Raw genomic sequence first — 272,378 nt, 5'->3', positions numbered from 1 at the left:
TTTTTTTTATTGTCCTGATACGTAAAACCATAGAATTCAGTAGGGTGTCCATTTTTTCACATGACTTAATATCTCAGAATTCAAGCGGGAAAAGTCAGAGATATAAAATTTGACAAGCAAGTGTCGCCAGTGGTGTTTCGAGCGTTACAATACAGCGAATCATTTTCCAAAGCAAGTTGCAATGCAACCCTGTTCTCCCACTCTTCACACACTGATAGCAACACCGCAGGAGAAATGCCAGCACAGGCATCCAGTATCCGTAGTTTCAGGTGCTGCACATCTCGTATCTTCACACCATAGACAATTGCCTTCAGATGACCCCAAAGATAAAAGTCTAAGGGGGTCAGATCGGGAGACCTTGGGGGCCATTCAGTGTGTGAAGAGTGGGAGAACAGGGTTGCATTGACAATCCAACACAATGGGCAGCACATTGAACACATTTTATCAGTGGTCAGAAACTTGTAAATAACTCATGAACGAATAAAGTTACATTGAAACCAAGCACACCATTGTTTTTCTTGTGACATTACCAATAAGTTTGATGTGTCACATGGCCCTCTTCCTATTGAAAAAACAAAAGTTGTATCCAAGATGGCCGACTTCTAAATGGCCACCATGGGCACCACCCATCTTGAGGAGTTTGCCCCCTCACATATACTAATGTGCCACAAACAGGACTTTAATATCACCAACCATTCCCATGTTATTATGGTGTATCCATATAAATGGCCCACCCTGTACATTGAACCAAACACTATAATAACATCTTAGTTGATAATTCAATATACTTTATTTTAGACAAAACATGCATGTTTTGGTCATAACGGCACATTTTCGCTAGTGACAGTAATGTTTTGGTAGCGACCACATCACATTACCGGAATTTTAACTCGCATACTAAAACACTACTAAAACATACTAAGATACTAATGATTTGCATAACTGTACTAAAGTTTTGTTTATTTCCCCCAAATAAATGATTATGTGTTCCCTTTTGTCACTACCAAAACAATGATGACCTGTTTCAGTCATGATTGTTTCGGTAGTGACAATTTTAGATACTTTTGAACCTAACTCAAAGATGCTAAACAGCACATGGTTAACTAGCACAGTTCTAAACAATTGTACACACATAAAACATACATTTTATTGAATAACACCCAAAAAAGTTTGCTTAATTGCAGAAAAAAGGTGTTTGGTAGTGACGTTCCTTAAAATTAAACACAGATTTTCAGACTTTCGAACACATTTTCCTCAACATGATGGCTATGAGAGAGAGGGACAATGTAGGAGTGTGGCTAAAATCAGTCTCAGCCAATGGACTAAAACACACACTGTTTCGGTAGTGACATGAAAATTCAGGACAGCCCCCTCCCAATTGAAAGTACCCAATAAATGATGATTTTATATATATTAAGCTTATTGATACTTTAAATATTATTGTGGGATTCAACAGATAATAGAAGGATCTTTGTAAACATCTAAAATTTAAATACTTCTATTCTTTTTAAATGTGTTTTTTGTTTGTGGGACAGCAGTTTGAACCAATACTGTAGAATGGCCTATAGGGAAGTATGCAATTTCAGACGCAGCCATTGTCTTCTCCACTACAGAAACAAGCAATGCTGCCTAAAAAAGGTGCTACATTAGAAGGCAGCATAACTGAGGCAATTCTGAGTGATAGAGGAGAACGCAAGGTAAAATGCAAGACTGATTTTGAAAGTTTAACTTCTTAACTTAACACAGCATCTTAAAAATGTGACGAGTGAAATGCTGAAAGGCAGCAAGATGTGTTTACCTTTGGCGCATTTGTTTACAGAAAAACTATTTTAGAGCACCATGGAATGGAAAAACGAGTTCTACATGAACCCATCAAGTGCCTTAAAATGCTATCTAACTCAGCAGGTTATGGAACATAGCTAGATTATTACTGTCCTGTGATTGGATCTAGTGCAAACATTAAATATGAATACAGTGTTATTGACCCTTGTAGAGTGTGGTATTATTTCTAATGTGAAATGACTCCTCTTGCAAGGAGTGTGTCTGTAAGTTTGAGTGTTCAAATGAAGCAGAAACAATACTTTTTACTTTATAATTGTGTCTTTATGTTTTCTTGGCATTTGAGCAAACACAGCACCACAACAAAAACATGACTTGACTGCTTTATCCTAAAATCATCATAGCAGAATATTTTCATGCTGCGTGGTTTTAAAAGAACAGTGTCGGTTATATAACAGCGATGAGCTGAGTGAGGGTTTTGCTTTATTAAGTAAGTGTACATTGTGAAAGCCAGATGTCTGCAAAATAAACAATGTTACTGTAAGAGAGAGGCTGTGTGGTCTAAATACACTGTGTGTGGTTGGCATATTTCTGCTGAAGTGGTAGAATTAAAAAAAAAATAGAAAAATTTAAAAAAAATTTATGTTCTTTGTGAGCCTTTGGAAACACGCAAATGTTTTTTTTTTTTTTGGAAATGTTTAAGTTTTTAAGAAATAAAGGCATTTGTTATGTTACAACATATTTTGAACGTTCTATTTATAAAAGTATCCTGAAAAAAAGTCAGCTTCCACAAACAAAATTTAGTAGCATAACAGTTTTTAACACTGACATTTTTCTTGAGCACCAAATCAGCGTATTATTTATGAAGGATCTTGTGACTGAAGACTGGAGAAAAACGTTCAGCTTTTCCCTCACAGGAATAAATAAAAATTTTAAATATATTAAAATAAAAAACAATTAGTTTAAATTGTATTTAAGAATATTACTGTTTACTTGATCAAATAAATGCATCCTCGATGTATTCTAAAAACATTAAAAAATCTTACCACCACAAACTTTCGAACAGTAGCCTAGTGTAATATTATGTAATTAGATTTCACAACTCATTAGTACAATTAATTGTACGCAAAACTTTCATTGTTGTTAGTTTTACTCAACCCTATAATCAAGTGAACTTGTCTGAACAGAGTTCATTGAATTAAATGAAATGTCTTTGTCATCGTTACTTGACACTGGTGAGTAAGGCCCTTTCACACCGGATGCGTAAAAAAAAATCGTCATCGAAGCGAAAAAAATAACTTGTTTTTTTCGCCGCAGCACATTAGCGTTCGGTGTGGAAGCGCTCATTACACAAACATCGCGCGAATTATTCGTGCGTCAAAATCACGTTCAGTGTGAAAGGACCTTAACACAAAAATTGATAAATACCATAAAAGATGTGCCTTTCTTCACAACACAAGAGGTGTTGTTAGTGAAAACAGCAGTCCCTATCACCACTGATATAGCCTAGTATATAGTTAAAGGAGAACTCCGGTCAATTTTAACATTGAGCTAATTTTTTTGTAAATTTGGAGTGCTGTCAGTACTGAGAACAACTACAAAAATCGGTGTTGCCTACACCGTGTTATCCTCTTTTAAAATTTGCACCCTGTTGACTCCAATGGGGCAAGTTTTAAACCTGCTTTTAGCCTCTTAACATCCTTGATGTGTCATTACAAGTGCACAGGTCATGTGAGTGATTCCTTCAGAGTGAACATGGGTGAATCTGACTGCAGTAGATGTGAAAGATATTAATATAAATGATGTTTATTCAGCCAGCGCACATACCTGTACTTACATCCTTTTTTCGGTCGAAGTCCATAATAATCGATTGTCGAGTTCACGTGCATAGGTTTAGTACGTACGATCATGTGCCCGAACTCGACAATCGATTACTATGGACTTCGACCGAAAACAGGATGTAAATACAGGTATGTGCGCTGGCTGAATAAACATAATTTATATTCATATCTTTCACATCTACTGCAGTCAGATTCACCCGTGATCACTCTGAAGGAATCACTCACATTAGCTGTGCACTTGTAATGACACATCAAGGATGTTAAGAGGCTAAAAGCAGGTTAAGTACTTGCCCCATTGAAGTCAACAGGGTGCAAATTTTAAAAAGAGGATAACACGGTGTAGGCAACACCGATTTTTGTCGTTGTTCTCTGTACTGACAGCACTCCAAATTTACAAAAAATGAGCTCAATGTTAAAATTGACCGGAGTTCTCCTTTAATACAATAGTAACTCTCACAAGCAATTAAAGAAATGGCAAGTAACACATTGAATTAAACATGAAATTTTGATTAGAAAAACTTTTTTTTTTTGTAAACACAATATTTGTTTAATCTTGTTTAATTTATAACTTAGAACAGCAATCAGTGCTGTTTCCAGTGACCTCGGTTGTCCTCCTTCTAACAACAAAAGTTGCATAATACATTTACATAATACTTGGAGCTTGTCTCTACAATCACAATAAAATCAGTTCACACATGAAAAACTTGAGTAATCAAGCAGTTAACGTGTAACTTAACCATTTCAGTAAAATTCTCAAAGTTGCAAATAGTAACAGTGTTGTTTTTAGCTAATAATTCAATTTAAAAGAATGAAAACTAACTAATATAAGAAGTCCTCTGTTCTTTGCTGCAGTTGGTTAGAATTTGAAAACATCTGAATTAAACAGTGTTCAATTCATTTTTGGCAGTTTAGCTGTGGTTGTGGTTCCACAGGTTTTCTTTATCTAGTATTAACAGTGATTATGGTTCATCACCAATAGCTACTGGCAAGGAATGTAGGCTAGGTCACTGACAAGGAATTTTGTTTGCATAATTTGCATACTTATAATTATAAGAGTAATAGGCCTATTACTAAAGCATTTTACAATACATTTCACATGTATGAATATCTGTGTATTTAAACATTGTTTGGTCTTATTTACTTATTTTTACTTAAAAAAATCTATAGGCCTAATACTCTAAATTGCACTTAGTATTTAAACAAACCAAGTAGGCTTAGTTTTTTAAATGTCAACGTAGTAAAAAAAGTCTATATAGCCTATGTTTGCAGAAATCAATTTGCTTGATATTTGCCTTAATTTTTAACGTCAGCAGAGAATCAGCCGGAATCAGCTGATACAGCGCAATTTCCTATTTTGTTTTCAGAAAAATCACGTGATCAATGGCAAACGTGATCCGATGCCTCAATTTCTGTTGAATCATTTGGCTTTGCGTGTCTGCACGGTCTGGTTGGTTGAATTTTGAAATGTGTGGCGTACTCTGAATTTTCTAGATTATATTTAGCCTAATTTGTCCATAAATAGATTTTTTTTCAGTTGATGTGGTTTAACTGAGTAACTTAACCAACACACAAACACACGTAAGAAATGACAAATTCTACAAAGAAAATATTCCTCCGTTGCACAGTTGATAAATTGTTTTTCTAGGTTTTACGAGCCAACAGATGACGCTGTTGTCGAGCCTCTGAGAATCTTAACTCGGAACTAGCAGGTGGAAACATCTCACACCCCATCCCTTCTTAAATCAGCTAAAGGAGCTTCAATTTCCGAAATACTGACAATAACCATTATTCTAATACATTGCCGGTAGGTAACACTTACACCTAAGGTCTCATTTGTTCAAATTAATGTATTAACTGACATGAACCAAGGCCACAACCATGTCTTGAACATTTGAAAGTGTTTAGGAAATTCAAGTTGAGAAATAGTCATTTTTAACTACTTGCAAATTATATTTGCATTAAAATATGCACATATCCTACTTTTATTTGTACGCCTAATATGTCATAAACGTACAATGTTTGTCTCTTCACACTAACAAGCAATAGGCCTACTCTTTTTTTTTTACAGTATTTGATAATCTTTGTTGATCATTATTCAGCTCAAAGCTGATCATCATGTTAGTTCACAGTGCATTAACAAATGTTAAGAAATACAATATTTGATTTTTGTAATGTAGACTATTAGTAAAAGCTGACATTAACCTTAACTAATATTAATAAATGAGAAGTATTGTTAATTTTTAGTTCATGTTAACTAAAGTAGTTAACTAATATTAACAAATTAAACCTTATTGTAAAGTGTTACCACATCGCCTTAGCAACCGTCCAGTTGTTTTTTGTACTGTAAAACAGATTAATCCTTTTTCACAGTAAGTAGGCTAAATACAAGTTATTGGTCTGTCAAAATAACATGAATTTCACCTTGAAACATTTTATGCTTTCATTCAGGCCTTGAAAGTTTCTTATGCATTATAATCAAACCATGAATGTAATACCCTGTATATGAATATATCTTGTCCACAGATCTCATGAAGGTGGTCACAACTGGACACACTGAGGGAAAGACACTAATCATTGACCAGGCTTGTTCCATCAGGCACAATACTGTTTACAGTAAATCACGTGCTTTGTCATAGTTCAATCGGAGTTAGTTCTTTGGTATTTGGCCCTTTCTGGAGAACATTTTATGCACTGGTCTGACCAGTTTGTGTTTATTTTTGGGGGGGGGGGGGATCACATACTGTAGCACATCACGCAATAGGACATAATTGTAATACTATACTTGTTGTACTATATGTAAATGTAGTTTGAAAGAAAGTGAAGCATTTCTGGGAAACACAGCATTCACATTTGCCAGAAAACATAAGAAAAAGGCATTTTTATATTCTGCTTTTCCAAATAGAAAAAAAAAATCACATAAACCATAAATGAGTTCATATCCAGTTTATAAAACACTGCATCTTTTTAAAAGGTAGTGTATTCAGTAAAAAAATAAAGGGGATAGAGATGGGCATAGAAATGTTACCGAAGTGCTTATACCCAGTAAAAGATTAAAGGGATTGTTTACCCAAAATTGAAATTTCTGTCATTGATTACTCACCTTAATATCGTTCCAAACCCGTTAGACTTTAGTTCATCTTTGGAACACAAATGAAGATCTTTAAAATGAAATCTGAGAGTCTACATCCCTGCATTGACAGACTACAAAACTAGCACTTTCAAGCCACAGAAAGGTAAAGACATCATTAAAGTAATCCATGTGACAAGTGGTTTATAATTAATAATTTACCATTTTATTTACAAAATATTAATCTCCAACGCTTGTTCATGCAACAACAATGCAACAATATGATGTCTTTGCTACTCTTTTGTGTCTTGAAAGTTGCTGTCAATGGAGGGACAGAAAGTGCTCGGATTTCATTAAAAAGATCTTCATTTGTGTTCCAAAGATGAACTAAAGACTTACGGGTTTGGAACAACATGAGTGTGAGTAATTGATGACAGAATTTTGGGTGAACTAACCCTTTAATAACTTTCTCTGTATAATGCCAATTGTCAGGTGAGGGCAGCAGTTCATCAACTATTAAAATCTGCCATCATAATTACAAGAAAAGTACTTGAAGTTCCGTTTTCCTATTAGTCATGTGATTAAAATACTTGTCCATTTTGTACTTTATTTCTTATTTGAAAAGGAATATCATGTATAAATGATGTTTTCAAATAGCCTATTGAAAAGATGGCAAATCAGCACTGTAAAGGTGCCTCCAATATCATATTTCAATAAAGTTCCTATTTGTGCAAGCACTTATATCAACTTTACAGCAAAAATGGCATATATTCAACAAAAGGCTGCTTAATGCTGTAAAAACACCTTTAGTCAATTTGTCTTTATGATGACAATGTCTATTAGCATTCAGAAGCACAGCTTTAAGCTCGAAATAAACAAATATAGATATATAGATATATATATATAAATATAGATGTATAAATATAGATAAATATATATTTTTACTTTGACAGACCTTTCACTTTAAAAGTGTGTACTAACTGCCAAACATTCCTTTGCATCAGCTTGTGTCAGCAGGTTTGTAATTTGCTTCTTGATTTATGTTCATCTTACACTCTTTTATAAAAGTACATTACCAAAATCTTCCTCATATCTAACATTCAATACATACACATTTTTTTCATTTTCAGTAAGTGTAAACCAGTCTAACCAGTGAACCCCCCCAAACCCCACACCTATGACAGGAACTGAGCTCACGTAATAAAAACCGAAAGCCACTTTGCTGCTTAGTATATATGTGTCATTTATTAGACAGAGACTAGAGACCATCATTTTGTCTTTTGAATCTCAAGGAAGATGAAGCTCTCGTAATACACTGAATCTACCTGTGAGTATTATAGTATATTCTTAATTTGAGTTATTGTAGATCATGTTTTTTTTTTACATTTAAAGCTGCAGTCCGTAACTTTTTTGGGTAAAATTAATCCAAAATAAATTTTTGAGCAAGTAGTTCCAAACTATCTGCCTGCCTTAGCTCGATTGAAAACGTTAATAACGTTTTTAATTCCAGTGGTACTGGTGGATTTCCGCGGGAAATTTGAGCATGTCTTTGCGTCATTACGTCACATCTGTACACATAAAGACGGTGTCTCGGCAAGTAGGCTATGTTGCGTCTGAGGATGTTGGAGATGGAGATTTATAGCCTTTTCTCACAGCACTTGATATAATTAAACTTATCAATTTGATGGCGGATCCAGAAAGGCAAATCGGCAAACGGCAATCACCAGTGACAACTGGAGATTCACCCGTTGTAAAATGCAAAAGACTTCAGAGTGGCGACAGAAAAAAGGAGACTGCAACCGGCCCATGTGAAAACAAGGATAAATATCGGAAGGGCATTAAATGTAGTCACGCAATGCTGATGTTGTTAACATTAACGATTTGAGAACAAAATTTAATGTTCACGGTTTGACATGAAATGATAAGCAATCGTTAGATTTAATCAGCGTGATTTACTGCAATGCTTTTTTCCCCTTAGTTGGTCAGAACAAATTAAAGTGGATGTTACTTGTTAAAATTCGGGTTAAAAATTCTTATGTTGGTCATACTTCCAAAAAGTAGAATCTGTGATTGCGAATGACAGTATCCACACCGGCGCGGTGACTGACAGCCGCACATTCTCCTCAAAACATTGGATTCATCCGCGCTGTGCCGTGCCGAGGCACAACTCACGTAGTTGATCATTCCGTGAATAACTGCAATTGCAGATTTTGAACAGAGATGGCGACAACAAGGAAAAACTACGGACTGCAGCTTTAAGTAAAATGTATTTTAAATTCAACCATGTCCTTTATTTTTCAAATATTTCATAAAATTACATATTAAATAAGAATTACTTATGTACCTATGTACATTGTACATAAACAATTCATTTTAAAATTAATATTTTTAAAAAAAAAATTTTAAATCTTGAAAGATTGAATAAGTATATATCTTTAGATGATGTTCATAGAGAATATATGTCTTACAATCAACATTATTGTAAAAATATTACCTCAAGGAAAACTGCCAGGCTTTGAAGCAAGAGATGGAGGACCGGGATGAAAGCAGTGGCATTCAAAGGTAAAGAATCAAATACTGGAGAGAAGCTTATTATATATATTCATATTTTGAATGGACATTTTTGGAATATGTTTGTTTTGTGTATACTAGGAATGCAGGAACATATATGGATAAAGAAGTAGGAGAAGAAGAAGAAGAAGAAGAAGAAACTGAAGGTATGGAAGTAAATTCATTTTTATCATTTACATGTATTCATAGGATAATGTCTTATGAATACATGTAATAATGTCATTATGTAAATAATGTCATTTCTCAGATTACGGGTAAACTATAAATCATGTGTGGGATGATTTTCATAAAAACTGTAAACACTGTGGCTCTATTAAACCTTGATTTGCGCATCTAAAAAAGGCCAAAGCAGCAACACTGGCTCAACCAGTTGCGTTAGTTTGTGGCAGGACCATCTGTTTGTATATGAAGGATGGTGTTCAGAACAGCAATTTAAAAACAAAATAACCTGATATTATATTTTCAGTTCTGTTTGTTGTCAGCGGCAGAGAAATTATACACTTCATCTTTAACAAAAGCATTGATCCTAAAATTATTTTCCAAATATTCCCTCTCCCTCAGGTCACATTAGATTCACTGATGTAGGCCCGCACTCAGTGCGCTTCGAGTGGGGAGATCCAGATGTGGCTGCGAATGGACAACAAAAATTCCAAATCGAATGGAAGAATGAAGAAAAAGATTATACTAAAACAACATATGAAAACTGTTTTGAGATAAAACAGCTTTCGCCTGGCACAAGTTATAACATCACTGTAGTGGCGGTTGAGGAAAAGAAGAGTTTCTCTGCATCTGTGCGTACAGGTAAACTATAGCAAACTGCTTACATTTGTCATTTGAATGATATTATGATGAAGTACTTTTAAATTATAAAAGCTACATGATGCATTTTTTTACTAATTATATGGTAAGTTAAAATAAAGGACATTTAAAGTTGAGTTAAGGAAATAAAATCTTCAAACATGTAAGTGCCATTGCATGTTTATAAAAGCTACTTAAAGTCCTAATTGAACTAATGTCTAATCCTGGCTTAATCTAAGCCCTATCTGTGAAACCAGCTAGGCCTAGATGTGTATTTGAAGCACATTCAATAGTCTTTGGGAAAGATTATAAAATTTTAAAGATTATGGTTCACTAACCTCATGAAATCAAGACTAAAATTACAAATTGTCAATCTGGAAAATGTCTTAAAGTCAGCAGGAAACAGACATCCTGATAGTCTTTTCTTCCATATTGTGAAGTGACTTCTTGAACAATAAAAACTGTAGGTGGGCCCTGATTTAGTCCATCGGCACTGATTGGGTCATTGGATGGTTTGGTGGTTCAAAATTGGTAATTCTTAGCCTGGTTAAAACCAGACCATTCTCAGTAGTAACTGAGCAAAGCTTCATTAATAACTCATTTCCAAAGGGGCGTCACCAAGGGATGTCGCTCAAATGCCTCTGGGCGCAACTGGAGAGACCTAAAACCAATCAGAGCGATCGTCATCGTGCAAAGCCATGCTGTGTCCCAATTCGTTGCACTTGACTACGCTATAAAAGTATGTAGTCTTTTTATGAAGAAAAGGTTTTTACTTTTGAATGTGTAGCAAAAAAGTAGGCAAGCTTTGGGACAGACTACTTCGTCATCTTTATCGGACGGATCTGTCGCGTGCATCCTGTCACTTAAACTGCCCTGTCAATCATCTTGTCACAGTTAAAAATCCTCTATTAAATCTTATTTAATTTCCTTCCGTTTCAGAGAGAAATGTAGTAGCACGTTCATCTGCCAAAGGGTCTTTCATGGAGACTGTCCTCTCATGTGTTTGCAGTTTGAATAATAATGCATAAAAGTTGCGCTTCACCAACAGACATCGCTCAAATGCCTCTGGGCGCAATTGGATAGATCTAAAACCAATCAGAGCGATCGTCATCGTGTAAAGCCCGCCTCAACGTTTCTGATTGGTGCCGCGATTTCGCTGGATTAGAAATGGGCTTGAATGAGCTCTTTGCCAGACTACTTGCAGAGCAAATCTAAATTTGCCGGAAGTTGTCTGGGTTTTCCCAGGCTAGGTAATTCTTATTTTTTATGAAATATTGCAGTATATATTATAATGATTTATCCATGCACATGTTTTTTTTTAAATGCATGTGCTCTCATAATCTTTAATCAAAATAAATAGAAAAGGCAGGACAATGTCACTTGCATGAGATTGATGTCTCTGCAGAACAAAAGTGGGCGTTACTAAATTTGCCTTCATACTGGTGGGTGTTTCTAAATCATGCAATGAAAATGATGCCCCACCTGACCCCCCCCCCCCCCTAAACACATCCTTCTCACTCACAAAACTCTGTTAAAAAAACAAGATGAAAATGTTTATTTCTGCTTACACTATAATTTATAACTCTTTCCACTTTAATTTCATTAGTAGCAGTAGCGATCTTATCTATGGTGACTACTTAATTTGAAAACACTCCTCATTGATATATTCCATTTAAGCAACATCAGAAAGCAAAAGTGCTGTTGTTCTGAAAAATGCATGAAATTATTAAATGATTGATTATTGATTATTAATGCTCAGTTGCTCACCAAAACAGCTTTAATGAATCGGTGTCTTTGAATAAATCAGTTGAATGAATGATTCATTGACTCACTCATAAAGATTTGACACCACCTACTGACGTAACAATGTAACTTACAAAAAAAAAACTCAAAGGTGGGTGGCATTATTTATTCTTTGTGTTTACTCATGTGTTGTTGTTTTCCCCAAAGCAATACCAGCACCTGAGAATTTTCAATATGTGTCAGAGGATGCAACAACTGTAAAACTAAATTGGACGCCACCACAAAAAATGGATCCCAGTCTCTACAAATTTCAAGTGATTATGTATCAAAATGAGGAGAAAACAGAATCAGTGACTCTGAAATCAAATGAAAATACAAATTTAATGGAAGATCTTCTTCCTGCTACTGAATACAAAGCTACAATAAACACAATACTGAACAATGGCAAACAGAGTGAACCAGCCGTTTTAATCATCCACACAGGTAAGTGACTGCTTTAGGAGCCTGCTCATTTACAGCCAATGCATTTTCATAATATTTAGCCAATGTGCAAATGGAATTGCTATGCACAAAATGATGTTTTATAATCCCGTACAGAGCCACTCTCACCTGTAAACATAAAGATCAAAAATGATGCGACTTCAGTTTTTCTGAAATGGATTGATCCGATCATTGATGACAAGATCCCTCACAGATTCAGGGTGATATTGAGAAGCGAAACCAATACAATGGAATCTTTTACAGATGAGGCAGAGGTTCATGTATTGAGTTTAAAACCAGGAACTGAATATTCCTTCTCTGTCTGCACTGTAGTTGAGATAAATGGCATAAAAATTGAGAGTGCTCCGGTTACAATCACACATCGCACAAGTGAGTTACTGTTTTGTCTTAATCAAATAATAAGACCAATATGACCCTGCTGAAAGGACCAGCATGAACATTCATGCTGATCTAGGTTGGTCAGAGAATGTTTAATAGGAAGAGAATTGGCACTCTCTGGTTACTTCCAGTTTCTGGATTGGCTGCAATAACACGTCTCTGTCCATGCGGGGGCGCTCGCAGGCGAGTGCAGAATGAATGGAGTTTTATGGCGCTATACCCATCAAAACCCACTTTTCTCTGGATATCATTTTTTGTCTAGTAATTTGAATGTTGTATTCGAAAGGAGATGCAAAGAAATTACACATTGATGGGTGTTAGATTTTTTAGAGTCACTTATTTGCTTTAAAAAGTCTTTTAAAGTGTCAATGACGTCATACACCGTACGACCAGAGATACTGCTTTACGGCAATCCTTCAGTCACTTTGGTGCTTTCGCAATCTGCACTTTCTTTTCTCTCGAGGCATCGACAACACAGCTGACACAGGTAAACACACGTGCTAGACTTGTTTTTGTTTTGTTTGTTTCTGATCCCGCTTCGGATGCCACGATGCCATCAAGCTCTGGTCGTAATCAGTCCTTCACTGACCAATCAGCGTTCATCAGCAGAATGCTAGTGAGTTATGGGCAACAACAACTCAACCTGTAAGAAATCGTAAGGACATAAGTACTCGTTCATTAAACTTTCGACCTATAACCCATGCTGAACTTGCAAAACCTACAATCAAATCTGAGATTTCTCAACGGCAATTGGGTGAAAGAGACAAATTTAGCTGTCTAGCCCCATAGACTCCCATTCATTTTGCACTCATAGGCGATCGCCCCCAGTGGAACTCTGGTGGAACTACAACCAAAATTCGGTACAATAGGACTTAATAGGAAGTGCCAAGGCTCTCCGTAGACGGGCTCTGGGTTGGTTTAGGTTAGTGCTGGTTTGGTGCTAGCTCAAAAAGTATAGCATGATGCTAATTACATCAAGGTCATGTGTTCAATCCCCAAGAAATACATCAACTGATCAGATTAATATCCTTAATGCAGTTCAAATTGTTCAAAGGAGTGTGAATGTAAAAGAAAAGCTAGTTATGAAGCTTGTTTGTGCCAACAGCGTCCAAAATATACAGTATTTGCTGGTCTTTTCAGCAGAGAATGAAGCATTTCACACAATCATTACTTACAATGATTTGAAACAGATAAATGAACTGAATAATCTTGCATTTCAGACATAAATATGGAATCTGTTTTAAGAGAACTGGGACTACAAAACCACTTGAAGAATAAACTGACTTTACAGTCTGTGTTGGAATTGAGGAAACCGTCTGATGAGGTCCAAACTGCACATAGTCTTAGATCTTTGCCGTGGCTTTTCATCAGAAAGCTCATGATGGTCAATTCATCAGCCAGAATTATAAAATGTGCTTCAAATTGTAACTCTGAAATTGTAACTAATTCTGGTAACTCTGGTTTCTATGAAGATCAGAAAGGAATCAATCCACTAGATTTGATCACAGCTCTGTTCCACTGTGCTGATCCTTTCCTCCAGCAAGAAATGGCTCTAAAAATGTCAATGTGTCAGTTCTCTGTACCTTTGCTGATGCCAAACTGTGACACAAAGGAGTGCACGTTGATGCTTTGGGCCTTGAGGGACATAACAAAGCAGTTCAGATCTTATTCGTCGGAAGAGGACAGTTTGAAGGAAAACAGCATCGTACTAACTCATTTGCCGCTGATCTCTTTCGTCAGACTTGGAAAAAGCAGTGTGTCCAAATCTGAGTTTTTGAACAAACTCCTCAGCAACAATCAGCATCATCATGACACTTTTTTCCACAAGGAACTGGAAAATGGGAACATTCCAAGAAAGATCTCCAATGGACTTGTTGAAATGAGCTGGTATCTCCCTGGAGGAAAGGAAACTATTGACAAATTCAAAGAGCCAGTAGCCGTAGCAAATCTCCGTGGGGATATTTCTGCCTTTAAGGCCCAATTCGACTTCTTGAGCCAAACATCCTCTGCAGTTTTTCTGTTCTGTGATGATTTGGACTCAAATCAGACATTTCTGGAGTCTCTGCAGATTAGTACGAAATTGGTTCTGGTTTGCACCACAGACAGTTCAACGTCAGGAGACAATTTGACAACAAAGTTCAAACCATACTCCAAAATCCTTAGGGATAGAAGCATGAATGATTTTAAGTTTGTTGATACTCTACAGAAGGCTGTTGTTGATATACTTGCAGGTTCTACTAAAATGAGTATTGAAAAGATGTCGGAGATGGCACCAGATCTAGGGATTTTTGTCGATGAAAACAATAACATTTGTCAAAATGCAAAGAAACGGGCAGACCTGATCACAAAAGACATCACAAATATACCAGAATTCAAAATGAAGGAACTGTCATTGCAAGACAAACTATGGAAGGAGTTATCCAAACTGGAGAAAGAGATGTGTCGTCTCAAGGCAAAGAATCAAAATATTGAGCACTACAAGAGTGAACTTAAAAGTCAAATCCAGAAACTACGAAAGCAACAAGGAAGCAACGACATGAGAGAAACAATGCATCAGTTCATCTCTGGCCTGAGCTGCTCCCCAGATGAGCAGTTATATTTTCTCAAATGGATGAAAATAAATTTAGATCATCTAGCAAGAAAGCACCAGTTAAGGCTTGATGAGCAGTATAGGGAAGCATGTAATAATCCCAAAGAAGATAAAGAACATCTTAGAGATCTAGAAAAAGAGATGGCCAACAGCTCTTTAGGAGTTCAACACTTCATGAGAGAGTTGAGTCAACTCTATGAATCAACACACTCCCAAAAAAACAAGAAGTACTCTGCCCTGAAGAAATTGCCAGAAATATGTGCTCAGTTGATGCTGACTGGGTTCCCTGTAGAACTTATTGATGGAGACGCATCAAACATTCCACTGACGTGGATTAGAGATGTGCTTACGGCACTTAACAAACTGACAACACCTCACAACAGGATACGAGTTGTAACAGTTTTAGGAGTCCAAAGCACTGGTAAGTCTACTCTCCTCAACACAATGTTTGGAATTCAGTTTGCTGTTAGCAGTGGAAGATGCACAAGAGGCGCCTTCATGCTTCTAATAGGCGTATCTGAGGAATTCCGATCAGAGCTCCAATGTGACTATATCCTTGTGATTGACACCGAGGGATTAAAAGCTCCGGAGTTGGCAAAACTAGCAAATAGTTACGAGCACGATAACGAACTTGCAACTGTGGTTGTTGGGCTTAGCGATGTTACTATTGTCAACATTGCCATGGAAAATGCCACAGAAATGAAAGACACTTTGCAAATTGTTGTCCATGCCTTTCTCCGCATGAAAGAGGTGGGGAAAAGGCCCTGTTGTCATTTTGTGCATCAAAACACTGCAGATGTCGCTGTGTATGAAAAGACCTTGAGAGAGAGAAAGATTCTCTTGAAACAGCTAGATGAAATGACAGAAGCAGCTGCTAGAATGGAGAAACTTGGCAACAACAAGAAATTTACAGACATTCTAGAGTATAACATTGATGGAAACAACTGGTACATCCCTGGATTGTGGCTTGGAGTTCCACCAATGGCACCTGTTAGTACTGGCTACAGTGAGGAGGTGAGCAAGTTGAAGGATGGGTTACTTAATATTTTAAAGGTGACAAAAGTCCCAGCACAGAATTTGATGGAATTTGAAGAATGGATACGAAGTCTCTGGAAGGCTGTCCAGTTTGAAAACTTTATTTTCAGTTTTCGAAACAGTCTTGTCGCTGAAGCCTACACCAAACTTTGTGTTGAGTTTAACACTTGGGAATGGGCCTTCAGGAAGCACATGATTGGCTGGTACACAAAATCTGAAACCAAAATCACTAACATGAGTGTAATGTCAGTGCGGACAAGTAATGCATTTAACGTTGACAGAGTAGTGGCTGATTTAAAAGATGAAGCTAGTAAAGAGCTTGACAGAGAGGAGAAAAGCCTTTCAAGTAAAATTGAGAAATACTTTGAAAGCGAGGATGAAAATGTTCACCTTGTCGAAAATTACAAGGAGGACTTTTTAAATAGTGCAAAAGGCCTTCGAAGGGAGACTGAGACAGATCTACGAAACAAACTGGAGAATGTTGTATTGATACAGAAGGGAATTGAAAAGGTGGAGGTTATAAGACAAAATCAAAGGGATACCATGAAAGAAAAAGTGCTCAACTTGATCAGTGCCTGCAGGAATACTAAACACAACCTCTCTGATATTGAACTAAATGAGGAATTTAAAAAAATGTGGGATGACATTGTGAAGCAGTTTTCCCTTACAGTGCTACCAAAATGTGATTTGGGGAAGGAAACATACAGATTCCTGCACAGTAACATGGAAACAAAAGCTGGAGCCGTACGTGAGATGCTGTTAAATGTCACCAGTCTAGATCAGTGTGGCACTGGACCTTTTTATGCAATGACTGTAAAAACCAATATATTTAAAAAACTCAAGAATTCCCTTATACCTACGCAGAGGAATAAAAAATACAAATTCATACAAATGTCATGCGACAGAATAATAAATGAGAGTAAAGTATTCATTTCGTCTAAAACAAGTGCAAAATTAGACTATAGCACTGACATACAAGAACTGTTGTGCTTCATTGAGAAGAAATTGGAAGACTGCAAGGATGTAGAGATCAGCCCTGAAATTGAAGCATCTCTCAAGATCCACATTTGCGGGATTGCTGCAAGAGCCTTCCAGAAAATGCATGACGACTACATACAGAGAACTGACCCTTTGACATCTCTTGAAAGGTGCAAAGAGCAATGGTTAGCTGACTTTAAAGACCTCTACTACCAGCGAGACCAGTGTCAGAACAAGGCCGAGATGTGTGCCCAGCAATGCTTCGCCCCTGCCGTGATGGACTACATCCAGAAACGTCTCGGATCTGACATCGTGGATGAAATGTTGACAGGCGAAAGAGGCGTTGCTTTCAGCACACGAACATTTTTCCAGTGTTCACTTTTAAAACAGCTGCTTCAGGATAATGACTTCAAAAATATTTTGGAGTATGTGCTAAATTATGAGAAGTTTGTAACCGAGTGGATTTCAGAGAAGATCATTGAACATTTTTCAAAGGAAGACGCTTTTCTCAAGATAGAGATGAAACATTTAAACGCAATTGTCAGCCAACTCAAAACTGCAATTGAAAGTGCAAAAAGCATGACAAACAACAGCTGCAATTTCGTGACCAATGTCTTCCAATGTCTTGATAAAGAGTTGGTCATACCAATTGACACCCTCAGTACTACTCTGGCTTTAAACAACTCGGACCCTGCTGAGTTTGCAGATTGCCTTAAATCTTCAATAGACAAAATGCATAAGACTTTAGAAGATCAGCTATGTAGTGTAAAGGATGTAAGGGTCAAGCTAACCAGACTCTCAATGAACAGACCTCAAGAGGTGCTCTTCAGCAGAGTGTTTGGCTGCGGGAAAAAGTGTCCATTCTGCAGTGCACCTTGTGAAGCTGGAGGAAAAGAACATACTGAGCATTTTGCCTCAGTTCATCGGCCACAAGGCATCGGTAACTACAGATGGATTAAGACAAATAAATTAATCCCTAACATATGCTCATCTCTTGTTGCTAGTGAAATGAGATTCTTCTGTCAAGCCACAGGAAATGAGTGGCATCCATATAAGGAATACAGACAATTCTATCCAGACTGGAGGATACAGCCTGACACTAGTATTGAGGCCACTGACTTCTGGAAGTACATCTTTGCTAAGTACAACACAAAATTTGCTAAGAGATACAATTTAAAACCAGCAGACATACCTGCTGATTGGTGTAACATCACTGTACATCAGGCAAATAAATGCTTGGATGATACATTCTTTTGAATTCATGACGATCATGACGATTTGTTAATATCAGTAAATAACACAAGTTGCCTACTGAAATCACTGACCAGACATTGAGTCTGTGAGCATTGAATGTGACCCTGGCTTATGGGGATTTAAAATATTGAACAGCAATTTTCCTTTTGCTTTCCTGAATGACAATCAATGAAGAAATCTGCCTTGGAATCGGGAATAGGGCTCTCGATATTGTTTTGTGCATTGCCATCTTCTTAAGTATTTAAGCACAATATTGGATAACAAAGAAAAACATTTTTATTTTATATTACTATCAATCAATGTTTGGATGAAACAAAATTAATGACCTTTTGTCTCATGGTTAACAGTTTGTCTTTGTACCATATCATGGTTTGGAGTAGCTGAAAGATTTCTCACTGCACTGTATAACTCTTGAAAATCTCTTACACTGTGTAGTGTTAATGTAATGTTTGAAATGTTTTATGATTTTACATTCGCCATTCTAATGTGTGTACTTAATGTAAAAAAACATGAATAATGAATTTTTTTTAAACATTTACTGTATATAATTATATAAATATACTTAGAAAAATAAAGCCATTGATCTTCATTATTTGGTCTTATGTGTTTCATAATATAAAACACTTATCCATATGCATGTACACACAGTTTATGATTTATTGAGTTGTACTAAAACTGCACTCATATTCAAAATTTCAAAGCATTTACGGTCAAAAAGTTTCTTTACACCAAAAAATATTTTATCCAAAACGACAAAAAATGGTTCACTTAAAGGCTAAACCTATATTTTAAGCACAACCTTATACTTATGAATAAAAAAGTTTGCCGTTTATGGAAAAAAAAAGGCTGAATGGTATCGACAGGAGGACACTGACTAAATCTGAGAAATAACTGACATAAAGGATAGATACAGGATAACTAGAGAATTTAGTATTCAATTCAGCTAACACACACACACACACACACACACACACACACACACACACACAGAGAGAGAGAGACACCAGAGTAACATGAAAAGTTCAAGTACTTTAAAATTTTTACTGTGTAGTGGAAGAATAAACTTTAAACAGGACAGTATATACATATATATTGTACAGTGTAATATGAAATTGTGTTCCAAATCAGGTCTTTAAGAGCAGAAAATCACTTCTTATCCGACAGGTAAATTCATCCTGATAATATGAATATACAGTAGAACGTATATGTCTCTGGAAAAATGACAAAAAAGTAGCTCAAGTTTTATTAGCTGTTTAAATGTATAAAAATTGAAGGCATGTATATATGTATGTATAATATATTTATTTATTTATTTATTTATTTGAAGCCATTACATCAAAAGATGTTTTCCTTTTTCTGTCTTGGCACAAAAGGTGTCATTCATATTGCAAGTTTAGTTCTGAACTTGCTTGAAAGCTAAAATATCCTAAATATCCTTCATTATTATTCATACAAGTGCCTAACATTAAAGATAATAGGGCGAACACTTAAAACACTTTCATCTGAAATTTCATCTTGTCATTTTGAGGATTCAAAATCATTTTGAGCATAAGTATCCATCACATATAAATAAAAATTCTTCATTGATACTTTTTCCATTACCATTTGGAATCTTGGTAATATGATTAGGAATGTTAAAATCCTCAATCCAAACCAAATTTTATCAAAATAAAATATAGAAATAAAATGTACTGTGTCACAAACAAACAACATGACACTCATGAACACAGAAGCAAGAACAAAAAAGAATTTCCTTCGGAAATAACCAGTTTCAGCAAAAACAATACTAAAGGAGCTTTTGGTTGACAAATCTTCACATTAACTGCTTTATTAGGCCTTCAAACCCATCAACCCCTATCAAAGACACCTGATATCACTTCCTGTTGAAAAGGCTAGCCGTCAACAACAGCTTTTTCAGACTGTTGAATTCATATCATTTGTATCCTTCATGTTTCAATATTTCATGTTTCTTTGTTATTTGTACATGTACAAGAAAACAAAAATCAAGCGTGTGCAAAAGAAATCCCCCCCTCTCGTTCAGTCTTTAACAGTTGGTTGTCTGAAGTGGCGTTTCGGTGAGAAAAGATGTGATGTTTTTTGAGTCAGAGTAACTGTCCTCCTCCTCAGAACTTAAGGTGCTTGTCAGAGTTGGACGCCGTGATTGCTGAACCTTCCTCCTAACAAACAACCACACACACTTTAGACACCAGAGAGACCAACATCTGCCATAGACCAGCATTGTAAGCGCACCCTCTAGTAGTGAGAATGTTAATATAAATAACCAGTAAAAATGGCCACTAAACAAATTGGGGCCTGAGTACATAATGACATCAATGGTGGGATGTAACCTAAAAATAACGAAACGACTGACTGCTGACACTACTACATGTTTAGGTAGTGTGGCAGTAGCTCAGATGTTTTCAATACAGTGCCTATTTTTCCAGTATCAAGCTTTTTCCAATGAGTAGCAGTAAATTGATCAAATAATATTATGACATCTAATTCTATATGTAGTGCCTTCATATAATTAGCCAATTAATCATATTAATTTGAGTGAATTGGTTAATTCAGAGGGTCCAATTTTATGAAGCATTTCAAAAACATACATTTATACACATACATACATATATATATATATATATATCTGACGGACACTCACTTGAGCTCGTTCTCCAGTGCGTTGACTTTGGCCTGCTGCGCCTCCTGCAGCTCCCGCTGCTCCTGAAGATCCCGCAGAACCTTCCGTCTGACGCCCTCCAGACGCTCCACCTCCTCCTCGCTCTCGTCCACCTGACGCTTCAGAGCCTTCACGCGCAGAGACAGCTAGAGACACAAACACACAGCAGATCTTTAGATGCACACACTCCTCCGCTGGTCTAGCTACATCTACACCTCATTTACAGAAATGATTTCCTAAAGTATATGAAAGCTACATGTGTGTGTGCTTGCCTGGTCTCTCTGTTCAGCGTGCTGATTTCGCTCCTGGTCCAGTGTGGCCGTCACGTCCTTAAGTTTCCTGTCCAATCTTCTCTGAGCAGCTAGAATGGTGTTTTTCTCTCTAAATGCACAAAAAGCAGTGGATTTATTAATTCCCAGTTATGTGGTGATTGATGACAGGACTGTGTGTTTGTGCTCTATGCAGTGTGTGTACCTCTCCTCACTGCGCAAACGGTCCTCCAGCTCCTGAACCTTGTGTTCAAGCATCGTGACCCCAGCAGAGGGACGAACCTGAGTGCCCATATCAGCTATACGAGACTTTAACTCCTTCATCTGAGAGACCAAGAGAGGAAATAGACAAATAATAGAAGACTTTAAACACATAAAACTATAAAAAGTGACAAAAGAGTATTAAACATGCATTAAACAAATTTATTTTTAAACTAACATTTCTTTTAATGGTTTCTGATCTAGCTGAACTAATTCGAATAACTGTCAAAGTAATTGAAATCTAAATAGATTAAACAAATAAATTTTAAAAAATGCATAATTAATCTAGAAACACTAGATTAAAAAAAATAAATCAGGGATCTGCGTGTACCTGTCTCTCCAGTGCGCTCTTATCCATCTCAAGATCATGTCGGGCTGAACGCTCCTGCATCAGTTCAGAACGGAGCTGATCCACCTACAAAAAAAAAAAAATTCTGAATCTATATCTGTGCTTGCAAACATGACAGACGCACATTAGTCAAAGGCTGGTTTTCATTTATGTACCTGCTCTCGACTGCGAGTGATGCGTTCGTTCAGTAGCTCCGCTCCGCACTTCTCCTCGTCTAACTCGATCTCTAATATCTTCACTTTGTCCTAAAACAAAAACATGCACTTTTATAAACATCCATGAACATACATTTATGTACATCACTGAAACAACCCTATAAACATCTCCCTGTTTTTATTTCCTGTCATTTTTGATCACATGAATATTCGATGAAGCCAGAGTTTTTAAGAATAGGGACTGGGTGTTGTCCCACTCAAGAGTCCAGGTGCCAAACCTACACAGTTACCTCTATCAGGCGGATCTCTCTGCTGCGGTCCGTCTGTGAGCTTCTCTCCGTCTCCAGCTCGTCCTCCAGGTGTTTCAGACGACTGCTCAGTAGATCTTTATCCAGCTGAGCGCTGTCCCTCTCCTCTGAGCACGATAGCAGATCTTTCTTCAGACGAGACACCTTAGAAACATACAAACAAAGTTCATCTGGTGTGATCTGGGTTCTGAACTGAAAAGTTGTAGGTTCAAATCAGAGCGGGATCAAAGAGTTAATAACAATAGATGTGAATGGAGCCTGTGCACTGTTGTGCTTTGACACTGTGTCTAGTGAATGGTGGTCTGTCTCACCTCCTCCTGGGTGGTCTTGAGGAGGGCCTGCGCTCTCTGTAACTCAATCAGCCTGTCTTTACTGAGTCTCTGAGCATCCTGCAGCTCTCGACGAGAACGATCCCTGAATTCATCCATCTGAGACTGAAGAACTGTCACTGATTGACGCGACTCTCCCATCATACTCTCCATCTGATAGAAAGACAATTAGAAAACATCAATAAATAAACTTAGAAAAAGAAAAATGCTGCAGGGGGGTGTATAGGGAAACAGTTGGAAGTGAGATGACATTTCTTTTTTGTCAAGTTTATATATATATATTTTTTTTATATATAAAATATATGTAATTGCATTAAATTGTTCAAAAGTCACAATACACACACACACACACACACACACACACACACACACACACACACACACACACACACACACACACACACACACACACACACACACACACACACACACACACACACACACACACACACACACACACACACACACACACACACACACACACACACACACACACACACACACACACACACACACACACACACACACACACACACACACACACACACACACACACACACACACACACACACACACACACACACACACACACACACACACACACACGTGTAATGTTACGAAAGATTTCGATTTCAAATAAATTCTGTTCTTTTTAACTTTCTATTCAAAGAATCAGGGTTTACACAAAAATATTTAGCGGCATAACTGTTTTCAACATTGATAATAAGAATAAATGTTTCTTTAGCCCTAGATCAGTACATTAGAATGATTTCTGAAGGATCATGTGAAACTGAAGACTGGAGTAATGATGCTGAAAATTCAGCTTTGCATTACATTTTAAAATATATTCAATTTTTATAAACTATTTTAAATTGTAAAAAATACTTCATAATATTATTGCTTTTACTGTATTTTTGATTAAATAAAAGCAGCCTTGGTGAGCACGTCTTTCAAAAACACACACACATACCTCCTTGTTAATCTTCTCCAGAGATCGGTCCAGCAGTCTCTTCTGCTCCTCTATGTCGCTCTTGCCGCGTCTCAGAGCTTCCCTCTCTTTCTCCCTCTCCTCCAACCGTCTGTTGAGCTCGTCTTTCTCCTGACCCAGCCGAGACACTGTGCGACGGGACTCCTCCAGCTGGTTCCTCAGGCTCCGGTTCTCCTCCTCCAGAACATCTGAGGAGCTGCTGTCAGGAACAGTGGACTGCAGGCGCGTCTGGAGACCAGGAGGAAAAGAAAGTTTAAAGAAAATCAATTAACTGTACATAGAAATACTGAACTAAAGCAGAAGAGATGAATGGTTATATCAATCATTTTAAATGCTAATAAGTTTACATGAATATGATTTTTTAAGCATTTTTAGGGAGGTTTTACCATGCGGGCAATTCTCTCTCTCAAGCGAGCATTGTCCTCTTGAAGTTCTAGGTTGCTTCCAGTATCCTGAGATTGCTCTGACATGAATGGCTACAGGAACAGGAAGTAAACAGATAAAGGGAACAAAAATTACATTTGCAAGTACTTTTTTTGTTCAAGGAAAGCGAGAAGCTGTATAAAGCGACACAATCCCAGTCAATTTAGAACATATTTGCCCTTTAAAGTGCCCCTATTATGCTTTTTCGAATCATTGTGAATGTAAAAGGTCTGCAAAGATTAAAGTACATATGAAATAACTGATTCTGAAACTGCCAAAACAAGTCATCAGCAATTCCAGTCTCACTTCCTGTTACATACCTACGCAACAATGTAACAAATCTGCACAATGCCAAACTACGATTGGCTGCTCATGAACAACATCTACTTTGACCCTCAAACACTGTAGTTGTAGCTGAGACTGGAAGAGTTTGGTTTGTGTTGTCGACATGTCGAGAAGACGCTGTTTTCAGCGTTCCCAAAGCAAATCCATGCATGCTCTTCAAAAGGATGAAGACTCAGGCTCAAATTGATATGGAAAAAAGTTACACCCTGTATATCAAGGGCTGAGGAAGAGATGAAATTGACCAATCGCAACAGACTGGACTATCTAACCAATCAGAGCAGAGAAAGCTCGCAGTAAGGAGGGGTTTAGAGAGACTGAATCTTCGAACAACCTTTGAGAAATCTTTGAGAAATTAGGCAATTTCCATTGTATATTATGAGAAAACTAAAGTGTTTTTTGACCAAAATAAACCCGGCTGGTTAAAGCAAAAACATATGCAAGAAATGTGATTTAATGCACCTTGTTAGAATTACCTGTTGTGTTTTCTCCAGTGCTTTTGCAAGTTCCTCTTTGTCTTTCTTCAATTGGTCTTTCAGTCTGTCAATCTCTGCCTTCAGCTCCTTCTCTTGCTTCTCATTGGCTCTTGTTGCAGATTTAAGCTCTTCTTCCTTTTTTGCTGCCTCTGCTTTCTGTTTTTCCACTTCTGAAAGAGCTTTCTTTAAATCATCTCGGCACCGCTGTAACTCCTGAAGATGCAAATTACTGTTATTCCAGACTCTAAAACAAATCTATGCATCAAAATACACCCTTCACAGTGCATGGACAGGTGTCACAATGAATCTTTTTGAACTGAAGAACAGAGAAAATAGATTGTGGCACTTCTTTGTGTATCTTGCCTTCATTAAAGGGTTTGAATCAGTTTCATCAGTTTGCTTCTTAACTGCGAGCAGCTTCTCTTCCAGTTGCTTCTTCTCCTGCTGAGCCTGCATCAGCCTGTCCAATGAGACAAACACAAATTAAAATACACTAACAAACAATACTACATTCAGCAATGTTAGTGCAGATAGCCACTAAATTATTCATCCTGTAGAAGAATCAACAATATATAGAAGAATCTGTATTATTTCAGAATCTCAAACAGAACTGAAATGATTCATGACAATTGAAAAAAAGACAAGAGCGTCCACAAGAACTTATTAGTAGAATTCAAGTATTGTCTGATTAGATTTGATGTACCAACTCAGATTGTGAGATTGAAGGATTTTGATTAGTCTTTAATCATAGCTGACTTTTATTAGACTTAATAACCTGAAAATTGATACCAGGTTAATAGACTCTAGTTTAGTGTGTCAGTATAACTAGTACAGCCAGTGAAAGATGACCGATTTAAGCTAAAACGCTTCATCAATCATAGTTAATTTGATTAGATGATTCATTTCTGCCTGTGGTGTCAGCAGTTGTGCGCCTACAGGACTTTGTCTCACTTTTGAAATGCGCTGCACTGCCCTCGTCTGGCAAACCAAGAGTGAACACATACAACAGAAAGACAATGAACATTCAATGAGCATATCTGACATGAACATGTAGCATGAAACTCATAAAACACACGAAAAATGAAATGCAGACAAACTAAGACAACATATAAAACACTATAAATAATATGAAACCTGTGAGAAAATATTGTGATATATATATAGTTCAGGTCAAATCAAAATTTGTATACACTAACATTTAAAAATGTGGGGTCAATAAGAATTTAAGAAATTAATACTTTTTGTAGCAAGGTAGCGTTAAATTGATCAGAAGTGATGTTACAAAAGATTAATATTTCAAACAAAATGTATATATGTTTATGTATTTATTAGTAATATAATATATATTAATATATCAAAAATATGTAAAAAGTGATGCAAGTGTGAATTGGATGTGAGGATAATAACATGATCTATGGGTTAAATAACTCGTCAGGCAAATGATATCAGGACTTTTTAGCAGGATCATAAGACAAAATTTTAGCCAAACATTCTTCATACTGAAGTCGTCAAGAATAAACTGAATGTTAAAAAGGGGTGTTGGTCACAAGGTTGTTTGTATATGATTACAGATGACTCCTTAGACAAATACGGACTTGAACCTTGGAGTGACACCTTAAGATCTTACAAGAAATTATAATACACAACTATGCAACCTTAATCATTTAAAACATTATGGACATGATATGTCCCATTGAAATATGCACATTTTAAAGGTTGCAGGGTCACTGTGTTGTTGGTCATTGGTGGGCTTCACTGCACCCACATTGCATCTGCATAAACTTAAACATTTCTTAAATTCTGATGTTGGACCCACCCACATCGCATCACCAATAGTCCCTGTCGCTCATTTTGTCGGGATTCACCAAAAAGGTGAATTTGGCAACACCAATATTAACACTCTTCAAATGTTGACGCTTAAAGGTGGTATCAGCGATTTCAGGCCCAAACATAAATGATCACATTCATCTAATATTTCGCTAGCTGCACGCCCCATAAGCATGCTGTCAAAAATCCGCGTCTCTTTAGGTAGCCTAGGCTCTGAGATCTGCACACATAAACAGTTGGTATCAACATCACTCAAAACCAAAATAAATAGTGTTCCAACCAATCATCGACAGGGGCGGGTGTTGTGAGGTTTTGCGCTCGTGCACGGCTGCCTATGGCGGCTGCACGCGAAAATCTCACAACACCCGCCCCTGCCGGTGATTGGTTGGAACACTATCTGTTTGGGTTTTGATTGTTTGGCCAAACAGACTGAAAACAGCTGTTTTTGTGTGCAGATCTCAGAGCCTAGGCTACCTAGAGAGACGCGGTTTTTTGACAGCATGCTTATGGGGCGCGCAGCTAGCGAAATATTAGATGAATGTGATCATTTATGTTTGGGCCTGAAATCGCTGATACCACCTTTAATGTGTCAGAGCTTACTCTCGGTTGGCAGAGCTGTACTGCTCCTTCCATTGGTTGCTCTGCTCTTTGTATCCCTCCAGCTCCTCCTCCAGAGCCAAGATGGAGGCGTTCACCTTCTGACGCTCCTTCTCGATTTCCATCTGAGACTGTGAATAAGGCCAGGCCAAAAGACACACAAAATCAGGTGGTAACAGTGAACACTTCAGTTCTATACTTTGCACCCATCCGGATTAATGAAACTGTTTAGACAACCAAACAGATCACAAAGCCGAAGGCATCCGGCCTAGTTCAACTTCTCCTAATCATGCAAGACAAGACAAGCAATAAAACATCTCTCTTCCATGTTAATCCCCTTGAGGCAGGGACTAGAAATGTGAGAAACAGGCATTCATCACCCTGAAGGGATTTGTCTCGAAGTGCACGTTCACCTGTGAGACGGTCTCCATGCTGTGACGCAGGGTGTCCATGTCTTGACTGTACTCCTCTCTCAGGGACTCCATCTCTTTATCATGGGACTCCACCTCATCCTTCAGTGCCCCTTTCAGAGCGGTGAGCTCTCGCTCCCTCTGTCTCAGCGTGTCCTCCAGTTTCTGCCTCAGCATCAGAGACTCCGACAGCTCTGCCTGCACCGTCATCAAGTCCTGAAGAGAAAAGGAAACATGAACGATTAACAAAAATTAAATTCGATTTCAATTCGGATGGATGGATGGATGGATGGATGGATGGATGGATGGATGGATGGATGGATGGATGGATGGATGGATGGATGGATGGATGGATGGATGGATGGATGGATGGATGGATGGATGGATGGATGGATGGATGGATGGATGGATGGATGGATGGATGGATGGATGGATGGATGGATGGATGGATGGATGGATGGATGGATGGATGGATGGATGGATGGATGGATGGATGGATGGATGGATGGATGGATGGATGGATGGATGGATGGATGGATGGATGTTGTGTTATTTCATAGTTTTGATTAATTTATTTTTTAATCATTTCGAATACCAGTAATCATAATAAAGAATGAGTAGGTGTGTCCAAGCGTTTGTCTAGTTCTGTATGTGTGTGTGGATACTGTATATCTAACATTGTGTATCTTTTTTAAATTTGATTATCTGGAGTTCGCATAATACATCAATTCACACATCTTGCTGCAATGTTATTTTAACTTTGTAAATATTTATATTAATATATGTGTATGTTTAAAGCATATAAAAGGCTGATTAAGGGTCATTAATGCCAGACACCACAATCATGCTTACTAGCTGCATTGTGTCAGACTGAGGCGAGGTTTCCGGCATTCGTCGGAGTTCCTCCTGGAGCTGAGCTAGCTGATCCTCCTGCTGCCGTAAGCGAGACTCCACCAACTCCCGATCCATCCGCAGCTCCACCATTCTGAAGACATCAAGAACACATCACACAAATCCAATCAAAAGTCTATACCTGACAGGGTTATACTTTCTGTTGGAAATTTGCTTCATGTTTTGATGTTAATAAGGCACACAGAGACTTACTGATCCTGGTTTTCCTGCAGTTCTCTCTTGGTCTTGTCCAGTATTTGCTGTAATTGTGTGTTCTTTTTGAATTCCTGCTCCAGTTCAGTCTTCATATTGCTGTCATTCACTAAGATCTGAGGACCCTGTGGAAAATCAAATCCAAATAAGCTTCAACAATTAATGGAGTGGCCTAGGTTCAAAACCATTATCTCTCTATTCACAGCAAGCTGCTCATTGCCACAGATACATTGATGCATTTACAATAGAAGTCTATGGACGAAAACATTCCAGTAGGTTTAAAAACAGAATTATATATTTTCAACAAAGCACTTATCGTAATTTTCCTTCACAAAAATGTGTTTTATAAGCTGTAAAGTTCCTTCTTAAACCAGTGGGATTACTGTTCAAGGTGGCTGAACAGGCTAACATTACTGACGTAAATTCTGTGACAAGATTTTTCGCTATTTAAAAACTCTTTCCTGGTACCTTGCGTGCAGTATATGAAAGTTACAGGGTTTACTGGCTGAACGTTATGACATGACAGGAATTAACAGATTTAATCATTTTTCACAGACAGGATTAGTAAGTGATTTTATCACAGTCACATTTTAACATGTATACTTTAGGTCTCAACACTTACAAAGCAGAACACATGTAGATTTGCTCATACAAGTTGCAGCCCAAAGCAAACATACTCCCTGATCATATTTCTACAAGGAGGATGATAGGTGTGATCTCGGGGCTATGCATTCATCCTTGCCTTGAATTTCCCCTCAGGAATCAATATATCTTGTCTTGTCTAATGTATCAACACTTCACTAGTTATTCTTACTGCCTATCACCTCATTAGTTAGCAATAACTCACAAAAATGCCGTGGAGAGATTCTGACTGACTCTTGATACAGATACGTTTTAAATTAATCATCTTATAAATGCACATTGCTGATCTTAATGAGGAAACATAAAACACAAATAATTTGATCTGAAACATCTTTACAACACACACACACAGCCTGTAGCCAAGCTGTCTGCTCCTCAAATAACTCAGTCCTCTAGGTCTAGGATATCCCATCTGACCATTCAACTGCTGTTGCCATCATTATAATGACCACACATGGGTACTATGAGGTCATTTGAACTGACCTCTTGTGTTGCAGGGTTTAAAGTTACTTCTTGAATAAATAGAACACATTAAAGTACAATTAAAGGGTGCGTCTCAATCAGCTCCCCAGCTTCTGAAGACATGAATCAGTACATGGTGTTCATAAATTCGGGCACTGGTAAGGACAGTAAGAACCCTGGCTCACTACACACTGGGACAATCATGACTCTATTTCCATTGTACAACAAAATCACTACTGGTATTTATGAACAACAGCAAAACTGATATCTTTCTGATGGTTTTTTATGTTATTTAAAGCACATTATGATAAATACTTTGCTTGTTACACATACACTTGCAACAATTCAGCTGTAAGTAAATTATAAATGTTAGTTAGATTATGTTCATTACCTGTTTAGGGATGTATGTTTATGCTGAAATATAATTAAATATTGGTTTGTATTTTAAAACATCTATCGTGTGTCATTATGTCTCATGTGATGTATGAACTTCCGTTAAGGGAACATAGTGAGCATCAATGCTCCCTGGTTTTCACAGTGCATTATGAGACTTTTTAGGGAGCGATTGTGACAGTGCACTGGTGGGATTTTGCCACTGAGACAGCCCTTAAAATGTCCGACTCCCTGATCAGTGCCCTTACTGAACTAGGGAGCTGATTGAGACACACCCAAAATACTCTTAAAGGGACAGTTCACACAAAATTTAAATTAAGTCATCATTTACTCACCCTGGTGGTGTTCTAACACACTACCCCATTTTTCTTTTCAAACAGAGAATTTTTCAAATGTCCTGTTTGCGCTCGTCCATATAATGACTGATGATGAATAGCGATCAGCATAAAACTTTTTTAAAAAGATGCAGAAGTATCACAGAATGATCCCATGTGACAAGTGTCATATTCAAAATGGGTTTGGTAAAAAAAAAAAAAAAAAAAAAATACTATTTAATGTGCTGTTTAAAATAAAATCCTGACTTTTGGTCTGTACACGGCTGCACATTCATTCCAACTGCGCAGAAAACGCTTGTGAGAAATCAAGATAAAATAAAAAGTGACATGAAATACAATGCCTAAAAATCCCCAAAAGTTGAATATCTCTGGACCTCAACTTAGTTGGTATTCTTTTTGCGACGAACACAACAAATACATTGGCATCAGAGAAGAAAGTATATGGAAGGTATTTTGTGTCACATTTTTATTTATCTTGTGTGTTTATTCTGGTCGAGTTGGAATGAACTGTGCCGTTAATAGAGTCTCATGAACAGCTGAGCACGGAAGACCAACGGCCAAGGTCAGGATTTTCATTAAATAAAACATTCAATTTTGGTTAGTTTTTCACCAAACCCTATTGTATACACCAGAAGACTTGGAATAAACGACACCTGTGATATAGGACTATTCTGAGATACTTCTGCATCTTTTTTTTATCTTGAATTGTTCGCTTTTCACTGCCATTATATGGACAAGAGCGAGCAGAATTTGTTTTTTTAATTCTCCTTTTGTGGTCCGAAAAAGAAAGAAGGGCATACGGTATTAGAACAACATCAGGGTGAGTAAATGATGATTTAATTTTAATTTTTGGGTGAACCAGCAGCTGCTACTGTATATAACCTAATGGCATCACATAAGCTAAAAGGATCATCTTACACTTCCGTTCATAAGCTTTGGGTCGGTAAGATTTTTTTAATGTTTCGGAGTCTATTCTGCTCTCTCAGGCTGCATTTAATTGATCAAAAATACAAGTAAACATTGTCAATTATAATTTTTTAATTTAAAATAATTGCTTTTTATTCCAATATATTTTAAAAGGTAATTTATTCCTGTGATGCAAAGCTGAATTTGTGTCACATGATGTGTGTCACATGATCCTTCAGAAATCATTCTGATTTCCTGCTCAAGAAACATGTTATTATTATTATTATTATTATTATCATCAATGTTGAAAACTGCTTAATGTGGAAACCGTGATACATTTTTATTGTCATTTTAAGTTCAAAAGGTTAAAATAAAAATCTTATGTAACATTATAAATGTCTTTACTGTCACTTTTCGGTCAATTTAATGGATCCTTTTTGAGTAGAAGTACTAATTTCTTTAAAAAAAACAACAAAACATCGAACACATCTTACTGACCCCAAACTTTTGAATGATATATAATCACAGTCTAACCACTAAAATCTCCAAGCATCTGACGAGGTTTACTCCACGCTAATAAGCTTAATTAACAACAGTCAAAATGTCTCCCGGCAATACTGCCCACAACAACAGAGTTTATCATGCATGGACGAGCACTCAGTGGGATGTAACAGCGCAAAAGGGCGTCCAAATAATGTGCCCATTAAAACCGTAACCCAAACAGACATGCTGAGGGCCCCCAGGTCGAGGGGAAACCCTCCCTCACAGGTATCCATTTCCAGTGTAACTTAATTATTGATGGATCACAAAGAGCGAGCTCTCGACCACGCAGCCCTAATCAGCTTTCCTCGTTGATGCCACGGTTGCCAAGAGACTGTAGGAGGATATTTCAAACACACAGGAAGCTAATATGCAAACACGTAGGCTAACAATATTAAACAGACGCACATCCATGCATGCGTATACAGGAAGACTAGATAGGTGAACATACAGAAGCTCTCTGTCTTCACCCAAAAATGATGTACTTACTGGGGCGGTTAATCACCACAAAAGTAACTTTAAAGTGGTCATTAAGTATCATTAAGTAATTTGTTGTCATTTGATAACTTTGTGTGAGCAACAAACTTTAAGGAAGAGAATTTAAGTGGTTTTTCATTGATAAGCCATTCTAGAGTGCAATGTGAACCAGATCAGTCCGATTCATGAACAAACCACACAGACTGGTTTTGTGAATCAAACTGTTGAAAAAAAATTTGTTCACAAATTGGACATCGCAACAAGGGAATTAAATTTTAGCCTGAAATTTCTATCATATGACTTCAGCAAACTCGAAAGATAGCACATTTGTTATTTTAGAGCTTGATCATTCAACAATTAAATTTAATTGATTGATTTATAATCAAAATTGTATTATATTGGCCAAGTTTTTCCTCAAAGTCACCTTTTGTGTTCCACAAAACGAATGACATGAGGATGAGTTAATGACTTCCCCTGTAAATAAATCCTCTTATTGGCTGATCTACTCTCTTTAAAACACATAATCATAATGCTTATTGCCCATAAAAACTCTATCTTTATGAATAAATGAGTGTGCTTGTAAAATACAGTCGTTCGTTGCTGTTATCTTCTCTCACGGTCTCAGAATATCTTTCTGTGTTACGTTGTCACTTTCAAAACACACTCGCAATGCAAAACAGGGATGCGATACGCAAACCATGGGCACACACACACATACACACACACACACACACACACACACACACACACGCGCACACGCGCACACGCGCACACGCACACACGCGCACACGCACACAGGCGCACACAGACACAGGCACAGGCACACACACACACACACACACACACACACACACACACACACACACACACGCACAGGCACACACGCACACAGGCACACACACACAGGCCTTCTCTGGATGTAGTTTCCTCATTCAACAAATTCTGCAGAGCGCTATTCAGCGCTGGGAAATGCAAACTGATTTATTGAACATGAGCATGCTTACCTTAACCTCACAGAACCTTTCATGAATGAGACTCGTTTTGCGTTTGATGGCCGCCTCGCTCTCAATAGACCTAGTGTTAAATATGAAAGGAAATCGAATGAACCAGAGAGAAAAAAAAAAAGATTATGGCATGTTCAGAAAAAAAAATGTGAGAGGTGTGTGCCACTGCAAAATGCTAAGATGGTGGGGTTGCTTTGAAGTCGCTAGGGTGTTTTAAGTGGTTTTGAGCATGTTAGTACTCTGCTTGGATGCTAGGATCTTGCTAAAGTTTTAAGAGTGGTTTTTAGCATGTTGCTATTTGCTCAAATCCCTAATCTCCAAGTATGAGCAATACAGAGTATAAACTAAATATAATTCTCTCGAGCCACTCGTGCAATGTTACAGCTGTTAACAGTAATATTGTTATGTGAAACCAAAACTTTTATAAAAGCATGAGGTCTGTATTTATGCATTAATTAAACTAACTTTATATACTGCAAAGTACATAGGTAACTGTGAGGCTTGGTAAAATAAAAGTATTATTGTACCCCTCTTTAAGTATGTTGTAAATGGCTTGTTTAGTCTGGGCATCCTCTCCATTTCCATTCTCTGTATTGGTGGTCTGGCTCTTTATGAGGTCAGGGGTTACCTGAAAAAAAAAAGTCAAAGAAGGATTATTTTTTAAATACCATACATAAAATGTCCCTACTACCTAACAGACATCACTGAAATAGATATTTAGAGAAATAAGCCAATCAAAAAACGTGTTGGCCAATCAAAAGCTTTGAGGCGGTTCTCCAACCAAAGGTGTAACTTTGGTGCGAGATTACGTCCTCCAAAGGCAAGTTAGCCAACTCGATGCCAGCAATCTAGAACTTACGAAATTATCATTTCTGATTGGCTAAACTTTCTGATTGGCTTTTAAAAAAGCATGCATATGCCCCTTAACATTTTTGCCAAAATTTTGGCCATGCTATTCCAAAAAAACAAAACAAAAAAAACCTTTAAAGTCACAATGAAATGGAAGTAGCAACAGATCCTTTCTTCCATATTGTGACGTACATCCAAGTGTAACGGATTATTAAAAAAGAAAAAAAAATAGGGCCGGGATTGGTTCCACTCCACTCAAAAGTGGAGGCAGATAAACACAAGCTTCAAGGGCTTGAAGTAAATGTCACCAAAGAAAACTCCTTTGCACCAGAAGATTCAGTAATGACATTTTGATGAAAAAATTACAAGGTAAAAAGGCTATAATACGAACAAGATCTTGAGGACTCACTGGTTTCTTTGGAATAGCAGGTGGTGCCTCCTTGGGCACAAACAGCTTTGGTGATTGGCTAAAAGTGAGAGGTTTGGAACTGGGTATAGCAGCCACTTTAGCCACAGATGTGGAGTCTCGTCCTAGACTGCCGGTTGATGGTTTTGGTGAGCTGAGTTTGGGCACTGCACCTGGGGTAGTATAAGCATAGGGGTTTATTGTTGGAGAAGTTAGTGGGACCTCATCAGTAGGTTTGTTGAGGGCATCCACACTGTGAGACCGAACTCGGTTATCAAGACGAGGCTGAGTTCGGGATTCTGAGATGGGAACATCACCAGAACTACCACCACCAAACCGGCTAATGAGTTTATTAATGGGAGCCAGTGACTTTGTGTCTATAGCCGGGGCCTTGTCCTCATCCAATGAGGCTGGAGGAGGAGGGAACGATCCATTTAGCCCAGTTCCATTCAGACTACTCCCAGTCCCATTCTGCTTGACCTTCCTAAGCCCTGCTTCATTAAAACCATCATTATTCTTTTTGTCCAACTTAGGAGCAAGAGCAGAAGGGGTGAGGCGTCCTGTAGTCCTGGCCTCAGCTTCTCCTTGAATCCCTGCCTGTCCATCACCAGGTGGCCTTCTTAAAGGGCTCCCAAATTCCTCATCAGGAGAGCTAGGTTGTTCAGCAGGAATATAGGAACCCTGGGGAGTCCGAGCCCCTTCCCTTTGTCCCAGAAACAGTGTGCTGTACGGAGAAGTCTGAGAGACAACTGGGGCTGAGCTCTGGATTTGTGGTTGAGTCTTCAGCTGTACCCCGTAAGAGTCTCCCTTTTCTCCGTCCTTGAGCACCACGTACGGCTGTCCTGAAATGCCTTGCACCCGCACAGCTACTCCATACTTAGACGGCGAAAGAGTCCCGTTAGTGACGCCACCAACTCCACCAGCCATTCGACTCCTGTCTGGGAACCCTCCGCCAGCATCGTCCAAATCTTTGATGAAGCGGATCTGTACGCCGTAGTCCAGAGGGGGCTTCCTGTCTGCTGAGAGGGAACTCATTGTGACCTGCTGTGGCACCAAGACAAAGAATTTAGAAAGTCAGTGTGCCAGTCCATTCAGAGACCAAACTAAAAAGCTAGACTGTTTTGTAGACTAACTGAGAAGCCCAAAGAGGGGGCATGACAGTAATGGACCAATTAAGGGTACACTTCATATTTAATTTTTCACAAGTGAAAACAAGGCTGTGTTGGATACATGTACAGTCGGATCAAAAGAAGAAAAAAAATACAATATCCAAAATATTTTGTCCACTAGAAATTCTTAGCAAAGGTCTGCATTGGTGACAAAGCAATACAGCCCACTGAACAGACTTTTGATTCATGTAAATTTAAACATAAACATCTTCTTGTTGTTTCATGCCCACAGGACAGGACTACAGGACTTGATACGGTTTTGCTGCTTCCATCTTGGCTCACTTTTTAAATTTGTGTTGGGCTATTAATATTACTACTTTCCCAAGAGACCCTTTAACAATCCCCTCTCCACTGCTTGATATCGCGTCACACCTTGGTAAATAGAAATATGCAGGAGTTTTGTACGTGACACAGCTATCAGGTATCGGCACAGGTATTGAGAGTCTTCTCACATTTGTAAAGATAAAGATATTGTTTGTGTGTGACAAACAGGTGTGCCTGCTGGTAGGAGCAGGTTCTAGCACATTCCACTTGGCTTCCGGTCTTCCTGTTTTCCTAGAACACAGTTCCAGTACGTATGAGCAGTAACATTAGTTCAAAAATAGCTTATCACTGTGAAGGCAACATTCCTCAAATCACATCAAAGCGGTAAGCTGCACACGTAGCACGTTGAAGTGAAGGATAAAAAAAATGCAGAGCCTAATCTGCTGAGTAACTGGTGTTTATAGAGACGCATATATGCTCTATTGTACAAAACATGTGATGCAGAAAACATCCACAGCTATGCAGGGCATCGTCTAAAGCCCTCATTACAACACATCAGACAGAGAGTGTGTGCTACTTGAAGTCTTGAAACCATTTCTATCTGCAGTGTCCATGCAAATCAAGAATTCTAGAAGAATTGTTGCGTGTTATAAGTAGTATGTTGCATCCTGTGTTAAACACCAAGTTACTATGCACCACCATAACGCTGGAGGCATAAACTCAGAAGACATTGAGATCTAAAATAACAGTCCATAAACTCTGGTCTATCAATGAATAACTTATTGAAATGGGGGGATTTGGTTACATTATAACTGTCAGCGGCACTGTTGAGGCATTAGGTCTGATAAGCTACTCAAAGTAAGCCATTGTCTTCCTCACATAGGTGGGATTCCAAGCATTCCTGCAAAATGGAACCACCATGTGATTTCTCATTGGTTAAAGTAGATTAAGTACAATTTAACTGTACATTTTTTACCAAAATATGACAAAAATATACACAAAGTAGCCAAATGAAAACAGTTCACAGTTGCGAGTTTTCCAGGTTTGGGTATTTGGACATGATTCTCACTGTCCACAAGGCACTGGGTTCCACCTTTTGTCTGGAATGTTACTAGACTAGATCTTCGTTTCTCTGTGCAATCTTCTATTCAAGCAGTAAAATTTGCACATATGCATGTGATGATTGGTTTCTTTGTAATTAACCAATTTACCACCCCGTTTCTAACATAATTAGTCAAAATTTCTAAATCAGAAAATAAGTGCTGTGTACTTATTGTGTTCATCGTATTGCAAACCTGCTATTGAGGTCGTATGGTTACGAGTAAGGTTAGGGACAGGTTTGGTGGTATGTGTAGGTTTAAGGCTGGGTTAAGGTGTAAGGGAAGGCTAATTATAGATGTAGGCTAACTAATTACATAAATTAATTACAGCTGTAATTACATGCAGGTATTTTTAAAATAGACAATGTAAAAACATGTAGGCCTGTGTACACAATAAGTGCATTGCATCAAATTATTAATTTAAACGTTAGTAGTTAAAACACCTAGCCTAATATAAAGTGGGACCACCTAATTGAACGCAACAAAGTTCTACCAAAATGTAGGAACAAAAATGAATTAGTATATCACATAATAATTTCTAATCATTAGTCGAAAATGAAGTCTTTGATTTAGCATGTTAATTAGTACGCTTATCTTGTACTGAGACTCCATTTTACTGTAAATAAACAGCTTTCACTTTTAAATTCTTTTTAATTCATCCACACTACTATTAAAATTGTCACACGTATCACTCATAATTTTGTAGATTTAAAGTGTAAATGAAATGGAAGCAGCAAGAGGTCTTTTCTTCCATATTGTGATGTACATCCGAGAGTACTGATACTGTACCGATTATCGAAAGTGTAGGCTACTTATTATCGAAAAAGAAAAAAATGTAGGACAGACACTTGCTTGCTCAAATGGAGGCGGATGAACGTGATCTGCGGCATACGACACCAGAGAGAAGTCTGTCGTTGACTCGTTTTCACCAGAAGATGGACCAATCATTGTTCACAATAAGATCTATAACAAGCATTGCGAAAACACATAGGGAGGATTTTAATTTCATGCAACTTTAAATTCAAATAATTTGGATTTATTTTCGGGTTTCCTTCGATTCCTTGAATCAGTGAATAACCTGGAAAGTATCAACACTCAAAACCACACTCAAATTTCAGTTCTGTATGTATGACTCTACACACATAAAAAGCATAATTATGTAAATGTGTACACACACACATCCATAGACATAATGATTTGTATACTGTACAATTTGTAGCCTATATTTTATCCCCTAAGTTAACCCTAAACACAACCCTCACAGAAAAAAAAAAATAATAATTTATTATGATTTATAAGCAGTTTTCTTCACGGGGACCCAAAATGTCCCCATTAGATCATATATTTCTGGTATTACTATCCTTGTGGAGACATTTTGTCCTCAAAACGTGTGAAATACCTAAACCACACACACATACACAGTAATCACTATGTAGGCTAACAGATAAATTATCATTACAACAGATCCTTTAGGATTGTAATTACAGATACACTAACATGACTCACCCCGACTGCATTTTTTTTTTTTGGTTGATAGCTTCTTGCAACAAAAACCTAAAACAGATTTGTTTGGGATGTATCGGTTTCCACACTCTTTGAAAGAATTAATACCCTAAGGGTACTTATGTTTGAAACTAGTTGGCTTTAATCCATTAATTGTTATCTTGGTTGACGCTAGGAAAAATACTTTGTGTCAATTATGACCTTTAGCCCAATTGTTTTTTTTTTTTGTTTTTTTTTTACTTTTCAATACTTTCAAATTGTCACCAAATATAATGTAGCCTAAATGAATTTACATGGGCAAAAAAAAAAAAATAGACTGGTCCCTAAGTTATTTTCCCTTGGGTTTATGAAGTTAGTTCTCCTCAAGTTTACACAGGTGTCCAAGCAGAATAACCACAAGAACACTGTAAAAAAAAGCTATATCAATAAGCTATAACAACATATGTTTTTACATTACTTTAACACATCAAAATAAGTTAAGCAATTTTCAAAAATGTTAGCCTATGTTATACAAGATTCAGCTAATTTTTAAGTCAGTTTAATATTAAGTTTAAATGACTTTAACAGCCAAATTGATTGTACTTAATATAAGGCAGCAACTTTTTTTGACAGTGAACATGAACATGTTCCACAAACCTGACAACCAGAAAGTGTCAAAATACTTTTTTTCAATCTGAACAGTATACACACTGTTTAATTTATGTTTTGCTAGAAAAGTGTATGTGTGCTACCTTTCTGTAGCCTAATACAAATGCTACTTTGATATTTAGTCATCTAATGCCATTTAATGATTTTAAGCCATTTTAGAGTGCCAAGGCCAACTACTTTTTGGGATCATTGGACAAGGCTAATGTTGGGTATAATAAAACACAGCATGTTATTTTGACAGTGTGGAAGAAATAAAAAGACATATTTATAAAAGAAAAAAGCAGTACTGTGTACAGTAACAAGTGATGCTCCATTAAGGATTAATGTTTTCTTATCACCTTAAACAGCCAATCCCGATTATTTAAGCTTATATGCTTTGATCTCTGTCATAAATGGATATATGCAAGCACAGATGTAATATGATAGCTTTTGGCTAGTTTTTGTTGACAAAATACTGTAGCTTTAAGAATAGATATAGCCTACAAGCTAATAAACAAGAACAAAAATATATTCATTAGAGAAATCAAAGTTTTTAACAATAGGCATAAGCAAAATACTATACATATTTGCCAATGAGGACAAAGACTCATAGGTTGTGCACTTATTCAATGCAATTAATTCATTGTAATTTTATTATTTATATTTTATTTGCCAGTTTATTGTACTATAAAGCACAGGATAAAATTTGGGTTTGAGACTAGGTTTGAGTTATTGTTCCATTACACAGTGTGAAATAACCAAGAGCTAAATATTAAATTACACTGAGACAGGCACTTTTTTCCCTAAGTTTCTCTATTCACGGATATTCAAGGGCTTGAGAGAGATGAGGAAGCACAAGCAAAATGCAGAATGATTTTTTTTTTTTTTTGTAGTCGTGTAAATTGCGTCACACCCACCCAGCAAGTCAGTCAGTATCGATGAGGTCGAAACCAGCTGTTATTCAAATATACAGTTACATTAATATTACAATGAAGACTTTATGGCTACAGCTTGGATATACTGATTAGCTGTGTTGTCCTCTGACTTTGTTAAAGAGACAGAAACAAAAGTACAATATTGACAGACAGATTCAATAGGCTATTTGAGACCGAAGACCTCTTCCAATCATATGGGATGTGCAACGTTGTCTACAAACAATTGACAATAATGATGCTGATCGGTCCCGGTGAGATCACAGTAGGCTAGATCAAAGTCATACATAATTACTTTATTATAGTCAACGTGGACCAGCGCATCTTCACTGTAATCCAGCTTGCAGCCATCAGACACAAAGCAACAGGTGTTTATCTGCTTCGCTCAGCAGAACTTGAGTGTAAATTTGAAGCCATGTGATTATGGATTATAACAACTCAAAGACACAAACCCGCAGCCATGAACAGCAACAAAAGCAGAGATCCAAAGGCAAATGTACACAGCTGAGTAAACAAAGACATTCCTTCTGCTTACCTGCTTTCTGAAATCTTCAACAATGACCTTCAGAAGGCACAAAATAATTTTAAAAAGCCCTTTCTAGGTTTAGTCGCTATTAAAAACTCTTAGTTGAGAACAAGGATGAATAGTCCATGCAAAACTGTCAGTGCGTTTTTTCCCGAAACAACCTGTTGCCTTTGCGTCATCGGTCCGCCCCTCTTGAGCGCTCATTGGCTGGAGAGTTGTCCCAAGGCCGACTGATGGGAACATATCATTGGCCAATATCCAACGTCAATCTAATACAAATTATTCAGGACCCGCCCATTAACCAATTTAAGTAACCCGAATCCACTGTTTATTGCCGTTAAAACTGCATTTTGATTGTGTAACCCTAAAACAAAACAATATACAATTTAAAAACACAACACATTTTTGAAATGCAATTTTCTTTGAAAAATAGCCTAAAAGTTTATCCTACGGTGATAACAAAAAAATGGGTTAAGTCAGATAACCTAATTAAAACATTCAATGTTCATTGTTTGTTAAGAAGATTTGTTTGCTAGTACATCATTTTATTTGAGTATATTCAAAGTGGAAAATGTGAATATTTTACCTTTAATAAACTAATTTAAAAAGTTGATCATTTTCGTAGGCCTATAGGTTGGGCCTCATATCACGAAAACATAGTCTACTTCTGTGTAAATCATTTGTAAAATCATGGATCTGCTCGTGTTTGTTCTGCTCGTGTTTCATGAGTTAGGGTAGGCCATTCACAGCTTGTTGTAGCATTACTATCAAGTTGGTAGTCCTACAAACCGGGATAAAAATTTGCATTTTCAAGACATTCGTTTCCTCTTCCATTTCCAGCTGCTTTTTAGAATGGGATTTTTAATTTTATTTATTGAGATTTTTTTTTTTTTTACTTTTTTTTTTAAAAAACACAGCAGCTTCAAAATGCAAAGACTAAGGTTTAGGTTAAACAAAACATCTCTTGAAATAACGTGAACCACAGACTTTACTCACGTATAAAAACTGCCATTCTAAATACATTTTAGAGGGAACCCAGGGTGAATTAGACATCTGAATTGACATACAAATTGATTATCATTTTATTATATTTATATAGAACAAATAAAATCACTATATATTTATTTATTTTTCTTAAATACTAATTTATAGAATCTCATTGTGGTTCACTTCAGGAAGAAAAGCAGAAAATTAACGTTTAAAGAAAACAGATATCCTTAACTTCTTGACTTAGTTTAGAGGGTTTTCAACCCAAATTTAATAGAATAAAAGTCACAAAAAAGACTTGTAAAAAAAACAATTCAGTTTACTTCTTTCAGTACAGAGCCAGAGCCCAGAACACCCCCCATATTACGGCACATCGCTGGCAAATGGAGGGCACCAGAGCAAGCACATTGAACAGCATACACACAGGTACATGAAGAGTAACAAATAAGAAAAAGGCAACTTGGACAGAAATGTAGAAATGAAACTAAAGAAATTCTCTGCGACAACATTTGATTTCGTTCTGTTATTTGGTCTACTTCATAGCCCAGGACGTGGCCTAATCGGAACAGTAAAAGTAACGATTAAAACAGTTCTGACGAAGTACTGCATTGGTTTACATGCAATCCAAAGACTACACTGATACGGTTATGGATTACCGCTATCGGCTATGCCACCAACCATCATTGTCCACTTTCGTGTCAAGAACATTGAGTAGCTGACCATGAAGAGAAACAATCTAGAGTTTCATTGACAAAGAATCGCAGGACCCCAGTTTGTCGGATCGCCCATGTATTCAACAACGAACACAGTGAAATGTTGATTATTTACATGTCTTATATGTCTTTTAGGACGCTGCCGGTTTCCTTTGGATATACTGAAATGGAGATCACTGAGAGGAGAGGTTGTGTGGTGACCGTATGCTCTTGCCTTAATCAAAGCATTCTTAGCCAGACATGTCAAAATTTTGAGGTAGCAAGTTGGCATCAGTGCTTAGCAGATCAAGAGGTTGAGTTTTCGGAAAGAAAGAAAAAAAGATTGGACAGCTCTTTGGAGGCTGATCATGTGTATAATCACACAAGACTAAAAGTTAAATTCTTGTACATACATATTCAAATTTACTTTTCACTGTGGCCAGAATCAAGCTGCTTCTCCAAATTTGTCACCCAGTTGAAATGAAGACAATGAGTGAAATATCAATCAAAAACAGCTGAATTTTGAAAACGTGTCATGATATTCTATATACAAACATTTCCAACATCTGGTACAATGCATTTCATTCAAAGACATGGGCCCTGAAAGTGCTTATGAGGGCTGTGAAGAAACAAATGCAACTAGTAGCATCAGAGTCTCCTCTCCTCTGGGTTCTCAGGTTTATTCTTCAATTCCATTTCACTTCCTCGCCGTGAAACACAAGACATGAAGCACCAAGAAATATATCAAACATCCCTCTTCCCCCTTCTTCCTCTCTCGCTTAGCCATCATTTGCAGCAACCAGCTGTCCCAGTCCCTGGCGCACATAAACTGCTTGAATCTCCTTTGTCTTGAGGCAAAAGTCACAGGCCCACACCGCAGCGCTCTCCCTAGTTAGCAGCCCATACGCTGGCTCAGTTAGGCCCGTGCAGTCTCTATGGAACCATCGTTGGCAAGAGGCCTCACACAAGATGGCCTCTTGGTCGTCATGTACTTCTGACAAGCAAAGGCCACAAGGGAACACCATGCCTCCACCTAGTTTTGGGGGACCGGAGCCTGGGCCAGCAGATGGCGGAGCGGGTCCGCTGGGAAGTGGGGACTGGGTGTTGGGTGTAGAGTTGGAGTTGGATGGAGGATTGGGGTTGCTACCTGGGGTGTTCCCACCACTGCTGTTGTTAAGGTTGTTCTGGTTGGAGTTGGGTGGCTGGTTTGGCATTGGACCTCCAGAAGCGTTGTTCTGCTGATTGTAGGATGCTGACCCTGGAGCGGAGTTTGGTGGCATTGGTTGTTGCTGGTTGGATGGAGTGTTGGAGCCGGGACCGCCAGTGGAGTTGGGTGGAGGATGCTGATTGGTTGGCGCTTGTTGAGGCTGGGGACCGTTAAGTGGGCCTGTGGGGGACGAGTTGGGATTGGGGGGTTGAGGCGCCGACTGGGGTTGTCCTGGAGTGTTGGGATTGGGTTGTGCAACATCTGGATGACCTGGGAAACCTCCTCCAGGCTGTGGGGGTCCAGGGGCTGGGGACGGACCAGGGGTGGCATTGTTGGACGGAGGACCGGAGGGGTTAAGGTTAGGTGGTTGCTGTTGAGAGGGAACAGGTGGACCACCACCTGGACCACCAAAGTTCTTTCCCTCATCACCAACAGGAGGACTTGATCCAGGGTACGGGCCATCTTGTGGAGGAGGGAACTGTCCTTGCTGAGGCATCCCAGGGTGTCCACCCACCATATTACCCCCACCACCTCCACCACCCATTCCCATCATGTTCATTCCACCTCCCATACCCCCCATAGGGTTCATAGGGCCGTGAGGAGGCCCGCGAGGGCCAGGGCCACCAGGTAAGGGTGGGCTATTGAAGGGATGGCCACCTTGTCCATGTGGAGGCTGTTGCTGAGGCATCCCAAACCTTGGATGAGGTGGACCTCCTCCACCTCCTGGACCGCCACCCATTCCTCCAGGTGACAGCATTGGGTTGAAGCCCTGTCCAGGGTGCATGGGAGGGCTGAAATTGGGTGGCATATTAAACTGGGATGGGCCTCCTGGTGGAAATCCCCCTCCACCACCACCTCCGCCTCCACCACCTCCAAAGCCTGTCATGCCGCCAAATCCAAGAGGGTGATGTGGTCCAGCATTTGGTGTTGGTGGACCGAAAGGGGGTCGTCGACCAGGCTGTCCACCTCCAGGTCCTCCGGGGCCACCCATGAATCCCATACCTCCTCCCATTCGACCGGGAACGGGCCCACCGTAGCCACCTCCACCAGCCCCTGGGCTGGGCAGAAAAGCGCCACCACCCGGACCACCCCCTCCTCCAGATCTCGATGGCGGACCAAAGTCATCATCGAAAGGGTTAGAGGCCACCAGGTGATCAACCATTGGAGTAGGAGGGGGAGCGAACTCAGAGAGGTGGGAAAACGCCGCCCCCTAACAGTATATACAAAGGGAGAAAATTAATTGCTGACACTGACTTATGTCTTATATTGTATTCAATAAATACATTGTTAATATATTTCATGCACTGATAGTCATTAAATTCTATTCTTGTTAATATTCGGCTTGAGGAAGTCAGTCCACTAAAAGACTAATACAAAAACTAACCTGAGCATTGGACTTCCTCTTCTTTTTCTCTGGGCTCTTCATCTGGGAACCTGTGGAGGCAGAAATGGAAAAAGGGGAACGATAAACAAAAATGGGGGGAGGGAGTAGCTGTTAGACCAAAACCAAAGTTCTGAGCTCTATCAAAAACATGCAAAAATCTTAAATTGTAATTTGTCAGGTGGTTTTAGGAAGCAGGGACATTCTACATTTAATTGATCATTGTGTTTCACACAGCTAACATTAACTGTAAACCTTAGTGTAGATAGTTTTTGTCTTAAGTCAATATTTTTGTGCAAAAACTAGAGACAACTTCAGCACCTCCAATTAACACACAATTCTTGAGAATCAATCACATCAAATCAAAGTAAAATTGATTATTAATGTGTATACCATGTTATTAAACTTTATGACAAGAAAATAAAGATCAGAGATAGACTGATAATTGGTTTGACTGATATTTTTATGTAGACTACTCCGTAACATTGGGTTCGCTAATACACTACACTTTTTGGTCAGTCTCTAAAGACCAGCACCTAACTACAGTATTCACAGGTAAAGTCACTTAATGTTGTTTTAAAAATAATTATCAAATATTTCTGAATTCTGAACAATAATAAAGGACCAAAATGAATATGGAAATAAATTTGGACCATTTAGATCACAAAAAAATTGTGATTATGGTCAAATTCATATACATTATATAAAAATATTTAAAAAGTTTGATTGTAGCATCAGAAAGCAGGAAAAAAAACAGAATTTAAAACAAATGTTTCTGCATAATCAGTTATCAGACACTTCTATCAACCTGTCTTAAGTAGGCAGTCATAAAAAGGCAATATCGGTCTATCTCTATTGAAGACAACACTCTAAAGCTGATGAACATTTACACAACCCTTAAGAGATCCCAAACCCTGACCCCCGGAAAGAGGCTTGCTTTAGGGCAAATACGTAGGGAAAAAAAGAGTTGAATGCAATGCGTGTAAAAACTCAAACGAACACGCGTAGATAGACAAGTGATGCGAGGTTGACATAAAGCTACCCAAAGACAGATCCCCACGAAAACAAGGCCACCGAACATTCAGGCATGTGCGGACAGGGAAAAGGGAGATTTGCAGCCACAGCTGTGTGGATTCCCGCTCGGACACAGAGATGCGCTGATTGACAGTTTCCTACCTTTGCCTCGTTTTCCTTGACTCTGTCCCGCCTGCTGTCCCGCCATTAAAATGACTGTTGGTGCGGTGCCATGACACCGTTCATTTACAGAAATTAGTTTATTTGACGAAAAGCTCCTCGGGTCCAACGAGTATCACCCCGCAGCCCCAGGAATTGCGCGTGAGTTGCTTAATTTTAAGTGTACCGACGGGCCAACGAGGTCAGGCACCTACTCAGCAACATGTCTGAAAGATGCATTCATGTTTTGAGTCGGATTTGTCATCTCTGAGCGTTTACACGTGTGCACCCCCAAATAACAATGCGATCTGGTAGAGCATCGCAGATATGCCTGAAAATGTTAATAAAAAAAACAGTCGTGAAGAGAAGTGATTGGGATGGACTGAATGTGAATACACATCTGCCTGCCTGCAATGTGTTCACATACAGATGTGTTTCTACCTGGATGGCTGTCTAAGTGACATTTAGATACAAGCATACCAAGCTCTTCTCCCCATTTTAAAGCGCGTTAGATTCGAGCGGGCAATGCGACTGTAAATGACGCATTAAGGGTTTGAATTTAATTCAAACGTGATTTGAATTCGCGTTCTAGCTATCGTTAGCCGTTTAGCCATCAGCAAGCAAGGTAAGGCGTTAAACGTTGCTCACACAGCTCATTCATATACACCTGACTGTTGCATCAAGACATGGATGTCAACCCGCATATGACAAACAATCAATGTCAAATAGACTTACGATTTAATATTTATCCCCAAACGCGAAAATGGCCATGTTAATTACGGCCTACTCGTTGCCGGACAAAGAGGGACAGCCGGAGTCGATTCGCGCAGGGCATGTGTGGAAAATAGGGGAGGCCGGGCTAAGACAAGTAAGCGATTTTCACTAAATGTTTACGTTTACAGTCATGTTATAGACTTATTTCGTATGTACCTTAATACTGGGGATACTGTTTTGAGGTAAACATGATAAATGCCTGATAATGTTTCTGAAATTGGTCAAGATATTTATCATCGCCCCCGTGTAATAACCATTTTGGACTGTGCTAGATCAGACCACCTTTGCTTTTGAGGAGGGGGGATTCTGCGGTGTGCATTTTGCGTTGAGTTCACAACTGTTAGTGGTGTTGTAAAATAGTATAATTAGAAATGTTTTATGGTCTTATGCATAGAATTTTGGAGGAAATATACTCTGACAGTTTTATAAAACAGAAAATGTTAATCCTCCGATTCAGTTATGGGCGCGTCTGAATGCTTGAATGGTTCAGCTGCATGAGTGGAGTTGTAGTTTTAAAACAGGATTCGGTTGCACTTAACGTGATTTTTTAAATTGTATTATTTATTATTTATTGTTTATTTGACGACTAGATTAGGAAGCAAGCTGGAGAAGAGAAGAAATGCATCTTAGAAGTGCTGTTCAGACTCCTTGTTAGTAACAGCTGCTAATCCAAATCACAACACACTACAGCTACTGTTCACCCTGACAGACGGAATGCTTCTCCTGCTTTGGATCTCAGGAGACAGGTAAAAATAATAATAATTATAACACTGACTCTGCTGCCCTCTTGTTGCCGATTTAACACTGTACACCTTCAACCGAAACCCTTGAACTTGTTTTCTTCACCTAAAGATGAGAGATAGTCTAAAAGTTAGTCTCTGTCGACCTCTAGTGGTTATACAAAGAACCAACACTGAAAATAACATTGGGGCATCAATTGTAAAAGTATCAGGACAACACTAAAGACCAATTCAGAGCTATTATTGACACTCCATTTACTGTTTTGAAATATTTCTGCTTTGACTGATTGGATGATACTTTCACACTGCCCTAAAAATAGCACACTAGGCTGGTACACCCTTGTAATACAATATAGGCTAGGTTGTGCATTATAAATGAACTTAGCATGTCTTGTAAATTAAAAGTAACTTGATTTAACTCCAGTAACTAGATAAATTCACAGGCTTGTAATCCTGCATTATTCCACTATTTAGTTAGTTAGTTAGTTTGCTTGCTGCTTGCATTTTGTATGTTTTAGACTTTGAATTTGACATGCTCCTATAAGTACAATATCAGGGTTATTGTCTGATATTGAACCAATTAATGGTATAAAGATTTTTTGTTTTCTCCAGAAAAGCTTTGATGAGGAATCTTTTTCGACATTTTATTACTTCTTTTTCTTTGCACGTTTTCATTTATGAAAACATCTGCCATAATTTTGTGGTCAGTTAAGGCCCGTTTACACCAAGGATGATAACTGTAACAATAACGACAAAGATATGATTGTAAAAAAATCGTTTTAAATGTCAACACCACAACTGCAGCATGCCCAAATGCAGAAAAGCTGGGACAGAAAATCAAGAATATGTGATTTGTGAATTTTCTTTAACCTTTATTTAACTGAAAAAAGTCCAAAGAAAAGATTTTCGCTGACCAAATTAAGTGTATTTCATAAATATTAACAGATTTTGATTTTGATGGCTGCTACACAACCCAACAAGTTGGGACAGAGACATGTTTACTGTGTCACCTTTCCTTTTAATTACACTTTTTGTAATTATTGAGGATAGTAATTGTTGAAGTTTTGCAAGAGAGCTGCTCTACAGTCTGTGGTCTTCATTGTCTGATTCTCCTTTTCATGATGGGCTACACATTTTCAATAGAGACAGATCTGGACTGCAGACACTCAAGCACATCCACTTCAGTATAGAGTGTCTACGAAGCCACTCTGTTGTAGCACATGCAGAATGAGGCCTGGCATTGTCTTGCTTTCCAAGAAAGATGTTGTCTTGATGCCATTAAATGTCTCTGAACAATCCCAATATACTCCTCCACATCAGTGGTACCTTCACACATATGCAAGTCACCCATGCCCTTTGCACGGATGCATCCCAACACCACACTGTAGAAATGAAAGGATCCTGGAGGAACCTTTTAGGGTTCTTCACTTTGCCCCACTGGCGGAACCCTTTGTAGAACCTCTAGGCAAAGAGGCAGTTCTCTGAGGAACCCTAAAAGCTTCTTGAGGAACCCTTCTTATTAAGAATGGTCAGGAACCTTTTCTGGTGCTTCAAGGCACCATTTTCCAATTGAACTCTTTATTGCTTTACTAATAAATAAAATGTATTTATTTACATTTATTACTTTTTTGATAAACAAAATGAAAAACTGAAACCAAATACAAGACAAACATTGTTTATTGATAAACAACAATAACATCCATCCATCCATCCATCCATCTTCCTCCGCTTATCCGGGGCCGGGTCGCGGGGGCAGCAGTCTAAGCAGAGATGCCCAGACTTCCCTCTCCCCAGACACTTCTTCCAGCTCTTCCGGGGGGACACCGAGGCGTTCCCAGGCCAGCCGGGAGACATAGTCTCTCCAGCGTGACCTAGGTCTTCCCCGGGGTCTCCTCCCAGTGGGACGCGCCCGGAACACCTTCCCGGGAAGGCGTCCAGGAGGCATCCGAAACAGATGCCCGAGCCACCTCAGCTGACCCCTCTCGATGTGGAGGAGCAGCGGCTCTACTCTGAGCTCCTCCCGAGTGACCGAGCTTCTCACCCTATCTCTAAGGGATCGCCCAGCCACCCTGCGGAGGTAGCTCATTTTGGCCGCCTGTATCCGGGATCTTGTCCTTTCGGTCATGACCCAAAGCTCATGACCATAGGTGAGAGTAGGAACGTAGATTGACCGGTAAATCGAGAGCTTTGCCTTGCGGCTCAGCTCTTTTTTCACCACGACAGACCGGTACATCGACCGCATTACTGCAGAAGCTGCACCGATCCGTCTGTCAATCTCCCGTTCCATCCTTCCCTCACTCGGGAACAAAACCCCAAGATACTTAAACTCCTCCACTTGAGGCAGGAACTCTCCACCAACCTGAAGTGAGCAAGCCACCCTTTTCCGACTGAGGACCATGGCCTCGGATTTGGAGGTGCTGATTCTCATCCCAGCCGCTTCACACTCGGCTGCAAACCGTCTCAGTGCATGCTGAAGGTCCTGATTTGATGAGGCCAACATGACAACATCATCCGCAAAGAGCAGAGATGAAATCGTGTTGTCACCAAACCTGACACCCTCCGGCCCCTGGCTGCGCCTAGAAATTCTGTCCATAAAAATTATGAACAGAACCGGCGACAAAGGGCAGCCCTGCCGGAGTCCAACATGCATCGGGAAGAAGTCTGACTTACTGCCAGCAATGCGAACCAAGCTCCTGCTTCGGTCGTACAGGGACCGGACAGCCCTTAGCAAAGGCCCCCGGACCCCATACTCCCGAAGCACCCTCCACAGGGCGCCGCGAGGGACACAGTCAAATGCCTTCTCCAAATCCACAAAGCACATGTGGACTGGTTGGGCAAACTCCCATGAACCCTCCAGCACCCTGTAGAGGGTATAGAGCTGGTCCAGTGTTCCACGGCCCGGACGAAAACCACACTGTTCCTCCTGAATCCGAGGTTCTACTATCGGCCGTATTCTCCTCTCCAGGACCCTGGCATAGACTTTCCCGGGGAGGCTGAGAAGTGTGATCCCCCTATAGTTGGAACGCACCCTCCGGTCCCCCTTCTTAAAAAGAGGGACCACCACCCCGATCTGCCATCCCAGAGGCACTGTCCCCGACCGCCACGCGATGCTGCAGAGACGTGTCAACCAAGACAGCCCCACAACATCCAGAGACTTGAGGTACTCAGGGCGGATCTCATCCACCCCCGGTGCCTTGCCGCCGAGGAGTTTCTTGACTACCTCGGTGACTTCAGCTTGGGTGATGGACGAGTCCACCTCCGAGCCCTCAGCCTCTGCTTCCTCAATGGAAGACGTGACAGCGGGATTGAGGAGATCCTTGAATAATTCCTTCCACCGTCCAACGACATCCTCAGTTGAGGTCAACAGCTCCCCACCTCTACTGTAAACAGCATTGGTAGGACACTGCTTCCCACTCCTGAGGCGCCGGACGGTTTGCCAGAATCTCTTCGAGGCCAGCCGATAGTCCTTCTCCATGGCCTCATCGAACTCCTCCCAGGCCCGAGTTTTTGCCTCCACAACCACCCGGGCTGCAGTTCGCTTGGCCTGCCGGTACCCGTCAGCTGCCTCAGGAGTCCTACAAGCCAACCAGGCCCGATAGGACTCCTTCTTCAGCTTGACGGCATCCCTTACTTCCGGTGTCCACCACCGGGTTCGGGGATTGCCGCCTCGACAGGCACCAGAGACCTTACGGCCACAGCTCCGAGCGGCCGCTTCGACAATGGAGGTGGAGAACATGGTCCACTCGGACTCAATATCTCCAGCCTCCCTCGGGATCTGGTCGAAGCTCCGCCGGAGGTGGGAGTTGAAGATCTCTCTGACAGGAGACTCGGCCAAACGTTCCCAGCAGACCCTCACAGTACGCTTGGGTCTGCCGAGTCTGTCCAGCTTCCTCCCCCGCCATCGGATCCAACTCACCACCAGGTGGTGATCAGTTGACAGCTCCGCCCCTCTCTTCACCCGAGTGTCCAAGACATACGGCCGCAGGTCAGATGAAACGACCACAAAGTCGATCATCGACCTACGGCCTAGGGTGTCCTGGTGCCATGTGCACTGATGGACACCCTTATGCTTGAACATGGTGTTCGTTATGGACAGACTGTAACTAGCACAGAAGTCCAATAACTGAACACCACTTGGGTTCAGATCAGGGGGGCCGTTCCTCCCAATCACGCCCCTCCAGGTGTCACTGTCGTTGCCCACGTGGGCATTGAAGTCCCCCAGTAGAACGACGGAGTCCCCAGTTGGAGCACTTTCCAGCACCCCTTCCAGAGACCCCAAGAAGGCCGGGTACTCTGCACTGCCGTTTGGCCCGTAGGCACACACGACAGTGAGAGACCTATCCCCGACCCGTAGGCGCAGGGAAACTACCCTCTCGTTCACCGGGATGAACTCCAACACATGGCGGCTGAGCTGGGGGGCTATAAGCAAACCCACACCAGCCCGCCGCCTCTCACCATGGGCAACTCCAGAGTAGTGAAAAGTCCATCCTCTCTCGAGGAGTGTGGTTCCAGAGCCCAAGCCGTGCGTAGAGGTGATCCCAACTATCTCTAGTCGGAACCTCTCAACCTCACGCACAATCTCAGGCTTCTTCCCCGCCAGCGAGGTGACGTTCCACGTCCCTAGAGCTAGCTTCCGTGTCCAGGGATCAGGTTGTCGAGGTCCCTGCCTTCGACTGCCGCCCGATCCTCTCCGCACCGGCCCCTTACGGTCCCTCCTGCAGATGGTGAGCCCACGGGAAGGCGGCCCCACGTCGCTCCTTCGGGCTGAGCTCGGCCGGACCCCGTGGGGGGGGGGGCCCGGCCACCAGGCGCTCGCATACCAGCCCCAACCCCAGGCCTGGCTCCAGGGTGGGGCCCCGGCTGCGCCATACCGGGCGACGTCACGGTCCTCGGTATAATTTTTCTCATAAAGGGTTTTTGAACCGCTCTTAGTCTGACCCGTCACCTAGGACCTGTTTGCCTTGGGAGACCCTACCAGGGGCATATAGCCCCGGACAACATAGCTCCTAGGGTCATTCGGGTACTCAAACCCCTCCACCACGTTAAGGTGGCAGTTCAAGGAAGGGACAATAACATCCATAGAATAAAAAGTTCAAAAAATAATTACCTTATAGTTAATAAGTAAATCCATTCAGAATAGTCAATACTGTACATAAACATCTAATTCACGGAAGCACATGTATAATGTTAATATTGTTATACATTAAGAGTTTAAATCTTGACAAAACTGTAAAAGATAAATATATAACTTTAAAATATATTTCAGGTTCCTCAAAAACAGTACAATTCAATCTGCAGTCCAGTCAATGGTAGCATTTTCACTCTGGGAATATTCACACGGCACATTTGAAGTAATTGATAAGCCTCAGCACAACTGTAGCTCTCCTTCTGAATACCCAACAGATACTGCAGAAAGGTCGGTGTAGGCCTACTTTTAGTTGGTTTCCTGTACTTTATGTTGAATACAAAGTAGGCACTGTCATCAGGTTCATCAGCAAGCTTCTTCACCGTCAAGAAAAACCGCAATGCTGCTTTCACCAAATGGGTTTCCTGTAAATCACCATAGTTGGTGTGAGGTTCTGTGGAGGCTGTCGGTTGTTCATTACGAATTATTAAGCTTAATTAATTTTCCCTCAAACATTTATTCAGAGTGACTTAAAAATTAGGAACTTCAAATGCAACTGATGCTGATTAGAATAAATGAATAAATAATATAGCCGCAGACAGCAATCATCAATTGCTCCCAGTGGAGAGACTGAAACCTCTCGGATTTCATCAAAAATCTTCATTTGTGTTCCGAAGATGAACGAAGGTCTTACGGGTTTGGAACGGCATGAAGGTTTGTAACTGATGACCGAATTTTCATTTTTGGCCGAACTATCCCTTAAGTGACAACTGTTTTCCAAAGAACTCCCGAGCCCATGTGACTGTAATCAACAGAGTAGCATGATGGTTTCTCATGCAGTGTGTCTGAGGGCTCAAAGGTCACACACATTCAACAGAGGTCTCCTGCCTTCCCTACACAGACTAAGATCAAAAGAGTTTAACTTGGATATTCTATAAGCTTTCCCCTTTTATTTTGCCTCTGTCCCAACTTTTTTGGAGTGTGTAGCAGCCATCAAAATCTAAATTTGTTTATATTCACAAAATACATTTAAGTTGGTCAGTGAAAACTTTGAAAATTCTTTCTTTGTATGTCAGTTAAACACAGGTTAAAGAGAATTAACAAATGACAGCCTTTTACAAAATGTCACAACTTTATTTGGATTTGGGGTTGTATAACGATAACGGCACAGAGGAACGATATCGTTGGAATCATTTCAGAAAGATTTTTTCGCAGCTTATAAAACATTGACAGCCAATCAGAATCCAACCTGCGTTAAAGAGCTCGAGCATTTAAAGTGAAAGATGACTAAACTTGTAATGAACAAAACATGATAATGATTCGGGCATTGGTGTCTTATTATTTTGCAACACGGAAGTTATTTTCTGCGAATGTTCGAGACTTCGAGATAATTACAAATACATTAAAAAATTAAGAAATACCAATTTGCAATATCAAGCAGCATAACGGGCTGTTTTACAGCTAAAAATAACTGACACCAGAAGCCAGACACATTCGATTTATAAAATGGCTGTTAAAAATAAGGTGGATAAGTTTCTTTATAGTTATCGTTCTTGGTATAAACAGGCCTTCACTTAATGATGAGCATTGCATTAAATCACACAATGCAAATGTAAGATGCAGTCCTGGTCCAAAGGTGCACGGTCATTTGCCTTGCCCTGATCCACCCTTGATCATTAGTTATGAATCATTTCATTGACATCATCCTGGTGCGTCTTTCCTGAGCTCTCCTCATGAATGATTTCTGTCTTCTCAGGCCCTTTTCAAGACCCATTAGTGTTAATTTTAAACACTCAGGATTGAGTTACCGTCTGCATTACCTTAAATCGAGATGAATTGTTAATCCAGGGCTGCTGTCATAGCCAGGTTAAGACCACAGTGAAGGTTAGGTGAAGGGGTGACAGAGGTGATGGGGTTAATGACTGTTTGCAGATCAGATATACACGAGTCTATACGGCCCCCAAGGTTAAGGGTAGAATAGCAGCAATACGTGATAGCCGAAGGGAAACACGCTGCTAAAAACGGACGAAGTGTTGCCTCAGTATCATTTCACTGGTATTAGAGACACTTAACGTGCAGGGAAAAGGGGTGAATTGACACCAGCCCTCCCCCTTTCCTTTCAGTCGGTATGCTAAGATCCCTCTCTTTTTACCTTTCTTACTTCATCATCATGATAGCTGAGTCCGATAAGCAGTCTCTTGTGACGCCTGCAGTGATCCAATTCAAGAACAGAGCCATCCTCCAAGAGCATATGAGAGAGCTGTTAAGGATAGGGCAAACACGTGAAAACGTGTGGTCATACTCAGAGTGTATACAGACAGTATGCAAAGTTGATGCACCTCTTAATGAAAATAACATCACAACATTTATTTCCATCAAGAGGTGCATGCATTTTTGGTCAAGATCTTGTATTGACAATGCAAGAGTCGAGCACTCTGTAAAGTCTCCTCCAGCACATCCCAAAGACTTTCGATGAATTTAAGGTCTGGACTCAAATTCATGTGTGAAAATGATTCTTTATGCTCCCTCCCAACCTAGCCTAGCCTTTACATGCACATGAACTTTAATGACATCCCATTCTTAATCTGTAGGGTTTGATGGGAGTTTTGCCCACCCTTTGCAGCTATAAAAGCTTCAACTCTTCTGGGAAGGCTTTCCACAAGGTTTAGGAGTGTGTTTATGGGGATTTTTGACCATTCTTCTAGAAGCGTTCTTGGCCAGGACACTCCTGTAAAAGAGGTTTTAATCTCAGTGAGTCTTCTTTCCTGGTTAAATAAAGGTTAACAAAAAAGGTCAGGCACTGATGTTGGACGAGAAGGCCTGGCTCGCAGTCTCCGCTCTAATTCATCCCAAAGGTGCTCTATCGGGTTGAGGTAATGACTCTGTGCAGGCCAGTCAAGTTCCTCCACACCAAAATGGTTTGTTCACTGGTGCGCAGTCATGATGGAACAGGACGGGGCCATCCCCGTCCCAAAAGTTGGGAGCATGAAATTGTCCAAAATTTCTTGGTGTGCTAAAGCATTAAAAGTTCCTTTCACTGGAAGTAAGGGGGCTAAGCCCAACCCCTGAAAAACAACCCCACACCATAATCCCCCCTCCACCAAACTTTACACTTGGCACAATGCAGTCAGGCAAGTACCGTTCTCCCGGAAACCGCCGAACCCAGACTTGTCCATCGGATTGCCAGACAGAGAAGCGTGATTCGTCACTCCAGAGAACACGTCTCCACTGCTCTAGACTCCAGTGGTGGCGTGCTTTACAGCACTGCATCCGACGCTTTGCATTGCACTTGGTGATTTAAGGCTTGGATGCAGCGGCTCGGCCATTGAAACCCATTCCATGAAGCTCTCTACGCACTGCTCTTGAGCTAATCTGAAGGCCACACGAAGTTTGGAGGTCTGTAGCTATTGACTCTGCAGAAAGTTGGCGCACTGTGTGCCTCAGCATGCGCTGACCCCTCTCTGTGATTTTTTTTATGTGGTTTACCACTTCGTGGCTGAGTTGCTGTTGTTCCCAATTGTTTCCACTTTGTTATAATCCCACTAACAGTTGACTGTGGAACATTTAGTAGTGAGGAAATTTCCCGAATGGACTTATTGCACAGGTGGCAACCTATCACGGTACCACGCTGGAATTCACTGAGCTCCTGAGAGTGACCAATTCTTTCACAAATGTTTGTAGAAGCGTCTGCATGCCTAGGTGCTTGATTTTATACAACTGTGGCCATGGAAGTGATTGGAACACCTGAATTCAATGATTTGGACGGGTGTCCCAATACTTTTGGCAATATAGTCAGCCCGGTCTCACCCCAAAACGTCACATACTGACGCGTCTTGACCAAACGGCAATATACGACGAAAAGGGTACCCCTAAAACGTCCATATGAGACGAAGACATAAGCGCACCAGCAGCGCCTCTTAGCGGTACCCTAACGCATACCTAAACCTACCCATAACCCGAATAGTCACATACGGACATTTTAGGGGTACCCTTTTCGTCGTATATTGCCGTTTGGTCAAGACGCGTCAGTATGTGACGTTTGGGGGTGAGACTGTGTTAAAGGAGAAGTTCACTTTTAAAATGAAAATTCTGTCATCATATACTCACCCTCATGTTGTTTCAAAGCTGTATGAATTTCTTTCTTCTGCTGAACAGAAAGGAAGATATTTAGAAGAATATCAGTAACCAGACAGTTTTTGGGTCCCAGTGACTTCCATAGTAGGAAAAAAATATACTATGGAAGTCATTGGGACCCAAAAACTGTCTGGTTACTGATATTCTTCTAAATATCTTCCTTTCTGTTCAGCAGAAGAAAGAAATTCATACAGGATTGAAACAACAAGAGGGTGAGTATATGATGACAGAATTTTCATTTTAAAAGTGAACTTCTCCTTTAATATAGTATATAAATAACTGTATCTTATTTTTATTACTTTTGAAGTAGTAGTAGCTTTTTACTATCCAGTATCAAAAAGTATGAGGAAGTATTGGACATGCTATAGTTTGTTTGATAGATGCTGGTGTTTGTAATCTAGTATCTATAATCTAAATCTTACGTAACATTTACCCTAAAATGTCAAACAGTTTCACAAAGGTAAATGCTGAGCAATCATTGCTTGTGAATGTGTGAGCATCCACTCTATTGTGTAGGAAGTTCATGTTTGACTGCATGTATGAACACTGATATGGACACTGCTGTTGTTATCGTGAGTGCAGATCATCAGCGGATGGACGTCTGTCGTGAGAGAGTCAGGAGCAGAGATGGAGACTGTGGTGAAGACATTCAGCGCGTGAGGTAAGCTGAGGTGTCAGTCAGGGCTGGTCCAGACAGCCAGATAACGGTGACATGGAGCACTACAGTTACCTGCTGGACCAGGTCATGTGACACCACCACATCAAAGCTGCCACAACACCCTCAGCCATGCATGGTCAGAAGACTGTCACTATCCTGAACACTACAGTGTGAGGAAGACAAATATATGTGGACAAAATCACTAGATTTGCTTCATACATGTTTTTACAGTATATTAGGTTTAATTGTTTGTGTGAAAGTAGAATTATTATCCTGCACGGAATAAAGTATAAAGCATATGAACGTTTTAATGTGGCAATAATGGAATTAATAAGATGAAACATTACACATATTAGCTGTCAAAAATATTATGTGGCTGTGTGTATATATATATATACATATATATGAAGAGTTCAAATGCAAAAGCCTCTAAGTGCCATCTGAAATTTTCTTCTAGAATTATCATTTTTATAAAGCTTGTATATTTAAGTGAGGTAATTTCACTTAAATGACAATTAATAGGTAATTTGCATTGTCATTTAAGTGAAATTATTGAACTTAAATGTACATGACCTTTTATTCAGCAAGGACACATTGAATTGATCACAAGTGACAGTTAAGACATTTGTAATGTTAAAAAAAGATTTCTATTTCAAATAAATGCAGTTCTTTTGAACTTTATTCATAAAAGAATTCTGAGAAGATTGTTTCCACAAAAAATATTAAGCTGCTTTCATTGTTAATAATAAGAAATGTTTCTTGAAATTAGGATATTAGAATGATTTCTGAAGGATCATGTGACACTGAAGACTGGAGTAATGATGCTGAAAATTCAGCTTTGATCACAGGAATAAATTGAATTTTAATATATATTCAAATAGAAAACAATTACTTTAAAATGGAATAATATTTCACAATATTACTTTTTTTTAAATAAATGAAGCATTGATCATCATAAGAAACTTTTGAACAGTTCTATATAAAAAATATTTTTTTTATGGACGCAAAGATTAAGTTAGTAATTAGGTCAGTGAATAATAAAGCACTGCAACAATGGTGAAGAGAGAAAAATGTTAAACATTTCTACACAATGGATTATTTGCATACACGACATGCTTCCCGTATCAACCACAGGTTTGTAAAAGCCATCCTGCTGATGATGTCATTGCCATTACATGTGCAGGCATATCTGATTTAGATCTCAATGAACGACGTGAGGTTATGCAGTGTGAGCTTTGTTCATCTTCATCTGAAGGCACCTCTGTTGAAAGCACACTATGTGACAAGAAGATTTGTTTCACTAGAGCAAAATGAATACAACAACATGCGGATCAGTTGCTATGTAACACGAACCAGTAAATGCTTATATCACTGAAATGAAAGATACCATTCATAATTGATTCAACATGACTGTCTGGAATCAAGTGATGAGCTCTGAGCTTAACACTAATGTGCTTCTGGAAGTATGAACGCAGCATCATCACAGACATTGTGCAGTGTGTTCTGTCCTGTTCAAACACAGCATTGTTTCTCTCTTACAGGCCTGAGTAAACATGGCTAGTAGTAGATCAGGTCGAACAGGTTGAGCCGGAAGTGAGCAACAAGTCCAGGATGTGCTGAAGCAAGCACCTTTGAGTATTTACACACATCTACCGGGAATCCCCACTCTTGTGGATTCATAATAAATATCTCAGACACATTAGTCAACCATTAAACAAAGTCACTTCTCTGGAGTAAAGGCAGTTGACTTCAACAATTCTGCCTAAAAGGGACTAGTTCCTTAGTTAGTTCATGCAAATATGCCATTGTTTCCGGCATGATCCGATTGTGCTGTTTGATGCTGGAACAGACAGAATGACTCATTTAACAATAGTCTGTTCAGGTATAAAGACAGCCAAATTAACATTAAAAACACATAATTATGTCAAATAACTTGCTTTTATATTGTCATGAAGCAAATGTAAAATATTAACTTTTTATTACATTTACTGTATTTAAAAATTACATCTTTGTAAATATGTTCACAAAACTATATGCACAAATTTCTTCTACTGTTAAAAATCAAAGTTATCAGTGTTAAAATAATCACAATTACTTTCACGATTTTAGATCAGCTTGATATATTGAAAGCATTATATAATATGATTAAATTTGGTATATGTTAATGTAAAAAAAAATATAATATATATATATATATATATATATATTACATTAAGCATCATTAGTATCTGAAATATTTAAAAAACGTTCAGAACAGAAAATAATTTGTTACATCCAATATGATAAATATTTATAAGAGATTACATGTAGAATCACTGAACAAAAAACAAATGTATGGAGGTCAGTTTCACATTTCAAACCTTTTGATATTCTGTGTAAGAAAAAAAAAGTGATGTTATAAAGAAAATCAAATTAAATAAGTACCTTTAAAATTACAAATGTGTCAGATAACTTATTAAAAATATTTTCTGGAAAAATATTTACTTTTGATCAAGTTTACTTTAAAATATCAAATATATTTTATATTTATTTTAAAAATATTATTTATTAAAAGGTGTTTTAATATTTTTAAAAATGTCCATAAAACTATATTAACTATCAATATTAAAACAATCACAATTATTCTAAAGCCGGGGAATCACTTAACGACTACCTGAAACATTCTAAGACTAAACTGAACACACTTATATCAAATATTATCTTATATTAATAATATTATATTATTAATATTATCAAATTTGGTGTGTGTGAATTAAAAAAAAAACATTCATTCATTTGTATTTGAAATCTCAAAAAAAGTAAATGACAATGACAATTTGAAAAAAGTTAAGACTGTGTCTTAAGAACTAATCTGACAACTAGCAATAGGGCGAATGAGTCTTACTTTTCAGATTTAAATTAGACCAATATACCTTTTTATGAAACTGACTTGTGAAAAATTAGATGACTAACTTTTAAGACTAATCTAAGCAGTTTATGCAACCGGCCACTGCTCTAGTAAACTAAACTATACTAATCGGAGAGATAACTAATCAATAATCATGACAGAAAACAATTTGTTACATCCAATATGATAAATGTTTATAAAAAATGAATGAAGAAAAAACATGAGACAAATGCATGGAGGTCAGTTGCACGTTTATTATAATTAAGAAGTTACATACTGATTATTAAATAAAAATAGGCTAAAAAATAGATGCAAAGAAAGAGACAAACCAAGTTCACATCTTCAACACTGAATTATTAGATTCATAGATCATGAACACTGTTCAGAATTTATGGTAACCATGAAGTAGATGAAATATTGCTTGCTGTCAACAGTAAAGGGTATTTATAATTACATCATAATGAAAGATGTAAGTATAAATCCCTCAACATCTGTTTGTCAAGTCACAGTTCAGAATTATTAAAAATGAGCATTCATAACTGTCCAATAACACACTATTTCCAATCCCATTCTCTCTAAACAGGCTTTGACACTTACAAGTAAGTAGCCACTGATTGCACTCGTAATACACTTTGCTGCCATATCTTCATCCAAAAACAGACTCTATATAGCCATATATAATGTCTGTGGTCATGTGTTCTTATATGAAACAGAAGGCACCCATCCTGAAAGATTTTTAAACCCCTTATACTCAAGAACTTCTCATTAGCTAGAAAGAAAATAGTTGCACTGATGTGTGTTTCTGTCAAACCCCCAAGTCTTTGCCTTTGGGGTTTGTCAGTTTTGCTTTAAAAGTATATTAACAGCTTGGGTTGAATTATAAAAGCAGAGAAATCTCCTCCAGGATCTAGGTTTGTCGGTCCCGGTTAAAGAAATGGATGAAACTTGTGCACTCTCTTGTTCTCAACCATGCAACCTATTAATACTTCTCTCTGTTTTCTCTCTCTGTTTTTGAAGCATTTGCTCATTACTCTTTCTTTTCCTCTGTTGAAGCCGCATCGTCCTTGCCGTCGGGCTTTTTGGGCGCCGGGCTGTCCAGGAAAAAGTCGTTGCAGGCCACGGTCAGCGCCCCCATGAGGATGATGAACTCGGTGAAGTCCACCTCGCCATCGTTATTGGAATCCAGGTCATTCATCACTCGTTCCACCGCATCTTTATCTTGAGCGTTCTGTGGGAAGACAAAAAGAAAGTTTAAAGTGAGTATCAAAACACTATAAAAAACGTCTGAATGGTTAGGGCTTAATCAGTGCTGGGTAGATTACTTGTTAAAGATTACAAATTACATGATGAAAATTGTTAGTTATGTAATCTATTAGATTACATTTTAGGTGGTGTAATTTGACTACCTTTGGATTACTTTTATATTACTTTTGACCTAACTTGTTTGTCACATAGAATTGAATAGGAATATTTTGTAGCATATTTAAATGAAAATACAAAGAGAATGCAAATATATTCCATTCTTTATCAACAACATGAAGTCCATTAAACATTGCATTACGTCAGGGTTTTCCAAATTAGGGTTTGTGAAGGAACTGCAGGGTTCTTGAGTTGATGGAAAAGCTAATAAATAATTGAATCATACAATTTTTGTATAAAAAATAACAATTACTAAATATATATATATATATATATATATATATATATATATATATTCTGTTTACCTGCATGTCTTGTGACCATTAACCAACATTAATATAGAGAATTATATGTAAAAAGTAATCAATAAAAAAGTAACTGTAATCTGATTACGAGCATTTTCGAAGATAATATAATCTAATTACAAGTACTTAATTTTTGGAATCTCATGTAATCCAGATTACATGTAATCAGTTACTATCCATTACTGGGCCCTATGTACTGTGTTAATATGAAGAGGTTTTTCACTTGTTTTTTAGAATTTGAATTAAAGGGTTAAATTAAATGTAGGGAAATTCAACGATTAATGTCCTGGTACGTTTTTTTTTTCTTAAAGTATGTATAAATGTGCTAAATATGTGTAAAAGTGAAATGCAAATGGGGCGAAAGTGACAATATGTGGTGATAATTTCATTTTGAAACCCTGAAAACTCTATAAGTTGAGTAGAAAATATTATGGCAAAGTGTGTTGCAGGAGGAACTCTGGGTATGTTAATGACAGGGAATGTATGTGCACTTCAGTCGAAAGAGCCAGAAGCTGAATCACATACATGATGTTTGCATGAGACAATTACAGGGTCACTGAACCTTTAAAAAGTTATCATATGGGCGTTTCTGTAACTTGCTGTAAATGCAAATCTGAGCTTGTGTAACAGGTTGTGTCACATTTGTTTTAGTAGGTATTTAAAGTAATCTGTTTTGCAGAAGTTGTGAAGAATTAATGTGTGTGTGTGTGGGGGTGGGGGGGGGGGTGAAAGAAAAACCTCTATAATATTTTTTGAAGAAGTAAATACTAAATTGAAGTGAAAACTAAAACTAAATCAAAATTGATTGATTTACTATTTCATTTCTTAATACTTGGTCATTTACTTATTGTTAACAATGAATTGGTGCATAATAATCCAGATTTTTTTTTTTTTTTTATCAACCACTCCCTTCCAAACCCATGCTTCCATTCTGATTTGGAACACCCACTTTGCATGATGCAATCAAATCCTGAAGGATAAAATCAAGCTCCGCCCTCTTTTTGGTTAATATGTTATTTGTGATTTGGCTTTGAAATATGCCAGTACATAAAATAAGTAAAATAAGATGCAAAAGTTTTGTAATTATGCATAATTCTTCTCACCCCGAGATAATTTCCCAGCTCCTCCGTCAGCAGTTCCCTTAGTTCCCCTCGGCTGAGCGTGTATTTGTCTCCTTCCTTCCCGGAATACTTATGAAAAGTCTTGATGAGCATCTGCATGGCACTTTCCAAGTTGGAGCTGGGTTCTTTGGACATGCTGCAAGGTGGTTAAAAAGGTCAAAGGTTAGATACAATGACATGACGCGCCCCTCGCTAGACCCTGCTGCATGTATGGTCACATGACTAGCATGGGTGGAGCTTTGGCTCAATCAATGCTGGCACAAACACACGTTTTGGACTATGGGTGAAAACAATGTTCTCTCAATCATTTGTTTGAGATAATATCCTTACTGTTTTGGGGGGGTTATTTGATTTAGGGGAAAATTAGAGGTTCTGATTAGGGGTTTGTCACTCAAAAAGCAACATTCTTACACATCACACTTTGAGCGTGGCATCTTGGATCTTCTCTCTCCGGGTTCAGCAAGCTACTGCGCATGTAGAAACAGACACAGTCATTGATGAGGTGCAACAGAAGACGAGAAAGAGCATGAACAGCATTTGGCAAAAGTACTGATGGAAGGCTGAACGTTTTGCTTCAGTGTTATGGCTGTATTTTGGTTTTCTAGAAACCAACTTAACATGTAATTTTGATGTCCCAGATACACAGAGAGGTAACGTTAGACCTCTAACATTAGTACTGTGGTTCTGAAGTTTTGGCACTTTATGAGAGACATACACCGTTAAAAATATAGGTTCTTTTATGGCATCGATGGTTCCCCATGAAGAACCTTTTACATCCATGAATCTTTCAATTATAATGGTTCATTTAAGAACTGTTCACTAAAAGGTTCTTTGGGGAACCAAAAATGTTTCTTCTATTGGTGTCACTGCAAAAAAAAAAAAACTTTGGAACCTTGATTTTTAAGTGTATAGGTACACTTAGATGTACATCCAAATCCTGATTAGATCAATTGTTCTAGTATTCTGTCTTGAACACTCATTAGTTGTATGTGAACGCTTGCCTGCTCACAGCTAAATCATCTGTTGCTCATGTAACAGAGGCCGCATCTCTCAAATGGAAACCACAAGTGAAACATAAAACTGTCAAAATGAAGATAAAACTACTGGCAAGTTCCCCAGGGAAGCTTCTTCCAAGTAATCCGAGGCTCTCGTGAAGACGCAAACACACACAATGCGCACCTGAAACTGTCCTAAAGCAAATCCATTAGTTAATTTTGAAGATAGAGGCCAAAGTTAAGTGGAAGAAAGAGTTCTGTAGAATATAATCATGAGAACCAAAATAAACAGTGTAAAATGAAGAAGAAAGCATAGACTGATTACTGAAATTAATAATTACAAATGGATTAAGATCAATTTAATGGTAAAATGCATTATTGTTGTCCCATTTCTTACATGTCTGTATTAAATAGCAGCATAACTGAATTGAGACTTTAAATTACTCTAGAGGCCTTCGGAGGCCTTCGTGCTCAGCTCTTTATTTGAAGTACTTCACCATCTAATTTAACTAATTAGTTAAGCTAAGAGAGTGCCTAATTAGGAAGCTCAAATGGCAACATGCGGATTTGGAACAAATACTGGTGAACTCTACAGCTCTCAGGAACTAAAACCGAGAACCATTGTTCATGAAATGGACACTAACTAGAAAGGTCAGAATAGTTTTAATGTCCCGCAAAGCCATTAAAACTGGAAGCTTTTTAGGACAAAGCGGCTATAAGGCAACAGAAGATAGAACATAAGACAAATGGAAAAAAGTAAACTAAAAGGTGAAATGATGGCACATTTTTTTTGTAGGACAGAAGGAAACAAGAAGCGCATCCTCATTAGCCGTATCAGAATAGAACGGACACAGTGAGGCCATGACAACCAAGATGAGAATGGTAACGTAACACCAAGTGACCTAGTGACACTAAGGAAACTGACCGTTCTTTGACATGTAAAGTAGAAGAGATTAATTTATTTACATAAGAACAAATGCTTTTTAATCTAAATCTAACTCATTTGATGATATAGACCCAAAAAGGACATTTACATAAATCAAAATCAATGACATAACCATAAATTAAGGATTGCCATGTATAGTGAATACAGGTAAAGTGGGACACTAAATTATTAGATTATATTTGTATATGGATATATTTTAAAATGTATATTTTGGAAAGTTTTTCACTTTACCTGTATTCGTGCGGCACTAGTCCTACTATATAGATAGACAGATAGATAGATAGATAGATAGATAGATAGATAGATAGATAGATAGATAGATAGATAGATAGATAGATAGATAGATAGATAGATAGATAGATAGATAGATAGATAGCACTGAGCTATGAACATATTTGAATAAGACTAGCAGAAAAGTAGATAATCCAATCGGGAAGAGCAATAATTAGCTTTCTGCTGTGAGAGAAAGGAGTCCTTTCTCTCGTCTGAGCTGTCTGTCTTACCTGAATGCCTACGGAGAGCTTCCTTTGTCTGTAATGAAGTGCAGGAGATAGTGATAGACAGCCGGAGAGCTGAGGAACAGATGAGGGGAGAGAGAGAACCTCTGGGGTTTAAATATCACTCACTCTGCCCCCTCCTTTCTCAAGAGCATCTCCCGCATCTTCAGTTTCGGCACCCCTCCCATACTCTCTTCCTTTAGTTCACCTGCCAATATAAGGGCCATTTGACCCCGTCATGCCAGTTGACTCGACACAAGAAGACTCTACAGGCCAGTGGAGTTTGCATTACAGTCCTTTATTGTTGAGTAGCTGGAGATGGTCAATCATACAGCATAGAAAATGAAGTATGTGGTCAGTTGAGCAGTATTGAGCAGCTACACTTAATGAAAAACTCATGCATTTGTTCAAAAGACAGTTTTATGTTACCTATAGGTAGAGCTGGTGACTACTTCTGTTTGACTGACAAAACTGGATTAACATCAAGCTTGAAGTTCAATTTTACAGTTTACACCACATGGTCAAAACGTTAGTAAGGTGTGATGACGTTATAATGCTAATGAGGCCTAGCAACACCACCAGACACGACTGATTTGGAGTCGGACACACCAAAGTAAACAGGCGGTTTTAGATGGCCAGGATATACATGACAGCATGAGATAAACGAGAGCTCATTAGCATGATCTAAATGAGCCCTTTTTAGGCAGCGTAGGATTTCTCACTGATGTAGGCTATACATATCTGTATAATGCATAATGTAGTATGTAAAATGTATTATGTAAGCTGCTTTAATGGCTATATAGTGAAAGTACCTGTGCATTTGTCTCTTCTTCTTCCATGTTATTGCTTTCATAAATGTCTCATGACTTTACACTAGATGCGATATCAAAATTCATTGAATCATTGATAATTAGTGAAAAATTCAAGGAACAGCTAGATAAGGTTCCTCGTCAGGCCGTTGTCACATGGGTTGTCTAGAACACGACTAACATAACCGTCAATACATGATGAGATACAACATTAATGTTTGTAATGTCACTAATCAATATATTATTAGCTAGATTGAATCTATCTATAATGTTTTTAAAAGGATTTTTTTTTTTTCAAATGTTAAAGGAACATTCCATTTTATAATTTTTCAAACATGGGAAAGTTACTTTTAAATGTTCTCTAAACATTCTGAAACAATTAGTAACACATAAAAAATGTTAGACCAATGTCCAACTAAAACGTTTCAGGGGGAAAAAAAAGTTCCATGAATGATAATGTTTTTGTTTTCTCAGCGTTTTGAGAACATTATTAAAGACCAGACAACTTTCCGTTCTAGGAATAATGTTCATAACTTTTAACACAACCTTGCCAGAATGTTAACCAAAGTTCTGAGAATGTTCCATGTTATCTGGGTATCTAGCTATGTGCTAAACATAGGCTAACATGCTAGTTGTGATCATATCACAAGTATTAAATGTGTTTAAAAGTGCAAAATATAAGTTAAACTGGTTAATTATTATGTTAATATAGTCTTTCAAGACATTTAATCTTTGCAAAGGTGTTTAGTAGAAGCCATATCCCCACTTTAGAGACCAACACATAACAAAAAACAAAACAAAAGAAAAACACCTAAATATGTGGAGGCGAATATGGTTAAGATAAATGTGAATGAGTGATTACTGAAGTGCGATTCTTATGTCAATCTTATTAACTGTCTTCAGGGGTCTAACCTTAGTGAACCAATACTGTGGGATGACTTGGGGCTCCCACGGGGCCACGATGGTCCCCTGGTGTGGATTCCATCCCAAAGGCTTTTAATTATTGAGCGTCAGCTATCATAAGCACACTAAGCATCTGATATTCCAGCTCTTGAGGCGAAGCACTAAGATGGACAGCATGTGAAAGTCAGCTAATGGAGGATGTCAGAGAGAGTTAGATCCAAGTACATGAGCCAGAAAGCATGCCATAAAACTACATTATTCAAAAGCAAATCTGTTTATTCGCATGCAAACAAGGCCCGGAAATGTGAACAACATAGTATGTGGACTGCATAGTGTTCCCATGTGCGCCACAAACGCAAGTCCCACATTTGAATGGCGACGGAATATGTTAAATTCCTGCAGAAGGGCATTTCATCAAACAAAAGTGCTGTTTTTACACTTCTGCAACACTGGAAAATACATAGTACATTTACGACTAGCACCGAAGTCGACTGAGAAAGTGGCACAAACATAATGGATACTTAATAATGCCTAAATGTAAGCTATAAAACCGATGTCTGTTCTTCATTCACGGATGTTTTGTGGAGATATTGGAGAGGGGATACAGTGGTTGCAGTACCCTTACAACAAATCTGGCTCAAACAAAAGGACATAATGATAAGTTATTGCACCCCTATGGCCGTTTGTCACATTTGGGGCTGTCGACACACACACACACACACACACACACACACATTATTATTACAAAAATGAATCACAGGCATGAACTAATTTGCATACAATCAGAAATTAGTATTATTAAGAATGCTACACCTCTTTGTAGTAATAAAATTGGTAGTGTATTGGCCAGGTTTCGAATGTATGTAGTAAAATATCACAATAATGAAAATGACGAATAAAACAAACACAGAAGCATTTGAATCGCGACAATCTCGACTTCCTCAAGCTCCTACGACGCTTCCTCTGTTTTGATCTTCTCTTCAGCTTTATTCTCTTCAGCTTTATTCTCTTCAGCTTTCGCTCCTTCCTGTTCCACATCTGTTTTTTTCTCTTCCTCTGGCTTCTGCTCTTCGGCCGCTGCCTTCTCGACCACTGGCTTGTCTTCTTTCTCCGCCTCCTTTGCCGCCTGTGGCTCTGCCTTGGGCTCTGCCTTTGCATTGGCTGCCGCATCAGCCTGCGTCTCCTGGGTTGAACTCTCTGCTTGTGCTTCTTTTTCCAAACAACGCTGGTCGCTGAGAGTCTGCGCCAGATAGCCAACCAGATTCATATACTCCTGGAAGCTGACCTTCCCATCCTGGTTGTTGTCAAGCTGTTCACGAATGTTTTTAACTGCATCATTGTCCTCTGAGCCCTAAACACAAAGTTCCTCAGATGTTAATCTCTCATGCAACAGGTTTGTGGCTTGTATTGATTGTCATTTAAATGGTCATTTAAACTGCTGATAGTGATACAACATCCAAAATAGATTCTAAATTATTATTAATAAATGGATTTTTTTTAAAGATAGAAGTCTTTTCTTCTCTATTGTGATGGATATCTGAGGCTTGCGTAGCATTAGCCTCAACTTTAACTGTTAGAAGCAGCTTCTTGAACAAGAAAAAATGTAGGGTTAGGACTTGATTTTGTCTATTGGGAATCGATTGGATGGTTGTGGTTTGCTATTGGTCGATCTCATGTGAGTGACAGGTTGTCCCACCCTCACGCCAGTAAACACATCAGAAAAAAAAGAGTTCGCAAAAAACAAACAAATGCGAATTAGGTGCGTTTCCATCAAGTTGATGATGACGGTGGTGTCGGTAACCTAGTAACCAACAGTAAATAAAACACCATCAGCGGAAACAGCCGATTAGTCACGTGGTTTAATGTTCGCTACGTCAGAATTTATTTGGCAAATGCGTTTCCATCTCCCATTATTCGCATCAACTCTTTTTCGCAAAAACCACCTCAAGCGAGCGTAAAAACGTTTTTGTGAAATTAAGGGATTTTTTTCCAAAATCTGTGTTTCTATCACTCGTTTCTGATGCGATACTTCAAAATGCGCATAAAAGCAGGGTGATGGAAACATAGCATCTGCAAGAGGGAGGTGAAGCTTAAAGGAACACTCCACCATTTTTTGAAATAGGGCTTATTCACTTTCTTTCCTACATTTAGATAGGTGGGCAAATGCATTTTTGTCTCAGTGCATGCATTGTTTTAGTTTGACAGGGTCGGCGCTAGCTTAGCTTAGCATAATGAATGGAATCCTTTGTTGCCAGCTAGCATGTCCTGAGTAAAAGTGATATAAAAAATAAAAAAAAAACACCTAATTACTTCTTGTGGCCTGCGTATTCACAACAAGTACAAATAGTGATGCAGATTAACACTAGGCGATTTCCTAGGCAGATATTGACTTATATATTAAGGACTATATTAGGGGGAAGCACAGGCGAAGCACTGCTACTTGGGCGTGATATCTCTGCGCCCAAGTAGCAGTGCTTCGCCTGTGCTTCCCCCTAATATAGTCCAAAGTCAATATCTGCATAGGAAATCGCCTAGTGTTAATCTGCATCGCTATTTGTACTTGTTGTGAATACGCAGGCCACAAGAAGTAATTAGGTGTTTTTTTTTTTTTTATATCACTTTTACTCAGGACATGCTAGCTGGCAACAAAGGAGTTTGGTTTCTGCTCAGCTCATCAAAGTCCAGATAATAAGGAACTGCTCAAAAAAGAAATAGACCAGGGCCGACCTGTAGCCATGGAAAAATCGAGTGTACTGAAAGACGAATATGGTAACTGAATGATGGCTGAATTTCAAATAATGTTTTTGCTAGATTTAACAAAACTGAACGCAGCTTCTAACCGTCAGAATGTTCTTCAGTTGGCTCTTCAGAAGGCTCTCGAACTCCTTTCCTCCGATGCTTTCCTTGCCCTTGGACGACTTCAGGTAGACACCCACCACGTTTTTAATTGCTGCCTCCATCTTTGCTTTCGCTCTACAACAAGATGAAAAGAACATTTAGTAGACAGCTGACATTAGGGATGCACGGATATGACCAACAAAATGTTACTGTACACTATTTTGTTGAAATAAATAAAAAATGAAATACTAAAAATCAATCATTTTAAATGCTACATGTGAATTTAAGCATCACAGCATTATAATGTACAGTATAAACATGGAAAATATTTGTTTTTAGATTTGCTAAAGATTACAATACCGTTCAAAAGATAAGTAGGGCCTACGATTTTTGTTTTGTTTTTGAAAGAATTTTCTTATGCTCACCAATGCAGCATTTATTTGGTCAGTATAAACACTAATATTGCGAAATAATATTACAATTTTAAATAACCGTTTTCTATTTGAATATATTTGAAAATGTCATTTATTTCTGTGATGCCAAGCTGAACTTTCAGCATCATTACTCCAGTCTTCAGTGTCACATGATCCTCCAGAAATCATTCTAATGTGCTGATTTGATGCTCAAGAAACATTTCAATATTATTCAACAGTTGGGCTTAATATTTTTTCAGTACTCTAAGATTAAGAGAAAGTTCAAAAGAACAGCATTTATTTGAAGCAGAAATCTTTTGTAATCAATGTAATGCATCCTTGCTAAATGAAAGTATTAATTTCCTTTAAAAACACTTTTAAACAGTAGTGTGCATTTAACTGTAAATTATATATTAGTGTTTTTAAAGAGTAAATTACATGAGCTTTGATAATAGCAATCTAACAGGGAAATTGCAATAGATAGATAGATAGATAGATAGATAGATAGATAGATAGATAGATAGATAGATAGATAGATAGATAGATAGATAGATAGATAGATAGATTCGATCTAAATAATAATATATTGATTAGCGACATTACAAATATTAATGTTGTATCCCATCATGCATTGACGGTAATGTAAATATAAGTTTAATAAACAAACCCTAACCCTATGAAGGAGTGGGGTCATTCGGTGGTTGGCGACATGCCAAGCTCTTAACAAGTTAGAGACAACACTCTGGCCACAGTACCTGAGAGTGTACTAGGGTGTGGAGAATGGAAATCTTGGGGGTTAGAACTGACAGTCAATTGCAGATAAGGGAAGAGAGAAGAAAGAGGCAAGTCGCCAGTGGCTGTCCTGATCTTTGATAGGTCATCTGATCTACCGATGACCAAACCACACAGCGGCTTCATGTTTCTCAAGGGATTACCGACAGCTCAAACATCCCTTCTTTCACTCACTCACTCACTCACTCCTTTTTTCTGTAGTTTGTTCCTCTTGCTCTTCACACCTCTTTTAATATAAAGAATTTAGTCCTGCTTTTAACTTTCTTTCTTTCTTTTCTCACGGATAAGATTTCACCTATGCAGGCACACGTTCACTCTCTCTCGCATTCCACTACACAATTTTTTACTGGCTTGTCAAAGTTTCGAAGGAAATGCCAATAGCCAATCGCCTTGTCTCAATGAAGACATGGCATTACTCAGATTCTTTGATGAGGTGCAGACGGTCATAACTCAGCTATGTTCGGCATGAAGATCAGATTTTTGGGTAATTTTCCGAAAACCTCCATTAAAGCGTGTTTGATATATGCAGCGGCAACAATAAGTAAAGACATCTGTAGTGTTGTTGTTATTTGTTAAATAAAACTGGTAACACTTTACACTAAGGTTCATTAGTTAACATTAGTTAATGTATTAACTAACATAAACTAACAATGAGCAATTCATTTGTTACAGTATGTATTAACCTTTGTTAATTTTAGTTAATAAAAATAGAGCTGTTCATGTTAGTTCACAGTGCATTAACTAATGTTAACAAATACAACTATTGATTTTAATAACGTATTAGTAAATGTGGAAATTAATATTAACTAAGATTAATAAATGCTGTGAAAGTATTGTTCATTCTTAGTTCATGCTAATTTAGGTAATTAACTGATGTTAACAAATGAACATTATTGTAAAGTGTTAAAGTAAAACTATTAAAAACCATTTTCTGTATGAAATATAAATATTAGTTGAAACTTACACAAAATTTGTAAATATAGCCTTGGCATCTAACTAAAATACATAAGTTTAAGTTATATAAAAAAAAGACAAAATCTCATAAAAATGACAAACATAACAAAATTAGTGAAACTAATAAAATTACAATGAAAACTGAAAGTATAAAAATAAAAGCTTATTTAAAAATATGATTAAATATTATAATAGGTAGTCGACTGCCTCTAAAAGTGGCAATAATATAAAATGATCCTGTTATAAGAACAGCAGAATGCAGGAACCAATGTTTCAATGCATTAAAAAAAAGGTTCATTTCATTGATAAAATCTTGAACAAAAGAACTAAGTGTCTGCCAAAGATAGAAAACACAACCAATCATTGCTCTTTTACGCAAGTCATTCAGACTTAACCAGAAAGTTACGGCTTGCTTGTTAAGATGAGGATTGGAACCTTGTAATTTGCATAGCTGTACAAACAAAGCTGTACAAAAAAAAAAAAAAAAAAACAGTGACATCCAGCGGTCAGCAAAGGAGCTCTTTGGGTTGTTATTGGAGGTCAAAATCTGTGTAGGTGTGCTTGTCATCCGAGACGGTTTCTAATGCCGCCAAATTAGCTGACGCACATTCACACAGAGTTTCCTCTTATCAGCAGTAATAACCACATCGACAGGTAGTAAGCAATTAAGAAACATGACCATTAGCCTAATTTAATGAGAGAGAGAGAGAGAGAAGGAGATACAGAGATGACGCAGTACGCATATTAAAGTTTCTTGTTTCATAGGCTGTTCGAAAGTGAGAAGGACTCTTTTACGCTAGTGTCGGGTGGAATGGTGCAGGAAATAGACTAGTTTTCTTCCTTGGCACACTCAGCTAATGGTGTCACAATGCAGCAATAAACTATATTATACTTCATATTGGCTGTTGAGTATAAACCCTACATACTCATCTGAGACTACATCTCAAAACCTAGCAGGCTGCCTTTCTAGACTTCAGTGTTGGGCATCACAGACATGTTTTGAATGCCATTGCACCTATGATGCCCTAAAATGCTGTCTGTTACAACATGCACTCTTGAAAATAAAGGTAGCATCAATGGTTCCATGAAGAACCTCTTTCCAAATCAATGGAACCTTTTCATTGCACAAAAGGTTCTTTATAGTGGTATAGATTTTTTTTTTAATGTTCTTTACACTAAGAAAAAAAAAGGTTATTTTAAGGAAAGATTCTTTGGGGAACCCAAAATGTTTCTCCTCAATGAAAACCTCTTTTGAAACTTTGATTTTTAAGAGGGTTTTTTTAATGGTCTGACTGAAAAAATGCTATTTGAAAAAGATTTTGCATGCTACAAAAGTGTCTGCTACTATAAAATGTCCATATATGCCATACAAATATAAACTTTAAATCGGAGAATATAATTTTAAACATATATGAAAAATATTGGTTTGTGCATACCTTAACCAAAAAGGCAAATGTAAACAATGTAAAACACACAGTTGTTTTTTCACCTGATTTGACCCTGCAAATTTCCTTTTGTTGGATATAATCTAATGAGATTATTTTTTGACAAGAATAAAACCAGTGTGTATATGTTTAAGTCATAAAAAGATTAGCCTAGTTATAAATGAGCAAGATAAGTGACTTTCTCAAGGCTGTCTCAAAACCTATGAGCTACCTACCTAGACAGCATTCTCATAAGCACCTATTAACGCAGAAAGCAGCATCCTGACTGAAATAGTGCATCTAGGTGGCAAAATACTGTTGAGTCACAACCCCTACTGTACAGTCAGGATCCAGTCAGCCCTTATCCACTGTACAAACAATGTCTACATGCGCCCTAGATCAAAAGGCCGTCGCTCTGTTGAAGTCAATGCTGTGTTGTTGTCACAAGTCTTACACACCTAACCTTCTCTCCACAATCATATTTCTAGTGACTATAGGCATCGTTCACTGATCCTATTGACTCTTTCAACCCTCGGTCTCAACCCTATCCAGTGCCAGTCGTCAAGACTTATGAATTATTAACGGCTTTGGCCCCTGACCTGGCGATTCCGTGCGCGCTACCCTAGACAGTCTCGAGCTTTAACCCAAAACTCTCTCAGACAGACGGCACGTGGATGGTTAATAAAAAGTAATGAAGCGAGATCTTCCATTAGGCTACTTAAGTGACTCTCCAAAACAGACATGACCTTTTACTGTTCCTAGACGAAATGAATAAATAAATCCGTGCAAACAACCTCAAAAAAAAAAAAAAAAGGAAAAAGGGACGCCGACATGTGCAGTTTAACAACGGACACTCGTGCACTCTACCGTTTCTCTCCAATGCGCAAAAGAGATTGAAAGGTTTGCGTTTCCAAACGGGCGAACGTGATACGCGCGCGCTCGATCACGGTAAAGACAATACCCGCCGCTCGCGTGCGCCATTAAAAATTCACACAGGAACAACTTTGCCAGTGTATAAAAACTCGTGGGGAACAATCTTCAGGTAGTTCTTATTTTCTACACACTGAAATCACGCGTCGATAAAAAAGCTTTTGTGTTAAATGCTTCTCTTCTCTGTTAGCCTAAATGTTCTGAGAAGCACAGTTCTGACTTGGACTTGATTTAATGTTGGCACAGAAGACTTAAAATGTCATAATCTGCAAACATCTAGAATTAATATATGACTACAATTATATTATACATATAGTATAAGTATTAAAATAATTATATACTTGAATAGCCTGATCTTTATAGCATATATGAAGTACATTTTATTTATATTTGATGTTTTACATTATTTTATTTTTAAAACATTTTTTAAAAAATTAACCTTTTTTATCCTTTTAAAGCAATTTTAAAGTCTATTTAAGATCAAAATATATTTATTTTAAGATTCATTTAAAATACAATGCAATACAATAGCAGCAGTCACTGATATCAATTGTGTAATTGTTGGCGCGTAGTCTTAATAAAACGACGCGATTAACCGCTTCAAATCACTGAAGAATAGTTCAGCAAATACGTAAAGATACGCATTGACTGTGTGCGAAAACGGCAGATGTTTTCAGATTCAGCTGGCTGAGGATGGTCGAAGGGTGTTCCTAAAACGTGGCGTTGACACTTACAAAAACTCTCACAAGTTCAAAACTCAAAGTTTTGTGTTTTAAGTAGGCTATTAGTATTAGTCTGTAATGCAAAAGAAACGTATTTTGAAGCACTTACCCTAAAATGGGGACAGAGCGGATTGACAGTTCGCAGTAGCTGCAGTAAACCTCTTTTTTTTTCTTTCCCTTTTCTTCCCTACCTCCAAAAAAAAAAAAAAAAAAAAAAAAAAAAAAAAAAAAACTTGTCAGACTCGAATCTCTTCCGTGATTTTTTTTCGTAAACGTTTTTTGCCCCTGACTCTGACAAATGAAAGGGCGTGTACCTGGAGGAGGGGAACTAAAGGACGAACTTATTTAGTTGCTTTAAACAGGACATTTGAGTTTTGAGATGATTCATAGGCTGAATTTGATATTTCTAATGATGTCTACTGTTGTAACATCAAACATTATCATACGTGAATATAGTTTCACTGTAGAAATTATACTGGGAATCATGGCTGAGCACGGTGAGTTTTGTATGGAGCTTTAGTGGGAAGTACAAAAACTTTAACCCTTACCTGCACAATGTTTGCACCAGTGTCAGAAATTATAGCTCGGGACATAATGCCTCATTGTTTTATCTTTTACAACATTTCGTAGTCTTATAAAGTAATGAATTTAGTTTCTAGCTGTTAGATAAAAATAAATAAATCATTTCCTGTAAACTGGATCAAAATCCTCCGTAATGGTAGTAGAGAGCTACACTTTTTAAAAAAAAAAGTGTTTTTACACTGCCTTAACTCATTAAAAAAAGTTGAAAATCGCTTATTTTGAGAAGTTATACAAAATTCAACTCATGTTTGTTAGTCAGTTTAATGTATTTTTAAGTTGAAATGACTTAAACATCCAAGTTATTTTTTTAAGGCAGCAACTTTTTTTGTGTGTGTAATCTTCACACAGTGCTGACAAATATTTCCAAAGCACTGAATGATTTGTGGCATATTATAGGCCTACATTTTGAATTATTCTTATTTAATTTTTTTATTCAGTCCAAGTGTCATAAATAAATGACACTCCGCATGTTTATATAGCCTATGCTTAGAAAATAAGGGTAAAAACTGCTCCTGAAAATCAATTCCAGGGGGCAAATATTTGCCTCTAATACATTAATTCACATGAAATATAGAGACGACTAAGAGCTTTATTTTTTTAAATGCCGCAGGAATTAATATGGTCAAGATTCTTGCTAACTGGAATGCTTTGTATTGTGATAAATCTCCAGACAGCCTTTAACAGGTCTCAGGGGAGACATATAGTGAATCATATCCCAGTGCCCGAACTTTACTATGATTATCTGTGTTTACAAGAGGCACCGCCTATGTAAAGTGGTTTGTACTGACTGCTGTCACTTTGTGTGGACTATGGTCATGCTTTAGTCACGCCGCCTAACATCTTTTTTGATCATGCTACAAAGTTCACTCTTGACTCATTTTTATTCCATAAAAAGTAAAAAATTTTGTGCACCCCACATGAGTCGTCTATTATTGGGCTAAAGGTTTTAAATTAAAATTTTGATGCATCTCTCAAGGCAGTTTTAAATTGACAGCCAATGTTCTTCAGGCAGCTCAAAATTTGTGTATTCAGTTTACTTCAGCATAGCACTTACAAACAAGATCTAAATCTCCCTTATATTCAAAAGAAACCAACGCCCTTTCCTCAAGCCACACCTGTAAGCAAGGCAACTGCCGGCACCTGCTTTATATTGTGTTGGAGTCTGAACGTGTCAATAAAGACGTATCGTAACTGGCTTTGACGGTCTTGAAGATCTAAATCTAAGCCGCTGCATGTGCAATATGATACTTGAGAGCCTCAGGCTGGTGTTGAGTTACCATGAAATGATGCTATTAAATCAGATGCGCTACACAAAAGAATGGAAGAGAACAATCTTATATTGCATGGTCAATAAAGAGGCAAGGCAAGATTACCCTGAGAATCAAACAATGCTTTTATTTTCCGTCACCTGGGAGAATCATTAACTGTGCAACAGCACGGCCTATGTTATAATTACATCAGGAAGTCACAAGGTGAAATTAAAGTGATTGGATGGCATTACGGAATATTTCTTCATTGGCTAAAAGCCGCCATGTTTGTTCGCCACATTGCCAATAAGCTGCCAGAACTCCAGGAAGGTCAGCTCTCCGTCGTTATTCGCGTCCAATGAGCTCATGAGCTGGTCAATGGTGGCTGGGTCAGAGGAATTCTGTGAGAGAACACTGAATTAGTCACGTATATGCACTTGCAATGATAGTGTCTCCATCTAGTGATCGTCACTGGTACTCTGCATTCTTTTCTGCTGACCTATTAGTGCGTGGGGGAGTTCCTGTTCTGGATGGGCCAAACAGAAAATGCTCTGATGTGGCATTTTTCCATTGTCTCTGGCATAGTTTAGATGAAGATATAATGAAAGGAGCTGGTTTGTTTTCATGCACACTAGCCGTAACCTTTCTATAATCTTAAGAGTTTTCTGAAGGAAGGATTTGTGTTATTTCCTCCACAAAATCACAAACATGTGACTCACATGGAATTCTTTAGAGGACTGGGATGTGGTTAACTAATAACTCGCACCAGGCCTCTAAAACGGTGCTCTTATCCATTTTGGTTCATTCTTCTCAAGTCTCACAACATAGAATGCTAATCAAACACTGTAAATAACCTTCATTTATTTATTTAAACACTTTTAAAAGATCCAGTATTAAAGGTCACTGATAATATATAAAAAAAATAGTAAAATAAAAATTAATTTTGTAGTAAAATTCAGTAGTATCATTGAAATTAAGTTTTTATTAATAGTTTGAATTGGTTTTTATTTTCACATTTTCCATTTAAATTTTTGTCATTCTGTTTTTCTTTTGTTTAATATGTCTACATAGTCTTTTAATATTTCTAATAGTAGCTATAGCTAAAAATAATAGTTCTTTGCAGCACCTTTGATTCAGCAGGCATGCCTCTTCTTAATAAGAACCATTTTGAGTTGGTTTTATTGTTCTGTGGAGATTTAAAGTAAGAAGAAAAAAAAGCTTTTGATGTTACATGATTCGTTTTTAAGTTCAATGTACTGGTTCCTTTTTCTTACTAAGAACTAAATGGGTTCCAAATAGTAACTTTATATTTAAAGGGATTGTTCATCCAAAAATGAAAATTCTGTCATCATTTACTCACCTTCAAGTTGTTCCAAACCTGTATGAATTTCTGTCTGGTCGCAAAATAAAATATTTTGAAGAATGTCGGTAACCAAACAGTTGATGGACCCCATTGACTTCCTCAGGATAGGAAAATTTACTATGGAGGTCAATGGGGTCCATCAACTGTTTGGTTACCGACATTCTTCAGATCTTCTTTTGTGTTCTGCCGAAGAAAGAAATTCATACAGGTTTGGAACAACTTTTTGGAACAAAGTTTTGGGTAAACTGTCCCTTTAAGTGTAGACCTGAATTTAGGAATATAAATATGAAGTTTACTGACCATTTGTTATACTTTAATAACTCAAAAGGCTTACCTTTACGAAGTTAGGTAACTGGGATGTGACCAAGCTCTGAAACTCTTCCTTACTCAATGTATTTGCAGAGCCATCCTTCCCAGCATAAATCTTGAACTGGGAGACGAGCACGTTGATGGCAGATTCCATGATTTAGGGAGTAGGATGGTTCGGTGGCTGGAGATTAGAAGGTAATATACAGGTTAGTCCTTTCGAATAGACAAATCTGGTCTGAGACTTACAATAACCTTATTTAAAGTGTATCCGAGGTTAAAACAATAAAAAAAAAAACATAAATCAAGACAATCAGTAATAAATGTGCAAAAATATATGGTGATCATACTTATTTTTATAGGGACAATTCTGTCATTACTTCCAAACCTGTATGACATTTAGCAAAATGTCCAAGCTTTTTTATTCATACAGAGAAAGTAGATGGTGATGCACCACTTTAATTTCATGGGAAAGTGCAGCTTGAACATTCTGCTAGGCAAGTCTTTTTGTGTCTCACAAAGAAAAATATACACATGGGTGAGTAAATGTGCATACTAAAAATGATTCAATAAAAAAAACATGTCCAACAGAAGAAGTATCATAGGCTTACCTGGGCTGAGGAGTGATGTTCTGGCTGGAGATGTGTTTAAATGACCACCTCTCACCTTATATCCTCTTCATCAGACCGCCAAACTCAGCGGAAAACCAAAAATCACGCCCACTGCTCCATTTCACAAGTCAGGATTTTCTTATCTATCTCCTGCTTAAATGTTTCCATAGCAATCTCTTTCACACACACACACACACATACATACAAACACAAGTTTGTTTCACTATATTAGTGAGGACATTAAATAGTCTTCCATTGATTTTAGATCAGGTTAATGGTATTTTCTATCGCCAAACCCCTACCCCTAAACACAACCCTCACAGAAACATGCGCAAAACACTATAAATAAAAATGTGTTTGGGCCAAGCCTTTTTAAGTAGTGAAGACCAGTAAAATGTCGTCATGGTTGGTTGTCATAATATTTCACTATATAAGTGAGGACATTTGGCCCTCACAAGTAAACCATAATACACAAGCACATTGTGTTTACATGTTTTATGGGGAGTTCCCATAGACATAATGCTTTTTAAACTGTAAAAACTGTATATTCTATTCCATAACCCTGAACACACCCCTCATAGAAAACCTTTTGCATTTTTACAAATGATTTATAAGCGGTTTTCTTCATGGGGACCAAAAGTGTCTAAATGAAACATTTCGTCCTCCCAACATTGGCTTCAACAGGACCACACACACAATGCATTTATAGAAATCCGTTTGTTTGCGATTATTTCTAGCACAACTTAACATGTCTGTTGATTACTCTACACCTCCCTATCAGGTTTCCTTAATGTTGTCAATCCAAACATCTGTCATCAGGGAAACTTCATCTGATAACTCCATCAAAACTTACTCAGCATCAACAGACATACAAAGCCCTCACTCATACGTCTCCTGCAGATCCGTTTTAGAGGTCAATAGTGACATGTGCATGTATGCAGAATATTAACCCAAAAACGTAAATTTAATCATTTTAAACGGGAGTTATGGTTTTCAAAGGTAAAAATATAAATGAGACAAGAAATCCTCAAGGAATCACCAATTTCTGTTTTGTCAGTTGTAAATAAACAATGAAATAAAATAAAATGAACAATGCAATCCCTTAATAAAGAAGAATTCTCATGGCAATGGAACATAGTTTTAATAATCATCATAAATTGATACATTGTGACATTTGGTCTTGTAGGTGGTTTTAAGTTTCCTTTCATATTAAATACCACTGTGCCATATTATAACTTACCTTAAATTATAAGTTCCATTAAATAACTTTTTATTTTATATTTACAAATTGGACAAGAAAAGGCAAAAATTATATGGTATTCACCCCAGAGGAGTGCAGCAAAACAATAACACAGCTATAATCAAATGATCTTGATGATTCATTACGATGGCTGTTTTCCTAAGATAGAAAGAGGATATAAATAAATGTCCACATCACCACAGTGCAAACTAATCAATTAGTGAAACTTTCTGGTTCCATTTCAGTTGTGTGGTTTTGGGTAGACCATTCTTTTCAGTACCAGCATTCCTTGCTCACTAGTAAAGGCACATAATCTAACACATCAAATTCCATAAAGGAAAGAAACATTCATTTTTTTTTCTAATTTAAATTAAGTGCGAGTAGAACTTGAGTTGGGGAAAGAAACAGAAAAACCGAAAGCTTACAATGACCTCTAAAATCTCTGGCGAAAACAAAACTTAAAAAAGAAACCAGTTTGACACCAGCTTAGTAAGCAAAATCATGGGTATGTGCGAAGAAACCAGGATTTAAAACAAAAATAAAAGATATTAAAAAATCCTAAATAACTAAAATAAAAATCCTGACATTTTACATTTTATTGTTTTTAAGTCGATTTTGGGAGCTCAGGGACATTCTTTTCCGATCTCATTGCACTTTCCCAGTTACTTTCCTCGTTCCCAACTCCACATGTCCTAGGTGATTGATCTATCTGCAAGTAAAGCAGTTTCGTTCATGTGCAAACACTTAATGCTTAAGATGACTGATTCTTTACACAGCAAGCAAGAGTCAAAGGGTTTGGCGTTGAAGAACAGGACCAAGACACCCAACACACAGGTGGGACTTCACTAAGAACAAGACTCCGAAGGGAGAATCCTCACACACAATGCATTAAACTACATCTACAGTCCGTAAAGACCAGGGAAAGTAACAGCTAAGATTGTTTTCTTTCACGTAGTGTTTTTTCCATCCGTTCAACTTAGTTTCTAGGGTGGGCGGCACCAATTACGCCAAAGGTGCGGCGAACTTTAACAGTGCCTCTTTCTCAAACTCCTCCATCTCATCTTCAAGGGAATCATTGTCATGCTGCTCATCTTCTAAACCATCAGCCAGATCTTCCAGGATATCCGCAACGTCCTCGGCGAAGTCGCTGAAGAGCATTCTGTCGTGAGCGAAAAAGCCGCCGCTGAAGAACTGGGCAGTGAGGCGGCTGAGAGACTCCTTGCTTTCCTGAGGAACTCCCTCTAGTTTGCTTAGGTAGATCTCAAGAAGGTCCTGAAACTCCACGAGCTTCACAGGAACAAGCCCCTCGGCGTCAGCGCAGTTGGATACGCCATGGCAGCCCTCGGCAGGGTGTCGGTTCCTCCTGACCTTCTCTTCTTGGTGTTTCCAGAAGTCTACCTGCTCCTTGTGGTGATGATGATGGTGGTGTTGATGATGCTTGGAAGGTTTGGCCTCCCAAGGTCTTTCCTTTTGTCTTTTTTCTCTCTCCTGCCTTCTCTCATCCTTCTTGTGGTCCCATTCTTCTTTGTACTTCTTGAGATGGTCTTTCCTTTTGTCCTTCCCATGCTTCCACTCTTTCCCGCTCCCTGCTTCATCCTTCTTCCAGCGACTGTCATGCTCTTTCTTTCTGCCCCATTCCTTCTTTTCTCCTTTGTGCTCCTGGTGTTTCCTCTTCCAGTCCTCCCGCTTGCCCAGCTGGTCCACCTGTTTGGAGAGTCTCTTCTGCATTTCCACCAAGCTCTCCCTCAAGCCCTGTTTCTTCATTCCCTCCAGCCTCGTCCTGCTCTCCTCCAAAAGAGCTTTCTGCCGCTTGAGTTCCTCTTTCTTATCCCAGTGTTTCTCAGTTCCTTCTGAACTACACTCAGCAGTGGAAGGCGGGGACCCAGAGTCAGGGGCCTGTTGTGGAAGATCTTCAACTGATGGAGAAAAAAAAACAGATAGAAGAATACACTGCAGACTTTGCAAAAAAAAATATTTTTAAATAAAATTATATAAAAATTATATATTTATTATATATAAAAATATATATATATATTTCCATGCTATTTTTTCTAAATAATAAAATTTATAACAAGAATAGAATGAGCAAATCAGCACATCAGAATGATTTCTGAAGGATCATGTGACCCTGAAGCCTGGAGTCATGATGCTGAAAATTCAGCTTTGATCACAGGAATAAATTACATTTTAAAATATATTCAAATAAAAAACTGTTATTTAAAATTGTAATAATATTACAGTTTTTAGTGTATTATGGATCAAATAAATGCAGCCTGGGTGAGCCGAAGAGACTTATTTTAAAATAATCTTACTGATCCCAAACTTTTGAACAGCAGTGTACATATAAAAGACATGAGCATGCACAATGAAATATCCAATATTGACATACCAATAAATTAGAAAAAAAAATCAGCTAATCACCAATATGTTGCCAATATCATTCTAGATTATCAATATTTATTGTGCATATAAATATTCACTACCGTTCAAAAGGTTGGGGTCAGTAAGGCTTTTTAATAAATCTTATGCTGCGTTTATTTGATCAATAATACAGTAAAAACAGTAATATTGTGAACTATTATAACGGTTTAAAATTGTTTTCAATTTTAATACTTTTTTCCTATTTTCAGTGTCACATGATCCTTCAGAAATCATTCTAATATGCTGATTTGACACGTTTTGAGACATTACTATCAATGTTGAAAACAGTTGTGTTGCTTAATATTTTTGTTGAATTTTTTTCATGATTCTTTGATGAATACAAAGTTAATTTATTTGCAATAGAATTAATTTGCAACACTTGTGATCAATTGAATATAACTTTGCCCCTTTTATTTTTGCTTGTTTTGTTTTTAAATCACACTGACTTTTTAAAGGTAGTGCAATAGCTAACAAAAAAAGCTAATAACCTCATTCATCTTAGTAAACCAAAAGATGTATTTTGGCTGTTAAATTTACAAGTACATTCAGAGCCCTTTCCACAATTTCCAAATTTAAATGTTGAGTTTTACAATTCAAATACTATGCATGTGCCGTTCCCACTCTTCCTCATCATACCTGTAAGCTTTGCGAGCTCAGCAACTCGTGCTCTCAGTGTCTGTAGTTCGTCTTTTAAACCAGGCAGTTCAGACAGTTGTTCTTTCAGTTTAGTGTTCTCGTTTTCCAGCACTCCTTTCTCAGTGCTATACATTTCTGTTGCCATTTTCAGAGCCCGGTCCAACTCCTGTTTCTGTGACTGATCATGAAAAATACATAAAATTCAACATTTTTAAATAATCTCCTGGTACGCTCTATAGAAAGTGCATTAAGCCAACTTAGTGGAAAACTGCATTCGCATGCAAAAGAAAAAAACTCAAACACTTTCATGGCATTAAGAGGAAAAACTTTATATACGAAGATAGAGAAGGGACTAACCTCAATCTGAGCCTCCAATATATTAATTTGTTTATTCTCTTGAGCAAGTTTATCAAGGACTTCCTGGAAAAAAAGGTACAAATCCTCAGAGACTGCCACAGGTGAAATCAACTTGTCAATAATAAAAGAACACAGCAAAGAGAATAAAGCAATGCACTAACCTGGTCACTTAATTCTGAACCATCAAAATCATCTGCAGGAGAGAAAATGGATTTGTAATGTTTGTTGAGAATGCATAGACAAGGTGAAGTGAATTATAAAACTGTTAGTGTCAAAAACTCAAATGATGAAAGTAAAAGTCAGTGTAGTTAATGCAACAGCAGTCACACAATTCTGGAGTTAAACTGTCTTTCACTGGCATGTTGTGTCTGGATATATGAACCAGGTCTCTCTGGAACACACTGCTGTTCAAAAGTTTGGGGTCAGCGAGTTTTTGTATTAGTTTTTTAAAGAAATTAATACTTTTATTCAGCAAGGATGCATTAAATTGATCAAAAAAGACAGTAAAGACTTTACATTGTTACAAATGATTTCTATTTCAAATAAATGTAGTTCTTTTCACTTTTATTCATCAAAGAATCCTGTAAAAATGTATCACGCTTTCCACAAAACAATATCAAGCAGCACAACTGTTTTCAGCATTGATAAAATGATTTCTGAATTATCATGCGACACTAAAGGCTGGAGTAATGATGCTAAACTTCAGCTTTGCATCACAGGAATAAATTACATTTTATAATATATTAAAATAGATACAGCTGCAACATTTCACAATATAACTGTTTTTACTGTCTTTCATTAAATAAATGTAGCTTTGGCGAGTAGAAGAGACTGCTTTTAAAAACATTTTTAAAAATGTCAGCGACCCCATACTTTTTTACTGTAGTGTGTTATCAAATTCGACAGTTTACACAACAACAAAAAACTAATAAAGATTTGCCTTTTGATTTAGTAACCCTGGTAACCTCAACAAAAACTTCACGTCAGCAGAATCTCAGCATTAAGCCATTTCAGGGTGAGACGGCCATTACTGACATTAAAGAATTACAAAGGTGAAGTGTGTAATTTCTTGCCAAAAGTGGCACCAAATTGCAATTTAAGTGGCCTGAACAATAGCGTGCATTTGAGGAGCTACCTGTTTGTCCGAGCAATGAAAGTGTGTTTGGCAAAAATTATACACTTCAACTTTAAAAGGTAAGAGTAGTAGCAACAAGCTCATAAGCCCCTTGGTAAAGCAGTGCATCCTGGGTGATGATAGAGACTGCCCTCAGGTAAATGTACCTTTTTTTCCCCACTCATTTGTTGAAATTTGAATATGTGATATGTGAATATGTGATGGGAACGAACTCTACCGTTAGCCCTGGAGGGCAACTCCTATCCACAGCTCAAACGCAAGCATATACTGCCACCTAGCTCAAACTATGAACCTACCATCAGACGGGTCAACCACAGAACCTGGAGGCATAATAACATGAATGCAACCACTGAAAATGGGATATTAATGGATATAATGTGCTATGTATTCATAACCATTGACCAAATATGAATCACTCAATGGTCATGCCCAACCGTTGCAATGTGTGATGTCATGTTAAAAGTTTTGTCGGACCAATTATAAAATGTGACTTTTCCAAAATATGTTTTAAGAGTTGCATCACTGCTACAAAAAACTCACCGGAGAAAAAGAAGGATCCAACACAGAGCAGGACCAATGAGCCCACTATCAGCTGATTCAAAGAGAAACCTCGTTTCTCCTCTTTCCTCACCGGCAGGTTAAACTCCTCCTCGTCTTCTTCCTCCTCGTCAGAGCTTCGCTTCAACACTATGGTGGGTTGCACATGTCTGAGTCTCAGACCATCATCTTCTGCTGAGGTGCCCGCTGGGAATTCAGCACCAAGAGATTCTAAATGATACAGAAGAAAATAAGGAGAAGCAAGATTAGGAGAAATATGGTAAATGTGGGTAGAAATGGAACTAATTTGTTTGTAATTTGTTTTCTTTTAATAGATGTTCTCCACCATTTTAATATAACATTTTAATATAACATAATATATTAAAGCTGTAACATTTTGCTCAGCGCAAATTTAATAATTTAGCAGACGCTTTTATCTACTATTCAAATACATAATGCTTTGATAATGATAATAAAACAATTATAATTAAGTCCAACAATACAAACTAAATATTTTGAATGTATAAATGAATTTATTGAAAAAATTATCTAAATATTTTTATGTTATTTAAATAGTCTGTTTTTCTTACTTATATATAAATGTGGGCAAAACAAAAGTGTTACGTTTATAATTTTGTTCAGTATATATATATATATATATATATACTGTATATACAGTATATATATCAAAGACAAAACATGAGAAGTTAAAAAATATATATTTATATACTAATTAAACTATTATACTAGTATTTTATTATATGTATATATTTATTTATTAATAATGAGTAAAACAATACAAAGACTAAGTGTCATTAAAAAGAAAGGAAAAAGAGTTTATTGCACATTTATAAATTATTAAAAAAAAATTAAATGTCATACCTGGCTCTCTGATCACATCAGGGAATTTATCTGGCAGCTCTATTTCGTCTTTCTCAAAAGTAAGCTCCTCCTCAGACTCAACCGAACCAATGGTTTCTGGATAAGGGCTGTAAGGGGCGGGGCTTTCTGCTGTGGAACCAAAGCCTGTATCAGCCTCAGAGGGCGGGGCCAAGGGCGGGGTTTCAGGGGTGGGATGTACATCAGCATGAATATCAAGCACAGGGATTGAAGAAGATTCAATAGTTTTAGGGGCGGGGCTTATGTCTGCGGTAACATCAGAGACATCGAGAGAGGAGCTCATTTCTCTGAATGGTTCGGGGGTCGAGGTGATTTTGGGCTCTGGTTCCGGGGCGGGGGTTTCTTGGACTGGAACATGCTGGCCGGGGAAGATATCAGTTACGTCCTCTTCAGTGGGTTCGTCAAGGACCGTCTCCTCTGAAAACTGGAAGGCTGATTCTGTAGTGATGCTGAAGGGAACAGCGCCCAGAAGGTCACTGTCAGGGGGAGAACTGGTGATAGTGTCATGGATGACAGGAGCATGGATCTCAGGATCAAGCTCAACATCGGCATGGCCAGATGCTGCCATTTCCTCAAAGAAATCCGGGGATGTTTCCTGGCAAATCTGGATAATCAGACAACATACAACTGTAAATGTTTTGGGAGGGAACAGTTTGACATTGAGTATCAAGAAACAAATTCAAATTCAAATGACAGACACCACCTTTAGTAGAATTTGTGGTTAAACAGGGGAAAAAGAGGTTTGTAATCCATTTCAAATATTTACAGAAATACTGTAGTTTCAGTTGGATTCATTTTTAAGTGCACATAAAGGGGAAGTCCAAAAGTGATGACATAGAAGAGCTATTTTTGGTTCCTCAAAGAACCTTTCAGTGAAATTCTTTTTAATCTTACTGTGAAGAAAATCTTAATAATCTAATGAACCTTTTTTCACTATATAGCATCTTTTCAAGGTTATTCATGGAATCATAAATGCTAATAAAAAAAACGTTATTTTGAAGAGTATGGCGTTTTCAGATTTTTTTGGAGACATTCTTGAATGGACATTGGCTACACTGTCTGAACAAACAAATCAGACTTCATCACAGCAAAATGGCAGTCAAAATTTAGACAGTCAGGTTGAATTTTAAAACCAAGTCAGATTTGTGAACAAAGTGTGAACAAAGTGTGCAAAACAAATACTGTGAACAGGCATATAGAATGGAAACTGAACGTCCTGCGCTGTACATACCAGTGGTGATGCACTGACCTGGTGACCCTCCTCTGACAAAACGCTCTCCATTGGAGTTTCAGGGTCATGTGACCTCACCTCCAAAGAGCTTCCTGAAATAAACACCGTTTCACATTACAAAGCCCACAAATTGGTGTTACAACTGTCACCAATATTGAGATGATGCCGTTTCATTCAAAAATCCATATAAGCAGCACATTAATATACATTATAATACAAAAGTTCAAGGTTGGTACGATTTTTTAATGTTTTTGAAAGAAGTATTTTATGCTAACCAAGAATTTATTTGATTAAAAAAAACACCATAAAAACAGTAATATTGTGAGATTTAAAAGAATTGTTTTCTTTTTTAATGTATTTTAAAAAGTAATTTATTCCTGTGATCAAAGCTGAATTTCAGCATCATTACTCCAGTCTTCAGTGTCACATGATCCTTCAGAAATCATTTGAATATGCTGATTTGCTGCTCAAGAAACATTTCTTATTATTACCAATGATAGTAATAACAGTTGTGCTGCTTAATATTTTTGTGGTATTAATCTTTGGTGAATAGAAAGTTCATAAGAACAGTATTTATTTGAAATATAATTTGTTTGTAACAATACAAGATTCTTTACCATCACTTATGATAAAATTGAATGTGTCCTCACTGAATAAAAGTATAAATTGTTAAAAAAAAAAAAAAAAAATATATATATATATATAACTGACCACAAACTTTTGAACAATTGTGTAAACAAAATGGTTTATTATCTGTTCCAATAACCTGCTATTTCCTCTGAAAGACTGGGGGCATCCCCAATACTTTCAGTCCCATCATCCACTGTTGCTGCAGGGTCGGCAGCAGCTTCCTGAAATCAAAAGTGCACATTAATACACCTGATTCATTCATTTAAAAAGATAATATCACTGACACAAGCATTTTGACAAAGTGGTTTACAAACCTCTGGAGAGAGAAGCGTCCAGCTGTTACTGGATGACCCGGAGCTGCCGGTGCTGTTATCAGACATGGCCCTCTTGTGGCTCTGCACAGCACCTATAGTGGAGATCACCACATGCACATTAGTTCAATACCAATGTCTAATGTTCTGCATAGACCATCATATTCAGTCAAATGAGTGCTAGCATACATTAATGTTGTCTTGTTAATAAGTATGCACTGTTTTCATAATTATATTTATACAGAATTTATATTTATACAGTATTTGACACAAAATGGTTACTAATGCCTATTTTAATATGCAAAATTGTATTTAGTTAACATTGTAAGATTCTCTGACAGAATATCTACAGCTGTAGTCTCGGTTAATTCATACACTCAAGTGAATACTAGATATGTCAATATTTAGATCCCATATTTGACACATTGTGTTTATATCTGACAGTGTAGACACATTTCGAGTGACAGGCAAGGAAAAACACAATACTTGTGAGAAAATGGAGGAATCTTTCACTAACATAAAATGCAGTTAAATACATCTAATAATGAACAGATGTATGGAAAATAATGCATAAACATATTTTTGAACAGATTTACTTAAAATATAATGCAGAAACATGTTTGTATCATAGTCTGTTTTGTTGCATTCCTCAAGCATCAGTGAACCTAAGCACACTTATTATATAATCCACACTGGCGGACTGTAAACCTTATTTATTCAATTAGAGAGAACCGATGCAGGCAACAAAACAACGATTACAGCTATTACATAACTACAAACACACAGAACACACAAACACGGCTGCAGACTATAAAGCCACCTTTAAATGTGACCAAAAATGGTCGAGCGGCCTCATTGAATTCCTGGCCTATTGTTTATCGCGTTTAAATGGACATTAGATTCGATGACGAGCTGTCATCATCATAATGGTGATGCACAGCGTAGGCTGCGTTTTTACATTCTGTACGGCGACCAATTCAGCCTTCAGCAACCCTACACGCCGTGCTGAATGAACACAACCCTCTTCCGCACAAAACAAGAATCCTTACGAACGCATTACAGATATTATACACGGACGTTCTTATATAAAATCCTTACCGTGCTTAAAACGGCCTCAGTCGAGTTGTCGCACGCGTTAATCCGTCCGTTGTCGTTTAATTTCTCCACACGCACGATCCGTCTCGCGAACTTCGCAACTTCGGGAATTGCGAGTTTGCGTTTCTCTCCAATGGGACTCCGATTCAGATCCGCTCACAGCCAATGGGAATGAAGCGTCGTGTCGCGCTCAGACAGACAGCTCATTTCAGCTGTGACTGACAAACGCAGGTGAGAGGGACAATCTAAACGTGAAGTGCTCTCTTTTCATTGACTTGAGGAGGAGTAAAGACTGTCCTGACAACATGCATGAACTCTATATATAGGGAGAAGACATGTTCTCCTCCAGCAGTGTACTGACACGTCTACAGAGCAAGAGCTAAATCTGTTGGGACTTCCCAAATGCCTGACTGCTACAGCTGGACTGGCCTAAATAAACATTGCTCTTGTGTTGCAACATGTTCTTTTGTAATTAAGATATTCTGAGCTAAAGCAAATAGATAGACTGCAGTAGCAGTCATATAAAAGGAAGAACAACAAACAACATGCAAATGTTTTTAGGTGCCTAAATGTAATCTAAAATGCATATGTGCCTAAATGTGATCTACAAATAATTAACTAACATTAAATATGAAGGTTTTTAATTCATGTGTAATGCTTGTTTTGGTGTAGTTATTATTTGGTGGCAAACTCAATTAGAGGCGATTAAATATCATTCACCTTTTTGTATAACTGTACGCATAAATATTGTCAATGGCACCATCCGAATTTTGAATTGTTTTGAAACCAAGATTCGAAAAAGTATTACGTGAGTTCCGAACAACTCATTCGAAACAAAAGATTCGTAAGAATCGTAAATGTTTCGAAGCACACTTCCAAAAGTGAGACGGGAAAGTAGCGCCGGTTTTAGTCGCCTGAGTGAGCGGATTGATATAGCCTACAGCATTGCCATTGACAATTGTAAAATTGAGTAAATATCAATCCGCTGGATGGCGCTATACACCAATTAGAATCAATTATTCCAGAGAGCCACATCATAACATGGCGTACATTGTGAGGTATTTATATTTTGCAGGTTTCTGTGCCATTCACAGAAGTGACTTGGGAATGCCATTCAGTTAATTTGAACTTCTGCTAGGGGACACCTGTGTGAACTTGTAGGCTACGTCATACATTCAAAAAATAAAATAAAAATCCCTTGGACAAAATTAAAATTAGCTTTGAGCAAAAGGTAACATGACATGGTTGGTATTTTGTTAATGTAATGGAATTTGTTTGCTTTTTAAGTGTCCTAATACGTTTTGGGGACACTGTATATTGTCAATAGAATTTTATATTGCATTGAGCATTTTTGCACTGTATTGCATTGTGTTTGGATCTTATATTCATATCAGCAACATTCAACCAGGCTTCTTCAGACAGCAGTGCCCCTTAAGGTTAGCATATGGCGACCATAAGACTTGCAGAATGTTCTAGTGCCATTATAGAGGGAACTTTTTCAATGCTTGCAAGCGGATCATTGAGGAACCGCAGAGCGATGAGTAATCACTGCAGCTCAGACATTCAAGTGCTTTGTGCTGTTTTTGTGAATACTTTCAGTGAACTTTCCAGAGCTCTTGCCAGTTTTATATTTCAATCTTACTCCTTTGACAGCAAAGACCAGCTTGTTATAAACCACGCAGGAGACATATGATCACCCTTGAGACTTTAGCTCAACACTAATTATCATCAATAGCCTACTGCTCTGAGGGGAATTCAAGTAAAAAAAAAAAAAGAAATTGGTAACACACTCACAGGAGGAATCAACTGACTCATTTTTAATCGATCACATAAACATGTGGTGAGTGCAAATTAACATCAAGTACAAAGAGTGCTATTGTAACAAAAGCTTCCATAGTTAAGCCAAGATTTTTTGGGGGTGTGTTTTTAAACATGTATGAAAGCATCTACATGTATAAACATGTATAATATATCACATTAAATAAGAAGAACATTCTGATTCACATGATGCTAGTTCTGTCATTTAACAGCCAAAACAATCAAAAATTGAATGAAAGGTTCATAGGTCACTCTCACTGTGTTTACATGGTATACTCCAAAATACTATAAAATACAATGTAACTGCCATGAAAGACAAAAACATTGTAGCTATTATCATATTATCATCTTTTTGTTACTGCAACCAGACTCAAAGCTGCTGAATGTCTGATGTGTTTTTATTGCTATTGTTGCATTATTTTGCACTGGTCAATTTTGAGATTTTGGACTATTTTACTTCCATAACATTCATAACGTCTTCTTGACTAATGGAAAGAAGGCATCCATCTTAAAATGAGTAGATTTCAATCGCAAAACAAAGGCTGTTTTCTTAAACTGTACAAATTTCTGTCTTTTTTTCCTGATTTTTCTGATTAAAAACATCCAAACATATCCTCTGTAAAAACCTTTAACTCTAATGTCAACCAAATTAAACAATTGGCTTTATTCAATGTTCAGATTTATTTTCTAAGTGCAACTCTCTACAAAAAATAAACTTTATTTCTTTAAACAATGACATTTCAAGTCCGTTATCATCAAAATTCTAGATTCTGTAAGTGTGTGAAAATGTTTCTACTAGCCTATTCACCTGTGGTGTCCTGCCTCAAGAACGATATTTGACAAAATTGTTTACTTTATCAAAATCACAGTAGGCTACTAGCATGGAAGCAGGGACAACTCATCATGTCAACCATCTTAGTTGCTCTCTAGTTTCTACTTTTTTGTGCGCGTGAGATTTGTAAAGATGACTTTATTTACAAAAATATACATAAACATGTAGCCTATAACAAATATCTGAAAATTGCGTAGTTTATATATTTGGTTACAGAGATTTGAGCATTTGGGAAGGTTTGGCCGGACGTGCCACGTCACACAGCATGAATCCATCCATTGGTCAAACACAAGCATATGCTGCTCCTTTTTCCTCCCTATGGCAGTTTTTACGCCTCAAACACTAAATAATATTTTGCCCAATCAGCCTAACAAAGCGCATACCTTTGAGAAACACTTTTTATGACTGTCATATGCATTTTTAATCGGCTTTGTAATCGTTTGTAGTATTCGTTCTCTTTGTGTTGGTTTGTTTTGCATCACTTTTCGAGACAATGGAGTCTCTTCGCCATCAGCGCTTACAGCCCGGTATCGGATACGGAGCGAGCGCGACCGGGACGCTCCGGTCCCTGCGGCCCGGTGTAACGGGCACTCTTTCCTCGGCACAGGGTTCTCGCGTCTCGGTGTCTGCTTCTCCGGGGCCGCCGCCACCACTGCCGCCCCTTCAGCTCCACAGCCTCGGGTCCGGTATTATGGGCAGCGGGTTCGGTTCGGTGGACATGGCGGCGGGTCTGGGTCTGTCCAATCCCACCAACCCTGCGGTTCTGCGGGAGGCGGTGGACGCGGTGGTCAGGAGCTTTGCCAAACACACGCAAGGATACGGCAGGGGTATGTGGGGTCAACATGGAGATGTTTGCACTATGAAATCATACGGGTCAATGATGAATAATGACAAAGCTTTTAAAAATATAGTTCTAAATGTAAAGTGCTTAGAAATGTAATGTGTAGGCTATTCAAATATGGTTCTTCTATTCAAGTTGATGCATGTTTAGGATTTTTTATATTATATTATATATTTACTTTAAAATGTAATGACTAAAAACTGTATGCAAAAAGTGGTGTAACCAACATAAAAAAGTAATACATTATTTTACTTGCACCTTGAGCACATGAGTAGCCTACACATTTTTATTTTCACAAATTAATTTTTGAATAATGAGTATCCTTCAATTTTACTGGGGTTACTCTACCATAACTAGGTTTACTTTTTCATAAAAAGCACAAAATATGTAGGCTAATATCTAAGATTATATATTAGCACAAGGGGGTTTGTCATTTTCACATGTGTCTGTTTTGTCATTTTCACAACACAATTGCCTGTCTGCATGTTGGTTGCACTGACTTTAATTTGGCAGACTTACATTTTTCAAATATTATTCAATTTTTTTTTTTGACTTTATATCCCCTCTAATATATGACTTTAAATCAGAAATTATAAACATGATCGTAATAGGAGAGGTTTTCTTCATTCTCTGTAATACATTTTTGATGTATTTTTGAATTTAATTAATTATTGTAATTATTTAATAAGCTAAATCTGGACCAAAAAAAAAAAATAGCATCACATCATTGACCCACATGCAAGATACGTCAAGCAAACACATTCAGAAATGTGTTCTTAGCAGCATGGGTTTTGAATCTCATTCCACTCCAAAAGAAAATATTTTGCAGTAAATATCAATCCTATATTTAGAATCATTATGATTTTTTTTTTCCATTGTGCCAGTATTTTCATGATGATTAAGCACATCCATCTCCTTATCATTGCTGTAATGTGGAAAAAAATAAATGCAAATATTATTTTTTATACATTTTTTAACATTTTATAATTTATTTAAATTAAGTTGAGAGTCATCAATAACAAAATCAGAGAGATGGTGGTGTGTTTCATTGTTATGAAAATGTCACACTGAAAAAAAAAAAAAAAAAAAAACTAAAAACTGGCTTCATTTTTTAGATTTTTAATATATTGGAATATTATCTGAAATAAATATTATAAATATTAAGATTCAGCCCCCTAACAAGACTGTAGCACAACATTCAATTATGTTGACGAGCGCTCGAAGCAGATTAAGTCCCCTGACATGCTGACCTAAATACATCGAAGGGATTATTGTCAGATAAATTCTGTTGCCAATGCACTTTAGAGGCAGGATAAGTGTTTTAATCTACCTCCGAGACACCTCAGACCATCTGAATGTAACAAGCTCATCTTTCATTTGCTGAAGAAAGACCTTTATACATTGTGATAATTTTCGCATTACTCTCGTCCAAATAAACCACCCTTATTTCCTGTTAGAAACCATAAGCAATTCCACAACAACAAGCTTCCTTTATATCAGCCATTAAATGAGCATGTGCTTTTCATTGTGTGCTGAGACAGTCATAGCGAAAGATTTATGAACTGTTTTGCAAAAGTTCACTGTAGATATTTTGCTCGATTTATTTAGCCCTCTACCATGCTATCTCTAAACAAACTTAAAGCGCAAGTTCCCAATTTTCAACCTGCTTTGAATTGTTACAGTGTATGTAGTATATGTAAATGAACAATGTTTACTTGCTTTTCGTCTTACTGGGAGTTCGTTCTTCATACGTGGATTACTCAATTAGCTGGATTTCATTATTGAATATTTGACATGATCCAAGATTGTTAGGTTCTTCGAAGCTCATCCCGGAGTTGCTGTCATAGCAACAGATCCGTAATCTTAAGCATGCTTATTTCATGTAATCAGGATTAGATTGCATCTTTTTTAAGTGGAGGTGATACTCAAGGCCATAGTAGGTACCGGTACTACATTTGGTTTGAAACTTACCGTCAATCTGCTCACCGTCAGATTCTCTGCAGAAGCAATAGGTCATCCTGGTACTTTTCACCTACTATGTATTTGGATAAACTACTGTTTTTCGCATGCGATATAGTTATAGGAAGTATTCTATTTCGAACATAGCGACTGCATTTTGTCATCCAGTTTGCAATGGAGACTACAAACACAGAGGTTCCTCAGATTTTCATGGTGTTCACTCTAAATTTATGAGTCTTTGCAACATTTGGCCACTGCCTAGAACAGGCTGGATCCTTCACTGGAAACGGAAAGTTAGCCTACTCACTCCCGCTAGATGTTTACTCTTAATTCTTGCACCCAGGAACCGTACAAGTCGACACCATTGTGAAGAAGATTTTGCTAAGAAGTATTTCCTACTCAAGCAGTATTTGACACTGATAGGAACAGACTGGAAGTGGCCTTAGATGGCAACATGCCCAATGCATTATGGGTGTTGAAGTTTATCTACCTATTTAGCAAAAGTGCCCATCAGCCCTTTTTTCTTGTTTTTTTATTTTTTTAAATCTGCTTTCGACTTTCTACTGAATGGACACCCAAGTTTTATTGAAAGGTCATTTTGCAAGTGGTGAATTACCCCTTTAAAGGTGCAGTAAGTGATTTCTGAGAAACGCTGTTAAAAGTTGATCGGCCGGAACACCACAGCAAACTTGTATCCAATCAGCAGTAGGGGGTGTGTCCACTCATGATGGGGGAGGAGAGAGAGTGAGCGCAAGAAGGAGATTTGAAGAAAGACTGTAGAAAGAGAGATGGTTGAGAGACATTACAAAAGAGAAAAGGTCAGAGGAATATCTCTGGAAAAAGAAGGGTAAGAGCTTTAGGACCCGCGTTAATATTAGAAAAGCTTTCCAGTGCTGGAGAGACCAAAGGGGGCCTGAAGGCCTGAAAACCATTGCAGAGTTTATATTGTTTCTGCTCCATATGCGAGTAACATGGTTTTGAGTGTGTGCTGGTGGCTACTAACAACAAACTCTTGCTTCTGCTATGATAAAGAGACATCCACTCTTGCATTGCGTGTTTGTGCATTTTGGGGGCGGAGTGTTTGTTTGGGTTGATTTTATAATCAACAGTGTTCAACAATGATTCTCAGAAATTGCTTACTACACCTTTAAAGGTAATATACATGGACATATATAAAGCTGGTCTGACCCTTAAAGGGATACTGTACTTACGGAAAATGTAAAGTTGCGATTTTCTAGGCTGATATGGCTAGGAACTATACTCTCATTCCTGCGTAATAATCAAGAAACTTTGCTGCCGTACCATGAGTCCAGCAGGCGTAATGATATGACGCAGTGCCTGAAAATAGGTCTAATAGGTTAGACAAACTTAGTCCCGGTCACGTTGGAAGTTACCGAGCTGGGGACTATTTCCAGGCGCTGCGTCATATCATTACGCCTGCTGGACTCATGGTACGGCAGCAAAGTTTCTCGATTATTACGCAGGAATGAGAATATAGTTCCTAGCCATATCAGCCTAGAAAATCGCAACTTTTCATTTTCCGTCGGTCTTAGTGCACGATGTAACTACAGAAGAGTCAAGTTTTAAATCGCAAAAATATCGAAACTCTTTGGTCATTTTTTGAGAGAGATGCTAATGGTCCTGTCCGATTCAATGATCTATGCTAAGCTATGCTAAAAGTGGTACCGCCAGACCCGGAGTTCGGCTGAATGGATTCGAAAACGGTAAAACTCAACAGTTTAACTCTGGGGGAGTTGTAAAATGAGCCTATTTCCAAAAAAAGTGGAGTATCCCTTTAAAATATTCGTCCAATGTATTTGTGTAGTACTATTAAGTTACTTCAACTTAAATATAACAAAAAAAAAACTAGTGTACTAGAATTAATGTATGATATTATGAGTTTGATGATATGTGAAATGTGATTGCCGTTGCTTCAAGCTACATTTGGACTCATGAGTCTTAAAATATACTTGAATGGTGTTGTATATTCTGATAGGATGTTTCTGATTCCCACAGTGAATGTCGTGGAGGCCTTACAGGAGTTCTGGCAGATGAAGCAGTCACGGGGTGCCGACCTGAGGAACGGCGCTCTTGTGGTCTACGAGATGGTCCCATCCAACAACCCTCCTTACGTCTGCTACGTCAGTCTCCCCGGGGGAAGTTGCTTCGGGAGTTTTCAGGCAAGCACCTCATGCAACATTCCCTTTGCTTTCTCCAACGCATTTCTCTCAGATCTTCCGAAAAATAAATAATTGTGTGTTTGGTTGCCATCTGCGTCTGCATATTTTTCTGTCTAATGTTTTCTCTTGAGGATCTCTTGGAAGTGAATTCTGTGAGCATCTTCAGGATTCGATTACAGTGTGGTTTAAATAGCATCTTTGATCTTCTCAGTTCTGCCCGACCAAAGCCGAAGCGAGGCGGAGCGCGGCCAAAATTGCCCTAATGAATTCTGTTTTCAATGAGCATCCATCTCGACGGATCACAGACGAGTTCATTGAGAAGAGTGTGTGTGAGGCTCTTGCCTCTTTTAACGTGAGTTCTCACAGTTATCTTTATTCGGTTAGAGGGATAGTTCATTTTCTCACCCTCATGTACTTCAAAACACTTGTGATTTTATTTCTTCTGTGAAACACAAGTTGATTTGAAGTGCTGATTGATTCTCATGCAGTTACAATGCATGCACTGGAGCTTTCAGGTTTAATAAAAGCAGATCATGTGACTCATGTGCTGTAGTCAAAGAAATGTTAAGATTATTATTATTATTATCAATGTTGAAAACAGTTGTGCTGCTTAATATTTTTTCAGGATTCTTTGATGGATAGGAAGTTCAAAAGAACGGCATTTTTTATTAAGCTTTTGAAATATTTGAACTATTACTATTGACTATTATAATATTATATAACGCCATCTTTACTGTCACTTTTGATCAACTTACTGCATCTTTGCTGAATAAAAGTATAAATTCATTTTTTAAAAATCTGATTGACCTCAAACTTTTGAACAGTGGTGTATTGTTGACATTGTCTATCTTTACTCATCTTTATTTACTGCAGGGAAACAGAGAAGAAGCTGATAATCCTAGCACAGGCATCGGTGCTTTTCGCTTCATGTTGGAGTCTAATAAGGGGAAGTCTATGCTGGAGTTCCAGGTAAGTCAGATCATGATTGGACGGCATGGAAAGATGCGAGTAAATGTATATATTTGACTAACATTATTATCATTTTTCTTAGGAACTGATGACAGTTTTCCAGCTTCTCCATTGGAATGGTAGTCTCAAAGCCATGAGAGAAAGGCAGTGCTCCCGTCAGGTGAAGACAAATATTCTATTTTCAGTTGCAAAAAAAGTAATATCATCATGAATCACATAGTCCTTCATCTTTTGAAATAAAAGTTTAGCGCACTACGAAAACATGTGACTTTCAGATCTCAAAACTTACTCCAAAAATACTATTTATTACAATTATTCAGACATGATCGCCCAGTTTTACATGTCAACAACAACTATTTTGAGTTCAGAAACTTGGCCAGCCCAGTCACAGTAATAAAAGAAAAAAGTAGCGTAGCTATTATCACAAATTATATTAGAAAGGTATGCAGAGGAGTTAAAACCATAAAAAAAAAAACATTTTCATTACTTGAAATAAAAGAAACGTTAAAGGGGGGGGGTGAAACACTCAGCTTTAGTCAATCTCATGTTAATCTTGAGTACCTATAGAGTAGTATTGCATCCTTCATATCTCCAAAAAGTCTTTAGTTTTATTATATTTATAAAAGAAAGATAGGCTATACCGAGTCTTTCTGGAAAAAACCGAGCAGCTGGAGGCGGGCCGTGTGGGCGGAGCTAAAGAATCACGAGCATACATACAGAACGCGTTTTTGCTTAGAAAAATGTGAATTTTCACATAAGGAAATTCACATTTTTCGTATAAGGAATTTTCGTACAAGGAAATTCTGCCCCATCTGATGTCACACATGCCCATACCTATTTTTTACAGTCTATGGCCCATACTCGAAAAAAACTTTCCAAAACTTGTGACAAACCGGAAGTATTTTTGGCACAGAAATACTCCATCAAACGTACAACTTTATTTTTGCAATTTTGTCCATGTTTAGCATGGGAATCCAACTCTTTAACAGTGTAAAAAACTCAGTATGCATGAAATAGCATTTCACCCCCCCTTTAATATATAAAATATACAAGAACTTATTTTAAGCTAGTTGCAACTTTTCTTATTTTCATTTTATTTTACTTGATATTTTAGAATAAGTAATGCTAAAATAAAAATGTATTAACTTTATAGACATATTTAAAAAACAAAAATCAAAAATATAAAAAAACGAACTCAATATATTGATAAAAAGTAGATACTAAAATAACACTGGCAAAATGTTCATAAAAAATAAAATGTGACAAAAATATAAAAATCAAAACCAATTCTAAATATTAATACTATCATACAATCTCAATGAAACTAAAATAACACTGGAGAAATGTTTATGAAATCTAAAATATACATTTGCCACAAAAAGCTTTTTTATTTATTTGTGTACTTTTTTTATTTGTTATTAGTCCCTTGTTTGTTCCTTGTAAATATTTATTTGGCGCATTGATATGTTTCACTGACCTGTCTACAGTATGTACAACAATGATCCTCTATTGTAAACAGGAAGTGCTCGCTCATTACTCGCACCGAGCGCTAGACGACGACATGCGTACTCAAATGGCCGCCGACTGGGTCAGCCGAGAACACGCTTTATCCGGGACCATCAATCGAGAGATGGCCGCCACCGAGCGCGAGCTGGAAGAGGCTCGTCTGGCGGGACGGGAGCTGAGGTTTTATAAGGAAAAGAAAGACATTCTGCTAATGGCAGTGGGGCAGCTAGGTGGGTCAAACACTACAACTCTGCCCTGCACATGCTGAAGAGTGTGAAGACGTGTCAGACGTGGCATATGATTGTACCAGAGAGCACTCCAAAACTCAAAACACTCTTTTTTTTAACTATGTATGGAAGTGTGTTTGTGTGTGAGTCAAAGAATCAGCATTTTGAATAATTCCACAGACAAAAACTTCAATGAATTTTTTTACTGATTCTGTTTCAAGGCATTTTGACCTTGAAACCGAATCAAGTGCTATATTGATATTATTACTATACCAGTATTATCCTCCAGTGTTACTGATTGACTGTACTGGCACATGGACATATCATGTCTGAGTCGGGAAAATCAGTTTTGAGGCCTTCTTAAAAAAATCTTTGCATTGTATTCTCATGAATCCTATTACGCATGGGCGCTGCTGCTTTTCTTTTAGCTAACTCGCCAAAGCACTGCCCATTAGTTTTTGTTGTGTGGACAAAGCGATATAGTATTTCCAATATTCTGCGTTTATATTCACAAAATAGCCTTGCTCATTTATTTGCTACATATGTGTGCTTTTGGTGAATATACAGACCTTTTCTTTGTAATGTTAATCTAAAGTATGTTTATGTAAACACGCATTTATATACAGTACTTTTTCCGCGAGAGCCATAAGTGTTTGTTAAGGAAGCAACCACACTATATTTTATGACACAAAGGTCAGATTTTCTCACACTGTCATAGCACAGGAAACACATCAAGGCTGTTTCCTCCTGCCTATGAAGCTGTGCCCTCATTCCATTGCCTGTTACCTTCGTGATTGTAGAGCAATCATGCTCATTTCAAGGCAAAGTTTTATTTCTACCTCCTTTCTCAAAACTTTTGTGAATTTTCTTTTTTTTTACCATATATACATATAAGTGCAGATGGGATTTGTGTTAAGATGAGCAATGCTTTGCAATTAGATGCTTCACTAAGGAACAACAGGAAATAAAACCATACACCGGCAGTCAAAATTTTGTAATAATTAAGATTTTTAATAATTTTTAATTAAGTCTCTTATGCTGATTTGATGTTCACTTATTGTCAATCATTATTGGTGGTCAGTTATTAATGATGGTTCTTATTATAATCAATGGTGAATTTTTTTTTTGCTGTTTAATATTTTGTGGATATTTTTTGATGAATAGAAAAAAAAAGTTTTTTTTTGAAAGGGAAAACTTTTGTAACATGTCTTAAATGTCACTAGAATCAGTTTAATGCATTGAATAGAAGTGTTCATTTCAGGTTTGTTTTATTTTATTTTACTTTTTAAAGCTCGATCTTACCCCAAACATTAAATGGTAGTGAATCACAGTTTCCACAAAGACATTGTTGTATAAAACTGTTTACTACGGATCTCCGAACATAAAATGCGGGGAAAAATGATGTTCATGGTCAGCACATTTTACTAATTTGTTCCCTCGTTTTAAAGGGATAGTTCACCCAAAAATGTCAATTGTCACCACTTACTTGTCAACACAAAAGAAGATATTCTGAAGATTGTTGGTAACCAAACAGTGACAGAATTCTATCACTTTAAGTAAATTGTGCAGACAAAAATATATCGTGGTCACAAATTAACACTTCATTCTCTCGTTTTAGTAAGTCGTCGTGGCAACGATATAATAATTGTTTCCTCGTTTTACAAAAAAGTTGTCAACACGACATATAGCACGGCACATTATATATATATATATATTTGTCTGCATAATACACGTTTCTTGAGCAGCAAATCAGCATATTAGAATGATTTCTGAAGGATCATGTGATACTAAAGACTGGAGTAATGATGCTGAAAATTCAGCTTTGACATCACAGGAATAAATCACATTTTCAAATATTTTCAAATTGAAAACTTAAATGGCAACAGTACTTTATAATATTACTATTTTACTGTGTTTTTCATCAAATAAATGCAGCTTTGGTGAGGATAAGAGACTTCTTTCAAAATAATAAAAAATCTAATCTAACTCCAAACTTTTGACCAGCAGTGTATACCGCGTCTTATAGACACTTGTTGGTTTCCCAACTCAAAATGGTCCTTATAGCCTGTACTGTTTATGAAATAATTACAGTTTAAATCATTAAAATGCTATGAAATATTTTAAAATGTAACCCCATTCTTATTCCATCATCATAATTAATTGTATTATAATTGATTCTTATGTGTTACTGGGTGAAGTGATGTAAACTTGTTAATGTTTCATCCCAGTCATTTGCTTCAGTATTAGAGGCTACGACAGCTTGTCATCAGTCAGTTACATTTCAGATCATATTAGATCAGCTTGGAAGGATCACTGCTGTCTGCTTGAACTGAACTTTAAAGGACTAGCTGCTAAATCTTGATACTCGTCACATCATAATGAGGATGTGCGTGGTGCGGAGCTTTAATGATTGTCATTATTAGCCAGGCACAGTTCTGAAATTATACTTTTAAGGGCTAATTGTAATCGAAATTGTGTCGAAGTTGTGCATTTGTGGTCTTAAACATCAAAGTTAAACTGCAGTTAAAGCCCTTGTAGTATATAGGCTTGTATTATTAAAATTGGCAGACTATATTACAGTCCATAACATGACATAAGAAACAAGACAGTTTGAGAGTTTGTTAAAATACAGCAGATAATCTAAAGCCCCCTTTCTTTAAACTTTCATGATGTGCAGGCGATTATGTAGGATCCCTACAAATTATTTATTTATTCAGACCATGAAGTTTGTGAAATGACAATGATACATTAACAGTAACAGTACTATTTGCAGTTACTATCGATATATCTTTTTCAGTGTAATTATTATATGAATCATATCATGTTTCTGAAAAGGATTTCTTTGTGAGTGTATTTTCAATGTAATTTTTCAAGACCTCTGTTTGTTTTTGTTTTTTTTTTGGTCTTTTGAATCCATCATATTTCACTGAAGTGTATTGACATGTAAATTGCATATAATTTTATACAATTTGTTGGGCCTTCTCCCTGCTGTTTTTACACTCTTGTTTACCAAATTTATTTTTCCAATTAATACTTAAGGTAGTGAATTTGAATCAGTGCATGTCGAGACATTTTATACATTCGCTATTTGTTTTGTATGAATAGTCTTACTGCCATTTTTCATGTTTTACAAGACTTTGATGCATAGCCAATTTTTTGTTGATTTATATTCTTTACAAATCAATAAAGAGCCTTTTCATATATGTTTATTTTAGTGTAACTTCTCACAATCTTTATAGTCCAGTCATTTTAAGCCAAAATGGGGCTCAGCCTTCTGTTGCAATTTGTTCAACCTTTTTTCAAAAAATGACTGGACTATTACTGTAAAAAAAAAAAAAACTCAATGTACAAAACTTACCAGTTCCACTGGTTATGTTTCATGAGGGTTACAAAATCAAGAGAGAGAAAAAATAACCTCGTCAAATTTGTTCTTCAGTAAATGCATTGCAAAATCGACTTTTATTGAGCAGGGACTTTTATTTTGAAACCAACGAGTTACTTGGGGAACTGGTTATGTTTAAAGTCATAACTCTTTTATATATGTATATGTTTATATATTTGTTTACAATATAATACGCCAATTTGGAAAATAAGCGTACTGTACTATATTCATATTTTAAAGGAAGTAATAAATTCAGCTCATTAAACAAACTTGCTGACATTTTTTGTCAGGCAAAATACACTACTACTCTTTAGGGGTCCTTTATCTCCCCAGCGCTATTCATGTGTGTTAGTGAATGCAATGACAGATTGTGAGAGATATCTTCTGAAATATTTGTGAATTTTGACAAAGTATTTATGTCGTGCTACGAGTGGTGGTTATTCGCAACTAAATAAATTCATTAATCTTTAATCGTAAAGTCTGTACTAATCATGTGGGCGGTAGCATCATCAAGGTTTGTCCTTCAAAGCTGCTGGAATCTTTCAAATCTAAAATCTTCATTGAGTCGAATACAGAATCTGTCACAAACAGCATGCAAGGTAAGCAGAAGAAAATGAACATCTTTGATAACGCACTGACTGATATCACAGTGCAGATTTGTAGTGATTTTTGGCAGTTATTGTTCTGACATAATCTTGCACAGTTGCAAATATACATAATTTTATAAACTGATGACGTTATTGCTCATCTTGTTTATCTGTGTCTTGTCTGATGACTAGACAGTATACACAGATCAACAGCAATTCATGAAAGCACATATGTAATGCAGTTTCATGACTTTGAAGATGGAGTTGTGATGGAAATACATGTACACCTTTTGACTTTTTAATCTTCCTCTAGAATACAGTAATTGTTGAACGCTGTTGGAAGGTTCCTTTATCAAAGGAAGGAAAGCCACCCAGGCTACATCCACGTCGACACAGAGTGTACCGCATGGTTGAGGACAGAAAACACGATTCCCAGGATAAAATGGAGCTCATCCTCTCCCAGACCGTGCCCAGTGAGTGCTCTTGCATTACAAAAATATTGTAATATTTGGATTTGGATTTATGTTGTTGCATTTATTTTACAGAGCTTGGTGGACGAGGCGACACAGTTTTTGTGAAAAAATCATTGGGCCGCAACAAACTGCTACCCCAAGGCCTGGCTGTCTACCCTTCACAGGAAAATAAAGACATGTTTGCAGAGGAAATAAGGGTTAGTTACATCTATAAATCAGTTCGTTTGCCATTAAAATAATTTCATATGGAAGCTAATATCTGCCACATAAGAAAAAAGATCATGCTTTTGTAACTTATAATTATGACATAAGTCAACATTATGACGTACTAAGTCATAATTATGAGATGAAAAGTCGAAATTATGACATCATAATTGTGATTTGTTCCAGAAACATTTTTTGTATGTCTTAATGTTGACTTTTTGTTAAATTGTCCAATTTGTTGAATTACTTCTCGTAATTGACTTTGACTTTTTAATGTAATAATTCTGACTTTTTATGTCATAATTAAGATTTACCAAAGCATTATTTATTTTTCCTATGTGGTGGAAATGGGTTTTCATAATTTCAAGTGTTCACAGTTTGCTTGGTTTTTCCTGTAGCTTCTGCGTGAGGGACGACCAGAGGACCGAATCCAGACACGCACAGGACAGCTAGTGAGTTATCTTGTGTTTTAAACTATAAAACATAATTTATTAAACAAAATTACAGGTTTTATATATTGGTGTCAACATGAGCAGCTTCATTTTTGTGTTTGTGTTCATTTTGCAGACGGTTGAATTCCTGAAGAAAACACAGCTTGTAGTTGCCATGCACACTTCACTACAGTACTCGCTCACAAAAGAGATCGTTTGCAGACGGTTTCTTAGACAGGTAAGATACAAGAAAAAGGAAACATTTATTTTTATTGGACGTATAAAATGTCAATTTTCTGAAACACGCAACATAAAATGCAAGTGCAAAAGTCATGCATGCCTACATTGTTCGCAGTGGTTTTGTACCATTGACTGTATTTCTGTCCTCAGCTCGGCGTGGTTGTACCGACTCATGCCTTGACTCTTCCAGAGGAACCAATCACAGGGCCTGGAGAGTACTGGTGTGATGTCACGGTAAGTTGTTGACTTTCCAAGTGCAAACAGTACAGTTTTATGATCACTTCTGGGATTGAATGGTTTCTGGCAGAACTTGCTATCTGAACAGTGTTTGGTCTCTCAGGTGAACGGAGTGGACACGGTCAGGGTGCCCATGCCTGTGGTGCCGTATGTGGAGCCCAGCCAACTTTTGCTGATGAAGAAGCAACAAAAGCAAGAACAGTCCGATTCAGAATAGTGTTTTATTTGCTGAATGCAACTTGGAGAATATACACAAGGAATTTGTACAAATAAAATGATTGTTTATTTCTTCCCGTGTAGTCTTCATTCTTTGGCCTGAATAAATGAACATCCGTATGTGTATGCTCAGTAAGAACAGGGCACTAAATGTGTCTGTACTTGTAATTTGAGAGGGGCTGTTTTTATTGCTATGATGTTTTTATCTTTAAAATATATTGCAAAATGACTGTCAGGTTTCCCCCAAAATGAAATCATATGCAGTATTAGGTGTAATGCATTACTAAGTAGTTATTTACTGTAATTTAAGTATTTTTCCCAGGAAAAAGTAAAGTAAGAGATTACTCATCATTTTTCTAATTACAGTTACTTCTGATGTAATTGCATTGAATACTGTATAGAATATATTAAAAAAATATATATAAAACAAGTGGATTTAACGTCAAAATTTAAAAGTAGTTGCTTTCCCAACACTGATCATATGTGCATATAATAAGTTTGCTTTCCCAACACTGATCATATGTGCATATAATAAGTTTGCTTTCCCAACACTGATCATATGTGCATATAATAAGTTTGCTTTCCCAACACTGATCATATGTGCATATAATAAGTTTGCTTTCCCAACACTGATCATATGTGCATATAATAAGTTTGCTTTCCCAACACTGATCATATGTGCATATAAGTTTTTTTTTTATGCAATAACACTATTGTTTTTTCAATTTACGAAAACATGCTTAATCTGAATTCTTAAATACTTTTGTGACACTATTTTCAGTATAGTAAATTGTGGCGTGTGTGATCTTACTCACTTATCTTCCCATTCATTACATTTTTGCACTACTGCATATGCTGCATTAGCGGAGTTATCACCGCTAAATAAAACTATTAAAAACATTTCTAAAATAAAGCTGAAATAAAATATATAAATTAGTTGGGAAAACACACTAAGAGAAATTTAGAAATGCTGCCTTGCAATATACTGCTCAAGTTGGAGCACTAAAATTATGAACTGGAAATAAATAAAAACTATAAAATAAAAATAAATTAACAATATTTAAAAACTAATAATAAAATGACAAAACTACATGAAATTACTAAAAAATGAAAATTAAACTAAAAAAATTTAAATAAAAGCTGATTTAAAATGTTAATAAAATTAATTGAAATATCAACCCGTATTAAAAGTAGCCCAATTTCCGAGGGAAAACCACAGACTTGGCAACACTGTGTGAAATCATGTTCAAGTTCAAATAATTCACTTTTTTTTTTTTTTAAGTATAAAGAACACCCAAACTCAACATTAAATCATTGTTCAATTTAATGTTTGTGGTTTGAACCCATTCCTACTATTTGAGACATATATTTACACATTTAGCATAAATTAAAAACATACTCCCCCCATATTTCTATGTAGAAATCTTGTAAAACTCAAAATTATATTGTGAACCGACCTTATTTTGCTCAGGTTAATGTATTTTTTTATTTCTGGCAGTGATATAGGAACTATTTCACACATAAAAGTGTTTTTACACACAAAATGAAACATTTTAGTACATTTCCAATAGGTGTCATGTTACACTTTACTCATGGTTCTACACAAGGGTCTTTCATTAAGAATCTACATTCAAATGAAAACGAGCCGTTAAAAGAATCAGGATTGGGAAGATTCACTCAAACACTTTTTAAGATTTACAAGGTTTTTTCATAACACTTTACAATAAGATTCAATACATTAACATGAATTAATTTACACACAAACATTAATTTTTAGACATTAACATTAGTTGATGCATTAAGAACTAACAATAAACAATAGCACATTCATAAATTAACATTGACCAAACTTATTAAATGCTATAAAAAATCATAATACATAACGCATTAACTAATGTTAACATACAGAACCTTATTGTAAAGCGTCTAATCAATAACGTTTTATATATGCCACTGCTTACGATGGCAGTGTGGAAGACAATACCCTATCGGACAAACAATTCATGAACCAAACATATAATAATAAATCATGTGAACCCACACAGCTACTGTAATGTTACAAGTGATTTTTGACAGAACTAAAACCTCATAACAAAACCCAACATTGTTCAAATGGAAAGACCGTATTAGGTAGACATTTGGGAGCCGTCTTAAAGTCATAGCAGCCAATAGAGCTTTGAAGTCCTTCGGTCCTTTCTGAAACAATACGAACTGACATTACAGCTCTAAAAGCTGGCAAAAAGATTTCTGTATAGGCCAACAAAATCTGCTCCACATTAGGTAGATGTGTGCGCGACATCCTGATATCCAGTCCGTTAGAATCCGTACTTGGCTTGCGTTTGTCTCCGAGTCATTTTGTTGTCGGCCCAGTTGTTCTTGAGTTCCAGCTCGCGTTCCTTGGCCTGATGGATCAGATACGTGATTTGGTGCTTGCGTCTCTGTTGCCCCGTTGGCTGATCTCCTTTTTTCTGAAAACGAGATGGAAAGATCAGTCTCTCTCTTTCATTTATTTCCATCCCTCAGAAAATGGACACTGTTAGCAACTCCAGCACCTGTCTGAAATGAAATCTTGTATTGGAGGCCCTTACCTTGCTGAAGGACTTGCGCGGCTCGGCCTCTGCTGACATGTTCTTGGTCATCCATTGCTTGTTGCCGCTCAGCTGATCGTCTCCTTTGATCTCCAGGAACTTGATTTCCTCTCTTCCGCGATTCTGTTTGCCCTGCAGCCGCCGAAACTGGAGAAATACACAGAATATTGGAGTTGAACCCTGATCAATCAGGATTAAGGGTGTCACGATTTCGATTTTGTATCGAAATCGATCGAAATTAAACCACAACCTCGATCATCGAATTAAAAAATTGAATCGTCGATACTGCCACGCCCCCATGTCACGTCCGGTCGGCTTGCAGAACAAAAGTCAACTAACGTTAGAGCGCAGTGCAGCACCCGGAAAGTTTAGAGGGACGTACATGCTCGCAACGGGGCTACTTGACAAGAAGTTCGTAAATCAATATTCTTCTAACGAATAGAAATAACCTTATATAATGTATCTATCTGTCAATTATGTGTACAGTTATGTTCAGAAAGGACGCGCAAGCGGTTGCCATGGTAATGAACAGCCTGCTAGTTAAAGCGAATGTATAATATTATCCTGTTTCTGAGCCAAAATGTACAGCGCGCGTTATATTTTCTAAATCCAAACAATTGGCCACTGAACCAGCTGATAAAATCTTCATTTGATTCAAAACGTGATTACAACTTGAAGACGCTCAAACTCGATCGTATTTTACTGATACAAAAGATGCGCGCGTGCACACGCACCGAGAGGGATCGCGGTTCACCGGGCTATGGTAAAATAATGTTACAAGGTGTGTATAATTTAAACTACTTAGTCAATGCTAACAGTAGCTGCTGTAAGGTTTTTATTACTGCTGCTCTCCTTCTAGTCACTTCTGAACCTTTCTTGATTAAAGCTCCAGGAGACGGGTTGCCAGATATCACAAAAAGAGCAAAACAAGCCCCTTAAAAACGCAGTATAAGCATGGCAAAACTTTACCGGGGAAGGAACACATCTAAACCACTAGTATTACTAATATCCTATACAATTAAAAGGAAGTAACTAATTTATTATGAATAGAATAGTTCAATATAAAATATTCAGATACTATAAACTGAATGATGAAGTGAAACAATAACATGAGATTGAAAAGTTATTCAGCAATACTTTCTTTAAAGTTTAATTGCACATACGAGTTGTATTTAATATTAATCAGTTGGGGGCAGTTCATCTAAAAGTTGATGAGTGTGTTTTGTTTAATATATTTAGCTATCAAAATAGTTTACCAAATAAATCATTTACCAAATAAAAGAAAAAGAAAATCAAACAAGGTGAAGTACTTTTCATTTCTAAAGTAGGCTATTTGGGATTATTTATTATACATAAAGCCCTTTCTGTCGATTTCTCCAGAATAGCAACTATATTGTGAAATATATTGTTACTGTGAAATAAAATGAGTCATATCGTGAAAAAAGAATTTTGGTCATACCGCCCAGCCCTAGTCTAGTCTAAAACTGGTAGCAACCTGTGCTTAAAAAAATATGTATATATATATATATATATATATATATATATTGTAAAAATCGAGAATCGAATCGAATCGTGACCTTAGAATCGAAAATGTAATCGAATCGAGGATTTGGAGAATCGTGACACCCCTAATCAGGATTTAGTCATGGTAAAACGTCATGATGCTAGGATGCACTAGATGGTTTCTAGGGTGTTCTTAGTGGTTGCTAGGAGGTAACTTACTGGCCCAAGTTTTAAAAAACACACTCTTTACAGAATTGTACACCTGTTTTGCATCCACTAGGCAAATTTATAAGTATATTTGCTTGGAAAAGTAACAGCACACCTCAACTAGATGCATGATGAAACATTCAACAAATGCACACCAAAGATTAATACTTAGATAAAAATTATACTATGAGCAATAGTAATCAGGCATGTGATTGGCTAAGAATAAAATGTATTTATAAATTATTAAAAAAAAATAAAAATAAAAATTATATATATATATATATATATATATATATATATATATATATATATATATATATATAATAAAAATATATATAATAAAAAAAATATATACATATATATATTATTTAAATAAAATATCAATAAACAAATCAATTAAGAAATAACTATTGCAACTATACTATTGTACTGAAAAATAAAACATGATCATTTAATAATAATGGTCATTATTATTCAAAATAATATTTTTATAATTTGAAATACTAAAACAAACAAGTCAGTAAAATATTATGATTGCAGTAATTCTGTTGTACTGTAAAAAATATTATAATTATTAAATACACAATAAATTAATTAACAATTATTAATATTTTTAACATTTAATAAAAACAACAACAAAAAATAAGAGTGATTAGTATCATTTCCTTTGTTTTACAGAATAATAATACAAATATTACGGCTGTGAATTAAAAGTAAAAGTGTTCCCCGGATTTAAGCAATTCATGTGGGTCATATTTCAGGTTCGAAAATATGGAAATCCATATAAATACTGAAAAGAAATCGTATTTAAATACAGAAAAGAAAATAGTGATGCTACAGACAACTCACTGCTTCATCATTGAACATTGAAGAGGAGCCTGAATCGCCTTGCTCGTCGGCTGCAGCGTTTGGGTCTTGGTAATATCCCTCCTCATGGTAATCCTGTCAAACATATGCATAAAGCATCAGCTGCTGAAATTACAAGGACTATGGTGTATGGTGCTTCTTCATAAGGACAGGTGTTTGAAGTACCTGTGGAGAAGTCTCAGGCAGTGGATTCTCAGGATACTGCGGTGGGTATTCTTCCTTCTGACAGTCTTGACCGGCTCCGACTGGCCCACTGTCTGCATTAGAACCAAAGTCCAATGGAGAGTCTTCCACAGCGGGTGGAGGGTGCAGAGTGGGAACGTACTGCTGAGAATCTGGGTTTTTGGACATCACAGGCTCTGATGAGCTTTCTGGTAGGGAAAAGTAGTTCTCCGGAGCAACTTCATCGTCACTTCCCTCTTCATCCGCGGCCATTTTTTGGGCTAACTGCATCGCCGCTGACTTTGCAGCGGCTTTGATGGCGGACGGGGACGGGCTGGTTCCGGAAACACCCTGGGACTTTCCTGTGGTTGCCTTCGGCTTATCCGATCCAGGGCGTTTGGTTAGGGTGTGCGGCACCAGGGGCCGATGCATTTCCTTCACCACCAGATTCTTAGGCTGGGGCAGCAGAGAGGACAGACCACCACCTCCCTGGAAGAACACATTCTTATTTACTACAAGGTAAGTCGACCCAGATCATTTATACTTACAAAATATGATGAAATCGGGCCATCCAGAAAAATGTGATGATGATGCCACAACCAACAGCTTATTAAAATATGCCCACTCATTCAATATTCAGAAACTTGGAGAGGCGCTGTGACTTATTTCAACCGTGAAAGTGGTTAGCCAATGATAACAGAGGTCATTTACATATAGATTGCAAAAGTCCTGGACACTTTTTCCAAGGCATTAGTTACAGATTTTTTTTTTCCTATTAATTTTTCCATAGGCAATTTTTTTTTAAAGTATTTATTTAAGAGTTACAAGCCATGAACCAAACTAACATGCTTCAATGTGATTCACAACATTTACAAACTTTGAAAAAGTAAGTACAAGACTGTGCGCTTAACAGCTTTAATGAGTTAAAGAACTACAATCCCATTAAGCACTGCGAATGACACCATTGATTAAAAACAATGGAGTATGGGGTTCCATTTGTGCCAAAATTATGTCGACATGCTATCTGTCTATGCTGTGTGTCGTCTTCCATGTCTATGTGTCTGTTCACTGGAAGACGACACATAGCACAGACAGACAGACATAGACATAGACAGTGAACAGACACATATACATGGAAGACGAGACACAGCATAGACAGATAGCATGTCGACATAATTTCGGCACAAATGGAACCCCATAATGGAGAACTATAAAACTATCGATGTTGTTTACATATATAGAAACGATATTGTTTACCTTTACTGAAAAATATACATGCATATACAAATATCGTCTGACTCGGTTATGTTATTCGCAGCTCTGGTGGCAATTTGCTTGTCGTGATTCTCTGATTGGTGGAGATCACAGGAAGGATCATGGGTAATGTAGTTTTTCCACCCGGAATTTTGTTGGCATACACACATTAGAAATAATGTGTGCTGATGACTTCAACAAAGGCATATGACATTGATTAACAACTTCGGAGGAATACAGTAGGTTTGTCTCTAAAGGTTTATAAGTTACCGCTAAAAATCAATTCCACTATGGGGAAAACAAATGAGATTCTTAATACAATAGTAAAAAATACTTAATAGCTAATTATAAATAATTTATATGTAATAAATATATGTATATCTAATAATTATACATAATTATAAATTAAATCATATTTTATATAGTTAAATGTGAAAAATGTTTAATTCTAAGGGTCAGAAGAAGGTGAAATATTTATTGAAAATAAAGTTCAGCTGTAATTTAAATATATTTTTATCCATACCTGAGGAGCTGATTTCTTTCGTACTGGCTCGTCATCATCAGAGTCGGACTAAAACAGACAAACACCATCAGTCAGTAAGACTTTCAGTACAATAATTAGCCTTTAATAGATCAGTAAAACTCACATCTGCTGGTTTTATTTCAGGAACCGTGATTCTGACGGGTTCTGTGCGTTTCTTGGGTTTCGGCAGGTCCATGGTCACTTTCTTAGGTTGAGGAGCTGATGCTTGTTGTGTTTTTTTCGGCGCGGGCAGAGAAGCGAACAGTCCGCCGATCTTGCCCGCGGGTCGAGCGGGTAAACCCGGCGAGTCATCGCGATCACTGTCGTCGCTGCTGTCGTACGCTACTAGAGACATCGCCACAGATCAGATGTGTTCATAAGAGAGTGAATCACACGCAACAATCGCTGACAACGGAGCTCAACTGATCTCATATCATTCTGTACGGTCCTTCCAGGTTTAAATTACATGGACAAATATTGTGAGTAAATATCTAACGTTAGATCACAACATCGATGCCAAATTCGCCTCCAGATAAATCTACGCTTGCAGCCGGACCCGTGATTGCATTGGAAACTCAGCTTTTAAATCAATATTTTCTCTGCAAAACACGAATATAATAGTCTAAACAAACAAGCAATAACTGTTAATAAACATAGCTTTCCTCTTTAACCATTTAGACCCATAAACAGTTTTCTTCCACCATCGTGAAGGATTTCCTCAACATCCGCTGCACAGTTTCAGAGGATTAAACGATACTGACGCCAACCGGCGTGGAGTGGAATCTCATCAATAAACGTGACGCACCTTGACAATAAATCTTCGCATAAAAAAAACAACTGCGAACAAGTTTACAGCATAAATATTATATTGAGAGAAACTGGGGATTATTGTGGAGATAGACCGATAGATAACCCAAAAAAGTATCTTTATGTGAATATTACTTGAGCAGTTTTGTTGTTGCTGAGGTAAAGAGGTTGTTACGGTAAGTTGGTTCATGTTTAGGCAGAATATTGAGTGTGATTTGAAAGATTTTTCATTGTGTTTGTTTAGAAGATTCTAACGCTCACCAAAGCTGCATTTATTTGATTAAAAAAAAAAAGTAATATCAGTAATATTGTGAAAAATTTATATTTTTTTTGTGGAAATACTTTTTCAAGATTCTTATAGGCCTATGTTTAAAAAAACAGCATTTATTTGAAATAGAAATAATTTATAATGTTATAAATGTCTTTAGTGTAGCTTTTGATCAATTTAATGCATCCTTGCTGAATTAAGGTATTAATTTCTTAATAAAGCTTTTACTGACCACAAACGTTTGAACCATAGTACACATTTGTACAGAAAATAAGCCAATGTGTATTGGTTGGTATCGTGTTTGTGGCATAAAATCAAGGAAACGGAGTATAACATTTGTTTAGTTTTATTGACAAAGTCTTCAGAACACATACATTATCTCTCCATGATAAATAATCTCGCTGTTGTTGTTGAGCTCAAACATAATACACAGTCTCTGTGGTAACTCAGTACCAGTAGCTTTTACGAGGCCTTCTATCTTCCTGAATGTTTAATTTCTCCATAACTTCTTCCTCAAGGGTTTTCAAAGATGGCATGTATGTTTTCTGAAGCGTGTCCTCTGGCGATGTATCCTTGGGTCCATCTGGAAGGTAGATAAACACTCCATATTTAAAGATTTGAATATTTATAACTCTAGGAAAAATTGCATTGTTTTTTTAACTTTCAACCCCTTTCCCTTCCTCAGAAACCCCACCTTTCCACTGCTGGGGAATGATGCCGTCTTTTCTCTGGAAGACAGGTTTGGGAATAATCCGTCCTGTCCTGACAGAAACACGCACTCGCTCACCCTCTTCAGTGTATCTCCATTCGATATCTGTGGGCTTCCTAAGAAACATTAGACACAAACACATGCATTGACAGCCATTGTACTGCATTACTGTATTGAATGTTTGATGCTCCAGAAGGCAGTGTTAATGCTCACCTGTCAGTAGGGTCAACAAGCTTAATATCCTTCAGCAGCAGAGGGGCTTCACTGGCGATGTAAGTACCCCGATAATCTCCAGATCTGCCAATATACCTGTGATGCTGGAAAAAAAATGTTTAAAACAATTTAAAGTGCTGCTTTTTAATAAAATCATAAAGAAAAGAGTCTTATTAAATACACGGTTTACTCCTACCGTGTTCAGGCCCTCGAGAATGACCCAATTTCGATGCCGAAACACCTGAGTAACTTTGCCCTGCTTTCCTTTATCCTTCCCAGACAAAATCTCCACCTGGTTGAATTAGATTTAAATGCCATGTTATACAGATATGCATTGTGAAATAATACAAAACACGCACAAGTTAAATGGTGCTAAAACATCTACTACAGGGAAATTTTTTAAAAACAGGTTTTTTTTATATATTTTGCCATGGACCCCCCAAATATAATAATCCTTGAGTGTGGGACCCCATTGTAAAATTCAAATGTTAGCTTAATATTTGGTAACACTTTAATTTAAGGGTACATACAGTAGTTACATATGTTACTACACGTACTTACTATAGTAATAACAATAAATTAGGCTGCATAATTACTACTACTTCTACTACTACTATTTTGGGCGCGGTTGTGAAGACACTTCACTGTCCCATGAGGCCATGGGAGAGGATTTGTGAATGTCAGAGCAGCGATCGCAATGGATGCTGGTAGGTCACATGGTAATGACAACATGGTGAATAGTATGTCCAGATTACATTAATACTACACACATTTTTCTAGCGGTCGCAAAGTACTTATTTAAAATAAGTACCTACTCAAGAGAGTATGCGATTTCAAACGCAGTAATAGTCTCTTCACAGATGACGTGTTTACTGGCGTGAGGGCGGGGCAACCTGTCACTCACATGAGATCACAGCAATAGCAAACCACAACCATCCAATCAATTGCCACCTTGCATTTTTTCTTGTTCGAAAAGACGTTTCACTCGGATATACGTCACAATAGAGAAGAAAAGACGGACACAACTTCCGTTTCATGCCGACTTTAATCAAAAATAATGTTAACTTTTCCACAGTACCCCGAGTTTGTAAATTATTTGAAATCAATATCTACTATTTACTTTCCAGTGGACTAAAAGATGCCTATGATCTGGAAGACGTCAGGTGGATAAAAAAAACTGAACCTTTCACTACATATAAAATGTTTTCATACATAAACACAGAAAGGGTCACTTACTGTGTCTCCTCTCACGACATGCCATTCCTCATTTGCAATAGGTTCAACAAACACCTTTCTTCTTTTCTTGCCTGGTGGATTGAGCCGCTTGGCTGCGATCGTCCAAGGTCTGTTTGTCCCGTAACGATAATCATGTGGAAATGCAGCTTTTGCTGCCATCGAAAGCAGCGTTGTCAGTCTCATACTGCTGTGGACAATAAATAAATAAATAAATAAATAAATACATTATTTGTGGAATCTACTCTTGAATTACACATATGTTATGCATTTCATCTTACAAAAATACAACATATTTGGGTGGTAATTTATATTCCCCCACTGACAGTTTGTAATACTACAGCAGCGGCATCTTCAATAAAAGCGGTCACTTTCTTGGGCTTTGTAATGAGTGTTTATGCATGAGGTTTTTAAACGGATCCCATATAATACAGTGGCACTCTACGTACCTGAATTATTGCTGCTGCTTTTAGGGGCACATTTACTAAATTAATTTGTAGTAATCAGAAATCCATCACCCACAAGGGTCAAACCATAGGGTCAAACTTGTGTAGAACATGCGCTACTTCCTTTTCCTTTCGAGACAAGTGAAGTAGTGTCAAAATAAAAGTCTCGATTGGTATTAAAGAGAAAGAAAAGACAAAGCAGCAAAAATTGCATCAGCGTATTTACATTCTGAATTGTTTTAATTTGTTAGGATTTACAATAGCAAGTGTTTAATAAAAACAATGGCAATAACTATAATAATGATAATTTGTAGCAATAAAAATGTAGCAATAATTTATAATAATTCTGAAAGTCTTCCTGAAAGGTTTTGTTGGCACTTGTATTTATAGATATAAACGTTGTCCTATCCCTGAGCAAAAAGCTTAATTTAAATTAAGTTTTTTTTTAATGTGACAACTGGAGTGAAAAAATGTGAGTGTAAAAATCTTTTCATATTCCTTGGGTTTAGTTGAGCTTGACATTAATTAATGGGTTCTATTATTGATTCCAGTACTTAAAATTACACTTAAAAGTTACCTTTGAATTTGTAAAAAACGAAATATTGAATATTACTACTTTAAGGCTAATTTGGTATTAATATCACCATACAAAAACATATTAAGAATTTTCTATATTTTAGGAAATGTCCATCATTGTGTCCAATTACAATGTAGTTGTTTATATTTCATAAAAATGTACACAAAAATGATAGTTGCCTGACAGAATATTAAAAGGATTCTCTTTTCTTTTTTGTTTTTTTTGCTCGCATAAAACCATTAACCAATCAAATCGCCCTTTCATTCTGTATCCAAGTAGGATGACTCAGACCAACCAACTAGCGTCGAGCTTTGCTTTGTAGTCAGGCAGACATAACACAGTCGTCCAATCACAAAATAAGCCGAAAGGGGATTTTTGCTCTATATTTGTCTCAGGTAGTTTCTTTTTCGTTTATAAAATAAACGGTATCATTATTTTGTATTTGAATGAGATATTGCATTAGGTAAACTTTGTACAATGATAATGGGTATTTTTTTTATGAGAAAAGCCAGGTATTTTAATGTAATAATCGAAGGTTTTCGAGGCGTACAAGTGTGGCTAGCTAGCTCTATAGAAACAGCCTGGTAATGATATTAACGATAGCTAGCTTGTGCATACATATACAAAAAGCTAAAGTTATTTATTTATTTTATTCATTTTTTACAAATTATGTAATTAAATTTTGAATTATAGTAAAATAACTTCGTTTTTGTCGGTTTCGTTAAGTCGACGTCTCTTCGGCCTGTTCGAACTCACGTTAGCCTATTAGCTGCTAAGTCAGACTTGTTTATTTCTAGTGATCAATGAGAAGTTGCGTTTGAGAATTTGGTTAACTTGCGCTAAAATGAGGTTTTGGTCATAAATAACCAATGGCCTCAACTAGTTTCTGGTTGGTTGGCCTTTCTGTACGCCCACACAGAGATACACATGGGTGTAATCAACCAGAAAAGTGCATGTCTCATGTATGCTAGTCGTATATTAGATTAAATCATGCATTTAAGTGATAATGAGTGATCGGATTTGATCCTGGTATCATGCATACACCGGCCGAAAGCATCAGTATCTTATGTTGAGAACTTCATTGGGCGCGTGTGTGCTGAATATGAGCAAATGTCTGGACTGGGGCAGGAAAAACAGCCCTGCAGTATTTGGGCATGGTCGCTATCCGATTGACCTGACAACAGTTTCATGAGTGGCTGTATTTTCAAAACGGGGAAAATGTCTTGAGCGTTTAGGCGTGGGAGAATTTAGGCGCTTGCGTGGTTTTATTGTGTGTTTACAGTCTGTATCTGCATGTGTAAACATGGCCTAAATATGCTAGTTTGTAGTGAAACTGATGATCATTTACAGACATGTGACAAATTGATAGTTAAGCAGTAAGCAGTTTATTCTAAGACTGTCTGGAGACTGTATGTTTTTGTGCATATTAAAGAAATACTATAAAACAACAAATATGCTTTTTAAAAACCTAATACCACAAATATGGTCTAAAAACTGCAAACACTCTACAACTTTTACTCTTGACATTTAGTTGCATTAATCAACTGTGGAATTGTGTTAGTTAAGCCCTGGTTGCATCTCTCAATAAACCTATAATTAATTTACTTTTGTAAAACATGCTGTTGCATATCAGACTCTAGAAAGTTAGTCGAAACCTAATGTGAACACACATTAACATTTGCCTCATATTGTGTCTAGAGCTTCAGGTCCAGGAGGGTTCTGAATGCAGTTTGTCAGTCCAGTGTGGTTGAGACATGGCAGAAGATCAGGTAAAGACAGAAGCCTCGGCTGGGGAGGGGGAGACGGAGCCCAGTATGCTGCTGCAGAAGCTTAAGAGCAACATTTCGTAAGAACTACTACTTTTTAGTCTTTCTTCATTGTGTTTCAGATACAATCCTAAATCTGTATTATCAGAAGAAATGGTATATTACCAGAAATGTTCGAAAAAAGAAGAAAACATTTTTCTTTTCCATCTTTATTTGCACAAATATACATGTATGTTTCTAATTTTTTTTTTTTTTTTCCCACAGTAAAAATGTGCAGGGCAAAGTGGAAAAAATTTTGGTAAGTGGATAAAGTATAATGAGATTTCAGTCTTCTGAAATCGTATAGTTTATATCAAGTGTATTTTCAGTTAGTCGTTATATTCTTATTTATAACAAGGATATAACAGTGACACTTTTTATTAGCTATAGTGTGAACACTGGAGAATCACTCAAGTATCTCATCAAGGCACAATTGTGGTAGATTATATTTGAACCCACAACTATTACATTAGCAGTTCAGATCTATAACAACTAGGTTACCACCAATCATGTTTATATTGTGTTACAACTGTGTCTTATTGTATAGTATAATATTACACACTCATTCAGTTTACATGTACATTTGCTGTGTTTTTGAGCACATCTTTCTCCTTGTGACATGTCTCCTCTCAGGAAGATGTACAGCGTTTCTCTGACAACGACAAACTCTACCTTTATCTACAGCTACCCTCAGGTCCAAGTACAGGAGAGAAGAGGTACAGCTCATAAAATCACACAAATATACTTTAGTCAGCCTGGATCCATTTATTTTTTAAATATATCAATTCTGAATAGTAATATTTGAGGTCCTTTTTTAAATCCTAGCCAATCAGGCGAGCTACAAATAACCCTAATGTGACAAGAAATGTAATATGTTATGCTTTTCTGTGTGCACCAGTGGCGATTCAAACTCGGTCAACACAGCAGACCAGCTTCACACCTGTAACTGGATCCGTAGCCACTTGGAAGAACATCCTGACACCTGCCTGCCTAAACAAGATGTTTACGAGACATACCGGTAAGGAGTGATTTGTTGTCGGAAAAGCAGACCAAGTCTCCCGGAAGTTCCTATATTGATAGCGGCTCCCTGATGCCCGCAAATCAGTTAAAATCTCCCGGAAGCAAGAGCGCACAAGCGTAGCGCGCACGACAGAGAGAGGGAGCGAGAGACCTTGCGTGTGTGTGCTAGTGTGCGTATGTGCCTCGGGATTTTATCTCTACTCTCGAACCAAATTAATCAGAACACCCTAGTTGGAGATTTCTTGACTCCCAGAAAAGACTTTGTGCAGGTTGGGATGTCTGGAAAAGTATAGGAATTTCTTGGGAAAAATCTTATTAAAGCCAAACTGTATTGAAGATATTTAATTTTGAATAAAATCTAGCATCCCATTCGTACAACCATATAAACATTCACCTTGCTAGATAGTCAGCTTGCAGATGATATTGAAATTTCAGTGTGTATAAAACATACAATATGCTTTAAGTGGTTATTCATGTATGTTTAATATGTACCGCTTTAACGACAAGACAAGGCGATGTAGCTGTTGTGGAAAAAACTAATAAAGAATACCAGTTGCAGCAGCAATCGTTTAAAGTTTGTGATACATCCAAATCAGAAACTCGGGTATCAAAATGATCTCAAAGTTTCCCAGTAGTAAATACGACTTGAGTGGGCGTTCATGTCTAATTTACGACTAGGAAACTTGTAATTACGATACTTCCAATAGGCAGTATTGTGGTTACATCTAATGAATGTATATCTTATGTAGGTAAACACTTTCCAGCTGTTTACCTAGACTAAAGGGACAATTATCTGTTTTTTTCTGTCCATGTTTTCAGTTTTTCACAAAAATACAATGATTGCTTACTGACCTCTTTTATATCTAAACAGGAAGCACTGTGACAACTTACAGCATCGGCCTCTAAGTGCAGCAAATTTTGGCAAAATCATCCGAGACATCTTCCCTAACATTAAAGCACGAAGACTGGGCGGTAGAGGACAGTCCAAATATCCTTTTGTCCCTGATTTAATTTAATTTGTATAAAACACAGACAAACATTTTTGCCTCAAAATATTTCCAAAACCCTATCTAGAGAAGTCCAAGACACCATATCATCAGATTGATTGTACAGTGATTCATAAATGTCATGAAAACACACACATTGCACTGTTAAAGATTTTTTAATATTTCAGATACTTAGATGGCTTTCTGCACATTGTCAACACTCTTGATACAATGTAAGCCCGTTTCCACCACAGAATTAAAATTAATTTTTTTCCACAATTCTGACTTTTTCCCCCTCATAATCACTAGTTTATACCTCCTTTCAGACTTTTTGCAACTGTGAGTTATAAAGTTCAAATTGTGAGATACTAAATCACATTTGCGAAATAAAAAGTCACAATTACCTTTTTTATTTTTTATTCCATGGTGGAATATACACTCACCTAAAGGATTATTAGGAACACCTGTTCAATTTCTCATTAATGCAATTATCTAATCAACCAATCACATGGCAGTTGCTTCAATGCATTTAGGGGTGTGGTCCTGGTCAAGACAATCTCCTGAACTCCAAACTGAATGTCAGAATGGGAAAGAAAGGTGATTTAAGCAATTTTGAGCGTGGCATGGTTGTTGGTGCCAGACGGGCCGGTCTGAGTATTTCACAATCTGCTCAGTTACTGGGATTTTCACGCACAACCATTTCTAGGGTTTACAAAGAATGGTGTGAAAAGGGAAAAACATCCAGTATGCGGCAGTCCTGTGGGCGAAAATGCCTTGTTGATGCTAGAGGTCAGAGGAGAATGGGCTGTCTGATTCAAGCTGATAGAAGAGCAACTTTGACTGAAATAACCACTCGTTACAACCGAGGTATGCAGCAAAGCATTTGTGAAGCCACAGCACGCACAACCTTGAGGCGGATGGGCTACAACAGCAGAAGACCCCACCGGGTACCACTCATCTCCACTACAAATAGGAAAAAGAGGCTACAATTTGCACAAGCTCACCAAAATTGGACAGTTGAAGACTGGAAAAATGTTTCCTGGTCTGATGAGTCTCGATTTCTGTTGAGACATTCAGATGGTAGAGTCAGAATTTGGCGTAAACAGAATGAGAAAATGGATCCATCATGCCTTGTTACCACTGTGCAGGCTGGTGGTGGTGGTGTAATTGTGTGGGGGATGTTTTCTTGGCACACTTTAGGCCCCTTAGTGCCAATTGGGCATCGTTTAAATGCCACGGCCTACCTGAGCATTGTTTCTGACCATGTCCATCCCTTTATGACCACCATGTATGTACCCATCCTCTGATGGCTACTTCCAGCAGGATAATGCACCATGTCACAAAGCTTGAATCATTTCAAATTGGTTTCTTGAACATGACAATGAGTTCACTGTACTAAAATGGCCCCCACAGTCACCAGATCTCAACCCAATAGAGCATCTTTGGGATGTGGTGGAACGGGAGGTTCGTGCCCTGGATGTGCATCCCACAAATCTCCATCAACTGCAAGATGCTATCCTATCAATATGGGCCAACATTTCTAAAGAATGCTTTCAGCACCTTGTTGAATCAATGCCACATAGAATTAAGGCAGTTCTGAAGGCAAAAGGGGGTCAAACACAGTATTAGTATGGTGTTCCTAATAATCCTTTTGGTGAGTGTATCTGTAATGGTTTGGTTTTTAAGATGTCTTATATGTCCAATACTTTTGACAAATGAATTTCATCCCATTCAATTGATAATCATTTAACTGAATTCTGAACTCTTTTAATTTGATGAGACTTATGTATAGTATATTGTCCCTTAACATAATTTCCAGCACATACTGCTATAGCGGGATACGTCGAAAGACCGTGTTAAACATGCCGTTACTGCCCAACCTGGACCTCAAAAATGACCCGGTATGATTGTCTTCTTACTACAGACTTTTTCTCTAATTTGCTTTCACAACATGAAAATAATACAGGCTGTCGGTTAATTTTAACATAAACATATGCTTATGCTAAAATATTCTATTTATATACCCATTTGATGTGCCACCTCCAGTCTGAACTGACAGAACTGGTGCAAACCTACAAGCAAGAGGTCACCGAAGCAGCCTGTGAACTCATCTGTGACTGGGCCCAAAAGATCCTGAAGCGTTCTTTTGACACGGTGGTAGAAATCGCACGCTTCCTCGTGCAGGAGCACATCGTCAACCCACGCTGCAGCCAAGCCGAGCTCGTCACCTCAGCCGCTCTTGCAGGTACATGTCAAGTACATGTCAATACAGTAAGATGACATGTTACATTTTGCTCAGAGTAATTGTAGTATCATTCATATAAGGTTATAGGTTTTGTTCATTTTTTTTTATTAGATTTTATTCTTATATTTTCTGTTTTCAATTTAGTTAGAATGTTATGCTTTTGCCTTTTTTAGTAGTTTTTCTTTTTTAATATGTTTATGTAGTGTTTATGGTAAGTTTTAGTTATTTTAACTTGAGAAATGTGAAATGTTGCCTTGGCAGCTAGATGAAATAAAATAAGTTTGTTTTTATATTTTATCTTATTTCAGGTAATGAAAATAATTTTTTTTTAAATGGTTTTAGTTAATGATAATAACATTGGTTTTGCCTGGTTTATTAGGTGGATCTTCCAAACCTCATAAGGTTATCAAAAAGATTTCAGCAGCTTCCCGAGCAGGTGGAGCAGAGGAGGATAGTGGCAGTGTGGACAATAAGGTATTACTATGCAAATAAAATAATCAGAATAATTCATAATGAAGTCATTTTTGCTCTACTCTTTAGAACAGTTCAGATTGCTGCAAATATTTGTATAACATTAGTTTTTCTGTACTGTTATGTTTCTTAACTGAATTAGATATTTATTGGCCATTTATTTATTTATTTATTTATTTGTCAAGTAGCCAGGTCCTAAGTTGTATAATTTACTGATAGTTCACCCAAAAATGAAAATGATCCCATAAATTTACTCACCCTCAAGCCATCCTAGGTGTATATGACTTTCTTCTTTCAGCCAAACACAATCGGAGTAATATTAAAAAATATCCTTGCTCTTCCAAGCTTTATAATGGGAGTGAATGGTACCTTAGATTGTGAAGCCCAAAAAAGTGCATCCATCCATCATAAAAGTAATCCATACGGCTCCAGGGGGGTTAATAAAGGCCTTCTGAAGCGAAGCGATGCGTTTTTGTAAGAAAGATATCCATATTTATAAATTTATAAACAATAATCACTGGCTTGCCAGAGTTCGAGTTCCGGCCGAAGATTGACCTCCGACCCGACGTATGATGTAGGATGTAGGAGTGGCATAAGCTTAGTTGAGAGTATTTTGTGATTCAAAAAAATAGGGCTGGGCAACACACTCAAGCTCCTCCGACATTTCTCTTTAAAAATACTTGCTTTAGACCTCTTATTCGTGACGGTGTTTTGTTTTGCTCTATCCTCTGTACTTCAGCATTCATCAATACACCATGCGTCGGGTCAGAGGTCACTCTTCCGCCGGAACTAGACTCGCATACTGCCATTATCGGAAGCGAGTGATTGTAGTTTGTAAAGTTATAAATATGGATATTTTTCTTACACAAACGCATCGCTTCGCTTCAGAAGGCCTTTATTAACCCCCCTGGAGCCGTATGGATTACTTTTATGATGGATGGATGCGCTTTTTTGGGCTTCAAAATCTAAGGTACCATTTACTCCCATTATAAAGCTTGGAAAAGCCAGGATATTTTATAAAATAACTCCAACTGTGTTTGGCCGAAAGAAGAATGTCATATACACCTAGGACGGTTTGAGGGTGAGTAAAAATTTTTGGGTGAATTAACCCTTTAAGGGCTCATTTTGTGATAATGTCACATATTAACAGTAGTAAATAGTATTATAAATAGTAAATATAATACTTTAAGAAAAAAGTATCACTGTGATGTTTTTGGCAGCAAAAAGAGAAAGACGGTGTGGAACAGCCGCCATCCAATAAGCAGCAGGTCAGTGATAAACCGACCAACAAGGTGGAGTCGGCTCGAGTGGAGGCCTACATGAAGAAGCTGCCTCAGCTCCTTCCCAGGGGCACCGTCCCAGAGAAAACCTCCCCACCGTGTCTGGCACCAGCCGATTCAGGAAGTGTTCAAGTCACTTTGCCCATTACCGTCACAACGATACCCTCTCAACCAGGTGGCACCGTCCCTCTTATGATTCTGCCATCGGGCATGAGTCTCTCTTACCCTGAGCGTGACAAAACTTCGGTCACGGTCGCCACTTCCGCTGCTCCGACCCCTGTCGTCCAGAGAGCGCGACCGGCGGCTCCAAAGAGGGGCCCTGACCCCTCCACCTCAGTGTCAGCCGCTGGCGTTGCTCCAAAACGCAAAAGAGGACGACCCAGAAAGCCAAGACCTGAAGACTTGGCACCACAGGCACTGTCAGCCCCAACCTCGAATCCAAATCCAGCTTTGCTCACAAGAGGAGTAATCCAAAAGGCCATGTCTTCTTGTGCTCCCGCACCTCCTTCGCAGTTGGTTGAGATTGTGATCCAGGACCAGCCAGGCTTGATGCTTAGCCAAATTCCGACCATCCAGGAAGTGACAGACGCTGAGAATAGAGGCGTAGTGATGCAGTGTCAACCTGCACCAGAACCGGAGAAGCAGCAGTCCGTCCTGCTAATGCAAGATCCCAACCAACCCGGTTTCGAGCTGACCACCAGGAGGATGGTCATCCAACGTGCGCCGTTATACAGAGAAGGAAGGCCTGTTCCCCTAGAAGTGCCCCAGAGCGCCATCTCGTACCTCCCGCCTGCAACGTTATTAGAGGACAGAGGAGAAGTGGAAATTACTCTGACTCCTGTGGAGCCACATGCCGGTTCCATGCCAAACTCAGCAGGTATCTCCAGCTGCTTCGGCTCCTTGTCTGGAGAATCCCCCAAACCTGACGCCCCGTGACAGCAGCATAGCAAACCGTCTCCTTTCTCAGAGCCTTTCCAGTCCTTCTGTGAATCGCATATTAGCTTGTAGTCAAACTGAGGTTTACCATCTTGGCTGAGCTTGAGTGGGTATGTCTGCTTTCTGTGTAAAAAAAAAAAAAAATTGTAGAGAAGTACAACCTGTCATTGTTGCCTTCAAACAGCAACTACACTCATATTTTAATATTAATAACATGACACATTAGTGATTTCCTGAAGATTTCAGGAATGCTGTTGAAGAGATTATGAATTTAAGTGACCTAAAACAAATGTTTTGGCAAGAAAGAGTGAATTTTAGTGGATTGGAAATTGAACAGATATACTCGCAAATAACAGTCCAATCTGGTCCAGCTCAGTTCTAAACATCTAAAAAAGACAATTCATAGTTACAGAAGAACTGCTTTCCATCCGTCTGCGTTTGTCACCACGCTCAGTGCCATAAAGGGCAGTCCATCTTTTATTGCTCTAACCATCTTTGCATGTTTGTGACATTTGAGTGTGTTTGTAGCTGTTCAGATGACAAAGAGTTATATTACGGGTTTGCAACTTCAGGGTTCTAAAAAAGTCCCTCTCTCACCCAATGATTGGGTTAGTAGTTATGAGTTCAGTTTTTTAAGTATTATTAACATCACAAATAGATAAAGATATACAAAGCTTCGAAATTACTACATCTAGTTGCTGTTGCGAAGGTCAAGACGACACTACTGGTTCAGATGGTGCACAATGTAGGTGGATAGAAAAACGAAGACCTCTTAAGTCCCTTTAAATATGCAAATGAGGCTGTGATTTCGGGACCGTTCTCAAAACCCCCCCTCGTTCAGGTCTGTCCAGTTGTTTTCTTACAGCAACATAAATAGCACTTAACAGATGTAAATAGTTTATCTGTGAGCCCAGAAGAATATCTTCATAGGTTAAAATTGAATTTAAATGTTCCAAATGTATAGCCATCGTCACTATATTGCTACTATGAAATATTATTCCTATTATTAGTTACTAGTAAAGTGTGCACTGTCACCCTAAAAGCATGTACAAAAAAAATTCTATAATTTGATTATATTATTTAAATTTAGACTGAAATATGTACTAATTATTTATTTATTAAAAACAAAAACACAACAGCTTCTCTTTGTGTTGATCATCTCTTAAAAGAGAATTTTGCTCTATTTCAATAGCCTTTAAATACACTATTTTTATTAGTGGTTTGTGTTTCAGATATTACACTTGATCTTAGCCAAAAGTTCATAAATGTGAGAGAAAAGTGTTGTAAATTTTATTTGTAATTTTGTAATTATTATTTAAAAAATGATAATTTACAGTTCAAATAATTAATTTGATGTGCTTTATTAAATTCAAAAGTATTGAAAGGCTATGAACTGAGGTAAAAAATCTCCTTTAAAGTTGACTCAAGATGATATAATCTCAGCGGAGGCTGTTGTTGGTTAAATTTGTTTAAAAACAAAGCCACTCCAATTATTTATGAAGAGATTTGGAGTCAGATGTAGTTATTTATTAAAATATTGTAGTAATATATGTGAGATGGGAAATGAGTGGAAGTGATAACTTTACTAAAGAGTAATGGTGCTTTAAAAAAGCGAAACGGGTTTAACTACGCAAATGATTGTGATTCACAACGCAGTGATTTCAGCAATCAGCAGTTTGACTGCACTGAACGTCCGCTGCTCACTGGTGCTGAATTACTACGGTACATTGTTAGCAGAACGGTAACGGCTGTCAGACAGCCTGCTAGCGGTGCGTCAGCAGAAAACACATTTAGGCTCGTCAAATGAATGTGCTATAAATGTCTTGTTTAATTCTGCTCAGTTTACTCAAGGTTTAAATTTTGACTCTAACCAAAATGAATTGAAGTCTTTATTATAATTGAAGGAGCTTTTATTTTGTGGCATTGGTAGGGCCTGTTGCATTTTGATCGTTTGTGTTTTATATTATGATTTATTTTCCCTTGTAAAGGCAGTGCACAGTTCTAATATTCTGCCTCATTTGCAGTCTTTAGATTTCAATACTTATGTTCTATCTCAATATCCTGACAACAGCAATTCTGTATCCTGTGAAATAAAATATCTGACTTACTTTTTTAAAGAGTACAATGACAAAAAACATGTAATTTACATTAATAACCACAAACAGTTAATGAAGTCATTTACTAAGACAGTTCTTAATTGCACCGTTCAAATGAATGACTGAAAACTGGAACATTAGATTAATGTAGATCTGAGAAATTACATAGTTGAGGAATGAGTGTAAATAATCAGATTTGACAGATCTGAAGCAGAAAAGTTCCTTTTTATACCTGAAAAGTGATTGAAAGCAGTTTAAAAGTGTTATTTTATGGAAGCTTGTTTACGCCAGGAAATAAAATAACTAATTGTGACTTTTTATCTCACATTCCTGACTTTTTTCTCCCAATTATGAGATATAAACTCGCATTTTTTTTACTTATCTCGCAATCGAGTTCTCGCAATTCTGACTTTTTTTCTCGAAATTGTGTTAATATCCTGCAATTCTGATTTTATTTCTAAGAATTTAGACATCTAAACTCGCAATTCTGACTTTTTATCTCGCAGTTGAGTTGTTTCACAATTCAGATTTTTTCGCAGTTGAGTTTAAATCTCGCAATTCAGACTTTTCTCGCAATCGAGTTTATATCTCGCAATTCTCAATTTTTTTACTCAGAATTGAGAGATTTGAGAGAACTCGCAATTGTACTGTGTTATGAAGTCCGTATTGCGAAATATAAACTTGATTTTATTTCTCAGAATTGAGAAAGTTGGATTTGCGAGTTATGAAGTCAGAATTGCGAGATTCAAACTTGCAATTTCGAGTTATAAAGTCCGGCGAGCTATAAACTCACAATTCGTACTTTTTTCTCGCAATTGTGAGTTAATTTCTCAGAATTGAGAAATATAAACTTGGAATTGCAAGTTATAAAGACAGAATTGCAAGATAAAATTCGCAATTGTGAGTTAAGTCTGAATTGCAAGATATAAACTTGCAATTGCAAGTTATAAAGTCTTGCGAGATGATAACTTGCAGGTCTGACTTATTTTCCTCACAATTCTGATTTTATTTCTCAGAATTGAGAAAGTTGGAGTTGCGAGTTATAAAGTCAGAATTGCGAGATTCAAACTTGCAATTGCGAGCTATAAAGTCCGGCGAGCTATAAACTCACAATTTGTACTTTTTTCTCGCAATTGTGAGTTAATTTCTCAGAATTGAGAAATATAAACTTGCAATTGCAAGTTATAAAGCCAGAATTGCAAAATAAAATTCGCAATTGTGAGTTATGAAGTCCGAATTGCAAGATATAAACTTGCAATTGCAAATTATAAAGTCTTGCGAGATACAAAACTTTTTTTCTCACAATTCTGATTTTATTTCTCAGAATTGAGAAATCTAAACTCGGAATTGCCCGTTATAAACGCGCAGTTGCAAGTTATGAAGTCCGAATTGCAAGATATAAACTCGCTATTCTGAAAAAAAAGGTCAGAATTGTGAGATACAAACTTGTAAGTGCAAGAAAAAAGTCGGGAATTTTTCGCAGTCACCTTTTTTATTTTTTTATTCTGTGGCGGAAATGAGCTTCCATATTATTCCATGGGAATAAATGAAACATTCGGGCGTATGATCACTTCCATCCATTTATGGATAGATTATTCATATCCTCATAGTCCATTGACAAATAATGTCATTTTTTGTTGCAAGTACAATGTCACACCGCGGAAATGTAAAACGTTCAGTACAACATAGTGCCTCATACAAACCACTGTGCTCTGTAAATATCCATTTTCTTTGCATTATTTATGAGGTTGTGATTACGCTCTGAAGCGTGGAGTGGATCGTTTGTTTTTACTGTTTGGTAAAGGCTCAAAACTGTTGCCCTCAAAAAGAAGGAAAACCAAAATGACACGCTGGTCACATGAGCGGTCGAGGTGACGATCGTGTGTTGTAATTACCCATCAGTGTTGGTAATTCTTATGTTTCATTGTGACAAACTCAAAAGAAACCAATTGCGAACTTGTCTAGCACATTAACTTCTAGAATTGTTCGTTAGTTTTTCTATCAACCCCGTGGAATCTGCGTACGTGTTCATTTGTTGTGCGTGTCAGTACTATGCTATGAGTTTACCCTGCCATTTTTAACCATAGACATCTAACATGTCTGATGTTCTAATCTAAGTACCAGCTCTTTTTCAGTCAGTCCATGCATGGTTTGTGTATTGAATGTGTTTTTAAAAAGTTACAAAAGGATCTGATATTTGTTCGGCGTTGGGCAGTTTCTTTTTAAAACATTTGAACCCTGGTGTTTGTCTTGCACTTTAATTTTCTCAACGGAAAGCACACAGGGGGAGAAAAAGATGAAATGCAGCACCTTGTACATTGTTTGTTTTTGTACTTATAAAGTCCTCTTTTCGAAAAGTTTTTCTTTTTTGTATTTCATGTTAAAAGTGTACAATTGGACATCTTCCATATAAAACAATGAAATGAAATTATCTCTGACTGTGAGCACATTTTCATAAATCAGCACTAATAAACAATATGTATGATGTGTTTCTTTATATCTAGTGTTTGTGAACTACTTGACCCATATTCACTGCATTTAGAATGTTTTAATGATATATAATTATATTTATATAATTTTCTCAATAGTTCTTATATCTCTTAGGATATAGATTTTAAAAATGTCAGTTTTACTTTTGAGTTGCAGTTAGATTACATTAAAGCATTATTATATATTTTATATAATAATTACATATTTAAAAAAATATAATATAATAAATAAGGGTGTCACGATTTCGATTTTGTATCGAAATCGATCGAAATTAAACCACAACCTCGATCATCGAATTAAAAAATTGAATCGTCGATACTGCCACGCCCCCATGTCACGTCCGGTCGGCTTGCAGAACAGAAGTCAACTAGAGCGCAGTGCAGCACCCGGAAAGTTTAAAGGGACGTACATGCTCGCAACGGGGCTACTTGACAAGAAGTTCGTAAATCAATATTCTTCTAACGAATAGAAATAACCTTATATAATGCATCTATCTGTCAATTATGTGTACAGTTATGTTCAGAAAGGACGCGCAAGCGGTTGCCATGGTAATGAACAGCCTGCTAGTTAAAGCGAATGTATAATATTATCCTGTTTCTGAGCCAAAATGTACAGCGCGCGTTATATTTTCTAAATCCAAACAATTGGCCACTGAACCAGCTGATAAAATCTTCATTTGATTCAAAACGTGATTACAACTTGAAGACGCTCAAACTCGATCGTATTTTACTGATACAAAAGATGCGCGCGTGCACACGCACCGAGAGGGATCGCGGTTCACCGGGCTATGGTAAAATAATGTTACAAGGTGTGTATAATTTAAACTACTTAGTCAATGCTAACAGTAGCTGCTGTAAGGTTTTTATTACTGCTGCTCTCCTTCTAGTCACTTCTGAACCTTTCTTGATTAAAGCTCCAGGAGACGGGTTGCCAGATATCACAAAAAGAGCAAAACAAGCCCCTTAAAAACGCAGTATAAGCATGGCAAAACTTTACCGGGGAAGGAACACATCTAAACCACTAGTATTACTAATATCCTATACAATTAAAAGGAAGTAACTAATTTATTATGAATAGAATAGTTCAATATAAAATATTCAGATACTATAAACTGAATGATGAAGTGAAACAATAACATGAGATTGAAAAGTTATTCAGCAATACTTTCTTTAAAGTTTAATTGCACATACGAGTTGTATTTAATATTAATCAGTTGGGGGCAGTTCATCTAAAAGTTGATGAGTGTGTTTTGTTTAATATATTTAGCTATCAAAATAGTTTACCAAATAAATCATTTACCAAATAAAAGAAAAAGAAAATCAAACAAGGTGAAGTACTTTTCATTTCTAAAGTAGGCTATTTGGGTTTATTTATTATACATAAAGCCCTTTCTGTCGATTTCTCCAGAATAGCAACTATATTGTGAAATATATTGTTACTGTGAAATAAAATGAGTCATATCGTGAAAAAAGAATTTTGGTCATACCGCCCAGCCCTAGTCTTGTCTAAAACTGGTAGCAACCTGTGCTTAAAAAAATATGTATATATATATATATATATATATATATATATATATATTGTAAAAATCGAGAATCGAATCGAATCGTGACCTTAGAATCGAAAATGTAATCGAATCGAGGATTTGGAGAATCGTGACACCCCTAATAATAAATGAGTTTGGGGTCATTATGAATTTTTTGTTTTTGAAAAGCCTTCTTTCAGTGTTCACCGAGGCTGCAGTTATTTGATCAAAAAATACAATAGAAATATAGAAGTAATATTGTGAAATAATTCAAATGTTTTCTATTTTAAGTAATTTATTCCTGTGACGCAAAGCTGAATTTTCAGCATCATCTTCAGTGTCACATGATCCTTCAGAAATCATTCTATTATGCTGATGTTCTGCTTAAGAAAAATGTGATCATGTGACTCCTTTGCACAGATGGTCTGATGTTCATGATAACATTGAAGCGCAAGCCGCTCTTCAGATCTCGAATCGTGCTGGAGAACATGATCATTATGTTTTGTCAATGTCAGCACTTTTCGTGCAAATAGTAATGATGACATTAAAAAATAAAAGCATTTTTACAAGTGGGCTGGGACTTTATACACGGTTCATGTGTTCACAGTAACACTAAACTGTGTATGTGTGCAAAATGATGACTCTGCTCCAAAAATGCTGCACTACGTTGCTTTGTGTAAAACAAGAAGCCCAGCACAAGTTATGACTCTTCATAAATCAATGGCCACACATTTCCTTTTAACACAGAGGTGGCTTTTATTAGCTCAGCTTACAGAATACTTGAAACTCCACGGTGTGTGCAGAGCGAATCAAAGCACAGAGTACGGTGTACTTAATGTACTGTACATCACTTTGGATGAAACTATGTACAGATCAACTTGAGACAGTAGCATTTCAGTGTAATATTAAATTCTTATAACAATACCTGATTATTTACCAATACAGTCTTCAAGGGCATAGTTAGGAGCTCCACACTAGCACTCAAACAGATGCTCATTAGTGCTTAGAAACAGATGCTGCCTTTATTTGGTCCTGTAGACAATGATGAGCAACAGTTCCAACCGTGAGGATAAAGAAAAGGCGAAAACAAAGGGGACAACCGTACTGTAAAGGCAGGCTTGGTGTTGGGACGACAGGTCAGATAAGAGTGAAGTCCCTTGTTTCAGTAGTGGTAAAGAAGAACATGTTAACTGAAGCTCAAGTGGCTTTAGAGAGTCTGGTTATGGTGGTGAGTGGACTCGGACTTAAAGAATACAACAATCTGAGTCTTCCTTCTTTTCCCGACGCCTCTGTCCTCCCTGCTGGGTTGCGGCTTGACCTCTCATCTGTGGGGATGTGAGAAAAAGACACAATTACTCTATAGAGGTCAGTTTCAGTTACTCTTTTGAGTTTTGTTTATAGCGCTACCGCCACCAAAACACAGTAGTCGTGTAAATGAACGGCCAGAACGCGTCAAAAGTTTTCTGTTTTCAGTTAATAAATGATTTTCACAATGGAAATGAATCAATCAAAAACTTAAGTTAGACAATGACTTTCTTCTAGATTTGCTGTACAACCAAAACAATCTTTGTGGTATTATTTCTGCTTTGAAACAATCTGTATTATGAAAATGCTATATAAATAAAAGTGACCTGACTTGACTTGAGAGATGTTTATGAAGGGCATTTGACAACTTTTTTGGTTTTAGGCTTTTAAAGGAATAGTTCATCCAAAAGGGATTTTTGTTTGTTCATTTTCACATAATGACAGTTCATGGAAAATTCTTCAAAATATCAGAAGTCATACAAGTTTGGAATGAATTTTCACTTTTGGGGTCAATGAGATTTTTCAAAAAAAAAAAAAAAAAAAAATTTTTGGAAAGAATAAATATTTTTACTGAGCAAGGATGTATTAAATTGATATTCAGTCACATATTTTCCGACATATTTTCGTTTTTTAACATTATAAATGTCTTTACTGCAACTTTTGATCAATTTAATTTATCCTTGCAGAGTATTTTTTAGGATTCTTTGATGAATAAAAAAGTACAAAAAACAAAAAATAATTGTTTGTAACATTATAAATGTCTTTACTATTTCAAATAAATGCTGTTTTCTGAACTTTCTATTCATCAAAACATCAGAGGGAAGAAAAGTATGTTTCCACAAAAATATTAGGCAGCAAAACAGTTTCAACATTGATAATAATATGATGTTTCTTGAGCAGCAAATCAGCGTATTAGAATGATTTCTGAAGGATCATGTGACACAGGTATAAATTACAGTTTAAAACATATTCAAAAAGACAATTTGTAATAGTAATTCATAATATTGCTGTTTTACTGTATTTTTTAATCGAATAAATGCAGCCTTGGTGAGGAAAAGAGATTTCTTTTAAAAACAAAACACAAAAATCTTACAAACCCCACATTTTTAAAAGGTAGTGTATTTCTCTGGGATTTGAAAACAATCTGATATTCATATAACACAAGTAGAACTAAATCATGAATGAATCAACAATTTACACAATGGTTTATAAATGATGATTCCCACAGACATTCATTCTGCTAGTGTTTCATGAATAAGGCCCATTCCTCTCAAAGAAACAATCCCTAAAGTTTGATGGGACAAGCAGTACCTGTCCCGCCGAGGGTTGCTGCTGTTGTGTTTGTGGCTGCTGATACTCCTCCTGCTGCAGTTGTCTGGCCAGCTCAAGATCACTCAAGGGTCCCGGAGCTTCACCCTGTTCCTGCTGCAGGGACATCGCCACCAGATAGTCCTGCAAAACACATTCCATCACTCGCAAACCAGTCTTTCTGCAGATGCCAACATGAAACGGCTTCCTCAATGCATTTAACTAACAGGATAATCAGTGGGAAATAATCTAAGGCTGAACTAGGTTTATATTGCATTGGAATTGTGATGTGCAAAATTTTAGGCTATGATATTATAGGTTACTATTAAACTTAAGACAAACACTTTACCACCTGGTCGATCTGCAATTGCTGCTGTTGCACGGAGGGCTGGCTGGCTGCTGGGGGTTTCTGGGATGGGTGACACAATCTGAAGTCTGAGTCACAGAAATTCCCATCCCCCTCCACATTATGGAGACTCTCCCACACCACGCTCTCCTCCTGCAGGAAGCCCTGATCTGTGACCAGCAGGTAAAGGTGACCCTGCAGATTCACACATTGAACATAATGATTATTGCTCAGCCAATAGGCGAAACAAAGCCATTCAAATTTTGAAATGCATTTTCATAAGGTTCAAGTATCATCGTTGTTGCTTTTTCAGCTTGTATTTTATTTGATTTATATTTTAAAAAAAATGTACTGCAAAAATTATGTACTATGACATTTCCACAGTTATTAAGAACGTAAATCTAGCTAAATATTTTTTGTAGAACGGCTAAGGGAGAGACAGCAAATTTGACATCGTTCTCTTTTCTGACTGCTGTAATCAATCTCTCAATATTACTTCCTGTTTTGGAAAGTCATAGAAAAGCTATCGTGGATTTTTTTCTTCTTTAGATATTGGAACAAACAGGAACACAAAAATTATATTTGTTGTAGTTTCAGTTCGCCACTATAGAAACTATGATGACTTCCACTTCTATGAACACCAGAAATGTGAAAAGGGGATTGTGATTTGAACTGTTTTTTAGTCACAATTTCTGTTTTATAAATCTACTAAGCAAAATATCTGCATTATAGAGCCTCTTCCTGCTCAAAATTTCAGCAAAATGCATTCCAGTTGATGCGTGTTTTTACACGGGGTAAAAAACATGAATAAATACTTCTGTGCTATTTTTGATATATAAATTATGCCCTCAAATCCTTTTTTTTTTTTGGTGGTGGTAGTGGGTTTAAAGCGGCTTGACGACGCTAGGGTTGTTATAATCAGCTTAGCGGCCATGAAGAGTGTTGGTGTGGGAAGGCTGGTAAACACCTTGTGTTTTATCATAGTGCTGAAGTGGTTGTTCCTGAAAAACACAGACAGCTCGCCCTCCTTGGCAGTGGTGTTGAGCTCGCACAGGCCGTGATACGACAGCTGGGTTGCTGTGGACTCCAAAAACTGCTCTGCTATCAAACCTGTCGACAAACAAGAGATTAAGACTAATACCATCAGCCATTAATACAATGCAGAAAAGTTCACACACCTCTGATACACAATATCTGAGCCATTAGTGTATACCAATAGCTCATTTAGGGGTCCTATTATGCTCATTTACAGGTTCATAATTTTGTTTATGGGATCTACTAGAACACAACTACATCATTTAGTTTAAAAAAAAAAAAAACATTATGAGCCCTATCATCCACCCAGCGCAACACAGCACCAGGCGCAACGCAAGTGTGTTTTGCTAGTTTCAGCCCGACACGATTATCATTTTCACGTCCTGCGCCACTTTGTTCAAATAGCAAATGCATTTGCGCCCATTTGTGCGCCCATGGGCGTGCTGGTCTGAAAACGAGGTGCGTTCAGGCGCATTGTTGGCGCGTTGCTATTTTGAGGCAACTGAAATATACTGCGCCATTGACCAATAAAAACCTGGTTTAAAGTCAATGGCGCAGTATTATTTTTTTGTTATTTAAAGGGCGCATTAGGAATATGAGCCTATAGCTGGGTGCACAACACGCGTACACTCTGCTTATTACACACACAAACATGGCAAATATTAAATATAAAAAGGATTACAATGCAAAAGATTATTATTTTGTACATAAAGATACTGTATGGTGGAATCTGGCTTGTCCCCTTGATGGTCTGCTTGCAAGCTTTAACCTCGCACACGAGCAGATCTGTTTCCTCTCTGGAGAAGCATTCAGTCTCTCCACTTGCAAATTCCGCCATGCAAATAGTAAATCCGCCATAGCTCGAGCGCAACTGGCTTTTAAAGGGAATGGGAAATGAGACTCTGATTGGTTGATTCTTGCACGTTACACCCAAAACACACCCATTACTCATTAAGAGAATAGGAACAACCCTTTTAGACCATGCGCCGGGTGCGCCGACCATTTTTCCCGTCGTTAAACTAGCAAAAGTGGATTCAGACACACCTTAAGCGCCGTGCGCTTTAGACCATGCGCTTAGATCGTTAAAATAGGGCCCTTAATCTCTTATAACTTGTTGCAGCACCTGTTTTAACCCTCTGTCTGAATGCTTTATTTTAGCTTCAGTTTCTTTAAAACCCACCTTCCGAAAAGCACAGTCTGCTCTGATTGTTCAGCCGGCCCCAGGCTGTTGTGATTGGTGTTCTGCTTAGAGAGTGTGTCGTGAATGAGCATCAGCAGCGGAGGCTTCCTGAGGTGCTGTGAACCTTATTGTAACTATGCTAACTATGGTTTGAGCCCGAGTCCAATAATGACAGTCAAGAAGAACAAGCTGATCAACCATATGTTTGTAGAAATAACATTTAACGTACCTTCACTGACATGACTGCTATCTGTCGAGTGCTTGAAGTCTATGATCTTCTCCACCAGTTGGTTGTAGCTGAGTTTTCCAACTGCAGACACCACCTCAGGACTCTGAGGAACAATGTAATACTTGCAGTGTTGTTTGAACGTACAGAATTCAAACATTAGAACATTGTTTTGCTGACATACCTGCGGGTCGACAAGCCAGCCGTGGTAGAGCGGAATGTCAAGCAGATCAAAGACGATGCACTCAGGTGTGTACTCGAAGTCAGACACACCTGTAAAACGCACGTTAACGTCGAGGCCTGTAGACAACTTTGGCAGCACAGCCATCGCGTCACTCATGTTCTGTGAAGGGAATGAGATATACAATGAAAAATAGTCTTCTGACACAAAATGCATGATGTTATTTCAGGGGAATTTATCAGGGTAATGTTACTGACTTCAGAGTGTGAGTTATTGTCATTTTTAGGTCAAGCGGTGAGTAATATTTACCACTCAACATGCTGATTCCACTTAGCTAACCTATTACGTTAAAATCATGTAGAAAACAGTATGTAGTTGCGTACAAGCTTGAATTCTTCTATTCAATCCATCTAATTTCCAATCAAGGGCAAAAAAGGAACATCAACGGCACATTGACAAAATGAAGCTTTCATTTGTGCATCTTTATAAGCACAAACACGCGCTGTAATTGCTGGAATTGTAAATGAAGGGATCACAAGCCTTCATTCATAGACTGAAGGCCGCATTCACAATATCTGCTTATAAATGTGTTTCAGTTCTGAGGTTTCCAGCACAGCCCGTCTGCTTAACATGTTAATTCAATTCACTAGACATGCGTTGAAGATCTGTGCAGAGCAGAGCCTGTTTCACTTGTTCTTCCACCACAATATTATTTACCTGCTGGAAATTGAGCTCCATGCCCTCCGCTTTCTCTCGCGGTTTAATGGACAGCACACATTCACCTGGAACGAGAACAGAATCAGATTTTAAAAACACTTCAGCTTTCTGTCAAAGGTTGTTGTCACTACGTGATTTGAGAAGTATCATCTTTTCAAGTCAAGGATGTTTGTATTGTTAGTGAAAGCACTTCTGGTTTATCTCCCTATCACTCAACAACATCCTCATCACATGTTGACCTTTCCAGCTATAACCTAATAAAAGATGATATACAGTGGCTCCAAAAATTATTTGGACACTCAAGCCACGCTTAAAATGTCTGAATGCCATTGTATTATATGTGCATAAATATATAAAATTATATTGAAACCAGTTGGTTAATAGGATTTAAAAAAAATGGAGCAGAAAAGTTAGTTAGAGATTATTTTTAGTTGCCACTTGGTTTGAAATGGTTTTATGTTATGCAATACAATGACATTCATGGATGTGACCTAAATGTGCAAACGTTTCCAAATACTTTTAGCAACACTGTCAAAGAAAACCTCCACCCATAGCTGATCAGTAGAGAGGCGGGTAAAGTGCCCTTATTGTGCTTTTTTGAATTTTACCTTATCATGCAGTGTGTAATATAGCGGTTTGTGAATGTAAAAAGTCTGCAAAATTTTAAAAGTGCATGACAAAGTCATTGTCTCCTAAAAGAAAGAATTGATTCAGAACTCCTGAAATGAGTCATCAGCAATTCCAGTCTCTCTTCCGTAACATGTCCAGCCTATGGTTTTAATTGGCTGCTCGCGAATGACGTCTACATTGACCCTCAAACACTGTAGTTTTAGCTGAGACTGGAAGAGTTTGGTTCGTATTGTTGTCCCGAAGTTGCGAATCCACTTTGCACTTCAAAAGGATGAGGACTCGGGCTGGAATTTATATGGAAAAACCAACGCCAACGTTACTATATCACTGTGTATCTCACGCTGAGGAAGAGCTGAAATTCAATTGCGGTGCATTCAAGTGGGGCGTCAGTGCTAACGCTTCTCATTTACTTTGAATGGGTGACGTCATGCGCTGCCAAACTAAATTGTGGGTTCCATTGCATCGCACTGTTGGCATTGCTTGTGGCAGAAGTTGTAAAATGTTCAACTTTTCAAGCACCAACGCAGGCATCAGCCAATCAGATCGCCTTTATGCAAATACCCTAGCGTGTTGCATTCCAAGCTGGAAGTATTGTGATTGGCTGTTGTCACGACGACGGTCGAGTCAGCACCAAGCTTCAGACACGCCCTCTGTTAAGTGTCGATGCCCTGTGTGAATGCAGTGTTATGGTAATGGCCGTTTCGTTACAGACACGCGGTGTAAGCAACAGACCAATCACAACAGACTGGGCCGTCTGACCAATCAGAGCACGGAAAGAAGGGGTTTAGAGAGACTGAATCTTCAAACTAACCGTTTTTAGACTCTTTGAGAAATGAGGTGATGTGCAATGTATATAATGAGAAAACTAAATTGGATTCATGTAGACCTATTGTAGGAGACCTCGTAAACACCTTTAAAATAGCATAACAGGAGCACTTTAAACATCTGGACTAGTAACCATTCAAACCAACTGAGGGGTCAAAAAGTATTACCATTGTGTCCTTGAGTAAGGCACTTAACCTTAAAGCATCTGCTAAATTACTACTTACACCAAGGGCAGAGACTTAATGGTATAATCCGTGATTGGGGTGCCATTAGTGGTACTGAAACACAAATGTATTCACACAGTAACCACACCCCCTTCTTCTCAAGTCACACTAGCCATCTGTTTTCAACCATAAAGTTAATTATGGCACACCACTAAGGCTCCATAACTTATTACAGTCCATTAACAGGAAGATGTGCTGTGACTCGACACTTTGTGTTTTAATGTAATTTGACGTAACGTACAGAAACAGCGCTCTAAAACATCATACCAAGGTGAGACATCAGCTCTTCTGTGGTGACCACTTCCGTCTGAGCCGGGAACTTCACCTGAAGAATAAACACAGGCAATTCAATTCATGTTTTTTACATGCATATAATATAAATTACATGCACTTGAAATTCGCAAATAAAAACTTCTGCTTTGCCATGACACAACCTTGTCTACATTTGTTTTCTTCTAAAATTTCACAACAGGCTTTTTTTCCCCTGAATGTGTTATCAGTGTTTTACTGTAAGCTAAAATCATATTTATACAGTAACATAAAAACAGATAATGAGAGTTAAATCTATTACTAGGTCAAAGAAAGGTCATAAAGTTCTGCTAAATATTGGTTTGGATTGTATTGCATGTTATGATATTATATAGTTATACACTACCATTCAAAAGGTTTGGGTTACTAGGATTTTTTTTTGTTTTTTCACCAAGGCTGCATTTATTTGATCAAAAATACAGTAAAAACAGTAATATTGTGAAATATTATTATTTAACAAAACCGTTTTCTATTTGAATATATAAAATGTAAATTATTCCTGTGATGGCAAAGCTGAATCTTCACATGATCCTTAAGAAATCATTGTCATATGCGGATTTGGTGCTTAAGAAACATTTATTCTCATTGTCAATGTTGAAAACACTTGTGCTGTATAATATATAATTAGGGCAGTCAAATCGATTAATTGCATCTAACATAAAAGTTTGTTTATATAATATATGTGTGTGTGTAGTGTGTGTATATATATATATATATATATGTATATATATACACACACACAATTGATTTGACAGTACTAAAATATATATATATATTAGTGCTGTCAAATCGATTGAAAAATCTATTTTTTTCAATTTTTTATTGAAAAAATCAATCAGATTTTGCTGTCCCTCAGATTTATATATATATATATATATATATATATATATATATATATATATATGTGTGTGTGTGTGTGTGTGTGTGTAATATATATATATATATGTATATATTATTTTCTTTATATATTTTATTAAATATAATAATAGTCATAGATTTTACTCACTATAATAAAGATAAAAAAACTAAATGTTCACAAAGGAAGTGCTTAATACGTAGTAAAAGTGATGCTTGCCTTTGCAAACATCACACATGTTGTACTTGTTTAGCACCATGTGTTTGTGTTTGACAAGCGGGTAATGCAGAATGGCTAACCTTCCATCGCAACAACAGGATGTTCATGATGGCGATCAGGGGACAGGGTCCGTTCTCGCTCTGCGTGATGATGGCCGTCTTCTTCTCTTTCCAGGTAATCCACTTGACAAAATAATATGCTGGCATCCCAGGCTCTGATGCCCTAGCAGCCCCCGCACCGACCCCTTCGTTCCCCTGAGGGGGGACTTGGTTTCCATCCTGAGCAGATTTGGGTGAAATCAAAGGTCCATCAGGAGGAATCCCATTAGTCTCCTCTGAGAACTCCAGGCTTGCCACTGAGAAAGTGGGCGTCACCTCTGACTGGCTGGGCGTGCAGGATTGGCTATTGATGATCATGGATTCATCTTGGCTTTTACTGGTCACAGAGGTCGATTGAGCCGCATTAGCGTCATCTTCAAGAGAAGTTGAGGTTGTAGGAGGATCTTTGCATGGTGTGAGGTCATCTTTCATACTCCCTGAGGATTGCTCAGGGGTGGTAACACCCTCTTTTTCACTGGTTTTCTTGTCCTGGGGTCTACCAGGGTCAACATTTTTGGATGCATTTAACTGCTGTCCCTCAGAAATGCCTATAATCTCACCATCAACGGTGTCTGGGCAAGAATCTGCCATGACCTGACAGTGAGATTGTGTGCTTCAATTAACAGAGCTAACTGAACTTGAGGATGAAACCGCACGTTTTAAAAATCTGTTTGGTTGCTGATAAATAAAAAAGTCTGGCAGTGACTTTTCCCTAAAATTGTATTTTTGCTTACTTCATTTTTTATGTTGAGTTTTAGCACTTGAGGGACTTTTTTTTAAAACTCCTTTGTATTGATTTCTACCTGTGGCAGTCTCTTAAAAACAATCACTTGTGTCAAAAAGCCAGAAATATTATATCAATTCCTTCTCAAGTTAAAAACTTGGTCCGTCCTTGCTTTTATGCCATATCCATTACTGACATGAAGCCCAAAACTGTTAGAGAGGCGGTTTTCGGCACACCTCTGCTTAGTAGTGTTGTTTTAGAGTTGCCTAATTCTGGGAACAGCTGAGTCACAGGCAGGCTTTCTGTGAAGCACACAAAGCATAACAGCATTTACTCGACATGTACAAACAAAAATGCATTACTTTGCCATTCTGAAGTAGACTTTGTTTGGAAAAACTATTTCATGAAGTACATGCTAAGTTTGTTTTACCTGATCACTGAAGAGTGAAGCTCTGGATGTTAAGAAGGGTTTCTGATCTCAGATTTTGAACTTCACAAACCCTGAAATAAACAGGAAGACGATTTAGACAACATATCCATGCTAAACTAAAAAGTGCAAATGAGTGTTTGCTGTCATTGTAAACAATGTAACTTACATTTGCCAATGAGCTTTTCATCAAGTGAACTGACAACTCAAGGATTGTGTCTTACCAGAACAATAAGGTAGAGTTTTGCCAATCTATTTGTATATAAGCAATTCCTACTAAGTACAGTTTGTGGTGTGTTTAAAAACATACTAGTTCATACTAACAATCTTGATAAGAGTAACAGACAGCAGTTCACCCTGTATTACTTACAACAGCGGCAGCAACTTACCATAGCGAGCTTTCTGCAGGTCTTTAGGTCTTTAAAAATGTTCTTCTTTGCCCCTAAGACATCCACTGTAAAATACAATAAAGCAGTGAAGGTGTCTGGGTAAATTGTACAGGTTTTGTTGTCTACTAGTCCGACTGATACATGCGCACGTCACACACGCACTCTCTCTCTCTCTCTCCTTTTCTCTCTCTCTCTCTCTCTCTCACTGGCCACTCTTTCCGTAATCTTGTTTTTGCCAGTCTCACTTCCGGTGCCTGTGTTTGTAAACAGTGACGTCATATCGGAAGCTAATAACTTATAACTATTTATTACTCAGTACTATTTTCTCTATCTTGGCAAAGTGTTTTGTTAGCGTACACTGGTAAGAATTCTGCTGTAAAATTTGTTTTGATATTTTAAGATGTATGGGATACAAATTATTACTAGGTGTCTAGTGGCATCTGGTGGTTGGAGGATGGAAATGCAGGTCCGAGTTGCACGAAGGATGCCAACGCGAATAGAATAGAATAGAATAGAATAGAATAGAATAGAATAGAATAGAATAGAATAGAATAGAATAGAATAGAATAGAATAGAATAGAATAGAATAGAATAGAAAATTCTGTCATCATTTAGTCACCCCGATTTTTCCAAAACAATACAACTTTTTTTCTTTAGCAGCCAGAACACAAAAGGAGATGTTAGGAAGAATGACAGCCAAAGTCCCAATTCACATGTAGACAAAATGATGCAATGAAAGGGGAATGGTGACTAAGGCTGTCAGTTCAAAACATTTTTGCCTAACATCTCCTTTTGTGTTCCACATAAAAAAAGAACGGCATACAAGTTTTGAGGGTGAATATGTAATGAGAGAATTTTCTTTCTTGCTTGCTTTCTTATTATACAAGCAACGTGGCATTCGTATACTAATCCAAAAGAGTCCAAATCCTGGTCTGGCATCAGTTTACAATTAGTTCTAGATATAGACATACTGATGATGATATATTTTCAAATAACTGTCTCTGCAATGCATTTGATTAATCCTGTAAAACACATCAATGATTACACTTTATTATAAACCATTTTAGAGTGCAGCAACGTTATATAACAGCCATTTTTGTTAAATTATGTTATATCACATTACATTATATTATGTTATATTATATTATAGTTTACTGACTGCTTTGATGGAAGCACAATGTATTTAGAGGTGGGCAAATGCATTTTTGTCTCAGTGCATACATTGTTTTATTTTGACATATCTGCATAGGAAATCGCCTAGTGTTAATCTGCATCGCTATTTTTACTTGTTGTGAATACGCAGGCCACAAGAAGTAATTAGGTGTTTTTTTTTTTTTTTTAGATCACTTTTACTCAGGACATGCTAGCTGGCAACAAAGGATTCCATTCATTATGCTAAGCTAAGCTAGCGCCGACCCTGTCAAACTAAAACAATGCATGCACTGAGACAAAAATGCATTTGCCCACCTATCTAAATGTAGGAAAGAAAGTGAATAAGCCCTATTTCAAAAAACGGTGGAGTGTTCCTCTTTACCTGACTAAGTTTTTGTATAACTGTGAATTAGCTGAACTCATTGAGCTCACAAGTGTAAATAATAAATTTTGTCTTGTGTGCTTGATGTTTTCTGAAACTTGATGGTATTTTCATATCCTGGCATTAAATGTCACTTTAAGTGCAAGTGTAAATGTTCCAACTTCGTAAAATTATCAAATATATTATAGTAGCCTATTGAATATCCTATATCTCATCAATATAATGATATTGAATAATTATATCATTTGTATTATCTTTCTCTAGAGCTTTCTTTATATTCCTGTAAATCTCTGACTGCCTTAAAAGAATAGACTATAAACGCATCTTTATTTTTATGTACCAAAAAATGTATGTACCAAAACTAAAGTTGTGCAGCTTTAAGGATTAATAAGTACATTTTAGTCCACTGAAAATACCGATAAATTTCCATTTTGCTCTCAGGGCGGCAAGTTCAGTCAGTGGAAAGAACGATGGATCAATCGACCTGATGGACGCTGGACTCAGCCAATCACCGAGCAGCACTTACGTCTCACAACAGACGACTGCACTTGAAGGAAAGAAGAAAGGGTTGTTAACAAATGCAAATGGGAAGCACAAACTGTACAGATACCACAAAAATACTAACATACACCATAAATGCAGTTACTAATTTTCTCTATTTCAATAAAACAGGCAATTTAACACGCCCACTCGACGCTAATCATGCACCTGTCACTGGTCCCTCAATCGCCCACAGAAGGTGGGCGGGACTAATGTAAATCTCCCACTAGTGATGTTGGGTGCGGTTAGTTCAAGCTGAGCACGAGCAGCCGGCTAGAAGATTGAGCCCAAACAGCATCGTCTATCCTTCTTCACATCTGAATTACGACTAAACAGCTTGTAATTCCAACAGAAAGAACACGACCACATACTAGGGGTATGTTTTATAAAATTATCCTTTTTTTAGCAATATTTCTGTTTTAGTCTAAGCATTTTAAATGATTTTAGTGTTTCAACAAATAGACATGATGTCCAAGGTAACAAAATTGTCATGACCTTATTTGTCAGTTGAAAATAAAATAATATAACGTATTTTACTTGTAAATGTTTTTGCTTCAGGCCTATGTAAGGTTTGTTGCTGGTAATCCATTCTTACCACTGCATCTCTAAAATGCTTTGTCATGAGATGCGCCATCACTATTTTAGGAGCTGCGCGAGCCTGCCTTTTAATAGATGTTCTTGTGAGATGTTGCAATCATGCAGGGTATCCATGATGATGGTCATGCCAGGATCTCATCCACTGATTCTCTCAATATTGGGCGTATTCCGCCTCTGCATTGTGTGACCAGGGCTAAATCACCCCACGACGTCGACGCGCGAGACATGTGTAGTTCAGTTAATTAGAACAGCTTCATTAGAATCATTGGCGTTTTTAGATTTCACATGTTTTTTAAATTGCAGCTCCCAAAGGATTTCGTTTCTTTGTAACAAGATAATGCTGCTTTGTTCTTATTCCTGTTAGGACTTGCATCTAATTATAATATATTAATGTAATTAGATGACTGAAGTGTAGATACTATATTGCTTACTCTTTTGTGTTAAATAAATTATTATAATCATAAATCTAGTAACACGTTTTTTATTAATAGTACTATTAAAAATGATTTGCACATGTACATTGCTTACATTTCAGTATCACAGCTTACAAATAATATTTTACTCATAATAATAATAATAATAATTATTATAATGATGTATTTTTAATTCAATTATAGTTCAATTATACATAAGTTAGTGAAATGTCTTGAATTGTTTTACATTATATTATATTTTAGCTTTTGACCTGTATATGAAAGTTGTTTTACAGATGTAAATTGCTCAGGTTTCCCTGAAAATAGCAGGTAACTGAAAATAGCTCATGGGGAAAGTCAGGAGCTCACTAAGGGAAAATGTAAACAGGTTTTTAAATAGCAAGCAATGCAGTGTATTCTGTGAAACGAGTTGGTCAAAATATTGTCTTCATTATTTAATTGCAACATTGCATTTAAATGAATGGCCAAAATGCACAAAAAAGATCAGTTTTTAGTTTAAATGGTTTAAATGTCTCTCTCTCTCTCTCTCTCTCACCTCTCTTTCTCTCTATCTCTCTCTCTCACCTCTCTCTCTCTATCTCTCTCTATCTCTCTCTATCTCTCTCTCTCTCTCTCTCTCTCTCTCTCTCTCTCTCTCTCTTTCTCTCTCTCTCTGTCTCTCTCTCTCTGTCTCTCTGTCTTTTTTAAATGAGCAGATCAACATGTTAGACACAGCCACCAGCCAGTTCAACTCCTTCATGTTTTGGAGGGAGCCCATCCCATCGCTGGACCTGTCAGAGCTGGAAGACCTCGGCATTTCTATGTCCAAGTCCAAGGAAGCAAAGTCGAGCAAGGGCAGGAGGGAGGAAGAAGATTCAGAGCTGTTGAAGTACTCCACCTTCAACTTCTGGAAAGAGCCCATCGCTAGTATTGATATCTTGGATTTCAACCTGCTGTTATAAGACACTGCAATGCAATTATCAGTTCCTACTCAAATCTGTGTTTTATGCCACTGTGGCTGCACCAATTATCTACTCTGATCTGATAGTGAGAAATCGATTGACTCATGTATTATGTCAGTATAACTGTGATAACTGTGCTAAAACTATCAAGGCATTACTGAATATGGATGTTATTTACACTATTTAGTACTTTACTGCCCTGTAAACTCTACATGACTGCTCAATTTGTTGTGCACATGAAATAAGATTAGGATATTCAGATCCTAAATCTGCCAATTCATTTCATGTTAAAGGCAAGGGGATTCAGAACAAATGGTAAATCTAAAACTGTATAATATTGTTGTATGCCAAATTATTTGTAATATTAATGCATACAGTAACTTTACTAGCTTAAATTAACATTTCACTTGAAGGTGTTTTTGTATTGAACAGATGTCCATGTTAAAATGCACACCTATTATTGCTTTTTGCTGTTTCCCCCCACCATGTTTAATGACAAATGTCAGATGCCAATTAAAGTGAGCTTGCTGCTAAATGAATAAAAAATGCATTTGTGTTCATGTTTTTTCTTATTCTTCTGTTTAATAGGTATAAAACAAAATAATACATTATTTTTGAACATTGACTGAGAGAATAGAGTATTCAACAAACATTTTCAAATACAGGTGCACCAGTTTTGTAGTCCTAACTTTACAGCTCCTGCAGTAGATTCTGGTTATGATAAATCCTGTGGTTTATTGTGCTAATAGGCACAGGTGTTTTGACACAGCTGCGTAGCAATTTAGGAAAGCAGAAAGCTGCAAAGAGTTTGCAGTACTAAATAGTATACCTTACAATGTTTTTCCTTTATACACCATTAAAGATCAAGACTTCTTAATTTCTAAACATCCATAATATAAGAAACAAAAAAAGATAAAAAAAAACAAAAAAAATTTAAAACATGTAAATAAACATTTATTTTTTTACAGTCTATGAATGATATATATATATATATATATATATATATATATATATATATATATATATATATATATATATACATACATACACATTATATACATTTTTAAGTTTTATTTACAGAGAAACTCAAGTACACATAAAACTATCCCATTATATACACTTACAATAGATAATTATAAAGATTATATATAAAAAAAAATATTTAGAATCTAATAGTCGAATGGGTAGGCAGTGCTCAAAACCCAGCGAGCTGCCTATCTAGTCAGCCTTTTTTGCATTATAGGGTTCGTGTATTGTTTTGGGGGGTTCATTTTTTATAAGTCTATGGTTCAAACGCACTTAATAGGCCCAAACATGCTGTCTAAGAAGGCAGCTCGCTAGTAGCCGCATTTAATAGGCCCAAACATGCTAAGTAGGCAGCCCCGTAGTAACCGCACTTACTAGGCCTAAACATGATGTCGAAGTACGCAGCTCGCTAGTGTTGAGACACGTCCGAAGCGGCTGAGCAGCTTCCCTTTTATTTCCGGGGTTAAAGCAGCCGCCATATCTGAATGCGCTTTAAACACAGACATGTTTATGTCGAGCCAGTTCAGAAATACAGCACGGAGAACTATATAGTACTTTAATATCACCCAATAGACGTCCGACAGACAGGCTATAACGGTGAGTTTGATCCGCGCAGTCTTTATTAGTTCGTGGCGCAGATGGAGGATGTGTGTCGGCTCTGCTCGGCTCTGTTTTTGACTCCACATGGCACTTGAGTTTGGCATGTAAAATACGAGCTTTAAAATCGCCCTTAAATATTTGCTTACTGGTGCAAACTAATTTTTATCTTTATAAATTCACATGTTTTTGGTGTATGTGTTCTTACACGGAGTTATTTTGATATATACACGGAGTTTCTCTTTGCTATTTCTGTCCACAGTTTTCATCTCTTATTTTCTAATGTTGCGGACAGAAAGGCTGTTGTTTAATCATTTACGTTTTGAATATTCGCTTGCCTGCTTATAAGTGTTGTGTTCAGCTGGTTACTGCACTGGTGTAAATAGTACAGATGTATTTTTAAACATCCTCTGAAAAGCAAACGCGAATGACGCGTCGAAATCTGTGCATGATTAACGGTTAAGTTCAGATCGGGTTTCTGGACGAATGCAAATGTTTGGAAGTGATGTAATACAAAGCACTGATATATTTAAGGAGTTGGCAACATAATTTTCTTCCTATTCTTTTATTCATCCACTTTTCCCAAAAATAAAATGTATGTAAAAAATAAATAAAATAAAAATAGGTCAAAATGAAAGCTAATCTCATCATTTGGTACACATCTCACACTACAAGTGAAATTTACAAATAGGCAATTTGAAATGAAGTTAATGATGTTTTGTATTAGTCAGTAGCAGATTTTTTTTTTTTCTGTACAATATATCTTTTTTTTAGATTATTGCACAGACATTATCATCATAATAACACAGTTTTAGTCCTAAATGGTGTATTTAATCTCTGTCTTGGCCTAGATGTCATTGGTGGATTTGGGAAAGCGTCTTTTAGAAGCAGCTCGGAATGGTCATGATGATGAGGTCCGGACGCTGATGGCCAACGGAGCCCCCTTCACCACTGACTGGGTTGGTCATGTTATCAATAATGTTATGAGTTAAAGGGTTAGTTCACCCAAAAATGAAAATTCTGTCAGTAATTACTCACCCTCATGTTGTTCCAACCCCGTAAGACTTTCGTTCATCTTCGGAACACAAATTAAGATATTTTTGATGAAATCTGAGAGCTGGCTCACTCCTTCATAGGCTGCTAGGTAGTCGATATCTGCCATCCCAGAAAAGTTAGTAAAGACAATGTTTAAATAGTCCAAGTGACTCAACCTTAAGTTTATTAAGCGACGAGAATACTTTTTGTACAAAAATAACGACTTTATTCAACTATTCATTTTCTTCTGTGTGGGCCTCTGAGTGAGTTCACGTAGTGTAACAACGCAACGCTTCTGGGTTGTACACCGGAACGTAGGCTCACTATTGGCCAGCATCACACACATGACCAGCGTCGGCCAATAGTGAGCCTATGTTCTGACGTACAACCCAGAAGCGCTGCGCTTTCACACTACGTCAACAGCTTAGGAGAATGACATGGAAGAGAAGAGATGGTTGAATAAAGTCGTTATTTTTGGAGGGTTTTGCGCACAAAAGTATTCTCATCGCTTGATAAACTTAAGGTTGAACCACTGTAGTCACTTGGACTATTTTAAACATTGTCTTTACTAACTTTCTGGGCCGGCAAGTTTCAATAACATAGAAGCCTATGGAGGAGTGAGCCAGCTCTCAGATTTCATCAAACATATCTTAATTTGTGTTCTGAAGATGAACGAAAGTCTTACGGGGTTGAAACAACATGAGGGTGAGTAATTACTGACAGAATTTTCATTTTTGGTGAACTAACCCTTTAATATGATTTTATAGCTTAGCCTTCAAGAGATGCAATTAATAAGAAAAACAGTGTTATCAATGCTTTTTAAGAATCATAACAAGCCAGTCTATAAAGATCTGACCATCTTTACATCATCCTGACTCATATGATGTGTCATGGACATTATCTGCTTGTAAATAGCACAATGTAAATTGTCGAAGGAGGATCTACAAGGCAGTACAACGAAAAATAGTTTACACCGATGTAAAAGCTAATTTTTATGTACCTATTTTGCAGCTTGGAACTTCTCCATTACATTTAGCAGCCCAGCACGGTCATTACTCCACTGCTGAAGTCCTGCTGCGGGCGGGTGTCAGCAGAGATGCCCGAACCAAAGTGGACAGGACCCCACTGCACATGGCGGCTACAGAGGGCCATGAGGTCATCGTGGATTTATTAATCAGGGTAAGACGAGGCTTGTCCTGTGTTGCGATAGTTTACTAGGTGTTCTATAACCTATTCCAATTTGTCAACTGAGGAGACTGATACAAGTCTCTCTTTGTGTTTTAGAGCGGTGCCGACATCAATGCCAAAGACATGTTGAAGATGACCGCTCTTCACTGGGCAGCCCAGCACGGCCATCACAACGTCGCAGAGCTGTTGGTCAAACATGGTGCAGATGTACATGCCCTCAGCAAGTTTGACAAGTCCGCTTTTGATATCGCTATCGACATACAACACGCAGAACTTATACACCTGTTACAGGTTTGTCATGTTTGGGGAAAACTCCAAAACACTAGAGAATTTTTTTTTAAGGGCATTTTCACACCTGTAAACCATTTGTTCCAAAACAGAATTAAAATAGTTACAATATTGCAATTTCTTCTTGGTTCGCTTTCACCAGGCAACATTTCTTAGTGGAACCAAATATTGGTTACACTTTATTTTAAGGCGACGTAGTTACATTGTACTTTACTCTAAGTATTGAGTAATGTTAATTAACTGCATGTACTTACTATAGAATTATGGATAGGGTTTGGTTTAGGGTTAGTTACTTGTAATTATGAATAATTTACTGTTATTACTAGAGTAAGTACATGTAGTTATCTATAATACGTCACCTTAAAATCAAGTGTAACCCAAAACATTTTTAATACAAGTGATGTGAGAGTGAACTGTTCTCTCATTGGTCAGAGTGCACCTGTTATGTTTGGGATTCTGCTCATAGCGGTCATCTGTCAGGATGGATAGACAACAACTCTGCAAGCTTGATGTGGCTTTCTTTGTAGCTGCCGGTATATTACTTTATAATTTTGAGCAAGAATCAAGGTGCCAACTTCGTTTGTGTTTTGGGAGTTTTGTACAGTTGTTGTGAAATGTTCATCTGACCAAATTTGAATTAGACATTTCACTTCCTCTTTACTCCAGGTTTGCCTAACCCACGATTCATTTTCAGAGGCATTAGCAAAACAAGCATTGCTGTTACGTATTTAAAGTTGCAGAAAGTGATTTCTGAGAAAAACTGTTGATATTTGAAATCAAGAGTGGATGTCTCTTTATCATAGCTGAAGCAAAATAATGTATAGCTAACAATACAACAACAGCATATATTGGTACTGTGAAACAGCAAAACCAATGTTGCTGACATACAGTATAGAGCAGAAACAACGCAACCTAAACTTTTCTAATATTAACGCAGGTCTTAAAGCTCTTGCCTGATCATAACCCTTCTTTTTCCAGTGATATTCCTCTTTTTTGTAATGTCTCTCAACCATCTCTCTGCCGTCTTTCTTCAAATCATGAAGGACACGCCCCCTACTGCTGATTGGCTACATGTGTGTTGTGTTGCTCGGTTCAATCCACTTTCAACTTTCTCAAAGATCGCTTGCTGCACCTTTTTTAACAATCATATATTGTGATACAACTTGTTTCGTTGGGTCAGAGTGCTCACACCACAAGTAAACCGCACCAGAGTTCGTTTTCAAGTGGTCCGAGACCACCTCGTTTAGGCTATCTCTGCCCGGATTTTTCAGTAGCACCTCAGTTCACGAGATCCAGGGGGTGGAGTTGGATCCAGATCTAAGGGGTGGAGATTGGTAGGTTTAGGGTTGGGTTTAGGGATCAGGGGGTGGAGATGGGTAGGTTTAGGTATATGAAAGGTGGATTTCCCTGGATTTCGTGTTCTGCAGTGAGGACCATCTCGGATTTTTGGTGAGGATCCGGTCGTAATTTCCGTGTATTTGTTCGCCTAAGGCCCTGTTTTACAGACGAGGCTTAGATCAAGCCAGGATTAGGCATTAGTAAAGTTAGGGCATTTAAGTAACTTTTATAAATGTGCCTTTGAATTCTGGTGTGCATCTTGAGCCAAAACAATGGCTCTGACATATTTGAAGATATGTCAGTGCGAGTTGCTTTCAGTTAAAACAGCTCAAACATGCGTTTTAGTCTGGGACTGGGCTTAAGCATTGTCTGTGAAATTGTGGGTAAGTGAACCAAATTTAGGGAGAAAATGGAGCAAGTTCCAAAACAAACGCTGTGAAGAAGCCAGGTGTAAAGATGCCCTAAGAAATGTTCCTCATAAATCCTTGTTTTGCCTTTTAGGAGGGAATGCAGAATCAGGTGAACAGGAATGCCGAAGCGTCAATCATAAACGGCAGCTCCACCTCACAGTTCATCATTCAGGGCGTCCCAAACATCCAAGGGGGAGTCGTCAACCTCTCTGACTTGATCAAAGCCAGCTCAGGTACGATACGACTAGAAAATAATTGTAAACGAACATTGTTGGTTATTTTATGATCTTAAATTGACTTTGAACTAGCAATTGCATTTTGTTTTTCTCATGATGTTTAGGTGACACCGAGGAGGCCATAGCTGTCAGTTCTTTGGACTCGAGTATCCAACAAGTGGTGAATGAATCAGGTCAGAGGGTCATAACCATATTAACAGATCAACATGGAAACCTGCAGACAAATGGACTCGGCCAACCGTTCTTTGTCACAATGCAGGATGGACGACAAGGTATAACTAACTATCCTTATTTGGGATTTTGAACTGAACTTCTCAATGATATACATTTAAGATTTATATATAGTTTTGGGTCAGTCAGACTTTGAGTCTTATACTCACACTTACCGAACATTTGAACGGTAGTGTATATGATTATTATATTATTGAATTGTGTATGTGTGTATGTATGTCTGTCTGTCTGGACATTCTTATACCTTGAATTAAGCATGTTTTTCTTTGATTTTCTTTTTACATCAGTATTGGCAGTTCCAGCCAATCAAATCACAGAGGAAGTGGTAGAAGACTCCGAACCTCCTGCTCGCAAAAGGAAAATTGAAGTTTCATCCAATAATGCCGAGACTGGTGAAACGGTGAGTCTAATATATAAAGCTGTGTGTGTGTGTATATATATATATATCAGGGCTCTACAGTGCGAGTATTTCACTCGCATTTGCGCCTAAAAATAGTCATGTGCGAACTTGAAAAATAATTTACGAGCACAGTGCGCGAGTGACGGGCTGTTCTCAATACTGAACAACAGTGCGATGAAGCGAAGCATACCATTGATTTCACATGGAAAGCAATCAAGAGGACGGGGTCGCAACTGCGCGATGTGAACATGATGACGCGCTTAACTTTATTCAAATTAGAGCGACGATTTGAATCGCAACCAATAAGCCAATCACTGAAATAGTGTGGGAATGTGCGGGAACTGCTGGATTTTAAGTGAGTCAGTCAAGTGAATCCTCCCAAACGTGTGAGAGCGTGTTATTGGCTATATGTCATGTTGTAGCCAGATATGATGACGCTACTGCAACACGCATCACGACAGACGATCGAGCGATCTATTCATCAAAGCCAACGCGCAAACTGCCGTAAATGAAAGTGAAAGTAAGCCGTAGGCGCTCGGCTCACACACAATCATATTCAAGAAATGATATGATATTAATTAGGCTAGTGCTGCTGTCGCTCTCTCCTATCGCTGATTTTGAAATGAGCTTATGATCATTATGCAGCTCTGTTGCTTTTGGTGACGTGAACTCTGCATAGGCCTACATTAAATCTGCATATAGCGCGGGAATAGAAGATCCGATTTATATCAGTTTTGCGAAAACACACTTATGTGACTATGTCTGGCCCAGAAAGCGAGATCGGAGGAGAGAAAAAAATATGATCCGAATCGAACAGTGGAAACATAAAAACATACAGGACATCATTAAAACTGCAAAAAGTGTTTAGCCTACTTATATTTGTGTAAAACACAACATTGTGCTTTTGTCAAACTGTAACCTACAACTGTCACCCAACCAAAATCACACACACACAAAATTATCTCATCTTTTGGACATTCATCATATTGCATTGGTTTTCATTTCTTGTCATAAAACAAAGCACTAATCTGTTTATTTAAGTTACACATTCTAAATTAATTAAAAAAGAAAATCAAATGTGTTTTTAATGGTAGTATTATTTTACACAAAATAAATTATTTATAATTCAGATGAGAATAAAGTTAAAGTTAATTAAAATTTTAAGGAAACAAATATATTGATATGAAATATAGCAAATTAATTTTAAATTCATTCAGGTACAATTACCAAACATATCTCAAGGTCTTTTGAATAAAGGGTGGCAGTCTTTCATTATCAACTGTTGTTGTGGACTATACTGGAGAAGTATTTGTTCTCCATTTGAGTGAGATGTTTTTATGTGGCTAATTGAGCAAAGTGCTTCCATATATTTTATTATTATTAGTATTAGTTCAAGAATAAAATTAAAATATCGGATTGATATTGGTATCGGCAAATAACCAAAGCTGTGGCATCGGTATCGTATAGGAAGTGAAAAAGTGGTATCGGGACATCCCTAGTTTTGATCAGTAAAAAAGCATAAAGTGACCAGGTGTAAACCGACCATAAAAAAGTCAAGTAAACACTTTTACGCAACACAGTATGACGCCTATAGTCATTATCTCAAAAGACCAAGTGCAAAAAACAAAACAAAAACAAAAACATAACAAGGAACTCCCGCACAGTGCAGAAACTGAAGTTACGACCAAAACAGTCGACACTGAGGACAGGAAGACGACAAAAACTCATTTTTGAGGACAACTTAAGGTAGCCTACTGCAAGTACTGCAAAGGAAAAAAGCAAGCGGGCATTTGTTTTGCTTTTAGCACTTTATACTTTATTGAGGTGTTCATTCTTTTTATATATTTTGAAGTAGGCTAAAAATAATAATTGCAAAATTATTAAACAGGTAGTTCACCCAAAATAGAAAATTCTGTCATTTTATTACTCTCCATCATGTCGTTCCAAACCCGAAAGACTTTCACTCATCTTCGAAACACCAATGAAGAACTTTTTGATGAAATTGAGAGATTTCTTTCCCTCCATTGACAGCCTACACAACTACCACTTTGATGCTTCAAAAAAAGTTCATAAAAAGATCATAAAACCAGTCCATATGAATTGAGCAGTTTAATCAACTTTTTTCACTGTGCTCTTAAATTTCTTTGTGTGCTCCTAAATTTTTTAATTTAGGAGCACATGTACTCCTTGGGAAAAAAGTTAGCGTAGAGCCCTGTATATATATGTATATATATGTGTATATATATATATAATATATATATATATATATATAATATATGTATATGTATGAACCTTTAGAGCAAAGCCATCAGATGATAACTTTGTTCATCACCCCGCTCCTTCTCGATTTATCTTCAATCTCCAGGAGCATCTCCAGTGGCAGTTACAGGAAGCTAACAGGAAAGCTCAGTCCTATCGTCAGCAGTTGCTCCGCAAAGAGCAGGAAGCCGAGGGGTACCGCATGAAACTGGAGGCCATGTCAAACGGACAGAGCAACGGCACCACAGGGCTGGACCAGGAGCACATCGTGTTTGTGCAGGAAGAGGTCGGTATCGAAGAAACAACAGAGGGAGAAGAGGAAGTGGTCATGTTTTCAGAAGGTGGCGTAGTCATCAAAACAGAAGAGATCGATTGTGTGGACGAGCAGATCACTCTAGTGGAAGCCACGGCGGGTCACACGGAAGTCATCTCATAAGAGAGCACCCAAGAGCGTGGACTCAATCCTCAAGCAACCAAAGAGTGCTTCAGCACGGTTTTGGTTTGGTTCATTTTGATTTTCCAGCAATTAAGTCCTTTTTGTAATTTATTTCCTTGTTCTGTTTTGGTGAACGTTTCTTGCTTCAAATGAAAGTTCACAAAGAAACAACCACAATGTGCATCATATGCACACACACACACACGACCAGGGAAGATGATTCTTTCTTGGAGTCTGTATCTGTAGTGTCCTTAGAAGTGCTCACCCATCAACTGTCCTAGATGGGGTTCTTCAAACAGCTGGAAAAGGTTCACTCAGGATGGAACTCTTTTGCAAACTGCATGTCTTTTGAGCTCCCCTAGAAATGCAGCTCTCTTATTCAGACAGTTAGTTTCATCGCTTCTAAATTACACGTTGAAAATTCATCTCAGAACGCAGCAGTCGTTTGTGTTCTATGCATTGGTAATAAAGTAATGCACCAGTTTCAAGAATTTAATTTGTAGGCAATCTGTTTTATTGTTTTCTGTCAGACCATCTAAAAATCTGTAGGTCAATTAAAAGTGCCTTGGTGTATTTTTGGTCATGTTTAGTTTTTATTCATAAAGGATTCTACATGAATTATTGCATATATAGTATTTGTTTAAATGGGTATAAAGCATAACTCCCATTCATTAACTCACATTCCTTATGTAACATGTATTTGTTTTCTCTGAATATGTATAATGTGGTTGCTGTTTTGTTTTAGTTACTTTGAATCTTAAGTTGAGAGCTCTCCTTCACAATGAGTTAAAGGGATAGTTCACCCAAAAATAAAAATTCTGTCATCATTTATTCAACCTCAAGTTGTTCCAAACTTGTATGGATCTCTTTCTTCAACTGAACACAAAAGATGTTACGAAGAATATAGGTAACCAAACGGTTTTTTCATTACTATAGAAGTCAATGGGGTCCATCAACTGTTTGGAATGACTTGAGGGTGAGGAAATGATGACAGAATTTTCATGTTTTGGTGAACTATACCTTTAACATCACTTTCACAAATGTAAAAAGTCTGATTTCAATATCAGGGTTTTGTATCTGTTTGGCTAGCCTTTATGATGTGTAATATCTCCCTGAGCTATGATAAAATAATCATTGGTTTTTCAGGCACAGATTCATCTGAGATATTCAAATGCATTAGATGGCAAGAGCGTATGTGACTTTTTAATTGAATCCAATTTTGTGCTATATAACAAAACAAAAAAACTAGTTACAGACATAATTGTAGTAACCTCAGAAGAAATGTTCAATTTTAACTTCTCACATAGGAAATATGTAATTATTTACTTTTTAAAATAATTTAAGTTTCTTTCCTTTTTTATGTAAAGACATCACCGTCCTCACATTGTAAAAATTAACCACAGTAATATACTGGCACTACAATTTATGGACCTACACTGGTGTTAATGCAAAATCTTGATTTTAGAGTTTCTCCCACTTGTTATATGCTTAAATGTATAAAGCTTTTGACTTATTTTTGATTAAAAATGTTCCAAATATCAATTGTCAGCTTCTGTATATTTTCTTTTGTTCATTTTATATTCGACCCACTAAAAGTAGCTTATATCATCACATTAAAGTCATCAATGATACTGTTCAAAAGTTTTGGGTCAGTAAGATTTTTAAATGTTTTTGACACTTATGCTCAACAAGGCTGCATTTATTTGATCAAAAACACTTAAAAAGATATAATATTCTGGGATATTATTATAATTCAAAAGTAAATCTGTGATGGTAAAGCTGAATTTTAAGCATTATTACTCCAGTCTTCAGTCACATGATCCTTCAGAAATCATTCTAATATGCTAATCTGGTGCTCAAGAAACGTTTCTTCTTATTATTAAAAACAGTTGTGCTGCTTAAAGGGATAGTTCGCCCAAAAATGAAAATTAGCCCATGATTTACTCACCCTCAAGTCATCCGATGTGTATATGACATTCTTCTTACAGACGAATACAATCTGAGTTATATTAAAAAATGTCCTGGCTCTTCCAAGCTTTATAATGGCTGTTTCTGTTTAGAAGTCCATAAAAGTGCATCTATCCATCATAAACGAACTCCACACTGCTCTGGGGGGTTAATAAAGGCCTTCTGAAGCGAAGCGTTTGTGTAAGAAAAATATCCATATTTAAAACTTTATGAAGTAAAATTAACTAGCTCCAAAAGGAACACACGGATTCCACTTACGCCTAAAGCACAACTTGTGACGTCAGAAGTAGCATAGTGCGTCATGGCGTAGCGTAAATATCAGCAGGACGTCGCATTACTCACATAAGTTGCGCTTTACACAAGTGGAATCTGTATGTTCATTTGGACGGAAGCTAGTTACTTTACTTTATAAAGTTTTAAATATGGATATTTTTCTTACACAAACGCATCGCTTCGCTTCAGAAGACCTATATTAACCCCCCAGAGCAGTGTGGAGTTTGTTTATGATGGATAGATGCACTTTTATGGCCATTCACTAATATTTTTGTGGCACATTTTTTCAGGATTCTACGATGAATAAAAAGTTCAAAAGAACAGCATTTATTTGAAATACTTTTGTAAACAAACTTGCAAAAAAACGACAGTTATATAAAATTGTTTATTCTTGCTAATTCTGAAATAGTACAATGACCAAAATTAAGAAATCTGTATACAAAGAAGCAAGTGGTCCATCTATTAAAGCACAGAATGTAAATAAAAACAACGAAGGTTTCAAAAAGGTCTTCACATTTGGGCTTAGGGGGGCATTGGTGCTCTCATCGGACCCCTCGGTGGTGCAGGAGGACGTGGCGGCAAGGGAGGCCCTCTCTGAAAGCCGAAGTGTGGTGGTCTGGGTGGGCCGGCGCCATAGCCTGGAGGTGGCATTGGTGGAGGCCCTCTCATACCTGGATGCATTGGTGGACCTGTAAAAAAGGGAAGGAATTATTGCATCAACAACAACATTGTCTATTTTGCTTCCGCTGAAATGCACAAGCCACTTCTTCACACACATACCCATTGGGGGACCGAATGGTCCTCTGGGAGGGACTCCCATGGGGGGAGGAGGCATGCCAGGTGGAGTAGGTGCTCTTTGTTGAGAAGATCCAGGCGGGCCAGGTGGAGGAGGCACCATTCCTGGAGGTCCCGACGGAGGCATCGGCATTGGCGGCATTCCTGGTGGATGCATTCCTCCAGGGAAGGGCGGGGGTCCCGGTGGGTGCCCTCCACCCTGTTGTGAAGGAGTACCTGGCGCAGGAGGCATCATACCGGGCGGCATCCCAGGTGGCATTGTGCCAGGAGGAGGAACAGGTGGGAAAGCACCAGGAGGCGGCATCCCTGCAAGATCAATGTACAAAAATAAAATTGATGCAAAAGACATTTATTGTACCAAAAATATTCATATTTGCTAAATGAAACCCAATACTTGTTTCTTACTAAATTTGGTGTGCTGATTCCAAAAATAGTGGTTTTTTTGCTCAAACACGTCACACTTTCTTACAAAATATGATATGCATTTTGTAGCATTTTTGCCTTTTTTTGACAATGCCATGATTCCCGTCTTCCTCTGAGACAGATTTAGCCTCAGCTTCACACATGTCTGACATTATTTTATGTCCTGAATCCTGATTTCAAAGTTAGAATTATGGTCAGTGACAGAAGAAAATGCAAACATGATCCAGATGTTTCATGCAACATCCTATCAGTTACAGAAAATCACAGATATTGTGAAGAAATTTTTTTTATGTGAAGTTCTTTGACATGAAATTAAGTATTTGAACATTTTCCACTCCTTTGCAGATTGTAAGTTAAACTACACATTTACTTTTTCTCATTAAAAAAAAAAATGAGAATGATGGTTTTGCTTTTGTTATGATGGTAAATTTGTTTTCGGTTTTGAGACCAAATCTTAAAATGTTAAAAGTAAATAAGAATGAAGACTTTTTCTTTTTTTTTATACATGAATGCATATTTATGAAATATACACATGCATATATTATATATAAATTTAAAAAGTCTTCATTCCTATTTCTGAAAAAAAAAAAAAAACTGCATGTCCTCAAGATGCAGGGCTGTGTAATGGTCAAATATCTGAGAAATGTCAGAAATAGTTCAATACTCTCATAATATCTAACCTGGCATTGGCATCCCTGCACCCATGGCGGTCATGACAGGTGTGGGCATGGAGGGGGGCGGTGGGGCGTCTGCGAAAAGCTGATGGGGGCGATCGGCCTGTGAAAGTGGATTCTGGGCGGCCAGGAGACGCTCTGCAGCAGAGCCGTGCCTCTCGCCCTTTGAGTCCTTCTTAAAGGCGTATGAAACCGTGATGGGCCGATTGCAGAGATACTGGCCATTCATGGCCTCAATAGCTGCGTCGGAGGCATCAAAACTGGCATAGTTGATGAAAGCATAACCCTTCGAGTTGCCCGTGTCCGGGTCTCGCATGATCTTCGGTGTCTGAAGGATCACACCGAAAGCGCTGAAAGTATCGTAAAGGAGTTTCTCGTCGATCTCAGGGTCTAAGTTGCCGATGAAGATGTTGGCGCCGACGTCGAGGTTCTTGTTGTGCGCCGAAGCCTTGTTGACTCGTATGGGTTTGCCGTATAGTTTGATCATGTTCATGATCTTTATGGCGTAGTCTGCATCCTCTTCACTGAGGAACTCCACAAAGCCATAACCTGAAGAACAAAGAACAATATCAATTGAAATCATGCAAAACGATAGAAATCTTTCATCTGAACGCTCAATGATGTGGAAACTCACCCTGATGTTGTCCCGTTACTCTGTCTTTGGGCATGTGTGTGTTTACCACAGGACCAGCTTGGAGAAAAAGCTCCCACAGAAGAGGCTCAGAGACCTTCTCATCAAGACCACCCACATATACAGTGGCATCTGAAAATAAATTATGATCAAAATAAACATGCACTGCTGCACAGGACACAAAGATATGGCAGTTTATAAGATACGCATTGTTAAGCTTATTGTTATTATAACTAGTAGTAGTTATATATCATATAGTTTTGATGCACTTAATTATTAAACCCCAAACTTTTCTTTGTTATTAGTTTTAAGCAAGCGTATTTGAATAAATGGAAGTGAGCGACTCAATGCTTGTATAGAAGACAGGAATAGCTTAAAATGTTTCCACGGTGCTGCAATAGTTTTCTTGAACAGTACATAAAACGTATCCCTACGAGTTTACATTTATTCAATTTTACCTTGATTTCGTTCTGAAATCGGTCCCGCCGCCATGATGAACCCGGCGTGTGTACTAACGGAAGCGCTTCTTTCTCCCCCGTAGCGACTCGCGTCACAAAACAACACACCAGCGCCACGTCAGCGCGGTGCTGCCACCCACAGGACAGGAGGATGAACGCTCACTCATTTGTGGCTGTCAAATTTTGATTTACAGCTTCCTTTGCTCTCCTTTGTTGTGAAATTGCGTTGCTTTTAATATTGCTAAAGGTCATACACGGAAGCCAATGCGATAATATACCAGTGTTTTAAGACCTACATTGTGCACTGACTGGACATCTGTGGCAACCTAGCACACTAGCTACATATTGTTTATCATACAAAAGTAACAAAACTGTCCTTAAAATAAAGAATGCAGTTTATTAATATCACCATGAGCTTTGTATACCTATCAATATGCAAAACTATCAACATGATAATGATTTTGTAAATGCTGCATGACCAGAAGAGGTATAAAGAGTCTAATATTAAAGAAACGCTGGGCTAAACAGGTAAATTAGCATCTGTTTTGTATTGTAGTAGGACATTCCTGCTTATAAGTGATAAGAATACTAAGGAAAACCCTTTTATTTTATGTTCACAAGAACAGAGTTCTGAATTTGACAGGTTTGAGAAGTGCCTGTTGATACAGGACGGCTGGTTTTATGACTCAGCTTTATGTCTGATTTGCAGACATACAGAATAGGATATATGTGCTGTTGGATTGAGAAGCGACTGATTTAACCGTTTTGCGTGAGATCATGAAGTCACTCCCAATTGTGTTTCAGTGGTTCTACCTGTTTCACCTGCTCTCCCACCCCAACTGTCTCAAAGAAGAGTCTTGCAGTGTGGAATCTGCCTTTAGACCAGCACAAGAATGGATTTATAAACCTGAAACGTGAGCGTCTGCTTTTCTCCTCCCAGTGGATTTTGAGCTAGAGTAACACATAAGCACTAAATACAGACTGACACATCACTGCTAAGGTGAACATGGGGACAGATTTAGCCTACAACTTTGTCTTCAAAGGTAAGTTTGATTAATTTGATTGGAGATCAGATTTATGTTTTTACAATGATCATTTTGATCTGAAACCCATAAAATAATAATCCATAGCCTATAATAAATAAGTGAATAAATGTTCTCTTTCTGTGTTTACATGTGATTTTGTGAATTAGAACAAAATCAAGCTTGTCTTTTGTTGTCTTTCAGTGGTTTTAATTGGGGAGTCAGGGGTTGGAAAAAGCAACTTACTGTCAAGATTTACCAAAAACGAGTTCAATCATGACAGCCGTACAACCATTGGGGTGGAATTCAGCACTCGCTCCGTTCAAGTGGATAATATTACCATCAAGGCCCAGATCTGGGACACTGCGGGTCTAGAGCGCTACAGGGCTATTACCTCAGCGTAAGTCCCTCATCATGTCATCTCAAACTATAATGCTACAGATACCTTTGATCTACTGTATACATGTTCACATGAATCCTTATTTAAGATTATGGAGGCTTTGGAATTCGTTGTGATTAGCATCACACCCAGAACCACTCCTTTTTTGACCGGATATACAGTTAAAAGTATAACTGATATGTTACTGGCATCTAGAGTGTAACTCTTTTACTGTATCATAGCTTGTTTGTAGATGCCATTTGGTTTTATATTTTTTGTCACAGAATCTAATTCATTTTTAAGCGCATGTTAAGTATCCAGGATACTTTTTTGAGGAACCACCACTACTTATATAATGATATTATATAACATAATGATATTATATTTTAAATATAATTATCAGGGAAGCAAAATAAGTTTCCAAATGAAAGAGTATTAATAGACTATACCATTCAAAAGTTTGGGGTTGATACGATTTGTTTTTCCAAATAAGTCTTTTATGCTCACCAAGATTGCATTTATTTGATCAAAAATACAGTAAAAACATTAATATTATGAAAATTATTTTCCTGTGGTGGCAAAGCTGAATTCTCAGCATCATTACTCCAGTCTTCAGTGTCACATGATCCTTCAGAAATCATTCTAATATGCTTGATTGCTGCTCAAGACACACTTCTTATTATCAATGTTGAATTTCTTTAAAACATCTTTGTGAAAACTGATATACATTTATTTCAATATTCTTTGATGAATAGAATTTATTTATTTATTTCAAATAGTAATCTTTTATTATATTATGAATGTCTTTAGTGTCACTTTTTATCAATTTCATTAATTCTCGCTGTATGAAAGTAAAAATAAAAACTGACTGACCCCGAACTTTTTAACGGTATTGAAAAAGTACCTTACTCCTCACTGTAAACCAAATAATGAACCACAAAGTGCAATTTGAGCCAATACACACTTCTACTTCTGCATGCATAATAATGAATAGTCTGGCTCTTGTAGGTATTACAGGGGAGCAGTGGGTGCGTTGCTGGTTTATGACATCACCAAGCACCTGACGTATGAGAACGTTGAGCGATGGCTGAAGGAACTGTACGACCACGCTGATCCTCATATAGTAGTCATGCTTGTGGGAAATAAAAGTGACCTGGGAACTGTACGCACTGTACCAACAGAGGAGGCTAAAGACTTTGCAGGTATCAATACGTTTTATTACCCTTTGCCCCGCATTCTGTTATAATTTAGCCTCACGTTATTCTAAATATACCCCAATCAAAAATATCTTTGTGTTCGGAAGAAGAAAGTCATGCAGATTTGGAATGACATAAAGGTTATGACAAAATTTTCATTTTGGGGTGAACTATCGCTTTAAGATACTATGAAATAAAGTTGTATTGACATCTATTTAATTTTTTTTTTTTTAAAACAGAGGCCAAAGGCTTACTTTATATGGAGACTTCTGCTTTAGAGTCAACTAACGTTGAATCTGCCTTCCTTGAAGTTCTAACAGGTGAGTTTTCTTTTTACTTCTGTCACTGACTAACACTGAAGCACAGCAAATATATTATTGGGTTTATCTTTATCACGGTGTCAAAACCAGTTCATACCTTAAGTTTAAAATCCTTGACTTTAACTCACTTTAAATGCATAAAGACAATGTTCAATGATGTTTCATCCATCAGCAATACACAAGAAAGTTGCTAGTAAAGAGGTCACCAGAGGCTCCATCAGCGCCGTGACCCTGGGCCCATCCACCGAGTACAAGGAGGAGAGACAGTCCTGCTGTAAAAGCACCTGATCAACACCCAATGTCATCAAGAGCAAAACAAAGACATTTCCCTATGACATTGATTACGTCATACCTGCATGGAGGAACTTCTTCATACTTGGCCTTCATTGGATATCATAGCAGCAAAATAGGGAGGTGACCAGGCGTTTTTAGGGTTATTGTTTTGTGACTTGTTTTTTATTTTAAAAGATGTAAACAATTGGAATTTATGATTGTTAATTACCACTAGACATTAATGTAAATTACTCTTATGGATAAACCTGGGTTGTGTTGTATTATAAAGCTATTTATATGGTGTTGAAATTAACTGAAAAATATTTCAGTACATACTTCAGGTCTGTAAAATATAGATAAAATGTGAACTTCTCAATCTTTGGAACAAGTAAATATGTTGGACTGATCAATTAGACATTTCTAATGAAAAGTAAAGATGATTGATATTTTGGTATTACATTTTTAGACTTTTTTTAAACACTGAGATCTTAATTCTTGTCTGCAAAAATAATTTCATATTCATAATAGAAATGTGAAGAGCTCTGCACACTGCTGCGGCTTGCAAATGTCACAATCTTCAGTCACCACAGCACACTTAAAGGAGCTGTATGTAAGAAATGTATTTCAATTAATCATAAAATGGCCCTGATATGTCACTAGACATTAAGAAATTATGTTCATTTCAAATACTTATATCACTGACAACAGTAGTCCGGCCAGGATATTGTCATTTAAAAAGTGGACTTGCAGCCCTCAACTGATGTTGATGTTGTCATCTTGTGTTTTGGCCTGAAGACCCACCCTCCACCTATCTACCAATCACGAAGTCAGTAGTGTTTCGGCATCCGGGTTGCCAGCTCTGCTCTAGTTACCACAGCTGCAGCTCCTTGTAGCAGCCTACTTTCCTGCTGGATCCTGCAGCATATCTGGCAACCTCGAGTCAGGGGGGAGGGGGAGGGGATACAGTGATTGCAGTACCAGTTTTGGCCACAATCTTACATACAGCTCCTTTAATTTCCCATAATCCCTCCTGGCTCACACTCTTCTAATCATCACCTGTTTGTATTGTTTCATCATTTCATCGTATTTAATTCCTCTAGTTGTTCGTGTATGGTATGTTATGCCTGTCTGCCTTTTTGTTTTATAGAATCATGTTTTAAAATCATAATTATGAATCATGTGACTTGCTCTATACAATTGCCTGTGTGTGCCTAGATTTGTTTGTCTATAAACATATTCATTAACATTGTTATGGATGTCAGCATAAAGTTTTTATTTCAGTTCAAATGTTACATATTCCCATACATAGATATGCAACATTAATATATTTAAACACAAAATACAGCAATTATTCACTAAATTCCAAAATCATCAAAAAACATTATTTTATTTTAAGGTTTTATAAATCTTTAACTACCGGTAATCAGACTGGATCTTGGCAATAAAGAGTCAATATCTTTAAACATCATCATAAACAATTATTGATTGATGCTGATTAATCACCAAGCCCATATGTACCCAATATAAGAAAAGTATTCAGAGTAGTAAACCATACAGTTATTACCCATCAGTATATTCATTCCAGGTTTTATTTTTTTGATTACTGACACAAAATTGACATTAAGGCCTAATGTTCAGTTCAGCTGATACACACAGTCAGTGCCTGGGTATTGAGGCAGATTCAGCTGGTACTTCTGCTCAAGTGCAGGAGGAACGAATCGTCCTCCCAGGAAGTGATAGCGTCCTTTGAAGTGATTGGCTGCCTTCTTTGGGGCTGTGAGGGAGATGAGCATGTCAGGCTGAATCCCATCAGGAGAGCCTTTCTCCACATCCCAGCCTAAAGAGTGAAAGAAAGGGAACAACATTCCAACATTTACTATTTGACTTACCATTACCAGGCGTTTTATGCAATAAAAAGAAGATTTTTGTGATTATTTCTTCCTGATGATGGTATGTGTGCATTTTCACCTGAAGGTATGTCGACACTAGCAATGGGCACAGTGATTTTCTTTAGTTGGGAGAGAATGCTACCGAATGGCTCTCGCACCGCACCCTTAAAACTGAATCCAAAGATGGCGTCCACCACCAAGTTATAAGCTTCATCAATCAAATCAGCCTAAAGACAGCATGATGGGAAAATGCATGACATATAGAATATAGCAGACACAAAGTATACATATATTACATATATAGACTGCCGATCAAAATTTTAGGGTTGGTAAGATGTTTTTCAAAGAAGTCTCTTATGCTCACCAAGCTGCATTTATTTGATCAAAAATATATCAAAAATAATATAATATTGTGAAATATTATTTCCATTTAAAATGAACTGTTTTCTATTTTAATATATTTTAATGTAATTTATTCAAAGCTGAATTTTCAGCATCACTACTCATAAGTCTTCAGTGTCACATGATCCTTCAGAAATCATTCTAATATGCTGATTTGGTGCTCAAGAAACATTTCTGATTATTATCAATGTTGAAAACAGTTGTGCTGCGTAATATCTTTGTGGAAACAATTACATATTTTTTTCAGGAATCTTTGACGATTAGAAAGTTTACAGCATTTATTGGACATAGAATTTGTTTTTAACATTATAAATGTCTTAACTGCCACTTTTGATCAATTTAATGCATCCTTGCTGAATAAAAGTATTCATTTCTCTTTTTTAAAAGAATTACTGACTTCTAAATGGTTGTGTACATATACAAAAACATAAATATATATCCAATTATCCATTAACGTTAACAATAAATTAACATAAATCAATTTATGCAAAGGTAAAAAAAAAAAAAACATTGGAATGTCAGATAGGTGTCCCTGGGACATTCAGTGCAAACAGGCACATTATTTTATCAGTTATTAATGAGAAAGAGGAAGAGACCCATATGAAAGGTAAAAAAAAAAAAAAAAACATTCAGACCCCCCATGGTGTAAGAAATGTGGTATTGACCGCTGAGGTTCCCGTTGTACCTCAGGCATCTCTGTCAGGAAGGATATATCCATCTTCTCACACTGGGTGGTAAGATTCTGAAACAGCTGTTTGTTGGGGCGCTTCGGGTACAATACAGATGGCTCATATCCCTAGGAGATTCACATGCAATATGAATAAAATCAATACGCCTTCATCAAATATTAAGTTTAATGAGGGAAAGATTTGAAAGTCAATTTATTTTCAGCTCGAACTCACAAACAGTTTGAGATGTCTAGCACAAACCAAGCCATCTCCTCCATTATTTCCAGGGCCACAGATCACCAGAACCCTGGGTGGACTCTTGAGCAGTGATTGTAGAGGATAGCCCTATGAAGTAAACCACTGATTTGATTGTGTATTATGTGTATAAGCTGTATGTGATCCTTTCTGCATGACGATGGACCATCAGATGTACCTTTGACACGGCTGTGGCACAGCTAAGCCCGGCCAGCTCCATTAACTGATCCACGCTGAAGCTGTACTCGTTAAACAGCTCCTCGTCAATGTGCTGAGCCTCTTCTTGTCTGTGATGACAGAAACCAGAAATAAAAACTTGTACATTGACATCCACAACAACAGTAATGTAACATCATGTTATGGATACATAATGACTGACATGCAACAATACTTATCATATCACACAGAGAGTGTAGTGCATTTACACTCACCCCAGGTACTTTATTGTATTGGCCATAGTGCAAGCCTGTCTATGAGCGAGACCTTTAGTGTAGATGTTACTGGCAGCACGTGCACATGCTCCTGTATGTGTCAGGACAGAGCCTCCTCGTGATGTCACAAGAAGACCGATTCCAAACAGGGCTCGGACTCCCAACATTCACCTGGCTAAAGCACCTGAACAAGACAAAACAATGAGGAAGTTGTTAAGAAAGGATGATGCATGGCATTGATTTCTGCCCACATATCTTGCCGCATTCTGGGAAAGGCACAATAATAATGTTGAGACGAGAAACCTAATAAACTGCAGCCTATATTCTAAACCTGGTCACTCATTTTATGGTAAGGACATAATTCCATATCCAAGAGGTTATTGAAGATATGTAGATATGCATTTTTGAATGTAAATAGTGATATGTATAGTGAATAGTGTGTAAATAGTCTATAATATATATGCAAATAATATGAATGAACTTAATATTATGTATACTTAATATGTAGTCTAATATAAATTTACATATATTATATACATAACCATTGCATATAACTCAACCTGGCCAACTTTATGATTAGAAAAAAACACACACATATTACACATTAAAGATAATAATTTTGAACAGTTTTTAACGAGATACCATTGGGTTAAAGAACTGTTATAGGGAAGAATCAACTTATAAAAACCAAAAACATTCAGCTGTTAGGAAGTGGCATTCATTACCTGTTATTAAGTGTGTCTCTATGTTAAGGTTAAACGCTCAGTAACATTCGTTAACACTAAGAAATGTTCAAGACACCGTCGGGTGAATAAACACTAAACAGAGCAAAAACCAATTCAGTTAAAACTTTACAGTATACAAACATGCAAAAGTGTATTAAACAGAAAGGATACTTGCAGCCCTCTGCTGCTGAAACCCAGTATATAAAAACAATATCCGGGTTAGTGAACTTAAGCCGCTTTTCATAATAACAGCCTGACTTTTGTTTAAATTAAATTAAATTAAATTAAATTAAATTAAATTAAATTAAATTAAATTAAATTAAATTAAATTAAATTAAATTAAATTAAATTAAATTAAATTAAATTAAATTAAATTAAATTCATAATGATAATTACTATCATTTATAATGATGATGATGATGATGATGTTTACATTCCTCATAATCATTTTTCATAATAATAATACTTATTTTAGAGCTTTTTTTCCAAGACATAAACTTTATTTATCTGTAATGTGGTCTTTATTTGTGTGTAAAAGAGATTTGTGGATGAACATATGTTTGAAAACAGAGGGTCATAGAAATTGTTCACTGCCTTTCCTATGATTGTACCATTGAATATCGTGTATACGTGATGTTTCTATATGTCGCTTTATATATGAAACATATCCATGCGTTATTTAGAGCTGACATCCATGTGTTCAGATTTGGTCTCGTTGTGTTGGGTTCCTCCGCACCCCTTTACCTCAGGTTGTGATGGTATGTTCCGGTCATTTAATAGCACTCTCATACGGCTAATGCTGGCATAGTGTGAATGGTAGTGTCTGGCAGGTGTAATCATAAACACTGCATGATATGACACATCCACTTGATTTGCTGACGCATTACCTGGCTTAAGGTAAGCGCGATTTTATTTCAAGCGATAATTGTTATTTAATTTATTAAGAATAAACAGTTGAGTCTGGATGTAAATAAAACAATGAAAACATATAAAAGGAGATTTAACTTGAACTTTACTGTTTCTTGGGGCAGCACTCGTAGAGGATAAAATAACAGTCTTCAAAATAATATACTTTTTTCTTCTTCTTGGAGCTTTAGCTGACAGGAGGGATATTTTGGGGATATCTGAAATTGCCAATGGGACTATATTGTATACGACATCTGCACTATAGTTTAATTTTATGCATTGCATTTCATGTATTCTTTATTATAAAAGTATTTATTTTGGGCTATATAACTTTAAGGAATCCAGAAAGGAAGTTTACATCATAATTATGTAGGTATGCATATATGTATTGTTTTTGAGTATGTTATAATTTAGTTTTTTGTGTGTAAGGGGATGACTGTTTTGTCTTAAAGAAACTTTGTTTTACTTTAATAGATATTATACCTGCACTGATTCAGTATTAGATCTCCAGATGGTTAATCCCTGTGTTAATGAAAAAGACCTTGTAATTTCTTTATAAGAAGAAACCATGATTGCGTTAATCGGTAAATATGCAAGATTTCCCCCCACTCTCTATCATAATTTCATCTGGTCATGCATTTTAAACATAATAAGATTAAACGTGAATCTTACGAGGTACAAATTAAGCTACTTTGCCAAAAGGTAGTACCATGGTGTTCTTTGAAGTACTGTAGAATGTGTAGGCTAAATACCATGATGCATGAACATGGTAATTATGCAGTACTATGGTATATATATATCAAAGTACCTGTATTACCATCTGATACCATCACAGTACCTTTTTTTCTGCTGTTTGGGTGAAAGTGTCTCAGCCTGATCAGATTGTTATTTCATTAAACAGCAGATTTGGATGCAAACTCAGTGTAATGGAAACTCAGAGAGGCTGTATCGCTGTTGGTATGTCCTCATTGATTGATCGATCTCAGAGCAGCAGTGCTTTCACATTCAGCCGGACACTCATGGAAAGCTGCAATAGAAAAACCCAGTGAATTATAATAGCTTCTGTCTATAAATTACCAAAGAGATGGCTTGTTTGCCTGGCTTAGACACACTGCTTTAAAGATCCAGCCCCTGAAATGACTGAAGAGCAGTTTGCACAGGGCAGTGGCTATGCACTCACAAACTGAAGAGGCTCTGCTATATTCATTTTATTGATGAGTGCTGTGCATGTGCATGTTTCGCTGTAAATTAGCCTTGTTACATAAAGATGCTTATTGTGCTTCCATGGTCATGGCTGCTGCACTTCAATAATGCCATCGTGTTTTCCAGCAAGAGCTTTTAGTGAATCGTGTTTGTCTCTTAGGATGCCATAGTAGATATTAATGTAGACCAGATACTTGAGATTTGAGACCTCAGCGTATGCCTGTAGAAGGAAATCATGTGATTTGCAGATATTATTGCTGTCTAGATTGTAAACTCTCATTGGACATTGGTCGCTGTCCAGTGCTGGAATCAGTACCAGTATTAGATTCTATCAGATTTCCGATAGAATTAGCCATATAATTAAAATATATTTTCTAATATACCATATATTAGATTTACATCTTTACATCTGTCTGTGGGTTTTGCAACTAATTAATCAATAAAAAGTATTAAAAAGAGCTTGTGACTAAACCTCGTAACTCCATTGGATCCTCAAACTGTCAGTCAAACCTCATAACTCCACCCAGCCTCTATCATGTATAAATGAAGTAGGCCTACCACAAGCAGGTTGGGACGTCTCTGCTTGTTTGCAATGCAAGAGTTAATAGAGAACTGTTTGTTTGAATAAGTACAGCGTTTTCTTTAGTCAAGAAACACAATATATATAAAGGCTAATGTTTTATGTATTTGAGGAGTAGAGAAGAGTGTCTTAGTGTCTTAGAGTGTCTTAATAATTTGTCGTTGCATTTGTCGTTGATTTAACTTTCTTAAATAGCCTGTGCGCAGAATTTCGTCTTTAATAACACGAGATTTTGGCCAAATGACAGAATGAACTTAGCGCCCACATTGCTAGTAAACTACAATCAACCTGTAAGTTGGTAAAAACGTAATGCGATGCAATTACTGCTTCAGATCCGGAAGTTTTTATGACGGACAAGACATGTAGGCCTATGTCAAAATTCTCGAAATTCATTGGTCAAAAACATCGTAACTCCATTTGAGCTTGATTTTGGTCAAATGTTAATGATATAATAACGCATTCAAGTATCGTACCATATATAAAGCCACAATACCAACTTTGACAACATTTCCTGAAAAGCTGTGTTTTGGAGATTTGGAGTTTCTGCCCAACAGACACAATATGTAATTTATTAAATGAAGTATTTACCACTAGGTAGCTCATAAAGTGTGTCAGTGACTTAATTAATATGGTTGTAAGCTTTGCCTCCAAAAGCAAGAAATGAAATTACAAAATAATTTTAATATTGCAAGTACTTGTACAAATGTTGTTTTAGTGCAATTTCTTTAGTGCATTAGTGCAGCAAAATAAGACAACATATGGAATGCGATTCATTTCAGTTAGCAGACACTTAAGTTAAAACTTAAGTTAAAGTGGCACAGCTTGTCCCACTCTTCCCTATAGTATGTTGGTGCAGTGAAAAGTCTTGAAGTCTGCTGTAGATAATCCATAAACTTGCTGCAGTGACTCAAGTTTGCATATGCATCTATAATAAATGTTGAAACTGTGCAATTCTCTTAGGAGAAACCCAGCTAAGCTGTCTTAAATAATTGAATGACCAAAAAGATATTTGTTTTTAATCCACCTCTGTCTAAACTGCGCTGTGGTTAAGAAGAAAATGTCTTTTTCTAATTCACTAGTGGTGGAAATTGCCATTCATAAAGTAATTGGCTAAACCCAGCATCTGTAAGTAATGAGTGTTCACTGCGCTCTGGTCTTTCCCTGCTGTGGTGTGATATATGGACCAGATGTTTATTAATGAGGCTCATTAGTGACTTTTGATCCAATGCAAAACAGCGTACTTTGTATTTGTACCTTGCAAGTACATTTGATTTATAGATATGGTTGACCCAGTAAGTTTAATGTTATGCATTTTGAAGAATTGTAAAATGTACAGAGTTTGCAAGGGATTGAATGCATTCATAGGTAAAATATTGTGAATATATTTGTATATGTATCAGCCTGAAATCCTCAATGTTTAGTCATGGTCTTGAGCAATTGGATTATAGTGCACTGGATCTGTTTTCATCACAGGAAGAACAATTACCGTTGTCATTTCGTGCTATGGCTCACTCTAATGAAACCAGATGGCCAGAAGGTCATCCTCAATTAAAGGAAAATCCATTTCCATTCATAAAGTTATCCATTACCGCTAGAGACATTTTAAACAGTCTTCAGTTCAAATCTCCTTTTCTTTTCATCAATATTAAGACCAGGAGCCATGCTATTTCAGGTGGCCATTGTGTACAGGCTGCTCATTTCTACTTTCCCAAACCAATCCCAGAGATTAAACACCTTTCCTTAAGATTGATGTGTAAAAATCTTTGATATAACTATGATTTATTAACCATGCTTTGTGGTTGAGGTAGGTTGATAACTAGTAGGTTTACAGTGCCTACATCTTACACCGGCCGTATTCGTACATTATTGATGCACTCTGCTTGGACGGGCAGCCCTAGTTGACAAATGACTTATCTCGCCATTGATCTTATTAGCTAACAAAGATTTTGACAAGCACAAGATGTTTTAGGACCTGGTGTACGACTGTGCTGGTTTTGAAATAAGACCTGTGCATAGGCAGGTGTCTGCAAATATTTGAATATTCATTTATACAATATCATGCATTTCAAATAGAGAGTGGAAAAACAGGAATTATAGTCATTAGCATTTTAATAGCCTTTAGGGCAGGTCAATTAAAGCTGATCCTTGGTTTCTTATTGACAGTATAATTGAGTTAGCACAGAGATAGCTCTAGTGGTTCCTAACAAAGTGGGCAATAATCATTTGCATGTCTTCTTCTGCTCTTTGGTAAAGTTATATAAGCAAAGATAAGACTGTAGACAGGAAATCTACAAACTAATCCCTTGGTAAACACCATCTGGTCAGCAATTAGTGGACATAAAACTAGCATTGCTCCCTCTGATTTTGTTCAAGACTGTCGGATTGTGAGTGTCAGTTGTAATTTACTCACCCATAGAGGTCACACCCCTTACAGAGATGAGGTTATTGGTCCTTGGATTTTTCTTAAACCTGATACCATGAGATGTTGATTGAACCTCTCCCTGTAACCATACTCTCTTCCTACAGGTCCACTCTATAGAGCTGGCCTATCGCTGTCATTGTGTCACCCATCCAACACAGGATAACAAGGAGTCAGAATGTTCAACACAAAGAGGTCAGTATACAGTAGTGGTTTACACTGTTTTTACATGTGTTGTTTTTGCTGGTTTAACTGTGATATCAGTGCCATTGTTTGAGTCGAGCATGACTAATACTAGTGCACATACTTAGGGTTAAATGTACATGCAAATCATTAACCCTAAATATCACTTTACTGTGAAACTATGCACATGAACGAAACCTATCAAGAGACCAAAATACTGGGAAGCACCCAGAAACCGCATAGCAATGTGCTTTAAAAACCACATAGCAACACCTTGGCAACCACCTACAACTTAATAACATTGTATCAGTGAGTTTTGTGATTATTGAGTACAAAGAAGCGTTATGCATTTGCAAACTGATTTTATGCAAATGCTTAACAAATAATTTTGTTAATCTTGTCATTTGCATGCATTTAAACAACAATATTTATTTGGTAGATTTGTAGAGTAGTGGCAGGCAATGGACATTTGTTTCCAATAGCTAGTCATCCTATTTGATGCATGGACCAGAACAACAGGATAAATACTTGTTTGACTTGCATTCAAAACATATGCATCATCAAATTATTGATTGACCATAAATCAGTATGACCGCATGACTCGATTCTCATGGATTCGATGTGACTGCACAATGCTTGAGGCACACACACACACACGCACATACAAAAGCAGATCACTTTAAGAGAGGAAGTTCGAGGCAGAGCAGGACAATGAGTTTTCTAATAGTGAACTTTGTGATGAGAATAAAGCTCTGGTAGGAAACCACAGGAGATAAGATCAGGGCATTATCATTTAAATGACACAGACCCCAGGTGAAAATACTCCTGGATTCTAATAAATGCAGGTTGTAAACGGGATATTGCTGAACATGAGCAGGGCTCTTGATTTTTTTGTTTTAGCCCTGCGAATCATCATCAGGGGGTTGAAGCATAAAAATCTCAAGAGGATTACATAATCCTCTCTAACCCCTAACACCCCTCCCCTCCCCACTGCACATCTGTCATCCTGCTTGATGGATGCCATAATCTGCATTTTTCCATATGCACTTTCCATTCCACTATTCTGAGGATGAAATATTCTCCTCAAGGCTTCCAGACATGCTCTAATGGCCAGCCCAATATCATTAAAGAGGACTGACTCCATTTGTGTTTTATTGATGGCTGTTTTGGGGATTTTTAAAGGGCCTCTTTTATTTATATATTGTTAGTTATTTCTTCCTTTGTGCCAGTCAAAATGCATTCATGCCTATTTCAGCAGTGTTTGGGGATGTTTGGAAGGTCCTTTGAGGTTTAGAGTTATTTTTACCTTGGCTGTTATCTCTGCAAGAAACAGTGATGGATTGCTTGGAAAAAGATATATTCCACCATTTTTATAGCTTCCTATTAATTATATTAAAACTAGAAGGGGTTATCTGTGACGAGAATGGTCAGATTCAAGATTTTACGAGCTCAGACATTCTCATTTTGAAAGGTTATCCCAGTGGCAGTATTATCAAGACTCATCTCTGGATTTGTCTCGGCTAATGGAGTAACTACGCAAGTGCATGACGTAAGGCTAGAAAAAAAAGGTATTGGTTTACAGCTTTCTTGGTTCAGGTGAATAAGGATCACAGTGGCAGGTTTAACTAATCACCACCATCTAAATCAAGCTAAGAGCTGTTTTGCCTTTACCTGATTACCTGAAGCACAATGTCTGTTTAGAACAGAAGAAAACCATCTGTTATTACAGTATTAAGTTACGGTTGTTTAATTTTTGGGGAAAAAAACTACTTTTTGCAACAGAAAGCAAGCAAACCATTGAGTATTTAATTAAATAATCATTAAATTATTTAAAGGAACACTATGTATTTTTTTGTTCAAAATTAACAAAACATACATAATCAATTCTTCTTCCAAAATGTGTTTTTGTCTTACCCTGATTCACTAATGGCGTGTTCACACTAAACGCGAATTAAATTATTTGCGCGACTAGATTACATACAAAGTCATTGCAAAGACGCAAACAGACGGGTGGTGCGAATGACGCGAATTGGGCGACGCGTTTGCCGCGAACGCTCGATATTCGCCTCAATCGAGTCTTCCGCGCAAGTTAAAAAATTTCAACTCGAGCGGAAAATTCACATGATGCTTAGAAATGTTGATGTTGTTGATGATTTGCGTGAAGACACTCCTTTTCGAGTGATGCGAAAAACAAGAAATCTAGAGCGAGTAACGCGATGCGAATATACACTTCGCGTTTGGTGTGAACACACCATTAGGTAAGCCTGTTATACGTTTTTATATTTTAAACCTGTTGGGATGGTTTTCATGGGAAATTGTGCACATATAGCCTAGTAGGCCTACGTCACTCGCCCCATACATGTCTCGGCTTGGCTTTTCTGAGATGGCAAACTGAGGGATTTGAAATTTTGTGAAAGCGATGGGGAAATGGCATTTTTATTACTCAGCAGGTCAGTAAGGTATTTTATTGAACATATCAATTGCCATATAGCTACTTAACAGAGTTCATTGTAAAGCATTATGTATTGTGAAGGGTTATATTCATCCGCTCAGTCACATCGAAGCACAACCAAAACAATGTTCTTCTGCAAAATGCATGCGTTTTTTTAACCGCTAGAGGGTTGCCTAGCTGTTGCCTAGTGGTAGCTGAGGTGCTCATGTGGGCAACATATGTTCGATTCTTTCTTGCATCTTTTCTTGATCCAGTTTGACTCGCTTTGTGGTCTCTACACAGAATAATATAATTTAAAAAAGGTAAATATTGTCATGCTTCTATCTGGTTCGAATGTAGCAAGTGTTGTTTCTATCTATCTATCTATCTATCTATCTATCTATCTATCTATCTATCTATCTATCCATCCATCCATCCATCCATCCATCCATCCATCCATCCATCCATCCATCCATCCATCCATCCATCCATCCATCCATCCATCCATCCATCCATCCATCCATCCATCCATCCATCCATCCATCCATCCATCCTCCACTTGGCTATCCCAAAGATTGAAAAGTATAGAATTGGATACACTACCATTGATAATAAAAAGAAATGTTTCTTGAGCAGCAAATAATCATATTAGAATGACTTCTGAAGGGTCATGTGACTCTAAAGATAATAATAATAATAATGATGATGAAAATTCAGCTTTACCTTCACAGGAATACATTACATACTGTAAAATATATTAAAATTGAATACAGCTTTTTTTTTAATTTTAATAACATTTCACAATTTTACTGCATTTTTGATCAAATACAGCCTTTGTGAGCATAAGAGGCTCTGTAAATACTTGAACAGATGTCCAAATTTTACAGCAAAGACTTACCAGTAGGAGCGATGCCGTGTGTTCTCCACAAAATACATTGTTGTAAGATGAAAGCCATTTCTTGGGGGATAAATGAAACATGTAGTCCCATTTGAATTATGTAAGTCCTTTAGGAAGGCAATAGTAGGGCATGTTTTTGATGTGAAGCCTGTATAGTGCATATATCCTATAAACATAAATATCCAGGCGCACACAGTGTGTGGACACACTCGGCTAATTCAGAGTGACTGTTCTGTAGCTGCATTTAATACACTCACTGCACTACCCAGAGAAAGTTTCAAAGAACTCCTAAGAATGGAAGTCACACTAGAGTCACTACAAGAGTGCCTACTTATGAGAGCATGAAGGAACACTGAGTACTTTTCTTAGAGTGGCTTATGCAGTCTGCATACTAGAAACTCAAGTGCTTGCGTAATAAGCCTGGAGACCTTGGCTGATGTTTCAAGAGTGATGAGAGGAAAAAAAACATTGAATGCAACAGTGCAATTTGTAGTCATATCGAAACTCATGCAAATAATAATTTGATTGCAGCATGTTAAATAATTTAATATTACATCTAAATCTTCAGAGAAATACCACTCACTGGAATACACTCAAGGGCATCATTTCAAAACTGAAGGATATTTATAATTATTTGAATTCTGTTTGACAGGTTAGACAGAAAACAACCTCTGAGAAAAATTGATTCGTCTCTGGCTTTCTGTCAAACAAACATGTCTCTGCTAGCTTTTAATAGAAAGGCTGAATATCTTTCTGTTTGCCTAGTGCATAGTGATCTGCTTTACTTTTATATACGTGTTCAATAATCAAATAATCAAATAATCTTAGTTTTAAAATAGAAATAATACTAAAATAGAAATTCTTTTAAGAAGTATTTTAAATTGCTTATTTTATTTTATTTGGTTTTATGTTATATGGTTTTTAGTTTTTGTTTATTTTATTGATTTGTATTTTATTAGATTTTTTATTAATGTTTTTATTTTTATTCATGATAAATGTGTATCTAAAATTGCCCATTGCGCATGAAAAAAGCCATCTAAGGCCAAGGTAAAAAGCCCAGTCAGTCAAATCAATTTGGTTTGGTTGCAGTCTCTCTATTTATGTGTTTCAGTGGAGTTATCTTGTTGCAGAAATCTTAATGGGGTACATTGCTATTTTAGATTCAAATGTGCATTTCCGCATTTCCGTCTTGACTTTGTGAAAACAGAAGTTTCCCCAGTAGTCTTTTGTGTGTGTGTGTGTGTGTGTGTGTGTGTGTGTGTGTGTGTGTGTGTGTGTGTGTGTGTGTGTGTGTGTGTGTGTGTGTGTGTGTGTGTGTGTGTGTGTGTGTGTGTGTGTGTGTGTGTGGGGTCTTGTACAACATATTCAACAATGACCCAGTTCCAGACTTTGATGACAGAATCTCAGTTCAACACAGAATGTGAATATTTAATATCCCTCATATTATCATCAGGCTTGTGCAATAACAAGCTCTCTGCTGGATTTATCAATTTCTTTACAAAAACGGGCTTTTGTTGGCATTGGTGGTTGCCAGAGGGTTGCTAAGGTCTTCCTAGTGGTTGTTAGGAGGTTGCTAGGAGGATTGTGTTGTGGGTGGTTACTTACTTGAGCAAATCAAAAGAGCCCATACTTTTACTTACTTGGATGTAAGTCTTGTAAGTTTTTTCAAGGAGTGAACACCCTTTATGTCTTAAAATGCTTCTAACTTCTACTTGAATTTGGGTAATATACAGTATAGGCTAAATCAGAATAGTAACACTCAGATTAATTAGTTCATATTTTAATGTCTAATAAGATCAGTGCCCATTGGGTATCAATATAACACCTGCTGCTGTTATGTAATATTTAAGGAGTTCAGCAGGAGTTTGAGAAGCTTAAAATCTGTCATAATCTCTATTAATGCTCTCTCCCCTCATTAAACATGTTCCATGCTGATACATATGAATTACAATGACAAGTTCTGTTTAATGCATTAATCTTTGTCACTTAAGTGTTATTTTCTTTTATATTCTTTTTTTCTGATTCTGATTCTGAATAACTTAAACACCTCTGATTGATCATTTCATTCAAAGATCTACAGTATGTACTGTAGATGACACTTTTGCATCCAAAGTTGGTTATGCGCAGAATTGGAATATCGCATAAAACCTTTACGAATAAAGCACGGTTTTCATCCAGTGAGTCGAAGAGAACAAAATCATCCCTTCCTGATAAACAGGTGCTAAATATCACTAAGAAAAGAAGAGAAGCCACTGTAATTTTCCGTATATAATGAATTGCTTGCTTTTCAGAGCGTGCAGACGAAACACATAAACATGTTATCTTGCTTTCGGAGGCAGATGTTGCTGTTTGGGAACGCAGTCGTGTAAGACAGTTCTGGGAGGTAATTATACTGTACCACTTTGACGACAGACTTTGCTCAGGTGTTTCAGAATGAGCAAAACAGCATTTCAGATGCTGTGCAACGAGACCGGTTGCACACATAGACAGTAAAAGAAATGGACACAGCGACCCCATTGGATTCAACGGAGAAAAGTGAAGTCAATTAGAAGCACTCACTTCCTGATGGCCGAGCGTACTGCGCAGACTCAAGCTGAGCTTGACGACGTAGATGTGACGTGAGCAACCTGTCTGTCTTCTAGTAGCTGTGGCAAGAGAAATCTGAATCATTCCCTTCCGAAACTTGCAGAGATGGAGAGCATGAGTAGGAGCTGTCCATGAGCTAGGAGCAGGAGCAACTTTTGCTAAGTATTCTGATTAATTATTTTGCCATTTTGCCTCCACGTCCCCCCGATTGCCTGTGAGCTTCTCCTCCTGTCCATACGGTAATTTCTCTACTGTGCGACAGAGAGTCGCGTAGTTATGACGCAATCGTTAGCCTATTTTTACAAAAACTGCATCTACGGGGCCATACCGTAAGATACAAGGTAATGGAGCCTTTTATACATTTTCGTGTTTCTTTAGAAATAAATAATGGACAAATGGAGTCTTTAAACGCCTCAGATGTAAAGTTATTCGCTGTCAAAGTGACGCCAAAATGAATGGGAGTCAATGGCATGCTAACAGCAGGTGATGGTCTGCTAATTAATGGTGACCCCCGGGGAAGCTTCAGTTTTTTCTGAAAGATTACCCCCTTGGTTGCACAGCCGATCTCCACTGGTTAGTCCAGTACCGTCCCATCGCAAAGTCACATGTCTATTGATGCGTATTGAGGAATTTATTCGGTAAATGTGTTTCCATCGTAGTTTATGCACGTTTTTCTTATCGGATAAAAAATGTATCCGACTCCGTTGAGCGCATATGTTTTTTATGCGCATTTTTTTAATTTATGCACATTTTGGCGTTTGGCGCAATAAAAACATTGCTAGTGAATGGCTTAATTGACCCTTCAGAGGGAGTTTGATTGACAGGCCATCTGACCAATCATAATCCGCCGACTCCGCCATTTTTGTCCGACAAAGCAGTCAGGAGACTTAGTAGATTTAACGTTGGAGAATTTGAACTTGAAAAACGGAGTGTACTGATGTCTTTCCACGGTTAAAACAACATTCCTTCTTATGTGATGGCGCAGTGGATAAGACACATGCCTTTGGTGTGAGAGACCCGGGTTCAAATCCACTGTGAGACACCAATGTGTCCCTGAGCAAGACACTTAACCCCTAGTTGTACCAGAGGCGTGCGACCTCTGACATGTATAGCAATTGTAAGTCGCTTTGGATAAAAGCGTCAGCTAAATGAATAAATGTAAATGTAAAATGTTCATTCATGTTTATTTGATGCTATAAATTAACTAGAAGGAAGAGATGATCGTTCACGAGCAGCTTTAACTGAGGCTCTACAGCGATGTGTCAGACACATTAAAGAGCCACAAAATGGTATTTATTGTTTAAATTTCTTTAAAAAAATTATTTGAAAGTTGAGACTTTGTTTCATATCAAAAGTAGCCTGCTCTGTCCTGTCTGTCAGTGTGTTGTTGTCAGTGTCCTCTCTCCTCCGCGATGTATTTTTCACTGCGTGAGAACATGGAGTGGCGTGAGAGCGGCGTATGTCGGACATAGCAACAGTAACTAAAGGAGGCGTGTCTTTGCGAACGGTCAATTGCTTAACACTGCAAAAACGTGTAGCCTAAATAACAAAAACAAATGGAGAGCGTATTTTTGACGCTCCAGAACTCCCCTGTAATTTTGCGCCCTAGACAACCGCTTACTCTACATATGTCGCCTATATCCAATATTATCTGCCTGCAGAGCCGGAGGCTGCATTTTCAGGACCCCACTTCTAGGACCGCATTTCTAGGACCCTAGTTTTTTTGTGACAGCGCCACCTACCGACTCGGAGAACCGCAGTCTCAGGAACAGGAACGCATTTCCAGGATCCTAGTTGTGCCAGGCAGTATTTCCACCCACCCAGTTTTAACTACATTAGAGTTTTACAGTTTTATTACACCCAAATACTACTTTATTTATTGCAATTAAACCTGGTTCCTAGGAATGTTGAGAAATAATTGGGTCTAGCATAATATAATAACTCAAGTAAAATAAACAAGGAATCATGTTATAGTTTTTTCAGTCACTAGATCGACCACATTTTCAAGTATAGAGGGAAGACAAGGATGACTCTTGGGGTAGATTGTGTATATTTTACAAAATAATATATCACACCTCAACTTGAACACACTAAATATTTTACAAAATAATATATAACAACTGAACTTGCACACACAAAATATTTTACAAAATAATATATAACAACTGAACTTGCACACACAAAATATTTTACAAAATAATATATAATAACTGAACTTGCACACACAAAATATTTTACAAAATAATATATAATAACTGAACTTGAACACACACAAAAACAAATTTGTTCATGATGTGGACCACAAACAGAACTTCATGGACAACATCATCACTGACTCCTAAGAGAGAGAGAGAGAGAGAGAGAGAGAGAGAGAGAGAGAGAGAGAGAGAGAGAGAGAGAAAGAGAAGTGAATTAAATAAGGAACATTTAGTTGAACATGTTCTACTCTTTAATTTTTTTTTCTTAGTTACCAAACAGTGCACACATATCAATTAATGTTCATAATACTATTATTGCATACTGTTCAAAGATTTGAAAAAAAAAAAAAGGTTTTGATGTTATGGGAACAAAGGTTCTAGAAACACTCATGTCAATAAAGCCCATCTCAATTGAGAAATCTGAATAGAAATAACATTGACACGACTTTTTTTCTGACCATATATATATATATATGGTCATATATGTGTGTGTGTATATATATATATATATATATATACACACACACATTTACATATGTATATAATATTTAAAGCACACATTATAAAACCATGTCAAAATGAAGAGACGCATGTAGACGCATACTACACATAACATGTATTGTGGGTAACGTTAAACAGGCTGACTGTGAGCACGTGACAGTGAAAACATTAAGATTATTTTAACTGAATTAAAATGGAAGAACAATGAGTAATTAACAAGCTTTCAGAACGAACATGCTACAGTTTTATTGTGCTGTCAATAAGTCAACACAGGCTTATCACGCAACAGTTCCGTTAAATGAACGTGCTAACAATTCATTTTCAAGCATTAGAGGCTAAATACTATGGCTATGCATTCAAGACTATTTATTTAGCAAATCGCCATCACGTTTGCTACGTTAACTTTTCAATTAAATGCATCGCAATTGTAAAAAATTATTCGCATTTGATACTCACACTCTGATTGTCATCCATCTTCGCTGGTCCTCTAATTCGGTAGGTGGCGCTGTCACTAAAAACCTAGGGTCCTAGAAATGCGGTCCTAAAAGTGGGGTCCTGAAAATGCAGCCTCCGGCTCTGCAGGCAGACCCTACTCCCTATATCACGGACTGGCCCCGATTTAGAAATAAATATGCTTGTTAAAGAGGACCTAAAATTCCCCTTTTCAAAGTCTTGATTTTTTCAGGGCCTACTAGAATAGGTTTTCATGCATTTTCATTTATTTTATTGCAACAGCACCTCTCTTCCCAGTCTCTCAGTAACGCCTGAAGCTCTGTTTAGTTCCTGTCTCTATGAAGCTCCTTCTTCCAAAAACCACAATGTGCTCTGATTGGTCGGCTGGACCAGTGTGTTGTGATTTGGTCAACTGCTTCTCTCTTATTTGGGAAATGTCTCGCCCGTTCTGCAATCACTTCGAGTTTCAACACACTAATAACACAACTCAACCAGGACTCCTCTTTATTTCGCATGCCTTGGGCAAGAATTATTTAAATGAGGAATATTGAAATGAGTTCGTTCCCAGAAGAAAACTCATGACTACAATCGAGGCATTACAGGGAGTTCAGACACAGTGCTAACTGATATTGAAAATTAGATTTTGTGCTGTGTAACTGCAGAAATTTTTCATGCTCAAACAGCAATGAACCCCTTTAAAGAACCAAGTGTCTGTAAAGGGTAAAAATGTTTAAGGATTTTGTGATTTGTGGCAATAATTTGTGTTAAAATGGAGATTATTTCAGTGGGTTCATGCGGGAAACTGACTCTTAATGCCATATAAAAGTAAAACCTAAAGTGTTGTATTGGAGTTTGCTTTTGGCTGTAATATCCCTGATATTCTGAAGGCAAGCAGTCACCCGTCTCGATGAAACTTTATTTCTTGCCCACCATTTTAATAAGCTAATTTACACACAGTGTGGTAGTGCTTGGCTATTGGGATTGATATAAGGACTCCAGAGAATGTATGCATGAATAATCAACACAAACCAAAATATCCTCACATCGGGCTTTATTTGCAGAACAAATTTGTGTGAATATCACTAAAACCCTTTAAAATGTTGTTCAAAATGTACATTCAAGTAGTGCTTTTCAAACAATTTACTCAGATTTGTGTTTCATGAATGAGACCCTGTTTGTTCACGTTTACTTTTGTTACTTGATTAAATAACAATTTAAATAAAAGTCTCACTCACCAAGAAACAACATTAATCGTCATGGAAAACCTGGGAAATATGAGAGAATTTTAAACCTGTGATTTCTTTCATCTACTGAGAAATAGTTTTTAGTGGATGTAGTTGCTATAAAATTATTATTTTTTAAATCCAGTAATCTGAAATGACTGGAAAAGTCATGGAAATTCATTGGTGAAAAGACGCAGGTATCCTGAAATTATCCTTTCAGTGAGTATTCTTTGTTTCTTTTCTTTCCGTGCGAGTTGGCCATAAATTTTCTTTAGTTTGCTCTGGAAGTTCTCAAACCACAAGCAATTAGGTCATTCTGCAGAGGACGGTTACCTGCTGTTAATGAAAGCTCAGATAATACTTAAATACTGTTGACATGGAGAGGGCTCTGGCAGACAGTTTCACATTTACACCGTGACAATTGCATGTCGTAAATGAGAGTGAGTCCATTAGCCGATAAGTTCAGCCCAGATTTATGGCATCTTAATGTCTCCCTATGGGACCATAAAAGCTGGTGATCTAGCCGTGACAATGAAGCCTGATTTTTTTTAACCCCCTTACCAACGTCAACAGCAATATCCTTTAGCAAACTGCTTTAGTTTGTCAATATTTATTGACGTTACCATGACACTTTTCAATATGGATATCTAAGTTTTCAGAAGGAGTGTTAAGCTTGAACATGGTTGGTAGCAGGAGACACCAGTGGATGGTTGGTTAATTCCTAAAAGCACCCATGAAATTGTCTTGAGCTCATTGCTTGGGTGAATGAGTGTGAGACTTCAGACTGTTCTGTCTTGATCTAGGTCAGTGCATCTAGACAGGGCTGCTGTCTGACCCCATCACTTGTGCCGTCTGAAGCCCTTGGTCTTCGTTTTCTGTCGTTTCTGCTGCAAATCCAAAAGGACTTTCGGGGCAGAGGCACTAAAAATGTTTATCAAGGCTTCCTTTATGCACTCTGCAAAATAAGCAGAATTCAATATGTATTGATTTTGTGTGGTATAACAGCAAAGATGCTTGATGTCATTGAGTTCATATAGAGACAATAAAATATGAGAAAAAAATTGATTTTGAATGTTCGACCTGACCCGTTGTTGCTCATTTCACTTGCAAAAGATGGTGCAGATGCAAACATGTACTGCTTAATGCTTTTGGTGAAGAAAACCTGGACCTCAGGGCAAAAATAAACAGATAAATGTATAAAATTAACTAAGATAAATGTATAAAATTAACTAAAATATATGTGACTGCAAATTTAAGACTACAAAAGTCGTTCAAAAGTTCGAGGTCGGAATTTTTTGCCTCTTATTCTCACCAAGGTTGCATTTATTTGATCATAAATACAGTAAAAACTGCAATTAAATATTGTTACAATTTAAAATAACTGTTCTTAAATATATTTTAAAAATGTATTTTTTCCTGTGATGCAAAGCTGAATTTTCAGCATCATTACACAATCACTCATTGATCCTTCAGAAAATATGCTGATTTGGTGCTTTTTTGAATTTTTTGTTGAAATTCTTTAAATCAAATGCACATTTTTTTCTTTCTGTATTATAGGTTGAAGAAAAAGTCCCAGTCAGTGGACATCCCTGATGAGAGTTATGCCGGTTCATTCGTCAAAGACCTGCTGGCGTCGCCCATGATACAGAATGTGACCAGATCAGCCAAAACTGAAGAAAAGGGGATCAACACCACCAACATCCAAAAGGCTCGTAGTCCTCGACGTGGAGAGCTGAAGCGAGGTTACACCATAGGTGCGTTACGTCTTCACACTGTTATTATGTTATCATAATCTGTTCTTCAGGAACAAGTTTCCTTTGGCTTCCTGAGCAAAACAGCTTATCTTGGGTTTTTATGTTGCATTTTATTATTTCTATTATATTTATTCCTATTTAATTTAATTTTTAATATTGTAATCACTCAATGTATTTGTTTTAATAGAAGTACTTAATGATTTTAGGGTGTAGTCTTACTTACTGAGCATGTTATGGTGCATTAGAAAACACTTCTAGTGCAAATCGAACACATTAACATGAACATTATCTTACAATGGAAAGGAATATTCCAGTGAGACTTGTTAGTTATGCTTAATCCAGTGTTGGCACAGGAACAGGCTGGCTGGCCCTGCGGTAAGAGGGAAATGGATACCTTTGAGACTGTAATCAGAGGAGAAAAGAGGATCTCATCCCTCTGTGGACCTACACACACACACACACACACGGAGTAATTACTCCTGAGTTGTGGCGTTCTCCAGCTTCTAGACTAGACAGAGAACCCTTACAGTGACAATAATAAACACACTTTAACCCTCTGACTGTTACGGACATCTTGATGAATCTGGTCATTTCAAAGGGTCTTTTAGTCTTTTTGAAAGATGTCCTCCTACTGTTCGAAAGTTTGGGTTCGGTACGTTTTTTTTAATGTTTTCGAAAGTCCCTTAAGTTCACAAAGGCTGCATTTATTTGATCAAAAATACAGTAAAAGCAGTAATATTGTTAGAATTGAAATATAGGGCTGGGCAATAAATGATATCATATTGAGATCGCAATAAAATCTACGTAGATAATGGCGATAAGCTCTGGACATTTTTACTCTATATGGATTAATCTAACAGAAATAAACGCTACAACAGCTAGTTAGTCACTATTAAGTGATTTCTGTATCTATGTGTGAATGAGTGATACACAAACTCACACATGTGATGCCCACGGTGTTTTTAGCATCTGCCGTCTCAATATATGAGGACATGAACTCATCCCTAGAGCCTCTTAGAGAGTCAGTTCAGTACACATGCTTTTCACCGTTTCATTTGAGAAAAACAAATGGTACACACTGCAACTGAAACTAAAACGGAAAGATCTTCACTTTAAACCGTCAAAATAAAAGTTCAGTTTAACTTCAAGAAATTATGACAGAAATATATCATACTGTAGCCATACTAAAATTTACTTTTCAACATAATAATGATAATATTATTATTTTTAAGAAATGTCATACAACTAAGATGTTTTTTTTTTATCCATGTTTTAAATGTATTCAATTCTGCAGCATCTTATTTGACAAAAAATTAAAATGTAATGTTTTGTTGTAAATTTTCATTTCATTACATTTTAAAAGCTTGCTTACATTGTTAATGTTTATATAAACTAAATCATAAAACACAGAATCCCAAATAAATAAAATGGAAAATACAGAATTTAGGGGAAAATGAAGGATTCCATGGGGGCCTTACATTAGAAGTTTAATTGTGAACAATATGAATGTTTACATTCATTTTCAAGGTCTTAACAAATATGTGGACAGGATTTTCTTCCCCATTAAGGGTAGGTAATTGAATATTATGATAAATATCAATATCGTATATCGTCTTCAGGGTCACATGATTTACATGTCCTATAGCCTTGTTGTTCTATCATATACTTTTTCTCTTGTTTCTTATAAGAAAAACTTTCCCCAAGTTTTCTTTGCAAAATATAGCCTCACTTACTGTTTGCTATCTATGTGGTGAATGAAAATGAAAATCGAGTTATGTTTTAACATTTGGCAAGTGTCAGCCTCACTTTCAGTTTTGCTTCAATTTCATCAGGGCATAACAAGGAGACACTTTCCAAATCTTTGATTACCTGGGTCATGTGAAGTTCAGAAGGCTTTTTAGACCAAACAACTTGAAAGGTCCTAGCTTAAGAATATTTTGCAAGGTAGTTCACCATAAATAATGCACCCAAATAGTCTTGCTCTTCTCAAACCGCTTCTGATCTTTTGAGCGCGACTACAAATAGCCATGATGCATCAAGCTTCCTAATGGCCATTTCATTAGAACTGGCAGTTGTGGTGGTGAATAAATGCGCTCGCACCCTCAGGTGAGCATGTAAACGTGCATTTGTGTGTAGTTTCATACCCAGACAGTCACGACATAAGCTCAGTTAACTTTGTGAGCATGCAGTAATTACTTCAGCAAGATTTTTTCCCAAAGGACAGATACTGGAGGTATTTTGAGACGTCCCTGCGTCGCTTCCGTTACGGCTAATGTTTCTCATTGTTGCCTACAGGGCAGGGTCGACACCAGCCTGAGGCTTCAGTTCAGTCTCCTGAGCCTAATGATGCAGCCATTAGTTCTCCAGCAGTCGGGTGTCTCTCCCAATTAACTGTCTGTGGAAAAAATCTTTTAATCAAAGCTCTTTGATCAGATCTCCGCCGGGCTAGTGTACTAGATGCCGCAAGTCAGACTAATTAGACTGTTAATCATGGTAATTTGTTCGCTGTCTTAAGCAGCATCACATCAGAGTTCATATAAATGCCTTTTATAAGTGTTTTAGCAGTAGGCTAAGTGAGGCTCAGATATAGAATTTTCCCTGAGGCTTTACACATTTGTACATGTTCCTAAATGTTGAATGTCTTGGATGCTTTCTCTCCATTTTCCAAAACATCAAGGGTTAAAAGAAAAAGCACAGTAAGGCATTCTTGGCTTTTAAAGCCTTTTATAGCCGTGTGGCTGTATCGGAGATTGAACCTCACAGCTCAGAATTAGCTCTTGTAGGTTGCTCCCTCACAAACACACACATACACACTCACAAAAAGTAATCTTCTCAAGTGAAGTGCAATGGACGCAGAGCTTCTGTAGAAAAACACTAAAATAGAGTGGATGGAAAATGAGAGTTTTACTTCCCCATACTCAGTCTTCAGTATGTGTCATATCAAATATGGTATTTATTTGTTTTCTTTCTGCATGATATTGTGAAAACTTATGGACTTGGCCATATTTATATACAGAGTACATACAATGTATATACTCTCACTGGCCACTTTATTAGGTACAGCTTGCTAGTACCGGAACTGCCCTCAGAACTGCCTTAATTCTTCATGGTAAAGATTCAACAAGGCATGATTTTGGTCCATATACTGACATGATAGCATCACGCAATTGCTGCAGATTTTTCGGCTGTGCTCTATTGGAATGAGATCTGGTGTCTGTGGAGGCCATTTGAGTATAGTGAACCAGTAGAAACCAGTTTTGAGATGATTTGAGCTTTGTGACATGTTGGGTTATCCTGATGTAAGTAGCCATCAGAAGATAAGTACACTGTGGTCATAAAGGGATGGACATGGTCAGCAACAATACTCAGGCTGTGGTGTTTAAACCAATGCTCAATTGGTATTAAGGGGCCCAAAGTGTGCCGAGAAAAAATCCTTCACACATTACACCACCAGCAGCCTGAAGCGTTGAAGGCAGGATGATCCATGCTTTCATGTTGTTTACGCCATATTCTGACCCTACCGTCTGAATTTTGCTGCCGAAATCGAGACTCTTCAGACCAGGCAACGTTTTTCCAATCTTCTATTGTTCAATTCTGGTGAGCCGATGTGAATTGTAGCCTCAGTTTCCTGTTCTTAGCTGACAGGAGCGTGTCTTCTGCTGCTGTAGCCCGTCTGCTTCAAGGTTCGATGTGTTGTACGTTCAGAGATGCTCTCCTGCAGACCTTGGTTGTAACAACTGGTTATTTGAGTTACTGTTGCCTTTCTATCAGATGAACCAGTCTGGCCATTCTCCTTTGACCTCTGGCATCAACAAGGCATTTTCGCCCACAGAACTGATGATCAATAGATATTTTCTCTTTTTCGGAACATTCTCTGTAAACCTTATGGTTGTGTGAGAAAATCCCAGTAAATCAGCAGTTTCTGAAATACTCCGGACCAATCCATCTGGCACCAACAACCATGTCACATTCAAAGTCATCATTTTTGTTCCCCATTCTGATGCTCAGTTTAAACTTCAGAAGATCGTCTTGACCATGTCTACATGCCTAAATGCATTGAGCGACAGTTATGTGGGAGAAAATGCCTCCATGTGATTGGCTGATTAAATATTCATGTTATCTATAGGCCTATACAATATATATATACAGTTTAATCTATCTTAAATTAAATAAGTAACAATAATATAAAATATTAAATAATAAGTGATCTAAATTGTTGGTTTTTCTAATGGCTTGAAAACAGGTTACCTATTTCCAGACACTACTAAGATGAGCCAGCAGAGGGTGTATTAAACTTACAGTATATCCTCAACATATTAATAAAATGTAAACAATGCTAGATAATTAAAACGTATTAAACTAAACCATTGCATAATAATTAATGAAATAAATATAAACAACAAAGTTCATGGACACAATTGCCTATGGTTGACTTGACTTTACTTCTGGCCTACTTTTTCCTTTACCAGGCATCACGCCAGCTGTCAAAAGTTTGTTTAGTGCAGTTTCAAGAGTCCAACATTCCTGGTTATGCTTGCATCGCGCAGTCTTAAGCAGAATAACAAATGAAAGAGCTTGTCCTCTCGTATTGGAGTCCTTTTTTTCTTCTCAATTGATTTTTATTGGTGTAGCTGCGAGCATGTTCAAGACAGGTGTGTAGAGGAGCTGTTTAAACTCTGCATTTTAAATGTTATTTTTCAGCTCAGCTATAGATTACATGGCATATAGCACAGATTTATCGCAGAAGCAAAGTGAGGCTGCTATGTGCAAGGATAATTTGACTCAATATATGAAGCTTTTCCTATCACAAATCTAAACTTGCCTCCGGACTCGTTTCTCATTTGTAGATTCACTAAAAGTGATTTATACTGATTGCCGGCCGGCTGGCTGTTTTATTGCTGTAACAGATGTCCTACTTTAAAATATGCAGATTATCTGTCTAAATGTGCGAAACATGGAATGATTTGGTTTATACTACTAAGTAAATTTCAAATGCTTGTTAACATTTATTCAATACCTTCACATTCTAACAGGTGTTGTTTGAACCATGTTTCAACATGTGTGGTTGCCAGGGTATTCTGGGTGATTGCATATTTTATTGAAACAGCTGTCTCATGATAAATCCAGATACCTTCTACCTCTTTTCAGCAATAATCAATCTCCACTCTAAAAGCTGTTGATTCGAGTAACTCGTGCTATCCCGCAGCTGGGGAGTGGAGGGAGTGAGAGATACTTTGATTGACAGCGGTTTATAAATCCACGTAATGACTCCAGAGTCCTGCTCCACTTGCCTGTAATGTGACAGGTGAAAGGAGGAGACAGCAAACTGCTGAGTTGGTGTTTCTCACAGCTGACCTACACACTTTTCAACCCTCCCCGCTTTGGTCTCCTGCAAATCTCATTGCAAGAGAATAGATGCTGCAGTCTGGAGATCATATACAGACATAAATCTGTTGTTTAAAAATGTTTTCGTACTCTGCCATCTTAAAGTGTCATCTTTAAAATCTTTATTTAGACGGCCATATCCTCCCTCAAACATTCCACAGTGTAATGACCATGATTTAAAGGGACACTTCACCCATTTGCATTAAGCTTTGCATTGTTAGAAACCCAGTCATACTATTGAATGGTCGTGCAACACTCTCTCATTTTCCCCTGAGACGGGAGAAATCTGTTATTTACCTCTTACACTTCCTCCTACAATGACGCAAAAATCGTCATTTTGCGTCATTGTAGGAGGAAGTGTTAGAGGGGGGGATTTCTGTTAAGACTACAGACACTAGTTTCTCATCTTTCCCAGGGTGGGGCGCGCTCACGCTACAGACCTATTACAGATCAGTGGGTGGGACTTTACTCTCTGAAACTGAAAGCAATATCCTCCATCTTGTTTGAAGCTAAGCTAACAGGCGCTGTGGAGACAGATGTAAAGTTATGACAATAGCGGAGGAGAGTGCTCAATATGATATAGAAGAAGAGGATTTTGGAAGTCTGATGCTTGAATCAGGTGTTTGTGGCTACCTTTACAAGCCGCATTATAGCGAAGAGCAGCCGAGGCAGAAGACCTGCCTGCCGCGGACGAGGAGCCCGGACTGGCTCGAGTTAGGGCGGACTGGTGGCGCCGGTGATCTCACTATGCAGCTACGAACCGCTACGAACACAGAGATAGAGTCCGTCTGCGGCAAAGAATTTCAACGATGACAATTTCTCCTGGACGAAATCTCTGAATCAGACGAGGACACGGACGTTTGTGTTGAGAACTATCCTAGTTTCGCACCGCATATGTTTTGACTGAACATCCAGGTACCATGCAATAATTCACCTTTTCGAAAGAAATACAAACGAGGAGTAATGCACTATATGAGTTCGCCAACTAACTAGACATTTTGTGTGAATGTGAAATGAATTACAAGCTCTGGTAGTAGCTAGCCTTGTAGACGGAAGAGTGATATCTCTTATAGGTAGATATGCGCTTTCTGGATTAGTGGGAGTGGCTTGCGGAGCTGTGCAATGTGGTGCATTGTGGGAGTTGTTGTCTTTCATACAAATGCGTTCTGAAATTATTTTTTGTCTTTTCTCGGTCACGAAGGCACCAAATTCAAAAATTATTTTACATTTCGACTACATATATGACCCACTTTAAATAAAAAACAATGTTCAAATGGGTGAAATGACCCTTTAAAGGGTAACTCTCGCCAAAATGCAACCTAGGGTCTTTTTGTTAATCTACCCGAGGCAAACTTTCGTTTAAAAGCATAATTAGAATGGAAACGCCACTTAAGTTTGACTGTATTTTCATTTTCGGTCAAATTGCCTTTTGTATGGGAGTGCTTGGGGCACTTCTATGATAGTATCAAAATCGCTATTTTTAAAACACTAAGAAGGGTTGACACAACATGAAACTGTCCTGAAGTATCACCAGGGGCTCTACACATGAACTCCAGCATTGAGAACATTGTTTGTGTACACAGAGTTTACTAAAAAGAAAGATTTTGAACAACTCACTGTAGCTGTGTAGCGGCATTTTGTCAGTCAAAAATAGTAGATCTCCGAATGCAACGTAACAGGGAGGAGAGTAAAGATGGAAAGCTCCTAAAGCTTAGTTCCATATAAATTCATGGATAATTTGTTGTTTTGTCGTTAGTGAAAATCAATATTGACCTTGTATTTGAAAAAGGATTCTCATATAAGAAGCAATACTAAAATTCAGAGTCAGTTCATTAACATTAGGAGATCGACTATTTTTGACTGTCAAAATGCGTACACAAACAATGTTCTCAGTGCTCGAGTTCATGTGTAGAGCCTCTGGTGATACTTCAAGCAAAGTTTCATGTTGTGTCGAGCCTTCTTAGTGTTTTAAAAATAGTGATTTTGATGCTATCATAGAAGTGCCCCAAGCACTCCCATTCAAACACTGTAAAAAATTTGTAACACTTCCAAATTAAAAATTTCAATTGACCGATAACATCTAAATTTTTCAATTGGCCCAAGTGAAAATCTGTACATTTAATTTTAGAATTTACAGAATTTCACTTGGGCCAATTGAAAAATTTAGATGTTATCGGTCAATTGAAATTTTTGATTTGGGAATGTTACAAATTTTTAAGGCAATTTGACCGAAAACGAAAATACGGTCAAACTTAAAAGTGGCGTTTCCATTCTAATTATGCTTTTAAACTAAAGTTTGCCTTGGGGAGATCTACAAAAAGACCTAGGTTGGATTTTGGCAAGAGTTACCCTTTAAGGGTACCATTAAAGAATTAGTTCATTCCAGATTTAAAATTTCCTGATAATTTACGCACATGACATGGGGGTGAGTAAATTATCTGAATTTTAATTCTGGAGTGAACTAATCCTTTAAGACTTCTCTACAGTTGCGATCAAAATGATTTAGCCCCCATTGCAAATCAGGTTTGTTGGCAAAATTTACAGACTTCCAGGTGTTTGCAATGAACAAATCAAACAAAAGTATTTGAAATAGCTCAACACAACAAATGTTTCAAGAGGTTTCTGCAAATTCAACTGAAAATGCAACTTTTAATGACTTCCGCAGTCGCAAAATTGTTCAACACCCTGAATAAAATCCCTCACAACAGCTCAAATCTGCAAAATAGGTGTTGTCTCAAGCACACCTGACGCAACTAATCAAAAGCTTCATTAGTTGCACCAGGTGTGCTTGAGCTAGAACACATGAAATATCTGTTCTGGCTTGGTTCGTTGAGTGTCACATTTGACTGCATGTTAGAAATATGGCCTAGTCAAAAGATTGGTCCAAAAAGTTAAGAGAAGATATTATAGCACTTCACAAACAAGGAACAGGATACAAAAAGATAGCGAAGGAAATAAATATTCCTTGAGACACCATTGGAAGCATAGTTCAAAGTTAAAGGAACAGTGGTTACACTACCTGGACGGGACAGAAAAAGGAAGCTATCATCGACTGCAACCAGATTTATGAAAAACCTGGCTGCAAAAGACCTGCAGCAACACTTGGTGACTATAGGCACTGAGGTTTCAGCTTGCACAGTAAGGCACGTACGTAACGCATGCCAGAACTCCAAGACGTACACCACTACTGACCTAAAAGCATTTTGTTCTGTGGAGTGATGAAACAAAACTGGAACTTTTCAACCCTATGGATCAGCAGTATGTCTGGAGGAAGAAGAATGAAGCATATGCCTAAAAAAACACTTTGTCTACAGTTAAGCACGGTGATGCTCCGGGGCTGCTTTGTATCCTCTGGCACTGGAAACCTGCAGCGTGTGGAAGGCAAAATGGATTTATTGAACTATCAGGAAATCCTTGGAGAAAACATCATGCGTCAGTGAAGAAGCCGAACCTTGGGTGTCATTGGACCTTCGAACAGGACATATCCTCAAATTCCACCAAGGCTTGGTTGCAGAAGAAGTCGTGGAAGATTCTACAGATGCCATCACAGTCACCTGACTTGAACCCCTTAGAAAATCTCTGATGGGATTTGAAGGCGGCGATTGCAGCACGCAAACCCAAGAATATTACTGAACTGGAGATTCCTCGGAAACGCTGCCAGAAGCTGATGCCTGGTTATACTTCTAGTTGGCAGCAAAAGGGTGTTCCACTAAAGATGCTTGCCATGATAGGCTTGAATTATTTTTAGACTGCAGTGATTAAAAGTTGCATTTTCAGTTGAATTTGGGGAAACCACTTGAAACATTTGTTGTGTTAAACTATTTAAATTATTTTTGTTTGATTTGATTTGTTAGTCTGTAAATTTTGCCAATGAACCTAATTTGCAATGGGGGTTGAATAATTTTGATTACAACTGTATGTAAATGGCCTCTGTCATAGGCTCCGATTTATGTTTCTATCGGTGGGGGCCACATGCAAAAACATTACCAACCAAATATAAAACACATTTTTATTCACTTCTGTTTTCATGAGCAAATGGGTTAATCATAGCTACATAGCCTATGCAACAAATGTCCCTTAAAAATGTCAATATTCTCATTACTCAGTAGTTAATTATAGCCTACTGTTCGGTTTTCTAGGATAGGCTACTGTCCTTTTCAGTTCGATGGTGCGATTTCATTCGATGAATGAATTATACATATATAAGTTATAAGTTACATTATAAGTACATTATATAAGTTATTTGAGAAAAACGCACAGACTGCAAATAAATATATATTATCAACCAAACAAAATCACATTCTATCCATGAGTATTGTCGCGAGTCACGTTCTGGCTGATATAGCTAATGCTACATGATGATTATTAGCAGTTCGCTAAATAAAATTCAATAAATACCTTTATTGTAAATTTACAATAAGCACTTAACTCAAAAATAACTATTAAATAATCAAATAACTAGAGATTTTGCGGACTAAAATCAGCTTGAAAATGCTATCTCATGAAACAAAAGTGAATCCGTAATTTCTTTACAATTTAAAGGTACACCGTGTTATTTCATCCCGTCAATCATTAAATCAACATTAAATCCAGGAGAAAAGACAATTCTAGAGAAAGTGCACAGGACAAAGTTTTAACATGTGAAATCTGAGCGAGAGTAAAGCCGTGAGACCACTTTATATTTGAAAGTGCATGTCCAGTTTTGTGCTAGAGAAAGAAATCCACCGCCGATGGAGAGATTCGTTACATGGATGCGCTCTTGGGTTACAATAATGCACTTTTGACATTTGTCATTAAAATAACAGCAAATGGCCTTAAATTAACTATAAAAACGAGAAGATTTCGTGGGTGCTCGAGCCCTTTCTGACATCATAACCGTGACTGTTTTGGCCTTTTTTCAGCTTAGTATTCATCTGAAAGTTCTTTAAAGGCAGTTTTGTGTCTAAATGGTGCACTGAACTGAACAAATAAAGTCCTTTTTTAAAATCCCCAAATATCTGGTCCCTTTAAAGCTTGGCTTAAACTGCTGGCCCTTGCGGTTTCATTATGATGGAACATTTATAGGACAAAAGGGACACCATCGAATAAATTGGCCTGCATAAGTCGTGTTTAATGCTCATGCTGTATCCTCAGCATCTCAGCCTCTAGCTCAGGTGCTTTGACAGAGAAGTCCCTGGGCTCTCATCTGGGTTGAAGTGTGCAGCTGGCATTTCAAATAATCCTGGTGCACCGTCTTTACATCAGGCTTACACTGAGTAAGAATGACTTTAATTGGCACACAGCTTCCTTTAATCTTCGAATAACGAAGAATCAGTTGAGGCCGGCCAGTGGGAAAGTAGATCATCCCTTGAGTTGTCTTTTAACGAGAATGAGTTTATTATGCACACTCAGCCTAGTTAAGAGAAGTTCTGTCTTTACTTTGAATATGTACTACTACAAGTGATAGCAGTGATGATTTGCTTTTGAAGAACCTGTTATTTGCAGCTTGCCTATTTTCTTCAGAAAATGTCTATGAATTAGAAGTTCAACTCCCGGATAAAGGCGTTCAGGAATGCTCAGTTCTGTTCAAACCCTGTTATATCCCACCAGCTTGTACCATTTCAGGTGATCCTGATTTGTTTGTCTGGGGTGAATTGAAACTACTCTACAGGAAGCCTGTGTCAAAGTGGACACCGTCCATTCTCATCCAGAGACCCTTCACCCCCGTCAGCGAGCGTATGTGAAGGCATCTGCTAGTGGGTCTCAGTCAGGGAGCCATTTCCGACACTGATGGGAACCTGCTTCTAAAAATAACCTGTCATGCCTGAAGGTGCCAAGATAATAGGAGGCTCAGAGCTGTGATTTGTTGTCCTGAGCAGATAGAGAGGGGAATGTCATGGCTGATTTGCTGTCAGTGGTCCAGTGTTTGTGGGCTGCTTGTGTCAATTGTAAATTGAGGGTTTGGTGTTACACTACTGGTCAAAAGTTTGAGGCCAGTAAGAATTTTTTTTTTTTTTTTCATTCAGCAAGGATGCAGTAAAGTAATCAAAAGTGACCGCAAAGACTTTTACAGTTTTACAGAAAACATTCTATTTCAAATAAATGCAGTTTCCACAAAAATATGAACTAGCACAACTGTTTCAACATTGATAATAATAAGAAATGTTTCTTGAGCAGCAAATCATTATATTAGAATGATTTCTGAAGGATCATGTGACTAAAATGGAATGTTAGGCAAGGAATAGGCATGTTTTATTTTATTACATTATTTTACTTTTACATTATTTTACATTTTGTTTTAATACGCTATACAGAAAAATAACGAGGAACCACAGAATTGTGATTTTTCTACACAAAATGACAAACTTCACTGTAAAAAATGACAAAATGTTTTTCCATTCCTTCAAAATAATGACTTATACAGCCAATTTGATGATGCTTACAAAGTTTTATGAAGATTTTCACAATATCAGTTCTTTTAAATGTCGTTAAGTGGAGTTTTTAATCATTCAAACACAAACCACCCAAATGCAAGTGTAGTTTATTTTATTAGGCATGTCCAAATTTCAGAATCAAATCTTCTGCTCTATAAACTCACAGACGTTCACATACGGTATCAGCTGGTATAGTGCATTGATCCCCGCATAAGTATATCCATAAAAATTACATTTATAACCCATTTACAAAACATCTCCTCCGTTTAATGGCATTTTCTTGTCACAGGGAAACTTACACTCACAGACCGGGTCATACGTCCCAGTAGACCGAGGCTGGAGAGGTGTATCCAGGCACACAGTGATAGCCGAGAGCCACTCCCCTGTGTGTGTGTGTGTGGGCTGGCGGACTAACAAGCCTCCTCTCTCTCTCTGTCGCTCCGCGGCTGATGCTAATGGACGAGGGGTTGGGGGGGGGGGACAGACCGTGAGGAGTGCAGAGGAGATGAGAAGAGAGAGGAGGACCATGACTAGCGTAACCCACACTCTCCCTCGTTTACTTTCAGACACCGGGCAGAAAAAGAGTGCGCTGGAGAGGAAAGATGTCCGGAGGATATCCTTCCAGAGGCCCAAAGGCACCATGGAGTATGTGGTGAGTAGTAAGTGTTGTCTGTCTGATCCAGGTGGCTCTGTTTACATAATGCACCGGTGTGTGTGTGTGCGCTTGACTAAGGATGAATGTGTGCACACACAGCCGCATGTATGCAATTATGTTTGGGATGGAAATGTGAGCGTGCACATCAGGTATGATTCATTCCCGCTGCAGTGCTGTTAGTATGTTCTGCAGGAATGACTTTAATTGCTGTTTTTTCGAGGTACAGTAGTTTACCTGATGTCTATGCAGGAGCGAAACAAGGTGTTGTGAAAGGAAAATATGTAAAGCGTGTAATAAAATGGCTAGATTAGGGGATTGTGGGACATCTTATTGTGTGAGCATTTAAAGTCTGTTCAGACACATGCCTTTCTCCTGCCTTTTATCATTATAAACGATTTTAGAAAGATAGAGAGAAAGAGAAAGCGAGAGAAAGCTTTTCCATTTGCTCTTGAGATGACCTCAAATCAGGTGGTGACTTTCTCCATGGTAACAGTGGGATTGCCGGGGATGCTGGGAGACGAGGTGGCAGATCGCTGGTGCTTCTGTCAGCCTGCTGCCTTTCAGACAAACCTTTATGTGCACGGAACAGAGATTTATTTAGAAAGTCTGTGTGTGTACATACAGCACAGGGATTATATTATTTATTTTTTAATTTTACAATTATTTTTTAATTTGTATATGTTTGTGTAGTTTATTTTTTTATTTTTTTGTAAATTGATTTTATTTTATATAAATTATAGCATTGATCAGATTAAACTAATAAATAAAATATAATATAATAAAATAATAATATGACCAGTGTTATTTTAGTATTATTTATTTCCCTTTTGTATTGTTTCTGTTATAGTTTTTATTGATATTTTGCATTAGCTTTTATTTTTATATTTTCAGTTTTCGGTTTAATTTTTTTGTATTTTTTTTAAGATGTTTTTGTAAATTTTTTTTAATATTTTTTGTTCTTTTTAAATATTTAGATTTAGATTTTTATTTCATTTTTATATTCATATTTTATTTTCAGTTTTAGTTTTTTTTTATTTCCAGTTAATACTTTTATTGTTTCAACTATTTAAATTTCAGTTGTCAATTTCTCATTTTCATAATTTTTTTTAAGTTTTTCATCTAATATTAAAATTTTATTTTAGCTTTATTTCTATTAACAAACATTTTTTAAATAGTTTTAGTTAACAATAATAACCCTGATTATGATGGATTTTTTCAACCATTTTACTGCATGTTAAAAGGTTTTAAAATCTGATTTTACTTAAAGCATGTTAAATTCGAGCTACTACTCATGTAAGTAGTATACATTTTATAATATACTATGATGTCAGTGTCAAAAGTAGATTTTTTGCATTTTCTAGAGAAAAAGAAAATGTGAGTGGTACCCTTGCAAAACTTTCAGCTGATGCCTAAGGAATTGTGTGTGTTTAACAAGGTGTTGCTATGCAGTTGCTAAGGCAATCAGGGTGGTTGCTAGGTGAATGTTTATTGGTGCAGATCAAAAGAGTCCACCACATATTTCTATGATATGCTCTCTGAATTTCTTCCAGGCTTTGGTCCCATTTTTGGAATTGTTTTGTTCATTTTATCATCCATCGGGAAAATCGTCTGATCACTTGAGAAAGTAATAGCTTCCTTCTCCTCAAAATGATTGCACCATTTGTGCTAAAGACACGAATGAGACTGTGCAAGTTACATCCCAAATACTTGGTGTTGGGATATCGATGTGTCTGCCTTTTCTATATTCCCTGGTCACTGAAAAAGTTGGTATGAAACTGCTATTAAGGCATTAAAAAGAATTTCCTGAAGTTTTTTTTAGCTGGAACTGTTTCTGTTTTGTAACCAAGCCCCCACCTTTCTCTTTCTTATTGTCAGTGTTGTGAAACCGTACACTTCCCCTGTGTAATTGCACACCCTAATATCCACACTAACCAATCATAGTGATTTGTGGCCCTGTGACCACAGAGATTGATGGGCTTAATCAATCAATGCTCTTAGAGCTACACAGCGACTGTACTTCATTCCTCAGGTTATGATGAGATCCATGGACCTCGTATGAGTTTTCATTCCATAGCACATATTGGAAGTGAGGTTTGCACGTGGATAGAAGATTTGATGAGAAACTGTAAGATAGCTTTTAAAATAGACAGGGTATTACATCCAAACAATTTAAACTTTATTATTTTCACCTTGTGTTCATATGTGTGTGCATAAAGTTTGGAATAATTATGTTGTTTTTTTCATGTTTTTGAAAGAAGTCTCTTATTCTCATCAAGGCTGCATTTTTTGATGGAAAAATACAGTAAAAACAGTAATAGTGTGAAATATTATTGCAATTTAAAATAACTGTTTTATATTTGTACATTACTCGGGTCTTCAGTGTCACATTACACACACACACACATATATAATATGCAAATGTGTGTGAGACTCAGTGAAGGATGCCTCTAAAGGATAAATTGAATGCAGACGGAGAGATGGCTCTCAATTATTTATGTCCGGCTGTTGGACTGTAAGCGATACCCAATGAGAATCAATGATTTGGATCAGGTGACTGAGTGATCCGGTGATCTGAGATCCTGCCACCTGGGGATTTATCAAAACATACAAATGTCACATCTTGCAACTGCAAGGAGCCACCAGAGGATGAATTCCTCACTGTCGCCATTGCAGTAAACACACTCATGCATCATGCGGCCTCAATGTGCTGAATTATTATGTGTCTCGAGATAATAACTGAATTCACTGAATGCTATTTTTATGATATGTAATTTCTATAGATGTTATGTTTCTTCCAACCATTTTTCAAACATCTTTTGTTGCACAAAGATGCTTTTGTTTTTATGGGTCGAGATATTTTTCAAAGCTTTTCAGACTCGGTGGTCATCATGAAGCCGACTCTGTACGTCCCTCTGTGCGCTCTTTTGTGTGTTTAACCTGACATTTAGAGATTCAGAGATTCTTGAATGCCATTTGCATTCATCTCCCCATGGCATTGAAGGACAGATATTGTATGTTGAGAGAAGGTTAGCACAATCAAACCGGCAAAAAGATATTGATTTAACACCTGGTGAGTTAGAGCTTATATAAAGCTGTTTAGTCTATGTTTTTTGGACATACCCATTAGGTTTAAATGGACAAATTCACATTTAAACTGTCACATTTTAGCTGTGGGTTTATTTGTTTGGACTTTTATTTTGTATTTTACATATGCTACACACTGGATGAATGTAGCAATTACGAAAATAAAATAATGCTGTTTTCTTTTAATTGTACACTTTTTTTCCAGCTGGATAGGAGACAAAGGGAACAGTAATTTTAGATGATGCGTTCTGTTACAGGTGGACGTCTCATAAAATGCATTGGATGGTTTTCTCTGGGGCCTTGATTTGCTGTTCCAACAGATTCAAATGCTTAGTCAGCCATGTTACTCGGAAGCGGATGTCTTGATTTTAGAACTTTTTTTAGATAATAAAATGATATCTAACTTTTGTTTTTGTGTGCCTAGGTGGAGTCTCGAGACACACTCAACAGCATTGCGTTGAAGTTTGACACGACTCCCAACGAGCTCGTCCAGCTCAACAAACTCTTCTCTCGCGCTGTGGTTCCTGGCAAGGTACTGTATGGTGTAGTAATTTTCAGAGCAGATGGTCTCTATGTCAGGCTGAACTCTGTTCCAGTCAATTGCTTTTCCCTGTATCTAGTGTAGTAGGGGTAAGGTAAAAATAAAATGTGCCACCTCGAATTTCAAATGCCTTCTTAAAGGGATAGTTTACCCAAAAATGAAAATTCTTTCATCATTTACTCACCCTCAAGTTGTTCCAACGAATGTTGGTAACCAAACAGTCAATTGGGCTCCATTGGTTTCCATAGTATGGAAAAAAAATACTATGGAAGTCAATGGGGCCCATTGACTTTGGTTACCAACATTCTTCAAAATATATTTGTTTGTGTTCAGCAGAAGAAAGAATTTCATACAGGTTTGAAACAACTTGAGGGTGAGTAAATGATGACAGAATTTTTATTTTTGGGTGAACTATCCCTTTAAGTAGCAAATTCATCTTGGTGCCTCCACAGTTTCACATTAATGAGCAGAGATATCATGATCCTCAGGGTAAGAATGGAAACCATTTAAAATGGGGGAAATGTCCCGGAAAAAAAGAACTGCGTCTTTTGTAGAAGAATATACATTCTATTCAGTAAACCGCTTCTTTGCTGAGTTTTGAATGGTAATTCAGGCTCTCTGCTTTCTTTTGTTATTTGGTTTTGTTGGAGATCAAGCTAGCTGTCGTCTTGTTTCAATTCACTGATTTCATTCATTTGACTTGGCTAAAAGCCATTGCTGTTTGCATGTGAGATGATATAAATCTAAATTCTGAGTGTGTCTTGCTCTTCAGGTGCTGTATGTCCCTGACCCGGAATACATCTCCAGTGCAGAAAGCTCTCCCTCCCTCAGTCCCATCAGCCCGCTCTCCCTCACCTCTTCAGAGGCTGATCTCGAGAAGGCCACCACAGTAAGTGCCACCTCAATCTTCATCCACAGCTTTCAGGGGGATCGTATAGCGAGAGGACAGGCTTAAACTTGTCCTTTATCATTGTTTTAAATTGCTCATGTATATGATTAAATGATTTTGCTTGCTAAGGTCTGCTCAGTTTCGCACAACTTGTTACTCAAGCAAGAAGAATCGCTTTTTATATTGTTCACCGTATATGCGTTTTGACCCTTGAGCATGCATTGTTTTATGTACCTTTCTATTGTGAAGTCTAAAGATCTTTTAGCTCATTGTGGTGTATAAGCATATTTTTCCATGATTTGGAAAAGGGATGGGGAAATTCAATAATCCATGTAATAAGTTGAGTTTCATTAAGGGACATCCAGTATAACAAGAAGACTTACTCAGCTGAAAAACCAGCAAGTTATTAAGTGAAACTGCTCGGATCATTTCACACTAATGCTCTATGTCTACATTTATGCAGTAGACCATGTGAAGTGAAACAGAAGTGCCATGGACTATCATTTTGCATAGCTTGCATTTTTACATCGATTCAATTATTTTCCATTTGATTTAACCAGCTTTTTAATTTGTAATCGCTAAGCCTGTCAAATTAAATTGGACAAGAGATCCAAATCAGTGGCCATACTCCTTTACATTCTTCAGACATTTTAAAGACCTGCTTTCATATATGTATTTCTGTTTATTTTAGTTGTTAGACTTTTTTTTTACTTCTTTTTTTGCCGCCCCTTTAAAATTCTAGACTTGACCTACTGTATAACGCGCAACTTATGTGTAATTCTTTATGCTTGTGTGTTTGAAACTCCATTCCCATCAATTATGAATCTATGAAAAAAAAGATATTCCATTCATGCATGTTACAAACATCATGATGTTTAGTTTGGGTGGACTGTTTCTTTAATTTCAGGCTCAGATAGTTTTGTTTCCACATGGGGGTGGCGATGAATTTCCCTTTTGGCCACAGCTGTTATTCCTCTATGAGGCCAGAGATTCCAGTAATTGTTGTATTCAGACAAACTGCATTTCTCCCGGCTATGTTTGTCCCTAGTTGATGACAAATAAGAAGGAAGATATCTTGAAAAGATCACCATGGCTACTTTTAAGCTCTCATCTGTTCTTGTGTGGTTTAAGGGTCTAATTTATGTCCTGGGCTGCCATTTTGAGGTTGCCAAATGGATTGTGTCACCTCTGTTGGATTAGTGTGTGACTCAGTGTGTAGTTCCGGCACCATATGGTCATGGATTTACTGGTCCCGCTGCCCAGTGCCAGAGATTCAGGGGTTTCATGATTGCATTTCCTCATGAGTCATCAATAGATAAAGCAAGCACATGCTTATTCTAACTTCAAATGTATTCGGGTATCAACATGCATCTCACAAATAAGAATGCGCATTCATATCCCTGTAGTTGTAATAGGCTGGAGAATTGACTGTTACATTGTCAGCACATTACATGAAAACACATGAATTCATGCAATATTCATGTAACTCAGTGCTGGCTTTTTTTGCTGATTTTTCACACACAGTGGAGTGCATCTAAACTGTGCAGTCAGTCACAGCAGCCATACATTTATATACTTGTCTACAGTCTGTACACATGTAATATTCATGTGTTGGGCCATCATGGTCTATCAGTTGCAGTTTTACACATGAGCATTTTTTGCTGGTTATGTTGAGGGCCAAATGTGACCCTGAATCACAAAACCAGTCACATGTCGCACGGGTATATTTGTGGCAATAGCCAACAAAACATTGTATGGGTCAAAATTATCTCTTTTTTTTATGCCAAAAATCATTAGGATTTTAAAGGAGAACTCCGGTCAATTTTAACATTGAGCTCATTTTTTTGCCAATTTGGAGTGCTGTCAATACAGAGAACAACGACAAAAATCGGTGTTGCCTACACCGTGTTATCCTCTTTTTAAAATTTGCACCCTGTTGACTTCAATGGGGCAATATTTAAACCTGCCTTTAGCCTCTTAACATCCTTGATGTGTCATTACAAGTGCACAGGTCATGTGAGTGATTCCTTCAGAGTGAACACGGGTGGATCTGACTGCAGTAGATGTGAAAGAAATGGATAAAAATGATGTTATTTAAGCCAGCGCAAATACCTGTGTTTACATCCTGTTTTCGGTTGAAGTCCAAAGTAGTCGATTGCCGAGTTCACGTGCGTGATCATAGGTACTAAACCTATGCGTTGTAATTTTTATACATTTCTTTTACATCTACTGCAGTCAGATTCACCCGTGTTCACTCTGAAGGAATCACTCACATGACCTGTGCACTTGTAATGACACATCAAGGATGTTAAGAGGCTAAAGGCAGGTTTAAATATTGCCCCATTGAAGTCAACAGGGTGCAAATTTTAAAAAGAGGATAACACGGTGTAGGCAACACCGATTTTTGTCGTTGTTCTCTGTATTGACAGCACTCCAAATTGACAAAAAAAAGAGCACAATGTTAAAATTGACCGGAGTTCTCCTTTAAGTAAAGATCATGATCCATGAAGATATTTTGCAAATTTCCCACTGTAAATATGTAAAACATTTATTTTTGTTAGTGAATGCAGCACAATCGCGAACATAAATAGAGAACTTTAAAGGCGATTAAAAATTGAAAGGCATTTAAAATAATTCTCAATGTTTCGAATTTTTTGCACCCTCAGATTCCATATTTTCAAATAGTTGTATCTCGGTCAAATATTGTCCTATCCTAACAGACCATACATCAATGGAAAGCTATTTATTCAGCTTTCAGATTATGTATAAATCTCAATTTCAAAAAATGTACCCATGCGACTGATTTTGTGGTCCAGGGCCACATAAACAGTTAGTAGACTACTTAAATAACAATTCAGTTTCTATTTGTGCATCACTTGCTTGGTTGTGAACTCCAGTAAACAACCTGGTTTTCTTTTATTAGTGTTAAATGAACAAGTGATGTTTGTTTGTTTGTTTGTTAAGTTATAAGAGGTTGCAGTGTGCTCTTGTTTCACAGAGCTCTTTGTATGAGAAGGTGAAATATATTGAGCGAGGAGTGAAACGTGTGTTCCGTATTTGCAATTTTAGCTCAAATCCAACAGTATCAGCTCAGGATTCTGCTGCAATGAATGTGAAATTTTGGAAAGCTAAAAGTAACTTTTTATAATCATTAGATCTGTATTATTGTGTCAGCACCAAGTGAGGGGTGGCTTTTCTTTTTCTTGTCCTATAATGAGCTCACATACATACAAACACAAAGATGCTGACAGTCACTCAACCGGTGCAGAATCATGTTAGGAAACCTGCCTCAGTCTCCTTGGTTTCCGCCTGTCAGCCTTCTTATAGCAGAGAGCCCTCAAGGGATCTACCTTATGCCTTAATGGGTTGTTATTTCCAAGCCTCCTTGTTATGATGACTGTGTGTGTGTGTGTGTGTGTGTGTGTTTATATGTGGGTGTGGGTGTTAGAGGACATACCATGAGCTCAAGGTTGGCCGATATTCAGTGTGATGTGGCGAGGGCTACCTCTGATTGAGCTGTTTCTCACACCATCTTCATCCCACCAGGACTCAGATGATGTCCACCGGAGACACAGCATATGTCACGGGCCCCCTCGACCAGCCAGAGTGGTGTCATCCACCTCCGAGGAAGAAGAGGCTCTTACGGAAAAGTTCCTTAAAATGAATTGCAAATACATCACTGATGGCAAGGTGAGTGATTTCTGTGAACAGATTCTGTTAGTCGGGCGCACAGATTGTTACTAGTCACTGGATTTACCAAAATTTGCCATATTTGTTTGTTAGAGGTTGTATTAGAAATATATACACTACCATAGAACTTAATACCCAATTGAAATAAAATTTGCACAGATGCATTAAATTGATCAAAAGAGACTAAAGTCTTTTACCTTGTTACAAAAATTTACTTATTCATCAAAGAGTTCTGAACAATATGTGTCACGGTTTCCACAAAAATATTAAGTAGCACAACTGTTTTCACCATTGATAAAGAGAAGAAATGTAAGAAATATATATTTGAATATATATTTCTTACACAATAATAATAATAATTATTTCTAAAATATTGCAAAATAAATAAATACATATTCCACTTTAATTATGTCTGTGAAATATATGGTACTTGTTACTTTTGGACGGACAGAAATTATGATCACGAAGTCTACAAAAATGTTCACAAATTTTTTAAGTATTTTCTGAGCAATCACTCATATAGGCTACATTTCCCATGCTGATCTATTATTGTGGTATCACTGATTTCCAATTTACCCCTAAACAGTACATGAAAACCAAATCAAAAACATTGGTTGCATTTCATGTTGATCTCTTCCTGTCTAAGTTGATGGTGTGTGGCCAGAATAATCAATATACAATAACAATATGTACTGATTTTTACTGTGATGATCATGTCTGGACATGTACAAGAGTAGTGTATGGTCTACTGATTTGTCATTGCCATCTTTCTCCTCTGTTCTCAATCTTTTAGGGTATAGTAAGTGGTGTGCTTCTGGTAACTCCAAACAACGTCATGTTTGACCCTCATAAATTGGACCGACTGGTGCAGGAGCGAGGATGTGAGGAGTACGGGATCATGTGCCCGCTGGAGGAGGTGCAGTCCGCAGCCATGTGCAGGGAGATCACCGACATCAGGGTCCAAGAGCTCGTACCACCGTAAGTTACTTAAGTGACACTTACTTGCACATAATTTTTGCTACAGATATGATAATTGCTCCTATATGATCAGACAGCACCCTAGCAACCCCCTAGATTACTCTAGCAACTGCATAGCAACATGATAACAACCACTTTGATCACATTAGCGGGGAAATGCAAGTCATGTAGCAATGTGTCATGTTTTTTTTTTTTTTTTGTCAACCCAGAGATCTAGAGCTTGAGCCTTCAATACCTGAGGTAAGCCATCTCAAGAGGGCACCACGTCTCAATGCAGGCGATGCGGCACACCGAATCCGCGAGACGGGCAACGACAGCACCAGTACGGCCCCTCGCAGCACGGAAGCTTCTCTGTCCGAAGACGTTTTTACCGAGTCAGAACTTTCTCCAGTCCGTGATGATCCCCTAGCAACATCTTCTGACGAGCTGCAGCCGATAAAGTCCTCTGGTGCGTCTTCTGAATCTGTGCAAACCATCAACCAGGCCGCGGCAACCACTGAAGAACCTACAATGGCTGACAAAAAGGACGTAAAAGAAGCTGTACAAAATACAGGAACGGAGGGAAGAGGATGGAGGGATGGTGGCATTGAGCAGAGTCTGAATGCCACAGGTTTATCCACTGAGGTACTGTCTGAGAACGTTCTGGAGAATGCAGTGAGGGACCAACCTGCAGATGAGGCCAAATCCCGCACCACATCTGAGTCGCTTTGTTCGGACACTGTGGCTGTTGAGGATTTTGCAAAAGCCCATGAGTCACAGAAGAGCGTGGAAGCGCAGACTATGCAATCCACCAGTGATACGAAGGAAGGAGAACAAAAGATTTCCAATGATTTCACACCAGCTATTGAGCTTGGAGCAGATGAGGGACAGAGGACAGAGGAAGGTAACCTACTGTTAGCACATGTGTTTAAGTCAACATGAAATCAAATCTGACACCATTACATGATCTTATTTGTACCTGATTCATCAGTTCACGAAAAACACCATTCTTTATATTCTGTCATTAAAATTTGGTCCATATATAGTAAAATATGTACTTTTTAAGTACTGTTTTTATTTATTTTGATTATATGTGTATAGTTATATATGGTAACACTATAATAAGGTTCATTAGTTAACATTAGATAATGTATTAACTAACATGAACTAACCATGAGCAATATAATTATTACTGTATTTGTTTATCTTTGTTAATGTTAGTTAATAAAAGATAAAGCTGTTGGTTGTTTGTTCATGGTAGTTCACAATGCATTAACTAATGTTAACAAGAGTTTAATAAAGTATTAGTAAATGTTGAAATTAACATTAACAAAGATTAATAAATCCTGTATAAGTGCAGTTCATTATGTTCATGCTAACTAATGTAATTACCTAATGTTAACTAATGAACCTTGTTGTAAAGTGTTACATATATATATATATATATATATACAGCATATACCATAATCAAAAAAAATTGAGTGCATCTCTAAAGGCTACAGCAAAAATAGCAAGTAGTGATAAATCTGAAAAAGTAGTGGGAAATATCAAGATGTTATTGATGGAGACATTTTTGAGAAAGGATTAAAAAAAATCCCTTCTTACTTTTTGTTTTACTCTGAACTTCGAACATAGAAAATGCAAGTAAAATGGGTTGCAATGTTTCATGTTGACTTTAAGCTTATTTCTCATTGTAGCTCGCTCTCTCTTTCCCCAAGGATATTGCTTGAATAAAAGATATCCAATCCTTGATGACATTACATAACTTACAAATATATCGAAGTGTCAACCTCCATTTGATCCTGCTGTATCACTGCTGTAGTCTAATGAGGATGTGGCCCTAAAAAATATGCTGAAAGACACATTTTCAGTTAGTGTTGCTGGAGATCCACAGATTTAATTTGTTCCATTTATTTATTTCTCTCCAGTACACTAATAACATCAGCTCACTCAACATGACAGCTTATTTAGCATACGCTGCATTCAGCATGCATAAATATGCTACAATGTAGATTAATCAAAATGGGATGCAAGATTCATGTTTTAGTTTAACACGCTGAGATGACTATGAAAAACAGGTGCAGTTGTGCTGTTTGTTTCCTTTCCCAGTGGTGCCGTTGCCCAAAGGCCAGGAGAAGTCCAAGTCGCACAAGTTCCTGTGCCTGCGTGTTGGCAGAGCCATGCGGAAGACCTTTGTCTCCCACGCCAGTGCCTCAATGCTGCAGTACGCCCAAAGAGACAGGAAGCACGAGTACTGGTTCGCTGTTCCTTCCGAGAGGTCAGTGCTATTCCCAGTTTGGCTGCACTCCACTTTAAATGTCACCTTCCTGTTCTGTCAAAATGGAATTGTTTACTGATTTGCTGCTCCAGACCCAGGTGTAGGATGTTTTTTAAAACATGCTTCAAAAAGTGGATGATGGGTGGGCCAGAATATTTGGCATCACCCCATGTTTTTCAACCAGCTTAATTTTGGAAGAAAAAAAAATTTGATAGACCGGTCCCTGCACCCCCTGACTTAAGGGGATATTTCACCACTGGAAAGATGAATGTGTATTTAAATTGGGTCATTTATGTAGTAGAAATGTGAAATTATTTTAGAAGTTGGTGCCTTCTAGACTGAGAAAAGCCAGAAAATGTATTTTTGTCTCATGTGGATGAAAGACTACAACTCCCAGAATGCACTTGCTTCGCTGCCCTACGAGGCCACTCCTAGGCCACGCCTACTGGTTACAGAGGGCAGTATCGGAAGAAATGATACAACTAGGCTACTAGTTGACTCGAAACTGAAAAGAGATCCCACCCCCTATGGGCGGGTTGAAAACATGTGAAACTAACTCCTACTGGCTGTAGTCTCTCGCCTCTGGACAAAAAAGCCTCAGATGACGCGAAATTATGATTTTTTTCAGAGTTTTTTTTCCAGACACACAATACAGAAATCTCTTGTCTCAGGGGACATAAGGGAGGGAAGCACGGCCATTCGAAAATACTATCGGGTTTCGACTGATACAAAGCTTAATGCTAATCGGTGTAGTATCCCTTTAAGCATTAAAGCACCTAATAAAGCACAGTGCGATTTGCTGTGAGCAGCCGCAACAAGGAAAAATTCTAACAAAAACAAAGCAGAAGAGGAGAGAGAGCAAAACCGAGTCCACTATAAAACTATATCACTAACTAAGCGAAATCACAATCACTATGCCCACCCGTAACCCCAGTCTCGTTTCTCCCAAAGTTTTTTCTCCATTTCTGTCACCTGGTGGAGTTTGGGTCCCTTGCCACTGTCGCCTCTGGCTTGCTTAGTTGGGGACACTTAGTATTCAGCAATATTATTGATTTGACTTCACTGACAGTATTGGATGAGAACTGAACTGAGCTGGATGATGATGACATCACTGTTTCTGCAGAACTGTTTTATAACTGAAATGAATTAATTTCATATTTGATGCTCTGATTTCAGTTGAACAATGACTGTGTACTATTGTCTTTTTAGAGCTGCTTTACTGCAGAATTTAATTCTTTTTGAATCATTATTTTCAATTCACATTATATTTGTGTAATTCAGTTTTAAATTGTAATAATTCGTCACAATATTGTTGATCAAATAACTGCAGCCCTGGTGAACATACGAGACTTTGTTCAAAAAATTATTGACAATCTTAAAAACCCCAAATTTTTGCCGAGTTCATGCGCATAGGTTTAGTACCTATGATCACGCGCGTGAACTCGGCAATCGACTACTTTGGACTTCACCCGAAAACAGGATGTAAACACAGGTATTTGCGCTGGCTTAAATAACATCATTTTTATACATTTCTTTCACATCTACTGCAGTCAGATTCACTCGTGTTCACTCTGAAGGAATCACTCACATTTTCTGTGCACTTGTAATGACACATCAAGGATGTTAAGAGGCTAAAAGCAGGTTCAGTTCTTGCCCTATTGAAGTCAACAGGGTGCAAATTTTAAAAATAGAATATCTCGGTGTAGGCAACACCGATTTTTGTCGTTGTTCTCTGTATTGACAGCACTCCAAATGTACAAAAAAATGAGCTCAATGTTAAAATTGACCGGAGTTCTCCTTTAAGAATCTAAGTACATGAATCTGCTAGTTTATCCTATGTCAGTCCTTTAGTCTTTCTGGGAATGAGATCTATCTGGTGACTCTAGAAATGACTGAGGCTAATTACCTGACCTACTAATCTGAATGTTCAAAAGCAAAGCCTTATGTAATCCGTCACAGAATCTGTTACTTCTGTATAATACAGCTATTCAGCCACAGTCAGACAGATTTAAGAGAGATTTACATGCTGCATGTGTTTTTTCATCTCCAAACTGAATTATGCATGGATCAAGGTTTTTCCTGGAGCAATAAATCAATATAATTAGCTAAAACTACATCATCTCGAACAGATGAGAGTGATTCCATATTTATGATCATAAAAGGAAATCAAATATGACGTTTAAAAAGTTGCTTTGTACTGCGTAACGTTTGCGTTCTGTCTGACGTTTGCTTTCTGTGATGTGTGAAAAAGCGTAATTTCACCCTGTGTCTGTTTGACTTTGTTTAGTCTTCTGACATATCCGCTCATTTGACCTATGGTGTTATATAACGTAAGTTTTGCATGCTTGGTTTTTGGGATTTAACTTTGTATTTGAGTGTTCTATATAGTTCACACATGGTTCACGACCTCCATCTTGACCTATTAAACTCACACAAACCGTGTCTGCGTTCGTGCCAGGGTGGCATCCATGGATAAGATGTCTCGTTAAGTATCAGAGATGTGGCTATGGGAAGGCCAGCACAAATAACTGCTCTACTGTTGTCTGACCCAGTTTGGTGGCCAGTCTCATGATCCATTTGAGATATGACAATGGTCCATTTTATCATTTCTGAACCACAAAGTGAACAAAGTTAGCCATGTTAGCTGGAAAACACATACTTACGTACTTCTCATAGGCTGTAAGCTTTGCCACATGTCCTCATGAGTCGCCTGGTCCAAATCTCTCCATGGCCAGGTCATCAAGTGCAGGCCTATATATGTGTGTCTGAGCTTGTGCATGTCTGTATGTGTGTGTTTATGGTTGCAGTTCTTTGTAAATGATCTCTCAACATCAGTGCCATTTGCTAGCAGGACTTACAGGACAGGGTTTCATCACTGTCAACATGGCGTAATCACCTATAAGTTGCTGTTGAAATATACCATTATAAATTGAACAGAGCAATCTAGGAAAGTGGTATATCAGACTACAGACATGCATTGTGGTTGATTTAGATGTCAGTATAGAGCTGGACCATATTTTAAGTTGTTTATACAAAACGTGTATTATAATGTATCGCGCTTTACACAAGCTTCCTACACTTTCTGACTAAAATAAGAAACACTAGAAAAAGTCCTATCCTATCCTGTAGAGATACTATAGAGATTTCCATGACTTGTCCATGCACATTTTTTTAAAGTGCTCCTAGTGCAACTTTAAAGGGTTCCTAATTTAGTTTTGGAGGTCTCCTAGGTTTACATGCATCCAATATCAAAAAACACTTTAATTTTTTCATAATATACATTGCACATCACCTTATTTCTCAAAGAGTCTGAAAACGGTTCCTTTGAGATTCAGTCTCTCTAAACCCCTCCTTTCCGGTAGACTACTCTGCTCTGATTGGTCAGACGTCCCAGTCTGTTGTGATTGGTCTACCGCTCGCAGCATGTGTTGGAAAAGAAACACCTATTACCATATCTGAATTTCAGCTCCAGAGGCTTCCTTTTATTTTTCATTTACATCTAACAGTCATGGACACTGGCGCACAGTATTTTATTAATGGGCAACTAGAAAACATCTAATTTTAAAGTAATAAGGCCTGTTCACACCGGGACGAATTTCGCGCGCGATATTCGCCGACGTTTAACGCCTCGTGACTAAACAAAGGGCGCCAATGTGAGTGTGCACACCTACGTGAAAAACGTCACGCGTTAAAGCGTCATCTTTTAAAAAAACGCATCGGGTTCGTTTTTTTGGTTTGACGCGCCGCATCAAAAACTATCCGACCAATGAGATTGGCGCTTCTGGAGCTTCTGAAGTTACAGTAAAACACAACTTGGGCGCTCAAACACAAAACGGTCTTGCCGAGCACACATACGTAATGGCGAAGAAGTGTAGCGTCTAAACACTGCCGGGAAGAAATAAGACGAGGAAGATGCAAGGCAAGATGAATGTAGAGCTACTGGTCTCGTTGGTGTTGGAACATAAAGAACTATATGACAAACGCGACAGCGACTACAAAAATCTTGATAAAAGAGAACTGTTATGGAGTGGTATTAAGCGCCATCTAATGTCAGGGAATGAATTTGCATGTTCACTCGGCTCATCGTCAGCGAAAATCGCTTGGGTGTGAACACAAAAAACGCGTTGAAAAACGCTGGCGAATAACGCGCGCCGATATTCGTCCCGGTGTGTACGGCCCATTAGGATACCAATGACCTGATCTACACCGAATAAACCCTATACCTATTTTGTGTGTGTTTCCTGTAGGTCGGACCACCTGTATGCGTTCTTTGTCCAGTGGACGCCTGATGTGTACGGTGAAGGGCTGAGCGGAGTGACCCGAGAGCCTGGGTTTGTAGTGGTTAAAAAGAATCAGGATGCTGAGAGCGGGGAGCACGACAAACCAGTGCCTGATATCACGTTCAAGGACTGGGAGGTATGAACAACAACGACTGTAAGATAACAAGCCTTAACCTGTAATAATACATACTGTATAAATAAATAAATAATAGATTAATCATCTATTAATTGTCAATTCTACTAGTTTATGACTAAAAACCTAAAAAGTATTTTATGCATTCATGCGATATATTTAAATATTATCATTTAAATTATTTATAATGTGATTTATTTGATTGTCATAAATATTAATACTGATGTTAATTAATGCATGTGTTTTTAATCGAAATGTGTGTATTGTGTGGCTTTAATAATTAGGCTGATGTTTTTGTCGCAGTTGTGTTGTCACAGACATGTGATCATGAATATGCTTACGTGATGTTTATGTTCTCTCCCGAACACATGAGCCTGTTATTCACAGCAGCATTGGACCGTGTGTGTATGTGTGTCTTTTTTATTTATTTTTGTCCTATTCAGCCACTTCAACCATGTTTATGCACATAATAACATTGAGTTTGAATGCATGCTTGTTCCTGTTGCCAGTCATTTTCAATGTCTATTTTATATCTTGTTGCAGTGTCTTATGTTCATAATGACATCTTTTCCTTTCAAAGGATGTGATGAACTGGTATGTAATGTCTTTTCGTTGAAATGTGTGTTTGGCTTGGCTGTTACTGTACTGAGTGTTTGTCTGCAAATGGACACAATCATTTCATCATCCCTCTTAAACCACTTATAGACTTCAGTGAGCAAGACCATCTGACTGATAAATGTGGATTATGCATTTAAGTCAAGATAAAAAGTGTGAAAACTCCACGGAGAAGATAAAGACAACAATAGTTAATTGCCCAATAGTGATGATAGATAGCATATACACATATATAATCAAGCCCTGTTTTTATTTATTTTTTCCAGCTCTCAGCAAGCCATTTTTCTAGGCTACATAAAAATGCATTTTTATTTATAATATCTTCCAGATAGTTATTTGGCTATTATTTATAAAATATGACTCAAGCCCTGTTATCTGGGCTGGCCAGAGGGGAGGCCACATGAGTTCATGCTTTTCTGCTGCCCTGCCATCCTATTGGTCCCTGTGGGATATAAACAGCACAAAGCCTCTAGTTCACTTCTAAAAGTGTCTGTACTTCAGTGAGTCCACGTGGATACTAAATATTGGATACACACCTGAATATCTTGGGGCTTTCAGCAGAAGTGATGTTTTTCTCCAGAAGAATTAAGGAGGGATGTCAGCTAACGCCCAAATACAGCTTTGGCCTGGTAAAAAACGAGCCCTGTGTTTCTAATGTTTGTGTGTGGATGAGTGACTTGTGCAGAAGTGCACTTGACATGCATGTGGAGTGTGGTTATGTATCAAACAGCTGTAGCTTCTAGGCTTAGTAATTTACGTAATTTAAACATGACAGTAAAGTCTGCAGTGCAGACACTTTTTTGCAGTAGCCTAGCATACTTATACTATGCTTTTGCATACCGTGCGATATGCAGTAGCCTAATGTTAAGTTAATATTATTTTCAGCTCGTGCGTGCCATATGATAAACGTAATTTTGCTAGAAATTAATCAAACCGCAACACCTGACCCACCGCCTTGTCGATAGTTTTTCCACATGAAAAATTAATCCTTCGAGTGTCAACTTTTAAAAGTTTTGTTTTATTATTTTTATAACAATTAATCGGATCGCAATGAAACTGCACGCACAGATTTCCGTTGAGCTGCGTTTAGTTTCTTTGAACGCAAGTCTATTTTACCTTGTTGACCTCAGTGTTGAAAACGCAACGCTCTTGTGGCGCGTGACGATGTAAACAGACTGACTTTTTTTCTGCTTTTTGCAGCACCGCACGATTACGTTATTTTTATTAGTGGCGATTTTAAATCGAAATACGACCTCCTTGTTATAGTTGCATGAGAAAAGCTTTTTTCCTCTCTCTTTTAAAAAAACCTGTACTTGGCTGTTTTTATGATGAAAGCTGCAAAAACATGTTAAGAGCATTAGCCTTGTAGCCTATGCATATATTGCATAAATGCTAAAGCATGCTTCTGTTTGTACGAGTTAAACCCAATGGCATTTCTAGGATAGGGCATTTGGTTATATGAGGGTGGGCAAATTAAAGGAATAGTTCACTTAAAAATGAGTTCACTTACTCCCCCTCAAGTTGTTTCAACCTGTATAAACCTGTATAAATTTCTTTCTTTTTCTTTGCTGGACACAATGGAAGATTTTTTGAAGAATGGAAGAATGTTGGTAATCAGACAGTTTATGGACCCTAATGATCTCCATAATAGGACAAAAAAAGTCAGCTGTTTGGTTACTGACATTCTTCAAAATGTTGTGTTCAGCAGAAGAAATAAATTCATAATGGTTTGAAACAACTTGAGGGTGAGTAAATGATGACAGAACTTTTATTTTTTTTTAAGTGAACTATTCTTAAATCTATAGGAGGACCAAAGAGTGATGTTTTTTTTTTTTTATGAAACAATTTCAGCTGTAGCCTATGTTAGTGAATTTACATGGTCTTATTTAGGTATTATATGCATATGCTTACATTTTATTATGTGATATCTCTGGAATGGATTGCAGATGTGAGCAAATATGCTTTATAAATGCGTAATACTTTCAAAATAGTAAATATATCAGAAAAAAATTTATGCAGACAACTGACCCATAGCCACACCTCTTGTTACACCCATGTCATGGTGTAAAATTCTATATTTCAGCTTTGAAAACACTGTTTTATGTTGCTTTGCGGCATGCCATACTAATGAGCAGCTGGTCTGTGGACATTGCAGATATCTTTTCTGCCTTTGAGATGGTGCTGTTTGATCTCGTCAGGTGAATCCTGTTAGATTAAACTGATTCGCGGCACATGAGACCTGACTGCAGCTGTCTGCGTAAACACATGGGTCAAGAAGGAATTAAAGTGTTTTTCTCAGTCATTTGGTGGTTATATATTGCAGTTTTTGGACTTCGCATTTAGGTTGTGCAAAGAAAGTAAATGTCTTGATATTACTAACATGTCCCTTCCTCCATTTCCAATTGATCATTTTAAGCAGAAGAGAAGTGTGTCACGTAACTTCTGTCCCCTAACATGCTAATTCTTTGGTGTCGGGCTGTTTCTCATGCAACACCACTATTCTGTCTGTGCATTAGGTAGTTTCTGTGACTGAGTATTACCGGCGGATAGATGCTCTAAAGAGTGAGGACCTGCGCTCACTCTGCAAACGTCTTCAGGTGCCACACGCTCAACTCCACACAAACCATCACAAAGGCCACATCATGTCTGCCGATCAAGGAACATTAACTACAACATGAACTGACAGTTACTGTCAGAGTATCATCACGTATGATTCTACCAATATCAGATTTTTCACAAATTGAATGAAAGAAGACTATTCTACTCTTTGATCTAAGTAAGAATGCATTACTGTCTGTATTACAGAATTTGTTCCCCTTGATCAGCAGATTGCACTGGTCTTTATGTGGAGTGTGGAATAATAAAACTGGCCCTGAGTTGAGATACAGCCGTTTTAATATGAGATGACACTTAAAGGCTGATAGAGTTTCTGCAGTAGTACTGAAATTGGATATCTGGATGACAGGATGGGTTTTCGACGGCTTGAATATGAGGAAGCAGTAAAAAAGCAAATAAAGTTTCATTGTAATTAGTCACATGCTGTCCCCCAGAGCCCCTTTCAGAAGGGTTTAATCAAGTATCCATGCATTTGACTGCAGTGCTTGTTCTGACAGTATTCATCACACTATTAAAGTCAACATGAAATTACAATAAAACCGATTTTCTTTATTAATAAATTGGTACTGTGTCTGATTCGTCACTGCATCTTGTTCCATATGAATGAATTTTCTGTACTCTTTAATCAAAATGTAATAACTAACAATTATACTATATTATAAATTATATTATTATATCAATTATTTATTATTTAGATTATAACAATAATAATTTGCTCCACCTTTTCCCCCTGATGTCACCAAGGCTGTGTTAATGGTAAATGGAGTTAGTTCACCCAAAAATAAAAACTGTCATAATTTGCTCAGCACTCATGTTTTTCCAAATCCATAAGACTTTTGTTCAGCTTCAGAACACAAATGAAGGTTTTTTTTAATGAAATCTCAGATTTCTGTCCCTCCATTGAAAGTCTATTCACCCAAAACTCTAAAGCTTTAAAACGTTCATAAAAAATCCAAATGAATCAAGCAGTTTAATCAAAGTCTTTTAAAGAGACATGATTGCTTTATACGACGAACCGATTTAATTTAGGATTTTATTAGCATATAAACCTGACCATTTGTGTTCTGAAGATGAAGGGAAAGTCTAATGGGTTTGGAATGACATGAGGGTGAGTAATTGATGACAGTTTTCATTTTTCGGTGAACTATCCCTTTAAATATGTAGGCACTATTGGAAAGTAAATGTTGTAGGAAATGCAGACTTTCTAATGGTTATTACATTAGCCAGAATTAAATAAGTGGTCAAGCTTGTATGATTGACGTACAATGGATTACGAGTGTCATTTCATGTTGATTTTAAAGGAAAACCCATTCCTAAAAAGTGTGTTGATGAGGTCTTGCTAACCCTATTCCCTGCTAACATGAAAAAAGTGCAAACATCCAAGAATGCAAGGCTTTATTGAACACACTGTTCTAACTATACTAAAAAACCTATATCAGCTCCAAGTCTGATGTTTGTGGATGGAAAATTGTCATGTCCTTGGATATTTGCCTTGGTTTGCATTGCTGTTGGGGAACTACCCTGTTTTCCTGCTAACCTTTATCCCTGTGCTTAACTACAGTTATACTTTTCATTCCTTAACCTGAAAGATAAGCCTTCCCAAAGAAAGACCCTTTGTAAAATTCTCCTGCCGGCCAAATCTCGCTGATCTCCATCCATCCATCTTCCTCTGTCTACATCAGTTAGGTTGTACTGATGTAGAAACACACATTACCAGATTTAAAGCCTGATTCTTTTGGCTGATAAATGTGTGTCGCTGTAAGCTTCACTCCTCACATCCTGTAGTGCGACTTTCTCCTTTATTGAGCTGTACTGTTTATGATGCCCTCTGTGACTGGACATGATACTGTTTCAAAATTTTGCAGGTGTTTTCTTACTTTGAGAGTACTATTTATATAGCATTATAGATAGCTCAGATTATGTTATCTGATATTGATGATTCCATTTACCTGCAGGATAGATAGATAGATAGATAGATAGATAGATAGATAGATAGATAGATAGATAGATAGATAGATAGATAGATAGATAGATAGATAGATAGATAGATAGATAGATAGATAGATTGATAGATTCATTGATTGATTGATTGATTGATCGATAGATCGATAGATCGATAGAGAAAGAAAGCGGACCTTAAATATAGAGGCTAAACCACATAGTTGTGCTCTCTCAATGTAAGACAATATTTGTGAAATTTTGGGGAAAGCAAATGATGGGACTATGTTTATCAGTCCTTTTTTCTTTCTTTTAATCAGATCACAACCAAGGAAGAGGTGAACTCCAAACACATGGTGAGGAGTGAGCCAGAACCCGAATCTTTCAGGCCCAGTCTGAACGAGCCCAGTGACCTGCTGCAACCCGATCAAATTGAGAAGGCAAGCTATAGTTTATTTTGGTCCATATCTATGTTGACCTCATCATATTCAACTCTGATGCACTATTGAGTAAGGAACCACTCCTTCATCTTTTGGATACTGCTCATGGGACTTCCATGACATTTTCATTGTCTACCTGTGGCAATTCAGTCGTATAATTGGCTCCCAGAGGTCTTTATTTTTAGTATACCTTTACTTTAAAGTTTCTTCCCAAGTGCCTTTTCTGTACTGTCCTGATCTTTTGGGGGCTTTTCTTTACTTCTGACCTTTTATTCTAATCCTCAGCTGGCCAAGCACCTCCCACCCAGGACGATCGGCTATCCCTGGTCCCTGGCGTTCAGCACGTCCAAACACGGCATGAGCATCAAGAGCCTGTATCGCACCATGCAGAGCCAGGACTCCCCGGTTCTCATGGTGATCAAGGACAGTGATGGACAGGTATGCTTGAACTTTTGCGTTTTAGCTGAAGTGTATGGTTTTACATAATTGTTTTTGGAAATCTGTTTGTGTAGATTGTGAATATTGTGTAGTTCTCTAATGATAGGTTTCACAGCATGTAGTTCGTTAAATTTTCAAACAATCTTTTGGCTTATTTTCGGCAGCTGTTTGGAGCTCTCGCTTCAGAGCCATTTAAAGTCAGTGACGGCTTCTATGGCACCGGAGAGACCTTCGTTTTCAGCTTCGGTCCAGATTTAGAGGTGGGAATACGTGAATAGATTAAGTGTAGATGTAGATCTTAGATGAAGGTTATGTGTAGTTTTATTTATGTATATTAGAGGCATTAATAGTACAGTGTATGTGTGTTTGTGCATGTGTGTGGGTGTGTATATATATGCATGTATATGTGTGTGTGTATATATACAGTATATACTTATTGTATGTCTTTGTATATTGTCTGTTCCTGCCTTGACTGTTAACATTGCTAAGCAACTTGAACCTTTCTAGGTTTTCAAATGGACTGGTGACAATATGTTCTTCATCAAAGGAGATATGGACTCCTTAGCTTTTGGTGGTGGAGGGTATGTAAAGAGAATAAGTTGCCATACACTTCATTAATTACTGACTTAATGTCTAAAATAATTTTTAATTCTCTTTTCAGTGGTGAATTTGGCCTGTGGTTGGATGGCGACCTCTATCATGGCAGAACTCACTCATGTAAGACCTTTGGAAATCCAATGCTCTCGAAAACGGAGGATTTCTATGTGCAAGACATTGAAATATGGTCCTTTGAATAACACCCCCCCCCCCCATCCACCACCACCTCACATACTCGGTACATAATATACAGGGGTAACGAGGCCACATCACTAAACCCCCATAACTGATTGTACACCCTCCACTTGGCTCCTAAGAAGCCCGGATAGAGGCAGAGCAGATAAACAGTGTACATTGCATTGCATTTATGGAAATGGTCAGCATGGGTGGGTTCTTCATCGTTGGTGTCCCAACGAAAGTTTCATATGAACACATTTTTACCCATTTGCTGCCTGAGGTCCTCTAGTCTTGAGGATAAGGAAGGGCGCTAATGGCTGTTCCAGAATGTTTCCAAAAGAAATGTAGCTCCAGACTTTCCCAGGAGTCATAAAACATTGGGTTTTAAGTCCTACTACCTTCATCACCTGTAGCATTGCATCTATTTTAAGCACTTTTAATATCTAACCTTAAAACCCCTGTTTTTAAAATGTCTTGTCTGTGCGCTCACACAGACTCTATATAACCAAACACCACTACTTAATGTAATATTCAGTACCGTGTTGCTGTAAAAATGTGGTGTAACATGAAATTTAACGTGTGGTGCCCTTTTCATATTAATATGCTTTCCTGTAAGTTCTTTGATCTGTCTGGAAGTGCTGTAGTTACGCCAGGAGAAACATGTTTTAGGAAGCCTTTATTGGGGGCGGGGCATCTGAAGGAATATATATACATATATAAATACATATAGCAATTATATATTTATACCTTTATTAGTGTACTGTGTACATAACTACTTCCAATATTGCTGTTATGTGTGACAGTGATATGGTTTGCGCTACTGTCTATGAAGTATAATCTCAGTTGTACATTTTCCTTGTAAATTTGTCCCAATAAATAAATTTCTATATGCACACGACATTAACGCTAATCCAATGTGAACGTGGAGTTGTCGGCTGGGAGTTTTCATCAGGTAACCGGTCTCTCGAGACTGGCTCATCTCGTCGGTGGTAACCTGGGCGTTCGAGGGTGGTGAAATGACTGGTGCAACCAGAGCTTATGGATGACAGCAATGATGAGTACGCCTGTTACTGCAACATTTACAAAGAGCCACACAAAGAGGCACATCGACACAAGTTGCAGAGACAGAGAAAATTAATGGGGAAATGGCTCTTTTTGCAGTATTATGACTTGAAGTTTAAGCCCAGAGATGCCAATTTGTCATTGTGGCCAGCTGAAAACATGCCCAAACATTTGACCCGACTGTGCGCGTCTGTTGTCAGAGCAGGCGTAGCGCTGTGAAGGTCTGATGCTCTCTGCATGCCCTGAGATCGTAGAGCTGAAGGACTCGGGACGCCCCTCTGGGGCCACCTGCACATTTCTGGTCTTCCAGTATTTGATGGCTATGTGGAAGCTCAAAGAAATGTCATTAATCCCCTCAAAGATCCCTAACAGATTATGTATTAATGTATTAATCACAATAAAGTCTATGTAATAATGGTGTTTTTGTGTGTATGTGTGTGCATTAAGAAGAGAGAAATAAAAAGTAAATGTGCGGTTACGGTTACTGTGGCTTGGCAAAATTTTCAATTGGAATTCACGCGTTTGAGAATTCTGCATAAGTGTGAAAAATTTCCCAATGAAGATTTTCAATTAAGATCCAAATGGTTTCACAAATTGCCAAGTTGACCAGCAGAAAGCTTCTTGGTTTGAAGATGCCCCCTGAGTGAGCGTTGCTCCATGCATTGCTACACTTATGACAACAAACCTTTTTTTGCCGCCAAAATTTTGCTAATTTGACAAATTCTTGAATTATGGTAACGTTTACCATTGCTCAGCGTAATTTTGCATGCAAAATCCACTTTCAATAGGAATTCACACGACTGAAAATGTTCACATAAGCATGAAAAAATCCCAATGAGGATTTTGCATCAGGATCCAAATGGTATTGTGAATTTGCAGAGTTAACCAACAGAAAGCTGGTTTGGTTGGTTTGAAGATGTCCTGCATGTGAGCAGTGCTTTGTGCATTGCTGCACTACTGACAATGTTAGGGATTAACAGTTTAGGACCCAAGGACCAGACGTTTGAAAGAAGACCCGGAGTCAGAATTATAATAAATTGAAGAAAAGTTTAACTGAAGATAGTTTGCAGTTTCATCAGCAGAAGTCAGCTTCAAGACTCACACAGGAGTTCGTAGGCCGCCCCGCTTACAGTTACAAAGATCACAGCATTATACCCTACACCAAGGTCTAAGCTACGTCATTGCTTACAGGTTGAATGATTCTCATTGGCTAAGAAATAGATAAACATAGTAATTTTCCACCCATATACAGATAGACTGAATATCTCTGTAAACCCTAACGCTCAAAATAATTAATTGGTTTGAGTAGGACAAACTTAAATTGAACTAATTAGTTCAGTCAAATTAATTTTTGAGTATTTAGCACTTTCTTTTTCTTTCAAGTTCACAGAACTGACATATTTTAAGTAAACTAAACTGTTTCATTGTTTTGAGTTTTATGAAATGATTTATTTTAATTTAAACAAACTTAAGTTTAACTGAAACAGCTGTGATGTCGATTTCCCAGCATGCTTTGCTGATGGTACTTGAATGGGAGAATAATTGCTAAAATTAAGTGTAATATAATGTTTTTTTTTGTGCAAGATTAATGTTAAGTGGGAGATTTAGTAGTGATTAATGTTTTATTATGCTAATTTAGAAGAATTTCTGTTAATGTTGGTTTTAGGATAGTTACCATCATGGTGACAAGTGGTGCATGCGGCTTCATTTGAATTTCTATACTTAAAAAAAATTGAGGCAATTGATTGCCTTAATTTTTTTTAGTTCTGCTAACTTATTCGGGTTTACCTTCCTAGTCGCAGATTTTGGTTGCTGGGTGCCAGCATGTCCAGAACAACAACTCAGTCAATCTCCAATAATGCAGTGGTTCCTTAAACTGTAACCAAGAAGACTAACACACACACCGACACGGTTCCAAGGTTGGATTTGGCCAGGCTCTAACTATAAACAGGAGTCTCGTCTCAAAACATCAAGATAACAAGTTCTTTCTCTCAAGGATATAGGACACTTTAGTCTAAATGAAAAATATAGGCTTTGACTGAGAAATGGTCCCTTAAACTATTGTCTTCAATGACCCCTATATGTTTTAACACGTTGAAGACCTTTCTCAAACACAAAACAAGTCCATATTTCATTTCTGGAAGCCAGGCTAAATGAGCAAGCACTGTTACTGCTTTCAGATATCAAATACAAAAATTAAAGAATATGAAAAGAACATTTCAGTGATCACACTGGTAACTTCTATAACAAAGTAAAATCTCCAGAGAAGTCATTCAACTCATTTGATATTTAGAAGGAAAAATATTAATTAATAATCACTCATTACATACACATTGAACCAGCAGTGGATTCCAATCCACCCTCTTCAACAATAAAACATTTTTGTCCACAATTTTTTTTTTCTCAATATGACCGCATCTTAAATTACTGTTGCTCTGCAAATTTTTACATGAAAAATCCAGTTTTATTTTCCACAGGATTGAGAATTTCACACGAGCGGCAAACATTTACGCTAATTTCCGATTTATAGTTTTGGTCACATTCATCGTTGCTTTGTAAAAAAAAAAGGGACCAAAATACAGTGATTTCAGTAGGAATCCATGCTATTGGGAGTTTTGCTTGAGGGTGCCTATGCAGATTTTGCTCATGTTCAAGATGGTCGTGTGAATTTGCCAGGTTGACCAACAGAAAGCTGATGGTTTGAAAGTGACTTCTGTGTGAGCTGTGCTTCATGCGTCACTACTAGTGATAATGAACAATGAACATTTTTCCTGTGAAATTTTATTGAAATTTCAGCCATGTGCCTGCACCTTTAATCTTGGAGAGCTTTGTAAACTGGATAGACAGTGTTTGACAATGACCAAACACAGTAAATATGCCTCCACTGGAACTGAAATGGCTTCAAAGGTTTTTTGATTGAATTTTGATTGATTGGATCCATTTTCACACTCTGTTTTCTCTGAATATGAGCATAGTTGAGGCAAACCCCTCAGTCAGCAGACAGATTTTGTGGTAAATACATTTTGAAGGGCATGCAGAAAGATCTGTATTTATGATACAGTCACTAAAGCCATAATCTGCTCTTTTTTTTTTTTTGCACCATCATGGAAACCAACTTTAAAAGAAACTTTATTTAACAGTTTTAAGTACATGTACATTCTGTAAAATGCATATATGTAAAATATTTTCAGTCTAAATACCAAAATGCATATCAATTTTAGTGAAGGGTTTTAAACGGGGACTTTATAATAACTGTTATTTTGTCTGATGATATGATACAAAATATCAATCCGTTAACACTCATTGCAAAGGCCTAAAAAATCTATAAAAGAGGTATTTCAATTCAGAAAAGATATGAGGGGAATATGATGGCACTTGCACGATAAAGAATTCCCATGCTCCTCAGCAGCACTCCTGCCCTCTCCTGTCTTACCTCAGGCCTGATGTTTAAGTAGACTGCGTACAATACAACACCGAAGAAGTGACCAATCAGTGTCAAGGGGCGGGGGTTCAGCCTGATGATTGACACAGATGTTAGATGTAGTATGCATACAATAATTATGTACATTTATAGCGATTTGTTTGATTGTAATAAAGTCTGGACTTACACAGATAGCAGTCCAACTGGCCCAGATACACACTCCCCTCCCAACTGAAAATAACACAAGCAGGCTCTTCGAAGATATAATATTGAATCTGCAAACGGAGGAGACAAATTATGATAAGTTATGATGAGATATTAAATTACGATTGCAGTGATTAAAATGGTCTGACGATCTATATTTTTATAATCAGCGAGTGTTTATGGTGTACAGCACAGCAATCAATTACATAAGGGGCGAGTCTTTGAAGATGAATATTTGGCTTATGGTTGAAGAGTTCCCTCTAGTGGCAACATAATTATGAATGTTTTCCATTCAAGATTTTGGAAACAGGATCTTGTTTCAACTGTATAATTCAGAAACATAAAAGCATATGCTTACCATCTTTTGAAGCAAATAACTCATGTAGTGCCTGTGCTAGAACATCCACCACAAATGAATGAGACACCTTCCGCTCCCAGTGGAATTTCTTTTTAGCCTATAGATGAGTTGAATAATAATACACTGACTGTAAGAGAATTCCATTAGAGCAAATCTTTTTTAAATGAATTAAATGTTTCAATATTTTTAATTCTGGTTCATCTGAATAAAACCCTAGACTTTTAACCTGCGACAAGGCCGCGTTGTCACTGAGATCCGGAACGTTCTGAAGCAGACTTCTCCAAATCATGACATCATTGAGTGCTACGCTCATCCCTCCGCCAGTTAAAGGATGCCTCATGTTATAAGCATCTCCAAGAAGCAAGACTCCTGTCAAGAGGACAGATAGATCTTTTTTTAATATAATTCAGTTGCAACAGTATGTACAAGTCCATGACATTATATTTAACAAATTACACTACCTGCTTGAATAACAACAATAATAAAGATTATTTGTAATTAAATGTACTATAGATTTACAGAGACTAAAGTCTACAATGAGAAACTGTCACTGCTGAATCTCTACCAAATGTTGTATCTATATTGAGCAGTTACCTGGTTTATTGACAGGTGATGATGGCAGAAAACATGCTGGCATGGATTTCAGACGGTTATTTTGTGCGGCCAACAAAAACGGCCCCTTTAAGTGATCTATCGGGCACAACAAAGCAAAGAAAATTTGCTAAAATATCTATAATCCATATCAACCTCATTTTTATGTCAGCTCATGTATGTGGACTGAATCCTTAGTTTTAGGAAACAACTGTTTGATCGTTTTAAAGGGATAGTTCACCCAAAAATGAAATTTCTGTCATCATTTACTCACCCTCAAGTTGTTCCAAACCTGTATGACTTTCTTTCTTCTGCTGAACACAAATGAAGATACTTTGAAGAATGTCGGTAACCAAACAGTTGATGGACCCCATTGACTTCCATAGTATGGAGAAAAAAAAAATACTATGAGGTCCATCAACTGTTTGGTTACCGACATTCTTCAAAGTATCTTCTTTTGTGTTCAGCAGAAGAAAGAAACTCATGCAGGTTTGGAACAACGGTGAGTAGATGATTACAGAATTTTCATTTTTGGGGGGAACTATCCCTTTAAATACGCTCTTATTGTCAATAATATTAGTTCTCTGACCTGGCAGTTGCGGATGGATCTTCTCAATCATGTATTGGCTCAGGTTTTTGGGGAGACGTCCTTGTATGTCCACCAGAACGCGTGTGTCAGTGGAGGAGATCTGGTAGATCAGAACCGGTCCATGGCAGCTCAGAACTAGTTCAGCATAGTTGGGCTTGAACTGAGGAGAGTTCTGAAGAGGCAAACCAATGCAATAAAACTAGTGTGTAAAGTTTCATTTAAAATAAGCTGCAGAGTTTTCTTTCAAAAACAATTATTTAATGAAAATATTTGTGAAATAGTAAAAAGTTTATGACATTACACCAGAGCACATCGTACCTTCATTATGCAGCCTACAAAGTTGGAACATGTCTGAACCCTTTCCGAGCCTAAACGCTTTCTGAATTCTGAAAAACATCCGTCTGCCACCACTGTTAGAGAGGCGCGTAACCTCTGCAAAACACACTCAGCGTAACTAGTGACTCAATTCTCCTAATGAAATACTTCAAATACAGCAAATATTTTGCTATTAACAACTTTGTAATGTTAAAGCAATCCTCAAAAGGTATTTGTGAGGTTAGGCTACAAGTAGAAATGTAATCCCTACTGTTTATACCATGATTTTTTCACTCATTCTTAAAGTTATGATATTCTATTGGTTAACATACAATATTTTTGACGTATTATCAAAATTTTTACTAACCTTTATTTTTCCAGAAAGTTTGTCCTTGTACTGGATGCCTGTGACACAGCCATTTTCTTCTTCAAGGTATGTTACTGTGCCTTCAATGAACCTCACACTCAACAAACATTTAAAATACTCAATTAAAACACTTGTGCAATATTATATGGCATATTTTAAACATGTAAGACGCATATGTTGGTCTTACTTTGGGTCCGCCAGTGCAGCTCTACGCAGACCCGTGATGAAGCGACCGTGGTGGAAAGCTCGGCCACATTGAGTCTGATCTTGTGAGTAAGGTATCTCCACAACCATCCTACTTTTAACATCATGGATGATATAACCATTCACAATGTGTGCATCCTTCTCCCCAACTGATTCTATAAAAAAATATATATATTATCTTCAGTATTAACTACAATGAAAATTGGTGGCTCATTTTTATTTTTATTTTAAACTCACTTTCCAAGCCTAATTTTTTGAGAGCACAGTATCCACCAGGCTGTAGCAATTCGCCCACTATTCTGTCCGGCTCTCTAAGATTCCTCTCGATCACTGTAACCTTGCGTCCATCTCGCCCAAGAACCGCTGACAGTGAGGAGCCCAAAACACCGGCCCCTACAATGATGACATCAGGTTCTGGGGCAACAAAATCTCCAGTGTTGGTGGTATTATTCTGTAGATAAATAATAGATGATAATAGATAATAGTAACCCTAATTAATTAAAGTTTCTATGATTTTTTGACAGACATTAAATATAGATAGATAGACAGACAGACAGACATACATTAGATAGATAGATAGATAGATAGATAGATAGATAGATAGATAGATAGATAGATAGATAGATAGATAGATAGATAGATAGATAGATAGATAGATAGATAGATAGATAGATAGATCTACAACACTTCTTATATCACCACGATCATATGTAGGTCATTATCAAACGTCACCATTGTTAAATATTTAATAGTGTACGTGCTATTACAGATCGCTCCACAGTCATACCTTAAAATGTCGTGAATTAAAGATGAGCAAACAGAGAGAATTGTTGCATCTATATCGGCGGATTATTGAAATCATGATGACATCTACCTGACAAAGTAGGTTTATAGAGTATTACGGCGCGTGGCATCAAACGTACAAACCCCGCCCATTAAATCCAGTCATCCAATCACATCACTGTACGGTTAGACAAAACACGTGCGCCCTTTTGACAGCACACTGGACTCTAATAAAATAAATAAATAAATAAATATATATATATAAATGTTAGTGTATAATATCATGTACATTGCTTGTTTCTTACAAGGGATAACTAAAGAAGTGAAAACGACATTGGCAAGTCTGAACAGACAGTCATTTATTTATTAACAACTATATTGTTATTATTATTTTGCTAAATGAAAAACACAATTAACACCCCCTGATTATAATGAAATATGCTGTTAGTACAGATTCCTTATGTTATGTCTGTGTGCTCTTGTTTTGTTAGTTGGACTTTTAGTTTGCCTTTGTTGTTTCCTGTTGTTCCCTCGTTGTTCTCCAAAAAATCAAGCTGGCTTGCTTGGGTTCAACCTCAACATTCCTTCTGTGGATTTACGTGACAACTTTGCAGTATTCCCACAGTTTAAACCACATTATCAAAGGTTCAATTCAGGTGTAGTTTAGTTCCATAAAACATTTAATCTCAACAGAAATTTATACTGGACATTTAGGCATGGGAGTAAATCATAATCCTGATATTAAAATGATATTAAAATGTAAACAGTAGTAAAATGAATTTAGTGTCGAAGATACTATAGTGCCAATGGGTCAAAAATATCCTGATTTTTCCTGAAATAATCCCTTGAATGTCCTTTTCTATTTTTGCTCAGTTTCAAGTAAACTGTTATTGTTATTGTGGCTCTTGAGCAGGGCACCGGATGCTGGAATAACTTGATGAGATCAGCCTTTATATTGAGTTGACGTGCTAAACTCGTGGCTAAACTGGAGGCCATGCTGGTTAATTCTTCCTCTCTGGTTCGTTGAGCAAAATAAGGTACAGTTTTGTTGCAAATGATTTCTTGTCTAGCATACAGCAACTTGCAGATCTCATGAATCATAGCCATGGCTTTGTCTTCCCTTCTGTATTTCTCAATGCTTCTCCAAGAACAATCAACACGACATTAGAACATTAGACACAACACAACATTAGAACAAAAACATGGGATTTGGGCCTATGTTTTTGTGCCAAACATAACCATGTTGACACATAATTTAATACTTATGGTACAACACTAAGCCACACTGAAATCAGCAGAGGCCAGATCCAGCTATCTTTTATTGTTCCCACCATTTCCAGCTGCTCTATTATTCCTTTCAAAACGTGCATTCAGAACATTAATTCTGACTATCAGTAAATTTAAAAAGAGTGCGCCAGCTTTTATTTTAACCTGCTCATATCTTCAAATTACTTGCTTTCACTGGTTTCAAGAAGACAAAATATTCACTGCAAGCAACAACATGTTTCTACAAATTAGTAGGTGTGGTAACTCATATTGGTATGCATACTGTATTTTTTTTTATCTTAAACTTAAATACTTTTAAGGCTTCATGTAATATGTAAGACTAATTTAGCTTGCCTTTAAATATCTAAATAGACTGAACTGAACACAATGCTGTTATTCCTCAAATATTTACTATTTATTAAGCACTGGTTGGTTCTAAAAATGCAAATTATATTTGTAAATTAAATATGTGATTTCCATATTACACACACCAGGAAAAGGTCCCACTGATATGGACTGATTCTCATTTCTGGTGTCTTCATGTCAACAGTGGCATTAGATAGGATGGACGAGGTATGGATGAGTTTTGTTAAATATTCGAATATTGACTATTAGTCCTGAAAATAGTTTACAAGTTACAACAGTAAAATATGAGGTATTTTACTCAGTCATTTTTAATCTTATTAACTTTATTGCCAATGAGGTCATTTAAAATACAGGTACATCATTTTACTGATATAGATTCACTTTTTTGTCTGTATCCCGAGTATAGAAGCCTCAGCTCTCTGGTGTGTTTGAAGTGTGACCTGCAGCTGCCAATATCTGAGATACAGCCACATGAGACTTCCATTCTTCCGTTCATCAGTGTTGAGATAATCTGCACAACTGCGATCATTCTTAAAAATATCCCTGAGACCGTCCTCCATCTCCAGATGTGCAAGATTTGGCTCTTTGGCCGTACGAACCAGAAGGTCTTTCTCCATCTCCACCCTCCTCGCACGAGGCACCAAAATACTGCAAAAGGCCCTTTGTCTTTCCACCAGCCTGTATTCCACTTCCTTCAGAGCCAGTGAAGCCCTCATCTCTCGCTCTTTTTCCTTTTGCAAAGCCTCGTGGAAGAGGGCGCCACCAGGTCCTCCGTGACGCAGTCTAGATCTCTCGTTTTCTAGAGCTTCACGTTCCAACCTCATGCCTCGACGTTCCTCCTCGAGATGCTGACTCTGGGATGCCAGGGCTTGACGGTAGCCATGTGCCCGCTGCTTTTCTTTCTCTAGATCAAACTCGAGCTGAACTGTTTCTCTGCGGATCTCTGAAAGCGTCTGTCGGTACTTCACATCCAGGTCATTCTGGATTGTCTTTACGTTTTTTTCGTACTTGACCTTGGCCTCCTCGATTTCCTTTTGAGACTCCTTGGACCAGATCCATCCTAGGAATCCATCCCCAGGAGAAAGAAAAACAATGACAATTTAAGTACACTTAATTAAAACATACACACTAGAAAAGGGCAATAGTGGTGTGTAGTACTTACGAAAGGCAGCGAGCCCCAGCATGGGCACCAGGAAGGCATAGTTCCACTTACTGCTGTCACCGCCATCACCCCGCCTCTCTGGCCTTATATTCCAGTCCTGAGGGTCATTCAGGTTGTTCATGGGGGCTGCAGCTGAAAAATAAACACATACTTCTAAATCAAACATATGACAAATATTATAAAAAAAGGGAAATGCTACTGTAAATACTGTAAACCAAATGCCCATTTGTTTATTTATAATGATGCATAATGAAACTGATATAGCATTTGCATTTAATGCATAACTAGACATTTGAGCAGCGCAAGACCTAGTTGAAATATGACACTTCCTGTTTCACGACATGCTTTTGCGATTTTGCGATTTGTCTAGTTATATTTAACAAAGAAAACGTCCCATTAATCATAGAAAACATGCTTGCAATACAATACTACATCAAATGTCCATGTTACCTTGCCAGTAACGTTATCCAAAGCACTTGAAGTTGACTTGACCCCCGTTATCAAATAGATTCAAATAGTCGCTATACCATGACAAGGTAAAGCTAACACCTGCGTTAATGTTCTTGGACAAGAATATCGCTTATTTAAAGTGTGAAGGCTATATTATATACAGTGGCATTTACAGTAAATAACTCCACCCAGTATAAATACATGCTTGACTTTGTTTTTTGCATGACGCTAACAAACAAATCCCCCCAGCGTGGACAATTATTGGTACGGTCCTCACACTGAAGCTGCGGGCGATGTCTGATTCGTGAATCATTCGAACCGATTCGTTCTTTTGAATAGGATCTTCAATCAGTTGGTTGAGCTCCCGGTTGAACTTGAGCCTTTTGTATTAAGTGATAAATGTTCAGATATTTTATTTATAAAAATTACGAAGTAATGATGTTTAATTATTTGTTTATTATTATTATTATTATCAATTTATCAACATAAATAAATCACATTATTTACGATTTGTTTTATCATTCACTATATAGTAAGCACTTATACTTATTTTGAATTAATATCGTTTGTTTTTGTAGGTATAACAGTTGACAAAGACAGACCAGACCAGAACCGAACCGAACCCATAACTGAATAAGCTTCGAACGATCAGCGAAATTAAAGTAAGAGTATTTGAAGTGAGGATTTGGCTGTTGTTGCGAAAAGTTCAACGACTTTTTTTTTTTATCAGGTGGGCTACAAACTTATTTAAAAAAATAAAATAAAATAAAATAAAACGAATCGATTACACTGCAGTAGGGAAAAGACTCACCAAATCTTTTTAACTGTTCTAAAGAACCGATTCGTGAAAATGAGTCGGACTTCCCTTACCGCTTACATCACAACGTACACGAGCTCCATACACACACATAGGCATTTTAGACAGAATTGAGTAACATGGCTGCAGTGTGCGCTGCCTCCCGTGTCCTCGGCAAAAAGATTGTGTCATCCAAAGCTGTAAGTCCTCTCAGATCTTGAGCATTCTTTCTATTGTAATGGCATTTAGTCTTTGCATGCCGAGAGTTCAATTGTTTTATTCTGAGATGACGCTGTAATCTATTGTAGTCTGTTATGTGTTGGTTTTGTAACCATCGTTTGCTGTGTTAGGTAACACTGTTACATAGCATCAGTGTCTTTGTTACACGCATTATATGATACTGTTTTATTTATGGAGCTTATCCTTTTATCAGTAATACCTAAGAGTTTTAAACCTAATGTAATGTGTAATTTCATAGAAGTGAAGTTTATGTTTTGTAATCATGGAGCTATTGAAGGTCAAGCTGGCAGCGTTAGCATTAGCCATGCGATACTGGAAGTTCATGTTGTTATCGTGAATTCTTCTGAAGTGTTTGAATGCATGCTTTTAATTTTATTTCTCATTGATTATGAGAATAAAAACAGACTGCTATGAAAGTTGAATTGTGGCTGGCTAGTGTTATTACAGGCATAACTGACAGCTACAGTCACCTGTTAAAGTTTGTGGATGTGTTATGGCAATATGTGTCCTAGTCCTACTAATCATAGCCTAAACATACACAAGCACAGCAAATGGGTTTATCTTATAAGTCTCCAATATAACCGCTCAACCTATATTTTGTTAAAATAAAACACAATAATCAGATATCACACTGTTATGTCACCGATAAAAAACAGCTTACATTTGAGTGCTGTCACTATCTCTATTGTATTGCAGTGATGTTTTGTTACTAAGAGTGAAATACATTTATGTGTTATTTTTATTAATCATTTTAGGTTACACTTTATTTTAAGGTGACGTAGTTACATTTTACTTACTCAGATAAGTACTGAGTAATATTAATTAACTACATATACTTACTATAGAGTTAGGGTTTGGTTTAGGGTTAGTTACTTGTAATTATGCATCATTTACTTTTATGTGTTAATACATCACCTTAAACTATAGTGTTACCTAATTGTATTATACATATAGGGTGAGAAAAAAAAGAAAAAGGAAAAAAATAATAATAATTCAAACAGACAGGAGGTGTAGAGATGATTATAAATATATACTCAAGAAAATATGAGGGTAAAGCATTGAAATGTAAACGCATAGATAAACATCACAGATATGATTTTGCTTATGTTTTAAACTATTGAAAATAAATTAAATTAAAAACTAATTAAACATTTTTGTTGTTCCATCCAGCTGCCAGCCGTGTGCCAGGCGAGCAACCGCAAATTGCATTTCTCCATCTATGGAAAAAAGGGAGATGCAAAAGTCTCAGATGGTGTAAGTATTTATGCTGCTTCCTTGTTTGGTTTCACCAGGTTTCATTTTGCGAGTAGGATCTGGCATTGGCAATTAAATGCATTGCAGGCTATTAAGTTTCTGTTATAATTCAGTTCCAGTCGTCACGTTAAAGAAGCATAACTAGATGTCATAGTTGAGTGGCCTTGTGTGATCAATGTGTTATGGTGTTTGTCTCCTCAGATCTCCACTCAGTATCCAGTAGTAGACCATGAGTTTGATGCTGTGGTGGTGGGAGCCGGTGGCGCAGGGCTTCGTGCCGCTTTCGGTCTGTCGGAGGCCGGCTTCAACACAGCCTGTGTCACCAAACTCTTCCCCACCCGCTCACACACAGTGGCCGCACAGGTTTGGAGATTTCCTCTTGTGTTTCTCATTATTATTATTTTTAAAGGACAATGAATAATATCAAGACTCTAATGCATCAGAATCATGTGGTTTGCTCAGGAAGAGATTGAATGAGAATCAATCATGTAGAACGTCTGAGAGCTGTGCAGGGATTTTCAGTTCAAGAAGTCTAAAGTTCACAAGGCAGCTCAACCTTTGAAACGACACCTCGGATATTCTTACACCACTTTGAAAAAACAAAAGACTTGATACATGTGTTCTAATACAAAATGAATATTCTCTTAGAATATGACTGAATTATGCACTGCCTATCTTTTTTAAGATAAAAAAATATAAAAATAAATAAATATATATAAAAAAAAATATATATATATATAAAAAAAAAAATATATATATATATATATATATATATATATATATATATATGGTCTTTGTAAAGGTTAAAAACATGTTATTTAATATTTATTTATTTTTAACGTTTATTTCTCCCTTTATAAAAAAGGGTGGGATTAATGCTGCTTTAGGAAACATGGAGGACGACGACTGGCGTTGGCACTTTTATGACACAGTGAAGGGATCTGATTGGCTGGGAGACCAGGATGCCATTCATTACATGACCGAGCAGGCCCCTGCTGCAGTGGTGGAGGTGAGAGATGATCACATGACCTGTCACTGTCATTTTTGCTTTGAAAGTTTTGAGGAATAATTGGATAAGAATAATGATTATTGACCTGTTGTTTCCTTGTCTTTAACTCAAACATTACGTTATGACTGATTTAGATTGCGATTTCCTCCAATCTCATCAGCGGATGTTATATTTTTTTCAGCTGGAAAACTTTGGTATGCCATTCAGCCGTACCGAGGACGGGAAGATCTATCAGCGTGCCTTCGGAGGTCAGAGTCTGAAGTTTGGTAAAGGAGGTCAGGCTCACAGATGCTGTTGTGTGGCAGACAGGACGGGTCACTCCCTTCTTCACACACTCTATGGACGGGTGAGTGAGATTCTGAAAGTCATAGTGAAGTGGAACACCTGTTGAGCCCTGTCTAATTGTGTCTGTTGGTGTCTAGTCTCTGAGGTATGATACCAGTTACTTTGTCGAGTATTTTGCCCTGGATCTGCTGATGGAAGATGGAGAGTGTAAGGGAGTCATTGCACTATGCATGGAGGACGGATCCATCCACCGTTTCAGATCCAAGAATACGGTTATTGCCACTGGGTAAGAGAAATGATCTAGTTTTCTGTCTCAAGCATTCAGCAGTGTTATTTTTGTATTATTTATATACAGTTAAAGTATTTATTGATTACATAATAAATATAGATTTTACATTGTAATTTCAGTTTTAACAATTTTATGTATTTTAGTGAACTTATAGTCATCTAATATTTATATTATATTTTAATTCAACTCTATTTTAATTAATGAGAACTTTTTAATAAATATTTTGTGTTAGTTAAAGGGATGGTTTGGGGTAAAATCAACCTAGGGTCCTTTGCACCATGACCTCGAGCCAAAATTCCATAATTATTAATAAAGAGCCATAATTATTATTTTAAAAATCATTTGTAATATTTATATAATTTAATATTTTATTTATAATTTAATTATTTATATAATTATTATTGGTAAAGTATGAGATTGTACATATTATTAATACAGCGTGTGTTTTTACAACATGCAAATAAAGAGATTTATCTGATTTTCTCTGCAGTGGTTATGGCCGCACATACTTCAGCTGTACATCAGCCCATACGAGCACAGGAGACGGTAATGCCATGGTGACACGTGCGGGTCTGCCCTGCCAGGATCTTGAATTTGTTCAGTTCCACCCCACAGGTAAGCTTATTTCTTTTATAAGCCTGGAAAAGTTCTCTAGGTTACTTTCACTGTCAAAGCATCATAAATCTTTGCCACCGATTGTGAATAAATGGTTTACTCAAGTTGCTACTTCAGTATAGTCTCACATGTCACATTAGTTTTGTCTATCTGTTATCTAGCTAGTAGTTATATATTACATGCATGGTTATACTATTTCTTTGCTGTGTACATGCATCTATGTTGATACTTGATGATCTGAGTTATAAATATTCATCCCCTTCCAGATGCCTTCAGCCAACCTGTGGCTGGTTTTAAATGACCTATGATGTAATCCCCTTAGGTATCTATGGAGCCGGTTGCCTGATCACAGAGGGTTGCCGTGGAGAGGGAGGAATCTTAATCAATAGTGAAGGCGAGAGGTTCATGGAACGTTATGCACCCAATGCCAAAGACTTGGCCTCTAGGGATGTGGTCTCACGGTCCATGACCATTGAGATCAGAGAAGGAAGGTATAAAGTACTTCATTTTTTCTATAATGATAATCTGCTGTTTTGTGCCCGCAACAGAGTCACCATTTTGCTGCTTATATAATGAATCGCAAGTTTTGTTTTTCACTTCACTTGCAAAGACAGTACGTGATTGATTGAAACATTTTATGGCGTTAATTTTCTAAAAAAAAGTTTTCCCCCCATGTTTCCACCAGAGGTGTTGGGCCAGATAAAGACCACGTCTACCTGCAGCTCCATCATCTTCCACCCCAGCAGCTCGCCGCTCGCCTGCCCGGCATCTCTGAAACCGCCATGATCTTTGCTGGAGTGGACGTCACAAAAGAGCCCATTCCAGTGTTACCCACCGTCCACTACAACATGGGCGGCATCCCCACCAACTACAAGGGACAGGTATTCTGCTCATTTTCACCATCACTTTAACTACTGCTCATATTAGGTTAGGAATTGGAACAAACTCCGAACCCTTAAATTAGGGTTCAGTTAGCGATTTCTGAGAAACGCTGTTGAAAGTGGATCGGACCGAGCAGCACAACACACTTGTAGCCAATCAGCAGTAGGGGGCGTGTCCTCTCGTGATGGGGCAGGAGAGAGGGGGAGCAAGAGGGAGATTTGAAGAAAGACTGTAGACAGAGAGATGGGTGAGAGACATTACAAAAGAGAAAAGGTCATAGGACCCGTGTTAATATTAGAAAAGATTTCCACCTCTGGAGAGATCTTGTTTAATGCTACAAAATATTTCTATTTCCAATAAATGCTGTATGTATCACAGATTCCACAAAAATATTAAGCAAAACAACAAATGTTTTCAATATTGATAATCATAAGAAATGTTTCTTTTCTTGAGCACCAAATAGGCATATTAGAATGATTTCTAATGGATAATGTGACACTGAAGACTGGAGTATTAAAGGGGTCATATAATGCCATTTTTGTACAAGCTAATATGATTCTTTAGGGTCTAAATTAAAAGTTTGTAATATACTTTAATTAAAAATTCTCATTAGTATTGTAAGAAAACACTAATTTTACCTGGTCAAAAACAGCTCTGTTTTCAGCACTCCGTTTCAGTGCATGTGTCTTTAAATGATAATGAGCTTTGCTCACCCCGCCCCTCTGTTCTGTGCGTACACCGTTTCTACACACAATTACACAATAACCACGCGTTGTTCATTATAAACGTGGGATTATGAAATATATTGAGAATGTCGTACATAGAAAACATGCCGTAATGTGTAACCTTAGACGCATTCATCGTGAAGCCTGCAGCAAGGTTTGCAAATTTCGCAAAGATTAATATAAATACTAATATAAAGGTTAATAAAACATTACACTCACATCTTCTGGAGGTTCAGCAGGAACACGTTGGTACCGATCCGTTTTTTCTCGTTTGTAAAGCTGTCTGGTGTGAAATGATTTGCGCAAACATGAAAGCACAGACGATCGTGGGGAATTCCGTGAGGGAATCCCCGCGTCAATCCTTTGGGCATATCGCTTCAAAAACAAAACTCAGCCACTGCATCTTCAACGGCTCGGATTTAGGAACATCCAAATGACTGCTGTGTTCCTTATTACATCTAAGAACTGAACACCACAATTGCTTAGACGCCATTCTACTCCAGCATATCAACATTGGCGGACTACTATGACGACAGCTGTCACAGCTTGCTCAAGGCGGGTCTTGTGTTGAAACACGGCTGTCAATCACAATCGCGGGAGGGGCGTTGGATATTATGACGTCACAATATCGAACGGCTTGATTTCAGAGAGGGTCAAACATATAAGGAGATTAAAACAAAACCACTGGATGGATTTTTATCATGATAGGATGGTTGTGTACAGGCACTGCCAACAGACATTTCAGTGCAATCAACTTGTAAAAGTGCTTGTACCATTATATGACCCCTTTAAATGATAAAATTCAGCTATTCCATTATAGGAAAAAATTACATTTTTAATGTAAATTGTAGTAATATTTTACAATATTACTCTTTTAATGTATTTTCGACCAAATAAATGCAGCCTTGATGAGCATAAGAGACTTCTTTCACAAACATGAAAAATTTTAGTGACTCCAAACTTTTGAAAGATACTGTAAGTGTACACTAATATTACATTTGATTAATTAAACACAAATGTTACAGTCACTGTTTCCATTCTACTCTTATGAGAACATAATGCTAATATCCTCTCTGTAATCCTTGCAGGTCATCACCTATCAGGATGGAGAGGATAAGGTGGTGCCAGGCCTGTACGCCTGTGGCGAGGCCGGCTGTGCGTCGGTGCATGGTGCCAACCGCCTGGGCGCCAACTCACTGCTGGATCTCGTTGTGTTTGGACGCGCTTGTGCCTTGACTATTGCTGAAGTAAACACTCCAGGTAGCTTCATAACACTCAGAAATCATGAAGGAATGCTCCAAATTGAAGAGTGTGCTTTATTAGATGAGACGAATGGAGTTTTAAGGCATTATAAAGTCATTTGTTTATATATATTTTCTAAAAACTATTAAAGTGGTGGTATAATGCCCTTTTCACAAGATGTGAAATAAGTATTTGATGTCCCCAGAGTGTGTATGTGAAGTTTTAAATTAAAATACCCCACAGATATTTTTATATAGCATGTTAAAATTGTCACTTTTTGAGGGTGAGCAAAAACGCACCGTTTTTGTGTCTGTTCCTTTAAATGCAAATGAGCTGCTGTTCCCGGCAAAGGGGGCGGAGCTTCAAGAGCTTGTGTCCTTTTACCTCATGCAGACATGCACAGAAAATTTGCTTTGAACTTTGAGCATTGTAACTTTGCAGATGTTACTTATGTTCAAAAAGCAACTATACACACTAACTAAAGTTAGAAAAGTGAAATCATAATCAACCACCCCTTTACTACATTTTAATAGTATTCTTCAATCTATTAAAAAATTGTGTGATATTTCTATCCTGTCACATAGGAGAGAAGCTTTCCCCTCTGAAACCCAATGCAGGAGAGGCATCTGTCGCCAATCTGGACAAGATCCGTTTTGCTGACGGCAGCACCAGAACTTCAGAAATCAGGCTCAACATGCAGAAGGCACGTCACCTCACTGGAGTTCTTTAGTTCCTAATAGAAACGCAATATTTATAGACTGATCAAATAGCAATTTGACTGTTTAGACTTTGAAGCTTCATCTTATGATCTCTATTTTAATTTTAATTTAATTTCTGTGTTTCTTTCTCAGACCATGCAGACTCACGCTGCCGTGTTCCGCACAGGAGACGTCCTGAAGGAGGGTTGTGAAAAGATGGACTCCGTTTATAAGTCGATGGATGACATCAAGACATTTGACAGAGGTCAGAGAAGACTGGCAGAGGAGATAAATAAATTAAAAGTTAAATCAATTAAAAAACATACACTACAGCTCAAAAGTTTGGGGTCACTAATATCTTTAAGATAAGAAATGAATACTTTTATACACCAAGGATGCATTAAATTGATCAAAAGTGACAGTAAAGACATTTATAATGTGACAAAAGATCATTTTAAATAAATGCTGTTCTTTTGAACTTTCTATTCATGAAAAAATCTTGAGTAAATGTATCACGGTTTCCACATAACTATTTAGCAGTTTTTTAACATTGAAAATAATAAGAAATGTTTTTTTGAGCAGCAAATCAGCATATTAGAATGATTTCTCAAGGAACATGTGACAATAAAGACTGGAGTAATGATGCTGAAAATTCAGCTTTGCATCACATCAAAATGGAAAATTTTACATTTTTCAAAATGTCTCAATGCTCAATTGTATGTTAAAATATGTACTGTCTTTTTCAGCATAAGAGAATTTAAAAAAATGTACCCCAAACTAGCCACTCTAGTGAGAATGTTGTGAGCCACTCTACTGCTAATGAGAATGTCTAATTTAAATTGAATTTTTTAGAATTAGAATGGGAGTTTAGAAACTTTGAATTTCACTGTTCATTTGATAATCTTCATTACTGTACAAAAAGGTTGTGTTATCTCTGCAGTATGATGGTTCTTATAGCGTTGTACACTAAATTCCTCTTTTATGTCTTCAGGCATTGTGTGGAACACTGATCTGGTGGAAACTCTGGAGCTGCAGAATCTGATGTTGAACGGAGTGCAGACGATCGTCTCTGCTGAGGCCCGTAAAGAGAGCAGGGGCGCTCACGCTCGCGAGGACTTCAAGGTCAGCTTTCTGAAACCAGCATGCTTGTCTAAGGACAACAATATTTTGTACCATTAACAGAGCCATAATAAAGTTCTTTGATTTGTGTGCTCTGTACATTTTTGTCTAACTTTGACATCTTATCTATTATAAAATAGAATATAGTGCATAGTACAGTATATAGTGTATTCATTGACATGGAATGTTGTTGCTTTCAGTTATTTGTAATCTGGTTTTGCAGCTTTGTAGGAATCATAGTGTTAAAGACACAACTGTCATGTTGATAATGTTTGTGCTATGATCTTTAATGTTTCTGTTTCCTTGTTCTTGGTACAGTTGCGTGTGGATGAGTACGACTATGTCAAACCCCTGCAGGGACAAGTGAAGAAGCCTTTTGAACAGCACTGGAGGAAACACACACTGTCCTACGTGGATCCCAAGACAGGAAAGGTAAATATATAATGGATTCGGTTCCTTTGTTCACATTTAAAGTGCCTCGGTTATGCTTTTTTCGAATATTACCTTACATGTGTTTGTTATATAGCTGTTTGTGAATGTAAAATGTTTTAAAGATCAAAGTGCATGACAAATAATGTTATGTCCTTAAAAAATAATCGATTCTGAACTGCTGAAACGAGTCCTCAGGAATTCCAGTCTCATTTCCTGTTACGTCCCTACATAACAATGTAACAAATTTGCATAATGCCAGACTATTGTCTTCATTGGCTGCTCATGAACAACGTCTACTTTGACCCTCAAACACTCAAGTTTTAGCTGAGACTGGAAAGGTTTGGTTCGTGTTATCAACATGTCGAGAAGACGCTGTTTTCAGCGCCGTGAATCACTTTGCATGCTCTTAAAAAGGACTCATGCTGGAATTGATACGGTAAAAACCGACGCCATTGTTCGCATTACTGTGTATCAAGTGCTGAGGAAGCCTCTGGAGCTGAAATTCAGATATGGTAATGAGCATATCGTTTTAAGCGGTAGACCAATCACAACAGACTGGGCCGTCTGACCAATCAGAGCAGAGAAAGCTTGTGGTAAGGAGGATTTTGGAGAGACTGAATCTCGAACAAACTGTTTTCAGGCTCTTTGAGAAATGAGGTGATGTGCAATGTATAATATGAGAAAATTAAAGTGTTTTTTTCGACCTTTGATGCATGTAAACCTAATTGTAGGAGGTCTCCAAAACAAAATTAGAAACCTTTAAAATAGCATAATAGGGGCACTTTAAATCTGTCTTGTGAGTCTGCATAAAGGAAGAAAACATCCATTCGTATGAGCTAACATGAACAAACGTGTTTTTCAGGTTACTCTGGAATACAGACCTGTGATTGATCACTCTCTGAACGCAGAAGAATGTGCTGCCATTCCCCCTGCTATTCGTTCCTATTAAACACATCCTGGTATACCGCAGCTGACTCCGCCCTTTTGCTTATTTATAATCAGCCAATAAATAAATGAAGCAATATCTTGCGTTTGACAGGCTACACTTCATTTAAATGGTATCACAATACTACTCACTGAAATATCAGAGCAAATGACAAGCTACAGTAGTCAGACTTCCTGTTAAAGTAACTGTTCTGTTAACAATAACGGCTGTGTGATATTCTCTGAAACGCATCCATCACATTTGCTCTACACATGCTGGCAAGTAAATATTTAATACTTAAATGTTGAATTCTTGTCATAATGCAGTCAAGAAGCACTTGCACCTTGTGGAAAATAAATTTAAGTAGTTAGCTCCTTACTTAACATTTTGTGGTGCTAATGTAATGTCCGGTTTCACGTGTATTTGACCTGGTGACCTTTGCTTCTCAAATATTCTCACAACTCATCTGAATGTAAAGTTCTGTACATCTTGCATGTTCTGTTTTGTAGGTTCTGTTTAAACTCAATAAAGATGATCCGGGCTATAATGATTGTGTCTGTGATATTGACCGACATGTTTTGGTGTTCACTAGAGAGAGAGAATTTAACGCATTACAAGTAACGTGAGTTAGGTAATCGGATTACTTTTTTCAAGTAACTAGTAAAGTAATGCAAAATGCAAAGTAAAATGCAAACTCAATATTATGCAAATAAATTTAAATGTTAAACAACACACATATACTTTGTGTATTTAATCTCACTTTTTTAACCAATGTCTTTGCTGCTGACCTTCGATGATCCAATTTAACCAAACTAATAAGCAAATGACTTTAGATAAACAATGTTTGTGCCATTTTTTGTTGTTGTTTATATTGCTGAAGTAATAGTGTTTATCTTTCTTCTCCTGCGTCCTACTACCTACATCTGAAAGGTTTGTTTGAGTTGTGCAGATACTTGAGCAATGAAAAAGTAATTACATTGCAATTAAATCTAAATGCATGTATGTTTGACTGTAGTAGAGTACTCTTGCCTGTGGATGGCAGCTGAGTTCACTGAAAAGCTTAGGCACTAGTTATCTTGGCAAACTTCAGTGGCAAGATTGTGTTAGTTTATTTATACACCATTTTGGAAAACATAATATATGGAGATAAATGAAGACTTAACATGATGAATAAGTGTGAGGGACAAACCAGAATTGAGTGTTCATATAGACATGCTATGGTGTGTGAACACATTATCATTCTGTCAAACAAAAGACTTAATAGTTTAGATGCACCAATGATGTATATTTACATTATTGTAATGTAATGGGTGGGGTCGGTAAGATTTATTCATGTTTTTAAAGAAGTCAAGTAATAAGTCTTTTATGCTCATCAAGTGCATTTATTTGATAAAAATACAGTAAATTCAGTCTCACATGATCCTTCAGAATATGTTCAAATATGTTGAAAAGTTTTGCTACCAAATCTTTTGTGTAGTGTTTTTTTTTTCAGGATTCTTTGGTGTAAAGTTCAAAAGAACAGCATTTATCTGAAATCAAAAGTATTTTGTAATACTATAGATTGCATTCACTGCATCCTTGCGAATAAAAGTATTAATTTATCTAAAAAAAATCATTTTGTACACAATAGTTATTACAGTAAAACGTTTTGTTTTTTATAATGTATAAAAGCTACAAATTATAAATATATTGATATTAATTACAAAATATCACCTTATTGTTGTGCCTGTTTGTTTATAAAAAAAATAATTTAACAAAACATTTAACATATTAAATAACATCGAAAAAAAATCTATTTTTATTTAGAAAAATGACAAATAATTTTTTTGCAATTATGTAAACATGTAATGTGACACACATTTGAACAACCACCCAGAAGCAGTTATATAAAGTTATATAATGTACTTCGAATGAAGAAATAAACTATTTTTGGAATTAGACATTTTGGCTCAATCGAGACTTTACACGAGCCAAAATGGCGTCGGTTTCCGTGCTCGGACGTAAACAGCTTCAGTTTCCTCCTCAGAAAGGAAGATCAGGGCGACTGCGAGGATCACACCGAAGAGATGGGAACGGAGAGTCGCGGCCCTAATTAAGCCATTCTAAATATAAAATATTCATCATATTTACGTACCTCGGGTAAATGCTGCTGCTGTTTACATTTAATGACAGGTATATGTAGTTATAACCCTGTTATAATAACACTTTGCTCGGTTTTCCGCTGTTTGTTTGTGGGCAGTAATTTGTGCCTGCAGAGTTATTAACGTGCTAGCTAACATGCTAGTTGACTCGAGTAGCCGAATGCAAATATAAATACGCGTGCTATAACACACAACACTTGTACATTTAAAATCTTCCGTACTCTTAAACATAATTAGTGAATTTACGGATACATTTAGGACAATTTTCTAAGGCGTAATATGGCCTGTTTTGCTGTTAAATGTAAGCTATCCAGTAGGCTAATCAGCTAACGTTAGCCGAGACTGTAAATTACGTTCTGCATGCTTACACGTGATTAATCCTGTTTCATCACACTAATACAGTGTAGAACATATTGAATATTTTCTAAACTATTCATATGCGTTAAAAAGCCACGTGACTACTCTTACAAATTATTTTTTTTCTGTCATGTTTACACAGAAATGTAATATAACTCGCTTTGGGGTATAGTGACGATTTATATTTTTCGTGTTTGTCGTTTACATGATATTAAATGTCATTCACGCAGCGTTTTGTTAACTGTAGGGGTAACTTCAGTTGGTAAAAGATCCAGGGGCCCGGGCCTCAGTCCGCGGTCTTGAGTTGAACAGCCATCCGACATCAGAGCGAGTGTGTCGGTGTCAACAACAGAGCCCGGCTGCACACCATGGGCGACAGCAGAGGTGAGGATGTTTTGATTATATATCCACATGTGGCCCCACGTTTGTGCAGTAAAATTTACACTTCGAGCTGTAAGCTTAGATTTTAATTGCATTGCTTGTCTTAAGTTCAGTGTTAAGGATATGAATGACTGTGTTTTGCATATAATCAGTGGATTGATACGTAAAGGTTAATACTCCTGCTAAATTTATACATTGATTTGCCAGTGTTTCATGATTGTTTTGTTGTTATAAGTTGAAATGGCTTAGTCTCATTATTAGTTTATGGTAACACTTATTTTTAGTGTCTTTTACATGTTACTTGTACTTATTATATTAATATCAGTGATATGTGTGTAATTACATGTAACTAACCCTAAATCAAATACTAACTCTATAGTAAGTCCATATCATTAATTAATATTACTCATTTATTAGTTAAATGTATAATTTCACTAAGACACCTTAAAATAAAGTGTAACCCGGTTTATTTTGCATGTATCCAAGATAAATAAGCAGTTTGTGTTCTCGCTTAGTTTGATCAAGACTACAATTATTTATTTTTAGATAAAGCTTTACTTTTTGAAGCTTATTGCATTTCATGAGACAAAGCTTGACAAATGTGCTTATTTAATAATCTACCAGATGTTTAAATTAGGAAAGCAAAAAATAATTTTATATGATTGGCTGCACTGAACGTAATTGTATAATTTTTGCTCCGGTCTGATCCATAAACCTGCCTCTCCTCACAGATTCTCGTAGTCCAGACAGCTCATCCGTTTCCTCACCACCATCAGGTCAGCGTTCGCCCCCGTTGGCCTCTTCAGCCGCCTCCATGACTTCTCTGCCACCCATCACTTCAGCCGTGAACAGTCCCATCAGCAGCATGGGCTCACCTTTCTCAGTCATCAGCTCCTCTCTGGGTTCTCCTTGCCTTCCTGGAACTCCCTCTGTGGGCTACGGCCCCATCAGCAGCCCACAGGTGAGCACTTTCATGCTATCAATCCCAACTGTCCACCAGACTCTCATTATTTCAGTTACAGGCCTTTGTGTTTGCATTGAAATAAACAGCCCAGCTTGTTTGGTTTCTGAGGGTACGTTTGCACGACCACAATGTACTAAAATAGAAAAGTTTTTTGAAAAGTTTCACGCACAGACATTGTCAAAACAATCCCCATTGACACAGGCACTTTGTCACTTTGTAAAAAAAACACTGTGCCTATAGACTGAACACGTAATATGCATGTGCTTGACTTCACCGTTTTCACAAATTCACGTTTTTGTAGTTTACAGAGATGATGATAATATCGTTTTCAAAACTTCCACTTTGAAACCTATTTTCAAAAGTTTGCGTTTTCAGGCCCCTAAAACGTTGTCGTGTAAATGAACGGCCAAAACCGATAAAAAGTTTTACGTTTTTAGTTGAAAACAGTGTCATGTTGAAGCCCCTGACAGAAAAGTCTGGCAGAATTCAGATTTTTTTTTGGTATTGAGTACATGAAAATTCAACAAAGCAGTGTAGATTTAGGACAAAAGCTGCACAATAGTTAAATAGTTAAATTTGCATTAATATCATAGTTATCATCGACATCTTATTGTGCACTACAGTTCAAAAGAAATTTTCAAAGAAATTAATTCTTTTATTCAGCAAGTATGCATTCAATTGATCAAAAGAGACAGTAAAGACATTTATAATGTTAGAAAATATTTATTTTTCAAAGAATTTTTTTTAAACTTTATATTAATCAAGGAATCTTGGAAAAAAAGTATTAGTTTCCTCTAAAATATTAAGTAGCACAATCATCATTAAGCAGCAAATCAGCATATTAGAATGATTTCTGAAGGATCATGTGACACTGAAGACGGGAGTAATGCTGAAAATTCAGCTTTGATCACAGGAATAAATTACATTTTATAAATATATTAAAATCGAAAACTGTTATTTTAAATTGTAATAAGATTTCACTGTTTTAACTGTATTTTTGCATCCAGTAAATGCAGCTGTGGTGAGCATTAGAGACATTAAAGCATTAAAACATCTTATCAACACCAAACTTTTTGAACGGTATTGTACAGTGACTAGCAATATGCAACTAGACCTGCAAAATTTCAAGGTTTGGTTCAGCTTTTAAAAAATATCTAAATCCCAGTTTATTTACAGAGTTTATTTGAGCGTTTCATGTTAATGTTTAACAGACCGTCTGGTATTTTGACCTTAATTTCCAAAGTCTCTTAGGTAGGTTTCTGTCGATCTAAACCCGAATTCTTTTTAGTCTAAATTTTAGTCTTAACAATACAAAATAACATAGTGGATTTGGTATTGTAGCACCACGTCCCTCGTTCCACAAGCTTTTTTGCGCCCCTCCTCATCACTGCATTTCTGTTTCACAGATGAACATGTTTCCCAGAAACATAGAGGTGAGACCTTGTACCCTCTCTCAGTTCCTGACTCTCTCATGCTTTCCTCGTTTTCTAGTCGCTCCTCTCATGTTAATGTCTTCTTCCCTTTACTGTTGCTGATAAATGTCGAAATGTTGCTCTGTTTGGATGTTGCTCTGATTCCTTGGATACATTCCGTCTTTAAGGGGTTTTGTTCAAATGACATTAAAATGCAATCAAAATAAAATTATTAATGATTGATCATCTTCCACTTGTGCTCAAGCTGATTTGTGATGGAATGGTGTTTGAATGATTTGGGGAGAAATGTCTGGCTATGATCAGTTAAGGGTTAAGGGCTAATTAGGCATGTTACTGACCATAAGAAATTAACATGTATTTTTCTTTTACTTTGCAATTTGATTTTTGTTTATCACTAACAAAATAGGAAGTGTTACATTTTTCAATTGTTCAACTTTTGTCTTTTTTTTTTGCCACTTCATCTCTTTCTTCATCGTTCTCATCGCCCTTCTCAGATCAACTCCACTGTGTCTATGTCGGGACTGCATGCCGTCAGCAGCTCTGATGACGTGAAACCACCCTTCGGTTTGAAGCCGCTGTCCAGCCACAGCCCAGGACCCATGCTCTCACAGAAGCGTTTGTGTGCCATCTGTGGGGATCGCTCCTCTGGTAAGTCACTCATAAACACTAATCCTAACTGGTCTGATCTTAAAACTGAAACTGTCATTCCTTATGAAAATGTATTTTTCCTTTTAATGTTTATAGCCTGTTTATAGCTATTGGATAGGTGAGTAAAATAGTGAATCAGAATAAAATAGAGTAACAGTATCATCAATCAGGGGTAAGTGTAATGAGAATAGATATTTTTGACACGGTTTAAATCACAAAACATTAATTTTTCATGTCAATGTAATGGAAAAAATGCTATATATGTATTTGATATGTCTGCTTCAAGGTTAGATGTGTTTTACCTTCAAACATGCTCTACTGCAGACCTCGGGTGTAACAATTGGTTATTTGATGTCTTTCTATCAGATCGAACAGTCTGGCAATTCTCCTCTGACTTCTGGCATCAACAAGGCATTTTCGTCCACAGAACTGATGATCAGTAGATATTTTCCACACCCTAGAGATGGTTGTACGTTAAAAAAAATCCCAGTATAGCAGCAAAAGTCAATAAAATCACTCTTCTTCCCCATTCTGATGCTCAGTTTGAGCTTCAGCAGATCATCTTAACTAGGGCTGGGCAATATGGAGCAAAAAATATATCGATATATTTTGCTATATCTCGATATACGATATATATCTCGATATCTTTACAGGAAAAATAACCCCCCAAAAACTACTGCAAAAACAAATATGCCAAATACCACAGTCTTTTTTTATTGAAGTGCAAATAGGTAGGCTGTTCATGTAGGAACAAAGTGCTTCTGCAGCATAAAAAAAAAAAATCCCTGTATACAAAAATAATAATTTAACTGTAAAATAAAGGAAGAAATAATACATATTGTACTATTTTTAATAAACCTGTATAGAAATATCATTACTAATTTTGGCAAATAAATAAAAAAAAATGCCATATATCCCCCAAAAACTGCACAACTGTAGAGTAAAACATTAATTAAAAAAAAGTGATAAAAATGCATCTAAAAATTGACATGATTGTTACAAAATAACACTGTCTGGGGCCTCTGGGGAACTCAGAACAACTGCTAGCATAAAGTTTAAGGTAAAAATAACTGCCATTAAATTAGGCCTAAAAAAAAAAAAAGTTTGGTTCCGGTTGGTTGTCAGTTGAGGTCATGGGTCGGTAGGGATTTTTTATTTTTTTTTTTTTTTTTTTTATTTTCCTCCAGTGGCAGTTTTACACGCACACACACACACGCGCTGATTTTAAATGTGTGTACCGGTACTTTTTTCTACTAAAAACCAGACATCTCAAGCAATGTTTCATCTAATATCTTTAATAGTATTAACCTCAATACAAATCTTCTCAGAAAATCTTCAAAATAAAATGTAACAATTCAAACCGTTGAACTTAAGGAAACTTATGGCAGCCATTGACTCTGCTCACTAAATACCTGAACTGAAATAAGGACGTCACACCACTGACAACCGAACCAAGCTGGTGAGTTGGTGTCGACACTAGGGCTGTCAACGAATATTCTAAATTCGAATATATATTCGAATAGTTTTAAAAAACAGAAATTCGAATGTGAAAATTAATATTCGAATGTGGAAAAACGCCCGCGGTAGCAGAGGCGCGGCTGTCAGCTTTGCGAGTGGGCGCGCTGCCTGAGGGGTCAGGGACAGGTAACAGGAAGAAACGTTAACGGTAAACAGAAACATTACTAAAGAGTACTGACTAAATAGATATTGCGCAGCATGAATAAGGTAGGTTAGATACAGCAGTTTCATGCACTGCAGGCTTCCACTGGTTTGATTATTTACCGTTTCATGTCAAGGAAAAGTTAAATTTTTACCACAGCACAGCTCGCTCGGAGCGTTCAATGTCGGATTCGCGTCTAGTTGGACTCTTAAACATTTTGAATTTGCGCGTCAAAAGCAAAAGTTTGATGCTCGGAGAGCGTGACGCCTCATTCGCGCCACAAGACCTCCAGACGCGCGTAAACGCGTCTTTACATTGACTTAACATTGAAATCACTCGCGCCAGCAGACGCTCTATTCGCGTTTGGTGTGTGAACGCAGCGGGTGAGGGCGAGAGAGAGAAAGAGTGCTTGCGAGTGAGCGAGCAAGAGTGAGTGAGGTCTGCGGTCTTGGCCATTAGGGGATTTACTTGTTTGTTTTTGTGTATGTAATACGTTGTCAAATATGTTTAAACTTAAATAAACTACCTATACAAGTAGTTATGTCTCTTTGTATTAATTTGTCCTGTTATTGACGTAATGTACGTCATTGACAAAATGCGCAACCAGATGTTCGAATAGTTCGAATATTCGTGTGTTTTTTAGAGGGAATATTCGAACGTAATTTTTGAGCAATTTTGACAGCCCTAGTCGACACCACATCGCTTGCTAGGTCTGTCCATTTCTCAGCTCTGTCGACTTTGCCGGCAGCTGATACGAATCTACAAGAGCATTTTTTGACTTCTTGAAGCACGGTTTCAAATGTTTTTAAACCCAATTTTACAATTTTGGTTGACATGCTAGTGTTGCATGGGCAAATAATTATCACGTTACACATGTCCATCATTGCAAAAGAAAGAATAATATGTTGATATGGACTAGGCTAAAGTTACGCTACTGTATTTGATATTACTAATTTACGCGGGCGAATCAAACTTTTACGACAGTGATTCTGTATTCCCGTTTAAAGTCTGTTGTTGCCATAGACACGCAAAACGCACACACAAAAAGCCTTCGCGGGAGTTTGACAGGCGATCTCATAGTAGATTAACATGGAGGATTTGAACTTGAAAAACGGAGTGTACAGACATCTTTTTGTAGTCAAACAACATTCTTTGTTATGTTCATTTATGTGGTTTATTTGATTTTGATGCTATAAATTAACTAGAAGCAAGAGACGATCAATTAGTTTTAACTGATGATCTAACTTACAGCGATCTGTTCGACACATTCAAGAGCCTCAAAACGGTATTTATTGTTTACATTTCTTTAAAAAATGACCACAATTGAAAGGTGAAATAACCAAATGAGACTTTGTTTCATATTAAAAGTAAGTTGGTAATGTTAACTATGTCCTGTCTGTCACTCTGTCAGCATGTTGTCGGTGCCCTCTCTGTTCCGCGATATATTGTTGACCCCCCCCCCTCCCCCCCGTGTTTCTCTTAATGTTACGATTTCCAAACCTTAAGTTATAGCTCACTTTAGGAATTGACAGTTAAAGGGTTTTGATGCAATACTTAATGGTTTTTAACGGATTACTTAAGTGTAAAACAGCATTTAAAGGAAACTGTAATTTAATTAACGATGTGTGAAAGACCGTTCTTCCCCAGTCTCATAAAATAAATTTGGGTCGCACATAAATTGACAGGGTCGGTCGGAAACCGGAACCAAACAAATTTTTTTTTTAGGCCTTATAGTATCTGACTACTATGCAATTAGATAAACTGTTCATTCATTACATCACTTTACCTCTGTCTTTATCCACCTTTATCTTCTTCTCTTCTTTTCGGCACTGTATATAGCAGAATAGGTAACTTAGGCTAATGCTAATTTATAATGTGTCATGTAAATTCGGCCATCCGTCACAATCAGGAAACTTTCAACGTGTCTAGAGCTGGCGCGAGCTGCCAGGCCCGTTTCTAGGGGAGCATGTTAAGTGTGAGTGTTAAGCGCCCTCAAACAAAAGCAATGCGGCGAGAGGCGACGCTACACAAAAAAATACCAACAACAACTGATCGCGCGCGCACTGTTTCTGACGCACTTCAAGCACTCGCTGGGCGGGGAAAGATTGATGTGCCTGACCGGACTCGGGGGACTTGAATGAGACAACACGCGAGGGCGGGGGCGAGCACAGCACAGAGAAGGCAAACAAGCAAATTGGCGAAATCAGAATTAAATATAAACAATATATTGATATATACGATATGTCAAAATCCATATCGAGTTTAAAAATATCTCGATATATCGTAAATATCGAGATATCGCCCACCCCTAATCTTAACCATGTCTGCATGCCTAAATGCTTTGATTTGCTGCTATGTGATTCATTGATTAGATAACGTTAACTAGATTTTGCATTAAAGAGCAGTTGAACAGGTTTACCTAATAAATTATTTATTACTAAAAAATGTCCGTTTGATTTGCAAGTTGATGAGTGCAAAGCAAAAAATGATTCATGACAAATGAACAAAAACAGCTTTTCATTATGTAACACTTATGCAACAACATTGTGCGTCAACATTATGAAATTATCGAATTTGGGCTCACTGATCTGTGGATTAACCTTCTAATTAACAAACCTAAACTGGCCTCATGTGTCTTCTCTCCAGGCAAGCACTATGGCGTGTACAGCTGCGAGGGCTGCAAGGGCTTTTTCAAGCGCACTGTGAGGAAGGACCTGAGCTACACATGCAGAGACAATAAAGACTGTCTGGTGGACAAACGCCAGAGGAACCGCTGCCAGTACTGCCGCTACCAGAAGTGCCTGGCCATGGGGATGAAGAGAGAGGGTAAGAACCAGAACTCCTGTCCCACCTAACACATACACATACTACAGACCCAATATGAGTTCCACTGAAGGGGTTTTCAGTGTCTGATGCCAGTGTTTCCTCCCCTTATAAATGCCCCTACATTTAATAGTCATTTGTTTGTAAACTACATTGGTCACTATGTTTATATTTATGAGTTAATGCAATAGAACTTCCACAATTTGGGTGAAATATTCTTTGCTGTGGTGGAGGAAACAAACTGATGGTAATGTCTAGAGAGCAGGGTAGTTGATAGACAAACAAGCACTGAAATGTTATGTATTGAAATTTACCCAAAAATGGCAGAAATGTATATTTTTTTTATGTTTATTTGACATTTATTTTTATTTATTTTATGATTAATTAGCTTGTCACTAAGGAGAGCGAAAGAAGGGCTTTTTAGAGTTAAGCAAGACAGATAGACAGTAATGACAAGAGTAGGTATAGCAGAGACTTGTAGATTTCATAAGTCATATACATCACAGCACAAACCAGAGAGGAGAGAAGAGGGGGAGGGAGAGCTGTTGTCACCACTAACACCTGTCCCCCTCTCTCCCTCTTTTGTTTCCTCTCGTTCTCTCTCTTCCTCCCTCTCCTTCTGTAGTGGTCCAAGATGAACGTCAACGATGTAAGGAGAAAGCAGGGAGGGAGGGAGGGTTGGTCGTGTGTGTGAATGTGGGAATGGTAAAATAATTGCTCTGTAGGATATTAGTCACAGCCATTAAAAAGGGGTCATGCCATCTTTTTTTCTTCTTCTGAGATTCACTTGAAAATATGAAAATATTTTCTTATAGTGATTTCTTTTCTTCTCAAATGCCTAGAGTATGACTGAAATGGTAAGAGACCTTGTTAAAAATAATCATCAGCTCCCAACCCATCTAGAAACAGCACAATATTTTGCTGTTATTAATTCATTTGATGTTTATAAGTAATATTATATATGCGGTCTAGTCTTTTTGCAGAATAACTGGCAAATTTTCAGGTCTGAATATACCATATATTTTCATAGTGCATCAAACTGTTATCATTAGGTCAAAGGAAACTTAATTCCACATGATATGACCCCTTTAAATGACATGATGCAGCAAAAAAATATTAGTCATGTGAGAATGATGTTTTGAATTTGTGCAATAAGGGACCTTTGTAGCTTTTACTGGGTCATTGATGAAGGAATGTTGCTGGAGGACTTAATTGTGTGAATGAATGTGTTGAAAACTATCCAGGAACTACATGTATCTGTATATCTCTGTGTCTCTCTACACCTGTTTTCATCTTTACCGCTTTCCCTATTCACTACCCCTTCTCTCTTTCCATTTTCCTTTTCCCATCATGTTAATCTCTCTCCCACTGTCCTCTGCTCTATCCTACATCTCTGTTTCCCCGTCTTGGTCCTTTTCTTCATTTCCCTGTGTGCGATACAGCAGTTCAGGAGGAACGTCAGAGGAACAAGGAGCGGGAAGGAGAGGTGGAGTCCACCAGCGCTGCGAATGAAGAGATGCCCGTGGAGAAGATTCTGGAAGCAGAAATGGCTGTGGAGCAGAAGACTGAGCTGCATGCGGATGGCAGCTCAGGTGGAAGCTCTGTAAGTAACAGATAAGCATGTTAAAGAGGATTTATGATCTTAAGTGCCAGGATGATCTGTTACCTGATCCAGACCTTTAAAGGAATTAGGCTCTAATTGTAGCAGCCCAATGACAGTAGGCTGGTTGACTGGTTAAATGCAGGAAGTTTCATAGAGCCGGCCATTCATATTAGAGCATTCAGTTTTGATAAAGCTTTTGACATTTTTACTTGCAATATGCATGTAGATGTAATGAGACAGACAGAATGCATATTTAGCACCATCTCCAGATTTTAAAGAGAGGACCTATTATATTTTTTTACATTTTCAACTTTCTTTAGTGTGTAATGTTGCTGTTCGTGCACGAATAATGTCTGCAAAGTTACAAAGCACAAAGTCGCTCCAAAGGGAGTTCTTCTCTATATCAGTAGACACTGTTTTTGAATTCCCTGAAACGCCACAATTGTAGTCATGAGTTTTCTTTTGGGAACGTACACGTCACAATATTTCTCATTTAAATAATTCCTACCCAAGGCATAGGCAAATAAAAGGGGTGGTGAGGCCTGGTTGCGTTAGTAGTGTGATGAAACTCGTGGTTTTGGTAAGGGGCGGGACATTTCCGAAACACCCTCAAAACATTTTCTTATCACAACACACTGGTCCAGCCAACCAATCAGAGCACATTGCGCTTTTTGGAAAGAGGGGCCTCATTGAGACAGGAATTAAACAGGGCTGCATTTCTCGAAAGCATCATGAGCAAAGTAGATCTTAGAGACCATTGTTGGCATCAATCTACTTAAGCATACAATGATCTACGATCTACTTAGGCATACAATGCTTTTGGGAAACGCAGCCCAGAGTGTTACAGACAGGTGGTTAAGAGAGGTGCTGCAACAAGATCAAATATAGGAAAACAAATGTGTTTTATGAACATCCAAGTATGAAAATCTATTCTAGTAGACCCCAAAAACAAAATCAAGACTTTGTAAAAGAGCATAATATGGCCTCTTTCAAATGTAGATTCCTACTGCTATATAACAACAAAACGACTAGTGTGATGTTACTGTTTTTGTTTCATTCCCTCTGCTTACCACTTACCCATAATACTTTATTTTTACCTCTCCTCAGCCGAACGACCCAGTCACAAATATCTGCCAGGCAGCTGATAAACAGCTGTTCACTTTGGTGGAGTGGGCAAAGAGGATCCCTCACTTCAGTGAGCTGTCTCTGGATGACCAGGTCATCCTACTGCGTGCTGGTAAACTTGTTTGCCTCTGTCTTTTTTACTCCGAATAACGTATTTTCATATTTCTGAAAACCATTTAATAATATAAATCTGCAAACTGTATTGTAGTGATGCTTCCCTTAGCAAACACTGTTAATAATTGACTTTACTCAATATTAAACCTCACTCATTTTATGCTGCTTTTATTTGTCTGTCAGGCTGGAATGAGCTATTGATCGCATCATTCTCTCATCGCTCCATCACGGTGAAGGATGGCATTCTGCTGGCCACTGGCCTCCATGTGCACAGGAACAGTGCTCACAGTGCTGGGGTGGGAGCCATCTTTGACAGGTAATAGTCACGTCCCATGACTGCCAAGATGCACATACATTTTAAAAAGGTGGATGCATTTTCTTTTTTTTTATCAGATAAGACGACATGCGCATAGACTATAATGGAAACGCATTTACTGATTACATCCCTTAATGCGCATAAAAAATACTTGCGTGACTTTGCCTCAACATTAGATGAGATTTGTAAACTGGACTAACTAGCAGACTAATTTCATTGCACAACATCCCAGTTGTTGGTTTGATCATTCTGAGCCAAAGTCTGTCATCAGAATAAGTTGATATAATGACTTCCTAGAAGTGTCTCGCATGATTGTGTTCCCAAAAACCAACATCTGAACACAAGATATCATGACAGCGTTTATTGCTTTTCGTCTGTGCGCTCTGAGACACAAGTCATGTATGATGTAGGAAAAAAGAGCCACAGTGGCTTCCCCAATTGCATCAACTTCCATTTTTATTAGATATTTTGCGCCAATTTCCCATGATTGTTCTCTCACGTGGGCTGGAACGTGCAATGTTATTGCGATATTCCTATTTTGCACATAAGTTATACATTCGCAACTTTGGATTGAAACATAGCTATTGATGATGATTCATATTCACATCGCACTTTAATTTAGCTGGAATCAGACTTTGCAAATGAGACTTAATGACAATTAATTTTGTTACATTTGTTAATATTATTCAATTCAATGCTTTTTTTGAATAATTTCTTGTTGCAATTATGTAAGGATGTGCATGTGACCTGCTTTGCTTATGTGTGAAAAGGATTAGGCAAGAAATAGTTTATTGTATCATAGTTTGTGGTAAATCTGCGCTCATAAAACTTAACAGCTTTGATTCTTGCTTTTTATGACACATTTAAGGCTGCAAAGGTGGTTGGATTTTCCTGCGTCATGACAAAGAAAAAATACCTTTTACCTCCCGACAGCCTGCCGCCTTGACGCTGCTATATATTGTGTGCTTTTTTAGAATGACACTGAACGACAGACAGGACATGCACATACATGCAAACACCTATATGTGCACCAACGCTCTCCTCTGCTTAGTCTCAACACACTCCCATTTACATAATCAGCACAGGCACACATATGAAGTGTGTTCTGTCATGTAATCGCTGTTTATTACAGCAATTGCTTATTTGAAGGAACAAATTTAGCACATTTCTCCCCTAGACTTCCGAAGACTCCATATTTTGTCTTTGTCTTATGCAAATCCAGGAATAATGAGCTACAGGCTGTTGTTTTAAATTAGCTCATTCTAGATGTGCTGTGCTACAGTTTGTTGTGATGCTCATATGAAATTGTCCTTTGTTGCCATTCATCTTGTCATAATGTCTCTGCTTCAGAAATGAGCCTCCCTCCCTGTCCTTGTGCTTCACTGTCCATCTCACCTGATTTCGCAGCGCTTCATTGTCGTCCTGTTGGTGCCATGTGCTGTGCACACATGCTTCTTGCTTTGCTTTATTGGCTCATGCTCTAGATGCTATTTAACCCTCTGTGCAAAATCTGATGTGTCTTCAGAATCATTTTATGTGCATTTTAAGCAATTAAGGCATGCTGAGTAAATATAGCGCATAATGATAACATAACTAAAAGAATGAACTGTTATATTCAACAACAACAATAATATTATTATTATATTTTTCCTTCCGGGCTCAACGGTGATTTTGTATACATTTTTACTATTGTTCAGGTATTTACAGGCCGCATTAGCAAAAACCTGAAATTAAAATGTAGTTTTAAAGTGTTATCTCAGAACGTCAGTGGAGAAAGGCTTATATTCATCATAACATCGTAATATACATCATACACCCGCTATATTGTTAAATCTACCCGATTTTTCATATCAACAGAAAATCTGGCTTCTCTTGAGACTCCCCTGTTTCACAGTTAATGATATGATAAAGCCTGCCCACACCTTGACGTGATTGGTTACAAGGTAGTTTGTGAGGACAGAAACACCAGCGATTTAAAACTGCATTTTTGAGACAGTCTTTAGATCACTGCAGTTTAAAAGAGAAAAATCTCAGCAATGGTGTTGACGTCTAAATTTGCTCATGGTTTGTCTTAAAGCATATTAAAAACAGCACATAAACATATAAACAACATTAAAAAATAGATTTTCACAACAGGGGGACTTTAAGAGAACCTTGTTACTGTTTGCATCAACAGATTTTGCAAAACATCAATGCTCAAATAATCAAAGTTTGCATGACTTGAAATTACATGTACATGATTCAGTTGTTAAAGTGTCCATCCTTATTGTTGAGCCCTGTTCTTATCCTGATTTTTTTGGTTGTTGATCATGTTATGTTGTATTTGTTCTGCGCTGGGAATTGTCATTTCTAGCTTCATTGCTGCCATCCAATGATCCGTCTGCCTTCCTTTCAACAAGAGCCTGTAGCTTGTTACTCTTTGAACTGGGCCTACCGCCAACATACGTGGAGTCTTAACGTCTCTGCCTGGGCCTTTCTGGAGCGGGGAGACATTATATAACTATGATATGTGTAATGACATTTTAATAACACATTGTGATTGAACACACAGGGAGAGTGCGCACAATGCAGAGGTTGGGGCCATATTCGACAGGTAATGACACTCCGCCACACGCCACAAACAAACAGCAGCAGTCAGAAAAGCCTGTAGCTTGAGAGTTTATTTTGGATAAAATTGTGTCTGGGGCTGTTTGGGGCAGGTAAAGACCAAACTGACCTTGTGTCTGTGTGATTGAATGCATTGCTTGGATTCACAATATTAGCAAGAGTGACTGATGTTTCATGTTGCATGCTCTGTTTTTAAAAAGTTAATTTCTGAATGTTTTTTTGTCGTATTAAGTATTTTATTTTATATCCCTGTTATACCAGGGATTTTTATGTTTTTAAGTGGCTATGAAAACGGCTCCACCAAGCTTTTTTCTGTTGCCTGATTGTGAATTGTGGTACTTCAGAAATTAACCTAAATCTTCTTCTTTTTTCCACCTTTCCCTTCTTGGTTTTCATCCCATGCTCCTTCCTGCCCCCATTTTCATGGCGTCAGGGTGCTGACGGAGCTGGTGAGCAAGATGAGAGACATGCAGATGGATAAAACAGAGTTGGGCTGCCTGAGAGCCATCATCCTCTTCAACCCAGGTCAGTCCGCAAAGTCCTAAACATTCAATTCATATACTAAGAATATTCTGATATAACTTTTTTTTCCAGATCAAATACGATACCAATACTTTCATTTTTGGTACTTGCCAGTGACGTATTTTAATTGCAGACCTCCCAGAAATGTTTGTTTGATGCCCTGATACCAGGCATTATCGGTACATCTCTAGTTCGTAGTCAGTTTCTATTCAACCAATATCCAAACTTAGAAGTCCAGTTCAGATCGAGAGAAAATATTGCAATATATCACAGTTTTAAAACAATTTTTTTTTTTTGCTGATTTGATTTTTACTCCTACTGTTTCTGACCTACCTGGTGACAACTTTTTGTTTTATGTCTGTTGTGCAGATGCAAAGGGATTGTCAAGCCCAAGTGAAGTGGAGTTACTGAGAGAGAAGGTCTATGCATCGCTGGAGGCTTATTGTAAACAGAGATATCCTGACCAGCAGGGGAGGTACAGCACATCATTTTCACTTCTATCCCTCAATAGTTCACAACAGTAGGGTTCAGTAAAATCCCATTTACAATCTTCATAAAAAAAAAGGGTGATCATTACTGTGGTTATATATGTTGCTAATATTGCAGTTCAGTGCAGTTTCTCAACATCTCACTTGGGTTTCCAGGTTTGCCAAGCTCCTACTCCGGCTCCCAGCGCTTCGCTCCATTGGCTTAAAATGCTTGGAGCACCTGTTCTTCTTCAAGCTGATTGGAGACACCCCAATCGACACCTTCTTAATGGAAATGCTTGAAGCGCCTCATCAGCTGACCTAACCTGGACTAGGCTCGATCCAGTTCAATCCGGTTTGCACCAGGGTATCGCAGTCCCCCCTGGACTCTGGGGCTTTACTGTCTCACTTCCCATTAACACCTTCCCCCACTCTCCTACACGTTCTCCTCACCGCACCTTGAAACCAGTACAGCCCTGAAAAAAAGACTCTAAGCTGTCTGAAAAAAAAAAAAAAAACTTGTTTTCCATGTAAGGTTTTACACAGTATGAGCTGTCCAGAGAGAGCTTATTTTTCAAATTCCGTGGAGGTTCTAAATCATAAGCTTCAATTTAAAGACTTCGGCTTCCAACTCTCATATTGATTTGCTTTGGTTTGTATGTTACTCTGAATGCACGAATTGTACTTCTTTTTCGTTTATCATTGCAGTTATACAGCCCTTCAGCTGAATTTACAGTGCATGTGTGACCGGGGCGAGAATCTGGCGAGCCATTTGGCTGGTACGAATCAAGTCGCGGCAGACCTGCCTCTTTGTTTTTGACTGTGGAATACTGCTAACTGCTATCTTTGGAATTTTTAACGTGAAATCCTACTTTGTACTGTACTCATGAAATGAGTCTGATTTATAAACGGCATTGGAAATTCTCGGCCTGCTTCATCTGGCCCATATGAAATGCAGGCCAGGGTTTTACATTTGTGAATAAATGTATGCAGGTTTTTTGAACATGAATTTTTTATCATGTTCCAAGGAGGGCCTAAAGGCACAGATTAATTCTCGCAGGAAAATCCTGCTTTTTTTTTGGCGGAAATAGGAGGGTTGACCTTGTTTTTCTTGGTTTAAATAGATTGGTATAGGTTTTGGTACCTTCTAGAGGACCTTACACCTTTGCCATTTCATAATTTTCCCCATGTTCTTTTGATCGATTCCTTCACCAATTCCTCAAATACGAACCAATTCCACACCATGACCCCGAAAGGACAGATATTTATAAAGTGTGTGTGTGTGCTGTGTAGTATGTCCAACCACTCTTGTCCTTTCCATGTGATCGGTGTAGATGGCCTTTTTCTTTTGTGTTTATGAAATCAGCTTGTCATCAGGCTCCTTTGGAATATACTGGTATTAACTTTGGCATAATAAACAACAAAAGAGATTCTGGTTTGTGTAAACGCTGGAATACTCTACACAACTTTTGCAGATTTTTGCCTTGGTTTACAGTCGGGAAGAAATTGAGAGCAATTTTTGGACAGTCGTAGTTGAACGATTTCAGAGAAAACAGTGTAGCGTATGATGGGCACAGACTGTGATTCCATCCAGTCGGAGAATATCAAACATTCAATAGTTTAAGCCGATTTTAGAACACATCTTGTTTTCATTTGGCATGCATCTAGCAACAAGAAGCATGTTTCTGCATGTGTCGATGCCCTGTTTATCTCTGTAACCATTTACAAAGTCTGCAAGTTTATAATGCCTAGTGTTTAAAAATCTGTTCTGATTTTAAAGGTAGTGTAGTGTGTATTCCAGCTTTAATGTGTTGTAGGAGAATCACCTTCTACATTCCAGTTGCACTGGTTGCCTCCCTCACAGCAACTCTGACAGGGACTGAGGGACTTGGATCATGTAAGAATTTTGCATTCAATCTGAAAGGTCAAAGTGTCAAAACCAGCATCCACTACAATCTCTATGCATTTATGTGCGGACGTTTGTATAGTTTTAGAAGGAAGAATTCAGGCCATTAAACAAGATCTAGAAAATGCACCAGTATTGATGGTGGGTACTATTTTCATATATGCCTGTTTCTGTGGCTCAAACCAAGTAATTTTAGGAAGAGACTTGAGATCAAATACTGACAGTGTTTGAAGTTTTTATAGAGAGATTGCTAGTGGTCCCACCATTTTTGGTGCTAGTAACGACAACAGAGTTAGACATAAATGTTGACACCAAAATAGAAACACAGCAGTGGTCAAAATATGCAATTTCTCCAATAAGCTTGAATTTGATATGCCAATTTCTTATTTAATACATAAGATTTAATTCTGCATAATGATTTCAGTTGTAATATCCAGATTTTATATATCCATAAGGTGCTTAATTTCCAGTTGAGAGTATAGTCATGCCGAAATCGGCCAGAATTAACATCAGATAGGATCGTTCTCCTATGTTTGAAGGATCATTGGATCGTACTGTAATCCATAATATGCTAGCCATTGACATGTGACTGAATCCAGACTTCCATTTATAGCTTTGGTTCTCTGTGACTAGCATTGCCCCCTAGCTTAACTTCCCTGTGTGTTAGTTTTGTTAGGGCCAGTGGTAAGAAGAAGAATCCTGTTTTGAAGCCTTTTTAATGTGATCAATGACTGACTTCTGGCCCTATAAATTTGGCTTCCCGGTAGTTCCTCAAAGAGGTTCTGTATTTTCTTGTGCGTTTGGTCTATCCAGGTTCCGTTTATCCAGGACTTAAAGCTATTTCAGTTGGTGTCTGCTCTATCTGAACAGTGGGAAGGCTCGTTTGATTGTGTGCTTGTGTGCTTGTGTTTTCATGTGGGCGTCTGGAGCTTTGCCAGAGTTGCCAGTCAGCCTATAAGGGTGTGTGTGTGTGTGTGTGTGCAGCTTTGCAGAAAAAAAATCCTATGTGAAAGATGCATACAAGAGTCGTCATGTGGTAAAAATCTTCTCCGTATTTCCTTGAAAATGGAGTGCAATGGCCGTCTCCTATTACTTGATTGCAGTTTGCCATAATCGACTTTTCGCTTGACTACATATTAATCCAGACATGCGCTGTGAGCTTGTGTGGCCGACCCTCCCTGTCTTTTGGGGTCCACTTTTTCCCCAAAATTGTTACTTTTTTCATAATCTTACCTTTTAACAGCTCTCAAAATTAGCTTAGGGTTGCAAGGCATTCATAAAAATGAATAAGGCTTGCACAGGATTTTGTACAATGTACAACGTCTCATTACGATGGACCGTAACCCCTGAATTATCCGTCATGCACCTGAACTGATTCAGCACTGCCAAACAGGTGTGAGGGGAGTGGTTTTTTTTTGGTTTTTTTTTGGCTGTTCCTGACTAACCCCTATTGGTTGACTGTGTACTGTGATGATCACTAAACGGAGCCCCTATTGCAACTATTTATACTGAGCTGAGTCAGAGATCCAGAGGGTTCTGGTAGTGTGTATTTTCTAAGGCCTTGTTGCTGCAATTGTCGTCACATGTGGGAAAGCCCTCCTGTTTGTGTATTTGAAGCCGAGTGGCGCTCTGAAATATGCACAGTGCAAACTTGAATTAATCTGCCTGAGAATGAAGTGGGTGTGCATGTTACAGTCTGAGCTGATTCACTTTTATCTTCGTTTTTGGCTTATCGGTGAATGTTTGCTTCTGTAATGAGAATATATGCATAAGATATGAGTGAAGTTGAAGCATTTGCGAAGGTGAAGTGGGTTCATACAGGTGAATTGCACAAAACCTGTCAAGAATGTGACCGGGTCACACTTCACCGCAAAATCGAAAGACGGAAAAACAAGCCTATTTAAGTTCCACTGTAATGGACAATTTTCGCTTTTCGTCACCTAAACAAAGTGATACATCATTGGAATTGTGAAGTATTTTATGCTGACTTAAATCAAAATGATTGACCTACAGTAATTAATCACTTTTTAGAATAATTGGAATAAACATTTCTGGATGCATTACCGTACATGCTATTTTTTCTATTGATTTTGAGGTGAAATGTGACCTGGACATGCTTTTTGTGAGATTCACCCATACATGATCATGTTGAATGGATGTACAGCTGAAGGAGGGCTATATGATGATGATTTTGTACTTGTAAATGTGGGGGGGTGATACGGTGATTGTTTAACGGGAAAGAGATTTCATACTTGATATGATATGACAGAGCTTTCTTAATTTACTCCCATCGAAAGAAAAACGGCAACAAAAATATTGCTTCTCGCTATGTTTTCTGACTTCTCTTTTCTTATGCTTTACATCTTTGTGTATCCTGACGTATTAGTGCAAAAACTGTTCTGTTATTTGGGGTCTCCCCCCCTCTCCACACCCTTCCCTCTTCATTTTTCTTGTCTAGTTTTTAATCTGTCTCCAGCAGTTGTGCAAATGATTGAGTGTGGAGAAAGAAATGTCTTTCTTTTTGCTTTATTGTCATTAATTCAGAATCTGTTTTTGTTGGATGTACCATGTGTAAGTAAAGGTTTTAATACAGCAGTTGTGAAGTTTTTCTCTTATCTTGACAATCTGCCGGCCTTTTCACAAACATTCTGAAGTATCTTTCACTTGCCAGACCAGACCTGTAGGATTGATTTGCTTTAGTTTAAAGGAACACAATAGGTAATCATGATTTATCTATTCTTTCTTGACATTCAATTTGAAGCAGTATCATAATATGTGACACATGCGACTATAATAAATTAAAACTCGTTTAAACACACATTTAATCACTGAATAGTTTGTGTATGGTTATATTATACATATGTGAGATATACACTCACCTAAAGGATTATTAGGAACACCTGTTCAATTTCTCATTAATGCAATTATCTAATCAACCAATCACATGGCAGTTGCTTCAATGCATTTAGGGGTGTGGTCCTGGTCAAGACAATCTCCTGAACTCCAAACTGAATGTCAGAATGGGAAAGAAAGGTGATTTAAGCAATTTTGAGCGTGGCATGGTTGTTGGTGCCAGACGGGCCGGTCTGAGTATTTCACAATCTGCTCAGTTACTGGGATTTTCACGCACAACCATTTCGAGGGTTTACAAAGTATGGTGTGAAAAGGGAAAAACATCCAGTATGCGGCAGTCCTGTGGGCGAAAATGCCTTGTTGATGCTAGAGGTCAGAGGAGAATGGGCCGACTGATTCAAGCTGATAGAAGAGCAACTTTGACTGAAATAACCACTCGTTACAACCGAGGTATGCAGCAAAGCATTTGTGAAGCCACAACACGCACAACCTTGAGGCGGATGGGCTACAACAGCAGAAGACCCCACCGGGTACCACTCATCTCCACTACAAATAGGAAAAAGAGGCTACAATTTGCACGAGCTCACCAGAATTGGACAGTTGAAGACTGGAAAAATGTTGCCTGGTCTGATGAGTCTCGATTTCTGTTGAGAATGAATTTGGCGTAAATAGAATGAGAACATGGATCCATCATGCCTTGTTACCACTGTGCAGGCTGGTGGTGGTGGTGTAATGGTGTGGGGGATGTGTTCTTGGCACACTTTGGGCCCCTTAGTGCCAATTGGGCATTGTTTAAATGCCACGGCCTACCTGAGCATTGTTTCTGACCATGTCCGTCCCTTTATGACCACCATATACCCATCCTCTGATGGCTACTTCCAGCAGGATAATGCACCATGTCACAAAGCTCGAATCATTTCAAACTGGTTTCTTGAACATGACAATGAGTTCACTGTACTAAAATGACCCCCACAGTCACCAGTTCTCAACCCAATAGAGCATCTTTGGGATGTGGTGGAACGGGAGCTTCGTGCCCTGGATGTGCATCCCACAAATCTCCATCAACTGCAAGATGCTATCCTATCAATATGGGCCAACATTTCTAAAGAATGCTTTCAGCACCTTGTTAAATCAATGCCACGTAGAATTAAGGCAGTTCTGAAGGCGAAAAGGGGTCAAACACAGTATTAGTATGGTGTTCCTAATAATCCTTTAGGTGAGTGTACTTCATTAAATATTTGTACTTTTAAAAATACATTTTTAAATAATTTTGTCATTGCAGTATCATTTAAATTAATTGCAAAAATCTAAATTATCTTAAAATAATAACAAAAATTGTAGTTACAAAATCTAAACCAATACGTTAATATATAGTATAAATTTGAGCTTAAAATCTTGATGTTGTTGATAGACATGAATTAAGCTCAAACTCCTTTCCCCCCTCTTTTACACCATATTGTTGAAATTGGTCTTTCACCTGTCTTTACTAAGAGAAACTCTTGCTCTTCTGAGTCAGTGGAGTCTTGTGTTTTGGGAGAGCTGGTGTGGTCCTCACTCCTCAGTCCAGCAGGACCCCCGGGCCCTGAGCCGCTGCTGGCGCTGCAGTGTCGTGCTCCGGCCGCTAGAGGGAGGGCTTCTGCAACGTCACTCCGGGAATGCACCAATCACATTCTGCCTCAGCTCTGACTCCTCCCTCACTTCCTTCTTCCTTTTCTAAATTCTAGGCCACGCACGCAAAAAGAAAGCAGAATGGATAAAAAGCTGTAGTGTGAATGTCCAGGTTGTTTAGCTGTTTAATGAGTTCTTTTTACATTTATTAATTTAGCAGACGCCTTTATCCATTGCGACTTACAACTGTGAAGAAAAGCAACGAGAGTTATTTGAGCAGGCCTTATCTAGGCATTATCTTTAGTGTCTCCTCTGATGTTATGGCGCTTGACTTTTACAACTACCCACTGCTTTAAGAATAATAATATATAATGTATGATGAGATTAAAATATGTAATATTCGATGCGTGTTTTGAACCCGTTGTCTATGAAAAGCTGTTTTCCTGTGTGAGATGCGCCTGCAGTTCCTCTGTCCGCCGCCAGGTGTCGCTCTTACAATGACTCCTCTGTATGGAATGATGAGTGCTGCATATTTTCACAAGTTATATTTGCGCAGTAAACATTCTGCAGTTCTAGAACCGACGCCAAAACCTAATCCTTAACAATTTTAGAATTTAAGTTTGCAACAATAGCTATTTCTGCCACGACTACAATAAGGCATAACAAGCCTTTTTTTTTTTTACTTTTTTTTTAACTCACAACACCTTGTATCCAGTGAGGGAAACGATGCCTTGATGCTGAACTGATTTGTTTAAATTACATATCTAAGTAAAAAGGGTCTAATTTAAATGCTTTTTTAAATATATTTTTAATGTATAGGTTCCCTTGAGCACAGCTTAACATTAATAAAACGTGACAATGCATTTACAGCTCTAGTAAACTTAAAATAGCCGTGTGAAGTAACACTGTCTCCTCAGTTATCGGTTAAGTTACAAGGCAGCTGGACCAGCAGCGGTGTGTGTGTGTGTGAGGTGAATACAGGACAGAAACCTCACTGCCCTCTTTCAATGACCATCACTGTTCCTTAAAACTGAATTAATTTCCCAGCAAAGTAGACCGTATGTTGGCCATATATTTCTTAATATATTTTTTTAAACGCACATTTAGAATTAAACTTTCTTCTTTGTCAGGGAATATTGCACTTGTAAAAATCCTTATAAAGAGATCATTATATGACGTATGAGTTTAACTAATGAGCATTATTCTTGCATTATCAGTATGTATCAGCCATATAAGAGGTTTGCAGGTTTGTGAGTTTAACAGATCCATGCTCAAACTGCAGTTAATGGCCACAAACTTCAAGTCATAGTTCAAGTGAAATGGGTTTTCGAAATAAGAACATTGAATCTTTAAGGAAAGTCCTGAAGTTGATTTCCACTTCATTCATCCCTTTTAACTTGTTCATAAACAGTGGTGACATTTGAATGTAAATCTGTTCTGATGGCAAATGTCCTTATGAGCTCCTCAATATGAACATATCCGTTTCAGAATGTGATGCATTACAAATTAATAACTGTATTTAATTACTTTTCCCTTGAAAAAGTGAAGAGATTACTCTTAATTTTTCAATTTAATTAGTTACTTCTGATGTAATTGCATTAAATACTGTGTAGAACAATTTAACGTCCAATGCTAAAATTTAATGTAACTTCTCTTTGGTCAGTTCAAGAATAATTCACACAATTGTTAATTTGAAAAAATTAGAATAGCAGTTTCAAGTCTATGTATCATTCAACTGATGGAGGTTGAAATGGGATTTAGAAAGTAATAAGTAATGCAAACATTTTTTTTAAAGAGTAATTAGTACAGTAATCTAATACAGAGTTGAAGATGTAATTAGTAGATAGTACTGATTTGTTTAAAATTGTGTATTATTTTGTCTGTCATCTACATTTATATTTTCCCCATTCAGATCTGTGCTGAAGAACCGTCTTTTTATAGTTGTTGATGTTGTGTGATTGTATGGCAAAGGAAGGCATGAAAAATTGCAGTCTGTGCTTCTGCTGTGTGGCATTGTGGATGTCCAAAACCTTTTGTTCTCTTAAAAACATACTTCTACTTATAGATCATTTCTTCAGAAATGCAATGTTTTCCTGTAGAAGAGCACTGGAGAGCAAACGAAAACAAGTGCATATGAGGATATACTAACCAACACTGTAATTCGCCATTTAAAAATAAAATAAAATAAAATAAAAAACACTGGCACAAATACTTAGAGTAAAGAGAGAGTAAAGATCAGAAACTGTACGATGGCGAGGAAAAGAGACGAGTTTATTATTGCTTGTCATTCACTTTTTGTTCTTAGTTTTGTTTTCACTGACTTTTAGTTTGTTTTCATTCATCACATGTTCCTTTGTTTGGATGTCCTGCCACTCATCAGCTTCAGGGACACTCGTCTTCATCACAGCTGTTCATCACCATGTGTTTCAGTTCCTCACCTTCACTCTGTGTTTGTTGGTTGATGTTCGTGTCATGCACACCGTTACACCTTCTGTGTAATCTTCTTTGATTGTCACTCATAGATGCTATTGTGCGACTGGAAAAGTGAACTGCATTGGAGTAACTGACATTTATGCCATTTAGTTTTCCTTTCCTTAGATTTTGTTGTCTTATGGAGGCCTTGACCTGGTTTACCCTGCATATCTTCGTGTTGAGACTAGAGATTTGACCAACAATCATAATTAATTCACATTATGCACTATTGTTAAAAAAATTGGGATTAGTAAGGTTTAAGACATTAAAAATGTATCAAAAGTGACAGTTATGTGACATTTATAATCAACATTAACATTGATTTCTGAAGGATCATTTGACACTGAATTCCATTACAGGAATATATGTTACATTTTATGTATATATGTGTGTATATATGTATTAAAATAGAAAATAATATTTTAAATTGTAATAATATTTCACAGTATTATTGTTTTGAATGTATTTTATTTATTTATTTATTTATTTAAATCCAGTGAACATAACTATGGAAGCTTATTTCTGCAAAGAAATAAAATACAAATGATAATTGCAACTTTTTATATAATAATTCAGACTTTTTTCTTGCAATTCCGAGTTTGGTCACACTTTAGGATCAAATTCTCACTATTAACTAACTATTACCAAGACTCTTGCCTCAATAAACTCCTAATTATTACATTATAGTAAGTAAGGTAGTTGTCAAATATAGGTATTGCATGGGATTAAGGGATGTAGAATATAGTCATGCAGAATAAAGCGTTAATTTGTGCTTTATAAGTACTAATAAACAGCCAATATCTTAGTAATTTATGCTAATAAGCAATTTGTTAATAGTGAGAATTGGACCCCGAGTTTCCCTGAGTTTTTATCTCACAGTTCTGAGAAACAAGTCAATAAGTCATTTAGTCAATAAGTTTTATAAGTCAGCTAGAGATTTATGAAATCTCACCAATCCCAATCTTGTGAACTGTAGAGTGTGAATACATATTGAGTCAAGTAAACAAACCTCAACCATATATAGTTATAACTCTTGTACATTAACAAAAAGTATACATATATATATATATAACCATATTTGATTTGTTCAGTATAAACATATTGTAGGACCGAATATCTAAGTTTGGTTGTCTTGTAAAGTCTACAGTCACGTCTCTCCGTACCTCTGGATCTCTCCTTCTCTCTCCTCTCCCATCAGGCTTCTACTGTACTACCGCTCGCTGTGTGTCTCTCCCTTCCTGCCTCACAAAAGACCCCTCTGTTCTCTGTGCTTTACCCCGGCCACCCCACCCCCTTCCTCAACACCCAAGTGGTACATTCCCTTTCCTCCTCATCCTCCCCCTGGAGTGCGCGTCTCATTGTGGAGCTCTTCTCCTCACCTTTAGCTTTAGTTTGGCTACAAAGGTGCATTATTATGGTACAGTGTGCAGATGGTCTGTGCTGAAGACGCCTCAAGCTGATGTGTTATCTCTGGCTTGACAAACAGACCTGATGTTTCACACATGCTAACGCTAAGACGTTTGTCTCTCACAGCTCTGCAGATTCAGAAACATTGAGATTGATTGATGCCTTGAGGGGCATACAACTTAATCACTAAGTATACGCAACCTTTCAAATGTTTAGGGTTGGTAAGATTTTAAACAAATTAAACTAAATTAACTAATGTGAATTAACTAACATAAAAAAAAACAAATATAGTAACAAATGTATTGCTCATGGTTAGTTCATGTTATTTAATACATTAATTAATAATGTTAACAAATGAAACCTTGTAAATGAAATCGAAAATTAATTTGTACAAATGAAATTGTAAAGTGTTACCAAAAACGTACTGACCTCAAATTTTTGAATGGTATTGTAGGCCTCATTGTTTTTGTAAAGTTTTGCGCAGCTAGTTCCTGCTTAAAGATCATCACATTCATCATTGTGTGCTTGACTGAAGCATGCAGCCCTAGGTTGATCCGGAGGGTTTTTCCTGCAATTAGTGTTCTGGAAATTGCGTGTTGTTTTTGTAAAAACCTTCGGCTAAATGACATGTAAACTCTGTTCCAAAAGCCTGACAGATGCCTTGCTG

At 37.5% G+C, this 272,378-nt stretch overlaps 23 protein-coding genes across 50 annotated transcripts; 10 read left to right on the top strand and 13 right to left on the bottom strand.

The window, feature by feature from the left end:
* Positions 1-9,214: 9,214 nt before the first annotated feature.
* Positions 9,215-18,538, top strand: LOC308697332 (upregulator of cell proliferation; the record flags this gene model as incomplete). The annotated part of the gene is made up of 6 exons (XM_081376513.1): positions 9,215-9,249; positions 9,340-9,404; positions 9,802-10,059; positions 12,007-12,282; positions 12,397-12,669; positions 13,899-18,538. The coding sequence occupies 6 exons, from the start codon at positions 9,215-9,217 to the stop codon at positions 18,536-18,538; spliced, it is 5,547 nt and encodes a 1,848-aa protein (XP_081232639.1).
* Positions 18,539-19,545: 1,007 nt separating this feature from the next.
* cgnb (cingulin b) lies at positions 19,546-41,399 on the bottom strand. The gene is made up of 20 exons (XM_081375621.1): positions 41,195-41,399; positions 35,068-36,108; positions 34,337-34,437; positions 33,810-33,879; positions 29,051-29,175; positions 28,799-28,931; positions 27,950-28,162; positions 27,540-27,667; positions 25,476-25,572; positions 25,113-25,325; positions 24,258-24,347; positions 23,854-24,099; positions 22,866-23,036; positions 22,537-22,698; positions 22,247-22,336; positions 22,074-22,157; positions 21,687-21,805; positions 21,485-21,593; positions 21,195-21,358; positions 19,546-20,712 (listed from the first exon to the last, which is right to left on the bottom strand). Exons 2-20 carry the CDS (start codon positions 36,097-36,099, stop codon positions 20,580-20,582), a joined length of 3,480 nt encoding a protein of 1,159 aa, XP_081231747.1. The 5' UTR covers positions 36,100-36,108; positions 41,195-41,399; the 3' UTR covers positions 19,546-20,579.
* Positions 41,400-42,417: 1,018 nt separating this feature from the next.
* On the bottom strand, positions 42,418-47,464 carry pygo2 (pygopus homolog 2). Of its 2 annotated transcripts, none has more exons than XM_081376650.1 (3): positions 46,629-47,464; positions 45,456-45,505; positions 42,418-45,281 (listed from the first exon to the last, which is right to left on the bottom strand). In XM_081376650.1, the coding sequence occupies exons 1-3, from the start codon at positions 46,672-46,674 to the stop codon at positions 43,644-43,646; spliced, it is 1,734 nt and encodes a 577-aa protein (XP_081232776.1). In that variant the 5' UTR covers positions 46,675-47,464; the 3' UTR covers positions 42,418-43,643. The 2 variants fall into 2 exon arrangements, with proteins under 2 accessions (XP_081232776.1, XP_081232777.1); XM_081376651.1 differs by having other exon boundaries at positions 47,361-47,464.
* A 13,976-nt stretch (positions 47,465-61,440) lies between these two features.
* Positions 61,441-63,923, bottom strand: s100s (S100 calcium binding protein S; the record flags this gene model as incomplete). The annotated part of the gene is made up of 2 exons (XM_081376649.1): positions 61,441-62,171; positions 63,771-63,923. 2 exons carry the CDS (start codon positions 63,921-63,923, stop codon positions 61,971-61,973), a joined length of 354 nt encoding a protein of 117 aa, XP_081232775.1. The 3' UTR covers positions 61,441-61,970.
* Positions 63,924-68,715: 4,792 nt separating this feature from the next.
* On the bottom strand, positions 68,716-76,200 carry s100u (S100 calcium binding protein U). Its single transcript, XM_081377416.1, has 3 exons — positions 76,121-76,200; positions 70,779-70,911; positions 68,716-69,289 (listed from the first exon to the last, which is right to left on the bottom strand). The coding sequence occupies exons 2-3, from the start codon at positions 70,896-70,898 to the stop codon at positions 68,888-68,890; spliced, it is 522 nt and encodes a 173-aa protein (XP_081233542.1). The 5' UTR covers positions 70,899-70,911; positions 76,121-76,200; the 3' UTR covers positions 68,716-68,887.
* A 1,765-nt stretch (positions 76,201-77,965) lies between these two features.
* On the bottom strand, positions 77,966-80,152 carry s100a11 (S100 calcium binding protein A11). Its single transcript, XM_081375943.1, has 3 exons — positions 80,121-80,152; positions 79,538-79,693; positions 77,966-78,241 (listed from the first exon to the last, which is right to left on the bottom strand). Exons 2-3 carry the CDS (start codon positions 79,664-79,666, stop codon positions 78,113-78,115), a joined length of 258 nt encoding a protein of 85 aa, XP_081232069.1. The 5' UTR covers positions 79,667-79,693; positions 80,121-80,152; the 3' UTR covers positions 77,966-78,112.
* A 1,092-nt stretch (positions 80,153-81,244) lies between these two features.
* Positions 81,245-91,040, bottom strand: pbxip1a (pre-B-cell leukemia homeobox interacting protein 1a). 2 transcript variants are annotated; one of them, XM_081376886.1, is made up of 11 exons: positions 90,617-91,040; positions 89,522-89,613; positions 89,344-89,428; positions 88,578-88,669; positions 87,329-87,950; positions 86,450-86,677; positions 86,206-86,229; positions 84,936-84,967; positions 84,775-84,837; positions 84,418-84,595; positions 81,245-83,276 (listed from the first exon to the last, which is right to left on the bottom strand). In XM_081376886.1, exons 2-11 carry the CDS (start codon positions 89,585-89,587, stop codon positions 82,363-82,365), a joined length of 2,304 nt encoding a protein of 767 aa, XP_081233012.1. In that variant the 5' UTR covers positions 89,588-89,613; positions 90,617-91,040; the 3' UTR covers positions 81,245-82,362. The 2 variants fall into 2 exon arrangements, with proteins under 2 accessions (XP_081233012.1, XP_081233013.1); XM_081376887.1 differs by having other exon boundaries at positions 88,596-88,669; positions 90,617-90,755.
* Positions 91,041-93,493: 2,453 nt separating this feature from the next.
* Positions 93,494-102,339, top strand: lix1l (limb and CNS expressed 1 like). Its single transcript, XM_081376658.1, has 6 exons — positions 93,494-94,090; positions 98,080-98,243; positions 98,455-98,595; positions 99,117-99,212; positions 99,295-99,372; positions 100,732-102,339. The coding sequence occupies exons 1-6, from the start codon at positions 93,757-93,759 to the stop codon at positions 100,984-100,986; spliced, it is 1,068 nt and encodes a 355-aa protein (XP_081232784.1). The 5' UTR covers positions 93,494-93,756; the 3' UTR covers positions 100,987-102,339.
* A 2,070-nt stretch (positions 102,340-104,409) lies between these two features.
* On the top strand, positions 104,410-106,790 carry mrpl9 (mitochondrial ribosomal protein L9). Its single transcript, XM_081376659.1, has 7 exons — positions 104,410-104,926; positions 105,228-105,387; positions 105,460-105,584; positions 105,990-106,043; positions 106,159-106,260; positions 106,413-106,496; positions 106,603-106,790. The coding sequence occupies exons 1-7, from the start codon at positions 104,819-104,821 to the stop codon at positions 106,714-106,716; spliced, it is 747 nt and encodes a 248-aa protein (XP_081232785.1). The 5' UTR covers positions 104,410-104,818; the 3' UTR covers positions 106,717-106,790.
* A 1,204-nt stretch (positions 106,791-107,994) lies between these two features.
* Positions 107,995-114,587, bottom strand: prcc (proline rich mitotic checkpoint control factor). 2 transcript variants are annotated; one of them, XR_014031000.1, is made up of 7 exons: positions 113,944-114,587; positions 113,820-113,867; positions 112,046-112,531; positions 111,863-111,955; positions 109,304-109,450; positions 108,654-109,183; positions 108,024-108,431 (listed from the first exon to the last, which is right to left on the bottom strand). XR_014031000.1 is itself a non-coding variant. In XM_081377400.1 (6 exons), exons 1-6 carry the CDS (start codon positions 114,172-114,174, stop codon positions 109,031-109,033), a joined length of 1,158 nt encoding a protein of 385 aa, XP_081233526.1. In that variant the 5' UTR covers positions 114,175-114,587; the 3' UTR covers positions 107,995-109,030. The 2 variants fall into 2 exon arrangements, 1 of the variants encoding a protein (XP_081233526.1); XM_081377400.1 differs by having other exon boundaries at positions 107,995-109,183.
* Positions 114,588-115,225: 638 nt separating this feature from the next.
* mrpl24 (mitochondrial ribosomal protein L24) lies at positions 115,226-118,908 on the bottom strand. 2 transcript variants are annotated; one of them, XM_081375697.1, is made up of 6 exons: positions 117,499-118,908; positions 117,053-117,236; positions 116,013-116,108; positions 115,817-115,920; positions 115,589-115,719; positions 115,226-115,477 (listed from the first exon to the last, which is right to left on the bottom strand). In XM_081375697.1, exons 2-6 carry the CDS (start codon positions 117,233-117,235, stop codon positions 115,341-115,343), a joined length of 651 nt encoding a protein of 216 aa, XP_081231823.1. In that variant the 5' UTR covers position 117,236; positions 117,499-118,908; the 3' UTR covers positions 115,226-115,340. The 2 variants fall into 2 exon arrangements, with proteins under 2 accessions (XP_081231823.1, XP_081231822.1); XM_081375696.1 differs by having other exon boundaries at positions 117,053-117,239; positions 117,499-118,836.
* rfx5 (regulatory factor X, 5) lies at positions 118,373-126,952 on the top strand. The gene is made up of 10 exons (XM_081375695.1): positions 118,373-118,467; positions 119,771-119,918; positions 120,103-120,136; positions 120,511-120,593; positions 120,776-120,895; positions 121,769-121,888; positions 123,709-123,784; positions 123,930-124,128; positions 124,508-124,602; positions 125,820-126,952. Exons 2-10 carry the CDS (start codon positions 119,827-119,829, stop codon positions 126,813-126,815), a joined length of 1,815 nt encoding a protein of 604 aa, XP_081231821.1. The 5' UTR covers positions 118,373-118,467; positions 119,771-119,826; the 3' UTR covers positions 126,816-126,952.
* Positions 126,953-133,627: 6,675 nt separating this feature from the next.
* Positions 133,628-146,763, bottom strand: mindy1 (MINDY lysine 48 deubiquitinase 1). Of its 4 annotated transcripts, none has more exons than XM_081375884.1 (13): positions 146,592-146,763; positions 145,852-146,003; positions 143,923-143,987; positions 143,537-143,607; positions 142,365-143,408; positions 141,168-141,225; positions 139,222-139,286; positions 138,508-138,666; positions 138,327-138,429; positions 136,850-136,992; positions 135,889-136,077; positions 135,540-135,680; positions 133,628-134,248 (listed from the first exon to the last, which is right to left on the bottom strand). In XM_081375884.1, the coding sequence occupies exons 5-13, from the start codon at positions 142,971-142,973 to the stop codon at positions 134,168-134,170; spliced, it is 1,548 nt and encodes a 515-aa protein (XP_081232010.1). In that variant the 5' UTR covers positions 142,974-143,408; positions 143,537-143,607; positions 143,923-143,987; positions 145,852-146,003; positions 146,592-146,763; the 3' UTR covers positions 133,628-134,167. The 4 variants fall into 4 exon arrangements, with proteins under 4 accessions (XP_081232010.1, XP_081232009.1, XP_081232008.1 ...); XM_081375883.1 differs by having other exon boundaries at positions 145,852-145,998; XM_081375882.1 differs by having other exon boundaries at positions 145,873-145,998.
* mllt11 (MLLT11 transcription factor 7 cofactor) lies at positions 146,233-148,528 on the top strand. The gene is made up of 2 exons (XM_081375894.1): positions 146,233-146,372; positions 147,723-148,528. Exon 2 carries the CDS (start codon positions 147,729-147,731, stop codon positions 147,966-147,968), a length of 240 nt encoding a protein of 79 aa, XP_081232020.1. The 5' UTR covers positions 146,233-146,372; positions 147,723-147,728; the 3' UTR covers positions 147,969-148,528.
* Positions 148,529-149,272: 744 nt separating this feature from the next.
* Positions 149,273-158,959, top strand: gabpb2a (GA binding protein transcription factor subunit beta 2a). Its single transcript, XM_081375903.1, has 8 exons — positions 149,273-149,591; positions 150,443-150,550; positions 151,638-151,805; positions 151,911-152,105; positions 153,942-154,083; positions 154,191-154,358; positions 154,605-154,717; positions 157,083-158,959. Exons 2-8 carry the CDS (start codon positions 150,443-150,445, stop codon positions 157,410-157,412), a joined length of 1,224 nt encoding a protein of 407 aa, XP_081232029.1. The 5' UTR covers positions 149,273-149,591; the 3' UTR covers positions 157,413-158,959.
* A 967-nt stretch (positions 158,960-159,926) lies between these two features.
* sf3b4 (splicing factor 3b, subunit 4) lies at positions 159,927-162,774 on the bottom strand. Its single transcript, XM_081376209.1, has 5 exons — positions 162,635-162,774; positions 162,180-162,308; positions 161,552-162,094; positions 160,434-160,754; positions 159,927-160,342 (listed from the first exon to the last, which is right to left on the bottom strand). The coding sequence occupies exons 1-5, from the start codon at positions 162,666-162,668 to the stop codon at positions 160,176-160,178; spliced, it is 1,194 nt and encodes a 397-aa protein (XP_081232335.1). The 5' UTR covers positions 162,669-162,774; the 3' UTR covers positions 159,927-160,175.
* Positions 162,775-163,543: 769 nt separating this feature from the next.
* On the top strand, positions 163,544-166,198 carry rab25a (RAB25, member RAS oncogene family a). The gene is made up of 5 exons (XM_081376730.1): positions 163,544-163,677; positions 163,861-164,056; positions 165,044-165,237; positions 165,471-165,551; positions 165,724-166,198. The coding sequence occupies exons 1-5, from the start codon at positions 163,641-163,643 to the stop codon at positions 165,837-165,839; spliced, it is 624 nt and encodes a 207-aa protein (XP_081232856.1). The 5' UTR covers positions 163,544-163,640; the 3' UTR covers positions 165,840-166,198.
* Positions 166,199-167,047: 849 nt separating this feature from the next.
* On the bottom strand, positions 167,048-170,429 carry naxe (NAD(P)HX epimerase). Of its 3 annotated transcripts, XM_081376729.1 has the most exons (8): positions 170,370-170,398; positions 170,195-170,287; positions 169,470-169,653; positions 169,217-169,325; positions 169,018-169,128; positions 168,801-168,911; positions 167,793-167,940; positions 167,076-167,661 (listed from the first exon to the last, which is right to left on the bottom strand). In XM_081376729.1, the coding sequence occupies exons 3-8, from the start codon at positions 169,634-169,636 to the stop codon at positions 167,459-167,461; spliced, it is 849 nt and encodes a 282-aa protein (XP_081232855.1). In that variant the 5' UTR covers positions 169,637-169,653; positions 170,195-170,287; positions 170,370-170,398; the 3' UTR covers positions 167,076-167,458. The 3 variants fall into 3 exon arrangements, with proteins under 3 accessions (XP_081232853.1, XP_081232855.1, XP_081232854.1); XM_081376727.1 differs by having other exon boundaries at positions 167,048-167,661; positions 170,195-170,429; XM_081376728.1 differs by lacking the exon at positions 170,195-170,287 and having other exon boundaries at positions 170,355-170,418.
* A 569-nt stretch (positions 170,430-170,998) lies between these two features.
* On the top strand, positions 170,999-224,200 carry oxr1b (oxidation resistance 1b). 3 transcript variants are annotated; one of them, XM_081376726.1, is made up of 17 exons: positions 170,999-171,091; positions 175,410-175,497; positions 187,333-187,529; positions 199,894-199,979; positions 203,491-203,598; positions 204,380-204,496; positions 208,043-208,186; positions 208,980-209,164; positions 209,374-210,047; positions 211,253-211,421; positions 215,669-215,837; positions 218,966-219,046; positions 221,324-221,443; positions 221,729-221,881; positions 222,046-222,141; positions 222,389-222,462; positions 222,543-224,200. In XM_081376726.1, the coding sequence occupies exons 2-17, from the start codon at positions 175,481-175,483 to the stop codon at positions 222,676-222,678; spliced, it is 2,526 nt and encodes an 841-aa protein (XP_081232852.1). In that variant the 5' UTR covers positions 170,999-171,091; positions 175,410-175,480; the 3' UTR covers positions 222,679-224,200. The 3 variants fall into 3 exon arrangements, with proteins under 3 accessions (XP_081232852.1, XP_081232850.1, XP_081232851.1); XM_081376724.1 differs by lacking the exons at positions 170,999-171,091; positions 175,410-175,497; positions 187,333-187,529; positions 218,966-219,046 and having other exon boundaries at positions 199,848-199,979; XM_081376725.1 differs by lacking the exons at positions 170,999-171,091; positions 175,410-175,497; positions 187,333-187,529; ... (6 more) ...; positions 211,253-211,421; positions 215,669-215,837 and adding an exon at positions 216,918-217,078.
* Positions 224,201-227,060: 2,860 nt separating this feature from the next.
* Positions 227,061-231,545, bottom strand: sqleb (squalene epoxidase b; the record flags this gene model as incomplete). Its single annotated transcript, XM_081376512.1, has 11 exons — positions 227,061-227,232; positions 227,326-227,413; positions 227,701-227,797; positions 227,927-228,069; positions 228,295-228,390; positions 228,881-229,052; positions 229,199-229,312; positions 229,563-229,659; positions 229,750-229,921; positions 230,004-230,217; positions 231,468-231,545. 11 exons carry the CDS (start codon positions 231,543-231,545, stop codon positions 227,061-227,063), a joined length of 1,443 nt encoding a protein of 480 aa, XP_081232638.1.
* Positions 231,546-232,213: 668 nt separating this feature from the next.
* On the bottom strand, positions 232,214-234,099 carry ccdc127b (coiled-coil domain containing 127b). The gene is made up of 3 exons (XM_081376877.1): positions 233,794-234,099; positions 233,344-233,475; positions 232,214-233,241 (listed from the first exon to the last, which is right to left on the bottom strand). The coding sequence occupies exons 2-3, from the start codon at positions 233,462-233,464 to the stop codon at positions 232,559-232,561; spliced, it is 804 nt and encodes a 267-aa protein (XP_081233003.1). The 5' UTR covers positions 233,465-233,475; positions 233,794-234,099; the 3' UTR covers positions 232,214-232,558.
* Positions 234,100-234,647: 548 nt separating this feature from the next.
* sdha (succinate dehydrogenase complex, subunit A, flavoprotein (Fp)) lies at positions 234,648-245,028 on the top strand. Its single transcript, XM_081376876.1, has 15 exons — positions 234,648-234,789; positions 236,000-236,083; positions 236,285-236,446; positions 236,949-237,092; positions 237,274-237,438; positions 237,515-237,663; positions 238,157-238,281; positions 238,604-238,772; positions 238,967-239,162; positions 240,977-241,148; positions 241,715-241,833; positions 241,982-242,093; positions 242,820-242,950; positions 243,266-243,379; positions 244,242-245,028. Exons 1-15 carry the CDS (start codon positions 234,730-234,732, stop codon positions 244,326-244,328), a joined length of 1,989 nt encoding a protein of 662 aa, XP_081233002.1. The 5' UTR covers positions 234,648-234,729; the 3' UTR covers positions 244,329-245,028.
* Positions 245,029-246,271: 1,243 nt separating this feature from the next.
* On the top strand, positions 246,272-265,966 carry rxrba (retinoid x receptor, beta a). Of its 17 annotated transcripts, none has more exons than XM_081377208.1 (14): positions 246,329-246,443; positions 247,050-247,186; positions 247,915-248,144; positions 249,554-249,580; positions 250,075-250,228; positions 254,535-254,714; positions 255,337-255,360; positions 256,154-256,314; positions 257,422-257,551; positions 257,737-257,869; positions 260,421-260,462; positions 260,910-261,001; positions 261,368-261,473; positions 261,643-265,966. In XM_081377208.1, exons 2-14 carry the CDS (start codon positions 247,171-247,173, stop codon positions 261,788-261,790), a joined length of 1,443 nt encoding a protein of 480 aa, XP_081233334.1. In that variant the 5' UTR covers positions 246,329-246,443; positions 247,050-247,170; the 3' UTR covers positions 261,791-265,966. The 17 variants fall into 17 exon arrangements, with proteins under 17 accessions (XP_081233338.1, XP_081233331.1, XP_081233334.1 ...); XM_081377199.1 differs by having other exon boundaries at positions 246,329-246,476; XM_081377209.1 differs by having other exon boundaries at positions 246,330-246,476; positions 256,157-256,314.
* Positions 265,967-272,378: the final 6,412 nt, after the last annotated feature.

Source organism: Scardinius erythrophthalmus (assembly GCF_964197995.2).
Source record: "Scardinius erythrophthalmus genome assembly, chromosome: 10".
Taxonomy (NCBI): Eukaryota; Metazoa; Chordata; class Actinopteri; order Cypriniformes; family Leuciscidae; genus Scardinius; species Scardinius erythrophthalmus.
The sequence above is the reverse complement of the archived record's forward strand: the minus strand, read 5'-3'. Positions and strand labels throughout refer to the sequence as shown.

Coding starts and splice junctions, on each gene's coding strand:
- prcc (XM_081377400.1), bottom strand. CDS start 114,174: ATGTCTCTAGTAGCGTACGACAGCAGCGACGACAGTGATCGCGATGAC. Junction 111,956..112,045: donor TGCCTGAGACTTCTCCACAG/GTACTTCAAACA, acceptor TATGTTTGACAG/GATTACCATGAGGAGGGATA. Junction 109,184..109,303: donor CGCGCAAGTCCTTCAGCAAG/GTAAGGGCCTCC, acceptor TCTCGTTTTCAG/AAAAAAGGAGATCAGCCAAC.
- rab25a (XM_081376730.1), top strand. CDS start 163,641: ATGGGGACAGATTTAGCCTACAACTTTGTCTTCAAAG. Junction 164,057..165,043: donor TACAGGGCTATTACCTCAGC/GTAAGTCCCTCA, acceptor TGGCTCTTGTAG/GTATTACAGGGGAGCAGTGG. Junction 165,552..165,723: donor CTTCCTTGAAGTTCTAACAG/GTGAGTTTTCTT, acceptor TTCATCCATCAG/CAATACACAAGAAAGTTGCT.
- s100a11 (XM_081375943.1), bottom strand. CDS start 79,666: ATGGAATCTGCCATCAACGTGCTCGTCTCCCAGTTCAAGATTTATGCT. Junction 78,242..79,537: donor AGTTACCTAACTTCGTAAAG/GTAAGCCTTTTG, acceptor GTTCTCTCACAG/AATTCCTCTGACCCAGCCAC.
- mrpl9 (XM_081376659.1), top strand. CDS start 104,819: ATGTGGGCGGTAGCATCATCAAGGTTTGTCCTTCAAAGCTGCTGGAAT. Junction 106,261..106,412: donor GCAGACGGTTTCTTAGACAG/GTAAGATACAAG, acceptor TTCTGTCCTCAG/CTCGGCGTGGTTGTACCGAC. Junction 106,497..106,602: donor AGTACTGGTGTGATGTCACG/GTAAGTTGTTGA, acceptor TTGGTCTCTCAG/GTGAACGGAGTGGACACGGT.
- mrpl24 (XM_081375697.1), bottom strand. CDS start 117,235: ATGAGACTGACAACGCTGCTTTCGATGGCAGCAAAAGCTGCATTTCCA. Junction 116,109..117,052: donor ATGTCGTGAGAGGAGACACA/GTAAGTGACCCT, acceptor TAATTCAACCAG/GTGGAGATTTTGTCTGGGAA. Junction 115,478..115,588: donor CATTCCCCAGCAGTGGAAAG/GTGGGGTTTCTG, acceptor TCTACCTTCCAG/ATGGACCCAAGGATACATCG.
- oxr1b (XM_081376726.1), top strand. Junction 211,422..215,668: donor TTCGCTGTTCCTTCCGAGAG/GTCAGTGCTATT, acceptor TGTTTCCTGTAG/GTCGGACCACCTGTATGCGT. Junction 221,444..221,728: donor AACCCGATCAAATTGAGAAG/GCAAGCTATAGT, acceptor TCTAATCCTCAG/CTGGCCAAGCACCTCCCACC.
- pbxip1a (XM_081376886.1), bottom strand. CDS start 89,587: ATGTCTGATAACAGCACCGGCAGCTCCGGGTCATCCAGTAACAGCTGG. Junction 86,678..87,328: donor TGATGTGATCAGAGAGCCAG/GTATGACATTTA, acceptor TGTATCATTTAG/AATCTCTTGGTGCTGAATTC. Junction 84,838..84,935: donor GTTCAGAATTAAGTGACCAG/GTTAGTGCATTG, acceptor CTTTTTTTCCAG/GAAGTCCTTGATAAACTTGC.
- mllt11 (XM_081375894.1), top strand. CDS start 147,729: ATGTTAGACACAGCCACCAGCCAGTTCAACTCCTTCATGTTTTGGAGG.
- s100u (XM_081377416.1), bottom strand. CDS start 70,898: ATGGAGGCAGCAATTAAAAACGTGGTGGGTGTCTACCTGAAGTCGTCC. Junction 69,290..70,778: donor AACTGAAGAACATTCTGACG/GTTAGAAGCTGC, acceptor CTTTGTGTTTAG/GGCTCAGAGGACAATGATGC.
- sf3b4 (XM_081376209.1), bottom strand. CDS start 162,668: ATGGCGGCGGGACCGATTTCAGAACGAAATCAAG. Junction 162,095..162,179: donor AGTAACGGGACAACATCAGG/GTGAGTTTCCAC, acceptor TTTGTTCTTCAG/GTTATGGCTTTGTGGAGTTC. Junction 160,755..161,551: donor TGCAGGGATGCCAATGCCAG/GTTAGATATTAT, acceptor TTGATCTTGCAG/GGATGCCGCCTCCTGGTGCT.
- cgnb (XM_081375621.1), bottom strand. CDS start 36,099: ATGAGTTCCCTCTCAGCAGACAGGAAGCCCCCTCTGGACTACGGCGTA. Junction 28,163..28,798: donor AGTCTGACACAATGCAGCTA/GTAAGCATGATT, acceptor TTTTCTCTTCAG/GACTTGATGACGGTGCAGGC. Junction 21,594..21,686: donor CGTTTGCGCAGTGAGGAGAG/GTACACACACTG, acceptor TTGTGCATTTAG/AGAGAAAAACACCATTCTAG.
- ccdc127b (XM_081376877.1), bottom strand. CDS start 233,464: ATGAACAACCTGAATGACCCTCAGGACTGGAATATAAGGCCAGAGAGG. Junction 233,242..233,343: donor GCTGGGGCTCGCTGCCTTTC/GTAAGTACTACA, acceptor ATGGATTCCTAG/GATGGATCTGGTCCAAGGAG.
- pygo2 (XM_081376650.1), bottom strand. CDS start 46,674: ATGGCGGGACAGCAGGCGGGACAGAGTCAAGGAAAACGAGGCAAAG. Junction 45,506..46,628: donor TCAAGGAAAACGAGGCAAAG/GTAGGAAACTGT, acceptor CTGCCTCCACAG/GTTCCCAGATGAAGAGCCCA. Junction 45,282..45,455: donor AGAGGAAGTCCAATGCTCAG/GTTAGTTTTTGT, acceptor ATATACTGTTAG/GGGGCGGCGTTTTCCCACCT.
- mindy1 (XM_081375884.1), bottom strand. CDS start 142,973: ATGGCAGATTCTTGCCCAGACACCGTTGATGGTGAGATTATAGGCATT. Junction 141,226..142,364: donor TCCTGTTGTTGCGATGGAAG/GTTAGCCATTCT, acceptor TTTATTCTTCAG/GTGAAGTTCCCGGCTCAGAC. Junction 134,249..135,539: donor AGCAACCCTCGGCGGGACAG/GTACTGCTTGTC, acceptor ACATCCCCACAG/ATGAGAGGTCAAGCCGCAAC.
- naxe (XM_081376727.1), bottom strand. CDS start 169,636: ATGTTGGGAGTCCGAGCCCTGTTTGGAATCGGTCTTCTTGTGACATCA. Junction 168,912..169,017: donor CTAGACATCTCAAACTGTTT/GTGAGTTCGAGC, acceptor TGAATCTCCTAG/GGATATGAGCCATCTGTATT. Junction 167,662..167,792: donor TAGTGTCGACATACCTTCAG/GTGAAAATGCAC, acceptor TTCACTCTTTAG/GCTGGGATGTGGAGAAAGGC.
- rfx5 (XM_081375695.1), top strand. CDS start 119,827: ATGGCAGAAGATCAGGTAAAGACAGAAGCCTCGGCTGGGGAGGGGGAG. Junction 120,137..120,510: donor GCAAAGTGGAAAAAATTTTG/GTAAGTGGATAA, acceptor GTCTCCTCTCAG/GAAGATGTACAGCGTTTCTC. Junction 120,594..120,775: donor CCAAGTACAGGAGAGAAGAG/GTACAGCTCATA, acceptor TGTGTGCACCAG/TGGCGATTCAAACTCGGTCA.
- rxrba (XM_081377208.1), top strand. Junction 250,229..254,534: donor CTGTGGGGATCGCTCCTCTG/GTAAGTCACTCA, acceptor TCTTCTCTCCAG/GCAAGCACTATGGCGTGTAC. Junction 261,002..261,367: donor CATCATCCTCTTCAACCCAG/GTCAGTCCGCAA, acceptor TCTGTTGTGCAG/ATGCAAAGGGATTGTCAAGC.
- gabpb2a (XM_081375903.1), top strand. CDS start 150,443: ATGTCATTGGTGGATTTGGGAAAGCGTCTTTTAGAAGCAGCTCGGAAT. Junction 152,106..153,941: donor AACTTATACACCTGTTACAG/GTTTGTCATGTT, acceptor TTTGCCTTTTAG/GAGGGAATGCAGAATCAGGT. Junction 154,718..157,082: donor ATGCCGAGACTGGTGAAACG/GTGAGTCTAATA, acceptor TTCAATCTCCAG/GAGCATCTCCAGTGGCAGTT.
- sdha (XM_081376876.1), top strand. CDS start 234,730: ATGGCTGCAGTGTGCGCTGCCTCCCGTGTCCTCGGCAAAAAGATTGTG. Junction 237,093..237,273: donor CCCCTGCTGCAGTGGTGGAG/GTGAGAGATGAT, acceptor TATTTTTTTCAG/CTGGAAAACTTTGGTATGCC. Junction 238,773..238,966: donor ATTGAGATCAGAGAAGGAAG/GTATAAAGTACT, acceptor TGTTTCCACCAG/AGGTGTTGGGCCAGATAAAG.
- lix1l (XM_081376658.1), top strand. CDS start 93,757: ATGGAGTCTCTTCGCCATCAGCGCTTACAGCCCGGTATCGGATACGGA. Junction 94,091..98,079: donor CACGCAAGGATACGGCAGGG/GTATGTGGGGTC, acceptor TGATTCCCACAG/TGAATGTCGTGGAGGCCTTA. Junction 98,244..98,454: donor GTTGCTTCGGGAGTTTTCAG/GCAAGCACCTCA, acceptor TGATCTTCTCAG/TTCTGCCCGACCAAAGCCGA.